Raw genomic sequence first — 288,358 nt, 5'->3', positions numbered from 1 at the left:
GACCTAAATTCCAGCATTTTCTGATTATCCAAATAAATACACTCAGAGAAATAAATACACTTCACAAAAAAACTATTGTTCTGTAATTGCCAATTAATTACTGCAAAATAGAGGCTCACATTAACACTACAGATCACACCTGTATTACATTTAATTACGCCTTTCAAATAAAACTCAATGGGCATATTTGTTTGGTTAATCTTCTTTTATTATCATCATCTCTCCAGTATGTTTCTCAATTACCTTATCTGAAAAAAAATCTATTAAAATAGCAGGGCTGTCATACACACCTCATATCATCACTGTGTGACTTCTGTCTATAAAAAGGCACTGATAAATACTTTCACTTTTAAAATAAGAACTTTAAGCCATGTTAAGTCTAAGAATAAGTGATCACTATGCGGTTCTTCAGTTCTAACTATAAACCTGAGCACTGTGTGTGATGCAGTTCAGGGACGGTAAGATTTTTGAGATGTTTTTGAAATAAGGTCTCTTGTTCTCACCAACGCTGCATTTATTATCAGAAAACTACAGATAAAACAGTAATACTGTGTAATATTAACATTTCAAATTATTGTTCTTTTATTTATTTTTCCTGTGACGGCAATGCAGCATTTTTAGTAGCCAGTCTCCAGTCGTCAGAATCACATGATCTTTCTGAAAACTTTCTAACAGAAATTATTAAAATGAGAAAACTGTAAAGCAACTCATCGTCTCAGTATCACTAAACCCCCAACAGAAGCTTATTAATAGCTTATAGTGCAGTCCAACAGGGAAAGAGAAACATACAATTCCCAAATCACAATCACAAGGAGGTTCACATCAGATGCGCTCTGTTCTCATTGCTACATCTCAAGGAGGGTTTGTTAACTGGAGTCCAAGTTGTGTCAGAGCTGTTAAACCCAGATTTCACCGGACTAAAATTTCTCTTTTTAGGAGGGGGAAAAAAAAGTGAGCACTAGCTTCACTAATACAGGCAAGACATCCTCACCCTCATAATATTTCCATTTCATTTTGCTCGATAACTAGGGCTCTATGATTTCCAGAATCCAGTAGTAATAACGAAATGTACTGTATATCACAAAAAAATAAAATAAATAAAAATTTGTTAATTTGAAGAAACCATGATACTAATTTTACCAAGTATTTCGTTACATTAAGTGATAATTCTATTAAAACTTTATTTTTTAAAGGAATATTTACTAGAAAAAAAAATTGTTCTCATGAAATCAATTACAGGGATGCTTTTGATTATAGATATTTAATGAAGCCGTTAAAATGAGCAGAAAACAGAATTGGATAACAATAAAAATAAAACAAAACATTTCATTGCGGTTTAATATGGTAAGCTTCATGATTTCAGTTAATTAGAAACACTTATTTAACTATTAAAACAGAGCGTAAAAATGGTAACAGAATGCAGAAATTGTAAAAATGGAAAAAATTGAATTTGGGAAAAAAATAAAAGAGATTTCATAGGGCCCTAATTAACACATTAGTCCCTCATATGTCAGCATTCGCACCTAAGTGAAACCATGACTAAGAGGCATCACTGGGCAGAACTGGTTTAGTTACACAAGTAGCAACTTCCTAATTCATCTATCAGCCACATCCTCCTCCTGATATAGGTCACAAGCGTGGTGACATTCTTCCCTACGGTATCAGCCAATCGGCAGCCGGCACTCATTAATTAAATCTCAACGGCTTCCACCTCGACACTCAGCAATGCGCTATCCCCCTTCTTCCTTCAGACACCAGACAAACAGATAGAGGGATAGAGACAGCAAAGCACTAGAGGAAGTAAACACAGATACCAAAGATGAAAGCATCTTGACAGTTAAATGTCAGCAGGAAAGGAATTCAGAATAGCCTCTGTAGAAAAGCATGGGATACAGGACTCAACATAAGTCCAATGTCCTTGACTATCCTATTTGTCGAAGGGCCAAAAGAGAGAATTGTCAGGCAAATGACAAGACCACTTCAGTGGCACCATTAATGGGTAAAAATTCGACTCGTGGAAACACGTACAATCCCTTAGCATAGCAAAACAACCGCAGCTTCACACACAAATAGCAGATGGGCCAGACAGCGCTGCCTTTCAGGGCCTCGGTGAATAGATTCGGCTGTCATTCAAAAGAAAAATCCAATCCTCTTTTCTTCCAAATTGAACATGGAGAGTTATTTTACCATCAGCAGGTGTTCAGCCATTGATTTCAATCCAGAACACGCCGTCTACGACTAAACAAAAACACTACAAAATCTTGACCTTAACAGAACTGGTTTCATGCCCCTAATACACCATATTCTCACCTCATATGATACATAGACCGTGTATTGCACCGCATTGCATTATATGGGAGCTCTGTGGAGTGAGCAGAGCCGGTGCTTTTTACAATCGCAATTCCATTCAGCCATTGGTCTTTGTGACCTAGATCTGCGGTAACAGCCCACGTGAATGAGGATTATTGGGTTTAAAAACATATCTTATGAATGCTGTATAAGTATATTTCCAGCGCTCTGGCTCCTAATGGCATCGCTCAACACTAGGTTACAAGCAGGAATAATAATAGAATCGCTTGCTCTCTGCCAGAGTAAACAGAGCAGGAATGAAAGAGGGCGATGAAGATGAATAGAGCTCATTCCGTGACGCTCCGTAACACATGGGTCTGCTTCCTCCGATCCTACTGATGAAATTAAGGGCCAAACACTTCAAAAGCCAATAAGAATAACAGAATATATGAATGTGATGATCATTTACATTTCTGAAGAACTGTATCAGATTACCATGGCATTACCATCTTTGCATCACGGTACAAGCAAGGCACTTTTTAATGGTTTTGATGGCAATATAAACTGTCATCTGCATGGTTGTTGTTACATTAACTGTAGCAGAGTGAAGGAAACCGGAGAAAGGCAGAGATGGCATTACCTTCATGCACTTGATGAGTACATGAACGGCTCGCATAACAACCGTGTAATTGAGTGTTTACAGGCTCTGCTTGATGCGTGACTTTCTCCCCCCCCCCCCTTTACTATTTGTCCTCCAGTACTTGGTTTGAATTACATTTGTCAGCCAAGTAAGATTATTAGACAGAATAGACAAGGTGTTTGGTAAAAAAAAAAAAAAAAAAAAAGAAGTTATCTAGATAGAGAGATAGATTCATATTATATCATAAATCATTAAAAAGCATGACTATTAAAACTGAGTTATGTAAAAAGAATTAATACACTTAATATATACACAAAAATAAGAAGTGAAGAAATAAGAAAATTAAGAAATTAAATATGTAACGTAAGCTAATTAATCAAAAAAGAGTGTAATAGTCTAAGACTTCTAGTCAGAAAAAAAATAAAATGATGGGGAATACTCAAAATAAATATAAACTACATATTATACACAATATTACCATATTAACATAAAATATGTAAATATAATTTTATTAAGTTAAAAATAAACGGAGAATTATAAAATGGAAAAGCTTTCTGCTTTTTTTTAATAACAGCTGTGCACAACATGTTAATACAATCCCTGTGGCTAAAATGATTAAAAAATATTTTGTGAAAATATAGATAAAGCCACTAATTGACTTCCGAGTTGTTGGATGAATTCAATCCAATCTCTTAGTATTTCCTAATTAGCAACAGAGACCCGATATTGAATATGTCATTGGAGTCTGCCATAACACGCCAGATTTCTAGTTAATTTCTGCAGTTTCACTGACAGCCGATTGTAATTTGCTTATAGCACAAGAGAACACATCTGCAGTTAAACGTCACTGTCTGGCAGAGTCTCACCGCCTCATTCTGCAGAGTTACATGACAAAGGGCTCCAGGGGTGAGATGACAGGGATCAGGGAAACAACTGGGTTTAATGAGATAGCCCAACTGTTTGAGATGCAGGAGAGAAGCGTGCTTCTCTTCTCACTCCATTCCCACTGAAACCAATCCGCTAGTGGCTTCTCCGCATGACTGCCGAGGCACAGTGCAAGGTGAGCGTTCCTGATAAGACTAAATTGACTCTTTGAGCGCACTTTCGGCTGGCCTTGAATTGGCGCCACAGCGAAAACTTTTGACCTCTCAGCGGCTAAAAACCGCAAAAAGTTTACAGATGCTACGACCTGTAACTAAATATGTAAACTTCGAGGAGAAAAAAAAGTTGGCTAAGACCAAACAACTATTGGAAAATAGAGCAGCTTACCAATGTCCTGTTAATACGGAGCGTTTAAACAGCGTTAAGCTTATTCAGTGTTTGCAGCAGTGCTGAGCGGGGGGAAAAGTGTGCACACCGGCCCGGCTCCAATCTGTCGTTTCACAGCAGCTGATCAGCAAAACACTTCACGAGGTACTGAAGTGCCACATACGAGCTGCAGAAAGCCAGCCAAAACATTCTGAGCTACACACCAATGAAAGGAAAGTTACACCACATCCAAAGACTTTTGGCTAACCGCGCACGTCCACTCGTGCGAAGCCGAGTGGGATATTCTAATTCATTCTCTATGGGAGCTGAGCGGCAAGCTCAGGGGATTGTGGGATTGATGGTGGAGTGGAGCAAACAGTGAGAGCATCAAACAGTTGAGAAGTGTTCGATGTCATGCAAATAAGAGGTGAAAAATGACAGAGTTTCAGTGGCTTCAGAGCTTAAATCACATTGTTACACATTTGCTAGATTTAAATTCAGACACTGTAGGGCTGCACAATTTAAGGAAAAAGAATTGTCATTTTTAAATAAAAATTAACAATAACAACAATAAATTACTGTTATTAGTATTATTGTTAAGCAATAACAACAACAAAAATACTGTAATACACTTCCACAAGTAAAATACAAAATGTTAAATACAAAATGTAAATTATATACACACACACACACGTAATTTTGTTTCAGCGTTAAACTGTCAATTTTTTATATTAGAAGTTTGTAGACATTATTTACTGCAAAGCCCAACTGTTGTGAGACACTAAAAACACTGGGTCATGATTATGACTGTGTTTATTTTTTGTCCTCAATATGTTTATTTTAATGTGGAGTGGGGGAGTAAATGAAAAAAAAATAAAAAATAAAAAATAAAATAATAATAATAATGTCTCCAGTAGTGAGAGCCAAAAACAGGGAGTAGAATGAGACAGAAAATCTTGCAATAAACTTTTCAATAAACACTTCAGCAGCAGCTGCTAGTAAAGACACTTTGGCATAAAAACATCTCATTTTCAGTCACTAAGTATTGCTGTAGAATCGATAAAACTAAACTAGCTGAAAAGTCCACTGGCATTAACCGAACAAGTTTTAATGAACGCTGGGAGTGCAATCATTCTTTTCCGTCACCCTCAAACAATGCCTTCTGGGATTCAAGAAACTTCCAAGAGGGCCAAGAAACAGAGCCATAGCAAATAATTCAACACAATGTTTTTTCTCCCAGCGTGCAATCAGCCTCTAATCAGACAGTGGGCCTGTTGGGCCTGTCTCTCTTCTGCATACCAATTCAATTACAAAGCCCATTGAGGGCCATTAAAATGCAAGCGGCTCCCCATACAGTAGCCTAGCAACAATTACAGTAAGCAGTAGAAGTCCACAGGAGGATAAGAACTGCTGATTGCTCCTCTTTCGCTCATCTAGGTTGATAAACAGCGCTCGTGGAACGGTGCCCCGCTGGCCAGTTGGCACAGTTTGCTCCAAGCTAAATTAAGTTCAGACGGTCTGCAGACACTTTGATAGACTGGCCGGTGGTTTGTTTAAATGTTGACATCTAAGTCAGTGCTGGAGAAAATTGAAATGAAGGATAATGTTTTGTTTAGCATTCAGCCAAATTGGGATGGCAGATATGAAGTCTGTTCCAGAACCAGCGAGTGGCTTACAGAGACTTTTATTTTTATTTTAATTCATTCAATAACCTTAATAAACATACACAGAATGTTTTTAATAAATACGTAATGTTTTGTTTTTTTAATGAAATACAAAGATACAGTACATCAATAAATTACATATACAAAAATATTTGTGTATTAAACGCATAAACTGTATGTTTATGTATAAAATAAATAAACGTGCTGTCAAATGATTAATTGAACATTTCAAATATTTACATGAATTTATACTCAATTTCTATTAAATAATTGTAATATACAAACATAACATTTTCCTTATAGTTGCATGTGCATGTAGTTTTAAACAAATATACAAACATAAGTGATGTAAACAGAAACTTTTATTTTTAATAAGAATAATTGTGATTAATTGTTAACAGCACTAAAATCAATCAATCAATCAATCAATCAATCAATCATTCAGTACAGCTGTGCTGCGTTGAACAGATGTTGAACACTTCCTGCTGTACCAGATTTCGGTTCAATCTACTAGGCATTAGAAGGAAGTGTGTTTGAACTGCTCTGCTCAATCCGTATCTCTCCGCTTAGATCGGAGAAGAACAAATTTACGCTTTATCAAATTAAAGTTCTGTGCTGCTGTTCTGTTTGACTCCTGAGCGGCAAACAGTCGAAAGCGAAAGACGAGAAAGACAAAGAGAGGCGAGAAAGTCAAATTTTCTCTCCCTCTTCAAAGCGCATCTTCAGTTCGGTATGAAAGAGCTCATACTGGACAGCTTATTAATCCCCCTCGACTCCCAAATGAAAAATGTTTTCGAAATTTTAAAAAGGCAGCCTTGAAATTCATTCAAAGCTCAATTCCATGTCATGGGAATATTATATCAGGCAAGTACTGACAAGGGGGAAATTTCACAAGGACAATGAAGTGAAAAACAAAACGGTCAGAATTCCCAAACACAGCGAATAACGAAGTGGGGGGATAAGCGATTCACAAACACACAGTCTGACCGTAATACTACTGGCCAAGCATGTGTTCATTTGTTCATTTACATCAATAAAATCTGACAACACTGATAACAAATTCTTTTTTTTTCCCCACTTAAAATTCACAGAAAAGAAAAGGAATATCATCAAGAATAGACAACGATGTTAATATGGTGATATAGCAATAATATATATATTTTTAAAAGGTTAGGCCTCCTACGGCCACAAAATACATTGTGGTTTTATTTTAACAAATATTAATATTTATTTCACATTATTTTATATGGTTTAATTTATTTCATCTTATTGTGGCCTGCTTCCTGTTTGTACCGTCTCTACTATAATTAATGAAGGGATAGTTGAAATCATACAAAATTACACTCAACAGTCATTAACCCTCATTTCGTATGAATTTCTTCTGTGAATGACGCTTTACAGACTCTCTTCTTTTACAGCAATACATTATGCTTATGAGCATGCAATAAAATAATCAGCAAATCTTAAACAAGACATTATTCTGCAACACAACCTCAAATCTCTGATAATTTCTGACGAGCAGAATTACTAAGAGGCTCAGAAACGCATCCTCGTACCGAGAGCTTCATTCCAGCACAATATGCATCCCCGGTGACCTACATGAAGCAGAAATGTGGGTAATGTGCGTCTCTGCTTGTATGTGTGCATGAATACACTATTGGCTGCTAATACGGGCAACTTGGTTTCCCAGGAGAGTGCAAAAAGCAGAGCGAGAGAGCGAAGAGAAAAGAGCAGCAGGGTGGATGGAAATGATTGGCCTGCAGGCCGCACTACCATCTCAGTGAGGAGTGACAGTGTCACAAGGTCACAATCAGCCCGTCTCTGCACATCTCTGAACACAAATCAGTGCAGCAAACAGCCGGGCAGCCAGACCCTGTTCTGCCACCGTGCATCAGCACAGCGCACGGACAAATGATTGGCCGGGACAATATGCAGGATTACAGTTCTAGATGAGAACTGTGCTCGTATTCCTGGACTGCGATTGTCTCTTGCGCAATCATTGATGAGGGCCGCAGACGATGACGCAGAGGGGGTCACAGACTGATGAGTAGGTCATCTCGTCCCGCCCCCATGTGCCGAGAGCTGGTCAGTGGGTTGATGAAGTCATCAACAGCTCTGACCGATGCAATCAGGTGGGAGCTTTTCCATCATGAAACAAAAGCTGATCAATGCGGTACGGAGATGACCGTTATTAAAAAAAACAGGGCTGTACCGAATTGCATCATTTACATCAACATGTTGTATTGTTTGTTCATTATATATAAACTATATTTACTTACTTATTCATTTGGTTTACTATATTAACTATATTTTTTAAGTAAACAAACAGCTTACTGCTAAGTAAATATTTAATATATGTGCCATATTTACTTACATCTACTATATTTACTTAATATAAATGTATAAATATATTGTCCATTTAATATATTTACATTCATCAATTTACTTTTACTATATTTAATTATTAATTCATAACTTTTTATGATTAAAAAAAATTCTGATTCCTTATAAATAGTGTTAACTTCTGATATTATGATCCTCACAGTGTATAGAACTGTAAGAGATGTACTGCAGTCATGAGGTAGCTGACAATACAGTACTGACTTGGCAACAAACCACACAAACACTAATCTTTGAGAAATAACTATACCGTTTGCCTCAAAGGAAGGTCAAACTAAGCTATAAACATTGTCGCTATGAAAAATTATTCCCTCAGATCTGCAAATAATCCCATTGCGAATAATGCCTTTATTCTGCTTTGCTTGTGACAGTTCAGCCTGCAACAGAAAGGAAATTAAAATAAGAGGAGTCAAAAACAAAAAAAGAGGATCGATGGAATAATTCAGTGGGCGCTGAGAGTGTTCTGCCGTTAATGGAGAGAGTCAGTCAAGCACGCAAAGTAATTACAGTCAGGCCGGGAGAGCAGGAGCATCCGCCTGGTGACACTGCACATTAGAGCTGCCGCACAGGAAGCCACTGACAAACAGCCTGTCAGTCAGCAACAGCCAATCACATCGCTCTCAGGAAACAGTGATGGCATTCAGCGTCATTCAAAAGGCCAGCCCTTGACACACATACACTCCTCGAGGGTTAAGATCAGGGAATACTCATGCATATTCAACATTTACCTCCAAGTTAAAAACGGGTCCACAACCGAACGAAGAAATGACGATGATCAAACATTATTGATAAATAACAGACCTAATTAAAAAATATATTTTTTTTAATCATTCCAATAATTAAATAAAATAAAAGCCTTTATCTGCTTGAATATATTTTAAAATGACATTTAATTTCTGTGTTAGCGGTGATCAGAAATCACGTTAATTTGGTTCTTAGGAAACATTTATTATTGTTATCAATGTTGAAAACGGTTGTGCTGCTTAATATTTTTGTGGAATTAGTGATTTTAGGATTTGTTAAAGAGTAGAAAAACAGCATTTATTTATTTATTTATTTATATGTGTGTGTGTGTGTGTGTGTGTGTGTGTGTGTGTGTGTGTGTGTGTGTGTGTGTGTGTGAGAGAGAGATAGTTCATCAGAGATGGGGTATCTCCATGTTAAGGTGGTCATTCAGAAAAGCAAAAGAGGTGCAAAGAGGCACATTCTCCTACAACCAAAATATAAGCAAAGAAATTCTGAAGGTTTAACAACTACCCTGAGGTCGGACTGCAGTGCAGAACATTTAGAAATCCAGCTCGGGTGGTGGCAGGTATTTCACAGACTGTTTCCATACCAACAAATATGCAGCCGACCAAAGCCAGGCTCCGCACTGTGCTGCCAAAAGATACAAAACATGCAGGCTGTTTTTCTCTGGCCACAAGTCACAATCCCGAGACGCTGAGATAAAAAAATAAAATAAAATAAAAAAAACTCAAGAAACCAAAAAAAAAAAAAAAAAGGCAAAACCACAGACAAAACAGGCATTTGTGAGAATGGATATATTCACATATATCTGAAAAACAATAACCAAAACAAACGAGACAACGCTCTGGATAAACAAATCAATTATGTAAAACTGCTGGACACAAATGAAATATAAATCACTTTTCCCAGCTCGACTTTCTCTGCAGAGCAGCTTTAATTAAAAAGAGAAAAGGCAATTAAAACTGCAGTGCAAACAGCTTATGGCTGCTCAGTGGGGTCACTGTCTGTCCCCTCTTCTGTCTCTCTGTTGACTCATCAGCTGTTTGGATCTTTCCTCTGCTTTTAGTCAGCATAGACTTTCGGCTCTCCACACCTTTCTCCCTCTCTTTCCCCTGAGAGTGGATCAATAGAAATGGGATTTATACATCATGCCTATGTGATGGATGCCGCAGCGTTAAGAGGATGGCCAGATCTGCCCTGCGATGCAAAACGCTAAAAGACATACATTGTTGAAAACACTGCCATTTTTAAATTTAAAATTTACCTTGAATCTTAAAGTTAATATTTTAAATAATATAATAAATAAAATAAAAAAATAAATATAATAAATAAAATAATAATAAAAATCTTTACATTAATTTTTTTTTTTTTTTAACTGTGCTTTATAATTGTACCATGCCTAGAGATATTAAAACACTCCTCTGAGTTATTATATACATGCCACAACATGTAGTAGTAGTATAGTAGTAGTAGTATAATAATAAAAGCTTTTATCAATGATCAATCCAATAAATGTTTTTTCCATAGTCTTTGGTAGTCAAACACATTAATATTGATACATTTTGCAAAGTTTTAGATTTGTTTTTTTCATTGGAAATGCATCACCTCAATTTGCTTGAGTAATCTATATGCGTATTTTTAGGTGATTTTCTGGACTTGTTTTGCGATCTGTTGTACGTCACTGGACAAACACATCAAACAATGAGTTGCCCACGCTTTTAGGTATCAATTGGTTCTTGGCAGGAATAAACAAGCCAAATGCCAGCCACTTGTTGCAGCCGGCTGCCACGGCAACAGTCATGTTTGTATTGATTTATTGCTCTGCCCATTGTCTGCCAAAGTACTACAAGGACTGGCCGGCTCTGAGAGCATGAAACATTATTCTTATCATGCATTTTGACTTAAGGATTTGCAAAACGTGAACTCAAATCCTTACGATAGCCGGTCTGAAGGCAGAAGTGTCAAACGTGTTTTGCATGCGCTATTTGTCAAGTGATGTACTCTCCGACGTCTCTTGACATTTACAATAGGATCAGCTTCTTGGGGGACTTTAGACGCTTCATTTTTCATCCGGCACAGCAGAAAAAATGAACGCTGAGCACGGCACATTTTTCACTTAGCATGCCGCTGGACATCCACAGAGACAGGCACGCTCTCAAAGACAGCATTTACAGCAGCTGGATCTGACCTGGAACAACTACTACACAAATAACCAAACCCACTTTCCATATAAGAGACCCGCAGGACCTTGAAATGGTAGATAGTGAAGCGGAGATGTCAACCTATAAGTAATCCCAGAAATGCCTCTTTCTGATTTAATCATGCTCCATTCCTCAGTCGTCATCTAGAGCCCAGGAAGGCCCCAAGTGGCTGTTGAAGGCTCATTCTCACCTATCCAGAGAGACTTCAGCACATGTTTTGGTATTTTTGCTAAGCAGAGGGAATTGTGTCAGGTCTCCCCAGACACTGGCATATTGGATATGCAGGAAACAAATTATTCAAATGTTGCAAAGTGATACAATAAGCTTTTCTGCTGCCAGTATGGACACTGCTAAAAATGCAAACAACTGTAATCTTATCGGCCATTGTTACATACACAAAAATATTTTTGCATGATAGATATTACATTAAATTATATTAAAAGCACAACAAGAAAATCATTATTTTCATGTTATGGTATATAACCTTTAACCAGACAAAAGCTAAATGGCATAAAATAAAATGATCCAATTAAATTAAATACAAAACAAAAGCTAATTTAATTCTAATTAGAACATTACATTAATAAATGTAATTAAATTAAAATAAAACGTAAAATAAAATAACCAGTAACTTAGATGGTGATTCAAGATTATGCGTTACTGTAATCTTTTAATAATATCACCTCCTACATTAAACATCTTTAATGGCTGTACTGTCTTTCTATGGCATTTTCCAATTCTACAGTGGATATAAACAATCTGGTCCCATTGGTTAGGAAACTCTCCAACATTAGGACTTATTTTATGGAGTTTATTCATTGTATATTGATTTCAATCTCTTTGCCATTTGTTATTAAAATTAGGAAGAAGTTATTGGTTTTAAATCCATAGCAGGTACAGCACAGATTTTCAGATCCATCAATAATGCTTCTTTACTGGATAATCATTCTTAAGAAATAACATTGCTTGAAGACAAGGCTTTGAATCTGTAATGACAAGAAAATTTCTCTGTTCCATAGTCTTATATAGTCCAAAGCCAAGACGATAGCATTTGCTTCTGCTGTAAAAATTGAGCTCTGCTGGGGTATTGCTGCTACTCTTTTTTTGGTGGTTAATCACAAATGCAGATGATACATGGTCTTCTATGGCATAGAGTAACATGGCGAACCTGAAACACACACTACCATATTGTGGATAGCTTCTATTTACAGCATAATTCAATCCTCTTTTCTGGTCAGAGGGCAACACAGAGCCTGGCTAATCCAGGAGAAACTCAAGGACTGCTGGGAGCCGAACGCCTTCAGTACTCTATATCAGCAGAGTCATAATCTGCTGACTTTATAGGCCTACACATTTCAGCTCCGATGTTAGAGGAAAAAAAAAAAATAAATAAGTAAAAAGGATTTAGATAAAGAATTAAATGACAGATGAAACGAGTCGAACGACAGAAGCAATTTATCTTCAGCTGCACCATGCAATAAACAAGAAACTTTGCGAGAAATCAGACTCCATGCGGGTGTTCACGTTAATAACACACAGCTTTAAAAACACAGGGAAATTCCTGAAGTGACAGATTCGGCCCCCGTCAAGGACTTCTCCATTATTCCAAACCTTACAGACACCAGACATGACCGCACTACCAAAAACGGCACGGCGGGGAGATCCTTTCTTGGCATGTAATGAATGCCGCTTGCAGAGGGAAAGCTTTTGTTGTTTCTCTGCGTGACTGTTTAGTTATGCGCTCATGTGTCTGGACCTCATGTCAGAGGCCTCTGTGGAAGACAGGCTGCAGCTGAGGTTCCTGTGCAATACCCTGCCAGGAGTCCTGTCAAACACCCGACGTGATGTCTGCAGGTGAGAGGAGAGGTGGCCTGCTCGGACAGATGAGGGAGAGAGCGAGAGAGCGAGAGGCAGGCTGAGAAAAGCAATGACATGCTCTGGCAGTCCTGGGAGGTCATCGGAATGATGGAATACATTTACATAGCAGAGACGCTCTGCCCTAGGAAAGAGAGGAAGACTGAAGGAGAGTTAGGAGGAGAGAATAGATAGGAAGAAGAGAAGCAGTGTTTCCTCTCCCGCTATTGAGGAAATTCAATTTGTGAGCTCCAAGTCTGAATTGAATGCTGTGAGATAAAAAGACTATACGAATACTGTGAAAGAATACGAAAACAAACAGAACACATCGTGCTATTAAGCCATGTTCGCTAGCAGCAAACATTGTAGTCCGATTCACAAAAAACAAAAGGCTCTGAGCTAATTTATTTAGGAAAAGCAGAGTTTATTATCGACTCGTACTCACATACCAAACTCTTAGGGGGCAGTTAAAAGAGAACGCCCCCCCTTCCCCCCAAATCTGCTATGCTATTTTCCTTTGTTTTCTTGTTAAATGTAAATGTGCGCTAAACGGATGCGTTTGATTATCGTGCTCGTGTCTATTGCAGCTTCTCACACAACACGACATTCTAAAACTGCTGCGCTCGCATATTTCTAAAGACAAAAAAAAAAAAAAAAAAAAAGCACAAAGCAATGTTGAGGCCTTGTGTTTTCCATTGTCCTACCAGCATCTCATTAAAAAAAGAAATGCTTGTCAAACTTGAAAGTGGAAATGAAGCAGTCAGTCAAGATTATATTATTTAGATAAACAACTTCCACTTTAATAATAAAACAAACAAACACAATTAATGTAACCATTTTAAAATAATAAAAAAAAGATTGTTTTGTAATATTAGCATGGGTACGGCCATCTTGCAGTACCACAGTGTGTGTAGTCACGGGGTTGGTTTGGCTCCAATAACAAGTATTTCTTTACATTTTTAAAGCACGCTTGCTTTGAAATATGAGTAACACACTTACAGCTCTTTCTCAGCAGTTCTATTACAGCTTGTAAGTACCGCATTGAAATCTGTTTCGTGCCGTTTCATGTTTGAATGGCTTAAAACACATTAATATCTAAACTGACAAGGTCTAAAACACATGAGAATGATCAGCCTAATTGAGGGAACAGCACTGATCTTTCAGATATGAAGGTTACGAAGGAAAGCTAACTGTATTCGAAGGAACATAAAATATACATTACATACAACTTAAATCAGTGTCTCAAACCCTTCAGACATATTTGCATTATGTCTGAAGGGTTTGATATAACCTTAAAATGCAACATGAATGATACTGTATGAAGTTTGTTTACATCCCATTGCGCCTGGCATTATGGTTTGGGATACCATGATCAAAACTCAGCATACAGACATTTTGAGGTTTAATATTCATCCAAATTATGGTGTGAAATCAAAATTTTAAGATATCATATCTGACATATCTAACTTACTGACTACCTTACTAAGTATGTTATTAATAGGCATGGCAGTAAGCAATTAATTAACAATGAGAATTGGTTCCTATACTATAGCGTTACCAAAATGACTTCTGTGTGAATGGCTTCTCGTGCTGACATTTTTAAATTGTCACAAATCTCAAAAAGGTCAAAATGTGAAGATGTGAAATATAAAAACTGAGATTTCTCATTTTCTCACCCTAATGTCATTGTTACACAAAAGAAAGAAGGTAATACAGGTTTGGAGCAATACATCATTTTTGAGGGAACCATCTGATAAACCTCCGCAGCGGCTCTCAACTCAAATACATTGGCAGTTATCAGTTGAAATCATTCTAGTAAATTTTCAGGATCTACTCCCTGCAACACAATTCAACACTGAACAACGAAAACACTGTGGAACAGATTGCTCTGTTACGATGTTAACGGCCAGACAAAGATGAAGATTAACAGAGACAGAGGTAAAAAGAAAGTGTCATCAGTCGATCAGGGGTCACATCTGTAGGCACGGTGGTTATCTGACGGCTTTGGAGGAGCCAGACCTAAATAGCTTTTTAAAGACGGTGAATATTGATGGAAACCGCGTAGGAGAAGATGGGGGAAGGGGGAGGAGGCATGAAGGTTATTGACATCAAGCTCTGCTAATTGAACCTCGGTTGGCGATAAGGGAGCTGGAATGGCAAGACCGTTAAAATGGCCTCGGGGGAGGCGGGACATAACTGGGTTAATGGGCATCAAATCTGATGTGGCCTTCAGTGCCAGGTGGGTTAGTGCACCACACACACCTGCCATCTCCAATCATCTACATCAAGCATGCAAAACAGATAGCGCGTTCAGATTCTATGCTTCAGTTCACAAATTACAGGGTTCCCACACCTTTGACCTAAAAATTAGCATGACATTTCTACGACCTTTCTAATCATTTGGAACTTGAGCATAACTAGATGATGTATATCTACCATTGATGAGTAATGATGAATAAATCAAGTAAAAAGAAAAATTCTAAAAAATAAAGATGTAGGGATGAATGGAGGGATGGATATAAATATACAATGAAAATACACAGAACACATATTTCTTAAAAATGTATTTTCGGGTGCGATTAATTGCTAGTAATCATCTGACAGAACTCATAGAACCAATAAACAAACAAACAACAAAATCCATTTAAATCAATCAACCGTCAAAACAGTTAAACCAATATATGAATCAAATGTATTATATTTCCAGGTTTTTTATGACAGTGAGAAAACCTAGATTTATCTAAAAGAAAGTTTAACTCTTGTCTGAATTTGAGATGAGCAAATGTCTTGCTTTAAGCGAGACAAGTTGCAGGTTTGAGTCCAGTTGACAACATGTCTTGATTTCATTCTGACAGCTCTCTTTTACGCTCCATCTATTAAAGAAAGAAAAAAAAACACCACACAGCAGCTATAGCACATGTCAAAATTCACTACACTAACAGTTTCCTTCCTCTATTCACACACACTCAGATTCTTGTGCCCGGCCATGAATGCAGTGATTCAAAAGCAATGTGTTTTCATGTGCAACAGAAAGCTCCGTTTCTCAACAGTGGCGGCAGTCACTCACACAAGTTCCTGAACACACATTGTCCGTTAAAAAGCTGGGATTTACTGTAGATCTCAGTCATGAGATGTCATTAATCACACTTTACAAAGCCCTGCATACAGCGCTACAGAAGCCAGTCTGCGTTTAACTCATTATCCAATTCAGCAGAGCCGTGACTTACAGTCGCCAGCCTGACCCGACCTTGGCCAGAAAAGAAGCGCCTACTGTCTTTCACACAGAACCGGGATCAGATTTGCGGTTTTCATTATGCTTGAGTGTAGAATCCAGAGAGAAAAATCTAATCTAATCAAGATCAGTACAAAACGATCCTTTATACTCCGACTGAAGGAATGATATTCACAACAGCATTCTGGATGTTTGACCTACAAGGACGCAGGGCTGATAATTCATAACTGTAATGAGTGTAACGAAGGCGAGAGTCGGTCCTGATGCATTTTTAATGTAAATCCATTTGACCTGGATTAGTGCTATGATGAAGAGCGCATGGTCTGATGCTTAAAATTGCAATTTATTAAAGTCACCCCAGTGTCGTGGAGAGACAGTGATGCTAGGAAGAAGGTTGTTGCTCTGCTTTGCTATGCGAGAAAGCAGCGTGAGTTTCCTCCCATCTGGCCTCGGGAAAAAAAAAAAAAAAAAAAAAAAAAGAGAAGGAAACATCGCTTTGAAGTCTTGAACCCTTCTACGCAGAACGCATACAGAAGCTCTGATGGCCGATAACGGCAAGTGTTCTTCCCTGGTCACGACTCGGCTCACGTCATAACTGATCGTGATTGATCATTAAATCAAAACAAACATTAAAAAAAAACCAAGCTTAAAAATCTAAATGTGTCTTCTTTTTTTTTTATATACACTGACGCTCATTTTTGTTTTGAAGAACCAGGGTTCATATGGTCTAAGACTTGGTTACAAATATTGGGTGAATGGATGATTTCTACACACAATATATTTGAAAAGGGTGATTTTTATATCAATATTAGGTCGAAATATTGAGTAAAAACCTTCTAACTCAACCAGTAAATTAAAGTCATGGGTCTTTGAAATAAAGCCAAAATGATTGAAAACCACTGGATTAAACAATATTGGATTAGAAATGCAAAACAGGACAAGGTCATGTGATTATACTTCTGTTACAAATGTTTTCATGGCATATGGTTGCACGTTTAAAAATATTAAGTATACAATACGAATACTAAGATATTACTGTGCATAATACAGTAATAATAATAATACTGCAATGAAAGCATCAAAGCTTACGATTCTTGAGGCGTTACATGAATCACTGAAAGCGTTCATAATATTGTTATATATAATGACATTTTGATCACTTCTGTAATGAGGGAGAATGATATCGACGTGGGTGACTTTTCCGCTGACATCCAAATTTCGGCGGGTTTTTCTGTTTAATGATCACTCAGCAGCATATGATTCGCAGTTCCTGCAAACGAGAGCCTCAGCGTCTGGTTCATGAGCATTTGACAGTAATGAAATCATCACTACTGGAAAAACCAAGTCCCACGGATACGTCTGTGTCTTTCCAGTTGAAAGCCTGTGGCTGGAAGAGGGACAGTCCAGACGCCTGTCTTCACTCTTCACTGAAGCACAGATTCCAGTCACAATCCAGCAATTTTTAATAAGAACACAGATCTCTGGTTCAGATACAGCACTGCACTGAAGAGACAGGAAGTCCCCGCGTCTTTGTGATGAATACAGGGCTTTTAAGTGCACAGTCATGGGTGCAAAGCATCTACTGTTTAGTAAATCACATGAAGTATCAAGGCTCTTCCTTTGAGCTGTTAGTCAAAAAAAAAAAAAAAAAAAATAATTTGAAATCAGCAAACTGCCTTCTGCCATATTTCACGAGTATAAGTTTTAAAAGGAAACCGCAAAGTCAGCATATAAAGCGATCCACTGCATCATAAAGACAAAACAGAGCTGATTGAGAAACTCAGACTTTCACCAGACTGTTTCTCAAGTAACAGTCAGCTGTTTCTGGTCTGGTCTGGCCTGTGGCTTTGCTTTGTAATCTAACTATCGCGTTGCATGAAATAAAGAGAAGTGGTGAATGTGTAAAAATGTACAGACAGGAAAAGGAAAGGATGAAACAAAAACTTTATTTTTAAAAATTTATTTTTACTTACATTTTAAGTAAATTGCTTTTTACTTAAAGCAAGCAAGCAAAGAATGTTTTTCTATCTGCTGAGACGTGGTTAACCTGCATGTTAACCTACTTGAGCGACTCAAAATAGTGACATTTTAAAACAAAACAAACCCACGTCATGAACGCTTATTGAAGTCACCAAAAAGGGAAATGCTTCCTCTGCTCTGACTGGTGAAGTCTGGCCTTGTCCGTATCCGTTTTCTAGCTTTTCACACACACACACACACACACACACACACAAGCTCCTAAATATTTGATTAGCCTCCTCAGCTTTGGTTTGAAAAGTAAAAGTGCCATGTCATGAACAGCAGGAATTCTGTCACACTGCATTTACAGCAGTGTTGAGAAGCTACCAAATAAAACACTTATATTTTCATTCTAAACATTCCCGAAACAAACTTGCAATTCTCAAAATAGTAACTGTAGTTTATCCTGTAAAATGCTAATTTTCCCAACCAGCAGCAATGTAAATATTTAAAAGTATTGCTATTAAAACAAAAAAAAAAAAAACTAAATTTGCACAAACTGTTTAAAATCAAACTGGAATAAAATTAAATACATTATAGATGAAAAAAAAAATTGTTGTTTTTGCAGTTACCTGAAATAAGTTTACTAACTGGAAAAAAAAACCCTTGATGGAAATAAAAGCAGCTATTAAAAGTACAAAAGTTAAAAATGAAAGTGACATACTACATAAAATAGCACAAATTATTGGTCTGTTATAGCTTCAGTGCAAATTGAACATCCAACTCATTCGAGTGAATCATTTGAATCATTCATGTAAACGGATCAATTTGAAAAACGTATTTCACAATGAGTACCTAGCGAGACCTTTTATTAAAAATATTTAGTTAATTGAAATCGAGGGTGTTGTGACAGCAGTAATGTTTATACTCTATTATATAAATATTATATAACAGTCAGCTATACTGCATATTAAGCTTTTGGCTCATATGGGTGTCCATATAGTGGTTTAAGTTTAACAATGTTATTGAATTCATTGCTCATTCAGCAATTCAAAAATTGTTCTATGCAAAAAAAAAAAAGCTCCGATTAAATGATAAAATTCCATATAGCTGAACCCACCAAAGCTTTAAAAACTTGCAAGTGGTCTCAATGTATAAAGATAAATAATATTTACGCCTATGTTTGCTCAATCCACATTTCCAAATCAGCAGCTGAAGGGGGCCCGATCATGACAAATATGGATAAAATGATTACATATTCATTTTTAATCTGCCCCTAATCTTGCGGGTGATATGCGATCTTGCTTTTTAAATAATAAAAAAGCATGCTGGGGGAGCAGGTGGTACATACTGCCATAAGGAAGATGAACACATGCATCCTTTATTCCATAAGGCCGCTGCCTAATTCCTGGACAACGATGCATTAGTTTGCCATTACCGTCGATTAAAATAGCACTCGTGAATTATAGTCACCAATAAAGAAATAAGCTATTTTTAATCGTCTTTTTTTTTTCTTCATTCAAGGCTAGGAAATATTTGTGTTCCATAACAGTCATAGAAAGGAACTCACAAGCCAACAACAAGCACTGCCTCATACCCGAGCGCTTGGAGCATTGCGGGCAAATGCCAGGATGCACGCCATCTGTCATTTAGGGACCTGTTGGTGAGGGGTAGAGGAGCCCAGGCTGTTTAAAACTACTTCTTCCGCTTCCAGTCATGCATTTCCATGAATGGGCAAATAGCGGAGCACAACAGAGATAGCGAACTGCTTTAATTACTGTAGCAGTGGGGCAATCGGCAGCTTAATCACCCCTCATCACAGGCCTGCCTCGAACACCACGGACGCCTCATTTGCCTTGGGCCCCCCAGAGAGCCGCCTCCAACAAACTCCAGTTAGATACACACGAACGCAAGCAGCAAAACCAACATTCTTCCTCCACCTCCTCTACGTTTCCTCCGTGTTTACGACATTCGCCACCGCCTTTCCGTGATATCGTGGCATGAATTTTGCAAAGAGTACGAATCGTAATTAACAAGGCATCTCCGCATGAGCTCATCATTCCCACTAGCTGCATTTTAGCAACAGGCAACACACACAAGCAAATATGTGTGTTATAGAGCAGAACCTCGGCACTGAAAAGCCCCATGAAATATTCAACGGGCTCGGAGGAAGGGCTTTAAATTATTCAGATTTAACAATCTTTTCTATCTTTGGAACTTTTAGCATTCCACATCGCTATATATAAAAGTGGTAGAATGTTTAACCGAATGAGAACAAAGTCAGAAAAAAAAAAAAAAAAAGAATATGTATTAGAACGACAGATGTTCTGCTTCTGAGAGTTGTGGAATAAAGGGAATTAACTTACAAAGAGGAGGACAGAATGAGAACGAGATTAAATGTGGGTTTTTGAAGTGCAAGACTGATGGTTGTAGGCCAGAGCTAATAAATCTAACTGCAAATTGTGTCCCCCATGATAATATAAATACAATGAGCCTGTGTGGGCTAATAGTGAAACATCTTTCTAGACAAAGAGAAAGAGGGGAAAAGGAAATCCACCTAGAAGAGCTTTCAGACAAATTTTTGAAAAATCAATAGGTCAGGCTTTTTAAATCTGTAGTCTTTCAAATTCTTTACACACACTATCAGTCAGAAACATGCATCCATTCATACTTTATTTTTTGGAATCCGATTAGGTAATCCAGATTACATGTAATCAATTTGTAATAAATCACATTTAATATACTTGTAATCGTAATACAGTTTGTTACATTTACATATTCACACAATAGCAATAAATTATTTGTAGTGCGATTCTCAATTCCTCATCTTTTAAATATTCCTTCTTAAAATAGCCTACCACTTATATTTACACATTCAGAAAATCTTTCACTTTTGGGACATTCATACAAAGAATGCAATCATTTCCTTTTTTACATGTAAGGCAGGTATTCCCAATTTATTATTTTTTTTATTTATTTACGTTTTGTCATCTGAACATCTTTCATCTAATATATTTACTTGAAGTACCCTGAGATTTATCACATTTGCATGTTCATGGTTCTCTGCAACCAAATTACATCTTTTAGTGTTTTATTTTGATTGGTATTATTGCAAAATTACTTATTATTTAATTAAACCTTAAAACTGCAAAATTACCTTTTCACGAAGCCCCTGCTATTCATTTACAAACCCCAGTCTGGGAAACCGTGGTGTTGTAATATTTAATGCACTTCATGTTATTAATTACAACTAATAGAATCTATTTTCTTTCTCTCTATATCAATATGGTATGAGAATATCCTATTAAAACCAATGTGATGAATGACTTTAAAGTAATCTAAAAATAATCAAAAAAATAGTCTGATTACGTTACCTAAGGTACAGATTATGTTACTATTAACAATTTTTGTCCTGTTATTTTGAATCATTATTAGACTACAATTTACAAGTATTCTTTCCAGCTGTCTATTTTCCACTTTCCATTAAACTAAACCAGTTTTTATAAAACTATGAAACAAGAGATTTATTTTCCATCGCTTTAGCAATCAGATTATAAAAATATAAATTATACCTATAAATGAATTTATTTTAAAAACAACCATATTCGTCCAATGTGAGAATTAAGCATTTAAGTGCATTATGTCCTTCAGTTTAAAACATAGCATTGTGAGAAACATAATTGGGTGGTTGATCTATAATGTTTTTGTAAACATTTTTTTTTTTGTTTCAAATGAAAAAAAGTACAAATCAATTGAACTCATAAAAGCTGCATGCCTAACAATTATAAAACAATGTTGTTTAAATAACTATAGACTGAGTATATCAGGTCCATGACACACGACATGTGAACCTCTTAAAGTGTATAATGTCGGCCTCTCAAAGTCAGTTAAATATTTTCTTTTTTAAAATGGTAGTGTACAAGGAAATCAAGTGAAAGAAGGAGAGTTGGTGTCATTTCTCATACCCGTGATGCATGTTTAATCACAGAAGTATGTGCAACCGTTATTAGGGCAATGCAGAACATTTCCTTTATGGGCACAGTCCTAGTCAAAAACACGACAGCAAAACACCTACTTGATTCTCCTTAATACATCTCTCGGCACAACTGGCATTCTTTGTGTGACTCAAAAGTCTCCGGTGGACCATACGGTTGGGGGTTTGGCAAGAAGACTTGTTTTGTTCCAAAAAAAAGGACAAGTATAGACGTGACAAACCACACCCCACCATGTGATCAATGTTAAAAGTTTGAAATATGATGAACAAAGGGTAGCAAATAACTGGATATGGTTTAATCTGATCTGTGAACATATAAAAAAGAACATGTCATGGATTTTTCATCTTGAAATATGAACGTTAACAGGTCTCAAAATGAAATAAGGCACCATAGGGCTTCATGACTAGATGCTAAAGTAAAGCATCATTATAACCAGCAAACAGTGGAAAATTCAAAAACATGCAAACACACACTTTGAGACAACGTATGTTTCAAAACGCACCATGTGAACGGTTGCTTCACCCATGATTCATCAATGAATCATACAAAAACAGTGCTGGTTTTAGCTATCAACTGACAGTCGAGACAACATATCACTGCAAGTCTTACAAAATCATATGACTGTTTGTGCATTATGAGAGTGAGTGTAAGACGAGAATGCTGATCTGACTGAAACCTGCACCATAGTGAAAACAAGTTTTGGCAGACTCGTATTCACTGGCTGACAGTCTGTACACGGACGTATATGCATAGCGAGATCAAGTGACCTAAGGATACCTAATGATGGCCTGTCTACAGAGTTTCAATTCACTTAAACTAGGCTGCTCGACACAAAGCAAAAAAACTAAAAAAAATGTTGCGTTAGCTGCCAATTACAGGCCTGATTCACAGTCAAACTGTGAAAGCATTCAATTAGTATTGCTTAAGACTGTCAAGGTCATGAAACTGTAATAATTGTAAATAATTATTTAATTTTTACATTCACTGTAAGCTTACAAAACACCTTACGAAGTCATTTAGTCACATTGAAATTGGATTTACACAATAATTATATTACAGAGGGTTGACTGTAAATATTTTAGTATTCAAGTCTTATTCAAAGACATGGAAAATGCTTGTTCTGTTCCATTTCTATATTTGCTTACAATTTTAACACATATTCAAATAATCTTTAGACTGAATAATTGCAACAACCCCAATAACGCATTAAAACTATTCATTAATAAAAACTAATTCTAAATATAGTTTTATACTTGTGTGTTGGATTATTATTATATTTGTATATTTTCAAGTTCTGAATGTCCACATGAATACTGCCATATATACATATATACACACTTTTTTTTTTTTTTCTTAATTGTTGACTATACCTGCTATGAATAATTCCATGAATTTTTAAAGCACCGTTTACTTTGGAAATACCCGTTTACTTGCTACATATCTCTAACTTATTAATGCTAATATTTAACTTTTTAAATAAAGATTGTTTTGGTATGCAAATTGTTATTGAAAACTGTGAAACCTCTCTAGCTAAGACCGATTATGCACATAGAATATACATTGGTTGCTGTGTTTGGATAAACAGATCCAATTATTCAACAAAAGATACGACATAATTTAGCGTGCTGTCAGCAGTGTGGAATCAAGACCAGTGTCTCCCAGTCACGTTTACAGCAGGAGTCACCCTACAGACTTGAAACCAACCGAGATATACAAGCTCTGTGAGAATCTGAGTCACTGTCAGTAACAACATCGACTCAAATGATGTCTTATTCAACTGCTTTCTGAAATTTAAATAAGCCACAACGGAGCATAACACACCAAAAGGGCAAAAGCGTCGAGTTTTGGAAATGTCGCTCCACCAAGGTTCATGCCTGCATGAGTTCTGAAATGATTTCATCCTATGAGTCAATGTGACGTGATGTGGCTTATTTAAACTTAAATTATTCGGACCCGTTTCAAAGGCTCTTACTGTATATGTCTGGAATAAGAAGCATTTTAAAATTGCATTATACAAAAAAAAATTATAGAATAGAGGGAACCGAACTGGCTTGAATTCATAAAATGCAATCGTGATTTTGCGTAAGATTTACAGATATTGCACAAAAACAACAACATACAGGCATTAGCCTGACAGAAATAAAGCCACAGAGGGATAAGTTGAGAGCTTTTCTACATGGGTCTTTAGAGAAGGTGTCTCTGCTCAGACAAGGTGTCTCTAATGCAAAAGGAGGCATTTAGACAGAGGTATTTTTATCCAGCAGCAGAACCAAAAATAGGTCAATGTCATCCAAAATAACTTGAGAGCACCAGGATTCTGCTCTCAGATGAGCCCCTGCAGTTACTGATGCACTTTCAGGAGTGCCCACATCCTGCCTCTTTTTATCCAATAGGGCTGAATGATGGAAGAAGTGCTGCTACTACTACTGCAACAAAAGAAGTGCTGTCCCAAGCATAACTGAAAATATTCTTGAAGATAAAAAAAAAAAAAGAAACTTAAATTCTCCTTTGAGGGTCCGGTGTCAAATGAAGCCCTAAGAGCAGGGGGCACGAACAAAAGAGTTTGAAAGATCCACATGTAAAAAAGATAAATAAGTAGTAAACCTATCCCATGATAAAAGCACACAATTTAGCTATATCAGTTCCTGTCTGACCAAACACATCTCTGGTCTTAGATAAAGTATCGGAAAGGGAAAAGAGAGCTAGTTTCATTAAAACTAAATGTGACAGAAGTGGAAATATGAAATGACCCACATCCAAATCCAGCCTCAGCACAAGAAAGGTGGTGACAGCCAGACCTCAGGGATCCGTCTGTAGACCTGTCTTTCCTGGAACTGGAAGAGCTGCCTCTCCATTATGAATGAGATGAGGAAAGGTGCTCACTGGTTTGAAGTGTCTCACCAGACAGATCTTACATCAACTGGCTGTCGGGACAGCTGAAATGACCATGCTTCACTTTCTCACAAAGCACACAATCTAAAAAGTTAGAAAGATTTTAGAGCCCACAGACTTCCACCGAAAATGTCAACGTCCCCGAGTCTGAACTTAAAGAATACCGCTAGTTTTTAGCAACTAAATGTGAGTGTCAGAACCCTGCTCCAGCACATTTCCGCAGACTTCAGTTCCAACCCTGCTCCAACACACCTATCTGTGATTCATCCTTGATTAACACGTACAAGTGTGTTTGCTTATGGCTGGAGCAAAAGTATGCAGGATCAGGGTTGGCTATCCACCTTTTTCCTCAATTTGGAAGTAAGCCTATGGGTGAGGCTTCCAGTTCAGGTAAATAACGAGGAAAATAACAACGTGAAGTAAACAGTAAAACTGTTCGCACTACAAACCAGTGTGTTCATAATTAAGATACATTAAAATAACATAAGACATACCAATTTATTAGTATTAAGCAGCAAATCAAACAGTTTTATACAGCTAAAAATAGCTTGACCCAGATGGGACCAGAAGCTAGACCCATAGAATTTACAAATGGCCACTCCCATTTTAACATCATGGAAAAGATGGATACCCCTGTTCTCAACATACAGTAACATGCTTTAAGATTTCTTTGTGGCAGGTGTAGGGAATCCTGCTCTTAATGGACTACCCTCCTGCAAACATCGGTTCCAAATTTACTCAAACACACCTGGTTCAGCTGAGTTTGATTAGGGTCGAAGTTACAGTAAACTCTGCAAGATGGCAGACCTCTAGAAACTGGGTAGGTTTTCCCTGCTTCACAAAGTCACATTTCCAACAAATAACTTGTAACTTTGCACAACCTCTTGTTTGTTTACTCAGTTCTTTTGTTCCGTCAGCGATGTTTGATTCTGCTCCTTTTTTTTACCATTTTACAGAGCATAGATCTAGCCATAATTAAATGCACCTGTGTTACAGTTTTTAAGATTACTAGAAACTTACAAGCAGGTGCATCAGAAATAAACTTTGCAGGATGTTGGCCATTCAAAAGCAGAATTGGACATCCCTGCTCAAGAGTGAGTCTACGCCAATGCAAATGTAATCATCGTAAATGCCACACCAGCTCAATCGGTAGTGAGTGATGGTTCCATAACAGACCAGAATGCCTCTCACGCTGGCCCCTAACCATCATGCCAACCCGCATCCCATAATAAAATAATAAAAGGATACTAATGTTATCAACCCCAAAGTTTGATTCGATCTCATTCACAAAAAATATAAATGTCATTGTGACTGTAAAACAAATGCCATATAATTTACAGTAAAAAAACTGGCAGCTGTGGTTGTATTTTTAAAATACACTGATAACCACCAAAAGCAAGTGGTGTTGAAAGTCACATGATGAACCAAAGTCCACCATAAGCAGCTTTTAAATATGAACATATATAGAAGGTGCTCAGTGTTATTTACACAAACACTAAACACCATTCACAGTGAGACTAATTAAACTGAAATATGCAATAAACATTAATTTAACAACATTAGACGTATCATACAACCCTAATAAATGTAACTGATAAATACTAAGACAAAACACTGATTAAAAAAAAATATATAAATCTAATTCAAACTAAATTTGAAATGCAATGCAAGGATTTCTGGGAGTGTCAATTTAAGTTTCCCTGTAACAATTTAACAGGTTTTTACTGTACCATTTTCACAGGTTTTTTCTGTGCACAGTCACAGTCACCATCATTTTTTACAGTGTAGGAAATGATGAGGCAGACAGGTTCAGCTGAAGTGGATGAGGTGTGCTTAAGGTACACCAACTAGAGTTTCTCCACATACACCTGTGCACTCAGACCTGCTCTGTATGCGTGAGACGTGAAGGGCAAACTGGAATGACAGAGCAGAACCCCACTAAGAGACCAGAAAGAAGCCGACCGGAAGAGATTCACCTCCCCGTCTGAGCACAGATCGTCTCGCTCCACAAATCTGAAACGTGTGTCTGTGTCTGCAGCTTCAAGGCAAAGAGAGACGCATGCACATCAGACACTCTCTTATCGCATTCCACCCACTAAAGAACTTCTTTTAGGCTCTATTTGCTAACTCCGGCACAGAGCCAGCTCTCATCTCCCTCCCTCCACTGCTTCTCGCTCTATCTCATGGCCACCCTTCTCGTCGTTCCTGTCTACTCCTCCCAAGCATATGTCCTGGTTCCGCAGCAGGGCGCAGCTTTGTGGACACATGCTGTTCTGGTGGGATGTGCAAGGACCTTATCTGACTGAACAGTTTAATACTCTAATCAGACGATACCCAGCACATTTTAGGGTTTACAGGAAGAGTTCACCCAAAAATCATCCTCAACCTGTAGAACTGACTTTTGTGGAACAAAAGTTGAATATTAATGGGGCTCGCATTTAATTTACGTAAGTGGTAAAACTCGCACTAGACCCATCTCCATGCTTGGGACAGCCCTGCTAGTCGAAAAATAGCACTATACAAGTATCATAACAGTAAGCCATAAGATTAGTGCACTATATTATACTAAATGTGTATTATTAGATGGAAAATGTTTTGTTTGAAAAATTAAAAAAAAAAAAAAACCCTTTAAAAGGCAATTATTTAAAAACAAAATATAAAAAAATTTCTTACCTTGTACACCTGACCATACGTGCCATTCCCGACAAGCTCCACAAGCTCAAATATTCCTGCAGGGTCCTGAAACCAAAAAAGAGCAAAGTTAATGGTGAGGAAAAAGTGTAAAAAAAAAACAAAACAAAAAAAACAACTATCAACGACACATACTTTGATTTTCTCTACACCTACAGTAAAAAAGAGGGAGGAGCTTAATAGTACCCACCGGGAAAATGTAAGAAGATTTAAAAAAAAAAAAAGACAAATTGTTGATTTTTAATTTTTCCCCCGAATAACGCCTACCAATGAATCCTTTGCAATAACAACAGGACCATGCATCAAAGAAAGAAACTGTGATTCCATGTTGACTTTAATAAACAGCACAGTGTTTCCAGTAGCAAGCTAATTGCTTCTCAGCTCACACAAACACAAAAACCCCTGGTGTCCTCCATCACACAACTGTTGCGGTGTAGCATCTCTCATGGCCAGCACCCAACCAAGTGTGAGATTTAAATCCAACACTCTATCTAACACCTAACCAAAGAAACTCTAAATAAAAGAGTTGGTTCAGGGAGAAAAAAACAGGCCATTTCATGTGCCATTTAATCTGGCTTCACCCAAACACCACCTAGTTGAGTTTGTGACCTTAAACACCAAAAGCCTGCTCACAATTGCCAATCTCTGTCCGACAGAAAGCTGTTGGGATAAAACGGTGAAAAGGGAGTGATATCTTTAAAGATGACATTGCTCAAAAGGACAAATCCGGTATTGTGCTTATGGATGTTTCATCTAGTTTGAGCTCCACTGAGAGCTACTGACAGACAGTGAGATTCCAAATCTAAACTCAGACAGGAATCAACCATCACATTAGTATACACGAGTGGAGGTCCACACAAATGTGACTCATTTCCATGATTGCACATGCACCGCTCTGAACAGTTAAGCTGCAGAGGGGAAATCCAGCATTCACCATTATGGCTAATCCTAAACTGTGGGTACGTTCCAATTGCCCAATAGTGTCCGGCTAAGTGGACTTCTTAGGATATTATTCAGCCAAATCATAAGGGCTGTATATCCCTGAACAAGGAAATTTGCACACCAGAGATTGCGTACCACTTTTGTACAATACCAAGTTAGGTCATACTAAACAGTTTTTGCTTTCATAACCATTCAGAGGTGATAAATTGGGGGGGAAAGTAATTTGCCAAAGTTATCATTTTTAGTATTGCAACAAATTAGGAATTCGAGTATGATGCTCTATAATAACATATTACACAGAACATTGCAGGAATCTCCAAACTAACATTTTGCCAAGTTAAGTAACTTTCTACAGACATCCCCTATTCAATGTAGGAAGCATTGCACAACGCCTAGAAGTCTAGCTTTTTTCTCTCTCAACGCATCACCTAAAGAGCTGAGGATGAATACATGGTTTGGCTCTCTAGGGATGAGTAATATCTTGTCCTTATGCTGACTGGCTTAAAAAAAAAAAAAAAAAAAAATGCAAGCTGCACAGTGTTGTTCACACAAGCTGCTGATTCTAGACAGTCCACACAACACTACTTGTGAAACTAAATGTTGAATTGATCGGAAATGTGGCTTGACTGTTAGCCAAAGCTCTAAGGCCACTGTGAATCCATTGTCAAGATGACAATCTACAGGACGAGATGTGAGAATGTGAGAAAGCAAGTGGACAGATATTGCACAAATGCACAGAGAACTCAAATCTCCAACAATCAGCAGGTTACCAGTCTGCATTTTCTGTTTTGGTAACACCTAAAGCCACATCAATAGTCATTTACTTTATAATTATTGGGAAAGCAACACAAAGCAATTCTACAGAACCACATACACACACAAACACACATTAACGTCTATAAATCATGATGGCTGATGTCTACAGGAAGGTAATCCGGTCAACCTGTTGGCCCTGTTCCTCTCTGTTGAGCTGCCAACAATTGTTCAACAAGGACTCACTTGTTCTCAGTAGATTTTTTTGTATTATTTTTTTAAAATAGTCTATACATAAAGTAACTCATCTGTCTTTTGGTGATTAATGCCATTACACTAAATTTAAAGAGAACTGTTTGTCTACACAGAATTATAGCAGTTCAAGCTTTTACCTTCAAGGTAAAAAACTAGATCTGTCGATTCTGAGTGACTTCTGGCTGCTTCCATAACACTAGAGGAAAACAATGGGGTTTATGGCCATTCTCAAACTCCATTTCACGCCAAGGTGGTCTCAACGCTGAGAGCTTAGTTGAAATTGCTTCAACAACCTTCATTGTCGATGCTGAAAGATGTCTGTCTGTCCAATGGGTTCATGAGGCCATTTGTAGCAGAAGCTTTTAAGCAGTTCTTAATCCCAAATCGAACCATATCATCAAAGACGTGGGGGAAGTCAGCTGTGATCACATGACACTGACCGATGAGGATGAGTTGAACCAAGCAGGGGTGAGCGTTAACCCACTTCAAGCTTTCAAATCCCCACATGACTTTTTTTTTTAATCTAGATGGCAACTCGCCATGACCAACAAGATTTAACCTTCCTTTTAAGGCGCATCTCAGAAACTCACTGTAAACTAAAATTAAACATTTTAAATGGTTACAATGTGGACATTTTAATGTACAGCATTAAAAATGGACATTCATTTTTCAGATTTGCTAAAGATTAAATTTAATAGAGTTATTTAAAACTTAAGTGGGCAATCTATTGTAAAAATAAATAACTTGTGATCGTGTGAATTGTGCATATATAAATTATACTACTTTAGTATAAAACGTCCATTAAAAAAAGGGGGGAAAAATTTAATCAAAAAGAAAAAAATACTGTTTTGAACTAAATTTACATATTTAATTGGCTATTTTTGTATATATATATATATATATATATATATATATAACTATAAGAAATGCTTCTGAGGATCAAATGAACAAACAAAGGATCATGTGACAGAAGACTGGTGTAATGGACACTGATTTACAAAAATATCTTACTACTTTTGGATGCAGACAAATGTTTTGCATACATTGTGAGTACATCGTCCTTGTCGTTTCATTCTACAGCTGGTATCTTGACTATTTCCCTTATTCAGCCTTTCTTCTCTTCACAGAGGCCTCATGGCTGTTTTCCCCCTCTCCTTCACCCCAGTCATCTCATGCTGGGTCTGTGCTTTGTCTGACAAGACTGGCAGGATGGCCCTTTTCTCCGGCTGCATCAGCAGACGTGTCAGTCACTGTGACTACGGAAATGTGTTTCGCTCTTTATTTCTCGCTTCTCGCAGAGCAAGGATGCACATTCTCCCAGTATACCTTCCTGTCTTGGTTCATCTGAAAACGAGGGTCAGCGTGCAAACCATCAGCGAGAGCGTGATGGACAGAGAGGAGTTAACAACCTTGCACATCACTCAGGTTTCTGTTGTTCAAGCAAACATGAGCAGAATACCGTGTTACGGTTCCCACCGTCAGGCTGACCCGCCTGACAGAAAACTAACATGGCAGCACTAGGCTGAGTGGAAGGGAAAGACAGCCTGAAAGGTGTTTATTTATAGAGGCAGAGGCACAACAGAAGCTAACATACACAGTTGATGCAACTCAAGGAAAACCAGTAGCAACTGCTACTTTTAAATATTAGCCTATGCAAATTAGCATACTTTTCCCCCTTCAATAACTGCCTCTTCTGCAACTTTTATAAGGTGAACAGCTGCCATAACACTATTAAAGGGATAGTTGCCTGAAAATTTAAGACCGTCATCCTTATGCTCACTCTCTTCTTGTTATTTATCAAAAATCTAAAAAACAAGTTTTAAAGAACTACAAAATTCTGAATCCTGACCGTTTTCCATTCTGCAAAAGAAAGTAAGCAAGGTTTGGAACAACATGAGGGCGAGTTAATTATTCATTGCTGTGTGAACTATTATTTGAAACCATCGTACATCAGTGGAGTTTGTAGAAAACGGGTGCAGCTGATTTTATACATTCAGAGCAGGTGTTTGGGGTGTCCACAGTCCCGCTCTTTTCCCTCTTCATTTTCTGGATGATCAGCTTGACTGTGGCTCTGGATTACAATAGACGCTGTTTGCTCCAAACATTTCTTAATGCCTGACTTCCTCTGCCACACACACACACAAATCTATCTGTCTACATCCATATTTGATATGCCGCAGGAAAAAGCGGAAACTCGGGCACAAAGTGAGCACAACACATTTACATTCACATGCTACATAAAACAACATAGAATAAATCCATATTGGTGGGTCACAAATTTTCTTAAAATCTGTTTTCGGATCAATATGAAAATTTGAACTGTTCCTGTTTTTAAAACCTACTTTTCTCAAAACAAAAACATCAGACCATATTATTTCATTTATAATATTGTGGCAATGGCAAACGACTTTAATAATTAATTACCATGTTATGGCAATGGATACAGTGCCACAGAAGAAATATTCCACACCTATTAATATGTAATATGATTTGCTATAATAGTACGTGCTCCAAAAACAAGTAAAAACTAACAAATACCTAATAAATGTGACTCAAAAAACAACTAATATACTTATTACTAAAAATCTATACAGTTATGTCAATTAATAATAAGAAAATAAGACTTTCTTTCATCTTCAAAACACAAACGGATATATTTTTATTGAAACCTGAAAAATTTCTGTCCCTCCATTAAAAGTTGATTGCCCCCAAAATGTATATTGCAATAAAAAAACTAAGCCTGTTTGCCATATTGTGTCTATTCATATGGACTATTTCACTTTTACATTTGTATTTGTGACTTTCTGATACATCAAAGTTTGTTCAATTGCCTTTTAACAAAGGCATAGAAATCTCTTAGGTTTAATAATAAATAATAAATGTTAATATTTGAAACAAACTATTACTATCAGTTTGGAATGACAAGTGGGTGTCATTTTCGGTAATTTTCATTTTTGGCGAATTAACCCTTTAAAAGTGTGATTGCGCAAATGCTATTATATAACATTTTGGGTCACACCATTATGTAATTACAGTCAACACTCAAAACTAGTTCTCTTTTACCTGGGTAATAAATCTCTGACTGTCAACAGTAGTTAAGTTAATGATTCTTAGGTAGAGCACCTGATGAATGCATAACCTGCCCTCAGGCCTTTCTCAACCCAATTTTACTCCAAAACATCTGACACACCGTAAAACAATGCATCTGGAGGGACAGGAGGTTCGAGCAATCTTTTAGTCTTCACAAGCCAATGAGTCAAATGAAGTAGATGGTTTCGACATCTATACACGGCACCCAGCGAAATCTGCTGAACTACAGATCAATACCACAATGAAAACATAAACCTCTGGCTCGGAAATCCCATGCCGGCCGCCAAAGCTCGTTCCCAATCAAGGGAGGCAGGCATCTATTTGTGCTAACATCCTAACCTGCCAAACCCAATGAACACAAGCAGAGGAAGTCTGGAGCGCCGCCTCAGACCCAACACACTATATCAACACTCTTAGTGAATTAAGGATTTCTTTATAGCAACCAAGAATTAAACACTTCACAAAAGTTTGCCAATTTGTTAATGATGGCACATTAAGAGACTCGAGAGACTGTCACACTCTCATTCAAAAGTGACTCATAAGAGGTTATGCTTCACATTGACTATTATGCTGTTATATTAGTCTCAGTTACTATTAATTCACATAAAATCAATGCAAGAAGATCACTTTACAGCGTATAGTGATTATATTGGGCATTTTTCAAATTTCTGTTTGGCCGATATATTAGAGGCAGGACTTTTATTATGAGAAAGGAAACACCCGAGCACACAATGCTCACATTCTCTCTAGTTCGCCACCTTCGTTCAGTTCTGTCTAATACGGATAGAAGTATATCTAATAATCAGATAAAAACGGTTTACAAAAAAATATTATAATGAATGCTTTAATATTATTAGTAATAGAAAAGCAAACATTATAACACTTTCTCATTTGCCGTCAGCATTCATCAAATATGCCTTTTTGACATTTTGAACGACTAATGAACAGGGCTTGACATTAACACCCGCCAAATTCAGGTGGATTTCAGATGTGGCGGGTAACAGTCACTCCCACTAGCCATTCAGGTGGGTTGTATTTTATATAAGTATTAGAACTCGACATTATTTTTGAAGGGGAAACTGAAAAAGAGACTTTTACATTTGCTTCATTCTTTAATGAATCAGCCATCTGAACGAAGCATTTAAAGGCTCATTAATTAAGATGACTCATTGAAGATACTGTCACTTAATGGTGATTTAGTTGCATAGTAGCCTATTTTTTCCCAGCATGTCACATTTATAAAATAAATATGAATGTATGCGATGTATATGTGAAACGCCAAGCTCACAACATTATGCTGCTGTAACTTTGCATGCAGTGGAAATGCATTCGTGCTATATTTCAGCTACACTGAACTGTCATAACTGTCAAGCATCCGATTGGTGCTCCAGTCACTTCTGTTTCTTCCGCAGTGGAAAGATCAATTTTGTAAATACTCATTTAACAGCCCTATATTATTTTATTATATTAAGTGAAATTGATAAAAATGTAAGAATTTGTTATGAAAGACTATGCATGCATTTAATACGGTAAGGGGAAAATCCCCTTCAAATAGGTCAAATGACGTGGACACATTTGTGTGTCAGTCAAGTCATAAAATGGGCAGTGAAAATTAATAGCTAGTAAATTTGAAAAACCACTATCCACAGTGGATGGTGAGCAAAAAAAGTTAATGTCAAGCCCTGCTAACGATAACACTTAAAATTCACAAAACTTGCAAACTTAGTCGAGATCTTGAAGTGTGCGTGTGTATCCTGATCGTGTGTTCTCTGCATGACGATCTGTCCGTGTGAATTAAATGCGTCGCTGGAGACGAGCGAGCAGCAAACTTTAAACATGCGATTTCAAATCATGCTGTGCTTCATATGTTTGCCCACTGTCACATTCATGTCATTTTCACTGTGCGCTGTATGAAATATGAGTGTTAGTTTGGCTTCATTTGAAAACTAGCATTTCCAGAGCACACAAACTACCCAAAATGCTGAGAGAGCAGTATTTAATTGCTTAAATTATAATTTTAGTTAATATGCATTAAAGATATATTTATTTGTTCGTGAAAAATACTTTTATACGTTTATATTAGACATTTATATTTTATTATTTGAAATGTCTTAAATATTAAATCTGCCTAATTTCGGTATTGGCCTTCTACTAGTGAAGTGCACTTAAAACTTAGTGGTATCTGCTACATATTAAAGAGAGGGGACAACATGTTCAGTGGGATATAAGTTGAGGGCAGGACCTATCTAACAGAAATTGATTGGATGGAAATCCGTTCGGCTAAAATATAATTGGATAATTTTATTTTCTGAGGAGCATGGTCTTGCTAATCTTGTGCCCGGCGAGTAAAATTGGAAATTGGAGTCATAATTATGAGCTACAGCAGAGTCTAGCTGTATCTAAAGGTAAGAAACTCAATGCTGGATGATACACGAGTGGTGACGTGTTCACCGACCTAAAAAATAAATCTATTTTAGTATTTAATATTACGCCTTTAATCTAAAGTATACAGGCAACAATGAGTGGAACGCAAGCCATGTAGTAAATAGTGAATGATTCTGCAAACTATTTTAATTTTTCAAAAACATTTGTGCATAACACAAATTTGCCAGATTTCCATCATTTTCAATTCAGATTACTGAGTGTCAACAGACTTCTAGAAACTCATTAATAATCGGTGCGTGTTGCTAATCTACAAACATTTGACAATTTGCTAATTACAGGACATTAATCCATTCAAAAGACAGTCACACGCTCCTTCAAATGGATTTCTTTCTGGTGTCTCAGCTAGCATTTGCTTAAAATATTAAACCATGTAAGGAAGTGTGTAAATGACAGATAATAGCCACTTAACAGTCGACTAGTGAAGTGTGCTTCCTTAACATTTCTGATACCAACATAAAGTGGCGCACAGATCACGTAAAGCATTTAAACTGGATCTAAAAGGAGTTAAATCATTTTTCAGACCAAAATGCCACGTGTGCTTAAATTAGAAATCAAATAATGAAGCAGACAAGTGACAAAAGTCAGTCTCCCGAGACGGATCTTAAGTCCACATCTAAACAGGCAGTTTATTAAAGACATTTTTAAAATAACTACATAAAACTATGCGAAAATTCCGCATTTGCGTTTCAGCATACAGACAGGAAATGGGTCAGCGGACGTCTGCTGGAGGGCAGAGTGACGGAGATATGGAGGAATGGGAGGAGGGAGTAGATTCAGGACAGCTAACGCTGCAGGGTACGGTCTAACTGCAAACATAAAACACAAAAAGCCACAAGCGCTTTTAACCAGCACTGGGCTAGGCATGAGGTGAGACGACTCTCTGCACCCCTCAGTTTGAGCGTCTCGATGTGGCTTTGCTGATAATGGCCAGAACTGCCAGTTCTAGCAACTACGCATTTTCTTTTCTTGGTGTGGCGTGCATATAAAAATAAAGTTATACAAGACGTCCTTGGGCAGAATGGCACTGAATGGAATGCAGCTGGAGCGCCAGGGTGTGACAGCAAGTGACTAACACATGCATAATTCCCCCACAAAACAAGAGGCGCGCAAAACAGCACACCCAGGGAGGACACCAGAGCCCACACTGTCACCCGCAGAGTCTCGACGCTGCTGCTCTTTGAGGAGCGCAGGTAAGATCTCGTCGTCTTTGCACATGCGGAGCAGAGCGTACGGAAGTCAGGTGAGAGGAAAGCAGACGGCGCACCACCTGGCCCTCACAGCGCCGGACCCAACGCTGTTCCTTTAACCCACCGAGCTGCTGAATGAAAAGGACTCAAACTGAGAGGATGTGTGAATGAAAGCAGGATCTTAAGGCCTAACTCCAAGCCATGAAAAAAAATAAAAACCTTCAACAAGCAGAGCAGCTCCTCCATTCATGCCATTTCATCATGAATGGGTCTGTGACATAAGAAAATGTTCAACACAGATGATGATGTTTATAGAAATGCATTTAGTGCAATATGTTGGTGTAACAACAAAAGTATCCAAAAGTTTGGAGATATATATTATAATTAATTAGCATTCTTCAAATTATTATTACAATTTTTATTATTTATTTTAGAATTTATATAATATCTATAAAATATACAATTTATTCCTGTTTTCAATTACCTTGATCTTTCAGAAATCATTCTAATATGCAAACATTTCTTCTTATCAATTTTGAAAACAGGTTGTGCACCCTTGCCGAATAAACCTATTATTTTAAATGAACTTATAAAAATGTACTGAAGCCAAACTTTTGAAAAGCTGTATTTTAATGCACCAATCGCAAGGCTCTGCAGGTGTCTTCCCTATACTTTAGTTTTTCATCTCACTTATCACCACAAGACTTTGGCATATTTGAAAGTGTTTTTCTGTTTAAAAAAATTCAAAATGTAAAAAAAAAAAATAAAAATCATTCTTTAAAATGCAATTGTGAAATAAATGCATCACTGTTGTACTACCCTTATATTTTTCAATTTCTTTGCTCTCGTACTTTACCAACCCCAGAACCAAGTCATTGTATCTATATGAAAGCCATTCTAAAAGGTATTTTTGAATCAAATAATAAATTACTATCACATCATTGGCTTGTATCCTGTTTTAAAAGAACTTAACCTTGAGTCTTGCTACAGCTGACTGAACAGGGCCCCTTTCAACAGCTAAACCACATAGGCTACCTGTCAAAGCCACGAGCAGAACAACCCTCGTCTGCACCGGGAAAAAACGCTACCTCATTAATATGGGTGAACGAAGGTCGTTCTGACGACCCGCATCAAAACCAAGCCTAATAACACGGCCACTGTGCGGTACACGACCCCTCGACAAACCAAGGTCCTCGCTACTAGTGTTTAGAGCTAAAAATGGCCAGACAACAAACAGAAAGGGCATGGATCTCATTTCAAGGTTTGTGGTCAGAGCACAGAAGCTCATTTTCAGATGTCGTCCCTCGGGACTAGGTGAGGCTGACCAGGTGATGCCAAACATGGCTCCCATATATGTGGGACACAGACCTCCGCTTCTGTGCCAGCGCGAGAGTTTATGAATGGCCCATCTGAGCATGTGCTGCGCTGAAATGTTTCCCCACTACTGCACATGTCAGCGCTCTGCTTCTGGGTGACCTATTTCCGTTTTCGCTCAACACAACATGCGCGAGAAAGCACACTCAACACACTACATTCAAAAGAACGGTAAGATAAAAGCAAAAAAGGATTCGTTCCCGGGTGCGCGCACATGACATTTAACAAACATTTAGTGAGGGTTGTGCACAGACGGCAAAAATAAGATCGCGTCAGCACCTAAACGTCCGTTTTGACTCGAGCGCAAACGGACACGCATATTCAGACGAATCATATGATATTTTATTCCATATACACTCTGCATTTTCCCCAACGACTGAAAGCGGCAGCCAGGAAGTGACGTGAGCGGCCTGTGAAACTCCCTTCTTCCATATCACCCTGCTTCCGTTGAAGGGCAGGGAGCATGGCTCGTATGAAACGGAGATTAACACTTAACCTAATCCCATTCAAAATATGAGCGACATCTGGGGCGCCATGTGATCTGCAGTGTTGAAGCATGTGCGCGCAAACAGATCCATGTGTGAGGAGGCAGGGAAGGTGAAGCTAATGCACCAGACACAATGGATGGCCAAATCAAAAGCACTCAAAGGGCTATCTGCAGTAATCTTTCCATCCCACGCGCTACTTAGCCTCACGAGCAGAGAAAGAAGAGCACTTCACGTGCATCCCTTTAGCCCATTAGATCCTACAGCACACAGGGTAATTGGTTTACGGCTGCTGTGAAACTGTGCCTCGCCATATGGGCATCCTTAAACTGCCCATCCTGTTATATTGTGCCTAATTTACTTATCTCACACATTCGTCGTGAGGCGTATAGATATTTTCACACTTACATGTATGCATTTATCTAATTGACGTTCCCTGGGAACCAAACCCGTGACCTATAGGCCGTGCCAGCCGCACGCGCTACCGGTTGAGCTACAGGACAACGCGCGCACACACACACACACACACTCACACTAATTAGACAGACTGACACAGTTTTTATAATCCGAGGAGCGACACATAAAACGAAGCCTTGTTAGGAAGTAACCCAGTTTATCCACTCAGAAGTCGCTGGAAAACATGCTGCGAGTAATTTGGTGGCATTAGAAGGATTTGAGCATTTATCAAGCCATGCATATGGCACACTGTTTCCCGGTTGGACACGGATAGATCCTGCAGCAGCACACAGCAAGATCAAATTTGTTTCTATTGAACGAACAGTGGAATACAAAAAACGATTCTTGAAAATAATGTTCCGTTTTTCAAGATCTATCGTCGCCTTTTATGAACACAATAAAAACGCAAGCGAAACGTGGAATCCCTCTGCTCCGATGAATGCATTTTCAATTGAATTCAAATTAAATGTGATAGTTTTAGTGAGGAAAAAACAATTGTCAAAATGTTCTAGCAGACATAACTATTTAAACAGGTTACTCAAAGATTACAAAAAAAAAAAAATCATTTAAAAGCTGTTAATGCCCCCATAATACTGTAAGCAGTGAAGACATTTTGTTTTTTAAAAATAGTATTTGAATCAGAAAAATTCAAAATACAACTTCAAAGTCATTGTGCCATGATCAACATCCGGGAAGCCATTTTGTGGCCATGTGACAAAAAATATTTCTGCATATTTACATAAAAAAGGCATGTTTTACTCAGATCAACAAAAAAATTAAAAAACATCTACAAAATCTCTCTTCATGGCATTATTTTATTTTAATGCATCGGCCTATATGTATGACAAATGTACGACAACATTACATTGAAAAATGTTTTACAACTTTTTGGAAAATTACAAATGAATTTGTGTATGTTTGTGTGTGTTGATGTAGGTATTCTAGCACTTTTTCTCAATCATTAAAATCAATCATTTTTGCCGACGTTTTTAACAAAGACCAGCATGACCACAAAGATTGCATCAAAGAATTTGTCGTTTAAAACTAGTAAAGACACGTCCTTTCCACTGATTCATAAAATTCACAAACGGTTATAAGAGAAGCAGTCAGCGTGTAGGGCTACTTTAATAAAACAGACTAGTACAACGTGTACAATACAAACTATGTCAAAGAAAAAAATACAGCAGGCGATATGAGGTTAAGCGGAATGTTATTTTATTAACCGGATCAGTTCGTTGACATTTTCTGCCATAATCTGTAATAAGTTTCAAAAAGCAGATATTTGATCCGATAAATGCAACCCTCCACAGCTTCTAATCGACTAAACAAAAACGCTATACGGTTCTTTCATAAACAAAACGTCTTGTCGCTGTTCGTTCAGCCGTTATTTTACATTTTACTCCATTTCTACTATTGTAGTGATTGTTGCACCTGCCATTACGGCGCAACCGCAACACCAAAAGACATCAATGAGCATCTCCAATAAAGGACACACAACTTACCCTTAACGCGGAGAGGTCTATTTCATCCAGGCTCCGAGCCGGAGAATCGCTCGCCATATTAAAGACGAAAGAAAACCGGAATTACGCGAAGAAACAAAGAAATGTTGTTGAATAGATCTCGGGCAGCCGTCCGCTGATCTCCTACGGCAGCAGCAGCGCGTTCAAATCTCGTCTCGCTGATCGCTCGTGCTTATTGTACAATCCGTCTTTTAACTCTGGATCCCACCGATGCTTTTGCTAGACCTCAGTTCGATTCGACCCCGGCAAACAGTAACATCGTTTAGTCTGAGGACAGCGTGTTTTTCAGCAGGAGCTACACATCTTTCGGTCTCTAACGCTGTCGCTGAAATCTCAATGCCGCTTGTCTTGAGAGTAGCATCAATCAGATGAGTGGGAGGGGCTAAACAGCGGGGGGCGGAGCCAGAGTCGTCAGCGCCGCCCATTTGTTTGCTTCCACTGTTCAGTGTTACAAGAAACACGCATTCCTTCGTTTACGGATTCATTTCTATTGTCTTTCCTCATACTTAAGTTTATGTTAAGTGTTTATATTTTATAAAGAAATACGCTAGTATCATAGCTGGTCACATGTACTGTGTTATGCTGCCCTTTTGGTTCTTAGGAACTCTTGAAGAGATTTTTAAACATTTGAAATGACAGATCTGCTTGGCCGAGCACCAAATGGCATTCCTTTCAGGTACACCCTTTACTTGTTTACCATAATGATACAGTTTCCTGGTGGTATAGGAATGAATGAGATCCAACCTTAGTGATGATAACGTCCAAAAGAATTCACCTCTGCATTAAAAAAATGTAAAACGGGTTTAGAGTTGTGGCAATAATTCATTCTATTAATTTTGAATAAAAAAGGCGTCTACAAGATGCGTTATAACACTACATTCAAAATACAGGTCGATTTCCCTCATTTTAATCTGTTGTTGTTTCTATTTAAAGGAATACATTATAAGCTGGTCCTCTTATCCTGATTTTCATCCAAACCACTGCAGTCTGGCACAGCCACCCCGTAATTCAGCTGAACATTTCTGCTTCCTTGGAAACTTGACCTATATAATTGTTTAATCCACTACTTAGGAACTCCTTTCATTTCCCTTACATGTTCTGCTGTCCTGTTTTGTTGCAGCAGGTTAGCACACCAGTCAAGAGACAAGCCATACAACCTACATTACCGGCAGAAATTAGAGGAGAAGGTCTATAACTCGGATTAATCATCTGTCAAAACATATTTCTTAAATGTTAAACAACAAAATGCGTTTACACAGCTCCACAGATGTCTCCACAGCTAAATTATTAAAAGGGAACAATTTTCTCACATCATTAGCAGTTATTAACTGTGTTGTCACCGTCTATTAAACAATATCCTCGGTGAAACTTGTATTGCTTAAGATCACACGAAATACACGGCTCTATTATTTGAAGGAAGATCCTGACCAGAGTTTCTCCAAAAAGTCTGCATTAAATTCCATGGATTCCTTTTATTATTGCCTGTTCAAAACAGCTGCTCGGCAACTACTGGACACACAAGCGTGACTTTGTTACTTTGAGTGTTTAGGTGAAAGATCACAGCTTGCTTAAAATGTCGGTAAATTGCAAGCCAGATCGTCTTGCTTCACTGTTTTGATGCAAGTAGCTCATCAGATATGACTCTTCAAATCATTTCAATGCATTTGAGTACACCTTTTGGCATTTATCTTTTTGATGCCTCCGGTTTTTAAGAGAAACAAGTGGATTTGGAGATGCTTTAATCCAATGTGACTCACAAAATAATGTAATACTACAACAAAATTCAATAGGTGTAGTTTCACCCACCCGCGTGGGGCAAATAGTCACTGAGAGCAGTTGGGGGTCGATGACCCCAGGCTGTCGCCCCCTAGTGGATACTTGCTGTAGGCAAAATAAAAATACAATCTGTATTCATTCAACGCCCTATTTGCCCTGTTAATTAAACAATGAGTCATAAAATATTTTTCCTTGTAAATGTGTGCCACCTAGAACAATTATCTGAATTTGCATCTGAAGGAAGTAGCAACAAACTTTACGATATTGTTCGCGCAGGAAGTCTGTTACATGTCTAGCAAGTATTTGTTGCGCAACTGTTGTCCCGGAGGTGCTTCTTTACTAGAAACGTAGCTTGCGTTTATACCTGAATCAGTAGACCGGTTTGTCTTTGCCAATTTCGCTGGTATCGTTCAAAGGCTGTCACGGAATATGAGGAAATCAAGAGCCTTGTATTGAAGAATCAAAAGCGAAAAAGAAAGAGCATTCGGTCAGTCCACAGAAAACAAGAAAGCCTTTCAGCTCCACGGGATGGGCTGAAAGAGCTTTTTACCACTAAATATGCATAATCCCTCAGCCTGCAGTACATAACCGACATAGAATGTGTGCACTGAAGACACAGAAGAGCGATTTGTGCCGGCCTGCGAAGAAAGAGTTTCCATGTCAGTGGGGCATGAGATATTCACACTCAACATATCGGCTCAACTCAAAGCTGCATTCAGTGCTGTGTTGCCATGTCCCCTTACTAAACAGCAAGCAACTCGGGCCTTGTTGTCGTTGTTGTTTTTTTTTTGAAGTAATAAATTGCAGCTTCTTTGAATTCATTTCTATTATGCAGTCACGCAGTCTGGCTTGTCACAAGGTCTGCCGATGTCTGACAGTCAAATATGCCCACCTTTTCAAGCAAACAAAAAGAGTTCCATTTATAAAAATCCATAAATTCATCTTTGAGTCATGAAAGGGAAAGTTCTTGATGGTTCTCTGGCAGGTAGCCTTCGTCATTCTTCAGGTGTAAAAATGTTAAAAATCAAGTGAAAGTAAAGATAAAAGTACAGCTATCTGGAAAAAACTACATATTTAATTTGTACTAAAAATGTTATTAAAAATGAATATGACGCTAAGTCATACAACCCATATTAATGAATCAGCATCTTCTTAAGTGAAACAGTAGGCATATGTAATAAGATTACAAATATTTTAATCTTGACCATCGTGTTTACTCTTTGTAGTGGTCCTGTCCCCTTGTGCAATACAGACTAAAACTCTTTTCTTGTGTTCATCTGAAGTCATAAACATCTGGGACAACATAAGAATCTTAATTTTTGGGTGAACTGTCACTTTAATCATTTGATGCAGAGGTTAGAAACACATTCCAAACAGGATGCAAGAATGGGTTGAGGAGAGTCATAGAATTAAAATATTTTGAAAGACCACTTTTTTTGTGTGTTGTCCGACTCACTGTCTAAAAGGACGATACATTTTAATTTGGGCTTTTTCTCAGCAAATATACTGTAGCTACACAATTATTTGCTGATGATTAAATGAAGAAATTTATGTAATTATTAAGAAACACACACACACACACACACACACACACACACATATATATATATATATATATATATATATATATATATATATATATATATATATATATATATATATATATATATATATATATATATATATATATATATATATATATATATCATATATATACAATTAATTGAGTCCAAATACCTTCAATATAATACAATCAAAACAACACTAAAATGAATTGCATTTAAGCAAGCGTACAATGTTCATTGAAATGCTTTTTTGGAGATCATTTTCACAAAAACATTACTTATATTTAAGCTTTTATCACTGATTTTATTTGCATTCAGTCTTGTGCATTTAGCCAATATATTACACAGCTAATGGCTCGATCAAAAAAAGAATGTTTTTTTTTTTCGCAGGGAAAACACAACTCAACACGCTTCCTCAGATTTGATGGGGAACTATAAAACCCAGACATTTATTTGATGAAAGTCATAACTGAAGTAGAAATGTGTGTGTGCTCGAAACGTGAAAACAACGGTTCACACGCTTGTTCTCACGTCAAGCACGCACTTTGAGGTTACGTTTTTTTTATTTAATGTGCATAATATAAAATAAAAATGTAATGTACTATTTAAGTTGAAATAAAATTGCAAGGAGTAAAATGTACAGTTTTTTCTTCAGAAATGCAAAATAATACTTAAGTACAGCAATCAAGTAAAATGACTATTTTACACCTCTGGCTGTTACTATGAACTGTGAAATAGCATTTCAGTTTAAAGGTACATTATCACACATAGGAAAGACACTACACAGTGAGGTGTGTACACCCCATAAAATATTATTTTTCAATTATTTTTAAGCAGTTTTCCTAAATAAGCTGCCCCAGGCTTATCTTATTAAGCAGCTCTGTTTATTTCAGACCAGGTTGCCGTATCTGCCGGCTAGCTTAGCTATATCTAGAGCTCGTATCTTTAATTTTCAAGAGTCTTTATTATTGTAATTATTATCCATTTATTTCCAGAATGTGTCCTTGTAACCAGTGTGCACAAGCTCAATCACTTTCCTTGAAAGAACCGGTTAATAAATCAACGATAGCGGAGACAGATTTGCCACCATTCACGCTCTTTTGTTGCGCACATTGTCTGGTGCTCGTGTCGAGGCGTTACAACCACGAAGTTACTCTTGTTTTCTTACCCAAATTCCTAGCTGCAATGGCACACTGCAGTCAGCCTGTGTATTCAGCAGCGTCAGTATGCAGCACTTAGCTCTTGGCAGTGGGCCCTCAGGGACACATCTATAGGTGATATCTACCGTAGGCAGCATGTGCAGACCTGGAATCTGCTACAGTCTTGATCTGCCCTTTCAGACTGTCCATTAATGACAGTGAAAAATGCAGCTGGTTTAGGCTCAACTCTAGGGATCGATTCCTGTCCATGAAGTGCCTGTTCAAATGAGATAGGTAAAAAGTTGCTATAAAAAAAACCCTTACATTAGCAGTTCTGTGGAGAGGGTGTATCGCTGCTTGTGGATAATGGCAGTGCTCACAAAGTCCGGATCATATACAGCGCTTATACGGCGTTTGTACTGGTGTCCACCAGGTGGCGCTGTGAGTGGTTAGATCAATTCAGAAAATAAACCATGGTTTTATTGTCCATTTTTTGTGCGTGTGTGCGTGATGGTCGGTAGGGGTTGATATCACTAGGTTATAGCTATATATTAAATGACCGTACCTTAGACTTGAGAGTTGTCCACCACTCAACAGAGGGTTTCCCAAAATATCATTAAGATTTTGACTTTAAGGCCTTGTTTCATAGACAGGGCTTAGCCTAAGCAAAGGGGGACGTTTAAATAATTTTTATAAAAAGCATTACTGGTGTGCATCTTAAGGCAAAACAAAGGCACTGACATGTTTCAGTCAGTGCATGTTTTCTTTCACTAGAAACAGCTCCGATTTACGTTTAGTCTAGGACTAGGCTTAAAGGAACACTTTTTTCGGAAATAGGCGATGCTACTGGTCTAATTGGATTCGGTGATCTATGCTAAGCTACGCTAACAGTGCCATCGCCAAACCCGGAGATCAGATGAATAGATTCCAAAATGGTAAAGCTCAACTTATTAACTCTGGGGGAGTTGGAGAATGAGCCTATTTCCAAAAAAAGTGTAGTGTTCCTTTAAGCCTTGTCTGTGAAATTTGAATTTGACACACATTCATGACAGCACCGCGATGCATGCTGGGCATTAATGTCTGTCCAAACAAGCCGCAGTGCATCTAGGGGCCCTATTTGGCATAAAGATGCGGTTTGGTTGATTGGATCACAAGTGGACAACGGTAAATACAAGTGTTGAAGGGGGTGTGCTACGTTTTGAGCTTGTCCACTTGCGGTCGAGCAGCCACAAAATACAATCTCCGCCTAATGACATGACATTAAATCATTGCAAGACGTACAAGGACGCACGCTGCCTTCGACTAGCCAAATCTGATGTGCTATTTTCTAACAATATGAAATGAACAACCGTACATTCTCAATAACTTTAGCTTGTGCTCGTGTTTTGCCGCAGACAGAAAGATCCACTCATTTACCCCCCTCTTCCTTCTCGGATTTCATCAAAAATATCTCAATTTACATTCTAAAGATGAACGAAGGTTTCACGAGTTTGGAATGACATTATGGGGGGGGAACCAATAATACAACTTTTATTTTTTGGTTGAACTATCCCTTCAAAACACTCTGCTGTTGACTTCTTAACCATGTAAACGGCCATAATTATAAGTTATGGGTTTGTTTTTCATCTTTCCTGAAACACCCATAATTTAGGTCCAAATGATTTAGAACAGAGTGAAACATTCCTTATTGTACAGTGCTTAATCTGAGCGTGTTTTGATCTTATCTTTAAATTCAGAAGTACTTCCTGTTTTACAGCTTTTAACATTTTTTATTAATTCAGGAGGGAGTCTACCTGCGGATTACCCGCAGCATCTTATTTCCTTGTAACAACAGGTTGTGAAAGGAAACATTCTGTCTGCTGTCAAGAACATTATTCTGCCCCCTGGCTGTTACTGTGAACTGAGATATAGCATTGCAATGTTACAGTGAATTACTGCACATCACAGAGAAGAGACACTGCGACCTGAGTTAAGTTCAATTAAGACTCCAGAGACGTGGGAAGAAGCAAATGTGACAATCCACAAAGTGATGGCAATTTTTTGATTTGCAGATTCAAGCTATAAATATCGCTCGAGTACAACTGATTGCATTTAAAGATTCTTGTCATTTGTCTCAGCCGAAGATACAAATAATGGGAGAAAACCACGGACGGATTACTTATTTAGCTGAGAGGAAGATTATTTAAAGACTAAAATAATTATTGTCATGTTAAGTTCGATTTCAAATCTTTTAAATTGTGTTGAATATGCTTTACAGAGATAAAACTGACTATAATCCACAATAATACTTAGTGTAACAGATTAAATAATAATACTATTAATAAACTCTTTTAAGCAGGGAAAAGAGTGACCCGCCAGCAGTGTCAAGCCTTGGAGATTGACATTACATTCTTAAGTTACTCATTTGGGGAAACAAATAATTCAATATGCAAAAAAGGAAAAGAAAGAAAAATTCTACAAGGCAGTTGGAGGTATGCCCTGGGGTTAAGAGGTATGTTTTTGTTTGTTTTTTTAGATGAAACTTGAATAGAGAACAGGAAAAACTGAAATATAAGCTGGCACGTCATGAATGGAATGGGGGCAGAGCGGTCCCGCCGCTCCCTATACTCAGAGCATGCAGTCTGCTTAGGGCACCGACTCACAGAAAAAATGGTATTAATGTTAATATTCATAAATAAAAACAAACGTATAAACATATAATTTTCTATTTTTGCGTCAGCAACCTCATGCTCGCACCCTCAACTAATGTATGCTAATGACGACAACTGAGAGAACTATGAAAAAGAATCAGACAAAAAAAAAAAAAAAAAGAGCAATTCGGGTATAATCCTGTTTCACCATCACCAATGCATCTGTCTCAATATTCCATGTTCCCTTGCGAAAATTAACCATAGTTTTACTACAAAGAAAATCCTCAAAAAATGTGGTTCTTATAGTCAGGGTAACCACAAATTAAAGGCATTAAAGTCCTGGTTATTGCTGCTTTTACACGTAAAGGACATCAAATCCTTGTTCAATATTGACCAAACATTTCATTCAAATATGTACTTAATCTTTGGGCGGCTGAGCAGTACAGTCCTGCTTAGGGCACCCATTGGGCCAGCAGCGGACCTTGTTATGATCATACGAACTTCAGAGGCTCCATCTGTGATATAGTTCTCATCGGTCAAAGCTCAAATACTGCAAGCAGGAGTGTCAGTACTAAATTGTCCTAATTAACCACAATAATTAAAAGTAATTCATGATTAGAGAAGTTCGCAGAATTGGATGTTCTTCGGTAGTTATTGAAGTATGAAAAGGAAATATGATTTCAGTCTATTTACTTATTTAGGTTAGATTTAATTACATTAATGACTTACTGTAACTACTTCCAACTACTTTGTAATTAATCGTGGGGACTTCTAGAAGTTTCCCCCATAGCGAAACGCAAAAGATATATATATACGCGCACACACACACACACACACACACACACACACACACTAATTGGCTGATTCTGATGTGGCTTTGTGAGCAAGTAACTGTACGATATTACGTCTAAAACACAAGCAGCATCATATTCTCAGTCATTCTGTTCTGGTTTGATCTGGTTTATCAACACACTCGCTCACGTGATTTTGCTTAATTAAAAAGCTCCCTAACTAGTCAAAGCATTGCACTGCTTCGCAGACTTCAGTAGCAATACTGTATCTATTTATATTACGAGAATAATGAGCAGTGCAAAAACGCATAATTATTAACATATGGAGTCTCAATACTTGCGAACATCAGTGCAAATTTGCCAGAGACTGCTTTTCTCATTTCAGAAGAGGACAATCTGTTTAATGAGCCATTGCACAATACCAGAGAACTACAGTACACAGTAATTGAGACAGCGATCCTGTTTTCAAATGACACATGTAGTTAGTGAGGCATGACAGCTTAGCAATTGACCGGATAGCTCTTGAAGAAACCGAACGCTCAAGGTCTGGATGGTGTCGAGTCGGTTGAAGGCTTTTGAGACCATCAACGATAAGAAGCCATTAAGGTCACAGAGATAATCTATCAACTCTTTTCACTCTTGATTTCAATACGTCCGAACATGATTCCACTCAGAGGATGTCATTAACATTGGCCGCTCTCTATCAGGTGTCTCGTCCAATGAGGCACGTTTGGGGACGAGCCAGTGGCCAGATTTGCATTTAAATTGCTTCATAATGATTGTGTTTCAAGACTTCCAGGTTTGGGCACGGATCAGAGCCGGTTCCCCTATGAAGAGACGGCATTAAAACTAATATTCACAAGGATACAACTCATATTTTTAAACCTCTGTCCCAGCCGTTGGTGCCTAAAGGGCATGTTTTGATTGCTTTTTGGTGTTAAAATGGAAAAGAAGACAATATTAGAATGTGATTTAAGATCAGCTGTTGCAGTAAAACACCCCAAGGAAGCCATTCACACAAAAGTGTTTTTGCAATTTATTTGAAACTTGTTTAGTGCAAATTTCTATTACACAGATCGAAATGGAGTCACGGCTAAAATACACCTTGTCTGTCAAATTCACAGTTAATATAACTAAAAGACAACATGCTTGTTATGAAATGTGCTAGAAAAGGTAGAGCAGGAGCTCTGTGTTATTCAGTCGGGTTCGACTCTGCTTTCACCAACTGAGGGAAGATGCGTCGAGCTTGAATCTTCAAAGCCAGTGATACACGTTAAATACATTTCCGAAGCTATGCTGGATCACTTTGTGAACGTGAACTTCTCAGTGCAGATTCTTTTTTTGTGCATCTTTTTTAAAGGAAAAAAAAAAAAAAAAACTACATTTTAGACAATTAAACTTTGGCTACATTCAGACTTATAATGCACAATTTCACCAACTAGAAATGAGTGACAGAAATGAGTTGCATTATGGCGGTAAAATTAGGTGGAAATTTTGAAACACTAACATTCAAAAGCTTGGGGTCAGTAAACGTATGATTTTTATGTCAAACAATGCCTTATATCCTGTGAAAAAGTATTAGGTTTCCTCAAAAATAATAAACAGCATGGCAGTTTTCAACATCGATAAGATGTTTCTCGTTTCTGCACCAAATGACTGCTGAAAATGTGGCATATAAGATAACATTACATGCATACGTAGCACTAATATAGCCTGTTTTTACAGTAGCCTGTCAAACTAATCGCAATGAATCACATCCAAAATCAGTTTTTGTTTACATAATAGCCAATGTATGTGTATACTAATGTATATGTAAATACAAACACATGCACACATTTAAGAAAAATGTGACATTTCTATATTAAATATATTTATATATGATATAGTTTATGTAAGCAACAAGGTACGAGAGACTGAATAAAACACAGCTGCTGACCAATCAGAATCCAGAAATGGAACGAACCATTTTAACGTTTTATTCACAATACGGCACGGCTTTGACCACTTCACCCAACGGTTCTGTGTATTACTGAGCAACACTATTAGCAACATGAAATGAATAATATAGTTAAATTTGTTATACAAGTTTTATCTTTATTTAATGAAGTATGAGTGACCCCTGCTCACGTTATGTTGCATCTTTCATCTTTAATTCAACGCCCTTCAGCCGTGATGCAGCATAGCCTCTAGCACCTTATTGCTTACGTAATATATACACATGTAAATATTTTCAAAATACATGCTATACGTGTGTATTTATATATACGTACTAAATATACACAGTACACGGACATTATGTAAACAAAAACTTTTAATTTGAATGGTATTAATCGTGATTAATCGTTCGGCAGCACTAAAATGTATTAACCCTTAGCGTTCCTAAGGTCTCTTTTTGAATGGGATTGGTACCCCAGGAAATCAGGTTATAACACAAAATTGTAACTTGTTTTACTGTAATTATTACAGCTAAATTAAGCAGTGGTGAGGATGACGGGCTTTCTGAAAGACATTAAAAACTCTTACTGATCCCAAACTCCGAATGGTAGTATATTCCCATATAGCACTTTTTATTTCAGGGGGGAAACACAGATAAAAGCGCAAAAACTAAAAACATGAAAAATCACTAAAAATACATATAGAGCGGCAAACTGCTGAAAAAGGCTGACCCGATGATATTCAAACACCAAGGGGCAATGTGAACATGGCAACGAGCGCCGATTCGTGAAAACTGACCTGTGCCACATTTGTGAAGGGGAAAACATAAAAAGTGGACGCCACACGTCGCTGCTTGGTGCTGAAAGGCAACAATTTCCTTCAGTTACTCAGCACTTTAATTCGCAGACAGATTGTCTGGTCTCCCCAGAGCACTGACACTTAGACACAGGCAGCGAGGCTGGACAGTAAAAGCCTCTGCAGACTCCGTCTAAGAGCTGGTTCACCAGACAGAAAACACATATCACTGTACTCAGCCTGTCATGGATGCGCTTCCACTGGGGACGCCGTGCTGAAGAATGGGCTGCAGTGACAAAATTACATCTGACAGGCCTTCCACTCTCCATTTTGCTCTTCACTTTGAGTGCTGCCTCTACAAATGAGCCGGCTATAGCGATAAAAATCAAATCTCTTTATGTACATTAGAAATAAAACATTTCTTTAAAAAGCCCTTCTGTTTGGCATCTCATTAAATACATTATTGTAAAAGCACAATATGTGCTGATAATTACATATATCATTATGTACATTTATAACATCGACGAGATACAAAACAATATGAAATTTCCTGACAATTGACAGACAGCTTGTCTTACTATCCTTTGCTTCTTCGTATCCACTGGAGAGGTTTCGTCCACCACAGTGCTGTCTTTGTTTTTATCCTCATGACGGAAGTGGATTGTCGTTGTTGTGCTTCTCATTTGGTGCCATCAGGTCCAGATCTCAGTGGGCACCATGGCTTCTTTGGTGCCTACTGAGGGCATGAGGTTCTCCTCACAAAGGAAGTCCAGCGGGAACTGGACCAGGAAGCCTCTAATCTTCTTCAGCAGCTCCTGAGCTTTAACAGGGTCCTCTTTATCAAGACCTGGTTTGAACTGGAAGCTCATGAGCTCCTGCTTGTTCCTCACCAGACTTGAGGGCAGACAGCGGAAAACCTGCAATGCCACCACCACATTGAATTTCTCATCTGTTCTGAATTACCAAATACATTTTATTATTATTATGACAAATTGTTGGTTACTAAAGGACCTAACATTAAAGTATATTAAAATATAATAAACTAAACTACAGAAAAAAATATATAAATGACTAAAGCACACAACACTTAGTTACAAATATAAATAAAAATGTTTAAATATAAAACTAAAACTTTACAATTAGTTATAAAAGCTAATATTTCTATGTGTTACATATGGTAATAGTATATTATATAGAATTGATCATTTTATCAATAAAAGCATGATGACATCATAAAAAAACATATTGAAAATGTAGTTATTTGTAAATTACTTTTTTTTCTATAATAATGAATTAAATGCGTGTGTGCTGGTGTGTGTGTGTGTGTGTAACATTTGGTTGTGTGGCTGAGGTGTGAGAGGTATTTATGAAATTGCCTGTATACAATGGTGGCTCAGAATAAGAATCTCTCATTCCATTAAGCCTCATTATTATTGGCCTGCCATGAGACTGCCAAACAACCAACAGAATTTGAGAGCGATACCTATCTGACAAATGAACCAGCAACACCTCTACATCATAATTCAAATGCTCCATGTAATATGAAGATGGAAAGTAGCCATCATAAATTCCATTACACGCCCAAGAGTGAATGCAGAAAGACACAAGGAATCACACGCACTTTTTCATAGATGGTGGCGTTCCGACCCGAAATGCTCATCCAGACGTCTTTGTAGAATGCGTTGCTGATGGGGTCGCTGACATCAATGGTTGGATCATCAAAGGCACCAAGAATGGTTCTGGATTATGACAAAACAAAAGAGTTTCAGCTGTGACGGAGTTGTTTTGCTAACACCAGCATGGCTGGCTTTCCACCAGATCTTACTTGAAGCACTCCAGTCTGAGCTGCAGAGCGAACTTGCCAGCCTGGTACTCTTGACCATCCATCACCGATGGCGTCGTTTCTGAATCTTCAAAAATCACAGCTACTTCGCTGTCCCTTTTTCCCAGCATGCTGCGGTCGTTGATATTGGCAGACCCTGTAAAATACATTAATTAATTAAAAAGAGACAAGAAAAAGAAAAACAATAAATGGATTTTGTCTAAGGCGATAACACTACAGTAGTTGGAATTAAATTACTTCAGTTTGAATTAAAAATAAAGAAATAAAAATGCCTAGTAGCTTTAAAAGCGTAACAGGTCTGAGCCTTTTCATAAATTGCAATAACTATTAAAAAAATACAAAAGGAAACACACACTGGTCATGACTCGCTTAATCTAAAATATAAAACAAATAATAATCACAGACAACAAAACAAGATTTTTTTTAATACTCTACAATTCAATTTTATTCATTGTTTTGTAAGCGATTGGATCTCGAGGCATTTAATTCGATAGCACACGAAGCTTCCACCTACAGAATCAGAGATAACTCAATTTCAGTGTGCAGCTAAATGTTCCCGTCTGCCTCCTTCTGATCTATAGCTTTCTTCATTTGATTTCTTGTATCTTCGGCACAAATCTAAAGCTTTATCTGAAACGACACTCGCTTATCTTTTATGAGTTTCTTCTGCTCCTCGTACAAAGTATTATTTTAACTTTTTTTTATATACAGATTGGATATATCTTTCAGAAAACGGAGGCATGAAGATTAAACTGCAGAGCAAATGTCAATACTGCACATCTGGCAGTGCAGTCATGCGTAAACTACACAGACCACAATATTTTCCTTATTAAAAATCACAAATTGGATGCAAAGTCCGTTGACGTCAATCTAAATATACCTTTTTGGGGAAATGAGCAGGCAAATGTGAAAACCAGCTATTTATTTGCCAGGTCAATGATTATATGTGGCCTCACCGTCTATCCTTCAAAATTACCATAGTCCTCCACAAGAGGGAGTATACAGCTCTAGTCACAAAGAAACAGTTTAACAATTAAAGAGAAAAGCAAGCATGGGAATGTAACTCACCAATAATGACAGTGTTGTCGTCAGCAATGAGCAGCTTGCTATGAACGTAGATGAGCTCAGTGACCAGTCTGCCCTCCAGCTCCGCATGAGTCCTCAGACCACAAATAGAGATGTAGTTCATCCATTGGTCATCCACTACCGGGGTATAAAAGATAGAATCGGGGTGAAACACTGAATGATGCCAATATCCCAAATGAAAAGCGTCTCTTGCCATTTAGACAAAAAAATAACGCTACCTGAAGGTTTGAAAACCTTTTTCCAAATCTAATCCGTTTGACATTATTTAACCTTGAGTTTTAAAATGTATTTAAAAATATGATATTTTAAGTTAATTAATATTTCAACATTTGCACACTCACTGTTAATAAATGGTCACATGATATGCACTGTAAAAATGTTCAAATCTTCAAAAACTTAAATTCAGTTGTTGCCTTCAATTTGTTTTTTAAGCATTACCAAATTGGCTGTAAAAGTCTTTCGAATGATAAAACTTATAAATGGGTTTGACATGTTAAAATTGTTGAGAAAAAATAAAGTACATTAAAGCAATGGAAGGGATTGTGTTACAATTGAAATAGTTTTTTTACAGTGTTCTTGTCATCAAATTCAGTATTTTTAAAATAAATTAGTTTTGATTTTAAATGTTCAATTATTTCATTCAATTTCATTTTTGAGATTTCATTGATTATCTTTTCAGTAAATCATAAACCCTCAGATTTGTTATCTTTATCTCTACTTCTTCATCTCAAATAATAAAAAAAGCTTTAAAACTTCCTATGTTATATACAATTCTTTCTCTCTGTATTCAGTCACTCGTTCTCGTTCTATAATTTTTGTTAAAGTTTTGCAAATAAATAAACTAAGAAAGAAAGAAAAAGAAAAACAAAGGCCAACACTGGGTGTTCCCCGTTATAAATCCTTCGTAAATCTAGTTTAGCGCAACAGCTTCATAAATTTCACCTCGACTCTATACAAAAAAAAAATTCTACTAATGTCATCCACTGCACGTAACCATTCGGCACATTTTGAAACTCACTAACATTTTGAAAATTGCGTTCACTTGTCTTATATGTTGCAATGTCGTGGTAAACCACAGAAGAGAATTCATTACCACCAGAGAGTCAGGTTCACACTAAATTATGTCTCAATCACGTCAGCTTACAGTTCCTTCTCCAACATCTGACACGTACAGAGAGAGAAAGAGAAAGAAGAGGGATGGGAACCCTCAGACTTACTTTCTTTCTTCAGTTGAGAGATTATGGAGTACTCTCCTCTGTTCATGGTCCTGCAAAAGCAGACATTCAGTCCATGATTACATGTTTTTACAAATGCAATCGTAGCATCCTGACAGCTCATTGTGTTCTCTCAATAGGTTGACATTATTCTTCTCTAGACTGTCTACCAAAGGCAAGCTTATACACTAAACCTGCCTTGTCATGCAAAATCCTACAGGGAGTTGCGAAAAAAGGACATTTACTGACAAACGAATCAACAAATAACCCTTGCAGCAGTTTTCAATGTATACTGTGACACTGAAGCGCTGCTTATTTCCATTTATTTTCCAGACGAGTGAAACAAGCATTTAACACTTGGCTGTGCCTCTTACGTGTGTAATGGAATGAATTGGTAAGCTGGCATCGGAAAACAAAAGGCGCACTGTCTAACACGGGTCATTATCCCCACATCAGCGACATTTACAATTTTCTTTGACAAATTCCTGCTTTCATCCAAATGATATGCAGAGAGCGTGATGGGAAGGTTATCGTGGAGATGATGATGATGATGATCGTGGCTGACTGCAGGATGAAAGCAGGCTCGTCTGGTAGATCGGGGCTGCTCGCGCTTCCTCTCTGATAGAGTTGAAAGAAGCTGTGAAGCTGTTTAGCGTGTTGTCAGACTCATTAAAGCTTAATCAGGGGAGGAGAGGAGAGAATGTGCCTGAGTTCACTAAAGAGGAAGCAATAACTGCGTCACTGGGAGACTGACTGCTGCTGTGAACTCGGGAATGACGCTGCAGAAACAGAAAGAGCGGTCAAGTCATGCTCAGTGTACATGACTTGCTTTTCAACTTGAAAACAACACCGACCACATTTACCTCTTTAAATGTTAATAAATGTCCCTGGAATGTAAATTATTTCTTAGCAGATGCTGTACTGAGAAAGAAAACAAGCCGAATGTAAGCATCGTCGGTCACTGAAGTTATATTTTCTGCAAAATAATTATAGCATAACATATTACATGACCCAGACAAATTATCATAAAAGTAATCAAGTTCTTCCATAGAGTACACAACTTTTTTCTTTTTGTCTTTAACTAAAAAAAAAAGCCTACCTGGTCGAATGGCATAAACATACCTGGGTGCGAGGCATGAAATATATACCAATAAGTACGGTTTTCAAAATAAATTAACACCTTTAATTTCTTTTTATGAACATTTACAGAGTTTTGGTTAACAAAGCATAATCTTTGAACAATTACTTGAATAATATTGTGTTGTGACGAACAATATTAATATGCTGGAATATTTGAATAAACTCATGCCTTTGAATGTTAGCATCACACATATCCAGAGTCATATCTATAGGTTTTTTAAAGATGGGTTTGTTCAGTAGCTCACGGAGTGCAGAGTCCTGAGTAACTACGGTTCGCTGAGGTGGCAGACATCTTTACTGTATCTAAACGCCAAGTGGAGAGGATAAGAAAAAGATTTGAAGAAACTGATAGAGTTCATGACAGGCCCAGGTCAGGCAGACCCAATAGGACAACTGTTGGAGAGGGCCGTTTGTTGGTTTGAAAGTCTAGGGCCAGCCCTTTTTCAACTGCAGCAGAGCTACATAAGAACTGGTCACCAGAAACACCTGTATCTACAGGAATTCTCTCATCCTCTCAATGGCTGAATTAGTGTTCAGAAACCAGCAATTAAAAAAAACTGTTGCATTTGCCAAGACCCACAGCTTGCAGAAAGGATGAACTGTGGAAAAGTGGCAGAAGGTTGATTTTTCCGATGAATCATCTATTGAACTGCATCCCAAATGTTGGAAATACTGCAGAAGACCTACTGGAACTCGCATGGACCCAAGATTCACACAGAAAACAGTCAAGTTTGGTGATTTTGGTTTGGGGTTTGGAGAAGACAAATTCTTCAGCAGGATGGTGCTCCTCATACTTCAGCCTCCACATCAAAGTTTTCAAATTATTGTCTGGAGTAAGATGAAGGAGGAGGCATTGAAAATGAAACTGAAGAACCTTGATGAACTCTGGGAGTCCTGCAAGAATGCTTTCTTTGCCATTTCAGATGACTTTATTAATAAGTTATTTAAGTCATTGCCGAGATGTATGGAAGCAGTCCTTCAAGCTCAAGGGAGTCATACACACAATATTAATTCTTTTTCCACTGCACCATGACTTTATGTTCTGTACTCTACATTATTAAGTGACAAGACTTTTGTCTAAGATGCTAAAAGTCTGATATTTCTGTCCTAATTAAATGATTAAAAATCAAGGCATGATAAGCGTAATCTAGAGGCCTTTGCCTTTCATATAAGCCTCTTCTGAAGTTATTATTTGTTGTTCCTAAAACTTTGATTGTCAGGGTGAATATTGTTTCTTATAGTTTTTTTTTAAGTTTCTTATGCTCACCAAGGCTGCATTTATTTGATCAACAATACGGACAAAAACAGTAATATTGTGAAATATTACTCAAATAACTTTTCAATTTGAATACATTTCAATATGCAATTAATTCCTCTGCAGTCTTCAGTGTCACACATGACCCTTTCGAAACCAATTGCTGCCCAAGTAGCATTGCTTATTATTAGCAACGTCAGATCTTTTGATAAATAGAAATTTCAAAAGTATACCATTTTTTTTAAACTGAACTTTTTATGTCATTATAGTCCTACTGTTAGTATTGATGTTCAGTGCTACAATGAAAGCACTGAAAATATTGCAAAAAACTAAACCACTTGAAAAAATAACAAACACCACACTTAAAGTCTACATTTAAAAGTGGTTTTGATATTAAATATTTACGATTCCACCTAACACCCAGACATTTGTTACTGAGATCAGACAGATCAGATGGACGGACAAGATAAGATTTCGTGTGCTTTTTTTTGCCCTTTGCAGATGTTTATTATGTTGTCTATAACATACAGTATTCAAATGTTGATACTGCCATCAAAAAAATCATCAATAACATTAAAACATCTATTGCAGAAGTATCATGCAATGCCAGCAAAAATGAATACAGGTTGTACAGCCAAAATAAAATTATATGTAATCCCCTTCAGTGAAAAAAAGAAAGAATATATGCATTGTATGAAATTAGCTATTTAATTATACATGCTTTACCCTGCCTAATAGTTTCTACTTTTAATACAGCAAAGTAATAAGAAAGAAAGATTCATGTTGGATCACAATCCCGTTCTATTTTTTGAGCGCCAGACTCTTTATGAGACTCAGGTGGACAAATTTTACTGTCTGACCTGAGCTGCCCATTTTTTTTTTTTTTTTTTTTTTTTTTTTTTTTTGCTCAAAAACATGTGCACAACAACAGAGTCATTCCTACCTGTAGTTGAAATGCATAACAGCCTGGAGTGCATTTCCTCCTCCTGTGGAAATGTCTCCCTCGAATCCAGGCAGCAGTGGAGTCACCACATACACCCGGAAAGACTTCTTCTCCCTGTGACACATTACAGCAAACAACAATCCCATAAATCCCTGTAAATACACAGATGCTTATTCCAAAAAAACCCCAAATGCTTTAACTTAATTAAATGGCAAAACATCCTTTCCAGCCCATTTCTCTTTAGCTGCATTTCCTTTTGTTTCATTCCGTGTGCTGCCTCCATGATTATAAAGCCATTACGAATGGCTCTTCTCCCGGAGAGCTCTTTAAGCACACGCCAGCATTGTTACAGCACAAACAACAGTGCAGTATTTCAGTATTGGGGGCAATGCTTGGAATGACTAAATGAAGAGTGGCGTGTCCACAGCCCATGCCTGGCTCACATCAGTGCAGTGGCAGGTGCTGGCTTCTCATTAGCTGTCAGTGTGCGTTAAAGACAGGCCTGTCTCTGCAGCTGAGCCTGCGTGTACGGCAGCAGCGGAAAGAGACTCGTGTCTCCTGTAAATCACATACTTCACAAGAAACTGCGGTTGCCAGGACTGCATTAGTATGGGAGACGTTTATCGAAGAAGTGAAGCTCTACTAATATGTGTGAGCGATATGGATACATAGACAAAGCATGGGTTTGTTTGCATGCGTTGAAATGCATGCACAGTTGTGTCTTATTATTTTTGAGGGTGTAAGACTAGAGCAAAGATTTAAAATAAAATGTTTTTAATAACCCAACATGATAACATGGTTAGACATGGGGCACAATTCCGAGCAATTACAGTGTAAAATTAAATAAAGAAAAAAAGTCAAATGTAATTGAATAAATTAAAATGAATTAAAGATCCAATTAATGGCAGTGATCAGCAATCAGTGTTAATATGTTAGGATTCTCTCACTTACTTGTGAGCTCTGATGATTCGCTCGATAATAGCGTCACCAATCTTGTTGTAAACATTTTTGTTATCAGCACAGCTGATGAAGAACTGGTTCTGAAATGAAACAATCAAAACAAGAACAATAAGTTGAAATCATCAGGCACGATACAGAAGCTACAATACATTTCCTACAATATATATTTAAGTTCTCGTATCATCTCTATTTACTATTCTCTTAAAATACATTTCCAATTGTATGGATTTTATTTGTTGTTTTCACTCGAATGTCCAAATCATGGTTCTTCAAATTTCACTGAATCATTCTTGGCATCTTCTCTGATTTGTTCTGATAACCACAGCATGTCATTTATCAATAATATGAAGCAACTGAAATGACTTATTATACATTTTGCATCTAAACCACTAAACAGCTATCAGCAAATTTGAATCGCATCACTGAATACTGACAGACAAAGTAAAAGTGGGGGGACTGTGTACCTCAATGTAGATGAAGTGCTTGCTCTTGGCAATGACCTGAATATAGGCATTATGAATGGACTCCTCGTGGTGCTTGATTCCCGCCGACCAGTCTGCAGCTGACCGCAGAACCTGAGAGACCATTTACATTTACAGCCATTTTTATGGGCATTTATGGTGAAGTTACAGGTCTATGATGTAGCTAGTATAACGCTCTAACAATTACAGCTACTGGACGTTCTCACCTGGACTTTGGTCTGGACACAGTTTGGCACTTGGTACTTTAGGTCATTGGCAGTGCTGTGAGATTTGGGGAGGAGAAACGGGTAGGAGAGTGATCTGTACTTTGGCTTCATTATCTAAAGGAGAAAAAAAACCTGTTAGAAACGCTTCCTAAAAAGGTCACAGTCCAAGAAACGCAGAGAAGAACATTCAGAAGCTTGTCAAACATAAATAAGTTTAAAGCGTTCTCACCTTGGTGAAGTTCCAACGCTGTATAAAATGCCTGGCCACATCTCTGGCTGCTTTCCCATGCACCACTGAGGAAATGTCGTGCCAAGGCATTCTGGTGGTTGTGTACCTGTCAATAAAATCTATAGTCGGGCACATTGTAAAAAAGGAGAACCGTAAACAACTGAAATGCATTGAAAAGACTGCGTTTAATAACACAATTAACCTTGGACTACCTGGATTAATGATCACTGAAATGAAGAAAACAAAAAGCGGCCAGGCAATTAAACATGTGGCTCACCATCAAAAGGCTTGTCCAGCTGAACCCAGTCTTTGTAGACAAAGTTGCAGTAGTCTTTGCCGTGCCAAAAGCGTGTGTTTCCCATCAGCTCTCCCACTCCTGTCTGAAGACTGTGCACTGAGCCACTCTCTGAACAACGCACAAGATATACACAACAGCTATATGACTTTTTTAAATAAAATGATGATACTTTCAAAGTTACTTATTCCTTTTTCATGAAGGGTGTAACCACATGCATACTATAGACAAATGTATGTAAAAGAATAAAAGGTTATATAGAATATATATGATTACATTGTTTAAAATGCGTGATGAGTGATTAAATTGTTTTTTTTCTATTTTTATATATTAGAATTATTTATGTATAATTAATGTGAATACTGGTATTATGTTGTGCTATGATATGGATTTTGCTAAACCGGATACAGTTACATATTCAGGGATTTCATTGGATGGACAGAAAAAGAATATTGAGAATTAATGAGAATTAAATGTATTTAGATTAAAAAGAAAATACTTTTCTGCTTATAAATTTAGTGTGGTCTCTTCTGAAACCTGAAGATTGTATATGCTGAAACACACGTTGCAAATGAAAACAGTTTTAGAAATAGTTTTAGAAATAATGAAATAACTGACATTTAGGCCATAATTTTCCATAATAATGATAGCCAATGCATGCTTAGTAATATTTTTCATCTATTCACAACATCACACCATAATCTAAAACTGAAAAATTAGTGGAAAACAAAGGACTGGTTATCTTAATAGTAAATTAATATGACTTGAGTGCAAAAATCAGAGACAAATGAAATCTACCCTGAGGTCAAAGTAATTTCATTAAAGCATATCTCTGCCGTCTAGTCTTTAAGCCAGTCTCAAATACACTTAATCCTCTCTCAGACAGACTGCAAACCAATCTATACGTGTGTCTTCTATGGCAGGGAGAACAAACGGAAAGCAAAAAAAAAAAAAAAAAGATACGGCAATTGCTTGCAGGGTGTCTAAAGCTGCACCTGCTATAAGCCAGAGAGGATAAGCATCACTGCACATCCAACAGAGAAGAAAAATACAGTCAAGATCCACAGACTGACTGACATTGACAAGTAACGGAATATTTGACCTTTTTGCCCCATTTACAGAAAAATCCAGATAGTGTAGAATTTTTAAGTTTCAGCATTTCTGAAAAACTGGATTAAGAAAACTGGATGCTGGCTAAAGTGAAAAAATGGGGGCAAGTATTATTTATACTTAATTATTTTTATTTCTTTTATGTAAAGGGTAACACTTTATTGTGATGGTCCCTTATAAACATTCTGTTGACAGTAAGTAACTTTGCACCTACATGTCAGCTAACTTACACTAAGACTGTTTGATTATTATCTGCTAACTCTTTATTGTTATGATCTACCAACAGACATTCTGCTGACTACAGAAAACTTTTCAAAGATGTATTACTGTAACCTTTCCAGTTTACTAATACTCTACTAACACTCTAATAAAAGTTAGTTGACAAGTTACTCATTGTCAACAGAATGTTCCATCAAAATAAAGCGTTACCCACGGTGCTTTACATAAAAGAAATAAAAATAAGTATAAAAAAATGTGACCAGTACCTGGAAAGTTAATCGACATGAGGGAGTGCAAACAATGACACAATTCATTTTTCAGTGAACTCTCCCTTTAAGAATCAAGTTTTTTTCGGTTGTTAAGGTCACAGAGGAATTAGTCATCTCAGCAAACTCAGAGAACATAACAGAAATGAACCAAACACAAACTGTATTGTGGAATCGTTTGCAGTTTGGTCACGAAAGAGTCTCTTACTATTTGTGCTGTCGATGCTACTGATGCTGTCAGCATGATGAAGGCCTCTTTGGATGTGATGGTACAGACTGAAACGTGTTTTGCGAGTGCGGCCGATGCCTTTCAGTTTGGGCAGGTCCACTGAGTCACCAGTCATTGACCGGCTGCTGTTTCCACTGGTGGACACTTTTTTCTTGGGCGTGGATGAATCCGGTCCCTGAGTCTATAATTGCAAACATCAAAGCCAAAAGGTGCATCATTCATGGGTGTGGCACAATTAATGTAGCATATTGCTATAGACACGATGGCATCTCAAACCTCCTCTATGGCCTGAGCAACGGAGCGTGTTACACTTCCCACGTCTGTCAGTCGGTGCTCACGGTCATCCCAGCGGCCGTACGCAAGGTCAATTCCACCAACGAAAGCTACTGATTGGTCAACGACTACAATCTTCTCATGGTGCGCCCATAGGTATACAGAGGAGGACACGTGATCAGGGTGCCTCATCACCTGTTAAGAGAGAGGAACAGATACAGTCGCACAAGACGTCGCATAAGATGCAAAAGCATGTCAAATCACAAATAGCTTACCTTGATATTTGGGTGAAGATGCATTAGTGTTCTTTTGCTGTATTCACTGTTGATGCCGAGTGCCAACTCCACTTCTTTATACAGCATAACAAAGATCCTCACTCCTTGTTGCTAATATAAATAAATACATACATTATTTAAATAAATGAGTAAATACAAATATATATATATATATATATATATATATATTTATTTATTTATTTATTTATTTATTTATTTTTCTTAACAATAAGTGAAACAAACGGAAATTAAATAAAATAAGTATATTAAAAAACCTTACTTTGAACCTGAATGTGTGTCTGTATATCCCATTTAATGTTCATGTTAAATTATAAGCATGGCACCAGGGACAAATGCACTTGAATAACATTCAGGGGACTTACAGCCTTGCGTTTCAAAATGCAGTCGAGCCTCCAGCGATTGCCTTCCACTACAGGCCTCTTCAGAAAGATCTCAGGGCTCAGCCTGCACATTAAAAATACAATCATATAGCACATACAGCACACCACAATCACACAGATTCAATTATTAGGAGACACCAGGTAGGTTGCGGTTTTGGAAAATGGTGGCACTGAAGACTAAAGGATTCCTGATGATTTCACACTAATTCTTCACCTTAATTATTTTGCAGTTAATGTGCCTTTTCTTTTCCACCAATTTTTTCAAACCATGCTAACCCGATGAGCATTTGTCAAATGGTCATGCCTTAACTTTGCCAATGCTAATATTGTATCCTTTTCATGGGCATTGAATAATTTTGGACTTTCAGTCTGAGTTAAATCTCTTTTTGGGCTCATTTTATCTGTAAAGGAAAAGCTGCTTAGTAATTATGCACACCTGAATAGAAGGAGTTTTTCAATTCCAGCCTTAAATGAATAAATACAAAATAAATACAAAATAATTATTAAGATTGATGTGGTTTGGAATTGGTAAATGTGCTTGGACAAAATAAACATGATCAGAATATTAACTATATGAACAAATAACGCAAGCACTACATTGCACAAATTTTTAAGTCATTTTGGATAAAATCATCTGTTAAATGAATAAAAGTAAATAAATGAATTGGTAAAAAACTATTTCATAAATAAAAGTGAAATTATATATTCTATATTACCTGCTGTTTAAGTGGGCATGAAGTGTAGGAAAGGAATGCATTTAGATCTGATTCCATTTTAACACTAAATGCCATTAAAAAGGCTTTCATGTGGGTTTACATCAAAAGAATTTCACATTCTACATGTACGGCTACATCAAAAATGCACAAATATATGCAGACATTTCTCATACAAGCACTCACTCCCTCACACATGGAGAATCAGACCATTGAGTCTATTCGAAGGCAGATATTTTTGAAATAAGGGGAGCTGAAACTCAACACCTGTGAAGTGAGAGATACTGGTCTCGCTGTATAACATACACCTCCTACTCTGAGCCCCTGATCCACTGCCACACATTCTGCATGAGCGCATATCTACAGCAACTCCAACACCAGCATATTACCAAACAACGAGAAACAAACATTAAAGAACATTTCATATCAGATTAAAGAACACATTTTTCATTTAAAGAACAACATGATTAGTCCATTTAATGTTTGACAGATATGTGTGGCTTTTGTACTACTAGTAGGTTTTGTTGTGTATCCTCATTTTGCATCAAAGGAAATTTTATACAATTTTGTACTAGTTTAAAGTGCTTAAAACTAGTTAGAAGTAGTTAAAGCGATTTTTCTTTCCTCTGGCCAGGTTTTTTCTAACTGAAATGTTGTCATGTCATCTCTGCGGTCACATCTCTTTTCACAGCTGATATACACATACAACTATACATACACTATTTATAGGTTGATTTCCTGGAAAAATGTAAACACTGTGACATTGTGGAGCTATCAAAACATTGCACTGTTTGAAGAAGCAATCTGTCCGGCCTGTGATAGCAACATTGGCTCAAGCAATAGTGTGATCTGGGCTGAGACTGTCTGTCTGCCTGAACATGTTTTCTTGTTGGAGGGTAAACAGTGAGCACATACCACCAGTCTGTGATGAAGATCTCTTCTTTGGCTTCCTCCAGAGCGTTTGCGACATCCTCCATGTAGGTTTTGCCATTCACATACCTGAACATTATTTTTTTTTTATTTAGCAGATATTACAGAGTATGCAATCTCTTCGATTAAACAAGTAGACCACCATTAATACCATTTAGAGGGTATGTTCTCCTCCTCTCTGGCGAATGATCCAAAGCGGTGTGTCCTTAAAAAGGCCTTGCCATGCTTCCGGACAAAGGTTTCAATGGCCTGACCCCACCACATTGCATGTCTGTAACTAGTGAATTTCAGCACTAGTTTCCTGCACAAGACACAAAAAAAACTATTTTCTGAAAACTGAAAGAGACCTATTGTATAACTGACAAAGTGTCTGGGTTCAGTGGACCTGCTGAAAATTTATTCAGCCTCATGCCAGAACAAATATCTTTGTTCTGCTGAATACAAAGGAAAGGGGTTTTTTTTAAGTTGGTAACCAGGCTGTTTTGGGTCACCATTGACTTCCATGATATTTTTTTCCAACTATGGAAGTCAGTGGTGACCCAAAAAAGCCTGGTTACCAACTTTTTTCAAAATCGCTTTTCATTTGTGTTTGGCAGAACAAAGAAAGTCATACAGGTTTGGCACTGCCTGAGGGTGAGTAAATGATGACAATTTTCATTTTTGGGTTAACTATTGTTTTGTTTCTTTATCAAAACAACATATTGAGAAATTTAGCATTACATCCCTTGCTCACCAGTGGATCCTCTGCAGTGAATGGGTGCCATTGGAGTGCAGGCCGAAAAGCCCATTAATTAAAATCTTGAAAAGCACAAAGCTTGTAAGAAACCACTGATTAACTTTAAACACTTGCTTCTGGCCAAAATACAAGTCTAAAATCCAGTGAAAAAGTCCATCTCTGCTCGTTTACATCAAAATTCGCCAACAGATTTGTTTAAAGCTGCATTAGACTGTTTTCACATGTACATGCTGCTTGATCTGTGCATATTTCTCTCCTGATTTAGAGAAAAATTACTTTTTCACTTTAGAAATCAACACTATGGATAGAGGATGTGCATTTAAGGACATGCCTTAATGGTGGATTATCTTTCTTACAAATTATTGTTTTACTTACAAACAGCTTTTCACTTCACAAGACAATTAATAATGTGATATTTTAGGTTTTATCAGCTGTTAAACCCACAATCTGACGACACCCATTCACTGCAGAGCATCTACTGGGATTCAAGTTTTGTAATTTCTCTAAATCTGTTCCAAAGAGGAAACAAACTCATTTACATCATGGATGACCAAAAGGTGAGTCAATTTTCCACACTTTTTTAATTTTGAATGAACACATTTCACATTTAACTGAACACACCTGGACAAGTTCTCTATCCTCACTCCATGCTTGGTCTCTGTGTATTTAGAGTCCATTTTGATAATGAACTCATTGTCCACCAGCAGAACAAATGAAATGGCACCTGTGTCTGGCTTCATGTACAAAAGAAAAGAATCCTTCACAACAAGCCACCTAAACAAAGAGCACAAGAGACTTCATTATTAGACTCCATCACAACCATGAGGTCAAAGCGTGCTTTTCCGAAGCATTATTATACAGACAGCAGTGAAAGGCAGTGATATAGTGTCAGTTTAATCAGAGAACGAAAGTAGTCCGGTATCAGTGGAGCAGAGATAAACAGCTCGCTAGACTCAAAGAGACTGTACGGTGTGCGCGCACAGCTGTCCGCTCTATCTGAACTGTGCATTTTCAGAGATAACACTGCTTTAAAGAGTCTCACTAGTGTTAAAGCTCAAAGAGAAGAGCACAGCTTCGCTGCATGAATGCATTTAACCTGTTTTTGTGGTTTACCTGAGGAACTGAGCAATAGAGTTTGCGTATTATGAAAAATTACCTCTTGGACCAGCGGTAGCAGACTTCATTGTGGCCACAGCAGTTCATGCCTGGGATACGGTGACCCCCTGACCTTTTATATACAATGCCTTCTCTGAAAGATACAGGATTGCATGAGCAAAAAAAAGTGAGTCTCATGAAGGCCATTAACAACATATCCGTGTCACGTGTGATAATGAGGTAACAGATTATACAGTATGTTGCATAAAATTAAGCACATTTTTAGGATCATGACACGTATTCAATCATAACATTTTCACAACAAACACACCCTCTCCCAAATTTCCGTGATTTTTAGGGTATTCATACATTATGGGAGTATTTGTCATACTGCCATAAAACTGAATTCAATGATATATAGTACAACATACTGCTATACATTTGATTTAAAACAAAATTGCACTGTGATGTTTTGATGTGTTATATAATACTAATTTCTATGAAAAAGTCCATATATTATTATATGGTAATAATGTGAATTCAGGCTTACATTACATTACGTTCACGTTGCAAAAAATATAAATAAATAAATAAATGTATTAATTTGTTGCTTGGCTGACATTACTGTCACAATGTAAATATTCTAAAATAAGCAAACAGAAAAAAAAGTTGTCAATATAGTTTATTAAATAATACAAATAGATTGTGTCCTTACAAGCCTTTGGGGCCCAAGTCCTGAATGAAGGACAACTGGCTCACATCAATAAACTCCATCTGTAAAAGAGAAACAATTCTGTTTAAAACCAGCGAGAAAGAGACACAGCTTCAATTAAAAGAAGTTACACTAAATCCTCAGCTATATTGACCCCTGCAGGGTATTAAAGAGGAAGAGAGAGAGCGGAAGAAGGATTGTGAGAGAGAAAGAGAGAGAATTAAGGATGTCCTTGATTAAAACTGCTTGAATAGTAGTGAGCTGAGAGAGAGAGAGAGAGAGAGATACACATTAGCACGCTCAGGACACGCTGCCTCCTTCTGTAATATTGATCCTTAGATGGCTGCTTCATTAAAGATAACTCAACGTGAGCTCTATCAGGGCCTGAACTCCATAATCGAGAGTGAGCTTACGGTTGCGTAGTATTTTCGGTACATTGCCATCCTCAGCAGCTTGTTTAGGTAGTCCTCCAGTTGTTTCTGAAAAAGGAAAATGGTTTGACTCTGTGGCACAGGTTCTCTTCCACGATAGATAACAGTAAACGACAAACAGTCAGACATCAGCATGATTTCAATGTCATTTTCTTAAAATTGTGCTAAATTGTCAGTTCAATGGGTTGACCATCTCCATACTTTTGTTGTTGTTGTTGTTGTTGTTTTCCAATACAGATATCACTGACATGCAAAATGCCATAAGTCTTGTTTTCTGAGAAATTCACCAAAATTAAGTGACTTTTTGATTAAAACAGAAAAGTCACGTCATGTTTATTTTCTTAACCTACTGATTTTTTTTTAGCTTAAAACAACAACTAAGATTTCCCTTGTGTATCAGTGTGCAATAGAAAATTAACAAGAAATATACTTCTGAATGTCAGGCCATTGTAAACGTAGAGATGTCCTCATGTTCTAATGTGACTCACGCTAATGATACGACAAGCAGTGAGCCGTTACTACATACACACTCAGAGACCACTGAATCATGTCAGTGATACTGTGAGGGAGAGACCTGCCCACAGACTCGCACGCCTGGCCTCGGGAGGATCGAGTTCACGTCATGCTCAACAGTGTATGCGATCACTTCCTGTCATGTGATCCAGGGCTAGTACTGCAGTAAGCATGTTGGAGTGACTCACTCTCCGACTAGACACTTGCTCCTCTCGTGCCAGCTCATCTCCACCTCCCCGAGGCAGTGCGGGCATCTGTCTCACCTCGCTCCTCTTTATGCTCTTTCGTCTCTCTGTGTGGCTGAAACAAAGACAAAGACACCATAATCTGAGACATGGAAGTAAGAATGAAAAAGCAAAGAGTTAAGAGAAAATTAACAGCCAATGAATTCAGAGAAAAGAACAAAAAAAGTGAGGAGAAGACGGAAGATATGGGAAAACAGAGTAAAGAAATGGATACTTGGAAGACAAAAACTATGAAAATGGATAGTAGAGGAAGGGAGAATTATAAATAGCTTCTTTAAGAATGAGAAGAGTGGTGATCTGAGAGCTGATCCTCTACACCTGGTATTTAAATCCGTCTAGGGCCATTGAATCACAAGAGGTCAGTTGAGACACAATACCGCTTACAGCAAGCGGTGACATGCGTCTCCTGTGACCACTTGGGAAGATGAGTGAATTTCAGACAGCACTTGAAAAGGCACAGTGAGAAGAGATTGCTACTCAAAGGGATTTTCCAAATGAAAGTACTGCAAGCAACTGAAACCGAAAAATAATAAATGAAGTAAATAAATAAAAAACAGTAGTAAATAGTAGTAGTGGTTTTGGGTAATTCTGTGCGAACTCACGCAAAGGTTCCGGTCTGAAATTTATAATTTTGCTAATATTTATTGTATGGTTCAGTTCCAAAACAGCAATAAAACAAACAAAAAAAGTGTATGTGTAATATGTTTAATATTTAAGAAACATGCCAATGTAAATGCTTGTTTATCTGAAAGACAATGCTACAGTCAGTTTTTCTCCTTGGAATGTGCGTCTCTGTTTTGGTCTGTATAACCCATCCATTGAACAGTTTAACAATTGTATTTTGGTACCCAGGTTGCCAGTTGGTGGAAAGCACAGTGAATTTAATTTCTGTCATGGAAGCTACCAAATAAAATGGGTCAGTTCCTGTTGGTGTCATCAATCTGGCAACGTGAGTATGCATCAAGTCTGAGGAAGTGAAAATAACGCTCTCCAATATTTTGAATTTGGACTGCAATACCTAGTTCAACCACTAGGCATACAGCACCTAAGTCAACTTTACTGCCTGTAATATGGCTCTGAATCTCAGGTTAAAATTGCCATAGCCCAGGCAACCCAGGTTTTCAAAATACTAATGGTCAAATTGGCATTGAGCAAAATCTCACAAACCAAAACAAGCATTTTTAAAGAAACAATAATGTGAACCTAACATGTGTACTAAATATCTGCAAAGACATTATTGTATCGTATGTTGAAAATTTTTGAAATTCATAACCATTGCCTATGCACAAAACAGGGCTAAGAAGATGTGTACGCCACTTCCTGCGCAAAAGGTGGGGTTTATAAAAAAACAACTTGGCGGGAAATATTTGCGCACATGGACACAAACTCAGAACCATCCATACTAACTCTTTTTCCTAGAGTAAAAACAATGATTTTAAGCTCTGTTGTCGAGATATAGTGCACATTTACGTTAATGGAGATAAGCTCTGAATTACATTATGCAAACGTTAAACCAAAATTACATGATTTTTTTTCTTTTTAAAATACTTTAATAGTTTAAAACAAATTAAATACTGTTTGGCCAGTGAAAGAATGGGATCAACTCTATTCTAATTTATGTTTTTATTTTTATCTTGGTATATTTATTCTAATAAATAACAAGGATATTGGAATATTTTTAGCAATTAAATTAAATGTATGGTACAAATGACATTTATATTCTGTATTTCCTTAATGTCTTGTAATGTCCTGTACCTCTGATGATATAAAACGGTGTCAGGCCCATCAGAAACTTCATTAGCCCTGGCACATCCCCACTAAGGATTTCCAAATGATTTTACTGATTTTGAACTCTTGGTACCACTCTCATTAACATTGAAAATGAAACATTAAAAATCATAGTGGCCAAGTAAGTGCCTAATATGTGTCTAATAAACAATTGATATTATGTCAATTCACTGTAATGAAAGTGAAAGTAAAGAAAAATGACGGCTAATGCTGCATTAATGACAAGAAACTAATCTACTTTAACATATGCTGAAAACGCTATTTAAAATATTCCCTCAATATTTCTTTTGTGGCTGATATAATGAAAGCATATTTCAACTTAAACAGGTTGTTTTTTTAAAATCAGTGCCTGAAATAGCCTAAAGCTGCTTTTTACTGATGACTGTAGTGTTAACAATATTAATTACAGGCCTATAATTCATTATATAAATTAAGTTAAAAAAAAACAAACAAAAAAAAACCACATTCAATCATAGCACCTAATGCAGTGCAATAATTTAATGTATTTTATTAATAAAAGTGATCTAATAATAACAACAATAAATATATATATGTCTAAAAATAAGATGTAATAGAGCTACATACTAAATACTCTTTATATTCTCTTTATATTTATATATACTCTTTATATATCCTGGGCTATTATCGACACATGACACCATGCAAATAAGCATGGGGAGGTGGACATAGTTTTTGAATTTAAAAAAAAACCTCTCTCTCTTTTCTATAAGGTATTCGGTCATAAATTACATTACTTTGTCATATTTGGCAGTTGTCATTAATATATTACTAATAACAGCAGTATATGAGTCTGATACCACAGAAAAAAGTAAAACCTTTTTCGAAGCTGCTATATATAAAAAAAATGTAACCGTTCATTACTTCATCTCAATTTAAATGTGTTTTTTTTGTTAGCAACCCCACTCCATTATTTTTGAAAATAGGCTAATTTTCCAACTCACCTATAGTTGAACAGTTGAGTTTTACCATTCTACCAAAACCATTCAGCTGATCTCCATGTCTGGCAGTAGCACTTTTAGCTGCTGTTTAGCGTATAACATTAAATCCGCCTACAAAATGAGCCCATTTTCAAAAATAGTGGAGTGCTCCTTTAACAAAAGAATACTTTTTGTTTTAGCAAGAGTGTGTTAAATTGATCAAATAAAAATAATTGTTATGTCAGAAAAATTTCTCATTACATATTTGTGCAATTCATTTTAATTTCATGTTTTATTAAACTAAATTTCTCAATTTAATTAAGTTAATATATTTTATATATTAATAATGAATTCTCTTCTATCTGACAAATACCAATACTAAGAACGTTCTCTGAAATTTAAACACTTCTTTCTGCTATTTATGTAGTCCTGTTTGCATGTAGTATTTACAAAAAAAAACTGTTTCCAAAGGGTTTGTGTAAACAGAATATAATATGTTTTTATTTAGTGCCATGAACGACTGCATACCAGTTGTAAAAGATCATTAGTTAAGTTTATCTGTAGGGCAGGGGTCTGACCTCCGGGTGGGCAGCGGGATCCTCATGAGGGTCTTATATCGCAGAAGCTCTCTGTGCAGCTCCATGAAGTGCTTCTCTTTTCTCTTGACTATCCAGGTGAAGTTCCCGTGTTTGAGCTCGATCTTAAACACGGCCGGCATCGCCTGTGAACACAGCGCCGATGTGAGATCCGTGACGTCTTTCCACCATTGATTTTTAACTAGCATGTGCTTCACAGACCTTGGACACGCTCCTGTGTTTGGACATGTTGAAGCGGTCCGGGGCCCTGGTGAAGCGTTCCACATCGAGGATCTTGGCAGTGACAGGGGCAGCAGCAAGAAAAACCTGCGCTTCCGTCTCTTTAAAGCCAACGGTCTTGTACACGGCAGAGAATGGGACACGGGATACCCCTGTAAGAAAAGACAGAGCGAAGCGAGGAAAGCCTGTGGGGAATGTGAGCTGAATGCTTGTTTGTGACATGCTGCATCATGTTACGCAGTTGTCCTCATATCGCTCTTTTAAACACCTGTCCCATATAGTCTGATTAGAAAGACCTGCCGTCACAATAAATCCTGTTCTTCAAGTCTAACGTGTATCCAGTCATTTTGAAATCAGAAGAGCCACCTTTATTTAAATGGTGCTTCATACGATACAGATTGCTTCAAGAAAACAACAGAATCGGTGATACAAACTTTATCATGAATGAGACAAGCACCTTTAAAAAGACAATACTACTAAAACAAACGACTGACTAGGATCTGATGTTCTTAAAATAATAAAAATCACTCACCTGAGGGGTTGAACTCACAGTCCACCTCTTCAGGTTCATCCTCAGCATCTGAGAAGCCCAGGTCCCTGGTGTCCAGGTTCTCCACTGTGTCACTCATGTCTGCTTTTATCAGATCGAGTTACTTCTTAAGGGCTCGTTGAAGCATATTTAGCACTCGTAAGCATCAAAGTCCAGCATTGCCTGTTTGAACATACAAACATACATCAAGTCAATAACCTAAAGCAACGGTTCTCAGGTAGTATACTCTATTATGAAGAAAAAAACAATAACAAATACACCCAATTTAAAATGTAATTAACTAAACGTCTGCAATTTGACATAATTAGATAAGCACTTTAAATCTGCTTAGCAAGGAAGGAGAAAAGTTTTAGCTCAGACTCATCTGTGACTCGACAGAAGCTATTAAAATTAGGTAGATTCCATCATAGACAGGTTGCGTGATATACACTTACGCTTGAAAATCACGAAAATTACATACTGGTCCAGCAGCAATGAGAACAAAGTTGGATTGCGCCAACAACAATTGCCAAGAGCATAAAATATTGAAATACAATTTTCTATGATAAACAAGTCTAGTGCTGTGTTAGGACACTACTCGATGTCCAATTTAAATTCTGAGTCCTGCAGCAAAACCAGCTCTAATCTAATTAGCTTTGATTAGCTGGTAAAGTCACCAGTATGTCTTTTTCATATTCTTTCTCATTATAAAATGATCATGTCTGTAGTGTACATGGAACATTTGTGCAGCATCATAAATCAATTCAAATACCACTTAGTCTGACATAATATATTTTTAAAGAAGCATTTACTAATATTTAATGAATTATGAATAAAATGCTTTAAAAATAGAAATCAGTTATTTTAAATAATAATAATATTTCACAATATTGTTTCCCTGTATTTTTGTAAAAAAAAAAAAAAAAAAAAAAAAAAAAAGGCTTCAATGGTTGATGCAAGTAGTGCAGTCATGGCATATACCAACAGGGACCAACTAAAACAAGCTAACAAGCCAAACCTTTAGCCCTTAGTTTGCTAATTTCTATTTAAAACATTTCCTTTTTCAATCAGGCCAAAAGTCAAAGGTCAAATGTCTTCTGCCTTGCAGCATGAAATCCCTCCAGTCAACGTTAAACTAATAATACACACAAGATCACATCAGTGTCACTCCCTCACAAAAAGAGGTATTAAAAAATAGATCACATCCTGTTTTTCTTCAATATCTCTGGGAGCAAATCCAAGAAAATTCCCTAAAGCCCAAAACGCGACAGGGAGAATTGCTTTCACAGAAATACAAAACCCAAGAAGCGGTTTGTTGTTCGTGCCTTTACGCTATTCCTCTAAAATTATTTAGTCAGTTAGTGACATGATCGAAAGGATGAATAAAAGGTAAACAACAGAACTGGTGACCCATCCGAAACTATAAATACAGGTATGCCATAAAAAGGGAGGTGAGATGATGCCACAACAAAAAAAATTATATAAGCCACTGAAGCTCTTAAACATATTCATAAAACATTGCCAAGTCAGTTAATAATAGATGTGCGGCGGATTGGAGGAGTGCTTTAATAGCTTGATAATCACAGATGTGGGTTTTAGATCTAAAGTAGAAAGTTTCACACAGTGTGTGGAGGAAATAATACAAAGCAACTGGATATAAAGCGCAATGGAGAAAGAGATTATAGAAAAATACTGAAACTGAGCAGCTGAGTCACCAACTGTTACCAAAACAACACAATCCATGCTGCCACAACTTCATTAAACAAAATATGACCACCAACTCTATCCTCAAGCCTTTCACACAACATAAAGTCGACGTTTGTGCTGCTAAAACAAAAATGTCTTTATCAGCGCAAATAAGTAAAAACAGAGAACTGCTTTTTCGATTTCTCTAATAAAGAGGTTAGTTGCTTTTCTTAAGACTGCAGCAATTTTGCTGCCAAGTGCACGTTCGCTCTATAACTACCCCACAAAACCTTCTATTAAACATAATGGAACATTTTCTCCTCTCATTGGCTGGTTGCGGTGGGCTGCAGCATGCACATACAGGCTGGTCTATTCAGTCTGATTGCTTAATGACCATTTAAAATGTGCGAACGAGGAATAATGTGTGCTAGAGAGAAGCTAAAGCGTTTGGACTTCCCATCTTACGTAAGCCAAGTCTAACGGTGAGGTGTGGCTCTTTGGCAACTCTATAATCTGAACTCCTTATGACATCACCTTTTCCAGTGCAGCAACCTTTGGAGGCTCAGAGAAACAAACTTAGTCCTTCAATCCTCAGTCGTAGGAGACTCAAAGTCATTAAATCTGTTTACAAAGAGGCTGGTATGTCTCAAAACATCTCACAAAAGAAAAAAAAATGTCCAGATTGATATCACTGGCGAACAAAGTTAACACGAAATTGAAATTCTGTTTTTCTTGCTTAATGTTTGCGGTCTTCTGATCACTGCATTCTGGTTCAGAAATATAATGACTTCTGTTTTCCACTGACATCACTCGGCCACTCGGATTAGAGTCAAAAAAGACAGAAAGGGTTTTTTCTTCATAAAAACAAGAAAATTGTATTTAGTTTGAAAGAGTTTAATTTTATTTTCTGAGCAAAACAATTCATTTTAAGACAAGTTGACACCCACCAAAATGTAATTTAGCGTAACAACAGTTCATATACCAAGCTAATTAAAGAAAGAATAATAAAAGACTGCATTTAAAAACCACCAAAAACGTATTAACTAATTTTTACCAATCTACTACCAGTTTTTTATTATTCAAAGCATGCTTTATCCATATAAAATCTTGATGTGGACACCAAAAGGGCACGTGTTGCCTTTGACCCATAAGCATTATTGTAAAATACTCTACAAGGCTACAAGTCTATTTTTCGAACTAACTAATCTCTCTACATTCTGGCACTGAACTCTATTCTCTAAATCTCATCTGCTGCCCTCTACAATAAAATACATCAGAGAACGGTATAAATAAAACAGGTTGGCTTTCCTTCATTGTCTCTGGTGGCCGTGTTTACTATAAATATACAGGAAAGTCTAGCGAGATGCTAGTTTAAACAACAAAAGTGCTGGTAGAGAGGATCCTGATGGAGAGAGTCATTCGTTCTCTCTTTGTAGGTGAACGCTTATGACTGTGGTATCTCATGCATGTCTCCCACCTGTGCACTGACCTTTAGAGACAGCTTTAAAGAGGCGCACAGGTCAAAGAGAGGCAGTGAATCAGACATGTCAACTATCACACCGCTAGAGCATTATTGCATTTTTATGGTTCTTCATATGATATCATCTTGCCCAACCACCACAATCTCAGAATGGACCATTCCTGAGTAAGGGTGTGTTTTACTGTTTACTGATATATGGATCATGTGATTTTACAGCCAAAGCTCTGTTCTGTGTGCTGTACGGCACGCAAAGACTAAGTTAATTCCTCATTTACTGGAAGTGAATCTATTTAGGAACCAAACTCAAACACACACCATTTCATATATAATCACACTAAGCTCTCAATTATAATTAGGAAATACCATTCACTTCTCCACAGTGGAAAGTTTGCCTTCTGGCTTTGTTAGTTGGGGGTCTTGAAAGATTTAAAATTTTAGTAATTTTGGATATGACCACATTGACTGGATGAGAATTAAGCTTGAACTGAATTTAACAAGATGACGGCTCTGCTATCTCCTTTAGAGCTGCTTTACGGCAGAGCTGTAACTTGTGACATCGGCGCTGGCGTTGAACTTAATTGAATCAACATTGAACTGAATAACGACACTGCTGCCTTTTGTAGAACTGCTTATAGCTGACCGATTATCTGCTATTGATCTGATTTAAACCAACATTGAATGGATATTAGCTAAATAATGATGCTGCTGTCTTATAGAGCTGCTTTACAGAAGAATCTGAAACGCCTCCATAGCTTTAGTTTCCATAATATCTGCTGCATCTCTGTGAAGATACCTGTATTTTATATAAAGCACCGTATAAAGGCAACTTGACTTTAGTTTGTCCATCAAGACGCAATATGCTTGTCCAGCAGCTCAAAGGTGTGTTTGAACTAAAGCAAATTAAAACAAGAGCAAATTCAAAACAAAACAAGAAAAGCGTGAACTTTTAGGCTAATCGGTTACCTGTGCCTCGTAATAAACAAATCTTGATGTAAATGATCCAATGCAGGACAGGCTGTACAGTGAACTGTAGAAAATAACTGCAGAACAGCAAGTAACCTTTAAGAGCTCTGACTGTTGGAAACACCAAGATAATATAAACAAATGCACCTTCCTTCTTGTCGTTTTCATAATTTGTCTTAAATGCCAGGATTTTTTTTTTTAAACAAATAAAAACATTTTTTGTTGAGAAGTATTATTGTGCACAGACAAAACAATGATTAAAACGTTGCTTTTTGCAGTGCACTAATTTCCTTCCTTCTGAACAAACCCTTTCAACATTACTTCTTCTTACTAAACTACAGCAATACACTGATAATGAGGGGGAATGAAAAGTTAGAGGACGGGATATCAGCTGTTGCTTCCTGCCAACAAGTTCCTGCCCATTGTAATTCGTCATGGAGACAAGGCCCAGTGCCTTTGGAAGGAGAAAAAAAATATTATGCAACCATGCACGTTAGAGATTTGTGAGAAACTATGCTATATGTACCCCCTCTGGGTCCGCACAGACCTTTAGAGACAGCTTTAAAGAGGCGCACAGGTCAAAGAGAGGCAGTGAATCAGACATGTCAACTATCACACCGCTAGAGCATTATTGCATTTTTATGGTTCTTCATATGATATCATCTTGCCCAACCACCACAATCTCAGAATGGACCATTCCTGAGTAAGGGTGTGTTTTACTCGATTCCCTCGTGTGTGCTGGGACATGAGTGAAACTAAGGAACTGTGGGAAATATTGTTGTTGTAAGAGATGAAGCTGTGTGGATGAAACTACTGCAGACTGGCTTTAAATACCATCGTAGGTTCAGAGGGCTTATTAAAGCGGCCACCAACAAAAGTAATCCATTCATCTTTACTATTAAAATGGATTTTGTAAGTGTCTGGGAAAGACAGTCTCCGTGTAAGTCTTTGCCAATACGTTGTTGACTTTTCCTCCAGTTGAAAAAGCCTGATTTGTATTAAGATTTTCAGAGCAAATGCACTTTGCACCTGAATCCAATTTATGGCATGAGTTTGTTCCTCAAGCAAAACGGCACTACACTTGTTTTGTCATGTGCCTTTTCACACGTCTGTCTGTCTGTCTGTGAGGCGTGTTAGTGATAGCGTGAAGTTCCCAGCAGCTCAGGGTCAGAAGTCTCATTGCACTCTGATTAATGAATGACACGATTAAAATGTAAGAGATAAGTAAACAACACCGAGGCGTTTAAGTTAGTGAAAACACGATTAGCCAAAGCTGAGAAAGTGTCAGAATAAAGGGTGTGTGCTGCATTACTGTTTATTGCAAACTGAGTTGTCATTTATTCCGTTCTTGTGAACTCCAGCCTTTGTGTACAGCTGAAAAAACAAGAGAGGGATTTTGGAGCCGGAGTAAAACCAAGTTGACTTTCCTCTCTTGTGCACTGGTCACACATTCCACCACCATGGATACAAAAGCCTCTCACACTGGGGTGAGACAGGAGCCAAGACATATCGGCACCAGAAAGACTTTCACATTTCACAATTACACACAGACACACACATCCATAACTGTGTGTTAGAAATGTTCAAGTGTTCCCTCTCTTTAACTCTGCTAGCTGAGACACGTTTGGAACACAGCTGAAGACAGCAAACGGCACAACAAACAGCACAAAGTTTTACTGACCTGGCTTGGTAGACGTGATTCCCACATGATAAACCAGCTGTTTGACTCCCACAACAATGAAAGGCTAACTCATAGTTTTGCAGTGTTAAAAGAGTCCCTCTCCCTTTCTATGACTCCAAACAGACTAAACAAGAGGGCAGTGGAGAGATCAGTCATAGGCCAATGTGTTTGAAGGGGCCGGGGCCTTCTCTGGGTTCTGAAGTGTCAGTTACAGTCGCTCAGCCAATCAAGTGCAGCAAGTCACAACACTCTCCTCCTCTCCTCAGCTGTTATATGCATTTAGGTTGACTGGAATCTCCCCCATGGGATAGCAGCAGCACAAGTTAGAGCTCTATAATGGGTCAGTTGTTTCTCCCAGATATCAATGAGATTAAGCAAAGACCAAATGGAGACTTTTGTTTAAATATCTTGCTTTTTCTAGAGATCCAGAAGAGAGCTCAACAATATCTGCACTGTGCTCAGGCTTGCCAAAACACAAAATCACAATTCAAGCAGTCTGGAAGATGGATGGGTGCATTCATAACTAATCTATATACAGGCGCACACTTCCACTCAACAGTTTGGGGACTGTATGTGTTAAAATGTTTTTTTTCCAAATTCAAAATAGCTGTTAGTAGCTGTATTTTAATATATTGCATAAATGTAATTTACATCTGTGAAAGCAAATGTGAATTTTCAGCAGCTATCATTCCAGTATTCAGTGTCACGTGATCCTTCAGAAATCATTCTGTAATGCTGATTTGATTCTCAATAAATATTTATTATTATTATTATCATCATCAAATAATGTTCAAAACAGTTGTGCTGCTTAATAGTGTGCTGCTTTGGTAACATTGTTAATTTGTACTGTCATGTGATCAATTTAAAATGACTATTTTTTTATTTAAAATATGGATAATTATATTTCATATAATGTAGAAACATATTTAAATACATAATATATTAATTTATATTATTATCCAATAATGGCAAAATGGCAATGTTAGAAAGTCAGTATTTTTACAGTAACAGCTGTGTAAAGTGTTGTTTATAAGGTCTCGTGCTAGAGCTCTGAAACTGCTGCAGCTGCAGAATGCTAAAATGACAAGCAGCATCTCCAAGATTCAGAGGTGGAAATGTCAAACCAACTTATCTCCAGGCTGCTCAGCAGTCAGGGCCACAGTTTACCCTTGGAGCAGTTTGTTCTGCTCTTCAAACAAACTGCAAGCACTTTCCTGAAGCCTTTCCTCTCCAACAATCCATCTATTTTCCATGGTGAGGAGAGTTCCACTTCACTGTGTCTAAATGGATTAATCTCTGAAGAACAAGAGCAAGACGCCGCACTAAAGGACGTCCCAGCGTATCTGACGCTTTGTGGCCAACAACAAAGACAGAGCAGAAGATAGACTTCTGAGCACCATAAATCATTTATATTTTCAATTTTCCGCCTTGTCTGATGCGGGACCTCTGGTCTATGGAGTCTGTAATAATTACCACGGCAGGGTGTGCCAGAGCGGCCATACCTTTGCTCAAATGGCAGCCATTGCCATTTATCACAGCCGCAAGCAAACATCTCTGTCTCTCTCACGCAACACAAAACAATATCAGCTCGACCGCAGAGCCTCAAGCGCATGAGGAAAAGTGAAGTAAGAAATAAATAGAGAGAAAGAGTGCAATGTGAGAAGAACAGAGATTAACAGAAAAGTGAGCTTTATATTAGTGGCATTTAATTAGCTACATAGACCCATCTGCTGGAAACAACACTGCACTACTTCTAAACTTCTTCCACAACGAATCGATAACTCAAATATTGTTAACCTAAAATGAAAGTTCTGTCATCATTTACTCACAGGAGTTTCTTCGAGCACAAAAGAAGATGAAGAACGTTAAAAACAGTTCAGTGTTCAAAGCCATTCACTCTCACACTAGAAAAACACATTATGGAAGCCAACAGTTTGATTAGTAACAGTGTTCAGAATATTCTTTGAGAATATCAACTTTTGTGTTTCACTGAATAAATCACGACAGATTTATATTTTTGGGGGTGATCCAGCCCCAAGGGTTTTTCATCGCAAGGTTAAATTTGTGATCATGTTTTGAAATGTAAAATTGCTTAAAATAGATAAAGTTCTACACTTTTTTTAAAAAGATGCAACCTCTGGTTTTGATACTATAAAAGATAAAACTTTTTACAGAATCTTGAAGAGAACATTATTACGTATAACGCTCTTGCCCTCTAGTGGACAGAATCATAAAAACTATTTATCTGCCCCTTTGAAGCTTCATATTATGCGGCCCACGTTGAGTGCAGACATATAAGCATCTAAAAGAGAGGATGTTTGCTATCTCTGTCATTTGTGCACCTCGAATCCCTCTAAAGGGCAACCGATAAAATTATCAAATATAGCTACAGTTCGAATCTACGCTTCCTCTCAAGCCTCTTGGTTCCCTGTGCTATAAAGATAAGATAATTGTATGTTGATTGTGATCGCTTGATGACTGGGTGCAATATGGCTGCAAATGGCACGGTCGTTGATATGTAGCTACAGACACTGGGGAAGAAGACAAATATAATGGAGACTTTGACCAGAGGCCACTGACACACCACACCTCAAAGAAACAACTACAAGAACAATACTGGTTTGAATCATGCGTTACACATTACATACACAACCGCACAAACTGTTTAATAAAAAGAAGAGAGGGGCAATGCGGAGTTACTCTACAGGAAACACTATACACTGTAGGAAAGAAAGAAAGAAAGAAAGAAATGACCTCTCTGTTATCCAGCCAATAGTTAAATGTGTTTCTGCAGACTCGGGTTAGGTCTACACACTGACTCTGGCAGTTTACTGAAGGCTCAATATCAGCTCAGACCTTTCCAGTCGTAAAACCAGTTAATGATCTCTGCCTTAATTCTCTTCCCCACAATATTTAGTCAACATCAAAATCTCGTTTGCAGGAGATGCATTTCTGCTTTTACCCACACTGTAAATTTGTCGGTTTACTAGCATGAGTGACAAAAATGAAATATTTAAAAGATATGAAGTCATCCAAGTATACCTAAAGATATTAAAGATATGAAGCCATACAAATCATGTTAAAAACGAGCAAAATAAATGCGTTTACAATTTGTTGTAAAAGTCGCTTCTTTTAAAATTAAATCTATGAGGGAGCTTTATTGGTCTGAATAGGGAAAGTCAGAATAGAAAGATAAAAATATATATATATTTAATTCATCATTAATCTATCGTTTATGGCCCACACGCTACAGATGAGAAACGTGACATACTTCTGACGTAAAACGTCACGCCAGCTGTCTCTCTCTTTCTCCAGTTTAAAACGCACTTCGCGAATTTTATAGATCCAGAAAAGGCCCTTAATGAGAACCCCTTATTCAGTAGATACTGATTTTAGTCCTATTGATAATCTTGTTTCGGTCTGCCGTCTATTAGGCTGTTTTGTGTTTTCCTTCTGAACTGTTTAATACTGCTTTGCGCTGCACTCTTTAGTATCGCCTCACGGTGGCAGTATTCAACAAGAATCCATCCTCATTAAATCCGCTACCTTTGTCGCTTAAATAACGTGAACGTATACTTTCCAAACTATTACGATGCTCTCTATCGATATTCCGCATCCACTTACTCAGTGATGAATCAATGTCACCATTAATGAAAGAGCCCGCATCACGCGCGCCTCTCATCCTCCTCGAGGAGATTTCATCTCTCCGACTCTCACCTTGTACACTTATCTTTCTTCCTACACCAAAAATGCCTTAAATAGCTTCAAGACTAACGATTTTCTGTCCAATGTGGACAGATAGCTTGGCAGCAAAAGCTGGATTGCCATCCTTAAATCCTCTTGAGTTTTCCTATCAGTCGGAGCCGGCGTGGAACGGATGGTAAGGAATTGCCATCAGGACGTTTAGTTGACAGCTACAAATAAAGTACAACAGAGCGCGAAATACTGAACGACCTTCAGAGGAGTCGGCTTTTTAAAGGAATCTCTGTCAGGGCGCGTTCTGCTCGAACGCAACTAGAATTACGCGTCCGAAAGTTAGACGTCAAGTATCGAAAAGACTTCAAAAACAATTTGGAATAGAACCCTTAATATCAATTAATGATAGTTTCGTCGCTTTCACGAGCGATTCTGAACTGAGAGAGCGGCGTACTGTTGCTATGGTTACTTTTGCGGGCGGGATGCCGTTTCAGTCAGCGAACTTTTATTTCGCGCGCTAATGTGTCTTGCGGTTCGAGAAACGTTTGAGACGCGTAGCGGGTATGTAAAAGAACACGCTTTGAACACATGCTGTTTACAAGACTTTTAGGAGACTTCAGCGCGTAATTAGGGAGGTCGGAGTCAGACCCTCCAAAACTACAAAGTCGGACCCTCCAAAACTACAGAGTCGGACCCTTCGAAAATTCGCATCCTGCGGTACAGGGGTTGTGTAAGTTCAATTGTAAATGTCGGGCAGCCCTGAGTGCGGCACGATGGGGAGTCGGCGGGGAGACTGTCCTCCCCGAGCTCTCTCTCACAGGAGAATCTAGACGCTCCATGATCTCTCAGCATGCCTACCTGGACGAACCGGTCCAACTGTTCCTTCAACTGCAGTTGGGACGAGAACGCGACATATTGGGGATTTGAGCACCCGGTTAACATTTTCCCGGTTCCGGTGCTAACCGGGGTCACCGTCACCTGCGCGCTCTTCTTCTTTGTAGGTGTGACGGGGAATCTCATGACCATTTTGGTGGTGACCAAATACAAGGACATGCGGACCACCACCAACCTGTACCTGTCCAGCATGGCCTTTTCGGATTTACTCATTTTTCTCTGCATGCCTCTGGACTTGTACAGAATCTGGAGGTACCGACCTTGGAATTTCGGCAACGTGCTTTGTAAACTCTTTCAGTTTGTGAGCGAGTGTTGCACGTACTCGACCATTCTGAACATCACCGCTCTCAGCGTGGAGAGATACTTTGCCATTTGTTTTCCTCTTAGGGCGAAGGTAGTCGTGACCAAGGGTCGCGTGCGCGGGGTCATTTTGGTCCTCTGGATAGTATCCTTCTTTAGCGCGGGACCTGTGTTTGTGCTCGTCGGGGTTGAGCATGAAAACGGGACGAACTCGTGGGATACAAACGAATGCAAAGCGACGGAATATGCCATTAGGTCTGGGCTCTTAACCATTATGGTTTGGGTCTCCAGCGTCTTTTTCTTCTTGCCTGTGTTCTGCTTAACTGTGTTGTATAGTCTCATCGGGCGAAAGCTCTGGAAGAGAAAGAGGGAGACGATTGGGGAAAACGCTTCGAGTCGTGATAAAAACAATAGACAGACAGTGAAAATGCTGGGTAAGTGCCCGGTTTAACCACAGTATCAGGTAACAGCGATCAAGTTGTTTGTCGTCTGCGCACTTTACGCACAAGCGCACCCATTACGCACGGGATGCTCTTGGCACAAAACAACAGCAGAGTACAGCATACACTCAGTTGTTTTGCTGGGGAGCTTAAAAATGTGGTAACAGCTAAATTAAATGGTTTATTAAAGTAAAAACGGCTCACTATGCTCCTTTCCATGGTACTTGGTGATTAAAAAAAAACATAATTTTTTTAAATATTTGAAATTTGCTGTGCTATATATATATATATATATATATATATATATATATATATATATATATATATATATATATATATATATATATATATATATAAAGCCTGATAACTAAAACAGTTTATATCAGAAAGAAAATAATGCTATTTCTGGGGGAACATTATCTAGTTTTCATTAAGTAGTTTTTATATTTTATGCAAAATCAAGGTAACAGGGTTGAAAAACTAAATTCGTCCTTTAAGAACAAACTAACCCCAAGATTAAAAAGAGGAGGTACTTTAGTGTTCAGTACTGATACTTATTTATGAAAATGTACATAATTTTTTAATAAGCTGTAACAGGATTGATACGTGTTGTAAATGTGGCTACTAGAGTCTACACGAATATATATTTTATTATTTAAAAATAACTTTTTTGTATGATATGCTTATAATGTTGATGAGGCCCTTTTGTGTAAAATATCTGCATTTTTTTGTACTAATAATATTTGCTTTTTGCAACAAGGGATCTGCTGTTTCCCCGTTCGATAACTTCCATTCCCTCTCTCTAACAGCTGTGGTGGTGTTTGCCTTCGTGCTCTGCTGGCTTCCCTTTCACGTTGGACGTTACCTGATCTCTAAATCCACAGAGATGGGCTCTCCTGTCATGTCGGTCATCAGCCATTACTGTAATCTCATCTCCTTTGTACTCTTTTACCTGAGTGCCGCAATCAACCCTATCCTGTACAACATCATGTCCAAGAAGTACAGGTTGGCAGCTTGCAAGCTTTTCGGACTCCATCATACCCCCCGAAGAAGCACATCGGTGGTCAAAGGAGAGAGTTCCCCGTGCTGGACGGAATCCACTGCCAGCCTGTGACTCTTTACCATTAACAGCCATTTCAGACCTCATCTACTGCCGCCGCCATTTTGTATGATAATAGTTCCTCAAAAACCCACATGATCTCTCATACATTTTCAATCGGATCAGGGAGCAGTTCAGAAAGAATCGATTCATAAACAGCCATTCCAAGCTCAACGTTTAATTAGATGCCTTGACGTTTTATAAAAAAATATGCTTGTAAATAGAGACAAAAAAGGAGAAGAAAAAGAACTTCAGTTGCCTTAAATCTGAATCTGGAAGACAAAATTAGCACTGTAGATACAGCAAACCTATGCACCCGACGACAGGGACTGCAGAGGTGATGCCGTTCATTTGTATTGTGCCCGAATGCACGTTACGCTGCTTTAGAAAGTGCCGTCACATTCTTTATGTGTGTATTCATAAGGCTCGGCTCCAGACCCGAAGCAATACGCACGATTCAGAAGCTTCTGAGAAACCAGTTAAAAACAAAGAAACGTTCGCGTTGGTGCGCTCAAGCACTCAAACATCATAAAAGCTTGCATTTTTTTTCCTCAGTGTTTCATGTGCTAAACTATCGGTACGAATTACCCAGCTATAAAGAAGAGTTTTATTTAAAACCACTGCAGTACATGTTGTGACGGTATATTTGTATGTTACATCCAGTAGTATCTGTCGTGGAAACTGCATGTGTCTTGTGTTCTAAATGATGTACAGTACAGAAACATATTTGTATATTGTAAAATATGTAAATATACCAATGTTCCGTTGGATATCTGTTGTGTGGGAGCTTTTCTTTACATGTTTTTTTTTTGACAATACACTAAAACCTGTACATTCTCCTTCATAAAATAGTTTGGAAATGTCACAATAACAAAGACGCGTCAAGTAACAGTGAATTAAAAATGACATTTTAAAGTATTATATATCTACTATAGATTTATAGATATCTATCTATAGATTTTCTTTATAATACTTTATAATCTCTTATTTACAACCTTGAAAATCAATATTTAGTTTAAAAACAATGACAGTGACAAATTACTACTCTATTTATGTATATATGTAGACACACACAATTTAGGACAAATCTGTCCATATTATTTCTGTAGATACAGAGATAGAAATAGAGAAAAACAGATAGAAAGACAAAACAGCTGCAATAATAAATCCAAAACTATGTGGTCATTTACAGAAACTATAAAGGGCTCTTTAATAAATAATAAGGAAACAGTGATGCAATGTTCATTTGAGATGCTCTTATTCTTCATCAGGATCAGTGGATTTTCAATTTCATGACATCTTGTTACAAATTCTCCTTTCTTCTGTCCTGTGTCCATGTGCAAAGTCTGACTGCTGGTGTTTTATTGATGTCAAATGAAGGTCAGAGCCTCCAGACTGGAGAGAAAGAGAATTAAAGAGGAGAGCACTTTCATAAATCAGTCAGATCTCCTTACGAGGCAGAAGGTGATGCTGCAAAATGAGATAGTCCAGTCACACATGCCACTCCTGCCTTCCCTGACCATAAAACAGAAAAAAAAAGAAGAAAAATACCACAGCCCTGATGGAGAAGGGGAGTGTAAACACTCTTCAAGTGTCAATTACAGGTCAATTTCAAATAAACCAGCACCGGCCCAGGACAATCCGCTTTTAATGATAAACCTCAATTAAAAACGCTTTTGCATTAAAAGCGCAGGCTAATAAAAGTCATATTTTAATAAGCGATTGCAGTCAGTCGCCACAAACGTAACACTAAATGTTTTCATTTGCAACAGTTGCGAGCTTTAAGTGCTTTGGCAACACAAATGTAGCGATAAAAGAAAGAAAATAAAGAAAGCGCGAAAAGCAAAAAAGGAAAATGGACACGGAGAGAGAAAAGTGACATTTTGTTTCTTTGAAGTGTCAGCTCTAACCGCAACAAGTACTTGACAAAACATCGCAAGAAAGTAGGCATCTGTAATTAATGGAAACGGCTACAAATAAATGCTCTGCTTTTCAGGCAATCCGATACCGTTCAAGATTTTATGATTTATTATTCATTATGAAGCTATATATCATTTCACTCTACACCATGAATTTTTACAACGGCTTGTTAATTTTTCTGTATGAATACGTGTCTGCTTCAACAGGTTCACGTGAAGCACTTTTGGCGGTGGATGAAATTGGACTAGCAGCTTCGATGAACAACATCTTTCTACGTCAAACACCTCAGTACTATTGTTGAGCGTTTTTTAAATATTTCCTGCTTGGTGGGTTTTTGAGAGTAAGAACGTAATCTGAATTTTAGCAATGTCAGATATTGGGTTACGATCAGTATTTGTACTCATTGCGAGGGTTTTAATAATCGTGACATGCAACAGACAATAACCAATGAGTGACGTGTCCAGTACAAAGTACAATTTGTCAGAAAAAATTAAAACATTTATTGGGTATAAATATATTACATACACGCTACAGATACAGTTAAGTCTTACATACATAGGGTAGTATTTGCAAAAAATCTATACATTAACATTGATATGGCAGTTTCTTTTATATATATGCATATGAAAATGTCTAACATTTACAATACAAGAAAGATTTATGACTTTAAAAATTGTAGATCATGACAAGCCTGGAATGTTTTGTATATCTTTCCTTTTTTTCTTTTTCTTTTTTTTTTTCTTTAAACTGTGAGGTAAAAATACATAATTTTTTTTTTTTTTTTTTGGAAAATAGTTGAATACACTTACGGTTCTATACATTTTTCTCTGGGATGACTGAGAGCTGATCGATATCCAAACATAATGCTCAAATTCATTTTCCATATTTAAAACAGAGCACAAATAAAACAGAAATAAAATACAATATAAAAATACAAAACTGTACTTGGGCCACAAAAAAAGTTGTGTGTGTGTGTGTTTTTTTTTTATTTGACAAGGACCAATAGGAAAACAAACAAACCAACCAAAATAAAAGAAAAAAGAAAATGAATAAAAATAGAGATCACCAGTTAGGTCTAAACACTTATATATAAAGTGGGCAAAAAAAAAAACAAAAAAAAAACCTAACATTAAAAGGACGCCAATGGACTTTCAGACCTTTCACTAAATGTGTTCAAGCCTGTGTGGGCATGTTTTACAGACATTTCTGACTGAATGGTACTCTTGATTCGAAAGCAATAGCAACAATGACTAGGAAATACAGTTTTATCAAGATAAATCTAATAAAGATTAATGTTTCGCTTTAAAAAGTGCTTCATTTCTGTTAGTTGTCATACTATATATCTATATATCTCTATATATAATTCCTTAGCAAAAATACTGGAATAAATTCACTATTGCGCTATGACATGTCCGGAAAACAAAAAAGGAAACGAGAAATGTCGCTTGCCTCAAAACAGTTTGATTGTTTTGCTTTCCTTTTCGGTGTGAAACGGCATGTAAGATTTCACCTCGGAAGGATTATTCCAATAAATGGCACAATGTTCACCACTAAAAAAAAAATTAAATAAAAAAAAAAGTGTAGTCACAGATGAAGTTTAACTTAATAGTATGTTTTTCCTTTTCAAGAAACGATGTTCTAGTGTCACAAAGGATTTCTCAAGTAACCCTTTAAATAACAATAAAAAGCAACATAAAAGTGGACAAGCCTCCGCTTTGGCAAACAGTTAAGATAACATAAGCGTCATAACACTCATTTTAGCAATGTTAACAATGCTACGTACTGTATGTCCCATTACACGCTCACAAAAAAAAAAAAAAAAAAAAAAAAAAAAACATTAAACATTTGCTACAGTCCTCTATGAAAAGACAACTAGCTGGAGTTCGGCACTTTCTGATAGGAGATGAACAGGCATTTGGTTATACATAAATGTTTCAGCATGGTACATGCTACATGTTCCCAATTAATCAAAGACATAAACATAACCAGAATTATGAATGAAAGGAATGCTGGCCTTAATCGTTAATCTACAATACATTTAACTGGAAAAAAAAAAGAAAAGAAAAACATGCTACGAGAGAGAGACAGAGTGAGAGAGAGAGAGACAGACAGACAGGAAAAAAAAATAGTACATAACTACATCTCTTAATTTCTTGAAAAATAAATAAATGAAGATTGCACTTTAATTGCCATTTAAAGTACTGTATGCAATAGATAGTATAAATAACCCTAAAGAATGATACCTTACTTTCCCATTAACTTTGGCAAAGGTATTCTGAGCTAGTAAACGATTTGCTTACGAACAACTGGAGCAAGGCACAGCTTAGGTGAGAAAACAGGTCAAATAAATGCGTTTAAAACTGCAGATACAACAGAATGACGCTACAGATGACAGCAATACCAGAATCATTCGGCAACGTTTAGTGTTTTCGCAGCACCCTCTCAGAAACATAGTATTTTCTTCTTCACCTCTAAAAAGTCCATGTCCCTGAGGTACAATACAGGCTGTCAGTCAAGGAGAAGAAGCCCTTCCCCATGTAGTTCTCCTTTTTTTTTTTGTTTTTGTTTTTTTTTTAGAAACCTCCTATCTGTTCTGCAAGTGTAGCGTGGGAGAAACTCTTTGGATCGACGGGAACTGCTGGTTTGTACCTTTTACTTGGCTAAAGATGCACCGCGAGCACATCGGGCTGTTTTGGCGTGACGCAGCGGGTGGAGGAACTCACTGCTGCTTTTGACAATAACCTCGATGTGAAGCACCTTAAAAAAAAAATGTCCAACGGGATGAAACATTCAACGACGGGGGTGGTGGTGGGGGCCGACGGGAACGCGACTCCCGAGGACCAACGCCATTCACAGAGCGACGAAACGGGCCATTTCGGTTTCACAGCTACGCACTTGGCTATTGTGACTCCCTGGATCTACGGACACCACGCAGAGCCCAAAGTCAGTCTGAGAGGGCGACGTTAGCCTAGCCAAAGTCATCCGGGTGGGGGGTGGCGGGGTGGCGAGGAAATAGCCCTGTGTCACTGCACCTTAGGACTAGATGGCCAGAGAAAGAGGGTGTGCGTGGCGGCAAAGGGGCGTACTCTTCTGCCACCACTACTGACCACAGATAAAGCACCATAGATTGTGAACAGAGAGATCTACTTCAAACTCATCGTTACTTATATTACAATAGCTCTTATAGATTTATATTTATATCTCTATATATTAGATAACTGATTCCGTTCGTAGGAAAAATAAACACACAATAGCAGCATCACTTAAACCACACTTGGATTGCAACATTGCTTTGGCAGCTTAAATGCAGGGGGCTTTGCAAACAGCCTTACTACGGTAACAGTATTTCGTGTTTCTGAAAAGGATCGCGGTGATGCGTGCTGTGACGAAATGTGAACATCACGTGATTAAGTATCAAAAAAACGGCACTGGGTGAACTGTGGGTGTTACGTCATGATAAAGCTATGTATATATGGCTGTGAAACAAACGCACACTCGGATTAAACAAGGTAAGGCCATGAATGCGGAGAGAATACCCATACATTTTCCTCCCGACATATACGTACACTTAAAGGGATACAAAAAACGAAGCATGCAAAAACAGGCTGTCGAGCAACTCTTCGAAAGGCTTGATGGATGTGGTTTTGCATTCGCCGAAGAGTTCGGTGTGAAATCCACGCGCTGTAAAAGAGTGAGTGACACAGCGATGCACAGGCAGGCTGGAAGGCATCAGAGAGAGAGAGAAAAGAGAACGAAAGACAAGAAGAGAGCCTGTATAACATACTCAGCCTACAGTACGTCGCGTCGGATGTATACTTTAAGTGTTTGTGTGTTTCTCGAAACATTTTTTTTTTCTTGGCTGGCTGCTGGTTCTGCGTTCGTCTCAGTATTTTCACTTCATGAAGAAGTATTCCACCACGAAAGCGATGAGGAAAGACAGGGCCGCGAAAGCCCCGACTAAGACGGCCGCGGAGCGTTCGTCCGTGGCGAACATGCCGCCGGGCTTCAGGGTGTCAGGGGGGTTGAGCTCTCCGGGAAGGGGGAGCTCCGTACGCCGCAGGGTGAAGAGCGAGGACGGGCTGAGCGGGCCGCACAGCTCCTGTGTGCTGTCCTGACACCGCCGGCACACGTACACGCGGAAGCGATAGTCTGTGTTGTTCTGCAGGCCAGATATCTGGAAGCTTGTGTCCTCTCCCTTATATAACTGAAAGAGACGGAGATAACGTTTGTGAAAAACACTGCTTTATATTCTCAAACTGAGTGAAGCATTTTCAAATGATGCAAACCACAAAAGTCGTCGCGTTTCTGTGGTTTAAAATGAGAAGCTTGTTATTAGGGTATATTTAATTCAAATTAAATACTAAAATAAAAAAAAGAGTGTTACTTGCATAAAAGTTAACTGAAATAAAATAGAAAAAAGATGGTTCAGCCTCATCAAAAGATTGCGTTAATTTAGTAAAACAACGAAATCCAAAATCAAATATAATAAAAACAACATAAACAAAATGAATAAACATGCAGTAAATTACTAAACAGTTAACTAAAATTCTGTATGTTTTTTTTTTATAATGTATATAAAAATACTACTTATAATTATTATTATTATTAATACATAAACAGTATTGTGATTCAATCTATCAGAATGTTTCAATAGTTTCAAGAAGCATACTGAAGAGATCTAAACATTTATTAAAGTAAGGCTTTGGATGGATTATTTGTCTTGCTATGAGAATATCACAGATAGTGTTTAGTACGGTGCATTCTTAATATAAGTCAGAGCTCTCATATCCTGTAGTGTTGACAGATGCCACAGACCTCTAAAGGTATGAAAACGATAGAAATCGGAACAGAAAATATGCTTTTCACAAGAAAAACAATGCATGAAGCATTGTTATTGACACAAAACATTCAGCAAACATCATGGGAGATTAATTAAAGTACAAAATAGGTCATATGTGCGAAGAAAAGTCCCTATAACACAGAGCACTTCCTATGGATGAGGGTTTTCACATTTGGCCGCCAAACAACAGCTGTTGAAGTTGAATAAAAAGCCACCCACAATTTGTAACCTTCCTTATTCACAGTTAAGTTGACGGACACGTTTTCTTTTGTTGACACAAATGAAACAGAGAAAAATCACTCTAAGCCAAAACGTGCCTGAGCTTCATATCACCATGCAACTCTAGCAGCACCGCCAAGCCAGGAGTTAAACATTAAGACCTTCATTGTTTATTCCAGATGCATGGATGAAGTGCCACGGCACGATCGGTTTAGGAAAAGTAGCTTGAAGCAATTTAAAAACACCTATCGTTTGTACAAAAAGTCCAGAGAGAACTAAATACTTGATTTCAATGAGGAAAAAAATGTACTTCAGCATCCAGTGCACACTAGACTCGGGCAACTTTTGATCTGACCAAAGAAAAACTGCTTGAAATAAATACATTTGGAAACTGTCCCTCTCAGCAGTATAATGCATTAAAAAAGATAAACTTAATATAAGTTGTTTGTAGCTAGCCCTTTTGACAGCTACTATTTCATTTTTCCATTTCCATTTAGAGAGAGGAATGAAACGGATGCCATTTGAGTTCAAAAGAGCATGTAAAACTGAGATGGCAATGGTTTCCATTAATGAAAGTTGGCAAAAACAATCCAATTACTTAGGAGCAGACAAAACGGAATCTAATATAGAACAAAATATAAAATACAACAAAACATAACAGTTTATTCAGGTCCGTGAATGATGCCATTTTATATAACGGCATAAAAAGGCTTTACCATATCTCAGTTTTCATTACTTTCTATACCTCAGGCACATTTTATTTGTACATTTATTTTACTATTGCCGTTTTTATTTGTTAATATAAAATACATTATAATGCATTATAATAATAAGTACATTGTAATGCAGTGATGAACAATTTCACTTGCAGCATTTAAAACAGTTAACTTAAGTGTTTTGTGTTTATTCTTTTATTTAGAGGAAAAATGCTGAAAAACAACAAAAAAAAGCATGGTTAACGCGCATTATCTCAGTGAAAATGATATGATGCACACAGCATTTGTACTTGGGTCCCTGTTTTTTCGGCAACTTTTCTATGTTTTATAAATAAGATGGAGATGTACTATAGTCACGAGTTCACAAAGACACCCTACAACCGAAGCAAACAGAAGATGGCATCTGCTGCCATTAAACCCTCGCTTCTCTTTACACGCAAACAACACACTCCTCAACCCTCACATCCATTTTAACAGCTCACAGGACAAGGAGCACATTAACGCAGTAATAGGAACCACGCCAGCCACATTAAACATTAGAGAAGCAGCATTTGTGCCCCTAACAGAAAAATATCCCAGTGTAGAAAGGGATCCGATTGGCTTGCTCTGCCCAACTCCCCAGAGAGACCTTGTGGCCTTCACAACCAGTCAGTGGATTTATGATTCACAGGCTGATCTACTAATGTGGCCATTAAATGCAAAATGACGGCACATTTATAAAAGAACTGACAAAAATGTGGGCAATAATGTCCCTTGTGCAGGGAATGATAATAATCCTCTCTCTGAAATAAACCAGGGACTCGCACACAACTTAAAAAGACTAGTTTCATTCAGCTTGTATCTTGTTTTCCTGTATTACCAGGATTTCTCAGGAATGAAAAAAAAAATCACCTGAAATAGATTAAAAGACTTTTTTTTTTTTAAATGCACGCTGTTGTTTCTTTCAGTTGTATGAAGTATTATAGATGTTGGGTGTTGGTCTCTATCGTGGCATCAGCATCAATGGCAGAATACTAAGCGTCTCAAGCAGAGGACAAAGACCTATCATTCAGCTTCTATCTCAGACTTAGCATGTGGGGGTGACATCTTGATCTTTTTCCCTTTTCTTGAATAGCAATGCACTGCAAAGGCTAGCAGGAAATTTCATGCATTTTCTGTTTCGGCTAGGTGCGGATATGTTAATAAAAATTGAAGTTAAATGGAACGAAATAAAATGAGATCACTAAAGAGCACCGTTGCATACGATATCTCAGTCATGCTTCATAATATATACATTTTATTATGAACACGATGTAGTGCTTAGTGTTCTATTATAAAAGTTGTGAGATGAATCAAGTACAGACAACTCGGGTGTGAAAAACTGGATCTCACCTGTTTGTAATCAGACTCCCGGCCCACCAGCACCTGTAAGATGTAATTGATGGGGTCTCCTCTCATTGGTGGAACGCTTTCCCAGCTCACCTCACACAAGTTCCCTTCCATCTGTACCACTTTGGGAGCTAAAAGACAATATACAAGTTTAGCTATATAAGCATCTAATAAATTCCCATCCGGTACATGAACGCATGTGGGGTGAAGCAATGCGAAACTATTCTTGTACAAATATACTTTACCCTTGAGAGCTGGAGGAACAGACTTAGTCGTATGGAAGGTGTGTACTTCAGAGAAAAGGCCCTCTCCTGCCTCACTCACAGCTTGAATCCTGAGACAGTAGCTGCTCGACTCATTTAGTCTCTGTACCTTATACGTGTGGCTTGGGCCTCTGTAGATTGTGACAAACCTAAAACAGAAACTTATTTACTCATTACTTAAACTTGGCACTTGGCTGGTAAGCTGGTGTTTTTGAAATATTCTCTTGCTCCCAAGGCTGCATTTATTCGACCAAAGCACAATAATATTAATACAACATAAAAAACAATTTTTCTTTTAATATATTATAATATATATTTTATTACTGTGATGGGAAAGCTGAATTTTTAGCAGCTGTTACTTCATAATACGATCCTCCAGATATCATTGTAATATGCTGATTCGACAGTTGTGCTGCTCAATATTTGTGTGTAAACTGTTGTTGTTTATTTTAGGTTTCTTTTATGAACGGGAAGTTTATAAGAACAGCATTTATATTATATTTATATTTTAAGTCTGTTGTTTTTGATTTATCCAATACACTCTTGCTGCAAAGTTTTGAATGGTAGCGTATATAAACAATTGATACCAGTTTTAATATTGAGCTACATTTGTCTAAATACCAAAAAGTTTAAAACAACAGCAAAAACAACCATAAAATATTTTATGCTCTTTCATGCCCTGTGCGTTTCTAAAACAAACAGAGGATATAATGACATTGTAGACCAGCTACAGACTTTTAAAATTTAAATTGAACCTTTTTTTGTCTCTGGGTATCTTCACACTATATCCTGTCCTCGCGCAACACAAATAACAAAAAAAAAAGCAAGAAAGAAAACAAAGCAGCAGCTGCTATTTAGTGACTGCTTCCAGAGACATTTTGCCAATCTCAAGAAATTCCTGCCAGCTTGATGTCTGACTAATGAGATGAAGGTAACGGACCATTGACCAGCAGTTCATACTTAATATTCTCAATTTAGTCTGTCCAACTCTCTTCAGGTTCTTTTCATCCAAGTCTGTGTTGGAATGCTGGCTTGGATTGATAGATTTTTATGTGCATATAAAGGAAAAGTATTAAACACAGTCTTTTGTGCAAGTCCAGCTCCAATACGCAGTAACAGATCACCTACTGAATTATAAAATAATTAAGAGCTTTTTCAAAGAGTAAGAAAACAAGAACAAGAGGAGAAGTGCTCAGATACAATAGCTGCTATTGTTTGATGGATGGTACATCTATGGTTACTATGGCAATCTGACCAGAAATAAAAAGTGCATTTCAGAGCCATGCTGAATCTAGTCAGTCCAGACTGTGCAGTTGGCGTCAAATTTTGATTAAGCAGCTGAATCAATCACTGTAAACATAGCAAAAAAACTAATGCACACTGATGATGGCAATTGGATCTCAGGCATTTAGCGAGTATGCTTATTCCTGTAATCTGATCAGGACTAACACACAAAGTCAAGAGGACATTATGCTATCAATTGTTAGCCTTCTGTTTATGACTTCCAGTCTTTACACATAATAAGATGCAATAAACAAATAAATCCAATCTTAATAATAACTTAATAATAACCACCAGGGGCAATAGTAACAATCTGAAGAATGAAATTAAAAAAAAGTTTAAAAGTTTGGGGTCAAATCTTAGTTTTTTTTTTTGTTGTTTTTTTTTAAATACTTTAATTCAGAAATTTCAGGATGCATAAAAATGATTTAAAAAACAATTAAAACGTAAAAACGTTAAGAAAGTTTTTCTCGAGCAGAAAATGAGCATACAATTGATTTCTGAAGGATCATGTGACACTGAAGACTGAAGTAACTGCCAACACGAGGAAGAATCATACTAACTCTAAACTTTGGAAAGTTACAGTATTTATAAACACCTTTGGTACATGTTAGTTAAAGATGAATGATTTAAACACATCTCCCTTGTAGAAAAACTGTTACTGGCTAAAGAGAATCATTAGAATAATTAAGAAATTAAGCAGTCTAACACTAAAAGGATTTCCGACAGTGTCAGTTGGGGAATTCATTATATTTTCTATTAAATGCCCATCTGTCAGGCCTGTTGCGGCTCACAAATACAGCCAAAACGCCACTCTGCCAAAGAAAACAATCAACAGTTACAATTAAATTAGGATGCGGGCCAACCTGAAACTCGGGGAGGTTAAAAATGCAGTGGCCTGGCTAATCTACAGGTATGTCTATAATAGTAAAACCTAAAGACTCATGACGTTAATTATACCTCAAAGCACTGATTTCTATGGGATTGAAAAGCTTTCAGTTGTTGAGCTATAAACAACAACAACATAAAAGAAAAAAAATATATATAACTGCAATGCCAAAATATTGCTGCCATCTAATGACAGTTCACCTTGACTAAATTACATTTTTGCCCACAGCGTGCTTTCGAAATAAATTCAATTTCCCTCTTAGCGGTGCATCTATTGCCGTTTATGAGGTGCAATCGAGACGAACTGACCTTCTGTTCTTGTCCTCCATCTGCAAGTTGTAGACCATTTCTTCTCCAAGCAGGCTCTTGGCATTGCTGCTGTCTCCCCACTTGAGTTTGAGGCTCTGGGGTCCAGCGGCAGTGCACTCCAGTCGGGGTGGGACAGGGGGCAGCGGCCTGGTGCGGGCCAGCAGGGGAGGGCAGAAGGGACTGGCACCGATCTCGTTCACTGCCTGAATCTGCAAACTGACACAGCACAGAGTCTCATTTAAAACATGCACATCAGGTGATCTTCAGGGCTGGGCCATTTAACCTGTATATGGTGCAGAGCTAGAAATTTTCAAACTGCTACAGATATAGCGTTTCTTTGTGTGCTTGTATCGGTGAGCGGGACTGCCTTATGGTAAGTAAAAGTATTTTATCTAGTGGATTATGAAAACAAACATTAGCGACTGTTTATTTCTGCTGGATTTCCTCTAAGACTACCACGATGTGCCACAATTACTGTTTATAGTCATTTTATATCACAGTGATGGTAAATTTGGTCACTCCTACTAATCCTACATGATATATAGAAAGGAAAAGTCTGAGACTGAAAATCTCTGACTGCCATCAGATATATAGAGCAGTGTGATGGATGGGCTAAATAGGAAATTCTTCCTTGCTCCTTGAAAGTAGTATTTCAGCTTGGTTACTGCATGCGTCACAAAAAAACATAACAACAGTTATGGCATTAGAAGAGCCAGCAGCAAGGTGATATTAAGCTTCAAGGATCAGCATGATAGACTTTACCTGACCTTTACCACAAGATGTCCCGATTGAGACAAAGCAGCTTTGAGGCGTAAATCAATAACTCATTAAGAATGTAATTCTTGATAAACCTGCTCTTTCATCAAAACCTTTCAACAACATATCATATGCCGCACACTGTATTGGAAGTGTTCAGAGAAAATAATAATTACACATTTTCCTAGAAGTCCTCACTCAGTAGCAATTGGAAAGTCTGACTCATTTTTTCAGACTCTGATTCAAACAAACAAACAAAAAAAAACTAACAAATCACAACAAATTGAAACACCTCAATGTTCCAAGAAGCAATTTGAAACATTAAGCATTTTGTCTTTTTTTGTAGAACAAGCCAATATTTTGTTTAATCAAATATTAATGTTTTTAGGCTTAGTTTTAGTGTATTATGGCATGGTACGGTTCACTTTAGGGGTTGGGGGTTCCACTAGGTACCTGGAACCTGGTACTTTTTTAGTTACACCTTGGTTAAGGTTCCAAACGTACCATACTTTTACCAAAACACGACGTATAAACTCTGCTGCTCGCTGATTGGTCGGACAAAATTGTAACTGTCGCGTCATTGAACTTGCGACGCAACATAGAACAGACCCGCTAGCCAGCGACGGATCGACCTGAAATTCTGTTCAACACACCCGTTTTAATGTCTTTTGAAAAACTCTTTCGTCTTGCAGTTAAAAACATCCACGTGCCGAGAATAAAGAACACAATTCCTTAGATATGCTCCGTTGTCGTGTTTGTTTTCGGCGCGTTTACGCTGATGTCACGGCGGTTGAGTTAGCAGCGGCTCAACCAAAACTCCACGTGAATAATCCCGCCCACTATAAAGCGATACTAAACTACAGTGGAAACGCAAACCGAGCCGGGACATGCAGTGGAAAACCGCCATTAGTGTGCTTTCAAATAAATAAATAAATATTTTGTATTTTTCACTAACTACAACTAAGAGTTATACACAACTAACAAATGTTTTGTTTACATGAATATGTTTAGCACTTTAGCTAAGTGTATTAGCGTGAATGCTTAGCTAATTTTCAAATGTTCAGATTCAATACTGTCAGCCTAACTGAAACCCTCTTTATTTTAGTACCCCATAAAATGTGATCAAATAAATCATAGAATCATACAATAATAGCAATGATTAAAAATGTTTAGTATTTTCAATGCATTTTTAACTTGTAGTGCAGCTAGCTACATGTTTCGTTCCCTTAAATTAAGTAAGCTTACTTTTTTCAGGAATATAGCAGTTATTGTTTTTAAGACACGACTGCTACGAAATCAAGCAGGGCAGCACAGCTAAACAATCGGGTACTTGCGTTGTTTTCAAAAGCAAGAAAGCTAATTAACTTGTTTACTTCATGTCACGGCTGAAATGTATATTGTAAAGCAAACGCACTGCAACATCACAGCATGTGGATTTGCATTTGCTTTCAAAACACAACGAATGTCAACAGACACATGGCATCATCAATAACAGAGCTAATGTGACTCACTACACTAGGCTCATTCATGTTCATGTGTTAAAAACACAACAGATGACACTCATATCAGCAACTTCATCTGAATATGAATGTATCGATGGAGTGCAAAGGGGTTTCACATACATGTTTATCAACAGGCCAACAGATGTACCCTTGCTTTGCTGTGTTAACCATGTGAAACACTTCATGGAATTTCCACGGCACAACACAAATATATTTAAACATGTACATAAACATTATTTTAAATATATGATATTACTTGCTTTTATTACAACAATAAATAAATGCAGCTAAAATGGTCTTTTCTCTTCGAAAATACAGCTTGTTTTACCCAGCTTCACCTGACTCCTGAGTGAAATGAGATCTCTTCACTCACTGCCACTGTAAGAAGTAATAAACCTTGTCACGCAGAGTTTCGCTCACTTGAGGATGCAAATAACTTCTTTAACTTTCACCTGGGAAAGCTCAATCAAATTTATATTTGTTGCCTGAAAGTGCTTTTTGTAGAAGCCCATCATTCAAGGATAATGCTTTGTCATATTATTCAATCAAATAGACCCAAAATCAATTTTTGGGTTTTAAAAAAAATGGAGGGTTGTGGAGTCTGGACTGGGATTAACAGCAATTGTTCCACAACAACAGACTGTTTGGTTGACATTTAACTGAAAACAAAACATACTTTAACCTTTCAAGAAATTTCATTAGTCTGTACGCCTCTAATGACAAAAGACATAATCGATCTAGGAGAGATCAAATGACCATACAGTCTGCTTTAAGACGGGCCCGGCTCAAAAAAAGACCCGCTCTTGATTCATGCACTCTGCAAGTGAACTCCTGCCTTTGGGTTTGCTTTGAAAAATTCGATAGCAATCAACGATTAAAGAAATAAAAACCTTTAAAATTTTTAAAAAATAAAAAAATGTAGCTCATATATTATTACTGTTCCATGAAAATAAAACAGTGTGGTATGATGCATGGCTGAGAATGCTAATAAAGAGGAAGTCCAACAGCAGACAAATGCAACAGATGGACAACATGGAAATGGAAAGGTCAACTATAACTAGAAAATAGACACTGATCTTCCCTGTATATGAATACTGAACATGGCTGGAATACTAAATAAATTATAAAACAAACAAACACACACACACACACAATATGGAGACATTTAAAAATGTAATGCATAGAAGTCCAATCTCTTTCTGAAAAACTATTTACAACCTAGATTTTTAGTTTAATTCTATAGTTTAATATTTCACATTATAGTTCAAATTAGCATTTACAATTTTAGATTAGAGCAAAAAAGGCCTAATCTGGCATTTAATGTCAATGTAAGAATGAGTGATTTGTGTTACATGGTGTTTAAAGAGCATAAATGAGAATATTGGGAATTTGTGGAAAAAATAGGGGGAAATGATGACATGTGTAAGTGACATGGCCTACACTGGTCTTAAAATTTGTTTGGGTCAGTAAGATTTTAATTGTTTTAATATTTTCTAAAGTCTCTTATGCTCATGAAAGCCGCCTTTTCCAAATTTACAGTAAAAACTGCAATATTGTGAAATATTATTACAATAATCTTCTATGTTAATATATTAAAATACACTTTTCTGCTGGTAAAGTATAATTACTCCAGGCTTCAGGGTCACATGATCCTTCAGAAGTCATTCAAGCATCCTTGCTAAAGAAAAGTATTAAATTCTTCTAAAACAAAAATAAATAAATTAAATGGCAGTGTAAACTGAGTGGGAGTAGACAGAAAGAAAATTGTTAAGTAAGGAGCAGGTGTACGACGAGTAAAAATCTACAGAAGCTGGACGAAAGTGGGATGAAACTAGAAAAATCAGTCCCAGACAGACAGATCTCTAATAAAAAGGCCACAATCAAAGCTCTCAGACGAAAACATGGGTTGCATAAGCTGGCTGATGAAGACACTTGTATGTGCGCTGTGGAGGCCCCATGCAGGGATAGATGTCCTGTTATGGTCTCCACTTCGTAGACACACACACAAACTCTGCCCTCTGGCCTTCTCTTTTCATTAGCTGTCGATTAGCATCATTAACACGCTGCTGTTTACCCACTGTTCTCCCGGGCAGGGGGAGGAAACAGGCAGCGGGGGTGACGCGGTTGTGGCGTCACGCTTCGCTGAAATGGACAACTTTGCAGAATGCAAATGAGACCCGAGATGGAGTGTAACTACTCCCCGCAGGACACAGTTTTGGCTCAGAGGGAATCGGAAAGCTAAGCAGTTATTAGTTAACAATGTTTTCCCATATCGCAGAAGTGCTTATGTAAATCACCAGATGAATGTGGTCTAGCGCGTGTGTGTGTGTGTGTGTGTGTGTGTGTGTGTGTGTGTGTGTGTGTGTGTGTGTGTGCGTGTGCGTGTGTGTGTACCTGTATTCACTGTCAGGCTGCAGGTTCTGTAGCACGTAGCAGGTGCTGGTGCCCAGGTTGATGAGCTGCTCTCCCAGTTTAAGAGCGTAAGATGTGATCTCCGCTCCATTGTTGCAGGGCTCGTCCCATTTCAAAGCCAGGCAAGTGGAAGGTATGTAGACGCCACTTTCTGTGGGGTCGTGTTCGAGTGCACACAACACTGAGATGGGGTCGGGCACGGTGGCGAGGGTCTGACAGCTCATGTGATCACTGTACGGTCCTGCACCTGCCTGATTCGCCGCCTTGAAACAGGGGACGAAGTTCAACAAACAGAATAGATATAGTCAATGCTACTTCCAAAGTTTTTGACAGTTATTTAATTCATAGATATGACTGAATATATGCACAATGCAGATTGTAGAGCAAAATCAAATGATCCTCCACATTTTCTCTATGCATACAAAGCTAAACATATTGATTCTCTTCTGCAGTATTAAGTGTGTAGATATGAAGACACATGAAAACAATAATATAACACAAGTATACATACAGACATGTTACAAGCGCTTATATTTCAACATACAGAATATTTATTCACATCTAAAAAAAAAAAAAAAAAAAAGATCAGTAAATGACAAATAACGACACAGTATTTTGGCATTCACACAAATTGCCAGAGTAATTACACACATGCCTGTTATTTGACATATTTTCTCTAAAAAGGTACTAAATGCGCTAGTGCATTAACTATGAAAAATTTATGTATTAATCACAATTAAATATTTTACTCCACTGACAAGCCTAATGTGTAGTGCAATAATGATAAATGCCACCTAAAAAGAATTGTTTATTAATAGAAACTTTATCCGTTTTAGTTCCTCAACAAACTTTTTTCACATACACACACACACACACACACACACACACACACACACGTATCCAATCCAATACTATAAAACATTTTAAGCTGCATGACTACATTTCCTAAGAAGTAAAAAAGATTATAGTAATAATTACGCTGTTAATCCTCACCATATAATAATATCTCGACATGACTATCACCAGCTCATTTATTTAAAGCATAATGACTCAAACTTTCGACAGCCTCAATGCACAAGATGATACAGTTAATGAAGTGGCAACTTTCATTGTTCTTTTGAAATTTTCCTGTCACACTTTTACTACTCTACTTAATTAAATACGCTAAAATAGACAAGAGCAAATGATAAATTACGTTAAATGTGTCACAAATATCTATCCAAAGTTTGTTCTAAGTTTGGATTCTGGCTGCAGTAGAATGGTGCACTATAAATGTAAAAATATAATAGATTAGCAACATGCAGTGATGAGTTAATTACACTGCACTACTCCCGGGGCACTGAACCTGATAAACAAAAGTAGGCATTATGAAAATAAAAGAAATGAGAAATTTGTAAAACTGCCTCTTCACATTAGCAATGAAATGTTCCAAACTTGTTAAAAGAATAAAAAGAACTGTTAAGTGAAAGTTATACCTGTAGTCTGCAGTAGTAATGAGTGGCAGGTGTCAGGTCTGAGATCTCACACTGCGTGTCGGGGCCGAAGTAGATCAGCTCCATGGGCTCTTCCTCTCGGCCCCACTCCAGACGGTACTCAGAGATGTCGGCCCCTGAGCTCTCTGGACTCTGAATGAAGCATAAATCAATTATTGGCTGACCGCTTGAACCAAAAGTGTCCAGAACATCAATACTGACAGTTTTGTTGAGTGTGTTTACATAAACCCCATGTACTTTTAATCATGTGCCTGATTTAAATATGATAAATTACCTCCCAGCTGACCAGCACACAGGTATTGGACATTAGGGTGAGGGATGGCGCCGCACACTGGCTAGGAGGACCAGCTGCGGTTGTTATTTCTGTTGGTTCAGAGTACAGCCCGTACTGTAAGCATAAGAAGAGAACTCCACATTAACATTCGCTACATGACATAAAATGTTTGAAACGTAAAACCCCCGCTAAGTTTATTTCTATCCAAATAAAATGTGAAAAACTAAACAAGACCGAAACGAATCAAATCGAAGCATGTTTGAGAGACACGTCGATTCTTCGCTTGTGGGAGCTTGTCTCAAGCAAACAATGAAAAGTAAACAGAGAAGAGGATTAAATTTGCTCCTCAGGCTCTAGCGCTTACTCTGAATGCTGTATTACACTTCTGGAAAGAGACAGGGAAAGGTACTTAATTTGAACAAAGAAAAAGTTAGACAGCTAGAGCTGATCTCTGCCTCCCTTAACACGGATGGATTCAACACTGTCATACTGACAGAAAGAGAAATCCTTGGAGAAGCTGGAGAGATACGTATCAAAGCCCATTTCTGTTATATAGGGCAAAAATGCTTAGTAATTCAGAATTATTATATAAACAGACATAATTAGGAGATCTAACATCAAAATGATGACATGCAAAATTGAAACTGAAAAGACTGAAAAAATGATGACATAAAAAGTCCCAAAAAGTAAGAGTTGACATTTTGTCATTATAAGTCATTTATGACTGTAATAATTTGACAGTTGAAACTATTTGTCTTAATTTTGACTTTCACGTCATATTTATCTCCTAATTATGTCTTTGTGTCTCAGAATCATCTAATTCCAGATGGATTCAAATAATTATTGTCTGGTTTAGACAAGTAATGCTATCAACCAACTAGTCAATTAGTGAGGTCGATGAATTTGCATGAATGAATTTGACTGTGTTTTTAAAAAGCTAAAAGCAAGGGGGGGGGGCTTATCCGGTTGCTATGGATGATGTCAGCATACCTACTAACTATGCGCAACGTGATTGGCTGATAGTCTCTGTCAGAAGTTTATTCATAAAAATATTCCAATGTTGAGTGCAATGTTATGTTGCCATATTCAAATAAATGTTTAAATAATAATAATAATGAAAAAAACGGTTACATTTAAAATATAAAAAGCCTTTTAATTAACAGGGTAGAATTATCATGGTTGATAGTAAGACATGCAAATCTAAATGAAAAGCAAACTGGACGCAAGAACAGCTTTTACTTCTTGCCAACCTGGTTAATGAAAAGGATAAAGGATATAAAATGTTTCTAATCCAAGGCAGATATCCGGCAACAGCCATTTCATGATAGTTGTGAGTTGGTCTTAGGAGTCCTCTTCACTTTGTGAAATAATCTTAGAGCAAACATTTTCTAGTCCCATTATTTTTAAGATTTTCTCTTTTAAATCAGCAAGTAAGGAGCTACTTTTAGCCTTAGGATGAATACGGGCCCAGACCTCTTGGTATTGGATTCCTAATTGGTCACTCACCCCTGCCTCGTTGGCAGCACGCAGGCGGAAGCTGTAGGTGGCGCCGGGGAGCAGACTGCCCACAGTGCACTCTACATCAGAGCCGTGATAGACCTCTGCCGGCTCAGATTCTCCCTCTCTCATCTCCAAACTGTACTCACTCACCTCGCATGCCCCCTCAGACGAGGGACAGTCTGAAAAAACAGCACAGAGACAAAACCCTTCAGCACAACAAAAAGTTTAAAAGGGCAGGGATTACAGGTTAATTTCATCTTTTTTAATAAAAGTAAGGGGAGCAAATTACAGCTTCACAACTTCATATCAAAGATTCTTGAATCCAGGTAAAAGTCTGGAATCAGCAGCTCAACAATGGAGCTCCCATTACACCCAGAATTCACTCCCCACTGAAAGTGTTTGGCTATTAACTCCAGCCTGACAGCTCTGGCACAGGGAGTCAGTGAGTCAAGTGCACTACAAGAGCATCATTCTAGTCTAGTACCGGGAAATATAATGTTGCATTGAGGAAATGTAGCAAAAATGGTAGAAATATCGATTTTAAGCTATTTCTGGATATGACAAAGAGGTTTTGTGGCATTGGGTGAATGCCACAGAAAGGCTTGGTGAAATGTAATTTCACATCATCAGAAATAAATCAGAAAGTGGAGAGATCTTAGGAGAATGGAAATTACCAACTAAATGCATTTTTTGACACTGTAACTTGGGAAGTATGGTGTTAGCAAGATTGTGGTTTTGATACACAAGGAAATCGCCTGAACTTATTGCACATCACCTCGTATAAAAGATTATAGTAAAATGCATAAAAGAAAAAAAAAAAAAAAAAAAAGAGGAATAAAATAGGGTAAGAAATGGAAAACTCTTGAAAGTGTGATGTACTGTATAAGGAGGACAGAGAGAGACAGAAAAAGAGAGAACTAAACAATGTTGTGGTTTTAAATACTGTATGCAGAAAATCTTACCCCACTGTAAGTGCACTTCTTTGTGTTTCGCTTTACCCACAACTCTGGGAGGCTGGCAACGTCCTGGAGCAACAGATAGTGTACGTACAGGCAGACTCTCGGAGCACTGCAGGGACACAAGCATAGCAATTATGTACTGCAGAAATAAGAATGTGATTTACATTAGCACTCAAAACTTTGAGTAACAACATTCAAAGCTAAACGCACAACACTAAGCAGCACAACTACTTCAAACACCGATAACAACAAAAAGCAGCAAAAAAGCATATTAGAACGATTTCATAAGGATCATGCAACACTGAAGTCAGGAGACTTGAATGGCTGCTAAAAATTCAGCTTCACCATCACAAGAATAAAAATCACATTATACAATATAGAATTATATATTATAGAATATATTAAAATAGTTGTTTTATATTATTTAGTTTTAGTTATGTTTTATTGTTATAATTTTTTTTAAGAAAATATATTTCACAATACTACTGTTTTACTATATTTCACATCAAATAAATGCAGCCTTGTTGATTATAAGTGATATAAGTTCTTTCAAATGCTTCTTGGACTGGATGTCTTATAAAAAAAAAAAATATCACACAAGCATTGCTATGTTTGGATAGCTTTTGTTAAAAATATAGCAAAACAATTCATGCAGAACTGATCCACAATAACATTTAGAAAAGGTTAATGGAGGTTACCGCTGCCAAGTGAACTTTATCCAGTTATTAATCTATACGTTTCCCACACAGCACTTTATATATGGTGTTCAATAAACACTGTAAAATGAATCATTTTCTGTGCATTAAGGAGACTGTATGTTTTTTTTTATTGTTGTGAATTGCAATTCACATACTTATTCCTGCAACTACAGAGACATTTTTCTGTATGCAAACAGTTCTCTATTCTATCTCAGTGCCTGTATTTTGGCAGATGTGCTGTGAGCGGTTACCTGGCTGTGGCCGCCCGTGCTGATGCTGCAGGTGCGCAGTCTGTACAATGTGCCAGGTTTCAAGTCCTCACACTCACACTCTGTGGCAGGCCCACTGTAGGCAATGTCCCACTGATTGGCTACCGAAAACAAGACATCACAGGGTTAAATAATCGCAGGGCAAACAGCTGACCACACTGGACATCAGTCCGTTATACATGCAACTGTTCCCGAAAGCTTAATCAACTCATTGCCAGATAAAACACAAAGGTAACGAGAGCAGTATTTTGTAGGAGTATTTTTGTCTATATATAATTCCCTTTAGAGAAATAAAAGCTCTGACAACACTAATGGAGCATAAGTGTAAGAAAAGAGGACAGATGTAACAGTGTGAGGACAAAGAACTGCAATGTTCTTACAAAAGGGCTTGTGTGGAAAAAAAAAAAAGACAAGATGGATGTCTACATACTTTTGAAATAAAATTAGGATGTAATTAACCAAGGGCAAAAATATACTTAAACATGCAGACAGATGGCAACCAACACAAAGCATGTCAAAGTGATATATCGGTGTTGCATATATTAATACATACCGTCAGAATTTCCTTCTGAAATCTCTAAGAGGTATTTCAAGATTTCTGAACCTCCGTTGTCTTGTGGAGGATCTGTAGCATAACAATATAGTCAGGATATTAGAAATACACATGGTATACATACTTTACTTAAAAGTGTCTGAACAACTACTAAAATACTAGCTGTTATATAAGGGTACAAAAGTAAATCAAACGGTACAAAAATGGAGAGTCTTTTACGGTTTATTATGTCTTTATTTACTATTGTAAGCACTGAAACCTACAGCATGTTTTTTTATTGTATGAATGTTACTGAACACATTTCAAAAGATTAAGGAAAATTAATTTCCCACGATATGAACCTTTATGTATTTAGACCTGACAACGTTTGTATCCCTTTGCATCGACTGTGCAAAAACTCTGTGTCTAAACTAATTTTAGACGTTTGCCCTTGAAAGTTATTGCAGCTGTCAGAAATCAACTGTTTGGTTCATTACTATGGGGAAATAAAGATGGAATTATCACACTGAGAATACAATACGACCGCAGACCTCATCCTAACTTGCTTTTGCAAACAAGGAACTGAATTGGAAAGTGGCAGAAGCCAAGCAGCGCATCACAAAAGAAGACCTCAAGATGAGGTGTACTGTGACGCACACGAGTCAGATAAGAGACAGAGCAATACCAGAACTACAGGGCACTACATTTTATGTAAGTTTGTAAATACGAGTTTTACAACTTTATTTTCAATATTAATATCACATTCACAGATAGTTCTTCTCAACTTCCATGTTTCGAAAGGTCAAGCTCAAACGCAAAACAGATTGCATCTGCACCCAAACATAAATGAGATTTCCAATTTCCCCTCACAGCCAGAAACCAATTCAGTATTTCAGCTGCACAAAAAGCCATACCCCATTTGACACTGAAGCTGTAGGGTCTGATAGGGCCCTTGATGCAGGGTCTGGAGGGGGGTCCAGGTTTGTCTGGACTGGTTTTACACACCAGCACTTCACTGGGACTGCTCCTGCCCTCCAGGTTCGAGGCTATGAGCTGCAAGACACAAAAACAACTTTGTTTTAACCCAAAACAGGCTGGATTCTGTACATCGATCTTTTATTTTTTTTGCCCAAGAGGTGAACTTTGTATGAAAAACCACAACTAGGGCAACTCTTGTTGAATTGCATGTTTTGAGATAAGATTAATTCATACATTGACCATATATTCTCTTGATCCCAAAATCTTTTTTTTTAGGAAATGTTTTGGAATTTTAATCAAAATAAAATTCTAAAACACAATAAAATAACTGTAACTAGTTATCATTTTCAAGTACTTGGCTATTTCTGTCCATCCCTAAGTTTTATACTGAAACAAAAACACTTAGCTATATGAATAAGGTAGCTAAGCAAATAACGATTTGAAAAAAAAAAGATATACGATTCACAAATGTCAAAAATGTATGATTGCAACAAAAATAGAAACCATTACGCGCAACCTAATAAAGAGCATAACGCATTTACACACTCCTGTTATTTGCACCTGCAACTGTAATGGACGACGCCACTTAAATACGCAAAAAAACCCAAGAGGTGTGCGCACCATTCGGAGGAATTACTGTTAATTATGAAAGCACTTAAGCCAGACCCACTCACTGCATTACAGCAGCACTTGACGTGGGCTGCGGTTCATTCATAATTGGATAGGAGAGTTCACTATATGAACGTGACCAAAGAAAATATCTGTGATCATAATAAAAAACAACTGTAGTATGAGTCACTGGAGCACAGAAAGAGGTTAAAGCAGTTTGTTGCCACCGTAATTAACAATGCATGACTCTAGGCTTAATTTGTCAGATGTCCCTGTAACCCAAACACGCTTCCTGCACATACAGTTACTCGCCCACACATGTAAACAAAACACTGTGTGCCTTTGAAGAGCAGGTGTTAAATGCTGCGCACTTCTGGCTAATAATTAGCACACGACGCTTGACCGAAACATTAGGTCACTAAGGCTTGGCAATTAATATTTGACCAGCACTTTATAGCAAGCATTATTCTCTTCAAAACAGACAAATGCACCTCTTTGGTATTTTTGAGTATGTCAATAAGAATGCACTTGCATACGTGTCAAATGTGAGTTTTAAAGGGATAGCTCATCTAAAAATCAGCATTCTGTGATTAATTACTCTTTCCCATGTTGTTCCAAACCCAAGAGACTATAGATCATCTTCGGTACACAAATGAAGATATTTTTTCAAGAAATCAGAGCTTGCTGACTAGCATAGACAGCCACGCAACTACTATATTCAAGGCCTAGAAAGGTAATAAGTACATCACTAAAACAGCCCATGTGACATCTGTTGTTCAACTGTAAGTTTGTATGAGATACAATGACATTTTCAGACTGCCTACGACTCTGGGAACATTTCAGTCTCTTTACTGTCTATGAAGGATCTGAGATTTTATCCAAAACATCTCAATGTGAACAAATGCCTTACAGGTCGTATTTTTTATTTTATTTTCTATATTCAGTTTTTAAACCAGGTGCGTATGTCTTTCAATTCTCCAAATTTGATGTTTGATGTACGACCACATTTTGAAACAATGTCATCTCACTGTAGGCCTGTTTGTAACTTCTTGTTCTTGGCTAGTTGTGAAGTAGCTGACATTTCCCAACATGCTCTGCACATGTGTGTTATTGTCCAAAGTTCCATATGAACTAGTCATCTAAATTCGCCCATTCAGGGCAACTAAGAGACTCTTTAAATGATATGCATGATGATTAGAGTTATGAGTGTGTGAACTGACAAGCTCTGTAAATCACACAATAATGAGATTTCACACACAGTATGATGAAAAAAATTGATTCACTCACCCTGAATTTATACTGCGTGCTTCTTTTCAGGCCCTCTACAGTACATGTCAAGTTTTCTCCAGTGTACTTTGGGTGAAACTCTGTTCCCTGCAGAAAATGATCATAAAACTGTTTCTTAGTGACCTTACATTGCCATTAATGTCACAGAAAGTTGAACTGGGAATCGTAAGGAATCCATCATTCTGATGAAGGTTCCACGTCATGATTTTTTTTTCAATTCTTTTCGAGAAAGCAACACATTAATAAACGGTTCTACGGTAAGTATATAAGTGATATTAGTATTAGTTTTTTTTATTACACTGGTGTACAGTAAGCACTGAATATACACCAAGTAATGTGAAGGAAAGACATTAGTCAAGTGTTATGAAAATTATTTGATTTAAGTATTTCTTTAAAAAAGTTTTTTAAAATTACAAAGCCTTTGGGGTCAAGAATGCCGAATTGTAGTGTGTTTTTATTTCCGATGACACTGTCATAAAATTGACATACAATGTTCTCCTCCTGGATCTCCAGCGTGTATGTGACGGGTTCCTCCGCGGTGCAGCCATCTGGTCGGCTCCATTCCAGCGTGATCCATGTGATGCCGGCACGCACCAGCCGAGGAGCATGGGGCAGGTGGGGCAGACTTCCAGTTGTGTAGAAGACCACCTCAGGACTAAAGCCACTGACAAACAAAAAAAAAAGAAAGAGAGAAAACATACATTAATATATGCACACAAGAAGCTATAAAACGGGCAGGAATAGTGTAATTTAGTTTTTTGGTTGTCTGGAAGTATAAATGCATTTTGCATAAACTTAACTGTGTTCATTTGCATCCCTCTCAGGTCAGACACTTTAATTGAGTTTATTTTTAAACACCGCTCCGATATAAATAACCTCCGGGCTGATTTAAGGAATTTGAATAGTTTTCCTCTCCTTTCGATAGCGGCTTTAAATCTAGTTTTCTTCCAATTAACTGGTTGTGACAAGTTTACTAGAGCCCTCAGTATTTACTGTGTGTAGGAGAGGGTCTATAACTGCCACTGGGGAACAGGAGATATTAAATGAGCTTCTCTCAGTTAAAGAAAGTAATAAAAAATGTCCTCTTCAGACTGGGCAAAAGGTGGTTTGCTGGAGGTGGAGTCTCATATTTCAGCGTATTGCTTCACTTTCTGAATGGTTCTCTGGTATTAATGTCAGGAGATGGAAGAGACGAGGGATAGCGCTGCATTCAGAGTGATGACAATCTTCCCCCAACAACCTCATTTCTGCCCACTATACCAAACCGGTTATCCTGTAGATTGGTGTGATGCTCGTTTTTAATAAAATGATATAATATTAAATTATATCAATATAAATTATTTACCTTTTTTTTTTATTTTTGCATAAACATTTTTTTTTCAATGTAGAAAATATATAGATGGTGCGATGGAGAAGTAGAAAAGGGCATGAGCGAAGGAGAAAGACGGCACTGTTCTCCTGAATCAAGGTGACTTTATGGCTTTCCTCCTCCATTAAGACTTGAAGGATGGGGTTTCGATGAGATTACAGAGGGATAACGGTATTGTTCTGTCACACACTGGATTTAATAATATGAATCCTGTACAGCAACCCATAGAAAGAGCCTCATTATCCTCATATTACCTCCGAACATACAGTAGTTGGTCAAACAATGTTTAAATATCTGCCTTTATCCCAATTTGCACATAATCCGCACTCAAATGTGAGAAACATTACTGTGTTTCGGTGTATTTAACTACTTTGTGTAAGCCTAGAAAATGTTCATTCGTTCAATTCTGCATTGATACCTCATTCCTATGTCGTTGCGCGCCGCCACTCGAAACGTGTAGGCCATGGCTGGACACAGATGAGTGAGTTTGTAATGCCTTTGGCTTCCGAAGTAACATTCTCTGAAAATGTTGTTCTTTTTACCCTAATAGATAAAAGTAGAAGATTAGCACATACATTTCAGTTCCTACACTGCATACAATCACCGAAGCCATTCAGCTTCTGTAATGATGGCTGGAGTGAGAAAATATATGAGTGGCAGCAGTGTGTTGTGGTCTGGGAAAGATCAATCAGATGTGAATTTTTAAACGGAGAGAATGTGAAGATGACTGATGTCAAAAAGACATCATTAGTGTTGAAAATGTTGAAATGCAGTTCATCCGGAAGGCCCTTTTACTAAATATGTGAAAAGAAACTGAATAATAATTTAGAAAATCTTTCTTGTGAACCAACAACAAAAAAAAAGCAATACCTCATCCCACTCTAAAAGGTAACTGGTGATTTTTGATCCATTATCGACTGGTGCCTGAAAGGATAGACATAAAAAAACAAAAACAAATTAGAACTGCACAAAAGAAGGAAAACTGGAAGAAGAACTTGTGTCCTGATAAAATGAGTTAAGCAACAGGAAGCACTGTCTGTGTACTGGACAATGAAATTCTCAAACTACTGATAAGAGGAAGATTTTGTTGCCATGCCTAACATTGCTTACTTTTTCCAGTCCTTAATAGTGCATGAAAGTTGAATGCGCTATATCAGCAAGGACTGAATGAAGATGCTAACAGGCTAGGCTAATCATTTCAAGGTAGTTTCCCAATTTTTGCCATTTCCCAATTTAGGCGGTCATGCCAAAAATACTGTTTTAATTAAAAAAATATAAAAGAATGTATTTAGTAATAAAAACGGCAAATTCCATTGACGGTGGATTTCAGAGTTAAATCTGAAAAAACTGAAATCAAACACTTCAATCTTAATAAAAATCCTTACCTAAAAGTACAGTTCAGTCAATCATACTCATATTTACATTATTCCTAATCCCTTATGAGTTGCTTTAAACTACTAAACACATTAAGAGAAAGCAGAATGTTTGTGTTACGTGTATGTTTATATTTGTTGTACAATGAACGTAATTGGTGAATTAGTGGCTTGTCAAACTACTAAAAAAATAATATAACACATCGGCATGTCCATACAAGTAATGATGTTAAAAGCACTGTTTAGCACTGCCAACACAACAATACATTTTAACATGTTAAAATACAAACCAGCTGAAATAGTATTATGCAGTACTGTATTTTTAATCAAATAAGTGCAGCATTGTTTAGCTTCTAACTATTTAACTGTTAATAGCTAACTATTTTAAGGTGCTCTTTGCATTTTTTTGTGGCATGTTTACGTTCACAATTAACAGTCACTATATAGAAAAGAGCAGCACAATCTTATTCTTCTCCCCATTTTATATTCCACAGAAGAAAAGAAGTTACATGGGGTTGAGGAAATATGTGAAGGTCAGTAAATGTTGACAGTTTTAATTTCTGGGTGAACTCTTTCTTGATCTCTTTAATACTTTATTAAGAAGAGTGACACATCTCCTTCAAATCCACCAAGTTTTTAGACTTAAAAAGTTCTCACCTGCAATTAAAACTTCAAGCTAAAATGTACTTTGAGTGAAGAACTGGTATCTGATATCTGATGCATGGGAAACTGGCTATGGCTTTGACTCACCTTCCACTGTAGGGTGAGCGTGCTCTTTGTGCGGTGGGATAGTTTAGGGGGCAGCGGGCAGTCTGGGGTACTGCTGTGGGTGGTGAAAGCCCCCACCTCAGAGCACGAACCCTTCACAGAATTGCACACAGCGTTCACTCTGAGAAAGACAAACACACATAAATTTAGTGGCTTAGCTCATTCAAAGTCACCTATACTGCCTTTATAGCAGGAAAACATACTTTAATAAACTACGGTGCATTCAAGGTGCTTTTTATCCCTAATCGAACTCATGACCTTGGCACTTCTAGCGGCTTTAAAGTTACAGGCAGCTGGGCCTCGTTCAATACTTTAATACGCTACAATCAGAAGTTCAATGCATTTTCTGATCGAGTACACATTGCTTTTACAATGCAGGGAAATTGCTTTTATAAAAAAGATGAGCTAACAGATTTTGTTTTGTGTGCAGCGCTACACTCATTGCTTATTCTGGTGCTGGAAAAGGTGGGACAAAAATCATCTACACACACATGACATTTCCCAACAGGTCGCTGAGATTTATAAAGAGCAAAAAAATAATAGCTCTTAGGTACAAACAGGGTCACATCTAACTGTAGAAACCAAGAGTCTCCCAACATCCCTTAATCAAAACACATATTCAGTTCCAAGTTCAACTGCTGCCGGGGTTCAAAGGTCGATGGAAAACCTGGCTGACAATTTCAGCGAGTTTTAATGAGGATCCAGGCAAGCCGACCTCCAGCACCGGATCCTCCACTAACAAGAGCTCCCGATGACAGAATAGACTAACAGCGCCTATTCACAGCAACACAGATTACATCAGTGTGGGCTTGAAAGGTTCTTTGAGGAACAGTACATGCATCATATTTAATCTTGACCTTTCCAGCGCTGTGATGCACGGCACTTTCAGCTCAATTAATCACAGGTAACAGGCAGACCATTAGAGAGACATTTAGGTAGAGCCGAGATCATTAAAGAAAAATGGAAGTAAAAAAATGATGACTAATATTCCATTAATGTTAACTTTGATTATATATAAAGAAGAAGACTGCAGATAATTGGATCACCGTAATGACAACACCGATCACCCGAAATAACACGAATTTCTGTGACAACGGGTTCTAATCACAGTAACAGTTTGAGCTACTCGAAATTCATTGCAGATTACACCAAATAAAGTTGAAAGCTACACTTACCTTACGTGGTAGTCTGTTGCTGGTCTGAGATCTTTTAAATTGCATTCCAACTCCTCTCCACTGCAAGGATACACATACATGACGGTTACCGAGTCATAGTGTTCAAAGAACAAAACTGACTTTCATAAGAGATGTTGTTGCGTTACTGAGCACAACTGCTCGAGGGAAAAACTGTGATTGCTTTTGCCTTGATAGATTTTAGGGTTCCCAGCGACTATTTCTCCTTGCAGAGTGACTATATTTTATTGGAGGTCGCTTTGGTGCAACCCCGAAATTGGCCCATTCTTTTAGATTATGAGCTGTCATTTTCTTTTTGAGTGTGGGAAACAATAAAAGGAAAACGCTCAAGAGTGGGCTGGAAAGGCGCTACCCGACCGTGAGGCCAAATTGAAAGGCGAAGCACAAACCAATTTTAAAACGCAGCACGAGTAGTGCGTCCCATTTAAATTGGAAACATTTCTGTTACATAAGCCTCTATGGAAACAGCAAATGATTTTAATATGCAAGTTAAAACCACGTTAAACATCCACAATGGTGCAGTGAAGAAAAACTGATTTATGCACAAAAACAAATTAGAAATTGTATTAATAATAAGGATATCGGAGCACCAATGTTAAATATGTACATAACATACTATGATAAGACAGGGCGTGATTTTTGTCTTCTCTAAAGAGACTCTTTGGAAAGACTGTGCTTTTATAAAAAATGCATACTTATCAACTCAAGATTTCTCCAGCATCGCTGCTCTCACGTTCTAAGCTTTGAGTTTGAGTCACGCTTTGAGGCTCATGCTTCAAAACGACAATGACAGGGTGTTAGGGGTCTGATTATCTTCCCTGTCTGCTCTCTGGATATTGAATCATACAGATCCTGATGGGAGAACAGGCCGCATCCAATGATTCTTTCTGCTCGATGAATGATATATTCATGTCTAACTTGCTCCCTTGTGGTGAACACTGCTAATTTATGAGAACATAAAGACTTCAAGGATCCTGAGTGAACTACACAGCTCTTCTGTGATTGGACTCCGATCTATCTTACCTATAGATGATGCGGTACTGGCCATTACGACCCTTGTCTGAAAGAGTGACCTCGTAGCTGCAAGTTAAGGGGTGTCCGTTACTGTGCCTGTCTCTGTTCTGAAGGCCTGCTGGAGGAGCCCAGGTCATACGTGCTGTCCGGGCCTGGATATTAAACACCTGTTGATAAACACAGAACAAACGGCATCAAAAATCTGAAACAATATTACCAAGCAACTTTTTTTTAGATCATATTTTGAAGTACACATATTCAATTTTGTTTCTCAATTAATACGATTATAATGCAAAACACATTACTATACAAAACTACCACCACCACATAAATTGTGCAAGACAAACAAATCGCTATTATGAACCAAGATTATGAATTCAACAAAAGTGAATGACATTTTAAAAACAATCCAACAATCACAGTGATTTTCTCAAAAAAGGAGCTGCAGAGAGCTCCAGTAACCAGCCAAATCCAATTTAAGACAAAAATTGGAAGGAGCAAGTCATTTTGAAGAGAGTTTGTGGGATTGTCATTTCATTATGAGGTTAGCATACAGCTAAAACCATTCATTTGCTAAACCTACCAGGATTACAGACCAGCAAATAAAGAGAGCTAGCCTCCAAAGAAATATCAATAAACAAGAGAAAAAGGTAAGAAATGTCTCAGAACTTTATATTTTTTCTACAAATTTTAATTTGTGTGTCTGCACAGCTTTATCCCTCTGCAAGGCTAACTATTCATGTGTCAAACACGCAACTGAAAGTATAAATGAAAAGAGACAGAGCGGCTATAACTCCTCTGTTAACAGGTAATTCAACGTAACACTGTGTACGAGGGTTTAGCTCTGACATGAATGAGCTGCAGACGTCTCACGCTAGCCTCAGTCAGGCAAAAGCAATCTAACGCCACAATCTATCCTGCAGGTTAAAGTATGTCTGTGGATAAGCTATGGTTGTGTCCTTTCGGATGTGCACAGCTAGCATAGCCACTGGCAATTCTGAAGCCACAGCAATACGTTCTCAATGAACCTGCTGCCATCAGACCTGGCTTTCTCGGAGAGTCACTTTAACACCATCATCGAATTTTAAATCTCAGAGACCTATACTTTTTTATTTTTTCTTGTAAATCATTCATAAAGTTCATGGTTAGGACACTCAGCAGGAAGTTATGCTGTGTCTTGCCTTGGACACAGTAAAATGAAATTCAGAATATGACCATAGAAGCCCTCGGGGTGAACATGTTTGGTGACAGTGCCACCTACTGTCCTGTACGAAGTTAAGAAATTGTGTCGTAAATATCATCTTGCTTTATTTCTTTGGATCATGACTCAATCCTAAACTGCATCAGCTAAAGTGCATGAAGTGGTAGAGGACTTGTGATGTTGGGAAGAACGCCTGCCACTAAACATCAGACATACCGGCCAGAGTCTGTAGTCTCCAGAGACTTTCTGTTTTGTGTTGTGCTGGGAAAGCTACACCAGCTGAATTTAAGTTCATAAAGAAACTGAATCAGAAAGGCAGCTCCATTACAGGCTTCTGCAGAGACGGGGATGAGGGCAAATTGAAATCCATTACTTCCAGTCCCACACAGCCCTCCGGAATGCCTCATCTTGAGACACATTAAGCCACAGACGTTTTTTCAGCCTCCCTGCATCCATCATGGAGTATTCCTTCTGTGCTCTTGCATTTTGCATCACATTTCCTTCCATTAATGGAACTCCTGTTATTTTTATTGTATTTTATTTATGTATTTGCATGTATATAGTGCACCAACATTCATTAAGAGTCAGTGTGATTTTTAAATGAAAAATGAAACGTCTCATGCTCACAAAAGCAGCATTTATTTGATGAAAAATACAACAAAACAGTCGTATTATTTGAATTTAAAAGTAACATTGATTTTGATTGTTTCCATTGAGCTCATTAGTAAGTCGCTTTGGATAAAAGCGTCTGCTCAATGACTGAATGTAAACGTAAATATATTTTCAAATGTAATTTATTCCTGTGATAAAGTAGAATTTTTCATTACTCCAGTCACATGATCCTATAAAAATTACACTAATATGCCAATTTGCAAAACAAAATACTTAGTATTATCAATGTTGAAAACAGTTATGCTGTTTAATATTTCTGTGGAAACTGGGATGCATTTTTTTAAAGATTCTTTAATAAATAGAAAGTAAAAACTAAACAAAACATTGTTCAATTTTAAAGTTTACTTGCTAAATACAAGTTTGTTTTTTCAAAAGCATTGCAGAATGTATTGCTACTACTCAATGTCAAATATCAAGTTTTGCAAATGACACAAACAGACAGAAAGGGCAACAGATGCCTGAATTAAATGTTTGTCATTAATAAACAAAAATATAATCTCTGTTGGTCTAGACGATTTATTTGCAGTATTAACATGCTGATCTTCTTCTAAACTGCCTTAATGTCACTAATATTATTCTAATGTGGGATTAATACAAATGAGACAGCTGTTCAAACATCACAAACAAATGCATGCAAACTAAAACACAAAATAGAAAAGATGATTGATGAATATGGGCTAGTTACACTTATGGATTATCACTTAAAGTGACAGGGCGTCCTCAGATACTCCTGAACTAAACAACAGAAAGAGGAGCCGGCTGATTGAACAGATGGGGAAAGAACTGAGCAAAACATATCGGTCAGAAAACATTGTTTTGATGGAAATGTTCACCCAGTCAACCACAGCTTGACAGTGGATTAGAAATATGAAGCAAAATGCTGCCACTATGTGGTTGAAAAGGGAACAGTTTGAAATTGTAGATGAATCTGAAAAGATCACTGTGACTTTTACCAAATGTCATCCTTATGACATATTAAAAGAATGAATCATGTGTTGTTTTTATATTTGCAGCCTGTGCTTTCCTTTGGCCAATAAAGCACATCATGTTTATCTGATAACATTAAACCATTAGTCTTTTTCCCTCGTGGGGTATTTGAACTCGTACTCCAGACCCACCTGTGGTTTTTCCATTCCCGAGAGAACATCCTGAACTCTCTTTGCTTCTGAATCATGATCTGTAGGCAAGAGAAAGTGGAGAAAAACAAACAAAAAAAAAGGTGTTATTCCATCATGAAGCAGCAGGGGTCAGTTTTAAGTTAGAAACTGAACAAGAGATTTAAACAAAGTCTTAAAGCAACAATTCACCCCAAAAAATACAGAATATTATGTCATCATGTTGTTCCAATCCCAAGTGACAACTTACTTTCTCATTTTAAGGTGAACTGTTCCCATAACCACTAGTATATTTTCCAGGCACTGGAATTCTCAGAAGAAGGACCAGACACATTTGATGAGAAAACAGCAATGTGCTTAAACAGAATATGGATTTGAGGTTAAAAGCATCGGAAAACTTTCCAGAAGAGCAGAGGAGCCTGCAGACCCCACTGAAAGAGTGCAGGCACAGCAGACACGTGAGCAGCCGAGAGCTTGTGCTTCTACATCTCAATACTGAATCATGTCTATATAATATGCAACTATTATATAGTTTGATGCCAAACTAAAATCCGCACATGGAAAAAATGCTCAATTACCTCATGTTCCCAAGGCCGGATTAGCTCACTTAAGCTACCAGATCATCAGCGACAGACAGTCTGACAGAATACCTTTAAATCTTTACTGCCTTGTGTGGTTTTACACACACACACACACACAACTGCCCACTAACTCCTGATTTATCATTTCCACAGTGGACTCAAACACACAGGATCCACATGAGCCATAAGAATAGACTCTTAAACTAAACTCTTGCTTGATTTCTCTCTCTGGATGTTACTGCTGTAAATCAGTGTATACGGAGGAGTTCATGTGTGTGGCCTCCCCTTGGTATCTATAAAATTCTCTTCTTTTGATAAAAGGTTTACTGAAGTGAGAGTGGATTATATAGCACTTAGAGCTGATGTAATTCACCTGCTGAGAAACTACTGACATTTGCCTCCCTTTTCTGAGTTTCCCTTTCCAGAGTGTCAGTCTGAGTAGTTAAATCATAAAGAAAAGTATGTGTATAAATGGGCAGTTGACACCCTGCAAAGTGTATTTTATCTAAAAATCTATTTTTTAGGAATTCTTTTGTAATTTAGGGTTCCCAGACTCTTTTGAATCAGGGTTTTTCCATAAGCTTTGCAGTTGTTTGTGATTACTGGATAAGGATTAAAAAAAACAAAAAACAAACAAACAAAAAAAAACAACAACAATGCTAAAGAGACTCATTTATTTCAATACATATTGCATTTCTCCAATACTACATTCCCTCTAATGTGTGTGTGTGTGAGATATATATATATGTATATCATTATTTTAGCATTTTATTTAAGATCGAGATGGACACAATGTTTTATGCTATTCTGTAAAATGTGTAAATAAAAATGAATCAAAAGCCAAATGGCATCAGTCTATATATTTTTTAACAGCTCTTTCAAAAGGAAAAAAACTGAAAAATAAAAAAAGTTAAAATAACGGTGATAATTTGCATCAGCAAACAAGAAAAAAACAGTCTGAAAAACTGATGCTGAGGAAAAAAAAAAGAGGGTCAAAGACACGTTATTTGTCATCCACCCAAATACACTACACGAGCATGATTGATGTGTGTATTTATTTCTAGAGTAGAGAGCACACTGAGAGTTCACAGAGCCTCTGGGCCTCCATGAGTCACAGCAACAGTGATGTCATACACAATCACCTTAACATGACCCCTGGAGGTAGGCACAGGGAGCGCTGGCTTCCCCAAGAGACGGAAACCATACTAATGCTGAGTGTATGTGTGTGTGTGTGTGTGTGTGTGTGTGTGTGTGTGTGTGTGTGCGCATGTGTGTGGGTGACAAACTGAGTTATTACTGAGAAGTGATGAGTAATTGTGCAGATGTGGAAGAATATGAGGTCGCCTTCCTCTTGCCATTAACAGAGCGCTCATTTAAATCCAGCCTAACACGAAAGATTGAGTCATCTTTGCAGAGTCACAGTCTATATGCGAGAAAGGTGTTTTGTTGCTTTTAGTCCATACGTGTTACCTTTGAGATCATCTATGTGTCAACACAGCAAAGGTGTCCTTCAATACACCTGCAACTAACTAGCAAGTAGCAAAATATGGTGCCAATAGCCGTAACATAACTAAATTTCTTATATTTCAAAAAAGATGATGTTGATATGTCCTACTAAAAATACGTCGCAGGAAAGAATGGGCTCATTATGCAGTTTTCACAGGGTCTGTAAATCATCTCCGCTGGGGAATCGCTACCTGTTCATCACCTCCACATTCAAACTAGTCATTAGGTTCACTTCCTGTGTGTCCATCCTCTCCTCTCCTTCCGCTCCAGGCCTCAGAGGGAACCTCTTTCGGTTATGTTCCTGCCAAGCTCAGCACTCAACTTTCCAAAGCTTCACGTCTGTTTCTCACGCACGCATGTCTCCACGGGGAGCCGCAGAGTCGAGGAGAGCGGCTCACTCGCTGTCTCGCCCTCCTGCCACACTCTGAATAACTGCTGCTTCACAATATACAAATAAAAATAAACAGAGGAAGAGAAGATGATAGAAGAGCAAGAAACAAACAAACATTTCTTATTTTAAAAGTAGAGATGTCTAATACTATTCTGCATTGTGCTGAACAATTGCATATCTTTCTTTCTAGCGACTGTGGGGTGGACAGGAGTCTCTGCCTTCAATTAAAGGCTAAGGTCAAAGAAGGGAGAGTGGAAAAAGGAGGGGTTGTGAGAATAAGGAAAGTCAAAAAGGGACTAAGAGTAAGTGAATAGAAATGACAGAAAGGGAAAAAAGTGAAATGTAAAAGGGAAAAGAAAATATCTGACCAAAGCCAACTGAGGAGAGGTGTGTTGCTGCTTTTCTAAACGACTGCCTTTTTTTATTGCCAGATGACCAACAAAACACTGCAACACCCTCAGAAACAAAACACTGATCTCAACAAACTGAAACAAAAAAAAAACACCATCAGAGACCAACTACTGCTCTCAACACTCAAAAAGAGAAACATGTAAGCCGAAACAAAATGATGCAAAACCAAAAAACAAACAAACAAAAAAATGCCAGAAAAACAAAACACATCGGAAATAATATTAATTTTAATAACATGAATAACAATTCTTCTTATCCCTACACACCGAACCTGATGGTGCAGTAACGGGATCTACCAGCAGGGGCTAACTAGACTGCGCTAACCAGCCAAACCAGCTTAAACCATTGCTAGCAAACAACGGTAATGCTCTAGCAACAACATAGCAACGTGCTAAAAACACTCTGAACACCCTTAGCAACACCCTTGGACTGCTCGTATTATTAATAACCTGAAGGTCAAAGGTTATAAAGGTTTTGACCTAAATGAGTCATGTGAGAGTTCACACTTGACCCCTAAAACGCTCTTTAAAACAACATGGAAACCTCTATTTGGATGTCAGGAAACATTCTGACAGTGGTCTAGAGCTGCAGTGTGAGCGGAGTGTTTGGGTGTTTAGCTCTACGTGAATGAGAGCGTGCGTGTGTATATAAGGAGGTGCTAGGTAAACATCCAAAACTGAATTTGCAGACTATCGGGAAAAAAAAGCCTCCAAGAACACCCACAGAGCTGCAGACGCCAAATGGTCAGGCCAGTAACTACACCCACATGTCTGCGCGTGCGTTTGGAAGTGTGTGTGCGAGCGCTAGAGCACCGTACAACTCTTACAAATGCCTAAAAACAGCTCACATCCTCTAGTTAGCATGCCGAATGCAGGTTGCAAATCGAGAAACTAGTCTGCTGCTATCAAGAGAGCCGATCAGTCAGACATAAACACGTTTCACAGTTCCCAATTCTGTTACAGAGACCGATTTGTTTGTTTGCTTTTAGATTAAAGCATCCTGTTTTGTTTTTCATGAACTTCACCCTGAAAATAAAGAGTTCTTTTGTGGACTCATTCATCTTTGCGCAGAGGCACGCGCTCGCTTCTGCTCCCTGGTGGAGCGAGAGGAAACGACACATTCCTGGTCGGTGACTATTGTTACACACGCAGCCTGCAGGACCAGAGCTGTGCTGCGAATCCATGCAAAAATGTGAAAAATGACAAGCGACGGCTTACTCGACCAGACGATCATTAGGAAAAACAAAATGTGGCTATAACCGAACAGGGTCGGGGGGCGACTGCGCTGCCTGGAAATCAAACTGTGTTCTGGCACCTGTGTTCTGATTTTACACGAGCACTTTGCAATACACAGTGCGCTATGTTAAAACAGATACTGACTTTTAAGGCACCGCAAGAAAGAGCTAATTGCCAGGTGAACTAAATTAATAAATAACTAACACATTTCTTGCAGAAAATAACTAATAACGGGTTGGTGAGAAAGGGAGGGAGTGTGGGAGGAAGAGCGAGAAAGAGTTGCAGGATCCCAATCGTTCTCATCTCCGCATTGCACACATTCCATCTGCTCAACAGCTGGCTGTTTAATCCTGCTCTCACACAAAACCTGTGCCTCCCTGAGAACCACTGCCACAGCACACTCACACACCAGCATACAACTTACACGCGCACGAAACAGTATAAATACATGTATGTTCTCTTTAAACTTGTCTGTCTAAATTCAAATGGGCTTTATTGGCATGACTTGCACAGTACATCTATCTGCATTCTTTTCTATCTACCTATAGACGGTCTGTCTGTCCGTCTATGTTGTCTGTCTCCTCTTGTATCTGCATAAATAGATGTGCTGCCTTCATGTGTTATCAGAAACTTATTAAAGCCAAAAAAAAAAAAAAAGTGAAGGATATTTCTTCAGTATCCAAGAGGTTTCGATGAAATGTCCCACACGCTGGTTCACATAAACATTTACTGCGCTACCTAGATATCCAGCTGGCTGATGATTCCTTAATTTCAATCAAATGGCCGTGTTGGAAACATACAAAAAGCATTGAATTGTTATATACAGTATGTACATAAATATAAATTATACATATGCATAAACTATATACATAAATGTAGATGTTTGTGCGAATAAAACTTTGAAGTACTACAGCTGTTTCTCTCTTCCTCCATGTTTATGGCCCGCCCAACTCTGGTATCAAAATTATCTTAGTTTCCCAGTTGTAAATATGACCCAGGAGGCCGTTCGTGTCCAATTTCTATATTTATGATAATTCTGATAGCACGTGAAGGCATTAGTAGTCTGTCTGCCTATCTACTTATAGAGAGCATGTTTATTTATGTGTATTGGTCCGTCAGTCTGCCTATCAGCATTCTTGTCTGTCTGTCCCTTGTCTATCTATCTGTATTTGATTTTAGAAAAAGAAAGGTAATCTATCTGTCTATCTACCTAGAGTATGTCTGTCTGTCTGTTTAGGCAGTCTGCCTATCTAGAAAGATAGTCGGTCAGTTAAACTTAGCGAAAGACAGCCTGTCTATATTATCTGTCTTTTTGTGTACCAATCTGTCTAAAAAGAGGAGCGAATGTCTGTCTGTCTAGATAGTCTGTCAGTCTGTTTACCTAGCTGCATTTCAAAACCATACTGTACGAGTAAATTGATTTTGTTGATCACATATTTTAAACTTCAGCAGTGCATGCCTTGTCTACTCTGCATCTTTTAGCACCAGACTAAACTGCTTAGCCTACTTTGGGGAGGTTGAAATGAGGACATGAAGACATTCAGTCAAAAACATCAGAGAAACATCTCCAGAGTAATAGCAATGCTCAATTGCTCTTTGCTTTTCTACAAAAGTACATAGGATTGATGGTGTAAGGGTGTGTGCGTGTGTGTGTGTGCGTGTGTGTGTGTGTGCGCGTGTGTGTGTGTGTGTGAGAATGGATAAATAATAGTTTGCTTTCGTTTCAGTATCAGAGAGCAGCAGCCCCCTCGGCAGAATGGATTCTTGTTTTTCCACAACTGCCAAGCATCAGTCTCTCGCCTATAGTGTGCTAGCTCAATGTCTCTAGCTATCTCCAGAGGGACTCTCAGTGGCATTCGCTCACAGCAGAGATGCATGGCCTCACTACTGCCAAGGGACACAGGGATACGCCAGCTCTTCCTGGAAGGGAACTGGAAAGAATGGAGAAAGTTGGCAGAGCCTAGAAAGGGGGGATAGAGGGAATAGGAGAGAGGCGGAGGCCGGAGAGAATGAGACTACTGAGAGCTACAGAAAGAGAGACTGAACCGGGGAGACCTGCTCTGGATGCCTAGCGGTACATTCTCCACAGGTGCCAATCTATGTGTGTTTACTTTCCTTATTTACCTCCTTATTTAATCATTATTCCTACTTATATTAAGTTTTTTTACATTCAGTAGTTTGCACACATTTTATATGACAACTTAATGTCTTAAATACATTTGCTCTTTTTTAAATGTGCATCATGCATAAGTAAAATGACCAGCTGACCTTGAAACATGTGAGAAAGTTTTGAATCAGATAAATTAACCTTATTTTAGATTTCTTAGAGTTGTATGTATGCATGTATGTATGTATGTATGTATGTATGTATGTAAGGAAAATGGTAAAGAAACATGGAATTAATGAAATTACAAATATTTCTAGCACATAGCAAATATCTGAGAACTGAAAATGAGCCAACTTTGCTATTCACATCTTTACTTTACTATTTGTATTTACTAGAGCTGGACAACGATTAATGGGGATGATATATATATATATATATATATATATATATATATATATATATATATATAATATTTGCTTATATTTGCTTATGTTAAATATACAGTTTCTGTATATTTAAATAAACATTTTATATATATATATATATATATATATATATATATATATATATATATATTTTTTTTTTTTTCTAAATATATACTGTGTGTGTGTTTATTTAAATATACATAATAAATGTACACAGTACACACACATATTTTACGTATATAGAAATATATAAAATCTCACCATAGTACAGGGAGTTAAAAGTTTCAATTTGACTGATACAATAGAACTGCAGTCATCTAAAGGCTTGTCTTCACATGCACATTTAGCAGAAACCACCACTAATAACCCTGGCACAGAAAAACACTTCCACTGAAACAGACGTAGTTTGTGCATTGTCTTACTGTAAGAGCTGCAAGACGGATTTCTCAGAAACACATAAACACACACACACACACACACACACACACACACACACAAAAACACTCTCCAAGTTCTCAGCACTTTGTATAGCACCTTCTTAAAAACAACCTATCCAGACTCATAAGATAGGTGCGAGTTCTGCCGTGCCAACTGTAAAAGATCAAATAAGCACCAGCAGATAATTGAAAGGTCACATTTAACTAGGTGGAGAGCTAGAATCCGGTTACCAGGTCTTATCTTCCTTTGACCTTCTCATATGATTAAGTTTCCCAAAGTTGCGTCACCCATTATTGCTCCATCGCATGCTGTTATCGAAGTGACCTCGGGGCATAACCTTTCTCAGTGATTCATATGTTGTGAGAGAGTGAATGTGGGAAACTATTACCATTGTGGCAGAAAAACAAAGTCGAGATTAAGGAACATCTGTTGCTTCTGGACTGTAATGACGGAGTGAAAGCACGTGGCTGGAGGAAATGCACAGTGCCAAAGAGCAGCAGAAGTGAACATCTGTTTCTGCTTGAGTCCATGCAAACACACAAGGAAAGCTGGAGATAGAAAGGAGTTATGGTTGAAGTGCTGCAAGCCTGAGACCATGAGAAGGTTAATCTAGTGGCCAGTCTTGCTCTGCACACAGGCTTAGCCTCAGCCTAATCTAGTTAATGAGGGTGGAGCGGTAGAAAGCACAAATATCCTTGCAGCTTAAGAAAGGAGCTGATGGGCCCCGGGATGTGGTTTCCTGTCTTATGTAATCGAGCTTCATGAGCTGAGGTGAGTGCGTTTGTGCCTATGGGGTGATCTGAGAGAATTCTGTCCAGCTGAAGTACTGTTGTTGAGCTGAGTTGTTTTCACAGCTCTGGTCGTGTCTGGTAGCCAGGCCGCCTGGATCTTCAAGCTGCTATGCCAACAACACAGCATTTTCACCAGTTGGAATGTCTGTTGTTCCCTTTCTCATTCCCCATATTTTTCTTATTGTATTTTTTTTTTTCCTTTAGTCTTGAGAGTTTGATGACACTATTGCGGCTTCCTTTCAGAAAGGAAAAAATCTTAACCTGATCTCCGGCGTGACCCGGGGAGCCAAGTAGTCTGCATATGTGTCTATGTGGTTGTGATGATTTATGCCTAGAAGCAAGGCTTGAAGTGAGGCCCAGATGGCTGTAGCCCTCAGTAAGTGACGTGAGCAAGAAGCCTCAAGTTTGTTTTCTATCCTTCATCAAGCATTCAGTCAATTCCACAGAGGAGAGCCACACGCTGCGGTCTATTAGACTTGACCCCAGTGCCCTGCTTCTAGTGACCTCCACAACACTCATCCGCTTGGCCTACACTGACTGCAAGGTTTTACGCCCTATTATGTTCAATAACCAAACAACATGAAAGATCATTTGTCAGCTACATAGGGATAGTTTACCAGGATATGAATATAGTCCTTTACTGACACCGATGTAATTTCAAGCATGGCTTTCGTTTTCTGTGGAATATAAAAGAAGAATTAGCCTGAAGAAAGTTAAACCTTTTTGTCCACAGAATAAGGCAATGAACTCCAAAATAAAACTCTCACTGACTTGTATTGTATGGACCAAAAGCAAAGTAAAGTAAAGCAACGAACACAAAAAAAAAACCAAAAACTAATATTTGTCAAGAAATAAAAAGATATTTACTTTTGAGTTCCACAGAAGTAATTGTTTGTAACAAAACAAGGTTGACAAAGGCAAACTATAATTGTAGTAAAAAGCTCAAGCAGATATGATCAGTACACAAACCTCTGCTCATTGTTCCAATTTCTTTACCAGCTAATTCAATATGTACTTTTGCATACACTTTGACATCAAAACTCAAAAACAACAACAACAAAAAATCTGAAGATTTTAAAATATATAAAGTTTTTTTTTTTTTCATTACTCAATATGCAACACAAAACGAACATAAACAAATAAGCATCTGACTAGCACGTATAAAGTGTACAGCAGCCAAAGTTACTGAGTAATAGATTCACAGGCAGTCTTATCTCCTGGGAACTCTGCCACAGCCGGAGTTCGCCTTTGATCCTGAAGATACTCCAAGTGTGTGCGTAACATCGAAACACCATATGGATGTACTGTATGAGCAATACATGTTTTGCTTGTTAGTCTGGGAAGGCCTGTCGTTAGCTGATCAAAGAACAGGCGGCTTGTGCTTGCAGCAGACAAATCGCGTTTCCATGATGTCAGCGCACACCGAGTCAAGTCTTACAACACCTGCATATAATACTACATGTTCTGTCTTTAACATAAAACACAGACTAACACACTGAATATGGATGCTTTTTTTGAGGGCCAAAACTGCCCTTTTGGCAGATCAAATAAACGAAGGGGTCATTCCATTTGCTGCACTTGTCAGCACTTGCAAATGTGCACGCATCGACGAAACACCTGGGATCAGTGGCACTTACATAATTTAAAGCAAAAACTTCAAGGACACCAAAGGCTGAGAGAACAAAAAAAAAAAAAAAAAGAAAAGAATCTGGCAGAAGTGCAGAAAAACGGCATTGACCTTCTGGAGTGCATTTAAATAATTTCGAACAGTTATGGATGTATACTCATAAAATGTTTATGTTGAGAAAATGTCCCTGAGAGCGGGAAACAGCATGTGAACAGCGTCTTAAATTGAGCTCTTCCCCAGCCGCCACTGCAGGGGGCCTGATAAGGCACATGTGGAATTGGTGAGGATTGGTGGCCAAGCTCAAAGGACCCCTTCATTGGGAGAACGTGACTCCACAGGTATGTGGGCTGCCTTTCAACAGAGGCCCAAACTGAGACACAAGGGCTACATTGTGGGTGCTGGAAAAACGATAGCACCTTGGCGATTCCCAGCTATGCAGTTTCCGCGGCATGACGACCCCCTTTACCTCTATTGATGCACTTATCTTTTTTTAAGAGGAGAGAGGAAAAACATTGTGGGTACACGGGGAAACATGCATTACAGATGTCTAATGGAAGCTGTGAAACATCAGAGGCTAAATATTCTAGCCATGTACAAGATGATTTAATGTAACCACAATAACATCTATAATGTCTTGTGTAAACGTTGCAGAGAATTTTTGGCACCAAGCAGAACGTAGCTATCTCACTCTGCTCTGACTCATGAAATTCTTTGTGACTTTGCTTTTACATTATGAAAAAACAGGGCTTTACATTGATGTATTTTTAGTCAATTAATAATATTAAAAATACATTTTAAAAGTATATTAAAAATAAAAATATATTATTTTATGAGACAAAAGTGTAATATTTATCATACTTATTATTTGCCTAATTTGCACATCCACCTGAAATAACTTGTGGATGCCAACTTCGCTCCCATGATTTTTATCCTCCTTGTGACAGCTCAGGTTGTTTATTAAAACCCACCAAATTCTGAATGATAAACTAAACCTACATATCTGCAAAAGCTCTTACCTTGTAAGTCTGGCTCACTGGACCTGGGGCTACTCCGAGCTCCACGGGTGTTTTTTTTAGCTCCAGGACTGCTTCCTCCTCCTCCGCCAACACCAAGATTTCCGTGGACCTTGCCATAGCCATTGTACATGTTGTTGCAGCCCATGTTGCTCTTATAGATGGAGGGAGGGCTGTTGAGCCGATTCTGACGCTCCAGTCTGTCCTTCATCTTCTTTGGTGGTGGTTTGTACTGCTCATCTCGCCCAATGTAGTTCATCCCATACACAGGAATTATCTCTGTGGCAACAAAAATTAAGTGTTAAAATAAAAACTGTGGGAAAAACAATTAATAAATAAAAAGTTGGAAATAGCAAAAATCTTATTTTTAAAAAGCAGGAATGGAGAAAACACGCAGAGCACCTAAGAAAAATATGAGAACACACATTGAAACAATGAAACAAGAAATGCAAAAGTTTTCAGATCTCTTACAAATGTATTGTTTCCTCAAAAAACTGCATTCACTTACAAAGCATTTGTGTTCATTTGGAAAGCGCTTTCCCCAAAAAATGTTGTTCTCTCAAATAAATTATTGCATTCTCTCACAAAATACTGTTCCCCAAAGAACCATCTCTTTTAAAAAGCTTGTAATCTCTTCTAAAATGTCCCTCACAAAAGTATGGTTACCTAAAAAAACTTGCACACAGCAACTATTGAGAAATTTTGCGTTCACTTGCAAAAGATTATTGTTCATTTGGAAATCTATTGCATTTACCTACTTTGCGTTCACTAGCTAAAAAAAAAAAATCTCTGGAAAAAAAACCTTTGCAGTCACTTGCAAACCATTTGCATTCTTTTGTAAAACAATTGCATTTCTCTAAGGAACGTGTTTGATAAAGAACATCTCTCTCAAAACCACAGTGTTTATCTGAGAAAGTTTGTTCTCTTGCGAAACATTTGTATTCTCTTGCAAAATTATTGTGTTTACCTCAGAAACTTTGCGTACCGTTGCGAAAAATTTGCATTCTCTCACAAAACTATTGTGTTTACCTCAGAAATTGTGCGTTCACTCGCAAAACATTTGCCTTTGCGATCACTTGCTAACCAATTTGCATTCACAAGTCAAAATATAGCAAATATTGCAAATATACCATTGAAATGGTAAGAGGAGAGTAGAGAGAAGAATAAGTCGGTGATCGTATGCTCTTACCTTCATTGTACATGGGTGGGATATGATGCTGGTAGTACTGGTGGGGGGGGATGTCTCCGGGGCTGACCGGTGGGTAGAAGGCCGTGTGTGAGTTAGGAATAAAGGGTGGTGGGGCCATGTATGGTGGTAAGTGATGAGTGGGAGAGATGGCTGGGGAATAACTGGGAGGATAACATTCTGGAGACTGAGGGGTGACCACCACTCTCCTGACCCCCGTGTTGTCCTCCAGCACCTGAAGTGAGAATGTAAGATTTTATTCATTTTCCATCTTAAACGCATATAAATGTGAAATCCTATTCAGTAGCTGAACACTACTTCACCTGTCTGACCCACTGACCCTGAGAGTGTGTTTTTGAGTGTGTGTGTGTGTACGTACACATGACAGAGTGTTTGACAAGCCTATCAATAAGCAGACAGCAGTGTGAGATTAAAAGGTCAAGAGTGATCAGCCAAGATTAGATCAAGTTCAGGCCTGCTCTGCATTCAGATGTTGAGCATGTGGTGAGAAACATTGTTTATTTATGCATGTCTATGAGACACATCAGACTGACTTAGGATAATATGAACCAAGAAAGGGTTGCTGGGTCAGTGTTTTACAAATATTTGAATTCCATTTTATTTTCTTCTATTTATATATTCTATTTCAGAGGGTTTTTGTCTTTAAAAAAAAAGGCAATATAGTTTTTATTTAATTAAATGTAAATTAGAAATGTTGCAATGACGTAACTGAAATAAAATGTTCGATTTTTATATTTTATTTTAGGTAACATTTATTTGACTTCAAATAACAAAAATGTTTATTATTTTAGTTTTAGTTTATTATAATTTTTCCATGCTCTGGGTCTCCAAACATGATCTCTTATTTATACAAAAGCCCAATTACCATATTAATTCTACCAAAAATCAAATCCTGTTCAGCCCCACTGAAATACTACAAAATGCAATTATGGAGGAGAACGCAATGACACTGCCAGACCCTACAAGGTCAAGTAGAGCAACAACATGACTGCTAAATATCAAAGGTTGTTGTGATTTCATAATACTCAGCTGAGGTGATCTCAGTTTGGAAAGCTGTACTGTACAATAAGGATGAATTAGTCTGAAAAGAAAAAGCTGCTACTAAATGTGTCTGGATACTGATCTCCTGTTGTTGGATGCCCACAGTTCTGACTGTGCTTCCCGCTCCTAGCTGGCACTGACCTAAATTACACAGATACAATGACCTTTGGACAATTAGCAGATTCCTTCAACTGCCAAAGGAGGGGCGAAAAGTCATGCCCATTTAAACTAAGAGAGTATGATTTTAAGTCAAGTGGATTTTACATGCAACTTCTAAAACAATGAAATAAAGCAATATTTTTCATAATTTGCATTTAACATCTACTTTTTCCTTTAAAATGTGCCCTCATAGTATAAATATTGCATCTTGCAGTAGTAATATAATGCAATGTACCCTTAAGCATTATGTCAATTATTCAAGATTTCTGCTAAGTTTTATCTCACCTAGCCCACCAAATGAGCCAGAACTGCCTCTGTTCCACAGTCTAAAAGAAAATGGGTGCATGACGCCTTTTTGTTTTCCTATTGAGAGTGCAGAGTACCAAAAAAACTAAATTAGGAAACCAACTATGAGTAAACCGAGGTCCAATCCATTTGTGTTCTAATCTTCCTTTCTGGGGAAAAAAACCCATCACCATATAACAACCTTTACTCAACACTTGTTACAGGGTCATATGGTTCCCCAACTTTTTCTCTCTGCTGTATTAATTGGTCTTCCATCACTTCTAGCAGGTATTTGCCTCTTTTACAGGGTGAGGAAGAAAGTCCCAGCAAAAAGTCCATGGAGAAAAAAAAGTGCATGAAAGTCATGTAAATAGAACTGCAACCGACTTTTGGGTCTCGAACTACCAATTAAGAACCACAGGTCTTAATAAATACCCTAGTGAATAAGAAAATCAACTTTTCATAAATCTCAAACTATAGTCAATATATAGTCCTTTTCAGCATAGAGTCAGAAATGGCGTTTGTCAGCTTGTGGGTAGAAGCTGAGGTGAGGTCTGTTGAACGCTAAATGAAGACGTAATGTAACCACTAGGCTCCAGGCCCAGAACTGTTGCCGTGCTGATTGTATCTCTCCAACAGCTACTGGTCAGGGGTCTGCTTTCATGTCTGGCCGATCATGAGCAAGATAAAGATTACGGTTTGGAGAGCTCTGCACTTGCTACATATTGATTACTTCTTTCATCTGGCAGATAGGAATCACTACATGGTTTGAAACGACGACAGATTCTTGTATAATGCCTAATGGATCATAGAGATGCATATATACACTCCCACACACACACACACACACACACACACACACACATATATATATACATATATATACATATATATATATATATTTATATATATATATATATTTTTTTTTATGTTGTCCCTGTGAGCCTATTTTTATTTTCACTAAAAAGTAAAATGTAATTAATAAAATATAATTGTTCTTTATCAAGTCGAATTCAACTGGAATTTATAGATAATAATTATGAATGATACTATACTGAAATTATGACATTGACATTTTGCACTCACCTGTGATATGTAACCAGGAGGCACATGGATGGGTGGGATGGATCCATTGGGTGACATCATCGGAACCTCCGCAGGCCCTGTGCATAAAAGACAAGAAACAAATGGTCAAATATTTCCATTCACATCAGTATGTTATAATTTATGATAAGCATACATGCATTAGAATCAATTAAGAACAAACTGGCAAAACAAGAGACCAAACTCAACCTCTTACTGATGAGCTTGTCTGTCTTTGTCTGCTACACCGATTCTAATTCATCCAAAGGATACATATTCATCAGCAGGCCCAGGTTTCATACAAAATTGCATACATTTCCACAGAACTGCAATGTATTCATCAGTGTTGCCAATCTTCGCAATATTTAACAAACACATTTAAATTTGCATATATAAAATATATATCTAATTTTTGCTGACATTTGATGTTTTGACACTGTGCAATGACATCAAAACACAATTTTGCAACTCTTAGCCACAAACTGACTTCCTTTAAGTAACTTTCGCTGAAAATTAGTTGGCCACACTGGTATTCATTAGTTCTGCCTCTTGTGTGTCCACAAGTCTGACTCGATCTATGCCTTAACAGTGCAGCATTCTTAATTCCATTTATTGCATTCCTCTATGTGTAAATGCAAATATCTGCAGATTCTGTCCGGGCCTGCAGATAAGCACCCAACTATGCATTGGTAAAAAATGATTATAAATAGATAGCATTCCATCCCAATTGGCAAGCGGCCTAACTGCTGGATGCTAACCAGAAATGGATAAAATATACAAACAAACAAAGCAAACTGGCCAATAAAGGCCGCCCCACTTGGCACGACACAGAAGAAAGGGTAATGGAACTGGAGCAGTCCAGACAGAGCGTTATGCAGGACTGGAAAGGACTCAAGCAGCATGGAAAGTCTCCCGTCGCTCTGAGTGCCTCTCTTCAGGCCTGATTTACTGCACGTCCATTCTCCAGATCTGTCGCTCGCTTTGGCTCTATGACTAATGGGATCACTGCACATGACATGTCACGCACTTGTCTGAAAACTTGTGTCCCACTGTGAGACTTTACTCTGAATAAACATTCACATAATTTTCCTTGGTTCAACTGTTAGTTAGAAATCATTTTCATACTACAGAAACATTCACCAGGTCGTTTTGGTTACATGCTGAAGCTGTTAAACTTGATAGAGAAGAAAGTTGTATATGAAAGAGGAAGTGTAACTTTTGAAATCGTGTAACTAATGGAATCGTTTCTAAATATACTGTACAGAGTCAGCAGCTTGCACTTAAACCATCTCAGATAAAATCATCCACTAGTTAACCTAAAGTAAACCAGATCCAAATCCCTCATCAGTCATTTTCGGATTCGCTGGAACAAATGCATTCAAATCCAAGACTAATCCAAATTGTGCTGTTGACTTTTCCATTGCGGTCTCTCTCTGCTCACAGTAGCGGAGGTCTGACTAAACCTGGTAAAGACATCGTCCCCTCCTGAGACGGCAGCAGTCAGCTCCGCAATGCTTCGGCCAGCATAAATCACAAGATGGGCTGTAATGAATTCTACAGTTCATTCTTCATTAGCTGCCAAAGCCTGTTCACAACAACATCGCTAGTCACTACTATGTCATATCCTGAAGGAACACTCCAGAACTGCTGGACTGGAACGTTTCATATAAGAGGTGCTAGATTAAGAGCGAAAACAGGAATGAATCTTTCTTAGTCAATGATACATGGATCGATTTGTTTGAATGTTCTAGTTCTAGTTACACGGTTCAGATTTGTATTTATTTATTTTATTTTAAATCATCTTCAGACAGGTATATAGACTTTAATATGGCTAGCTATGCACTGATGATTTTTAAGAATAACTAAACTACTTAAACATTTGTAAATATATATGCATATTTCGCTAATTATAGTTTATGCAGAATGAACATGTATGTGTTTCTTCAATCTCTCTCTCTCTTCATATGTTTGTAGTTCTTTCCTTTATTAAACCTGTTATAAGTACTATTATAAGTACTATACTACTATAAAACAGTGTCTTTTTGTCCAGTTTTTTGACCAATGCATTTTTGCTTCAATTAAATTTTTGTAATGTTATTCACCTTGTAGCTAGTTGGTTTGGTTCTTAGCTTAAAATGTCAGAACCTCTGCAACTGGAATTATTACTAACATGTACGAGACATTTTTATTTTTTTTTAATCACTACCCTGAAAGAAACTAGCAACTGTATCTAGCTATTTAATGCTAACAGCTTAGCACAAAAAATAGCCTTACTGTAGCTACCCTGATAGCATATGTACATCTCAGAGACGTCTGCATTTACATCTATAGGACGTCTCCTTTTAGATAACAAAATAGACAAAGATGTTTATGATTTAGAATGTATGTAAAACTGACATCTAAAAGACTTCTGTCAGACATTTGTAGACAGCAGATGCTTTCCAGACCAAGAGATTTTTAACAGACATCTTGAAGAAGATGTACGTGTGCTATCTGGGTTAGCGCTAAAGACTTGCAGCCATATACATTTTTAAATGAGTATTTTGACGTTTAGAAAGCTATCGTTTCAAAATAACGTGACGTGATTTTAAGAATACAAAAGTTGTAAGGTAAAAATTTGAGAATATAATTAACACAATCATTCACAGGGCAACATCGTATCAAGAGGGTGAAAAGGTTTTTTCAGAAGCTGTTTTTCCAGTAACAGCTAGACTCCAGCTGACTTCAAAGGGCCCTTTTTGGTTAACTGGTGAGAACAGAGGAGGAGTCCTTACTGGAAGTGTGTGTGTACGTGTAAGAGTACTGCACAACAGGGGCCCTGTGTGCGTGGCCCTAGACTGTGACCTTGCTAGCAGAACAAATCCTTGTAGAACAAATTAGTCTCTGATGATAAACACAAACGGCCTGTCAATCAGAGCAAAGTCGAATGAGTGGGTGTTTGCCGGTTCTCGGTATGTGTGCAAGTATACGAAAGTGTGGGTGGATTTGCAGTAAGTTGTGTGTTTAACCATCTTTACTTAACTAGTACAATAAATCAAGGTCTGGTCTGTGTACATCCACCCACATATGAGTATTTGCACAAACACAGCTGACACAAATGTACTAGGATCATCATAATATGTGAAATAATTAACTTAGAGAATCAGTAGACAGACAGGAAGACCTGTGGCTTCTTCGGATTATTCCTGCTGACGTAAAGGAGACTGATTTTGTGCTCAATCCAACCGTGTGTGGGGATCTTGAACATCTTGAACCAATAAATAAATGATGTCTGTGAAAGTAGTAATAAATTATACAATTTTCTCTATTTGTAAGCCATGGCAAAGGAAAATTAGGCAACTAGTGGTGGAAAAAAAAATGCTGAGGAGGTTTTATTTCTCTAGGCTTGGCAATAAACCTTACCCAAAGCGGTAGTGCCAAAATTGTCAAAAGATGAGAGACAGTGGCCATTTGACATGAGAACAGCTCTGTATGTGCTGCTGTACCACCACAGAAAATGCATGACCACATAGCATATATATATATATATATATATAAAAAATAATAAATTACCATGCTATTAAAGTAAATGAATATTCTAATAAAGTACTATGCTATTACAACTGATAAAGTGCAATAAAAATGTAAATAAAATAAAACTAGAAATAATATTCCAGTATCACATAAAGGACGTTTATGTATGCACTTCAGAACAGTGCATGCATTATTATGTAACACTCATGACTCCACTGCACCATGGTACTCCAGGAACTTTTTCTTGGAAACAGGAATACAAGGTACGTATGCTCTGTAGAGTCCAGGAGTGTCCTGCACATGGCTATGCAAAAGGAAAAGAAGGCCTCTGCCCTTTAATGTGAAATACATTATTCATCCCTTCTTTCTTCCACAGTGGAGCACAGGGAACACATGTGGGCCGAGGGGAGTCAGCATGCTTTAATGAAGCGTTCAGTTTGAGGCCGAGAGCTGCCTGGAGCCACGGTCAGGCCTGGTGGAGTGTGAGCTTGTGTGCATGCCGAGCACACAGAGGACGCCTTTTCAGCCCTGCTCTCCCTGGTGGCGTACTGTACATACACAGAGAGCACTCATGTGAAGTCTATGCTGAGCTCACACTGACGGCTTTCTTTAAGTCACTCCACAGCAATGCCGCCAAACTCATCTCCTCTCCAACCTGAGTGTCCTGAAGCATGCCAAAGAACTGAACCACATTCTCCATTTATATATTCTCATATATAAAGCATTCGCAGCCTTTGAAGTATGTTCCATGTTGAAGTAGACCCCGGTGTTGCTCAAGCACTGCTCGTTTGAGCAGATGGATGAATGATGGATGTCACATTAGGTTTTCATTTGGGATCTTTAAGAGGGCACAAGGGCCTGTCAAACAGGCCTAGAAAAGTTTAGAGCTTTCTTTGCTAAATGTAGGCCTTACAGGAATGTAGCGAAGCTGTCTTATTTGACAATTAATAAAGTCCAATTTAATTCTAAAAAAGTCTTAGTGTTTAGACCAAATCGTTATTTAGACCAAATGATCATTTTATATAACTCACTACAACTTAATATAATAATAATAGTACATTTTATTAAGGACGCCTTCTAAATCACTCAAGGATATTTTACATCAGTTGAACAATCAATAAAACAACAACAACAAACAAATAGCAATAAATAGCAATATCAATAAACATAAGAGAGAATGAAGAGGGAAAAGGCCAGGATATGTGTTTTAAGTTTAGCTTTGATTTGTGAACATAATCAGATAAAACAAACTATAGATATAACTAATGAATGAACAAGTGATAGAATAAACGATCAATACAAGGAAACAAATGATAGAGAGAATTATATAACGAACAGTTATATAGAATGAATTCCAGAACGAATTACAGAACAGTGAATGGTAGAATTTTAGAATGATAGAATGACAGATAGAATGATAGAAAAATAATTGTAGACAGACAGAATGATAGACTGATGAATAAAACAAATGGAACGATAGATAAAACGATGAAACTACTGATAAAACAGTCATTAAGACACACAGACAGACAGACAGACTGTAAAAAATAACATGCATTACTTTGAGAGTTTAGAAAAGAACATCAGGGTTAGAGTCAGAATGAGGCAGTGATATAGTTACATGAAAAGCAAGCAATTTAAAATCTGATTAGAAATTCAAGGATGTCAGGTAGGTTAATCTGGAAAGGAATGTCTTTAAACGTAAGCCAATAAATCACACCGTTCCACTTTATCATGCCTGCTAGAAATAGGAACAGCAGCATATCCTCGTTCTAAAACCGATAACCATAACCCTACATGCACTCTGAGAAATCTACATGAATATGAGCTGCACTTGGAGACTGCAGCACTGATAACAGGTTTCTAGGTTTTCAAACAAGGTAACAGTGTCTTCTTGTAGCACTTGCAGAAAACTGGAGAGGGCAGTGGCACTAAGCACTGTTGTCTTTCCGATCTCAGTGGCCAGTTCTCCTCTCTCTCCGCACAAGAGGCTCCATTCAGGGGCCAGCCACTGAGGCTCCCAGCACAGAGACAGTAATATGCTCCCAGTTGGCAAACAGACGTGTGTTTGGACAGTCTCTGTAGTTCTCTTCACTTAGCAAACACCAGCATTCCTGCAGCTCTGCAGCCAACGGACACACGCACAAACCATCGAGGCACAACCAAGTCCCTCAGCCTGACCTCCATGGAAGAACCTGGTCCCGCTACAAGCTGCATGCTCAAACGACAGGCCTTTATCAATAAACAGCCTAGGTCACGCTCCAGATGGCATACAACTATCTAATATCACCTATGAGATTTTGACTCAAGGGAACACAAAATAGTGGTCCAATTCTCGATTTAAAGGGATAGTTTGAACATTTGTATTACATACTCAACTTTATGCTATTTCCTCTCCGAAACAATAGACATTTATAAAGAATCAGCACATAGCCTTTGCAATACAACAAGTTTATGCCGGGTATCTGTCAAGCCTTAACATTGATAAACATGATAAACACAGTATTCATTTCTGTAGAATAAGACAAGAAAACCTGCATTGTACTTTAACATGTAGAGCACAATGTTTGCGTTTTTCCTACATTAAACCCTGAAACGCATCATATGTAATAAGCATCCATTAAGACGTTCCACTTTCCCGTCATTCAACTGAAATCGAGCCTTTGATTATAAATATTAAAACATACGTATGCTTGTTTTATAGCAACATGGAACATATCGACCTTGTCTCTAAGATTTGCAATATTTTAAATGAATTCAGTCAAACCAGACTATAATTAGAGTAAGGGAACCCTGTCAACTTTCTTCCTTATATCTGGAAAGTGAATATTTTCCATCCTAAACCTTCACCCGGCCAATAAAATCCTTTAACATTTGTTATTTATTGAGCAAATGCATCAATTTTCCAACAATAAAGAGATCTGGTGGATATTGTTTACTTTCACAGCAGCCCTGAGGACATCGATGTAATTTTTATGACATTTCAATGAGCCCCTGTTGGAGGTAGAATCTATAAAACCATATTTGATTTGGCAAACAAAACACTGAAATTCCTGCCACAGACATCCAGCCTAGACAAGAGGCTGTAGCAATCCACGCAGGAGAACAGCCTATCCTTAACCATTCATCCCACTAAGAGGAATTTGGGGTCTGAATTATGCTAAGATGTCACTCAGCAGGCACAAATTAGTCAGAAAATCTTCCCCTCAGGCAGCAATATTTCAATCAATCAGTCAATGGGTCACTGCTAAATTCAGCAAGTCATTCAGTATTATATCGAGTTAGTCAGTCAGTTAATCGGTCAGCGGCATATTCAGTCTTTCAGTGAGTCATCAGCGCTATATTTATAGGCAGTTAGTCAGACCAATAGGTCTATTATGCACAAGATTCAAAGGGCTTTATGATGATGAGACGGCTAAAACCTTAAGAACATTACCCAAAAACCTTGATATTTTAATCTTGGCATCTGACTTTCCAAAAAGCCAAATGACCTAATCTTAATGTGGAAGATCAGTTTGATCCATGCCAATAACCACAAATGAAGTTTGCGCAGTCTAAAGGTGTTTGTTGTGATTGGATAAGAGTTTAACATGCCTGACCAACTACAATTGGCCGACAGTCACCGACAGGTTTTTATACAGCAGAGACCAATTAATACAGTTTGTGTTCCAGTCTGGATATAAAATTTACACATATAATGAGGGTTCAAGTGAAAAACAGCCTGATGTAATAATCACTGTTTGCTCAATAAAAACATGAAGGTGAGACGTCTGTGAACGGAACCAACAATAACAAACATTTTCAGCGAATTCACATCCATTTTGAATATATATATTGATCTAAATCTGACAGTACGGTCGATGAAAAACACCATCTTTCAGACCAGTTTGCGACATGCGTGTGCTAACAGAGCAAGGTACATTTTATCATTCCGCTTTGGTCCAAGGTTTTGCTGAGGCATGTTTAGTCTGACAGACAGATGAATGTAAGAGTTTAATGCCGTGTTCGCATCATGTCAGGATTATCGCAATTACCAGATGTCAACTCTCAGATTGTACCTGACCTGCTCACACCCTTAAACTCAGAAATGATTCGTCCATTCATAACACTAAATGAATCCGTGTGAGGCTTTGCTGTTGATGGCAGAAAAATACAGTACTAAATCATATTAATGCACCTTTCTTGGTTCAAAAAGAGGTAACAACCTAACAACCTTTAAATGCTAAAAATTACACCATTTTGTTCTGAGCTACAACTTAAATACAGCTCCCCAGTTGAAAAAAAAGGACTGTTTTGAAGCTGGGATGCTGGTTTAAGGTGGTTTAATCTGGTCCTTTGCTGGTTTAAACGGGTACTAGTTGGTCATGTGTTGGTCTTAAGTTGGACCAGTTTAGGATCAACACATGACCAGATTAAACCTGCTAAGGACCATCTTAAACCAGATCAAACCAGCATCCCATCTTACCAGCATATGCTGTTTTTTCGTAACATGGTCAGAGTTTGTATTTTCATCAAACTCAACTTACTTTCTGACTTTTTCAAGTAAAAGCGGATTTTCTGAGTTAGCTTGTTTTCTCAAACAGTTGCGAGCAAAGCAGGTACAGCAGATTTAGCTTGCTAAATGTATGTGATGACATGTAGGGACTTAACTACTAATATACAATATCTCAACACTGTTATTAGAGGCATTATAAGCGTTTTAAACAGTTTGCTTTTGAGTTATTACATTTGGTCCACTATTCCTAAGCAAGGATGTGTTAGCATGATGTTGCTTTAATCAACAGCTTGATGACATTCATTTGCTGTTGCACAATGCAGATGGAGAGTGTCAGACACACTCAAAGCGTCGTGTTTACTGCTGTGGTCGACTGTAAAGAGAGTTGAAGACACGCTTCAGCACAGCTGCAGTCTGTAGGGAATATCCTCACACACAAACACACACACACATTAACACACACTTTTACTTACACCATCATTAGAAAACTCCATTCGCATGCCACATGATGCTTTAAAAGCTGCTCATCTGTCACATTAGAGGAGTACAACTCTAGTCAGACTCTTTAAGGAGAGAAATGGGCCCATAAAGAGAGTATGATTTAGAAATCCAGTAAAGAGCTGAGCTCATCATCTCTTCCTGGCAGGATCTCGCACTCGATTCATCACCAGCTCCATTAGAATCTCATCAAGTGTATTATTAGACCAATTGATGAGTATCTGGTCCTAACTAAACTAAACTAAGCATGATTTGGGATTAGGTGGTGTCACTCAAACATTTTCCTAAGAGATTTCTGGAACCAATCAGTGTTCAGTATCACAATATCCCAGTTTCTTCCACAGATTCAGCTGGATTTAGGGCCTTATCTACCAAGCTACTTCGTGAAAACCTAGGGGAAAGTGCAAGAACAAAAAAAAACAACAAAAAAAAACCATGATTTATAATGATGCGTTTTTGTGGTCCGGGGGCTTTATTATAAATAATGAAGTAGCTGAGAGGTTGAAACAGGGGTGAAAGCTGCTCAGCCATCATACATCCATTTAATCAATGGCAGACATGCACACTGCCATAGGCAGGGCAGGGTTGAGACACAGACCGCATGGTATCCGTCACATATGACGGCACACGCCTAAGCTTGCTTGAGACACTTCTTTACTTGCAAACGCTTAACACATCAAACATTCCCAAATATAGAACAGTTGTATCAATCCACCAAAGACAAAAGGGTTTGACCTTTGACCCAGAGGTCATAGTTTGATATCACTCAACCACCCCAGGGCTTTTTTTGCTACTTGTTAAAGTTAGGACATCCGGTATTTCACAATCTACATGTGAGAATTAGTAGGGCTGTGGGTGCATCGAATTCTGACACTTTTTTTTTTTTTTTGAGCGCAAAGAGTATTCTTGCAGCTTCGTAAAATTAAGGCTGAAATACTGATGTAAAATGAACTATTTTAACAAATGTCCTAACTACCTTTGAACGAGTCTCGAACGTGGTACTCACACTGCTGTCTATGAGAAAGCTCTCAGACTTTATCAAAAAATATCTTAATTTGTGTTGTGAAGACATGTGAGTGAACTATCCCTTTAACTGACAGAACGTTACTAAAGCAAAACAGATAGTCCAATAGGATCCCAGCGAAACCCATGTTAACATAAACGTGTCTACACACCAGTACATTTAAGGGGCCATACTGAGATGACGTCCCCTCTGCCCCCCTTCCTGTGAGTTCCATCATTTGCCAAATTTTCTTTTTCTCTCAGTCCATCTCAAACACACACATGCCCTGCAGGAGCAAACACTGAGCAGCTGCATGCTCTCGCTAGCTACAGAAACTATGTTTCCTGCAAACTCTGTTAAACACGGCTCCCAGCCATGCAGACTGTATGCAGCGTGGGCCGTGTGCTGGGTGTGCTCCTACACGTCTGTCCTTTTAAACTCTGGCAGCTCCAGCTGAATGCTGCACGTCTCCACCCATCACGGTAGCCAAGTTTCTAATACCCTAATGAGGACACTCATTATTCTCTCTTACATGTCTGCTTTTACTTTTTTCCCCCTTGTTCATAAATCCTGTACTGTAACTAAAAAGCAAGCGTCAATATTATTGGTCATACTCCAGGTTAGGTGTTTCAACAACATTTGTGCTACAGAAATAAATGATGCTTCAAACCATGTGGCTGGAAAACCCGGAAACACTACAAAATGCAGAACATTATAAGCATTTTTAATTCAAACTTTTATACTGAAATATATTTAAAATACAAGTTACTCCTGTGAAGACAAAGCTGAATTTTCAAAAGCCACTACTATTCTTTTAGGAATCATTCTAATATGCTGATTTGGAGCTCAAAACACATTTCTTCTTATTAACAAATGTTAAAAAACAGTTATTGCTTTTTTGAAAATGCTTAATTTTTTTTCAAGAATTCTCTGATGAAGAAATCATTGGTAACATTATAAACATCTTTACTGTAACTTAATTTTAACAAAATAATTATACACACACACATATACATTTATATTAACAATTAGTTGTTGTTGTTATTATTATTTCAGCTGAATCCAAGTATTTATCACAATACAATTATGCATGGTTTGCATGTAAATTTAGTATCAATTTTACCAATGCGAAAGCGCACTTTAAAAGAGAAGGATATCTACTCAAAACAAACAGCTGGCAGGAGGTCATCTCAACACATCGAATCTTCTTAGGCTATTGTTACCAGCCAGTGTCCTCTACAGTGACCTCACCAACACAGAGCACTGCCCTCACTGAAAAGGAGATGACCCATACTTGCCTCCACGCCATTAAAGGAGCACACTGAAGTATGCTCACAGGCAGGTCAAACAGCTGTAGAAGTACTGGGCCTCGTAAAGCTGAAACCTTGGGAGCATGTAAACCTTTGAGAGCAGAGTGCCCCGAGGAGGACTTGTTCTCTGAGCAAGGCCCAGCCCCGGCTCTTCCCTGCCAGCTCAGTTTTCTATTACCCTTCCCCTGGGACCGCTCCCCTGTATAGTAGGCCTTTGTGGGAAAGGAAAGCCCCTGAACCGAGACTGATCTCCCCCTGAGAACACACACCCCTCCTGACTTACTCAAAGTTTCTCTATATTTACACAGAAAGCTCATGCTTTATCCCAAAAAATGCTCCATGGAAAAAAAGTGTAAAGCATATGCACGTGGGCAAAACAGCGATTTAAGAGGCATTTAAAATAGGTCATGTGCTTCTTGTTTTTACCAATACGTGGCCGAGTGTAAATGGAATGTAAACACCCAAAATGGATAGATTGGAAATTCATGGATAGGAAACTGGATCAATCGAAATGCATGAAGTGACTTGGCCTGTATTACAGAAACATCTGTTTATAACAAGCATATGTTTATAGGGCTTGAAAAACAGAGTAGTAGGCAAATCACAGCTAAGCATTTCTGCCTGATGTTTACCTGCTGTCCACCATTCGGTCAAGGGTCAGTCAGCTAAACGTATTTCATGAACTGATTTGAAGTTAAACCATGAAATGATGGCTGCTTCAAACAACTCTCCCAGAGATTTGTTTCTGAACCGTTGTAGACTACATTAATAGAAATGTTCTGGTTCTGCACAGTAATTTAAGTCAATTATACACATCTGGCCTTTTTTAAAGCTTTTTTTTTTTTTTTTTAATTAGCAAAGCTATTAGTTACATAAATATTTGCAACTGTAATAAATACAAAATTCTGAGATCAGTAATTTATTTATTTATTACTTATTTACTTATACATTTTTCCTAAATAAATTATATACTTCTTTTAAGTTGCATATTTGCATGCATATTACTAGCATATTGGCTATTTATAGGTACTTGCATAACTTAAGTTACCTTTCTAACTATTAATAAGCCGTAAATTAGGAGTTTATTGAGGGAGAATTATGTGTAAAGTGTTCCCTAATCAAAAAGTGTTACCTAATAAATAGAAGGAAAATATAAGTAATTCGATCAATCAATAAATTTTTTATTTATTTTCTATTTTTGTTCATCAGAAATGTGCACACTAAACCATTTACATCAGCCACTGAAAAAAAACATATCTATCAAGCAATAGCGAACCGGACACGTTGTTTGTCTCAGAGAGATTTCCTGAAGGCTAATGTATATATACACACACATGCAGGTGCCTTGACAATACAGCTCTGTAAACCCACTAATCATAAATCGTACACACACATGTGTACACACTCATGGGTCTGTGCTGTTTAGATGTTGTATGTGTGTGTTTGAAGGGTTCTGAGCTGACAGACCCAGGATCTCTCGGGGATGCCTGTGTCAGTGAGTGTGTGTTTGAGCAGAATCTGTGTATATTCCTGTGTATATGTGCGGATGAGCAGGGAGGACCGAAAGAGAGAGGCCAGCGCATGGGTGGTCCTTCACCCTTCCAGTCCAACTCCTCCAGCACAACGTAAACCGACGGGACCTCCGGGGCCATGCTCGTCCTCCATCCATCAGCCTGGTACATGCAATACACCAAAAGCGAAAGATCTCCTAGAGAGCGTTCAGGGTTGATATATGGACCTCAGCAGGGCCACGGAGACACACACTTCATGTCCTATAAACACTGCAGAGGCAGCAGGCGGCCCAGCTGAGGCAGACAACCAAATCAAGAGCAATTTACAGATTTATATCGGCCGCTGGGAAAAACAGGCACTCAGAGGGGAGAAGCATTAATCTCTAGCAGTCTTAATATCTCTCAGTCTCTATCTGTCTCTTAAACGACGCTCAGTGGCAACTCCCTGCTGCAAAGACCAGCGTACACCAGCGTGAATTTCCATGCTGCTTCAGACTTAAACCGGTGAGTGCTGGACAAACGTGCTGAAGAATAATCATGGTGTTCACAAAAATAAATAATATAATAATAATAATAAATACCTACATTTTGCTAAATTATAGAAGTAGTAAATATACAAACAAACAAAAAAATATATTATTTCAGTTTTATCTTGAACCAAATAAACTGGTAGACTAACTGAAATAAATCTGGGTTATTTGGTAAACTTGTTTAATGCAGGCCCCAGGGCATGCTGGCACTGTAAATATTATTTCTCCCTATTAATAATAATTATCATTAATATAATCATTGCCATCTTTATCATTATTAATTTCTATCATTTTCTAATGACAGAAAACGTAACATTTGTACATCTGGAAATAATTGGAAAGACTGAAGGCCTAATGACTAAGTGGATGATTGTGTATAGTATGTGACACTCTGAGGAAAAAAAAAACCCTAAATAGTTGCTGACATAACCGGTCTATCACTGCTGGTGAGCAGCTAATGATCTTTTCAGCAGGGCCGATACATATTTCTCTCACAACATCATGCCAAGTGCACCTTCTTCTTCCGGAAGACGTCCATGTGACTATCTCTCAGTGGGGCAACATGTACAGATCAGATGTCTAATCCGTCTCTAGAGTTACAGTTCCATCTCTTCTCCATGCCTGCAGTCCTTTTTCTCACAATAACCGCATCTCAGAGCCTCTCCCCGCCGGCACGCACATCACAGCACAGATTATGACATGCTGAGCTGTGTCATGTTCTCTGCTGAAACCTGAGCGGCGCTCTGGAAACCCACCTCTTTTTGTTGTCATTCTTTTAGGGTGGAGATAAAGACGCGTCTGAAAGAACAGACAAACCTAGTTACAATAAGAAAACAACAGCCATGTGGATTTAGCGCTTGCTTTGTGCCCCCCCTCGCTCCCTCTTTTTCGCTTCTCAAGAAAAACCGCACATGTGGTGACCACATTTAGAGGAAACGGCAAAGCTCCGGTGCGGCAGAGCTATATCACATCACTGGCGCTTTGTTTTGGGAGCTGACCTACATACAGGGGTGTACTGGAGAGAGGAAAACACCCTAGTCGCCATTAGGAGAAAGGGAAAGGGTTGATGTTGGGTCGAAACTTGTGCTTAATCTATCAGACACCCCATTTCAGCCAAAACGGTGCTTGTTATTGCATCGGAACGGGAGCTTATTTCCAGTCTACAACATAAGAAGTGTTGTAACAAGACAGCAAATAAACACAACACATGGTGGTTTTTGTTCACGAGTGTTATGAGTTTTGAGACTGTATTTTCAAGTAATTTGGTTTAGTACGTTTATGCCATTACAAGTCGCTTTCAAAATGAATACTATTACTACAATTACTAGGTAACCAATTATATAACCAAATATGGTTATATTAAAGGTAACCAAATAACGGGAACCAATTATGATAATTAATTAGTTGCTTATTACTAGAATCTCGGCTGTTTATTCGAATTTATAAAGCACACACTATTACCAAAATCTAAAACCCTTAGCCTTAGACGATGACTAAACGGAACTAATACACTGTAAAAAATGGAACTGCAGATTTTCCAGTTAATAAAACCTTGAATGCTATTTTATTCAAACTACGTAAAAACCCATCAGACCAACAACATTACCCCAAATGTTGTCCCAACTAGTCAAACACATTTGTTTGAACAAAGAATTTCATGTTGTTGAAATGTTAAGGCTTTGTGAGTTCCCAGCATGCATTGCAGCATGAATAAATTATGCAGTCACTGTTATAGGAGCATTGCTTTTGGTGCTTTATCATTATCATTGTTTCTTTTTGTGCTGTGATGTAAAGAGCTGATTTTTTTTTTTACATTTGTTGGTTGTCACTGTCCTTTTTTTTTTTTTTTTTTTTTAACAAACTAACTTTTCTGTGATGTAAACATCGACAATGGCCCTGGCACAAGCACCAGTACCCTCTCTGTGGTTTGAGGGGCTTTAGTGGGTGGCAGTGAGAGAGAAGGAAGGAAGAGGACATCAAAAGTGTGGTGAACAAGATGCAGATGTGTGCTTTATAGATCTGTTATTGTTGTTAGTCTGTTGTTGCTGCTATTGCTTGCCATTATTCCACTTAAAAACACTGAAAACGAGAGAGGGAGAGAGCAGGAACTAACCGAGACAGGACACACCGCTGAAATAGCAGCAGGGCAGACAGAGTAAAGCCTGGCCCAGATTTACTGCTCCATACAACAGCACACAGACATACTCTGCACAAAATGCACAATATCAACTGCCAGCCCCATTTGGGTTTCTTGACTGTTTCCTGGCAAAGCAGACTCGAGCGATCTATAAATGTTTCCTCGAAGAAAGAGTGGAGAAAATAAGAATCAGCAGACAACTGGAGCAGGATTGAGCTTTGTTCACAGTATAACTTAAATGTAATAAAAAAATTTAAAAAATGCTATTTTTTCTACTGTATATTATTGTGATGCCTAAATTCACTTGTACAATTTTAAATGACAGATTTTAATTTTAGTGTGCAGATTAATTGGATAAAACAACATAAGACAAGAGCTCAGAAGAGGTTTTAAGAGAAACACCTGAGAAACATTTGAGATGAAAAAAATTGTGCGTTTCTGAACGGAGTTTTGCATCACTGTGTTTTTTCTTCTTATGATAAAGCCGTCACATAAGGGCTCGGTCAAAAACCATACAGGTTTTAGTGCGGTTTATGATTTCAGGTCAGTCACAATTCAGAAGATATATTCAGATGCTATACAGTGGCTCTGTGGTTCTGAAGGCCAAACACTGCATCTGTCCCGCTTCCAGACACTCCTGAATCTCACCCTCACCTTTCCTTTCCACTGATCTAACTCCCAGTCATCCTGTTCTGGTCCTGCGCTCAGAGCTCTGGGACATTTGCTCACCGCCTTTCTGTTATGCCTGGCCCTGCTGTTCATATTTGCATTTGCCTGTATCCAAATTATTCACATTGATCCATCTGGTGCCAGAAAACCAAAACAAAACAAAAAACAAAACAGGGAAGTGAGAGAAGCTTTTAAGAGACTGATTAAGTGTGTCAGGAGTCATCACTGCTAAACGTTGTCCTTTTTATTGTTACCACAGTTGCCTGGCAACAGTTCCTGTTCTTATCTTGTTCCGTCTGAGTCTGATAAGCTACTGTGTGTCTGAGGTGGATGGAGGTGTTTCATAATAGAGAGTGAGTGATTCAAGCGACAGAATGGAGATGCATCTAAAAAAAAAAAAAAAAAAAAAAAAAAGCAGTCTGGAAAGGTCCTCTAAAAAGGAGGTTAACAGAGATTAAATGAAAATTAGAACACAGTTGCACACCCATTATTAAGATTTCATTTTAATTTCTCAATTGCTTGCAGAAATTAAGGTAAATTAATGGAAAATAAAGACTTCCATGGAAATTAAAATAAAATTAATAAATTTGATCTTTAATATAGAAAATGTTTCTCTAGGCATTAATGATGGTAAGCATAGCAAATAGAGACATGACATTTTTAATGTTTCTGCTTCTTTCAGGCAGCAATGATGGTAAATATAGCACAAACATTAGCTAATATATATAGTAAAATAAATAAGATGTACAAATATATAAACACAAAGTATTTATACACAATGACAATAAATTTGGGGGTGGGGGGTTTGGGGGTTGTCCAACTTCAGTTGTTTCTTCTACACAACAATGTAATGAAATTAAACTAAAATGGAAACTTTTGCTTCATTTGCATCTAAGATGTTTCTCCTGCAGATTCTTTGATGAAATCTTAATGTCTTCCACTGTGTACATATCTGCCAGTGTGCTTTGGTATTTCTCATCATATATTTCCATGTTATCTAAACTATGCCACCGATGTTCATATAATTATACTTTCACAGAAGGTCAACAATCTTATTTGATTACATTTTTAGGTAACACTCTAAAATGGGGAACACTATTCACTATTAACTAGTGCATCAACACCTACCACAACTTTGTACACTTTAGTGAAAGTGAGATCTCCATGAAGTCATCTGAACAACGATCATTTCCTCCGGGAATAATGAAAGGGTTGGAGGAGAAAACAATGCTGAGTCAAGATTTTCCTTCTGACCTCATTATTTTCTCACTTGATGGGGGTGGGGTGCAGGATAAACAAACCGACTATATGAATACGTTTCTCTATGGTTATCAGAAGGAAATGGTCTTATCGGCCACAGTAAACAATACATAAACTTCCGATTGGAAAGTTGCGGGCCTCTTACAGACGCTTTCAAAGAATCAAGTCACAATGCTCAGCAAGCGCTCTAGATGGACCTCCATAGTCAACACCTCAATTTCCATACAGCACTGTGTACACTGAGGACGTTTTAGGGCCACTGGGCACTGAGGAACAAAAACGTTGAGGAGCAGTGAGAGTTAGCAGCAGACCCTCCCTTGTTAGGGACTATTTTTACTAACCTGACCTATTTCTGAGTCTGGAGGAGCTCCAGACAGCCAGGGCTAACGTCATGTCTCCTGGGCCGGCAGGCCTGCCTTTGTTTCCCGCTCCATGTTGAAGGGTGGAGAGTGGAAAGAGGCAGACAAACAAACATGCAGCCGCTACAAGTAAATCAGCAAGATGAGAGTGTGAGGTGTGTGTAATCAGCGTCTGGGCTATGAAGGAACCCAACACATCTGCTGGAGACTAAATGGAGGTCTCGGTTTCATTTAAGTGTCGTTGTTCAGAGAGAAAAGAATAGAGATGCAACCCTGCTGGAAAATACAGATTTCGACTGGCATCTGCGTTTTGAAATATAGCAGCTGGTCTCTAGCATATTCAAGCTGGTTATTATTAGGCAGACTAGCCACTATGGTCTAAAAACTAGCTTATTGCTGTTTATGAGAAACATCTGAGACCTCATTTTTCTTTCCTACAGGTTTTAAAATTAGCACAGATCTCAAAAATACAAAAAAAGAATTTGAGCAGTGATAAAGATTAAATTCTGTCAGTGGTTTTTGGTCAAAAACTTAAAGTGAAATGCAGATCCAAACCCAGTTAGGGTTACCTTTTGCTCCCCTGCAATTACTGAATTTGATCAAAAATACAGTAGAATAGTAAAAAACTATAACAATACACTAATTTACTAAATTCACTCTAATTCCTTACAGCGGTCATTGCATTACAGTCTTTATTGTTATGTGATCCTTCAGAAATCATTATAATATCCTGTTTTTGTTCTCAAGAAAGATTTATTAATATCATGTTGAAAACTGCTTAATATTTTGTGCACACCAAGATCCTTTGATCCTAAACACTCAAAAAGAATTCCATTTGGTTGAAATAGAAATATTGTATAACATTACTAATGTCTTTACTGTCACAATTTAAAGCATCTCTACCGGATAAACATGGTAATTTCCTAAAAAAAAAAAAATATAAGTCTAAGTGGGCCCATCCAGAATATGACATTCACAAACACACACCTTTGGAAAGATAGACAGGGAGAGTTTAAGCATAGCATGATTGGTTTTAATTATGGCGAGGCATTTTGTTGCGGTCTATTAACCCTGATCCTGGTGACTCATTGTTCCCAGCAGCCCCACACACACACACACACACACACAGACACACGCACAGACACACACACTCACTCACTCTCGCTCTCTCTTTCTCATAGAGAGGTGTCACAGCTGGGAGTGTGTAAACAGGCCCATGGAAATGAAAAATAAGGCTGAGAGCAGACAACTTCCTGTTTCAAAGTGAAAGTGAGGCCAGTCTACGGTCTGGGGTTTATTGCTGAGGCTGAACCCCAAATACACACACACACACACACACACTTTTCGTCTGATCTTTACACAAAACGCCTGAATTAACTCACGTCTTGTCAAAAACAGCACATGAAAAAGGCTTAGGATCTCAGAAGAGAAGAAAAATAGCCAATGCTTAATACAGGTTAAACAGGGTATGACATGCAGGGACCGACTGACATAGTGAGTGAAGAAATGTGTCAAAAGATGAGATGCATATTAATACCATTTGAGACATATTAAAACCAGACATAACATGTCTTGAATGAACACTTGTTATCCGATTTATTAGCAGAGAAGGGTCTTAATTCCAGGCGTAAACAGACTTAATATTCTTTTCTCTTCTTCTATTATGACTCCTTATAAATCTCTATCATCAAGTGACAAAAAAAAAAGTTTCTCTTACAATTCTCTTCATCTATATAATCATGACTCCCTTTCATCATTCAGAGTTTACATACTTAACCATTTTTTTCTTGCTTTGTTTAAAATTCATTGTTTTCATTGGCTACAGTCTCACCAACAGAGGTTTTCTGAAAGAGAGAGTTGGCCTAGAACTAGATGTAATTGTGTGAGCGTACACGTGTACACAGCAGGGATGTGGATCTTTATTTATTTATTTATTTTAAAATGAACCCTGCATCTAGTTAGGCTGATATAAGAAGTTCTTTTTCCAATTAGAACAATGTAGGTTTTTTTTTTTTTGCTTAATTGGTATTGTTACGAAGTGCTAAAGAGTACTGAAGCATGATTTCACTTTCCTACATTTTTTACAAAGGATAATAAACAAACAAAACAACGGGGGTTGGCATTTTCCAACTCAAAATGCTATTATTGCCATTCTCCTTTCTTTCCTGACACTTAGAGTTCCATGTCCCCACTGTGATTTTAAATGCTTTGTCAACATGTTGTGATATTCTATTTATGGTATTTTATTTCCTTTATGCACAACACCTGGACTTTCTAAGCACCTGGAAGCTTTTTGTTAATATAGTCATCCTTTACAGTCAAGCCAATAATGCTTTGGTGATTCAGATACTCTGAGAGAAAGAGCACGTGTGAAGAGAGACCTGTGTAAAAGAGACCAAATGCAGGTGTTACTGGGTGAGGGCAGTAATTCATCCGTCACGGGGAAATCTATATTTGAACTCCACAACCTCAGAAATCAACCACTGCTCTCAAATCCACTAGTTTATTCATTTTATGTACATAAAACAAACTAACTAAAAGATAAACAAAAAAAGCAAAAGACAACACCAAACCACTCAAAAAAAAAAAAAAAAAAAAAAAAAAAAAAAAAACTACAACTAAACCAAAATCAAAAAAAAAAAAAAAAAAAAAAAAAAAAAAAGTTTCAATAAAAACAAAGACAAAGCAAAAGTAACAATATAATACTAAGCAATATAATAATAAGCTTCCAATAATGCTTTAATTTATTTCCTGTAGTTATTATATTACTGATTTTTGTTTGCATTTTGGTGCTTTTGGCAAAAGTTTTTAAATAACAATATTATAAAGTTCACTGAAAAAGTGCAATTTCAAAAATAATGAAACTGCCAAAGAAAGAGAAGGAGAGCGAGAACGCACACATAGATCTGAACTCTTTGACTCCTGGGATTAAGGAAGAGGGACAGACGACGCGTGTAAACACAGCCTCTGACGATGAGAGACTCGCACCTCATTGCAATACACAAGACCCTGCTTTAACCTTTATCTGTGAGCTGACTTCCTGTAAACTATTGGCAGTGCCTTCAAACCCTCGTTCAACGCGGCAAATATTTAACATACCAGAAAACAAGATCAGGACAGGGTGAGCAGATAACAGTTAATACATTGAGCCAGCGATACCACAAAGTTTTAAATGCAACTCTTCAAGAGTCAAAGAAAACAAAGCAAAGATCTTCACACCAAATCTCTCAAGCAGACGACAAATTCCTGAACTCAGGCCCCACAGTTGAATGGACCTAAATGTTTGAGACTTTAATCTAGGCCAAACTGTGGAAGGTTTCCAGCATAGATTTTTTTTTAACCAACACACGGATGTCACATCGTGCCATCAGTGGAGCAAGATATCTCAACTCTTCATTGTGTTTTAAACCAGTAGATTGTTCTTTAACTTTCCCTTCCTCTTTCCTTCCCTCCTTCCTTTCTTCATGCAGCATTTCATCAAAGAATGAAAGAAGAATGAAAACTATCTGTTTAGTCATTGGGAAGTCCTGCAGTGCTGCAAATCTGGAAAATCTAGAAATCTAGAAAATCTAGTATGAAGACCATTTACTGTCTCATATATATATATATATATATATATATATATATATATATATATATAAATATAATGCGCATCTCATCAGTAAAACCGGTTCTTTGATTAGCCGTAAATCTCCATCACCTGTTTTCAAACGGGACACCAGTTAACACATAGAGCCATAGATCACTGACAAGCTGAATGAATTTTGAACACTGTTGTTTTAACACCGAGTAATATGTTGGCAGGGCAAAAAACAAAAACAAAAAATAACATGTCATGGTGACTCGCCACCTGCACTAGTTCATCATCTGATCAGATCACCACAGCTACGCTGTAAAAGGCAAACTGTGTTTTAACAAGTCAAGTTCAGAGGAGAACACGTCAAAGTTGAAAAGGGAGCACTTGTTTAAAATGTCTTTCAAAGCCTCCTTTGGGGGTCACTTTAGCAAGTGTAATGTTTTTATAAGCTCATAACTCTGAGGAGGAGGATGAGGTCTGGGGTGATGAGAGGGAGGGGTGTACAGCACGCATAAGAGTGTGTGTTTGCCGTCTTTGATGTGCTTCAAAGAGAAGCGACTCACGAGAACATGACTTCACCTTCATCTGCACATCTGTAAACATTACCTGCCCCACAGGTGTGAGTGTGTGTGCACGCGTGAGTCAGATGGTCTACAGATGACTCGAGCATGCAGCCATCTTCACTGGCCAGCATTGTAATTCTCCACTGGCAGTCTGCAAGACGTTCTGCTCTCCATTAACAACACACACTACAGCTCTCAGTACCGGAAATGGCTCAAGATTTAACAGAATACTAAACAAACTCAATGACCTTCTTTTCTATTGCTTGGAAATATTGTTTTTTTGCACAGTCAAGCTGTTTGCAGAATTATCAGGGAATTTAGATCCCAGAAAGCTGTAAAGTTCTTGAGCACCTTTGTGTACTTTTACACTCTTTTCAAGTAGTGTTCAATGGCATGGACAGACACACTAACCAAAAGCATTTGCATGAAAATATCAATTCCATGAACGCAAACACCATTCACTTGATGCTACTTTATAATAAAAAAAAAAAAATAAAAAATGTCTTGTTGGTGGAAATGCATATTAACGCGAAGTCGTAAGCAGATAAAATTATTTGTTAATAATTAATAATTTATTACATGTTCTTATGTCAAATGTGTGTAAAGTTGTAAAGTATCACAAACAAAAGTCAGTTGTTTTTAAAGTTACATATGAATGCATCTCAACTTCATATATACATTTAAGTCAAGCATGCAAAATTACTATCTGCACTAAAAGAGAAAGTGTAATGCTTGTAAAATTGGCATCGGGTGCTAAAGGATGTGTTGTGATCACGTACATTTGATATATTGCTTCTTGCAGATGAAGCCCAGGTGGGATTGAGCATGACTTCAAGATGTAACCGTGATTAACGACACCACTTATGTTTTAAAAACCACCGCTAAAGGTCTATAAATGCAAACTGAATTACTTTCCAATTATTATCCATTCTCTCCCAAATAATCAATAAAAGAAACATCTAAGAAATCGCCAAGGAACTGGAATCATCAAGTTAAAAGAGTAATGACTCCTAATCTAAGTACGTTAGGATAACTCGAGATGGCGAGAACTGGACTCCGAGAAGGGCAGTTAGCGCTGTGTGTTTCACCAGCTGTGTTTACTGTAGCCATCTCACTCTTTACACAGTCATCGCCCCAGTTACACACCTGGAGCCAGCGATGACGTGTAAATATCACACGCACACAAGCTGCATCCTCTCTCGGTGTCTCAGTAATGCTGGGTGTTTAGAGGAGGGGGACGCGGCCTGAAATCATGTGACAGGAATGCAGGGGTTGAGACTACACCATGTCCTGCTCTGCCCTTCAGATAAGCTCTCTGAAAATAGTCCGCTCTCACACTTCTCCTCATTAGTTCCCCTGGATACTGTTCCTCCCCCAATATCCTGTAAACAAAACACAACTACGGTGTCCAGGAAGGTTCTTGTCAATTTTGGCCCTGAGAACTGGCTTTAAAAATGTACATAATGTGTGCGTGTACTTTGTATTTTTATTATGTATATATAAATACATACACATGATTGTATACATTTAAGAAAAATAAACTTTTTATGAAATTTATATACAAGATAAATAATTATTGTAAATAATGTATTATATACATAATAAATACACTACTACACATACATATATTATATAAACAAAAACTCTGTGTGTGTGTGTTTGTGTGTGTCTGTGTGTGTGTGTGTGTGTGTGAACTATTTCTTTATTCATCCCATTTAAAAGCACTAACAAACCAACATCCATTGGTGCCCACAGCAGGACGTCCTATACAAGCTCTACACTAGCATGGCTCTCCACAGACCCCTTCACAGAAATACCACTACACCATCACACTCGTAACTGTAACACTGTTCTGGAAAGAGATTTTCATCTCAGCTGAGCGATTGTAACATTTATGAAAACCGAATTCCCATCAGCCCAGAGTTGCTGGTCAGTCCGGTCCTGCGCATCAGAATGCAGCATTTCTGCTGGAGTAAATGAGCACCATGTGCTCTGTGGCTATCGCTTCCTTCATCATCTCTCCTTCATCCTCTTCTCACCGTGTGCAAAGCGGTTCAGCCCCAGGGATGCACGTCTGGCGTAGGGCTGTTGTGGAAACTCGCACAAGCTTCTTATCGTTCAGATCTCAGAGAGTCATGCATCCAGCTCGGTTTCCCCACAGCACCTTCATCTCATTCAGTCTCAGACGCCAGCCAAGCCCCTCCACCCTAGCTCTATGAACCCAGACATTGTGAGCATGATTCAGGCCAGGAGCTCCATCCAGCCACTCTTTAGCACCTAAAAAATGTATTCAAACTTCTAGAGAAAACAGAAGAAAAGGGTGGAGTATATATAAGAGAGTGTGTGTGTCTATGTGTGTTTGAGAGAGAGAGAGAGAGAGAGAGAGACGGAGAAAAAGAAAAGGAGAGAGTGATAAAATGAAAGAGCAGATTCTTGCACTGCTCTGGATGTGGTGCAAATCAAACAGATGTCTCTCCTCAAGGAGATTCAGTAAACACAATTACGCTTTCCTCTTTCATCTTGATGCTGTATGAAAGATGCCTGATTGACAAACTTGTGATGGTGTATGCTAAATTAGTATCAAATTAGGGAAGTCAGAACAAAAGATTAGTAATTTACTGTTATGGACTGGACAAAAACAAAAAAAAAAAAAAAAAAAAAAATCAATAAATGAAACCAAACAAAACTAACAAAAAAAACCTTAAACCAAACCGAACAAAAAATGTATACAAAAAAAAAAACATTTATTATTGATATCAATAACAATACTTTTCCCCTGGGAAATAATAAAAATCTAAAAATGTTATGACTGACTAACACACACACACACACACACACACACAAATTACACACATTAAGTAAACAAAAACTTTTATTTTGAATGCCATTAATCATTTAACAGCACTAACATTAACCCATGCCAACAATCATCAAGCAAACATCTGACAGATCATTATGCTGGTAAACTGCAGTTCACACCGCTAATGGCTTGCGACCAAACGTGTGTGCAGCACATCTATCCTAAGTCTGGCCTCATTAGACTCAAAGTCTAGCTGAACTTTCTCTGAAAGCACAAGCGAAAGAATGCCTGAATGCCTTCCAGGCTTAAGAGCGAGGATAAGCCCATGCTTCCCATAGCTGAAATTCACGGTCCCTCACGGTGCTATCAGACCCAGGCCTCACATTCTTCTCCCTAATCTGCTATCTTCAGCCAGAAGAACCAGATAAAAGAAACAAACCCTGTGTTTAGCAAAGCACAGCTTGCTGGAACATTGCATAGAGGAGAGTAGTGACCATACTGCATTATTATAATAAAACCTAAAAGTACCATAAACGGTTCTATCTTGGTAAAAATGTACTATTTGTTATGTGTATGCGACAAGTTTGTTAGTTCTCAGCTTATTAGAATACTACATTTTAGAAACATGCTAACAAGTCAATAATGAGTGCGCACATGTAGAATGTTCAATGCAATGCTGCAATGCATTCTGAGATGAATTTTGCATGGCATGCTAGAAAAGGTTTAAACCCTAATTGAGGTTTAAATCCATTTTACACAGTAAAAAAAAAAAAAAAAAAAAAGTATCTCATGTTACTGCTAATCTCAGTACTCAGTATACTTTATATATTTTTGGGAGACAAAAAAATCCACCATTCTTTTAACATGGGGCATGTATGCACACACACACACACACACACACACACTGGTTATGAGGATGTTACTGACTCCAGCAACCAAGTTAATGGTTTCCATTAACATGAGAGGAACTGTTAAGTTGGAGCCTGTGGCTCCTAGGGACCGATTAGAAGAGAACTCTCAGGGGGGAGGTTGTATATAAGCGCAGTGTGTGCAATGCCTCCGGCATCCTCTTCTCTTTTATGGCTTTTGGACTCATTAAATGCAATAGCATTTTGACACTAGCATAAGGTACGTGTTGAAATAACACACATAAAATACATTTTACTCTTCCACAGACAATAGAGAGGTTCAGAGTAAGTGCCAAGCTGAAGATCATCATATTTAAATGGACAGTGTCTGTGTAAACATCTTTCCGCTGGTCTGTTGTTTTACTCTTCTGAATTGCCCCCACACTAAGGAGGATACAAGGAGATAACAATGACCCTACTTTCTGAACCACAGATTACCTTTAGCTGAAGACGTACAAGAGGAAGTCCTACAAGACCTAGAGGAAAAGCTCCCGCTGAGCTCTCGTCCTCTTTTACCATTTCCACAAGGTGGGAGGTGGGAACCAAAGATGATGTTTGTTTAAAGGGATAGTTCACTGGAAAATTCTCTGAAAATAATATGATGTGGCCTTTGTATTGAGACAACATATTGTGAATTTAGTAAGAAAACCAAAATTTGTCATTAAAGCACCACTAATCACCACATATAAGCAATTGCTCTTTTTTTTTTGTTTGTTTCCAAGCACTTCTCTTGTAAGCCAGAGAGTGCCATCTCTGAATGGCAACGTGTCATCATTTTAATTGCGTGTTTATGGATAATACAGGCAATACACAATTTTGTAAATACATACTTTTTTCACGTTGAGGCCATGGTTGATACATGGCTAATATTAATATTAATGGCTAAACTTAAACTATTACAAAACTAAAATAAACATATTTAGATGTAAGGATAACATTTTAATTAAGGCTTTACTATGATCATTTTATGGTCAATAATGTTAATTTTACGTTAAGGTTGATAAATAATAAATATTAAAAGTAAAATATTAAACGTACATATTAAATATTAAAAAAGTTAAAGTAAAACTAAGATCAATTTATACTATAAGCAAATTAGGCATTACAACAATGTAATTTTGGGATTTGGTAAAGATTACATTCAACAGCAGGGGCCAGTTGTTTAAATATAATCTAACTGGATCAAATCTTTAAAATGGGTAGTTTAAAAGAAAGTGTTCTAAAATCACCCACCAGGCACCTGATGTCTCTATATAACGTCAGATTGATGTCGGACAGGCGTTGCATGTCAGTTGAAAATGAAAATGGGGTTGACGTCAGTATTTGACTTAATGTTGGGATTTGATTACACAGGCTAAAAACCCCATCTTCTGATGTCTGTATTGGACATTTAACATCGACATTAGATGTTGAATTTACATTGGACTTTGGTCATCCAATGTCACAACCAAAACATAACCAAGTATCAACGTCAAATGCTGCTGGGCAAATTAGATCACTAAATCCAATCTTGGTTTTGATTTGGATGAAATTGTCAGTTTATGTTGTTCAAAACATTTTAGGATGATTGGGACATTAAAAAAGTAACACAACTTTAAAGTTGGCCCAAAAATACAGCATTTGTAACACATGTGATACATGTACCTAGACATTAGGTTACCTCTTAAGCCTCTAAGTAGCCTGCAGTAAAGTAAAAAATAAAAATAAAAAATTGGTGCCATAAAACAAACAAAAATATCAAGTGATTTTGTAAAGCATATTGGCACCATCATAGGAGGTAAACCAGTCAAAAAGTAGATTTTTGTCAGTGAATGTAAAGTTTACTGTGTGAATATAATGTAAAATGCAAAAGCATTCACATATATATTTTTTTCCATTTCATATTTTTTCCAACACTGTGTCCCTTTAGGGGTTCCATAGAGCATTAGTAAAAAAAAAAGGTAAAATAATGAAATCTAATACTAAGCAATACTGATTAAAAAGAAAAAAAAAACTCTGAGGGAACAAAAAAGCAACATGCGACTAAATGACTAGAAAAGACAACTAGGCGGCAGGAAGACTATAGATAATGGTAGAATTATCATTTTAGGTTTTTTCTTGTCCTATTAAACGGCTTCATTCTGCCTCCACACAGAAGGGTTTGCATCAGCGGAATGTTTCGGAGAGCTGTGTCCATCACTGGCTCCGGCACAGACCACAGACTCCTCAGCTGGAGCGCAGCGGGGCAGACATGGCACAGCACCACACCAGCCATACTCAACCACCACGAAGAGAAAGCAAACCGACTGATCAGTATTAAAGGCCTGTGGGACTTTTTTGTGAGAGTGAAGTACAGACTGCCAGCTACTGAAGCAGGAAGTAAAGGAGATGGAGGGAGGTAGAGAGAGAGGGAGAGGGATTTCAGCAGCCCTGATATAGCAGAGCCACGTCAGCAGGAAACAAAACTGCTGCCAGGTCGCACTCAAGCTGTCTGGAGCAGACTGCCTACGGAGAAAAGAGAGAGAGAGAGAGAGAGAGAGAGAGAGAGAGAGAGAGAGATGAGTGAGCGAAGGAACATTACTGTAGAAGGAGGACTAGACTCCCAGTGAGACGGTGAGAATGCAGAAAGGCGCGAGGAGAGATTAAAAACAGAAGACGGGACGCGAGCGTCTGGCCGAGGGGAGGAAAGAGAGCCGAGGAAAAGGTGGGGCTGAATTACTGACAGACTCCAGGAGTTCAGGTCAGTCTGAGATTTGAAAACAGCCAACCCAGTTACACTAAAGCCCCCTTTATTTCAAAGGAACATTAGCAATCATTCTTGGAAGAGCTGCATCTGGCCTCCTAAAGCTTTCAGACAGATGTGAAGATCTTGAAAAGACGAGAAAAGATGCCTCTCCTCAGAAATTTGAGGTCCAGAATCATGTTTAAAGTCTGACTAATCCTGACTAAGCCTTCCTTGGAAACATGGACGACACTTTAGTATGTAAGAGAGCACTACCTTAACTTTGAATTCAATCAGGATGGTGAGTCATATAAAAAATACAAAAGGTTTGCGCAAGTGATGCTCTATCACGCAACAAGAAAATTACTCTGACACAAGCATACATTGACAAATGAGAAATACAGAGCAAAACAAAAAACATACTGTTGTTGAGAAAAAAAACAGCAAAATAATAACCAGGTAATCCAATCTACACACTACTATAAATATTTAATTAATTAGATATTAACTTACACAAGTGAACTTTGGTTACTTACTGAACTTAAGATACTTATTGTAAAATTTGAGGCAATATTGACATGAACATTTTTTACACTTGTGTCAAATAAAATCATTTTCAATCTCCCATTTATTTGATCAAAAATGCTGTAAAAACTGTAATTGGGGTGAAATATTATTGAAATTTAAAATAAATGTTTATTTTTAAAATAAGTAATTACATTTCTTCCTGTGGGTGAAGCTGAATTTTCAGCATCATTACTACATTAGATTTCAGGGTCACATGATCCTTCAGAAATGATTCTAATATGCTAATTTGGTGCTCAACAAACATTTATCATCATTATACCAATGTTGAAAACAGTGCTGCTTAATAGTTTGTGATACCATGATGTCTTTTTCAGGGTTCCTTGACAAATCTCAGTAACTCAAACTTTTAAACAATAGTGTATTTTATTTTTATTGTAACACTGCCAAAAATGATCTAAATACTTCTATAACTTCTATAACGGTCTCAAGAGTGATCTCTTGTAATCCTTGAACTTCCTAAAGTATTTTCCTGAAGAAAAGTTCAGGTCACAAGCACAGGAAGGCACTTCCAGTTTCTTCCTTGCGTTCTGGTCCACAACACACCAAACTACCCTGGTGCCACACCAAGTTGCACAGCTAAAATGTCACTGGAGCTCACATTCTTTCCCGATGAAATCCAGTTTCCATGTAAGGTTTGGTTTTGGACCTCTCTGCTCTGTATCATTTGGTTATGATACTGGAATGATCTGCAAGGAAGATTTTTAAGTTACATTGTGCTGAAACTGCAAAGATCTAAAGAGGCTCTGGTATGCAGACCTGATGTGCTCACACACTTTCAGCTCTGAGAGGGTGTGGCTGAGGAATGGGCAGCCGAGCTTTAATCTTCTGCCAAAGCCCGTAAGGCACATCTGGAATAAGCCGGGCAAATCGTCTCGGGCCGTGCCTCTCTGGCCACGGTCACCGGGCCTTGTCCAAATGAACCCTCTCACCCCACACTGCTCTTCTCGCTTGACTTTGGGCCAGCAGACAGGAGGAATTCTCTCAATTTGCCTACCCTTTGTCTTTCTCAGTGAATCTGCTCTTCTCCATGAGCCACCACACATCCCACAGACAATTTTTTTCGTTGGAACATGATGTTATCGAATACAAGTGTCAAGTTTTTCAGTGTTTATCTGAGATCTGAGTCAGATTTAAAAACCACATTCTTAAGATAACAAACCCGACCTTGTGCACCTTCTAGGTCAGGAGACATCACTCTCGTTTAATTTCTAGAATTATATATCTATCAGTTTTGCCGGTGATGTGATATACATACACACACACACACACACACACTTTTAATTCACACTTAAAATTAACATTTTTACTTGCATTTCACAATGCTACACAAATGTTCACAAATGTATTGACTTGTGAATGCATTCCAGGTCTCTGGTGGAGCTCTAGTGGCCGCATCCAGCAAAGAAAACTTGCACATTCTGACAAAAACATGCATTCATCTTCACTGTCTATAAAACACTTTTAAGAGTAATTTCGCACCACAAGAGCTTTCTGTGTCTTTAAATGCACTTTTTAAACCATTGAAAACATCTATGACTGCACTGATTGTCCTCTCTTTCAGTTAGTGTAATTTAAAGGTTAAAGCGCAGGACTAGTAACTAAATGCTTGCAGGTTCGATCTCCCACAAGCAGTGATCATCATTGTGCCCTTGAGTTAAGCACTTAACTTCATAAGGATTTGCCCTTTAGTAACCCAAACGTACTATGAGATGACTTGGATAAAAGTGCTTGCTAAATAACTGTTCATTGATGTGTTTCCATCTATTTAAGAGGACTGATTATTCACAAGTTCAATTTGTTGCTTGTTTTTTGTTTTGTTTTTTTTACACTTACAATGAAAGTTAACACTCGGTAGTTAAAAAGAAAAACATTAATATTATTATGTGAATATTAATACATTTTATATTTAAAATATCCATATATTTTGTCAATCAAAATACATTACAAATACATTTATTAAATATAAATTATTTAATAAAATCACAACCAATCCAGAACTCTTTGAAAGAACCCAGAAGAAAAGTCCTTCATCAACACATACTATTACACATCACCTGAGTGTCTTCTCCAGCTGACCTATTATCTAACACTAGACCTGTCTCTCAGGCGACGAGCCTCTCAAACATAAATAGAAGACCAGCTGCTTCGTGCACATAGATAAATAAACCCTAAAGGAGGGACTGTAACACACTTTCACCTCTGTGAAACCCCTGCAGGAGACAGGAAAGCTGCCTTCAGGGTTACAGTTCAAATTCTGTATTTTATCTGCCCGTCACTCTCCGATTTGTTTCAGGACAGCGCAATTATAAGCACATGGACTGCTGACGTGGAAGATGATTTATCAGTTATGAAATGACTGCAGTTGGTGGAGTAAGCGGGAGTAGAGATTGGTCAGTTGGGATGCGAGTCTTTGCTGAGACCGAAATGTAGCAGTGATGTGTATTTTGCAAATTTCTTCTCCTCAAGTACTTGACAGACTCTGTAAATCAAGCAAGCACATTACCTCAATGCTTGAGTCCATTCCTACTCGGTAGAGCCTGTGGCTTGAAATGTCTGCCTCTCTGTCTCTGTGCTTTGTAGGAGTACGGTAAGCTGAGAAAGTCACTCACTTCATGCCACAATAGCCATTCATGAGGCTTTTCTAAAGATAGCTAATGACCTTCAGTCAATGTAGATACAGTCCGATGGCAAGGACAAGAACACTTTTGTCCTCTTTCGGTCGGAGAACGCAACACGTCTTCCTTGTTCATTTCTGTTTTTCTTTTTCTGGCCAATATTGACTCCCATGGGTTCCTGACAAATTCATTCAGCATGTTTAATTTCGATATGCTTTCCGAGGCATAAATGGAATCTTTTTGGTGTGTGTTGTGCAGAAAATCAGATTCAGTGCTTGCTGACTTCAATGCTTTTGCTGTGCATCATTGCTAAATTACGGCGTGCAGATGAGAATAATGTGCTCTCAGCAAAAGCTGTAATTACACCAGAGAAGCCTTTCTCCATGGCTCCTCAGAGCAGAAACAATAAAACACACTTAATTACACAAACATACTCACAGTACAGACACAGACACTGGGTAATTTGTGTAATTTCATCAGGTTGGAGTGAAGAGGACTTGTAGGCTTACTCAACTGTGAAAACTTAATTCAATTGCGTATCAAAGTTTCAAGGAAACACTGGAAAAAAAAAAAAAAAAAAAAAAATACTAGCAATTTTATGTTCATATTTATTTAGATGCATTACATCCAGAATTTATTTTGACTGTCATTATAAAAGGTCTACAGCTGTCCCATGTTGACAAACACAACATTTATTTCAGGAGGCATTTAATTCTATTTAATTAATTGGTGAATGAATCTTCGCATAAAAATAATATTTGTCTTTGTGAAACATCAAAACAATTCTTACACCTACGAAACAACTTTCCATTTTTGACGATGTCACCTAGGCCACACAGGCTACTGGATAACGTTAACCAATAGAAAAATTGCTAATTATGCACTGTTTTAGTAACTCATTTTCATCCTAGGACCAGTCAATCTGGTCCAATTTGACAAAAACAAGAACCAGCCTACATTTTCTTTTTCACTGAATATCCTGTTTAACTAGGAAATGTTACATTAATGAATTAAAAACTGTCTGCAAAAGCTATTTTCATGACTTGAAGGGGAAAATAAATGCTCACAAACACAGAAACAGTTGTGCCTTATCAGCAGATACTGAAGAGAGAGGAAAAACAAAAGAAAATGGTTAATGTCTGTCCAAAAGCATTAGAGATGAAAGTAGCTGTCTGATCAGGCCAGGACCTTGGGTAAATGACAAACAGGAAGTGCTCACAGATGGCTGGATTGCCCAATGAAATGGAACCAGTGTCCCTAGTTAACCTCAAAACTTGCTTTACCTGCCATTCATAAACACCACATTTCTACACTAGGCTAGTCAAAAACAAAATATGTGCATTCTCGACCAGGAAATGCTGAAGATAACGCCTTGCAATACCTTGACCTTGCAACAAAACAAAAAAAGCGGTACGCACACAGAAACACAAAACAGGCAATGAGCAACACGGAGCAGGCTGAACTCAAACAGCAGGACCGCCCTCCGTTTGCAAAAGTGTGGGAAAGCAGCATGAAGCAGCCTTACTGCAGAGAACGGACTGCGGCGGAGGGTTGTTAAGCGGTCCCCTGGAAAAAGAAAAAGGTCACCCTGTTTAAACAAGACAAAGATTACAGTTCAACCTCTTCCACTCTAATTAGCAGCGATAGGAGCGGGCTGGAACTCCAGTAAACATAGGCCTCAGAGCACTGTAATGACCTGCCACTCAGCCAAAAAGCTTAAAGACACTAGCGTTTGCAATGCCGACAATGAATCCTGGCAGCTGAAGGGTTAAGATTTGAGTTGGGTCAAAAAGTTGAGGCTTAAGATGCTAAAAATAAAGCACAATATTCATCTAAGTGTGTCAAAAATAGAGGTGAGTGGGATCTTCATGTGGGAAGACAGTGGGAAAAGTGCTGTTTTTGCAATGGAAGATCATGATAAGGGAGGATGGAAAGCGACCAATAAGAGCAGAGGATCCTTAATTATAAAATTCTTAACCAACAGCCTCCTCTTTTTATTTACTTTTCCACTTACCTACTTCAATGATTCCAGAGACGTACAGTCAAAAATTTACTTTCACATTTAATAAAAATGATTCACGTTAATATAATTCTGTGTAACCCGAAAGTGTTTTTTGCAGGGGCCAATATTGTTATTTTCTTGAACCAAAACAGTGTTCTTCTCGCACTGCAGAAGAATCCATACAGCTTTGAAGGAACACGAGGTGATCAAATGATCATTTTTGGGTAAACGGTCCCTTTAAATTAAACCTTTTGACTCCAAATGCGATCTTGGCCCAAGCATTTTCAAAAAGTTTTCTCTGTGCGTTCTGTGTTGCCAGCGGTCCACGGGCTAAACAGCGGTTACTTTATATAAAATCCTAAATCTAGGCTTCTGCTCTGAGGTTTGCATAATGACAAAGAAGCCTCTCTGTAAAAAGCAGCTACTTCAGAGCCTATGCTTCAGTCGACACTTCTAATTAAACCCAGTGACCTTTTCTGTAAACACGTGCGTTTGAAATGCCCCTCTCCTCCGTGCACCACACCTTGTTCTCGTTGTTTCGCCGAGTTGCTTTTGCATGCTTTTTTTTCCTCAACACAGCGATGCCATAAGCGGAGCCTTTTCACTAAGCGTCGGATGTGTTTGTGTGCTTCTGTCCGACACAATGGCACGACCTGAAAGGCTTGACCTAAGTACTTCCTTGTTGTTTTTAACCTTACACAGGGAGAGGTTAAAGTCAAGTACAGTCATTAATTACGGCATTGATGCTTTTCTTATAGGAGGAACAAAGGTTTGACAAAAATGCAGCAACAAGGACACTTGGCATGACTCAATCTGACTTGAGATTACAATGGATGAAAGTTAATGCACTGATGCTACAAGAAAGAGCTATTGGGAATCACAGGTGAGGACCTAGAGCTGACGAGCACACAAAGGCACATTGTGGCAGCGAGTAGGGCCAATGCTATGGCCTGTGGTCTGTTGTTCTATTCTTGTGTCAACACATGTTGCTGCCAAGCCCTACAGAGCCTTGTTTCTGACCCTTATCACAACAGTGTACCCTTCACAGTCCATCCAGCCTGCTCTCCACCCATCTACGCCTCTACAACACGAAGATCACTTTTGAGAACGGATATCCGTGTTATGCCATCTTAAGTACAAGTGTTTTCTTACACGACTGTGATTTTGCCCGTTTAAAAGTCTAAACATCCGTCTTGCCAGTGTCTAAACTTAATCATTAGTGATGAACTTGATTGTATAGGACGGCTTTATAAAACCAATGATCACACTGGCCACACTGTGTCAGCATGTCTGAATCTAAAACTCTAGATAAAGAAAGTGATAGTTGATGAGACATGAGTCAAGAAAAATGAATGTTAATGAGTGTTAATGCAGGAAAAAAAAGTAACCAAAAAAAAAGTAACATTGTGAAAGTATATACATACAGTGCAGATATGTGTTTTTACATTATTTTAAAAAACAACATGTAATTACATCTGTAATTAATTTCTATAATCATATCTAGAACTGACCCATCCCTTACACCTAAATGCACCCTTAAACCTACCCATACCATTAAAACCTATCCCTAACCTCCCTTTATTCCACCTCAATAGCAGCAAAATGCAATATGGTGCAATATAAATGCAACATGAACACAATAAGTACACTGCACTTATTGTTTGATGTAAGTATATAATGGTTAAGGCCACCTATAATTTTAAGTGGAACCAAATTCTCATTATTATTGATGTCAAACAGTTGTTGCTTAATATTTGTAGATGTTAAAGATGTAAAGTCTAAGAATTTTAATGCATTTTTAATCATTGTTAGACAAAATTATTCTTTAAAACCTCAAACTTTTCAACAGTAGGATATATTATAACAAGACAAAAGACACTGTGACCAGCTACAATACCACTCTCGTCTCCTGTATTACGAAGAAATTTTCTTCTTGGATTTTAGAACACATAAGAACATTGTGCAACTTCTCAAACTAATGTTCTCCTCCCGAGAGCTGTCCTTATCTGCGCAGCTGTTCAGAGAACCCAACCGCAGCCTGTGCAAACAATCCATCTTGTCCATCGTTAATTAGCTACAAAGACACTGAATCCTAAAGCAGAGGGGTAATGAGACAAAGAGGCTTTGTAATCTGGCATTGTACGCTCTTTTATATCCTCAGAAGCATGCCAGTCATGGCCCTGCGCCCGGCCTCTCATCAGTTTACACCAGTTCCAAATCCAATAACACACCGATCATGGTTTCGATTAGCTAGAAAAACACCACACAAACAGAAACAGGGGGAGCAACAGCACCATCCCGCACTTCGCAAGTCAAACACGCAAACTCTAGAAACAAGATCCTGAGAAGACAGTATTGAAGAACCTGTTGCAAGTGACACTGCATGAGACAGGAAGCCCAACATACCTTGAATGCATTGCAGGGATCCATCCTCTGCTCTGATGGTAAAGGTCTCTCCAGGGTTGACTTGCACGAGGATCACCTGCAAAAACACTGGGAGTCAGACCGATGCACAGCCAATGTTTTGTCCGCAAACACAATCCGAGGTCAGGGGAGAAAAAAAAAAAAAAAAAGTTTCAAATCCTTAAAATGCACTAATCCATAACTTTAAAATGAGCCGTGCAACATTAGCGAACTACAGTGACCACAACTGCCAAGAAAGCAAATATGATGCAAGCAGATGTTGTGAAACCAGATGTGAAACCCCCTCGAAGCGGTCTGCTCGCCGTGCCCTCTTCTGCTCCAGGCTGCTTACCATCATGTTCTCAGCACACAGGTTGTTGAGAGTGCAAACGTGTCTGTAGATGTGAAAAAGTTGGCCCGCCATGTCTCACAAACCCTAGGTTTCCTTACAGCCCTGATGGTCGTGTTTCAGGCAGACCTCCCATCTCCCCGTTCCAGCCCTGGAGATCTGGGCACCTACTTCCTGCTTCCACACACATATACACACACACACACACTGTCTGCTGCTGCTGCTGCAGTTGCTATGGGAACGGCGGCATGCATTGAAGAGTCAAGCCGGCTTTCCAGAGGAAAACCTTGTGTTCTCCCCTCCCTCCTCTTCCAGGCACACACCTAATGCAGATAAAGGACTCACCCAACACATAGACACGTAACACTGGCAGAATGCAAATGAACACTTCCACATCCTTACGCAAGCATTGCACCTTTGCATACCAGGCTGACATAGAATGTAACAATTAATCAACAATGCTGGTCACTGACAACTTCATCAGGTTGTGCGGTCTGTTTTTCTTTTCAGTGATGCAGAGAAACGTGGACCAGGCTGAATCCAAAGCACTTAACCTTCACTATCTGCCCTTCTCCTTATGTCTCAAGGGTCTGATTCTTTTTTCCGCGCTGGCCGGAGGAAACACGGCCGGGGCGCTGTATCTGCAGCACCTGGAGAAGAGATCAGAACAGACTGATCCGCTCTGATAGAGCAGATCTACAGAGAGATGTGCGAGAGAAATGTGAAGCACGCCTGAGGGCTTGCAGCGTTCCTTGAATGTCTAATGTAAGATGACTACAATGTTCCTCATTGACCAAAATACCGACCGGGATGTTTCTGGCTTTGTTTTCCTTCAGGAATTAGTGAGAAAGAGCCTATGTCAGTTGAATTTATAGTAACGGCTGACCTGTAGCCACAAAGCTAGTCAACCTTTCACTCTCTCAACTTATCAACTTGTGAACTCTTCCTTCAGCACAGCATGAACCCATGGAAATGTGGTCTTGAACTTCAAATGAACTTTTATTTTTGTACCCCTTTTTGAACATTTGAACAAGTTTAGAACATTTGAAAAAGTGTACCAAATAGAACAGGAAGTATAAGACTGTATTTTAATAGGAACAACTGCACTGGTCATATAGTCCCAGCCCAAACTCATGGCATTGGTTGAGTCAGCACTGTTACATTAAATCACTTACATCATGTAAAAATACAAAAAAAAAAATCATGCTCATTCAGACTTCTTATTTCATATATTCTAATATGTACTGAGGAAGCATGTACAAATCTGAATAGGTAAATGGATCTTAGTGAGAAATAGGTAAAACCTAGGATAGTGGCAAATTAAAAAAAGGAAAAAAAAAGAAAAACTAATCAGTAATTAATACGTCATAAACAGATTTTTGTTGTAAATATGCACACTGAATGACATTTTAGTGGGTAAATTCAGTAAATCAAAGAAAATGTGATATTTTTGTCTCAGAAAACCAAAAACAATATACTTATGCCATGATTTAAAGTGGATCATCTTTTTAGATGTGCTTGGCCACACTTTAAAAATCCCTGTTTTAAGAATATGTAGCTTACCTTACATTTATATGCATGCATCTGGGAGATGCGTTTATACGAAAAGCAAATTTCACTGCATTTAAGGTATACATTATCAATTCATGCACCACCTGGAGTAACACTCACCTGTTGTGATCCATCCCCATTAACATTAATGTGCGGCATGTGCGGCATCATGGCCACCTCCCCGTTCAATAGTGGTGGCGGCAGGTCCAGCGGAATCTGGTCTGTCATCATCATTGTGACGTACATTCATGGAGAACTTTCCTGGACTGCCTTTCTGTGAGAAGACAGAAAGAAAAAGAAACGGATGGTGATCAAACAAAAAAAAAAAAAAAAGAATGCCGCAAAATAATATGATCTTAAACTTGCAAATGCAACCTCTTTGAAGGGTTTGGTTCAGTGAGTAAAGTAGACGTGTACATCTATCAGAGATGATTTCACAATCTTTGGTGACTGAGCTAAAGCATAAATGGATAGAAGATGCAGAGTTGCATCACTGTGACTCAGCAGCCAACTGAAGCCAACCGTAGAGGACAGCAGTGTCATTGTGAGCTGGACAACCCGAGGGAAGATCTTTCAAATGAAAAGAGCGTGTAACTAATGCAAAAGTGGACTCTCACCCCCCAGAGTTTGAGCTTTGAAACATGTAGGGAGCTATTAAGTGACTTCATCACAAGCAATGAACTCCGTGGTAATGATCTGCGAGTTTAGTGCTGTGTGACTGTGGTGTAATGGAGGAGAGAAGAAAGAGTTTGGGGAATAAAAAGGTGACTAAGTCATCAATGAAGGGCAAAGTGGAGGAACATACACGCAATTTCTTCATTTTGGATACAAGGCCACCCATGTGTGACATAAACACACACATAAACACTACCACAACTCTCAGAGAGGCACAAGACGTGGCAATGCCCACAGGACTAGAATGCACAGTGAGAGAGGGAAAAGCTGGGGAGAGGATAAAAAAAAAAAAAAAGAGAACATTTCTGACTTCATCAGACCCTTGCACATGATTCACCAGAAGGCATACCACCAAAAGCAAATACTATGCATCACAAGGAGTGCAAATGGAAAAGGAAAGTTGTGGATAGGTCAGGCAAAAACTGAAGACAGAATTTTGTCATGTTCTCAGCTTTTAAGACTCTCATCTCTCGAACATAGATTATTATAGAAGTTATTTTATTTTTTTTGTCGACACAATGACAGGACTACACTGTATGCTCATAAAAAATAAAAAGAAAGAGACAGAAAAATGCTTAAAACATTTTTCAAAACAACATCATCTGTGTCATACAGAAAGTCAGATCTTATTCAGCAATAAGGCATAGAAAGTTCAGATTTTTGTCAAATTTCAAAACACTTATATTCGAATTAAATGCTGTTATTTTAAGCTTTCTATTCATCAAAGAATCCAGATCACGGTTTACAAAAAATAATTAAAGGGGGCCTTTATGCCCTTTTACAAAGTCTTAGTTTTGGTGTGTATTAGAATACAAAGCACAGGTTTTCATACTTGATTGTTCTGAAAACACATAATATTTCACATGATTGCAGCACCTCTCTTCCCAGTCTGTGACACACACACACACACACACACACACCGTTTAGTTCCTGTTTTGACGAAACCTTCTCTCTGAAATACGAAATGTGTTCTAAATGGTTAGCTGGCCTGGTGCACTGTAATTGGCGAACTGCTTGGAGTTTGTTTCATGTCATGCACTTTAACATAATTGCGACAAAACACTACTACTTCACCTTCTCTAGCAAAGCGATTATTTAAACAAGCAACACTGTGACATCACCATATCCAGAAGAAGCAGCAAGAAGCATCACGTGACACTGAAACCTGTAGTAATGGCTGCTGAAATTTGAGCTTTTGCCATGTTAGGAATAAATGTAATTTTTAAGTATATTAAAATAAAATAAGCTATTTCAAACTGCAATAGTGTTTTACAACATTACGCATGTTACTGTATTTTTGATAGAACAAATGTAGCTTTGGTGAGAAAACTGCATGAAAATACAACTTTTGAATAATAGTGTCTATATATATTTCAAATTAAAGCATGAGAAAATGACTCAGAAGCCCTAGCAATCCCTAGCCTCAGCAAAAACCAATAAAATTTCCTTTGGAATACAGAGAGCACATCATGTCCCATTTTACCCCACATTCTGTTCTTTCCATGCAAGCTAAATGGTAAGTTTTTTGTGATTTACATAAGCAGAGACATAAATCTGCAAGCTATTTGGCAGCAGTTGTTTCACTTCAAAAGAGAGGTGCAAACCCAGCTGAAGACACTCTAAATGTTTGTGGACATGAGGACAGCAAAAATCTGATTCCTTCTCTGTGCAGTAATGTGGGCCATCCACCCTCCTATTGTATCATTATTCTTCTCTCCATTCTGTTTGACTTTCCATCCATCCTTCATTTTGCCCACTCCTCATGCTCGATGTTTATGCAGTGCATCAGGTGAGATTGACATGGCAAAACAAGAGTAAACAGATTAACCAGATGGTGACCTCCTTTAGGCCCAGTCACGATCAGAGCTTTCCCTGATGATGCCGTGTCAGACAAACGTGTCTAACAGCAGTGATGAGAACAGAATGTGGCTCTGGACTGGAAAAATGCAGAAAGATCAGCCTGGAATAAACCATCTTTCATTTGGTATTCTAGCATGGTGAGGACTACCAGTACTGACCAGAGACCCAGTTGGACCCTGTCGAATTTTGTAATGTACTGTACTACGCTTAGAAGATGCCGAATGACCGATGACACTACAAGAGCATGTATATATATATATAACAGATAAAGAAAAATACTTCAACTGCATACACACTACTGTTCAAATGTCGGGATCGGTACATTTATTTTATGGTTACACCTATTAGTTGCATATTAGCATGCATATTACTAGAATATTAGCTATTAGTGATAATTAAGTACATATTAATGCCTTATTCTACATGACCTTATTGTACATCCCTAATCCTACCTAATACCTAAACTTACTAACTATTAATAAACAGCAAATTAAGAATTTATTAAAGAAACTCGTAGTTAACTAATCTAAAGTGTTACTCAAATGTAGGGATGCACAAATAACGATCAGCCGAAATGTTTGCAAATTTTATCAGTAAAGCCGTTTCTGTAATCAGAGTTAATCAGCACCTGATGGCATTAACCGCTGACTGCAGAACCGGCTTTAATGACAAATTTGTGCAAACATTTGGCCGATCATTTTTGTGCATCCGATAATGTGTTACAGTTTTCACTAAATTATTAAGCAAGAAATCATTTTCAAACAATAAGAAATGTTTCTTGGGCCCTAAATATGTTTATTATATTATTGCAGAATACAAATTATGTAACAATGTATCCGCAGTCACCTGATCTGTCAGTTGAGGTCATAAAAAACGTGTGACAATAAGAAAAATATGAAAAAGCGGTAAGATTGGAGACAGCATGTTAGAATAGATGGATAGGAAAGTTGGCTTCTGAATGTGTAAGAATTATAAACAGACAAAATCATTGTGAAATACTCCATCGTACATGAAATAGAGGAAGAAAGAGAGAGACAGACAGACAGACAGTCCAACAGACGGCCACACACAGAGACAAAACCCTTCAGCTAACCAGAAATAATTAATGACCTTTTAAGAGCCGCCAAGCCACAGTCCCAGAGAGCTGAGGAGAAGACTCAGAGAGAGAGAGAGAGAGAGAGAGAGAGAGGGAGAGAGAGAGAGATGGATGGAAAACAAAGGAAAGAGATAGCAAAAAGAGAGAGAAATGTTTTTAAATGATAAAATAAAGGCCATCAGAGTTCATTCTGTCAGCTGACGGCTAAGAAGAGTGGTCCTGATGCAGTGGTTCCAGGCGACAGGTTAAAGTGACGGGCGGTTAGGCTGAGATTTGTTCAGTTGAGCGGCCCATGCTGAGCTGCTTTGATGCCTGGATCCCTCCTGCTTTAGCAGCTAATGGGGCCTATGCTAAGCCTCGGCCTCTCACCCACCAAAAGCTATAATTAGGATTTCCATTGAAACTGAAGCCTGCATTTATTTTAGGATTTGTACAACTTACAGTGGAAACTTACAATGAGATGGATATGAGTTGTGATAGCTTAATAGCTGTGTTTACAGAAATGCCGGCCTAATATGTCACACACTCTGTAGCCTTTTTATCTCTTTGTTTGAAATATCTTGTTTTGTTCTCCAGCTGGTGTGTTTGCAGTTATGTCCATGGATTTTTTTATTGTGAAGGCTGTTCTGCCAGTAAAATCCTTGAGGTTTCCTCCTCTTCGAAAGAATTTCTGATTAATAAGGTGTCGATTCCAAAAGACGATAAAATGTTAAATTGAAAAATTCCTTCAAGGATAGGCCGCAACAATCGGCCGCTTGTTCACAGAGGCTGAGGGAAGTGGTGGGATGAGAGACAGCCTTGTGTGAAGGGGCCAGGCTTGCTGCTGGAAGCGAAAACTGAGGACTGCCTCTCGAATCTAACACAGGACGTAAAAGACGATAATTCACTGAGGTGTCACCTCATCTAAGCTATAAACCCAGAACCCTGAGTCTGTGAAACTTTTTCAGCTCAGCAGCTGACATCTGACCTTTACCTTCGAACTGTTCTTCACATACCTAGGGGCCAACTGTTGTACATCATAAAATTTTATTAAATTTTATTTAAAAATTTCAAAATGTTATTAAAAATTTCAAAATGTTATTTTTAAATTTAATTAAATAAATTAAGGTTAAAATGAAAATAAATTTTAATCAAAATAAAAAACTAGAATCAGAGTAATAAATAAAATAAAATAAATGGCTAGAACTACAATGATAAAATTAAAACAACCATGAAAAGAAGTGACCTTTCTAACACTACTACTGTATGTATGCTAGTTTAGAGCAGAGCAAAGAGACTGAATGTATTAGAATTAGACTTGGCCTTCTGACTACTCTCTGTTAATTACCGCATTTTCACAGTAATTTCCCTCCACAATTTAAGAAACAAAAAAGCAGCTCTGTTTGCAGCAGTTTCTTGCAGGCTTGCATGCAACGACACACACATGCAAACTCCCACAGCTCATGCATTGGGCTGACGGCACAGCACCGCAAGGAAAGCAAACTGTTATTTTAGGGGACTGGTGGGCCCCATTATCCTTTCACTTGTCCTTTTCTCCTTCTACTGCTCCTACTCCACCACCTTCTCTTTCTCTGAAGTATTTTTCAAATAAAGAAATAAAATAAAACACCCTTAAATAAATGTACTCTGGTCAAAACCTGAGTACCAATAAATCTAATAAACCTAAGAAACAAGGGTTGATTGAATCCATAAGCATGTAGGTCTGTTTAATCTGCTTCCTCGGCAGCTTTCACAACACGCAGTTCTCTAATTGGCATTTCGATTACAGGTAGACGAAACCAGGCCGAGTATGTATTTGGAGATCATAGCATGAGATTAGAGCGTACCTTTCATGCTTCTAATGTTGGGTAATTCGAGATATTAACCCCCTTGAATCTTGCAAGGATCAACATTAACAGAGATAATGTGGGGACAATGACAACATAACAATAAAAGTCCCACTTTTTCAGTTAAAAGAGCTGAGTCTGATAGAAGGATCTCTTATTTTATTTAACCTAGAAGACGTTAGCTGAAAAATACATACTTTATGTTGATCAAGATCTGTATCAGCACCATATTGGTTATATTAGATGTGACAAATAATTTAGTTTGAGAATCTTTTAAATAAGTAGTGTAGATAACGTAAGTTAACATGAAAACCACTTAGCAATTTCAATAATCATTCAATTTGTGACATGCCATCTATTGTGGATTTAAAATAAGTAATAGGAATATAATATTGAACGTTTTTGAAATGTTAATCTCGCTCAATATTAGCTGTACTTGCCTAATTTCTAGATAGTTTTGACAACACGACTCCTAGTTGAACTGCCTTTGTAGTATCGTTGAAATGAAAGTGTAAATCTTTTCTTATTGTGATATACATCTGAGTGTAACAGATTATCCAAGCAGAAAAATGTAGAGCAGGGATTTTGAATTTTTACGCAAGAGTTGTTGATTGAATATTGAGACGTAAAAATAGCCAAGGGCTGAGCTCACTTGAGGACTAAATGATTGGAAAAGACCTGCATACACGACCAGAAAGTTTAATTTACCTTCACAATGTTCAGAAATGAAGCATTTCTTATTTTGAACAATTTACTGAATTACATATGCATTTAAAAAAAACAAGTCGTATGTGGTTTCATTTCATGCAAACTTGAAAAAAGGGAGTGCGTGTGTATTTGTGGCTGCGAGAAGGTTTGTGCTTTGAGGGAGGAGAGGATTCTTCTAGCTGAGGGCAACTTGAAATGTTGGTGGTCCACAACTCAGTTCCCACCAGCATCAAAAGCCACAAGCGGGATATAAACGTTTTATTTTTTCCTTGTTTGGAATCCTACACTGTTTGAATTTTTGAGAAGGAAAAAATGTGCTCAGTAAGAGTCCTCAGTAAGGTGTGCGTAACAGCTTAGTGCTGTTGCTAAGGCCTTCAACTGGACTGTTATGTTGTGTTTTGCTGTGTCTACCTATGGCTTTCCTTCCCTGTGGTGCAAAGACTAGTTCTCCAGATTGTGTGTTGAACCGCACAGGTCTTGGGAAATACAAAAGAAGAAGCATTTTTGAATGAAGGTGCAGGGGATTTTTGAATGACGGGACATGCTTTGACTAACCGGAGATGAATATCACCGTCTCCCATTGAGAACAAATCCCACTGAGCCACTTCCTGTTGTACAGCCTGCTCACTGCAATATTTAACACTGTGCAGTACAAAAAGGGAAGTACGGTACAGGCATACATATATATGCACTCACACACTCCCCTCAGCCAATTTACATGGTGGGTGATTTGCCATAATGCCTCAGTCCAGATCTTGCACGGCATAAAAAAAAAAAAATTGGTCATGCACACCCTTACTTTCCTGTTTCCTGTCAGCCTGGCGGAAAGGGCCAGCTGTGGGTCATGATTGCACAACCACAGTAACACAACTCATCTGGAGCCTAATAAAATAGTTAGATGCTTTCATGAACAACTCGCAAACTTAATTCATGTACCATGCGTTTTGCCAAGACGACGCATCCGAATGTTATCCCAGGACAATAACAACTCACTAACACCCTCATCACATGACACGAGATGTGGGCTAGCCACATCCACAGCATTCCTCTCGCACAGCAAGACACAGGCACAGACATCAGGACAAAATTGTGAAAGTTCCAGATGGCACCAATGGAACGCAAAATTCTGATGCTGTGGTTTGGCACTTTAGGAACACGCCACAGGTGACAAAGACGTCCTCTGCAGCTTTCGAGGGTCAAGGTTTTATGCAACACAGCTGTCTGTGGCCTTAGGAAGGCTGTAACAAGGCAAAAGATTTGTGGGCTGCAAGACTGAGCAAATATGGCAGCTCCCACTTTTATTTATGCATAAATATCACACAGACTAATTAAATCCTGGGCAGTCTGGGCAGCGAGGCGTGCAGTACAGCCAGTCTCTGTCTGCCTGTCTCTCTCACTCTTGTCCAGTACCTCCTGTCACATGCCAGCCTGTTTCCGCAGTCTAGATGGACACAAAAAAGGAACAAAAGAAAGAACAAATAGAAAAGGGTCAGACAGACGGCGTGCAACAAACTGTTCCCGCCTTGTACAGCACACTGACACGGACCCTGTGAATTCCTGTATTTTCAAGGTCTGTAAGGGTGAATTTAAGGAGGAATTTGCTTCTCAGTAGCTGAGGAAAAGAATTCAGTAGGTATGCAGGTGCGATTGATACATTCTTGTGACCCCTGTGTTCCGCATCTTCTTTTTGGATCATTTATGGCTTTGCATTTAAACGGTTGTTCAAGCATCCTTTTTGGGAAAAAAAAATAAACTCCCATCATCCCACTTTTCTCAGAAAAGCAGACTCTCTGTTGTGAACCACAGGACTTCTCCATTGCCAGGAGTTGGCTGACAGACTCCCTCAAAATTATAGCTATTGACAGAGAGGAAAGAGAACTCTTTGAAGTGCGATGATGCTTTTGAAAGTCCTTCCCATCCATCGGTGGGAGTCCTTCAACCTTGCAATGGTCTTGTACAAATACACAGAGCAGTAGAACAGGGGCTCCACAGAAATAGGATCTCTTTCCCCCGTAATGCTCCATTCTTCAGCCTTGAGGTATAGGTACTCATCTGTGCAACAAGTTACGCCACCTCCAGAAGTTCTCAGATGACTCAGTTGTGGTGACTGTTGGGTAAGGATGGGTTGAAGGTAGAGTAAAGGGGATTGATTTGGAGAAAATCACAAGCAAATCTGCATATAAAAGATCAAGGAAGTGGCGAAAGAACAAGATCCTGTCTGGACACAACACAAATTAAGTAATCTAAGTTGAACCAACAAATTAGGTCACCTAATTCCTTCCGATGTTTAATTTTAGATAAAACTGAAAAAAAACAAAAAAACAGGTCAATAGCCATGTTTTAACTCAAGATGCCAAGTTGCATAAATTACAACATGCTGACAAAATTAAGAAAATCTCATTCTAAAAAGTGTTTTAAATAAACCAAAGTGAATATTCTGAAGAAACTCTCAGTGAAAGAGGTGTGTTGCACTGGGATTTTAAGTGAATTATCACTTTAAGAGTTTTCTTAACTATACGAGTTTTTTGCAACCAACTGCTGGGAGTCAGAGATGCTAACAGGCTGAAAATGCTCATCAAAAAGCATGTTCTGTCATTGGGTCTGACCGAGATTCTCTCAAGGGTGTGGGTGAGATGAGGAAATAATGAACAATGTCTGTCATCCCCTCATGCTCTGCATGCTTGTTGAAAAGCACATTCAGCAACAGGATGATTCAACCATGCTGTAATAGGCAGAGCTACAGATGGTCATTCAGTTCACAGGCAGGAGTCTCCTCTGCCTAGAACTACCTTTGTACATTTCACTAAAAACTAATTTTTTTACAGCAAAGGATATAATTATTCATTCAGTTGATTTATCAAACCAAACATGAGCAAAACAAAACTATTAGATCGATAACCCTAGTATAACGATAAAAAAAATACTCATATATAACTTCCACAATCCAACTTTTACAGTTCATGGAGAAGACAGAACAATCTTAATTATGGAAACTTATATGACACTTAAGAGTGTTAAAAAGGTCTTGTGAAGTGCTGCAGCCAGCACAGACTCAGATTAGGGCAAATCTTAACATGCACAGCAGAAACGTGAGAGGGCCGTAGGCACGGAAACTTGGGTTGTTTTGTTAGTTTCAGCGCTATGGTAAACAGAGCCAAAATGGCCTCTTATTTCCACTATCGTGTCTCTATTCTTCTGTTAAACTGCCTGCAAGATAAGACCCAAACCCATCTTACAAGAAAACCAGAGCATCTCAACAAAACACCACAAAGAAGTCTGACTAGATGGAGAACCTGACACTGTACACCATCAGCCAATAACCCAACAGTGTGCATCCAGAGGAGGAGGAGAGGAAAATGAGGACAGATAGAAACAAGAAGGGAGGAAAAAAAATAAAATGAGCCATGGGGAGACATGAGCTCTACCTGTAGGTATGCGCCCAGCTGGCTGCAGATAGGAGCGTTTGCCAGGGCTGTCTGATATCTGCTTATTAGCTCTGTTTAATCACAGACTGCACAAAGCCACGTCGGACCCACAGCCTCAGAGAACGCCAATTACACTTTCAGACACACACACAGGCAATTAATAAGATCCTCAGTAGCTGTCTGGCTCCTGCAGGCAGAAGCAACCACAGGGAGAGAAGACAGAAGGCAGAACTAAGAGGAAAGCTGATGCTGCAAAGTGACAGGAAAGATGGAAGTCATTGAAAAAGCTTCACATTTACCACAAAAGCACCATAGTAATCCTGTATACTCAGAAATAAGAGCAAAAGCTAGGTTCAAAAGCTAGGTACCTATTTTGGTACCTTTTAGGTACCAAAATAGGTACAAACATGTATCCAGTGACAGCTTTTAATAATTTTATTTTATTTTTTCCTATTAAAACATTTATCAAGTGCCTGGGGTGTGAATTCTCCTACTGTACCATAGTACTTCCATAGTTAATTTGACTAAGTATGATCTTTCATGCTTGTACCTTTTCAACATTTGATTACAGTTTCTTCTCATTAAAAACGAAGTGTTTCAAAGAGAAAATCAGAAAGCCAGACAGTGATGTCTTGTAAATGAAGAGGTTTAAATGCAAACGAGAGTTCTTTTATAAACATAAAAAGACGAAAAGCAACCATGTAGTTGATTCATATCATCTCTTCAACCACGAAACTCCTCATAAATAAAAGCAGGAGAGAGTGTAGCGTTCCCTCTAATGGTCTACTTGGGTTGAAATCTGCATAATGGGAGAAAAAAAGGCCTATAATTTGACCTGGAATGAGTAGAAGATGTACTGAGAGGTTCAGCGTCCAGCTGCGCTGTGTTTGGGTGTTCTGGATCTCGGGAATTATGCCTTTGGCCTGTTGCGGTTCAAAGTAACATTTCCAAAGGTTCCATCCTTTCTGAAACATACATTTTTAAAATCCAAATGAGAACAGACTGTAAAAGAGAACGAGATTACATTGATATTGGACCAAGGTTATACTGAAAGATGAACTGAGATCTAATCTGAAGAAAAATATTGAGTTTGCCCATTTTGGAGCCCCAAGTCACACTCCGTCATGGCTGAACGACAACAACTCACTCAATCATAATACCAACACAGGCAGTGAGACGCTTGCCAACAAATATAAAATGTCAGTTTTTCACTAGATCTATGTAGAGACCACTACACACACAGAAATACATACACACCTTACCATGCAGACCTAAAAAATAAACTGCCAAGTTTGAAAATTAATAAGACAAATAGTAACCTAGTTGTTGCTGTCCAGCCATAAAGCATAGGTTGTTCTTTATAGGTAAGATGCTTCCATAGGCGCCTGTCTATTTTTATGCATGTTTATGCTAAAAGGAATTTCCCGGCAATACCATCCACAGCATGCACACCTCAGTCAATTGGGTTCACAACTGATGTTTTCACAGAACCGAGCAGCGAAGCCATGGAAACAGCCATCTCTCATGGCAACAGCATCGACTTACCTTTTTCCAGGTCAGGATGAACTTTAATGCTCAGCTTGAGGGAAAGAATGAACGCTGTCATTGGCTGGCATGTCAAGATATATTTAACAGTTGCTTTGTTTGATATGCATTTAGTGAAGATTCAAAATCTTGGTGAGAAGTATATTACCAAAATCATAAAAGGAAAGTGGAGTTGGTCCTCTATAAGGCTCAAGTCCCAGTTCTAAAGGAAGACAGCATAGCACAAACAGGAAGTTCAGCTGCTGATCACAAACATGTTTAGGTGTGCACGTGCACAATGACTATAAGCACATCATACTGCACTAGTGGTTGACCAATTATCGGCCTGGCTATGGCTGGGCAATATATTGCACAATATATTCATGCATGCCTTGTCAGTAAAGCCTGTTCCGTGATTAGTGTTAAATCTCCATCACCTGTTTTTAAGAGGAGTGACAGTTAATACACAGAGTAGCAGATAACTCACAAGCTACGCAATATTGCATTCAGTTTCACGAGTGAATGGCTTGCAATAGTGAACCAGATATTGCATAGTTTGTCAGTTAGCTACGGCTCTGTTTATTAACTGCCACTCCATTTAAAAAACACATCAGTCGAACCCTACACTGCACCCACCGACACACACACACACACACACACACACACTGTTGTAAATGGTTTCTTTCCCTACAGAAGTTCACCACGTCCATGGAGGAATACAGGAATGCTCTCAGGTGTCACCATACAATGAAAGCTAGACCCTGGAGAATATTCTATAGGAGGCATTCAAATCAGAATTAAGGTTGAATAACCACACTCCCACAAAAGTGGGTTGCCAAACAGAGGAGTAAATTCTTTGTAAAGCATGCATGGTATATACGTATACGTCTCTTTCTGAGTTCATGTGCAAAAATGGTTTAAAATGTTTAAACTGTAATTTTTTAAATGGTCTCATTTGGCCAGTTTTCCCTAAAGTATTCATACAATTAAAAAAAAACTTGTTTAAAAAAAATTTAATTTAATTGTAGCATTTAATGCCAAAACATAAATACAAAACACGCATTTGGATTCCAAATGTAAACTGGGCAACACTTTATTTTAAAGTTCCAATTCTCCCTCACTAGTTGCTTATTAGTAAGCATATATTATTAACATATTGACTATTTATTAGTACTTATAAAGCCCATATTAATGCGCTACTCTCCATGCCCACATTCAAAATCCTTAACCCAACCCCATACCTAAACTTAACAACTACTTTACTAACTATTAGAAAGCAGCAAATTAGGAGTTTATAGAGTAAAAAAGCTTAACACTGAATATGTGTTGCCTATTCTGAAGCATTACAGAAAATCGTTTGCATTTCTATACCTCAACTGTAGCCTACAAAATCACAAAAGCATCTGCAAAAAGAACTAAATGTAAACTAGTCAATCAACCTTCACGATGTCCTAAAATGGCCAATACCTCATTGACAGAGGCACCTGAGCAAACCTTCCCCCGGTTCAACCTCCGTCTGGCCACATCTTTTCTGGCAGTCAGGAGGGTACTCGAATATGGTGGGAAACCGGCTCTCGCACGTCTCCCATTAAGCTCCCTGCACCCAACAATAGGTATTGAAAAGAGGGGAGCAGAAAGCCTGGCCCCAGAGTGGAGCACCTTTGTGCCGGCAGCTCTGGGTGAGGTGGGGCGAGGGCGGGTGTAGGGGGTTGGGAGGAATGCAGGAGACTTCTGTTAGCTTACACAGAGTTACACAGAGGCTCAGTTGAGCACCGATGAAGATGTGTAATAAGGTCTCAGGAGCTAAATGAGTGCGCCCATTCAGACCGAGCCAGAGGGTTCAACAGGTTCAGACGCTGAGGGCGGACACGTGCATACCTGCATAATGTACCGAGAGGTGCACGTTCAGCGTGCCTACCTGCCCACCAAATCTGCTCAGCATGAGCGCGGTCTACGTGCCACACACAGAACAGTTTACTTCATAGGAGAGAGTGACAAAGAGACTATCTGAGGGTTTATTTTGGGGCGGCCCACACCGAGCGGAGTGGAGCGGAGTCTATCCGCTCCCTGTAATTGAAGTAATGACATGCCGTTTATGCAGAGGAGCCCTGGCAGTGCAGGAATTCCTCTCTGCTAAAGCTTCTCTCCACTACAGAAAAAAAAGAAAGACCACCCCCGCTGCTAAGTCATGTCTCGACCGGTCTCCCTCCTGGAAAAGCTGCAGCCTCAGGGCAAGGTTTTGCTAGAAATGGGATGCGTGGGGGAGGAGAGTTGAGGCGGGGAGGATGTAGAGGATTTTTATATCCACACTTGAGAGGGGGGGGTACAAGGACACTCGCTGTTCGCATTCATCCTCACTGTTTTTATTGCCAGGGCGGGACAAAAAGAAGCTTCGCACCTGATGGTGAAAGAATGGGAGGCTTCCTGGTGCACTCCTGGTGACTTCTCTCAGCCACCTGCAACAGGATCAAGGGCCCTCATTTTCACCAATTTGTCTCTTAAACGCATTTAAAAATACATTCTTATAAATGAAAAAAATACACACATTTACATTTCTTCTATTAAAAAACAGATCACTTTGACTGGCAGTAGTAGTTTTGGTCCTACTTTATATTAGGTGACCTTATCTACTATGTACTTTCATTTAAATTAATCATCTGGTACAAGCAGTTATTGTGTACATGTTTTTACATTGTGCTTGTAATAATAAAATACCTACATGTAGCTACATCTGCAATTCATTTCTGTAATTACATTTATAATTACACATACCTTACACCTAAACCCAACCTTCAACCTACCCAGACCACCAAACTGGTCCCTAACCAAAAGTGTTTTGCAATACAATATGAGCACAATAAATACATGATTTTTTAAAGCAAGTGCATAGTAGTTAAGGCCACCTAATTAAACATGACCAAAGTTGTTGTTTTTTTCAATTTTGATAAGTTTAGAAATTTTTATATTTGAATATTTATTTATTAGAAGTAAATTAAATATGTAAAATATAAAATTAAAGATAAAAATATATAAAAACTTTAAAATGTATTATTACTATTACTATTATTATTATTATTATTTAAATATGGTGTTTAGAAAAAAAAAATGGAAACACTGCTTCAGAAAATCTTTAAAAGGTCAAATAATTTTACGTACTGAAATCATGCCATAAAAATCTAGTATATAAATATTTTATTTATGCATTTAATTGCATTTTTATGCCTCTGACCCAACCGCTTTGCATTCATGGCTGAGTGAAGAGACCTTCACTGTTGTCACTGTTTCTGTGAGAGTTCATACAGCCTCAAGCATTATCTGACTCGTTCTCTACGATTTAGCAAACATTTTGATGTCCTCTCTCTAAGGCTAATCAAACAGCGATTGAAGTTCTGTTCTGTCAATAATTACAAGAGCGCTGTCAATAATTACTCGAGACCTCATCTCACTACGTTTTGACAATGCTAGCGGCACGTACGCCACTTCAGATAAACAAGGCTGAGTGACACTTGACTCGTAAACCTGAGGAGAGGAGGCCTGTCTGTCTGACAGACTTAGCTTGTTGCACTGGGGAGTTGTCAGGAACAAAGGCTTCCCTGTGCATGGAGCCAGCCCGGGACACAAGCGTTTTTATAAGGCTGATTGAACACAAGAGCACCTCAAGAGCCCTTAATAAGAGAAGAGAGTGCAGAAGCAGCATACAAACCAAATGGCACATGAGGCCATCACGAATACGACTGACGTTTCAATGAAAGACCTTCTCACTCCACAGTAACACCTCAAAGCGGACATCCCTCATCTGGCTTCCAGCAAATACCAGTCATTTGCAGAAAAATACCCCAAGTTCTTGAGTTCTGACGTGTCCAGACCTGGCCCTGATAAATGGCAGTCTCAGCATTTTTTTTTTTTTGTCTAAAATATACAAGTTTCATTCCACCACCACCACCACGAAATGGATGCACAAGAGTCATCATTGTTTCTCTTCCGTGCTGTTATACCGGGAAAACAAAACCTAAAATCTCAAACCCTGTCAGTCTCTTAGCCCTAATCAAAAACTGATGTTCACATTCCAAATCAACCACACTGAAGCAGTAGAAAAATTCCTCCAGCCTCATAAAGGCAACCAAGCCAATGTTCCCAAAAGTTTTCAAAGGCATATTTTTGGAGAGAACGTGCTTTCCTCCGAACTGGTGGAACATCAGCTGGCAGCAGCTTCCGCCCCAACAACTGGTCCATGAAAACAACGCCAAAGGAGACGTGGCTTGTTATGAGTAGGTGGATCTACATTTCTGGAGGTCCATGGACTTAAATCTATTAAAGAGGCCAAAATGATGGCAGCTGAGGTTTGCTTATGGGAAAAAATGTTGTGAGAGGACCCAAGTACAAGCATGAGAAGCCAATATCCCTAGTAGCACAAAACATTCAGTTTTTCCAACACTGCTTCCAGGACCAGTGCAAATAAGTGAGAGAGACATTGAGAAATTTGAGAAAAACAAAAAGGAAACTCTTTGGGTCAGCATGAAATAAATTAATTGTATTAATTTTACAAATGCATGACATCATCAATGCATATTATCATCAATAAATATATACCAGTATCTTATCGATAATGATTCATCCATGCATATTTAATTTTTTTTTAATATTCTCAACATGACTTCCATAGTATTTTGCAATGGACCAGCAACTGTTGGTTACCAATATTCTTCAAAATTCTGGAGAAACCGAAGAAACTTAGTGGTCATCAACATTAGACAAATGTTTTTGAATCAGATTAGCTTCTATTGAACACGGGATATTCCATTAAGTAAGGTGAGCGAGAGAGGAGTTTGCGGCGTGTTGAGAGAGTAAAGGTGAGGTTGGCACGGTACAGTGAATGAGAGCATTCGACAGCTGCTTTGAAAGCCATTACAGGAATGAGACAGTGCCAGGGCATTATTTACACCCTGTCAGCAGAGCGCACAACACTTCCATGCATAATCACCCAGTCGCAACGTCCAATGGGGCAACGGGCATTTGAGATCATGCCGCTGAACCTCAGCTTTGTGGGAAAGCGATCAACTTGGCTTGATCTGCACCGTGCATCATTTCCCATGTGATAGAGGAGTCAGTGCGTCTGGACCAGGCCGCATCGTTGCAAAGGTCTCCTCAGAGCGTGGCTAGCTCCCATGGCAGTGGTCAGTAAAGTGAGCTTGCAACAAGTCTGGGCATCGATTCAGCCTTAAATTAGAGAAACCAGGCAAACTGCACATGAGCCTTTTGGGTTTTCTGTGTGCTACTTCTGCAATTCCACATACACACACACACACACACAAATGCAGAGATTTACTGCAGTTTTTGTTGGGAGGGCCACTATGGCCAGCTGTTTTGGAACATCAGCAGAGAAGGTTCCACTCCACATTTCTTCCGGTAAACAAGAGGAGCAGATGCTGCGTGCAAAATCCCAAAGCACGAACATCAGCCCTGCTCTCAAACTCCATCTGACAGAACCTCCCCGTCCCGGCACCTTATTCTCATTACGCCTGACTTCAGTGACAGACACGGTTACGTGCTGGATCGGAACCAGATTGGGTCTGCTTTTACAGTAACACGAAGCCAGAATGGCTTTCCGCTTTTGGCATTAGTTTCCATCCTCGTGACCCCCTTACACATCTGGAGTCTGCAGATGTTAAAGGAATGTGTGAACTGCCATTACACCTCATGCACGCACACCTTCAAAAAACGTAAGGATTTAGCTTGAGCTTGCCATTTATTTTGTCAGCTGGAAAGCAACACGATCATGTAACCCAACAAAGCACTTGCTCTAGCATTGGGTCAGAACCCACCTGGTAGAGTGATGCAATAACCTTCTATTTAATAGATTAGCCAAGAAACATACAGGTCACTCCATCTTACAAGGCTGCAATGGGACGTGTACACACCATCACCAGGGACAGTTGTGTGCAAACACTACGACAGGTTGCTCCAGGGCTTACTGACACATTCAGGACCACCAGGTTAAACATACATTTCAAAATGATTGAAGAGCTGTATGTGACACAGTACACTGTCAGGGGCAAGTGGCACTGTCCTGGATCACTGCTTTAAGCCTCCCTTAAGTATCTGTTCATTACATTTGTTCTTTTGTGAATATTAATGCAAGCAATGAGTGGACTGTATTAAAAACTTCAGTGTTCCAACAATATAAAAGCTTGACATATCATTATTTTGCTTAAATATTGTAAAGTTCAATATATATTAGCACAACATATTTCTCATTTTGTAACATTAGGTTAAGTAGCCTACTTCAGGAATAGGTTCTCCCAAAAATGTAAATTCTGTCATGATTTGCTCACACTCAAGTGGTTCCAAACGTGTATGAATTTTCTTGTTCTGCTGAACTCAAAGGAAGATATTTTGAAGGAAGTTTGTGATCAAGCTGTTTTGTTTCACTATTGACTTCCATAATATATTTGTCCTATTATGGAAGTCAATGGTGACTCAAAACAGATTGATTATAAACGTTTCTTAAAATATCTTCCTTTTTTCAGAAGAACAAAGAAATTCATATAGATTTGGAAGGACTCAAGGGTGAGTAAATGACAGAATTTAAATGAATTAAATAATTCAAGCGAACTGAAAGACATAATGGAAACAGAGATTTTAGTCAGCCATAAAGCTTAGATAGAATGTTTGTGTGTGTGTGTGTGTGTGTGTGTGTAACAATCATTAAAAAAAAAAAAATAATACTTGAGACTGGTTTCTATCTTGTGTCAGACAGATGCATTGCATTAAGCATCAGGTATTTGTTGGAAAAGACCAGCTGCCAACTGTCCAGTCAAATGTTTCCTCTGCAGGTGCAGTTCAAGATCAGCTAGTCAAATGAACCTGGTTTGTGTTTGGAATCTGTGAGATAGAAATCTAATTGGAGACTCCAGGGGAAGAAACAATGCCGTTACCTCAGACTCATTCCCAATCAGTTATCAAAATAATCAACATGTATAGAAACACACAGTGGGCATTATGGGTGGTGCAGACAGCAGCAACACTGCTCTCTCTGTTTCAGACAGTTGAGGAGAGGACTCGCTCCACAGCACGTCATTCAGGAGTTTCCCCAACCCCCGACATCTCCCTTCTGCCTCCAAACACTCCTTTGTTCAGGGAATTTCTTCAGAGGAGAAAACTTTGCCTGGTTCTGGCACAGCAATGATTTCAAATTTCCAGCTTGTAATAATTTGACTTACCTTGTCACTATCAAACACTGCAGGATTTTTTTTCCCAGCATCATTTGCAGTTTCGATGCCAGCAATACAAACTAAATCTATGATAAAAGACCCTTTTAACATTTACAATTCTTCACATGTTGGAATTTGCCCTGTTTATACATTCCTCTGAGGTCATAAAAACCCCAGGCTTTTGTGTAGGCCTGAGACTGGCGTTCAGTGTCACCAGGCTGATCGTGTTTTCTGCCAATTCCAGAAATGATCCCGGTTATTGTACAAATTAGCCAACTGGATTTGTTTTGGGGGTCTCAAGGGTCTCACAACAATGCAAATCCATTTCACAGCTCTCTGAAGTCTTGTTAAGTAGCCTACGTTAGACATTAAGGTTAATAGGTTTGTGATCTGATCAAGGAGTCTCACATTTGATGGTAATGAAAGCCAAACCTGAAGTCACAGAGTCCAGCATCCACACAGTGAAGCTCAGCCAAACGAACCCACATCATGGTTTAAAGTCCATGTGCCAGGCAATTGCCTTTATGGGAAAGGAAAAATCTCCTCTGGAAAACTCTGGCCTATAGCCATTATATGAAAATGAGGCCCTGAACGCCTGAACAATGCCATTCTTTCAGAGGGAAATCAGACAAGCCTTGGGAACTTCAGCCTAACTATGCTTTGAGGCAACTTTGGCAGAAAGACAGGCATGGACCAATTGTACACGTTCCTTCTCATTCTTTCTGCCAGGCATAAAGCATCATTATCACCAATGGTTACCTCAGACTATTTCAGACTAAACTAAACTGGCTTCCTAAAACCACAAGGGTGAAAAGTAGCTCCAGTCTCTAATGAGGGAACAGACGTAGATGGCAAAATTTCTCCTTGAGGTGTATTTATTGCTCGAGCAGAAAAAAATATTGCTCAGTGTGCCAATACTTCCTTTAACTAAATAGAAAACTACTTCACCTTGAGTTTTCAGCAGACTAGCAGTGAGGTCTGTTCACACGAAGAAGGATAACTAGGCTATAAAAATAATTATAACAACTATATTCATCTCCACACCAATGGACAATTATATGCACACACTGCAATAATGTTGTCGCTGCTCAAGCTCTTTATTAAGATCAGGTTTTTAATAGCTCATCAGCTTAAAAAAAAAAATGGTTCTGAAAATGATTCCAATGTAAAGTAACCACTCGTCAGTGTTATTCATTCATGCAGAACATACACAATTTAAACAGCATTTTTGCAGCTTAATATTCACAGATGCTAATCCATAACACATTTTAAAGTGTAATCACCCACATTTTGTATTGTACAGTAGTCATTTCTGTTTTTATGACTGGATTCCGTGATTCCATCCACTTTTTCCGCATTGTGGAAATCCTAGGGCCTTAGATGTGTTGTGACCTTTCCTATTCTTGTAGAAATAGAACAATTATGTTTTCAGAATGATTATGAAACTTCATAGCTATTACTGTGAATAGAACTTTAGCATTGAAAAGAGCCACATGAAGTGATTCTCTGCATAACAACAGTTAAAACACTTATTTGTCCACTTTACCATATTTATTTGATTAAATATGAAAGTTCTCGGCCTGTCACATATATTGGGAGGGGGTTGATTTATTAATATTTTTTATGCCTCAAGTGCCCTGTTACTCAACAAAAAACAAGATGCCAAGTTCAAAGCCATTAAAGAACAGATAATACCAAAAAAACACAATGAGGAACTAGTACTCAAAAAGTCCCATATGAGTGAAAGGTCGCCGGTCAGATTGTTATAAACGAAGATTTCCGAGTCAGGAAGGACAGGAACTCTATAGAGATACTTTAATAAAGAAAAAAAAAAGCTGAAAAGATGAAACACTCAAGTCTATCTTTCAGCAGCAATGAGAGCAAAGCAGCTTGACACTGCCAAAGAGAGCAGGAGAGAGCGAAAACTTATCCAACCATCTGGATGTGGACTAGGCAGAAATCCAGGAGGCAGTAAAATTCATTCCAAGTCCCTGACCGACGTGCGACTGCCACGTAGCTGTTAATGCAGGAGGACAGAGAGGAGGCAAGAGGCTGTCTTATTTCTGCAAAAACACTTTCCCACAGTGCAACACAAGCACATCAGCCCGTCTGCCTACACTGCTCACTGTTACTGAACTGTGATATCAGTTTTGATTTACTTTAACAATGTGATAATGCTCACTTGGAAAGGTTCATAATAATAGAATATATTTATGGGCGGCAGACATTCTTACAAGTCTTTAAGGTGGTCTCCAAGCATCAACTCCTTGGGTAATAATTTTTTTTATTCACTTCTAAGTTAGTCAAAGAGCAATTCATTTCATTATTTACAAATCAAATCAAGTCTATTACTTACAGTGTTACTGTCAACAAAACTAAAACTATAAAAATCTAGCTGAAATAGAACAAAATTAATTAAATAACATTAAAACTTAATCTAATATTTAATATTTAGGTTGTTCTTGTTACACATTCCATGTACTTACTATTATAATAACAATAAAATAAATCACATTCAACTAATCCTAACCCTACCCATACATGTAGTACAGTTATAAATAATATTGCTCAGAATTTAAATGTGTTAATTACACTGTAACAAGGACACCTTATACATATATACACACCAAAAAAAACTGCATAGACCAAAAATCTTTAAAATAATATTTTTGTGTTACACAGACAAAAAGTTACTTCATAGGAGTGAGACAGACATGAGGCTAGAAATGTCATTTTTACGTGAACTATTACTAGATGTGTAACGTTTCAAACTCAAATGTCAATTTCTAAAGTAAATAAGCTCTTATGACAAGATTTAAAGTGAAGAATGCTGTTTGGTGTGTGACATTAAAGAATGAATTTCTCCAGTGGCTCTTGTAGTGGGACGGTCTAGACCTGTTGGTGACTCAGTCTGTCCACAAACAGGAAAAAACAGTAACGTCTAAAATACCTCCAATATACACCTCACTACTAAGAGTGTAAACAGCCAGGTCACCACACAGCTCACAGATCTCATCTCTCCTGAGCTCTTTTTTTTGGCACACTGAACTTGTGTTTAGACCAAGCTGAGAGGAAGCAGCCTAACTCCCACAAACACATGAAAATGAGTCACTCCGTACCCATGGCTGTGCTTCAAGATTTTTCCTTCTCTTTTATTTTTTTTTAAGCTCAGGAAAAGAGTTCAGTCTGAGGGAGATCAGTGCATGCATCCACAGCAGTTAGTACACTCACATGTGCAGTTATAACAGAGCAACTGTGGGTTTTACAAAGTCAGGCAAATATCCAAAATGCATTACTACTACATTAAATATGCTGCAAACGTCTCTCTCTTACATCGAAGGTGGACAACGTTGAGGCCAATTGTGCAGAAACATCCCAGACAAAACTGAGCTACATGTGAATTATCTAGGCCTGTTATTGCAAACTAGAACACTATTTATATAAAATTCTAAAGGCAAGAAATGGCTTTCTACTGTGCGGTCCTCGGGAGCTGCACGCAAAACTGCAATGCGATCAGTTGAGTTTGTTCCACATACAAACAACTCTTATAAACCGGTGCTTTTAAGGGAAAAAACACCGGCAGGATGACTGTAACGGATTCCCAAAATGAATGACTCATAATATAACCCTTTAAAAGAATAACTCAAAGACGAGTTACTGTTTTAAATCAGTCTGATTCAAATATGATTTATAATCTTGTCTGAGAGATCATTTCTTTCATACGTTAGCAAAATGGACACTATAAGTGAAATCTACCCAAATGAAGTACTGATCAAAATTGTAGTAAAAACCAAAAAAAAAGTTCATTAGAATCTGAACAAATCAGGAATTCCCAGCCAAGGTTGGGATCGCACTCAGGTGCCATTTTTAGGCAATTAGATCTTTTCTCAAGAAAACACATTCATCTTTCTCTTCCCATTACAAGCCACACACATTAAACAAAATTGAATTTGAGAATCAGATATTTTTAAAAATCGAATACAAGTTTAGTAAGTATTTTCAAGATAGCAACTCAACACACAAAGGTCCCCACACTATCTTCTAAGCAAGCCAATGCAGAAGTGGCCACTTTCGCCCACATTTGGACGGACATTTTATGGTCCAGGAATGCTGAATGAGTCAACACTTTGGATCGGTCGAATCTTATGCCCAGGCTGACATTCAGGGCTCCCCCAATCCCCAGCTGAGCGGGGTGTGATGAATTCAGTCGGAGGAAGACACAGGGGAATGGAGTTGTGGTGGGGGGGGGTGTTGAAATTGGGGGACAGATTTTACTCATTTGTCCCACATGGCTAAACACGCTCAAAGAGGGCAGCTCAGTTTAAACAAACATAACCACTTCCTCCTCACTGCACACAAAGCCTTTAAACAGAAACCCGTCCGTCGCTCCTCACCGGGTCATTTGGGGAAAAGAACAGCTAGCCGCCAAAACACAGCCGGCCCTGTGTGGCTCAGCATCTACAGACACCCTAAAAAAAACTCAAATATGGCCCTGCTCCTCAACTTCACCTCGCAAACCCAAAATACAGCAGACTTTGCTTCCATACAAGGAATATATCTGGTCATTTGCTTGCAGACAAGATCTTGGACAAGTGTCAGTCACTGAGAGATAGGTACAGGCATCATTTGAGCTCTCTAGTTTATCATATTAAATTAGGGATGCATATATTGGTAGCACATCAGTTATCGCCTGATATTGAAGTTTTTGGTAACACTTTAGATCAGGTACCACATATTCACTATTAACTAAAACTTCTCTATCAATAAACTCATACTTTGCTTTTTATTGATAATAAATAATAAGCAGTTGTTGTAATAGCTATGGTTAGGGTTAAGAGATTTAGAATATGGTCATGCAGAATAAGGCATTATGAGCAGTTTATAAGTACTAATATGCAAACTTTAAAAAAATATATATTCCTTGGTGGATGTTAAATTCACTTACTACATTTTAAAAATAAAATAAATGAATAATTCATGTAAAAATATTAGATTTTTTTATTTTAAAAATACCATGTAATAACATAATATATATTATATAAAACAATTATATTATATAAAAACAAAAAAGTCACCTATGGTTTTATAATCAATGTTCATTATAATATTATCAGTAATGTATACGTGTTATACATTTATGTGAAATACATTTTACATATTTTTAGATTCACCATTCTTAACCATTTCATTTTTATATTACTTATTTTGTGCAGTCGTCTAAATTATTAAAACGTAAATGTCCACCAATAAATGCGATGTTTATGTAAAAACAGCATTAAAGTGCATTATACTTAATTTTGACACGACATCATTTTAACATCAGCCGTTTATTGGTGATCATCTGTCCGAGCGAGCAACAGGAACAGAAAAGTAAATTACTGGTAAATAATTCTTCGTAATCAAAAGACTGGCAGTCCCCAACAGGAATGTTAAGGAGCAGCCTTTTCACCCCATGTTGACTCTGGAATGCCGTAGAAAGCGAAAATTCAACATTGACACATTCCTTCGGTGCCACCTGGGATGCCACAGGCCTCGCAGCAATGGCTGCCATTCCCACGACCTCACTGTTTACTTTATTTTGGTAACTTCACACATCCAAAACATGGCTATCGAACAAAGAGAGATCAGCGGTACTAATCCAAAAGAATAATATGAATTAGCTGGAAAAATTCACCGGGCTGAAACAGATCTGGGCAGTAAGAATGGATAGCCCCCGTCCACCCCTCCTCGCTCTCAGAGGTCAAAGGGTGAAATTCCTCATCTTCCATCAGGCCTCCAGATTTCACACACTATAAGGGGGAGTGCTTGAGGAGGGGGATGGGTTAACAAGACCTGGTGAGATGGAGGAACTGTGGGAGGTGTTGGTCTAAGGTCCTGCTGGTAGGGGGGGTGGCATAAGAAAACAGGAAGTCTGGGACTACAAATATATGCACAGTGGCACCGCTGACATGTGTTTGCGCAGAGCAGCTTGAGATGGGATCAGCCACAGCGTACGTACTGCAGACCCTTAAAAGGCACTGTGCGAATTACAACAGATCAGATGAAGTTAGCAAGGCTGTAAAGTGGCAATAAATATAACACAACAAATGCATCTTCTGCCAGGCTCTCATTGCACATGCATGCTGGCTAAAAGCGTCATTAATGAGCTGCCGCAGCATCTGAAGTTTCCATCGTCCGGCTAACAGCGGCCGTCTCTGCACTCTGAATGCTAATGCAAGCACGAATGTACACCAGAGGCCACCTGACCAAACACTGAGTGTTTTTCCGCTGTGCTTTTAGCTAAATGTGCGAGCCTGGCCATTTGAATAATGCATTGGCATGACGAAGTGGATGCATGTCAGGAATCAGTGTCATGGAGCGAGCTGCAGCATCTGACCCTGTCCAATAACTGAAAAACAAGAGACAAACCAAGCCGCGTTCTTGCACTGTGAAACATTTACAAGTAGAGCAATGGAATACAACACTTTCCGTACGTTTTTACAATTTTAAAATGCTATATCATCCAATTGCCTGAAAACAGGTCAGTGTATTTTAGCTTATTCTCACAAAATCTTTTTTATTGGTAATCGAATAATTGGCTTCGTTTTCTCAAACTCATGCTATTTCAAATCTGCACAGCTTTCATTTGTGGAACAGGAAGAGGGATGTTTTAAAGAGTGTAGGAACGATTTTTGCTCAAACAATAACGGTCACAAAAGATGCAGTCGCATTAGTGGTTTATCAGTAAAATTATCGGCAAAATATACTTGATTGTTTGTTGTTAATAGCTTAGCAATGTAAAAAAAAAACTCACACACACACACACACACACACACACACACACACGTAACTATTAAGCAAAGCATTTTTCTGTTGGTCAGTGCATAGAGTTCACATGAGCAACCTGAAAATGAGTGAAAGTAAAGCACAATATCCTGTCAACATGTTAAACTAAACATATCTAAAACCTACATCAACTAGTCAGTTCTTTCCACCTCTAATTAGTTGTTGCAAGAGATGCGAACCAAAGCAATAAAAGTGTGTTAAGGCATCCAGCAACAGCATCCTGCAGCTTGTCACTTATAATGCCGGTTAAAGTGACGGGTGTACCGTTGGGTGGAGAGGCAACTCTCTAGAGAAAACGGTGGGACATGGAGTTGAAAGGCCTCTTTTATCTTCATCCAAATCAACTGTCAACAATAGGGTAAATCACCAAGAAGTCGGAGAAGTCTGGCATGCAAACATAGCAGTACTGTGCCAAACAAACATGCAACAAGAAAATGCTAGGAGCGCAAAAGAGACATGCATAAAAAACAATGGCACAATGATCACTGTTATGCAGAACGCTGCTTTTAGCTCCACTGAATGACGCTATATGTGGCCGTGGCTGGCTGATTCAAGATGAACAGCAGGATCATGATTCATGGACCAGCTGAAGGCCACATCATCACCGCATGCATATTTCCCAAGCGCTAATGGTTAAAGCACGGATACAAACTTGTTCTGTCTTGCTTAACAGTTTGAGAGACGCTGGCTTTCTCTTCCTGATGAGGTCAAGGGAAAATAGCGCACTTGAGAGTCTAATGATAAGCTCATGTGACTTCGCCGACCAAAACCATGGCTGCTTTTCTACTCATCTTTTTTCCAAAATATAGAGCGGATGAAGGATACCGAGTTTACTGGAGGTTGAGAAGACAAAGTATAAAGGAGAAGAACCCTCTGAACCTGCACAAGACTGAACAAATCAAATTTTACAACGTCTACTGACCAATAAGTGTGACTAAGATACGTGAAGTTCTTTCAAAGTGCAACAGTCAGAAAAAATCAGGAAACGTCTTCAAGAAGGTGGACTCTCCGCTGCAATTAGGAACAATCACAACAGATTTTATCACGCTGCACTGCATAACATCAGCACACATCAAAGCACAGAGCTGCTCCCAGGATGACGGGGAACTGTAGGGGGGAGGGTACGAGAGCATGTGTAGTATTTGAGGTGCCCCTGGGGAAACAGACCTCCAGCTCACCAGGTACAGCCCCATGACCTCAAAGGAAGAGCACATTCCTGCAGCTATGCCCAATCAGGAAGTTTAACTCCACATGCCAGCTCTCTCTGCGCAGCACCTAGACTGATGAAACAATGGCTGTCGAAGCCGATCCATCAGATACTGGCTAACAAAAAAATAATACAGATATTTTGTTTTGAATGCGTCTCAGATATACGCTGGTTGGGGGTCCATGGAAAACTACAGCTGTACTGCTCTTTAATTGCACATTTGCATGCTTTTAAAAAATGATTTTTTTTATTTCAAAGACCCCAATGCACATGTAACATTCATCAACCAATATTCCGTCACTTTCGAAAATTTTGTAGACAGTCACTATTGTAAAATAAACCCAAACGGCTTTTGCAAAAATGGCTATTTACAAAATAGATTAACATTAAAAATGTATTCAACTTTAAATGCTTACAGAGACTGAGACAACGCTACCACAGCTATGAATGTAATATAGGTTTCCACAGTGGTTGTAGATTGTTGCCATACGGAACAGGTAGTATTCAGAAATACGCGCATGTTGAATGCTGCAACTGACCAATCAGAAACAAGCATCCCACAGCATTGCATAATTCAAAAACAAAATGCAAACTTTTTTGAAACAAATGCATAAAAAACTTTTATGCATAAATTTCATGTATGCCTTTTTTGACAATACTGAAACTAATTTCAGCTTTGTGTGCAACTGAAAGTTTCATGAAAGTATGAAAAAAAAATGTATGCAGGAGTGCAGCAACAAGACCTAAAGCAAGCACGTCAAAACAAATCGTATTTGAAAAGTGGGTATATCGCTCCATTGGAATTCTAAGGAAAAAATCTGACAAATGATATGCATACAGAATACTGTACCAGTATTTCATTGTTTCATATAGCTTGTTTTAAAGCATCCTGTGGCCTCCTTGGAAGTTCACCTATTGGCTTCAGCACCCTGATTGAGAAAGTCTGCAGACCTAAAGAGCTGAGGAATGCAACATTTTTCTGCAGATTTTTTTTTTATTATTTGAAACATTGATTATTTTTTTCTGCTCCAGTGCAATAATTTACATTTTTAGAAAAAGTTATGAAATCCCTCACTCAGCTGGAGAACTTAAACCTGACGTCATTTTCTGCAGATCACATTTCTCCTCTCACAGATAATGCGTTTCTTTCTCTCCAATAAGCCCCCTGGATCCAGGCGAGAGCGCAACTCATATGGTCCAAACTATCTTAAAGCGTTATTTCGGTGACCAACAGCATCATCCGAGAGATTAAAAGTGACCTTTAAAAGTCTTTTTCCAGAGCTGCTAATTAGCGCGCTTTTAATTCCCAGCACGAATGAGCAATCAGTGCTTTCTGTCGTTTGGGGGAAAAGATGCGCGGCGTTGCATTAAACCAAAACAACAAAAAAGAAGGAAACGCAAAAAAATATCAAGTCGAGATACTTTCCGCACAATATAATGACAGAACAACGACAACAGCACATAATGTTTTCCTCCATAAACAGATACAGCTGTTGCAGAATAGGCTGTCTGGAATACCAGGGCATGATGGAGTTGACCACCTTCACTTCATCCTTCACATCATCAATCATCATTCCCGAAATCTTTGCCAAATATTATTCGACATCATTCAAGCAACTGCCTCTTTTGAAACGTTATACTCGCTACAGAAAGACACCTGGAAGAGACTCGGCATCCCAAATAAATTTCACCTAAACTGTCGTGACACCAAGACTCGCGGATATAACGAAAGACTTTCTAACGAAGCTAAAGTGTCGCGTTTTCTGAAAAGTGTAACGTTTACGTAACAGAACGCGCGGATGCGTGGAACATCACAAACTCCCCAAAATTCCAAAGTTGGAATTCAACGACGCAGCCGTCAAGCTGTGCGCTCCGTCGTGAACTCCGGCGGTCGTTAGAAAGTTGCGCGACGGGTTTTGAGCATCTTTGGTCAAATAACGGTTTCTATAAAGAATCCGTGCAAAACTGTCAGTTTTCCTGCGGAGCAGTGAAGTTTTCCGTCTCTTCTCCTGGTTGGCCAACTAACCCAGACTCCCGGCGTCACCGCCATCCAGACGCAAAAAAATGCACGCAACTTTCCGTTAGGAGCGTATTTTCATCGTCTAATTGGGGAAAAGGCGCACAAACGCGAACCGTGGCAAAAGATAGCGCTCATAAGCTAACAGAAAAACTCACCTCGCTGCAATAAAATGATGTCGAAAGAAACTCCAGAGCTCCACTTTCACCCCAGACACAACTTTGGCAATCCCTGCTCCAGTCTGCCCCACCAGAGCTCAGTCAGGGGGAGATTCCGCGGCCATGACAATTATGCCCCACAGCACATGTGAGCTTGATCCTGCCCCTTTTACCGTAAGCGACCATATAAACGAACTTCACACAAGAGCTGAAGAGAACAATTCAAAAGACTGTTCGACCTAAACACACGCACAAACACAGCTTTTACTAACCAACACGACGCGTTTCCGACGATTTGTTGTTTCAGTGGTTCTAATCAAATTAAAAGCTGTTTTATGGATTTGTACAAGATTGCCTATTGATTATCGGGTAGGGCAATGACAAAAGGTTATTTTCCCCGTTTTTGATACAACTAATGATTTTTTTTTTTTTTTTTTTTTTTTTTTTTAGAATTACTTGTAAGTATCTTCCTCTTTTTGGATATTTTTTTAATGTGATAATATACGATTATGTGGTTATAAAATAATGTTATTATTTATATGTCTATGTATTAATTCAGGGCTATTTATTGTAATTTGCAAACAAAAATAATCTGCCCCACATTGAGTGTCTCCTAACACTTTACACCAAGGTTATTAAATGGTTATTAGTAAACTATTTATATGATTTATATAACTTGTTAGCATGAAGAATAAAAATATTTCATTTCTTAATTGTAGTTAATGTTCATTTACTAAAACTTTATTAAAATAAAAAAAAATCACAATGGATATGAAGTAATAATGTTGTATTTTTATTAACACATTTTAACGGATAGAAACCTAATAAAACGGTGTAAATTTTTTTCCGTTAGTTTATGCATTAACTAAAGTGTTACTAATGTTTTTACATTATGTCATCCTATTGTTTATTGTGTTCTATTGTGTTAGTTAGCTGTATTTTTTTTTATCTTTATTTTACCAAATCAAAATACCTCAACTGGAATTCACAATGAAAAAAACTTTTTTTTTTTTTTTTAAACCGAGTTATCCGAACTCTTCATATATTCAGATACAGCAGATGATCAAAATGTTTGCCAAAGATTTAGTCTTTACGTTTTCCCTAAATTATTTCAACCTTGCAGTTCTCCTGCATTATATCCCGGGACATTGTTCACTGTGCGTTGGGATAGTTTTGCGGGTTTGCAGGCTTGTCTGCATGCTTGCAAGTCTGTCATCACGAGACAAATTTAGAAAATTAGACGGATCATTAAAATGTCATTCAAGTATGCAAACTATTATAAGTCCACTGGATGTCCGTGACTCATGGCATAATCATGTAGGCAGGTATGTAGGTTTTAAAAACTCAAAATCAGAGGAGCACAGCTGAACAAACTCAATGCCCCTTGTCCTACATTTCACTTCTCTGACAGCTGCAGACTGGTCACACGGTGGGAAAGAGTCTGCTGCCATCAGCAGGACAGTTAAAGGAAGAACAAGAACGAGCTGATGAACACAGCTACTGTTAATCAAGCATGTTTAGTGCTGCTCTGATAACTGATCCACAATGGCATTGGGTTAATACTCATTTTTTAGATTTTACATCTGTAATAAGAAGTGTTTCTTGTCTACCAGGGGATTTATGAAGGATCTGTTCATGCAGTATGGATAAAATAAATATATATAATATATTGAACATTTTTACTCACTCCGAGCTTTAAAATATTATTGTATTAAACCGTGTTAGAGGGTTAAAGGTGGACAAAGGACACAGCTTACTTGAGTGAAAGTATAGATATGGTTGGTCAGTTTTTACTAGTTTTTGTCATCATTTACTCGCCCTCTTTGTTCCCAAGTTTCTGTCTCTGAAGTTTCTGAAAGTCAATGGTGACCATTAACTGTCTGATTACCAGCATTCGTCAAAGTATCTTCTTTTATGTCCAACTTAAGTAAGAAACTCATAGAGTTTGTGAACAACTTGAGGGTGAGTAAATGACAAGACTCTTTGTGTTAACTATCCCTTTATAACATTAAAACAGTCACAATAACACCACTCAGTTTTTTGGTTTTTTCCGATTTATTTGTAAGTGAAATGATCTCGCTATAAACTCCTTTGCATCAAGCCGAGGGCTTATAAATGTTTGATGTGGAAAACGTCTGGAGAGAGTGATTTCATACAAGGCATTTTTAACTAGTGACACTCGCCAGCAGCTCTATGCGAGGTAGTTTTCTCGAATTGCTTTCCGTGTCTTATACACTCACATATGTTTAACACTCATTTAAAGGATAGCTCGCTTAAAAAAAAAAAAAAAACCTGTGTTGAACTTAAAGGATCATTAAGCTTCAGAAAGGGCACAAAAACAGAGTGATTCTTCGAGAGCACTTTAGTTTACCTGAAGTGTATCTACATGGTAACAAATAAGAAACACAGCTGCGCTTAAAAGTTGTACATGAATGGCAATTAGTTTGTACATACAGACAAGTTTGGATAAGAATGGTCACTTTATCGGTGCCAGTACATGGTAACTAATAAGATACTTTAATGTACTTACTGTACAGTGTTGTGAAAGTGTTCTCAATTTTTGTGTCACACTTCAATGTGGAAGGGGGCCAACACTTTTTCACACCACTGTATATACATGTTAAATATGCGATACTTACGCACAAGTGGGTATTCATATATGGTAACTAATAAGGCACATTACCGTACATACTAATAATATGTGCATGGTAAATGTGTAGCACCTAATGCAAAATGTGGTGCTATGTGGTAACAAATAAGTAAATATGTAAATATATATATTTTTTTTAAAGCAGAGGTCAAGCACACTTCAAAAAGCGGCATTTGCAAAGCAAAAGACATACAGTGTGGTGTAAATATGGATCAGAGCCCAGGTGTTGTTCTGTGACAGCGTGAAGTACTGTAGAGGCTGAACGGTCAGGGGATTTCCTGGAGATGGAGATCTGAAGTAAATAAGGCAGTAATCATCTTCCAGCGGATATGCGCTCCTCTTAATCACAGACAGCTTCTGGCTGATTCAGGATAGGGTGTTCCCTCATGTTGAAGTTCCCTAGTGTCAGAGGTGTCCGTCTGGAACAGGAAGAGCTATGTGTGCACTGATTCTCACATCAAAGCACTTCCAAGGGTGTGGAGCACGTCCTTCTCGTTCTCTGCCTTCTTCAGCTCACGTCTGATAAAGAAGAGTCTGTATCGATGAAAAGTTCAGCTGCATATACCTGGCTGCTACCCCAGTAAATAATGATGATCGTGCGCTCTTTAATAAATAAATAAATACATTGTAATGTTTCACCGAAATGATGTTAATACACCAAATTACTAAAATCCATTTTTTTCCACATATAATAACAGCCACCTTAAAAACAGAGCTGGCGAAGTAAAGGCTACCCGATTAATAAAAGTTCATAACAATTCAAGTTTATCTTTTCATAAGCTGATCCATAAGCACACTAAAATAATGCAATAAACAATAATGTAACACAATAAAATGTAACATCTAATGTACGTCACTGATAAGACACACAGGGAATTCAATAAAAACTATTTCCATTTTGAATTATACCATGTTCTATTTCCATTTCCAGAAAGTGCATGTGCATCTGCTACAGATCTACTGATTCAGTGAGGTTAAAAAAGACAAAAATAAAAAAATGCATAAAATCACAAACATTTAACTGCGTAGATGCTATCATTAACGTATGGGAGAGGTTCCTATGACTTCAAGACATGTTGTTTTATAGCTGACAGCATTTGCCATTTACTGGCTGTACAGATTCACAAAATCCCCTCCTCGTGAAAGACTTGTTTTCTAATGAGAGGGGGGTTGGACGACGCGGAAAGCTGAACTAAAAACATTCCCATCAGCTGCTAGAACATGTGTTTCTACTCTGCATTTACACCAGGGTAACGCAATCTCTTCATGTCTGCCTATAAAAGAGGTGGATGGAAAGCGCTTATCATTCATGACGTGCACAAAAAGAAAAAGACAGACACGAGTGTTTGGCTTTATTGATCAGATAATCTATTTCTCACCGTAGTGTGTCATTGACAGCACGGGACAAGCTTGATGTTTTTCCTACACCTGGAAGAGGTTTTGCAGATGGGATTTTGAGTGCCTGCCCAGAATTCAGAAATCATTCTGAAATGCTACCTAACTCCACTACATAGTATTACACGCACTTGCTGGAAGGCCACATTATTAGATTTCTATATCTATATCTATATTCTATTTTAGTTCTATTTTGTGATTTGAACTGTCTGGACAATTTCATCAAAACATTAAGAAATTTGAGAGATGTAATGCAAGAGCTTAACTTGGTCTTATTTTTCCATATAGATATAGGATCCCATTTCCTGATGGGCTCCAGGAAAATATCGCTAAAACACAAAGCAGTCACTACACACAGATATCACACGCAATAACCTTTATACACTGTAGCCACTGTGTTTGTTAACAGAATGGAAAAGAGGTTGCGTTATGGTTACGTTCACCCAAAAATGAAAGCGTACCCACCCTCAGGACATCAGAGATGTTGATGAGTTTGTTTCTTGCTTGGAACGGATTTGAATCTGTTCCAAATGAAGGGATCTCTGTAGTGACTAGGTGCCAACAGAATGAGAGTTCAGCTGATTCTTGCAATCCAGTCCATCAGTTAACATCTTGTGTAAAGACGAAAAGCTGCATGTTTGTAAGAAACAAATTCATCATAAAGACATTTTTATCTTTTTATACTAGTCCTCTATCCATAATAACGCTGTCTCCAGTGAAAAGCTGTCACGTCTGAATCAGTTCTAAAAAATATGCAGGTGGGTTTTTGATCTGATGATCTCTGGACTTGTATTTTGGTTTAAGGTCGAAAACATCTTGATGGATTTGTGTATTATAATCATGTAAATTAATGGACCAGAGTCATGTGAATAATTTTTTGGATTATTGTGATGTTTTTATCAGTTCTTTGGGCTCTCATTCTGACGGCACCCATTCACTGCAGAGGATCCATTGGTGAGAAAGTAATGTAATGCTGAAGTCAATTTTCAGCTAATTTAATCTATTTATTTAAATAACAATAACCTGCATTAACATATGATGAAGAAGGATATCAGAGTGCAGTATGAGCAATATTTAATTTATCAATAATAGTTTTTAATTAATTATAATACTCTTATATCTGATTAAATAAATTTAAAATAATATTTTATCAATTGTTTAATCACAAATATTTCAGTGGAGATGTAATGGAGCAGCCATGTAATAATAATAATAATCTGTATATACTCAAGTAAGTAAGTATTAGAGGAACTTCGTACCATCTCTGTGATGGGCCTCTTGCGCACCTTATTTTTTCACACATACATCTTTAACCCTGTTAATATTACTGTTCCCTATCATTTACTAATAAAAGACCCCATAGACATTGAATGAGTTGACATTTTTATTTGTTTTCATAATTTTCCAAAAGAAAAAAAAAGGGAAAATTCATGCGAACACCAGAGCCATCTCATCAGAGCACTTAAGAGATCACGCCACTTAAGTTCCATCTTTCACCGTCTGCAAACAAGACATATCAAGTCCAAAAAAAAAAAAAAAAAAAAAAAACACGTGGAAAGATATAAAACACAAAAAAAAGATAAAAAGAAAAGAAAAAGTCGCACACTAACAAGTTTTGTTGTTTACAGCTTCTGTAGCTGCCAATAGCTGTCCAGAAGATCAGATTTGCATAGCGTCAATGTGCTAGTGAAAAAAAAAAAAAACGAACCAGGATTGTAGCATTAGTCAAGTTTAGTTTCAGCTTTGTGTTTTTATCTGAATATCTAATAGTCCTGATAAAAGTGTAACACACTACAGCAGTTGTATTGCTCTGTTTTTTTTTAGGTTTTTTGTTTTTTTCTAAGAAGTGCTACTTGCATGTCATTAATTGCAGAAACATGTCCAGTTGATTGTCACCTGTCAATGAATTCATATTGAATTCCTTCATAAAGCCCCTGCCCACTCAGCTTAATGCACAATATATAACACTGGCAGTTAGAGATATATCATAATTTAAACATCCCCTACCACTCAGTGGCAGAGTCAGTCACATGGGAAAAATAAAATACAAAGACATTTACAGTGGCTATATAAAATAAATGTCCTAGGTCAAAAAAAGAGCTAAACTACAGTACAAGAAAAAGCTACCGGTAAACCATGAAAATGGCTGGCCAAACAAAAACAAACAAAACCACTTCACATATATAAATATATTACACTAATTACATAAACCAAAGAGTGTGACGGAGTGGAGGGAGGTTTGGCCTTCAAGCACACAGAGAGACATTTGTAAAACACTGAAACAGTCACTTGTTAAAGCTGAATTGTGTCATTTTGGATAGCTAATAAACACTTTCTCCGATTCCAAGTTTAATGGCAGAGAAGTATAAGCAAGCGTAAGTTGGTTTCCCTGTAAACAATGTAGCTCTGTGGTGTTTGGGGCGGGACTAGCTGACTGACCAATGAATGAACAGATTTGAGATGGTTATTTTTGCAACTCCAATTCGTCGTACATTGCACGAGTTAACGGTAGAAGAGAATACACGAGCACTGAATTTTGATTGAGTGGTCAACCAGGGGTCAGAAGGACTGTGGTCTTCTGTATAATATGAAACAGCAAAATAACAATGCCCAAGCCAAATAAATAGTGCTTTACAGTTGTCTTTACATGATTACAGGTGAATTAAATACATACATAATGGTATAGGACAAATGTCTCTGTACACAGAAGATGAAAAGCATGATGATTATATATATATATATATATATATATATATATATATATATATATATATATATATATATATATATATATATATTTTTCATGTTTACATTTTTTGAAAAAGATATGACCATTTGAACACATTATTCTATATCTGAGAAAGGACATTTCCAAAAAGCACTTTCAAGTCTTAGATTGTCCTGGTCAGTTCGTCTGGAAATATGTAAATGGAGGTTTGCTGTCTTAAGTTCAAACACTGTAAAAGTCACAACTTTGTCTTTTCTTTAAGCAATAACATGCAATACCATCAGTGACCACTGGGAGCAACACCGTCCCTTAAACATGTGCAACACAGCATAGCATCGGACATGTGCTGATCTCATGATTTAGTCCGAGAGAACTAGTTTCGGTGAGTTACGTGCCACACAAGTATAAAGTCTCTCTAGTTTTCCCTCCCCGCCCTTTAAAAATATATGGCAGCATTACATATGGTTTCACTCACATTAAAGCACATTCTAAACTCTTCCTAAAGTTACTAAAAAGTCCTTTTGTTTCACATCAAAGTCTTTGTGAAGGGTGGATGGAACCAGCCGGCAGTTTAGTTTGAGGGGAGTGGATGTGACTATCGGTAAGAGAGTGAAAAACAATGAGTTTTACATTTACATGTTAAGACATATTGCACATAAAGCCTTTTTTGTGGGTGTCTGAAGCCTTTTGGTTTTAGAATTAGTTCTATTGCACACATGCACACACACACAAATGTCCTTAATGAAATGTAGAAAAAAATGTTTGTTTTTTTCCCTTTTTAATGAATGAGGGAAAATATGGCATGGTGGTTATCCGTTCGACGTCATGGTGTGTAGACAAAAACGGCGGCTTATGCCGATAAATCAGATATGACCAGCTTATCCATTTTATTTCCAATGTCTGAGGAGACCGTGAGCTCATCGGACTCGTAATCGTCGTCGAAAGATCTGCAAAAGCAAGCGTGCAACAGTTACGCTTTATAATCCATATATAGATGGTATCTCATCTCTATGCAATGTAATGAACTCCGTAGCGAATTCATTCCATTACAGAGGGCATTGACTCACCCCTCTCGTAGCTGTTCATTGGCCGTCTCCTCTGCCACAAGAATCTCATACTCTTCGGCAGCATACTTGTCCCAGTCGGAGGGTTCTGGACCGTCACTATCCAAATCCTGACACACACGCATGTACAGTTACACTGTTAACGTACTAACTAACGTAGTAACAGAGATAATATTCAGCTCAGGGGATTTGAACACAGATGTACGCCATCAAACTCTGACCTTCTGCACTGCAAAGGGATCTCTCTGCTCATGGTCCAGGTACTTCTCCAGATTGAAGAATGTGTCATAGAATATATGTGCCATCCTGCAGCGCTTCAGATCTCGAAGAGTAATTTTACCTGCAAAGAGATGTCATTTGTTTGCATTACACATACGTTTATTCACTGAAAAGGCATTTTTAATCAAAGCAAATTTATGGAAATTCCAGTTAATATATCGGCCTTATTTTACATAGACATTTTCACACTAGGTTTTTATGAAAGCTACTTTTAGCTAGTTCATGGTAGAGATTTTTATTGTTGTTTATGAGCTTTAAACTGAGACATTAAATTCAGGGGGAAAAAGAGAAGGGAATCCTGTTTGATTCAAGTTCCCATGGGTGATATGATAGTATCAGAATGGGTTCTTTACCTGGGCATTCTGGTTTAACTAAGTCCAGCATCTGGCACAGGAGATCCTGGAAAGGCAGTGGTTCAATGCCCATCCCCTCCATACGTTCACACTGCTCCTCATAGAAAAACTCCAGTTCAAACATGGACAGAACACCATCTCCATCCATATCCATACAGCGGAACCAGTACTCTATGCTAAACAGAGAGAACGGTAATGTTATATATAGCAAATAAATGAATGAACAAATGATAAATGGATAAATGTTATATAACTAAAAACACGATTGATTAGTATTTATTTCAGTTAGTTGACAAGGTAATATTTGAAGAGCTCATTTGAAAAATCATAATTGTATTCCAATTAATCTCAATCAAACTGCAGTTGGGTTATTTTGATTCTGTAAAAAATAAAGAGTACAGCTAATACAATAAACATGAAATATGATACCTAAAAAACATGATTTTTGAAATTAAAAAGTTATTGGATTAAACTGGATTTAAAAAAAGGTTATCGTTTTTTTCAAATAAACTCTTCATTTGTAATGTTTTATTTTGAAGTGTAATCTAATATTTACTGTTTATTTTCAGATTTATTTTAATTAGCATTAACTGTCTCTTTAACATATTTGATTCAAGTACCTTGTGGGATTCTTTTTGTCCTCCTCTGAAATGAGGAACCAGACAAACTCAGCATAGCTCATTCTCCCTTCTCTCTGCACCGAATTTCCCCTGGAAGAAAGAAACATATATCATAAGTCACATGTATATCACCCAAAATCTCAGATACGGTCTTAGTCCTCCTCAGCAGCTCCTACCTTGTGACAGCTCCTGAGAACAGCCTCTCAATTATTCTGCTTGATGAGGCTTTTCAAAGAAGAACACAAAACAGATACACATTAAATGCCAACAATTCTCAGCACCATAAGTCTGATGGAAACCTGAATGAGACTCTAAAATCTAAAATACTGTAGCAACATGAGTTCATGTAATATACTGTTTAGCCACAAATGAGTAAATGCTGACAGACCATTTGGGTGACCTATACTTTAAAAAGCTATTAATATGGGGGAAAAAAAGTTTCACTTCGTACTTACCATGATCATTGTACCTAGCCAGATCCTTGGGGTCGATGAAGAGGTCATGGTCAGTGTCCAGCTCCCAAAATTTACAGTAAATGACATAGAAGTGCTCATAAGAGAAATAATCTGTGATTTGATTGATGTCATCCTCCTCTTCCAGCAAAGCGAGAGTCTGGTGAAATAGAAAGAGTGGCTTTTGATGAAATAGTTCTTTCAAGTTGTGGAAACTAAATTAAATAGTATCATTTAACAGTGTTCACCTGAAGGAAGTTGCTTCTCCTGAGCTCTGTCATGTTGATTTTGCCTGTCCAAGAGCGATTAACTGTGTAAAATATTCTTTGAATCACCTGGAGGTAGGAAAAGGAGATCATGGAGTCAAGGATGTTAAAACTTTAATTTTTAATTATTTATTTTTTCCACAAAGAAAGTGCTTGTTTAATCTCCAAAACACTGACATGCAAAGTAATTTAATTCTGTTTGAAAACACTCCATCTCTGAACAATAGATAATAAAAATTGTTGAGTACTTTGGACATGATCCAAAGTCAAAAGCCTTTGAAGCCGTTACACGTTCTCTTCACGTTCTCTTCATTATACTAACCATGGCATCCAAAAACATAAAGCCTAACTGATTAAACAAGTTCCAAAAGCAATAATCTCTCTACATAATGGCATGTAGTCAAACCCTAACAGCCAGTGAGAACTGATCATTTAAGATCGGATTTTAATGAAGCCACATTTGAGAATCAGAGGCATTCTGGAGAGTGAATGCAAATCAGGAGTGTCACAGTTTACGGATTGCGGATAACCATGCTAAAAATAAATAAACAATAAAAATCATGTAAATTTCACATATAAGATAACCCAGAGCCGATATAGTAGACGGCGGTTACGCAGCTAAATGCTTGTTGCTACCCATCTTAAAACGGAAAGACAATGACGTTAATGACATGGTTTGTTATACTGAAGGAGATATTCTCCTCCTGTAGCTCTCTCTTTTTCTTCCATCACAGCTCAGTGATCCCAAATCTCCAGCCATACGGGTTTGTAATGACATGAGGGTGAGTAAATGATGACAAAATGTTACATTTCTATATTAAACTGCTCCTTTAAGGGATCATCATTATATCCATAAGTTCCATCTGCCTTTAGGTACAGGCGCCTAGTGATTGTTTGTACTGAGGCATACTGAGTTATATCTAGCACTGTGGTGACAAAGGCCCCATGCTTCAGACTCCAACAGAAAAAGTGACATCAGTGTGGATTAACATGCATTTCCTGGTAGATCAGTCCTCCTAGGAGAGATTGGTACCGGGGTGTGTCAACCAGTGCACCAGAGCAAGGAAGTGTCTAAATATGGGGTTGTGCAAGACCAGGGTCAGTGGCCTGTTGGTGGCATCCTTGTTTCCGTGATGTCAGGCCCCTTTGACGCCATTACCCTTCCCACCCCCTCCGTAGCACGTGTTGCAGCTGTCCCACAGACAGACAGACAGACAGACAGACAGACGCACCGGGCTCCACGTCTCACTGTTCTGACGTTCCAGCAGCTCAGCTCAGATAGCTGGATCTGATTTACCATAAACACTTTAGTAAGCTAACAAGCTTTCAATCTTAAAACCGAATATTGAAGCAACGCTACAAATAGAGATTCCAGGTGCCAGGCTGATGATTAACACAGGACAAAGCAAAGTCATGTTCCTGTTGACAGTAGCTGACACCAAAATAGTTGTGGAATGATGTTTAAAAACAATCAAAGAATTTTGCAGCGTGTTCCAATGACAACAAAACCATCATCCCCGTAATCTTATCTCCATTAAATAGCTCCTGCCCGTGTCACCAAGCGTCCAATAAAGTTACTTACTGTTGTGATGTACCGGGAATGGAATTCAGGAGCATCTTTTAAAAATGTCAGCCCTGGATGAGTGTCCACGATGTCCTAATCAAAAAATAAGAGTGAGATGACTCCTGACCTACATATTAAATCTACAAAGCTCCTTCTGATATATTTGATAACACTATATTTCCAAAAGCATTGGGTCACCTCCTTCCAGTGAACAGGTTTGACTACTTTAACATTAAGATTTGCACCATTAAGATATTACTAAAGCTTATAATGATATTCTAGGGAATTGTGTGGCACTAATTTTATAGCTTTGGACAGTACCCTTTTCTATTCAAACATGACAATGCCTCTGTGTATAAGACAAGGGTAAAAAAGAAATGATTCAGTCAGTGTGGAAGAACTTGACTAGTCTGCATAAAGCCAACTCCTAATCCCAGCTGAACACCGCTGGTATGACTTTAAATGCAGTCCTCTGTATAGAACAGAAAAAGACACTTCCAGTGTGACAAAGATGGAAACATTTCAAGTATTTAAAAATTAATTTCCATCTCTGTTGCAACAGTTTTGGAACTGCACCCATATGTACAAGTCATTGTATATAGAAACGGGTCCTGTCCAAACTGTTGCTATAAAATTAGAAGCACACAATTCCCTAGAATATCATTATATGCTTTAACAATAGGATTTGTACTCATGGATATTACTGTAGTCAAACCTGTTCAGTAGAAGGAGGGTTTATTATATATATATTATACATACACACATAGACAATTAGCGCTCATAAATGTACATGCCCTTTGCAGAACATGCAAAATGTTAATTATTGTTAATGTTAATCCATATATTTTGTGATGGTTGTTCATGAGTCCATTGTTGGTATAGAGCAGTTCATCTGCTGTTCTTCAGAAAAATCCTCCAGTTCCTTCAGCTCCTTGGTTTTCAAACATCTTCTGCATATTTGAACCCTTTCCTACAGTAACTGAATGATTTTGAGATCTATCTTTTCAGATGGTGGAAAATTGGAAGACTCATACATAACTGTTATATAAGGTAAAACATTTACTGATTAATTATGATGAGAGGTGTTTACTTTTTATATTGAATGATCATGGCAAATTTTATATGCATGGATGGAATATGGCAAAGATGCTCAAAAACCAAAGTATGTACAATGTACAGCAGCTGAAAAACTGCTCAGGACCAACAAGAGACTCATAAACAACTATTACAACACAGAAAAACAGTTGTGCATCAACAAAAATGATTAAGAGTCAAGGGTATGTAACATTTTGAACAGGGTAATTTTTTTATTAATTCAGTTATTATTTTCTGTGGGTACATATTCTTATTAGCACGTATGAATGTATATAAATATATATATAATAGACAGTTGTAACTTGCACATCCCTAATCACTGTGTGTGCTCATGGCTTTATATCTACTTCAAGTAATCAGAAATACAGGTAGTACTTAAAGTTTTACTTTTCGGTTCAATGCAATATTACAATGTTCTAACCTGTAGCAGAGGGATGAAATCTTCTTGTTCCAGGTAACTGCAGCCTGGTTTGGCCAGCAAGTAAATAAACCTGGATGCATCATCATAGCAGCTGTGTAATAACCTGTGAAGAAATATTAGGGCAAAAACTTTCAATTGGATGCTATACTAGGCTATAAAGTGCTTTATTTAATGGAAAGTGAGATATGTGCGGACACTTACTTTCTCCATGTTGCAATGAATGAGTGAACAGAAACAAAACCTGTCCTCTCTCCACCAGCGCAAATAAACATTGGTGATTTCCAATAGAGGGGACACCCACAAGCCTGTGAAAAGAAACACATGAATATGCTGCTTTTATTGTATTTTAAAATGCGCTATCCATTATGCTTAGTCACAAAAAATAAATCTAAGCAGTATATAACACATTTTTATTACTTCTGTAAAAATAGCTTTATTTAAAGATAAATCATTTAGATAAATCATTCTAAATGATAAGATGCTCTGTGAGAGTCCAAATATCTGATTCTTAAAGCATAAATGTCAGGATGGGTTATTCTGACGATATTTCTTCATTTTATGATACGGTTTATATAATATTCAAACAGTGAGAAGATAAAATAGGATGTTGTTATGAGATGGCATCCATCATGATGCTGTGGCAATACAATTTGGCAAGCACATCTGCGGATGAGGACTTTGTAAAGCAAGTGTCAGTTTATATATTCAGAACTGTCAATCCAACAGTTCAGAGATTATGAATCTCATAAAAACAAGTCGCAATTCATATGCACCTTTGCTATCTTCCCCATTTCATAAATGTCAGCTTTCTCCTCCTCAAACTCTGTGAAGGCCGCCTCGATTTTGGCAATGGCCTCGTCATAGTTGGCTGCACAGTTTGGAAGGCCTTTGGGGAAGTAGAAGCGTGGAATGTTTATGGAGGAGGGTGGGGGAGTGACCACTACTTTGGCTGGCGGAGGGCTGGGCGGCCGTGGGGTTGGCGAAGAGGGTGCAGGTGCTAGAGTTGGAGGAGGTGTTCCAGGTTTCTTCTCAGGCTGGATCTATTGAGAGACATAGAAAGAGACAATTAGAGAAATTACCTCTATGGGTTTCACAATTTTTAGGCCAAGTTGTATATTGATTATCATCAAAGACATTCAGGCGAAGACGATGAAATGACTGACATTCTGAAAAAAGACAAGCTAACAACAAAATTCAGCTGAAGATGTGCTTGAAGGAACAGTGAATACGGGAAATGCTGCTCGGAGATGCACATACAAATGATTAATGACTACCCAGATGTCGCATGATGTGTTATTACCATGCAAACAAAGCTAACCGCATCCTAGAATTTTTTAAGTCGTTCATATTTGCATGAGAAGATGTATAAGTAAGAACCATTTCAAAAATGACTTCAACCGGTACTGAGAATATTGAGAAAATATCAAAGCAGCAGCACATATTGTTTTATATTAAGTCTGCATACTTTCAAAAGTGTTTACTTCAGCATCATCTTCAAGGTCTGCAGATTATTTTAAGTATATGTAGCAATATGTAATGTCAAATGAAAGCAAATATCATCTTCAAAGTTTTCCATGACTGCCTAATCTTTAGCTATGTTTTGGAGAACTTTGTGTGAAATTTTCTCCCGGTACTTGCTGTGCAAGGATGCTGTGTGATCAATGTCATGATAACGTATTCACAGTGATGAAGTGAGGTGGATTATCAGTAAAACCATAGCCGGCCCCATCAACTTTCCTGCTGATGTAATGACAAGAACTCTTCAGCAAAAATAAGACAGATATGTTCCATCTAACCTCACCGCTCTCACCAAAACAAGCCAAATACTTCATTTCAGGGGATCTGTTTCCACCTATATTTATTTCTTGATGATCTAATGGTGAAGTGGAATGATTTGTGCTCAGCTCTCTGTGGACTGGATAAATGATTGGGACATTTTGCATGGTGCTCCAAAACGCTGTATGCACACGGTCTAATTCACAGGCCCGACACTGACAGCTGATGGCCATTTACTTCATTCTTTTCAGACGGGACCTTGCAGCACCAAGGTTAAACTTCTAATAACAAGCTGTGGAAATGTCTAACACATTCTATACATAGTCTTGGCATACTGTTCTTATTCTGGTCTCTGGGCAAAACCCTAGAGTCACAGTGCACACCTAAGGCAGCTTATTTCTGAACAGCACAGTCTTACTGTCAATCAAACAGAAAGCGAGCTGTTGAAGTGTGACTGAATTTTGGAGAACTCCACAGCAAGCGGGGCAGGCCTGCACGGACGTATTGAAGAGAGCAGCTGTGGCCCAAGCCCATTCCGTCCAATCCACTTCCTCCCCCCTCTTCGAAGCTCCTGTACGCAACACTTGGACACTGTATTCCTGCCCTGCCTCACCCCCTTCCACTGTGCTATTAATAAACACTTTGGTATCTGCCTGTGAATAGTTTGTCTTGTCTGGCATGTGAGAGTTAGACACGGCATTCTTTGCTCAACTACAGAGGTTGGCTACTGACCTGGGCTTGCTGGAAAGACTTGAGCCTTTTCTTGAACCGTGATGGAAGAACAAAGTCACAGCCTCGAGCCAAAAAGGCCAGTTCTCCCCGCAAGTCGGGATCCTCCCTTAACGAGGCCTCCTTGATCATCATATTGGCAATGTCAAAGGATTCAAAAAATAAGAACGGAGAAAAAAAAACCCCAAAAAGAAAAAGGACAAGCTATTCCTACAATACGTCCTAAGGAGGATCAGCTTCCGTTTAAGAGCTCGCAGACAACTCCGTTCTGGCCGAAACACGCTTTCTCCCAGAGGTCCGCTCACTTCAAACTCTCAACTCCAGGCTTTGTCCAGGGATGCAAGGTGGATGTGTTTTGGGGTACAGAGCAACTCCTAGAATCGTGCCTGCTGCTGTGACGGCTGGAATCCAGGAGCATTGTACCAAAGAGGCCAGGCCGCCAGCCTCCTGATTGCTTTTCGAAACTACAAAACAAAATCTTAACTCAAGTCCATAGCCAACGGGTTCCCAGTCCTGCGAAACATGAGCCGCTCTGGGGTCTGCCTCCCGGTCCAGTCCTCTCTCTCTCTCTCTCTCTCAGTGCCCGTCCTGTCCTGATGAGCAGGGGGCTGAACGCACCAATACGGAGAGAAGGGGGATCAGCTGTGTCAAATGTCCGTATGGGTGAGCAAGTTGTATTATGGGAATGGAAGCCCCCTCCCATCCCCAAACAGAAAGGCTAAAGTTAGCCAGTGCACAGATGAAGTGCAAATTGCTCGATCAAGACTTTGTTTACGTGCAGAGGAAGGCAGAGAGAGAGGGAAGATAGCTTAGAGGGCCAGGCCCCTGCGATATTCGGCTCCTGAGGGTTCATGGGGTGCACTTGGGGAGTGGAGTAATAGGACGAGTCAGAAATGTTCTAGAGCACTGCACCCACAGCATAATAACATTAATGTCTGGAGTGCACAGAGCTTCCTCTCTGCTCTAGAAAGTTTCAAACTAACCGACAAATGAACTTCATACTCGAGTCAGGCGATCCACGACTGGTGCTCTACGAGAATAATAGCCCTGATGAGTCATGTCACTGCATCAACAACTCAACAAGCAAAGTGTGTACTAAATCATCTTGATCTACTGACATCAGTAAACTGATCACGGATAAACTTAAAAATGCCGTATTGCTCTACACTTTGACTAAATGACTTTGGCAAAATCACTCTAAATCAGTTATCAATTCGTTCTTTAATTGTAAATTAGCAGGAGCTGTATATTCAACAGACACAATAATTGTTCCTATAAATCAGTTTGTTCTTGACCTTTGTGAATCCAACTATAATCGAAGGCTCCATGATTTTACCAGATGTTTGTGTATTATTTGCAAATAAACAAATCTATATTTATCATATTGTCATTTGACATGATTTTTTAGGCCTAGAAATCACACTTTTAAAATCAGACTGCCTCGTATATCCTTAAAAGACAGTGGCAAAAAAGCAGTTGTTAGAAATTAGTAAATAAATTTGTAAAAAATATTGCATTTGAAATCATATCGTGTTTAAAATAGGGATGCACTGAAATTTTCCAAGTGAAAAGACTATCGTATATAGTAGAAATTGTACCGATCAATGATGTGACGTGATCAAATAGCAACCAGTATATGGAGGTGTGCACTCTATTATGCAACATACTGGCAGCGTAAAAGCATTTAAAACTGTCCCAGAAAAATCATTACAAGCACCAGCAGCAAGAGACTGTTTAGTATTGCATTGCATGTCTTCGATGAAAAGAGGAAGGGGTGGTTATTGCTGGTTACTGTATGATGATTAAAACTGCAAAATGGCCTTAAACAGTTAAATAAACTGCATTTATAACATTCACAAAGTGTTGAAATTGGGATCTGTAATATTTTCTATTATTTTAAAAGCTTCTGTTTATAAAGGTTGCAAGGGGTCTCAAAAATTTTATTAACATTCATTTTAAGTTAAATTGTGCTCTGTTGGTATAGTGTCTGCTAGAATGTTAAAACTTGTTCAAGTTTATATATTTTTAAATGTTGTTTTGTAATTGACTGGGTTTTTTTTTATACAAGCAAGACAAAATTTGACCATGATCCACACTCACATAAAATGATCTTTCATTTTCATTTTTTTTCATTTTATTTTACATACAAATCACTAGTAGGACAAAGATACAGACATTTTTGGCTCAAATGCCTTTTTCAGCCCCTTCTTCTTGAGTGTGAATCATGGTCTTGTATAAAAAGTGATCCAATATCATTGCAAGAACAAGCAAAAAAAGAGCATGGTACAAATTTTTTTTTTTTTGGTGAATCCCCAACTTTAGGCCCCCCTTGGATGTTTGCTGAGGCCCTCCAGTGGGCCCCGGCCCTCTTATTGAGAGCAAATGCCATAGATGCATTGATTTCTACAGTATCTTGCGTTGACAATTTGACCTAATCCTGGACTCTTTACTTTTTTCAATCTTAACTCAGAGTTGTTATCATAGGAACAGGTCCATTAGCTCAGCCCTGTTCAGCAGCAGATTTAATAAAAACCTACACTGTGGCTATAGAAGTTGATACTGGACATCTGTCCTGTATGTTGATACTTTGTAATTAGAGCACCTTTTTGACGTAGGAAAAATAATTTCATATTTAAATACATGAATACAAACTGTATGTCTACTTCAAGGGCAAAAAGCATGAGGAAAAAAAAACTCACACTCCTCATTCTCATTCTGTGCTTCTCTGGGATCAAGCCCATGTTTGCATAAACAGTCCTTAACTGCTTATCTATCACACATTATACCTGTGCGAACTAGAAAACAGAGAACTAAAAAGGTATAGTGACACCTAGTGTCTATGGTTATAAATTATCCAATGGCTATCTTTCCAGAAATTCACACTTCGTGGTGTGTGGGTTATATTGACAGACAGCTGTGTTAATCAGCGCCATGTTTACATTTTATCTGCACAAATAAACCAATGAACTTTTCAAGAAGAAGGAAAAAAAAAAAGCTGTGGTAATGGAGCTGATCTCTTTGCGTAACTAAGCTCTAACGCCCAGCAGATCTTCTCCCCTTTCCTTTAAGCCTTATAAATAACACCCGCTGTACAGGAGGCCTCCTGACATTTCAGCTGTACATAGCAATCCCAGCATTCCCTGTTCTGTCTCCGGCAGCTGTTAGGAGAATATCAAACGCATCAAGATTCCTATGTGGGCAGGGCAGAGGGGCATAAAGAGGCCTGCCTGCTGCTAACACCATTAGCCTCATCTAGTGCATAGACAGGCCTTTGGAGGTGCAAAGGTATGCATGCACAGTTCCAAGTGCATGTAATGAAATACTTATTCTTGTGTAGGCCAATTCTTAGGCCGAAAAACAAACCTGCTGTAAATAGAACATTAATGAACTTATCTTCCATGAAACAAGTAACCTCAGAACCAGATTATAGTTAGCATGCTTCTGACTCATACTGTATTCTAGCAAACTAGAGATTTAGTATGGAAAATGACGCAGGCCGAACTCGAACCTGCATTCCCACGGGAGAACAACTCCCATTATGGCTCTTGCACGAATGCACGATACGGCTGCACCACGGCAAGGCCTGTAGCTACAAATTCTAGTCCTCCATCTTTTTTAAGTAAAGTTCAGACAGGGACAAGTCTTGGTGGATGGTTCACTTGTGCCAACATGCTGCACGATGATGCTCGTGTGGACAATACAACTTTAGATCACGTTTAAGTCATTATTACAAAACTGAATATCCTCTGGATTAAAGCCTTTTCATCTCTATTAGCTCTTTATTTTGTTTGATTTTTGTATTGCGATTACCTTCTGTTCTGTATCGCTCTCTTTTATTGGTTCTTACATATTTTATTAATCTCTTGTGATCGGTCGTCTGCAGTGAATCAAAATGTTAAGTTTACTAATGTCCACTATAAAAAAATTTCCCTTCGGTGAAAACGCAAAGCTAGTTTTTAAGTGATGGCATTCATAAGCACCGTCTTGTACCATGCAGTTTTTTGCTGTTTCTTGGCACGTGTGTTACGTGACGTTTACTTTTCTGTTTCTTTACACAAAACTGGTTTTATATGATTTTGGATTTTAGACTGTATTTTTTTTTATGGCTATAAAATGGGTTTCACATTGGCTTTTATAGGCAATAATGCAGTGTTCATTCTTAGAGTAATACCTTTTTTGCAATAAATATTTGTGGTGATTGTCATGAATGAGCAGCAATAATCACAATGCTTCCCAGCAGATGGGCCTTGTGTTCCACTTAACAGGCCAAACGAATCATGTGAGCTACTACAAGAGGATCAAGCATGCACTGTATAAAGTAGTATGAAGAATCCTGGGGCTTGTATATTTTTAGTTGATTACATTTCTTGCGAAGTCATGATGCCTGACAAATCACGGCAGAATGCCAAGAAACACTAGGGCAGGCCAAGGCTTTAATGTCCCCTGCTGAAGAACAATATAAATACAGGAGTGTCACCTTGCCTGATGGGGGCCTGTGGAACCAGCAGCACTTGTTCTGAATCCAGGGTTACATTCTGAAGACCTTCACTAAGTTCCCCCTCCATTGTTTGCATAACTATTTTTTATATTGCGGTATCCTTGACGCCAAGCCTTGTACAGTGCTGTCTGAGAAATGCATAATGTCTAAATGTGATCAGAACAGCTGGAATATTCCAGAGCACAGGTAATAATAAATACATGCACTACCAAACAAAACGTTCGGGACTGGTAAGATATTTAAACTTATTCTCCCGAGGGTGCATTTAATAAATATTTTATATAAATATATATAGTGCCACTATTATGAATTTTTGAAAATGACAATGTATAACACAGTTCTAAGTGAATGAAAACATCTGAATGTGCACCATGAAGTTATTTTCTCTCAAAAGAGTCGACTCTGAATTATCGAAACAAATCGTTTCTAAATGAGTCCCAAGCCATTTCATAGTGACGCACGTTTCACTTTGTTTTAGCCAGTACGCTCAGTGGCCCTGCTCTGTCATTTTTGGTCAAACAGATAAGAGTAAGCTAATACACCTTTAGAATCTGTAAAGACTATCTGTAAAGATTTTTATTTGTATGTATTTACAATTACAACAAAACATTGCGCTTTTGTAAAATAATGAAAGCAAACAGGATGCACTTTCTGCTACCTCAGTCTCTGTGAACCTTAACGCAAAACTCCATGTGTATGTCTTTGCTTCAAAGATGCAATTAAACAATTAAACAATTCAAATGGAAAATAAATATGTAATCTTGATTATGTAATCCATAACATGCATACAGGTGCATCGCTATTCAGTGTCACTGACTAGACAAAAGCACTAGTTTATCAATGAATTGTTAAAATATTACTGCAGTCTCCTTACTGTTTTTCCACTGACACAATCATAATCATTAGATCTGCCGGTGTGATATGGCAAACTTTATGCGTGTGAAGCAATGAAGGCAATTAACGGCTCTTTAGTTGGGGACAGCTTTATTGAGTTTTAGCAACTATCGGCCTTATTTCAGAAATCATTCTAATGATCTGCTGATTTGGTGCTCAGCTGTTAAGCTGCTAAATATATCTATGGAAACTGTGACTCTTTTTCTTAAATATTTGAAAAATTAACAACACAAGTCTGTTACTTTTGAATCATTTAATAAATACACGTAAACATAAAACCAATAAATACGTTTATAAACACTTATATTATTAATATATTATGTGTGTACTTTAAATAATAAAAAATAAATCATAATATAAAAATAGAAATGCATCATGACATATTACAGGTAAATATTTACTGTAGATAAATAGTCATGGCCTATCTTTGGATGTATTTAGTGGGGCATCATTATGAAACAGTTTCTGGGTGCTAAAGGAGAGACGGGCTTGTCGATGCTAGCAAACGACTGGATTCGCTGAGACCAGCAGAGCTGTGCAACACTGGGAAATCCTATGAGCAAGAAGAGTTCATGCACGGCCCTCCCCTTCAGCTTCAGAATCACACCTGTCTGCCTGCTTATGCCAGCCAGCTTGTTCTAGGACGTGCTGTAACAGTGCCCGGGCCTCTCGATGGCTCTACAGGTGCTGAGTATGTTCTTGCACTGACAGGAGCCAGGCTCATCACACCTGTCTCCTTCCCATCATCCCGGACACTCCAGCACCACGCTGAGTCTTCAATTAACAGCCATTCCGCTCCACGGGATTCCAGAGCTATCACAGTGCTGTACGGGTGTCATCCGTCCACTGCCATGACCCATCAAAATGATCTCCTTAACCTTTACAAGATAGTTTTCCACTACAAGAGCACTGGCTTTCTAGGATTTGGAAATACTTATGGTTTATCGCTCCTAATGACACTCAAATAGTCAAATAATCGGAGAATCTGTTGCGTTTGTGGGAATAATAATGTTTTCATTCCATCAATTTTCAGCAGGTCTCAGTTGCGCAGTGTTTGGATGCCATTGCCAGCCGAAGCCCAGTCCACCCCTCTTCCCCTGCACACCGCTTGCGTTATGCCATCACAATGTGCGATTGGCACCAGCGATGTGACGGTACTAAGTACTTTGGAGCAATCAAAGGGTCCTCTTCACTTCAAATACTAAGAAAAAGTGCATAGCTGCCTGAAAGCAGTTATTCAGAGTTTAATTTCAGCTTTCAAAGCTATGCTTAGTGTTTTGATTTATGGCACAGCAAGTGCAGCACATGCCTGTGAGACTGGGGGAGGATGGGGCACATAGGAGGTGCACAGTTATATTAGATCCTTACTGAAAGTGAGGAGACGTGAGAAGACTGTGCCTGCATTTCAGAGCTAGACGCAAAGAGCGATAGGGATAAAGAGGGAAATAGACAGAGTGACACAGAGTGACATATTAAGAAATGTGAAAGACTAAAGAGTCATAACTGACAATAAGTGACAGAGCAATAGAAAGAGATACAGAGAGAAAAATACAGAGTAGGCAGACAGAGTTAGAGAGAGACAGGACTTCACAGGAGGGGGAAAAGAGAAAGTAATCTAAGGCTAAGTTTACAGTGGCGCTTTTACATTTTTAAAATGCATAACTTTTACTACGGTTACGTCTGTCGTTTACACTACTCCTACTCCTTACACTACTGCAGACCTCGTAGTCTGAAAACACTGGGGTTGCATTTTAATGTAAATTGAGTTAAACGTAGACTTTTGAAAAAAGATGGAATGGCTGTCCACATTTGCTCTGCGACGTCCGTGTAAACAATAACATCATGCTTGTTGTTGTACCCAAAGATATGTATAAGCAGATTCCCCAATGAGTTTTCGGTTGTGGAGCAATTTTAACACAGTTTTAAAATGAAAACACACTAGTGTAAACAGTGGCTAAGAGATACTAGCCCATTTCACCTATACACACTTTACTGGCAAATTACCTTTTAAAAATACCAGAAAACAAAAAGGATTTTGAAATTCAAAATTCAACAGTTCTGGGCCAATCATATCATTTTGACGCAGATGACAAATTACTCTGTGATGTAGTTGAGTTTAAAGCCGTCATACGATGTCTCTGGGCCAAAAGCAGCTGCATGAATGTGAACGTTTGACACAAAAATGAAAACATCAACACAAACACTGATTATTAACACGAGTATTACCCTCCATGTTTGCAAACACAATACTGAGAGGCACAGCCATTCAGACATCAATTTCTGGTTAATGATGCCATAGATTTTACCGATAATTTAAAACCGATTTGTGTAATGCTTTGTTGTTAAAATGATGGAACATCTGTTTTTTTAATTAACCAGTAAAGTTGTTACAGCAATTTTTTGCCACTTTATTGGTGTTACTGTGTGAAAGAGGCTGCTGAGTGAAGCAACTTTCACTTTTTGATTATTCATCTGTTTTACTTTTTGTCCTGTAATGCGCAAAATTTATAAAATCTCATGCTAATAAAATCGGAATTTGGGAGAGAGCAACAGAGATGGAAAGAGAGTGACAAATGGGCAGACAGAAAAAGAGAGCCAGTGACAGGTTGACCAAAAAAAAGAGAATGACAGAAAAAGAGAGAGAGAGAGAGAGAGAGAGAGAGAGAGAGATATAAAAAAAAGTGACAGATGGACAAAGAAAGCAGGAGACAGACAATCAAAGTGCAAAAGACAGAAAGTAAAAGATAAATATATAGAGAGTAAAAATAGCAAGAGACAGATATAAACAGACAGAAAGAGCGACAGACAAAGAGAGTCAGTGACAGATAGAGAGACAGTGACAGACAGACAATCATGTCTTTAATTCACTAAAAATATCCACACATTGCCTTTAAACACAGGAAGTTCTGAATCCAATAAAAGTGTCAAGGGAATGTTAGGGTCACGGCACCATATACTTTCAAACCCTTCAGGTAATAACTAGTCAGAGACCAAGCTGTAATGCAACCATCACAGGCATTGCATTACATCATCATTAATGCACTTCAGGTATTATATAACGCGATTTGCAATTTCTTTAATCAGATTTATTAAAAGTACTGTACTATAAAGTATCCTGGTCTATTCTGAGTTATATAATAACACAACCATCCTGTTAATATCAACACTATCCTTTTAGCCTTTCACACAGTATTAAAGCAAACTGGTGTTCATAGCACATAAGCCAGTCTCTACACATATAACTCTGTTATATCATGTTGAACCCAAACAGTTGGAGTGACTGGGGGCAGATGGCAGAGGCCGTCTATCTCACTTCAATGCAGTACAGAAAGAGAGCACCAGGACCGGGCGGCCCATCTCGTCCTCACCCCCACCTCGCCTCGCTCGCTTTGACGCAGGAGCAACTGCCATGTGTGTAAAATGATCTCCAAAGATAAAGCTTCTAATTTGCAGTTTATTTCTGCAGCAGGCACTGGGCAGACTTTAGAAACACATACAAATACCCTACCCCCACCGCATACACTCCAAAACACACACACACACACACATCACTGTTTGAATCTGAGCACTTGAAAATAGAAGTGCCAAATGCCATCACCATAGCGATAACCCTTTACCTGGACTTCTGAGAGCCTGTGGAATGTGGGGGCATGAAAGGGGCCTTATTTCCTCACACACACTCGGCAGAGAGCTGAATTGAGGAAGTGGATTTTATGAGGGCCTATTCTATTCTGAGCTGGATTTCCTCTATGAAAAGCCACACAGTGGAGCCACTGAAAAAAAAAGTGCCATTAAATAACAGCCCACAAAGGCTGGAGCGCACGGAGGATGGGGCAGATCTTTAAACAGCATCATATTCAAAATGATCTTCAGTTAAAACATATGACTTTATTTACAATCAAAACCAGACAGGACGTTAAATCAACCACTTAGGTTGCGGAAGTCAAATGTAAAAAACTAATTTGTAAACATTCATAAATTAAGTAACATTTTTAACATGTCAAATACATATTTAGTTTATAGATATACTTTATACATACACAACTACATTTATAATCTTCTGTATCAATATGCAGTGTTTTTGTTTAAAAAAGTAAATTACAATTTTGGATAAAAAAACAATCCTCAACACATAAATTATCTTAATAATAAATTAGTGCTGTCAGCTGCAAACAAAATAAAGTTTTTGTTTACACAATATGTATGTGTACCATGTATATATTTATTATGTCTATATAAATGCATAACATACCTGTATATATTTAAGAAAATATGTACTAAATTTATTTATCTTTAATATAGATTATAATAAATATACATGCATTTGTAAATACATGTAAAGATTTTTAAATATGTACTGTGTGTGTATTTATATATAAATATACACAGTACACACACACATTATTAAAATATTTTTTATTTTATTGGATGTGATTAATCATTTAAAAACACTAATAATAATGATGATGATTATTATATTTGTCTTGTTTTTGTTGTAATAATGATTATTACTATTAATAAATATTCATTGATCTATAAAATAAATATTAACATTAATAATTAAGTGAAATGCATTTCATATTGTACATTAAATATTTTTCACAATGCATAGATTACTCGTAAAAAAAAAACACATTTCAGTTTGCAATAAACTATGTATTAAATATTTACAAAAGGATTTTCAGTAGAGGCCTTTCTGTGAGACCTTTCTACTAAATAAATTATTATATCAATTAATAATAATAACAAAAGTTTAGTGTTTTTAAATAAAGTATATATTTTGATACTTTAATTAAAGACTGCTGGTTGGAACGTAGCGAAACATCGCAGATGTTATTAGCGATGTGAATTATCTGGCAGTACAGTACACTTCCAAGATTAGCCGAACACTTGGTAATTGTGTGAAGTGACATGAACATGCAAATGATTGTTGCAAATGATTTGTGGTGGCCTTGTGTTTGTGGCTCTTGCTCAATGCAGTCTCCACATACTGTTGTTTACCACTTGGCTGCCATCTATTTCAGGGCAGTTCAGAGCAGCCTTAAGGTGCTGGCCAAAGGCTCTGCTCACGTTTTTTACAACCAAATAAGCTAAGGGCCTGAAAACTAAAGGCAGACGAGCAGTGAAACCGTAAAGGTCTTTATATTCCCGAGTTAAAGGGATAATTTGCTCTAAAACTACAATTCTGTAACTAATTACTCCCGCTGTTGTTACAAACCCATTTATCAATTTTGAGCAATTAATTACAACATTTTCATTTTTGGTGAACTATGCCTTTAAGGAAGTCTGTATCGAGTAGCTTAACTACTGTATATACGCCATCAAATTATACACTTTTCAATTATTATATTCATATACATAAACTATCAGAGTTCCTGTAGTTTTATAGCATGTACTTTACAACAAATTTCTTTACCCTTTTAGTATTATGTTCTGTACAGCTATGCAGTTTTATATTAAAAATACATTCCCTGACATGCTACATCTCCCATTTAGCACTGCCCTTTGACTTCTAGATTTATGACAACAAACAGGAAAGATACACAATTTAAAATTGGTTTATATGTTACCTTTAAGCCATGTGCACTGACTGTCCTAACCAGCAGATGGTGGTATGAGCTCACAACATGTGCTTAAGTTAAAATGGCAGTTCACCCCTTAGATTTCCGATATGATTATCTTCTAAACATATTTTAAAGAATGTTGGAATTCATTTATGTTTCACATATACATTTGGAACAACATTTCTGCACCACTAGGGGCTTCATATCAATAGAAACATTTTTGAAAATGTAACAATTTGAACTTTAACTAGTGCATTTGAAAGTTTCACAGGCACATTCATACAGGTTAAAGACTTTAAAGAACAAACAATGTGACAACAGTTCAACCGAAATATTCCAACTATCAATCAACCCATGTCAATAACACCCGAACTGAACACAGAGGCTTTGAAATATGATGCTTCTTTCTCACCTCACATAGTCAGTGCCACATTTGAAGAGGTTGTCAGACTTGTTAAAACCCTTTTAAGCTATGCCGTTTACCACCCAGGAGACACAAGGTCGCGATCCCGGGGATTCCAAAATGTCTCATCTGCTCACACACTCTGTCCATTAATCATTTCACTGTTTGCCAACTCAAATAAAATAGTTAAGGAACTTTATGCATTTCATTTTACGTGGATAAAGGATCAGAGAGAGCTGCATTGCGTCATCTCTCATTTTCTGTCCCCGTGAGCTTTAGACAGCAGATATATGTTATAGTTAGGGTAATACAGACCGAGGGTTCTGGGGAGATGGAATCTGTGATGACGATTAAGCTCTTATTGGCCCACACCTCCCAAATGCCCTTGACTGCACTGGATCACAGGCGGAAAATACACTCAGGAGTGACTAACGGCAACAAATGTGGCTTATTGGAAAAAAGACCTTGTGATGCCAGGCAAACATTTGTCTTTTTCCATACATATGCTGTGTTCACGCTATGTTTATGTTGTGAGGTCTCCATTAAACACTAGATGGCAGACTGTAGTTGTTGAATGAAACTGTATAAACACTAGAATGGAAGAACACTCAAAGACTTTTGGGTATCCATATGCTTTTGGACTTTTTTTTGAAGTGGACTTAATGCTAGGAATCCATGCAGTCAACGAGTCAGATTTACAGTAAAATAATGTGGTTAATGGAGGTCATCGGCGCTCAATACTTTCAAACTTGAGTCAGAGTAAATTATCCATGCTTGAATGAATATTTCACTCACTCTCTTCAGGTCTGGCTAGTCATTATCAGAGGATTAAAAGGATGGGAACATATGGCTCCTCGTGTCAGTAGTGGCCGTCTCACTGCAAACACCCTTGGATCAGATTATCTAGTTTGGTGCTCGGAGAGACCTTACTTTCCATTTCCCTTTTGTCTTGTGCTCTTTTCTCCCCCTCTACTCACTCCCACTAGCAGCACCAGCTGTAAAAACACCCACCAAAGTCAGAACTTAGAGACATGGATCTCCCCAAAACACTGTGACAAAACACTAATCACAGAGACAAAACGCTGACAAAATCGAAGGGCTTCCTTTTTGGATCGCCACCGACTTCCTGGTGCCGTGATTTTGAGATCTCTATAGTAATAGGGTCTGTACTATACGAAAGCAAATTTCAGTCATTCATCACTAATTTTATGTATTGCGACAAAAAGTGACCGTGACTATGACGAGGTTCTTTATTATGAGATGAGAGTCCATTAAAACACTGCTGCCTCCAGAGCTCAATGAGCTGATAAAATCTGCCATTAACACTGTTCTGCAGTTTCTGGATTCAGCTGGCCTGTATTCATTGTCTCTTAATAAGCACTTGTGCTGAGCTTCAGGCATTAAAAGCGACATTACTCTGATTACTCGAATGCAGGGCACATGGGAAGTCTGGAAGGTTTCATAACTCCATTAGAAATGTGATTTTTGTGATTTACACAGTTCACAGGATAAATGAATAATCTCTTGGATGACTTCCAGACAGCATATTAAAGTGAAAAGCTCTGCCTGACTACTGGACACCCTGTGACATTCTATCAGTCCTATAAGGGCCTATATGTAACTAAATACAGTGTTTTTTTAATTAATCATTTGAAATGTAGGTCTCTTATTCTCACCAGGGTACATTAATTGGATCAAAAATACAGTAAACAGTAGGAAAAAACTGAATTGAAAATACATTAAAACGTTATTCCTATGAGTTTTCAGAAGTTACTATAGTCTTCAGTGTCACATTTTAGAAAGATTTTGTTGCTTTTTCTAAGAAAAGCACTTTTTATTTTAATGAGCTCAATACATAATACACCAAACACAAACGGAACGGAACCACTTGTGCCTCAATGTTTTTAAATGCTGACATAACACATATCCTACTAAAACAGAACTTTCTTAAACGATATTTCAAAACAGTCCTTCTGACAAATAACAGGAAAAATAACAATATTTGATCCTCTCCCAATAAACCAGGCTCAAAAACTCCTTCATCCATCCCATCAGACTGTTCACGCAACCAGTAGAAGACAAACCGTTCAAGACTATGAATGAGCAACAGTTTCATTGTTCAAATAGGAAGCCACTGTTCAATGCTGATGGTCATGCTACAGGAAGTAACACAGAGCTCCCGTTTGTCTTCTCAAATCTCCATGCCAGCTTGAGGACTTAAGCAGCCCCCAATACAAATGGAGGCTTAAGTACTGTGTTAGCACATCCCCTCAGACATCCCAAATCCTGAGAAAAAAAAAATCCCGAGGGCTGGGAAAAGCTTGGATGTCAATCAGTGTTTTCTATCAGTGCTTAAACTGATACACGCTGTTGATTCAGGAGGCTGTTGTCTTGTTGCCATGAACTTTTATGTTACTTTGTAACAGAGCTATAACCTCCTCCGTTACTTTTTTGTATTGGAAACCCTTCTCAAATAGCAACAGGCAGTGATTCACAGGAGGATGTTGTACATAAGGGGGTTTCTTGGCTCAGACCTCTGGTGTGATTTCATTTCCTCTCAGTACAAGACAGCCATGCTGGTGATGTAATTCCCTACTGACCCTATGCAAACAATTCTAGCAAATAAAAAAATGGACACAACAGGCACACAGGCAACTTCACTCACTGTTTTCATTTTTTTGCCCTTGAGGGAGTGAACAAAGAAACACTGCTGTCACTTGTGATCAAATTTTGAGTGATTCTGACTGTGAAAGACCAAAATGTACTTTCACAGACTGCCAGGTGTTACAGACTGAGTGTTCAGGTGTACAAACTGAACTGTGTGAGAATTTAATGAAATTCTAATCCCCCATCATTATCATTCACATACCACTTTGTTTTTTGCTCCTTGTTTTTCCAGGTCTCCTGTTGCTCTTGGTTTCGCGCAGGTGTGTTAATTGCAGTGATTTGCTTATTCTCTTGATTAACACATTTTGCAGAAGGAAAAATCACTGCGATCAATTATGCATCACCAAAACGTTGTTCTTTGCTCATTTTAACCTCCTTTAGAAGAATTGATAAAATCTCAGATATCTGAGAACTCATACTACAATAGTAAAGGAATAATACCAAAAACAACATTGCCTTATAGCAATGTTTTTATTTAGACAGGGTTGCTCTCCCCAAAGTCCTCAAACAATGCGTTTTTAAAACTATCTTATAACATTTCTTGACTTGGTTTTCATCAAAAACAGTCAGGTAGCTAGGTACCTTTTTTCAACCTGGGGTGTTAGTTTTGAGTTTTTTATTGCAGAGTAACCTGTGTATACGTATCATTTTGATTCTCCATTTCATAATCCATTTAAATGCTAAACGAGGGCACTCTGGAGTTTCTCTTCACTGCATATAACAGATGTGACATGTTGACCCACTCTCAATGAATGCAGCCTGGCCAGTGGTGACCCACAGTGGTGTGTCTGTGGCTCTGAGCATGACTAGTTGGCTTGAGCTCTTGGAAGAGATACTTCTGATTTATATTGACTGTAACACTCTTATTGCCAAGCAGGGTGTTCCCTGTCACCATGGAGATTAACAGCACTTCCTGACAGGTGCAGTGAAGGACATATTGCCTTGTCTGCACCATGCGGCCACACCAATAGGACAAGGTCTTTAGTCCAACATGGTCAGAGCTGTCTCTAGGCTAAGAGGAAGAAGGTTTAACATGCAGGCCTCAAATCAGCCAACTTGCAGATAATTAGGTCAAACCAGCTGCTAATTGTGCTGAATTATCACTGCACCATCAATATTTCAGTTATTCTCACAAAACCATCCCTATGTTTATGACAGACATTAAAACGAAAAATTTTTTTTTTAATTATTTTATCTAAAAGGTTTAAAATAAAAACATTAAAACTAAAACCAAATGTATTTAATTATACAAGTGGACTCATTGCGTTACAGTGCTAATATTTAAAATGGATAAATCAATCAAAAAATTAAAAAGAAATGAAAATGTCATCACAAGGAAAACAAATAATGATTTATTTAATGAAATCCGAGAGCTTTCTGACGCTGCATAGAAAACAATGCAAATGAACCATTCCCAGACACAGAAACGTAATAATAATAATAAAATAGTCCATGTGACATCAGTAGCTCAACTGTACTTTTACAAAGCTACAAGAATTTTTTTTTGTACACAAAGAAAACAAAAAAATAAAATAATGTGTTTATTTAACAGTTATTCTTTTCTTTCTATGTTTCTGGGTCTAGGAACATTTCGGTTACATTACTGTCTATGGAGGGATCTTGCAGGTTTGGAATCTTCATTTTTGGGTGAACCATCTCTTTAAGTGTCAAAACAAAATGTAATTTTAAAATCAGTATAAGTTACATTTCTAATTTAAAAATAAACAAATTATGTTTTAAATGATGCCAAAGGTGCACAGTTACATATCCAATTATCAACAAAAAGAAGAATTTTGATTTTGTGGGAATATTATAGTGAACTGATTTTCCTGATTTCTAAAGTCTTATGGGCAAAAGTGTGTGCAAATTAAGCTAGTGTTCACAACTCACTTAACAACCCAGCAAAGACTAATTTCATTTACTTTCACCTTCATCTTCACCTTCCAGGCCTATATAAAGTCCTTAGTTCAGAAGTTTCACCATGACGCACATGTGAAACCAAGAACCAGAGAGAAGCAGTAAATAAGCAATCTCAAGAGAGATGCACTAGCCCCAGCATCCGGAGCAACAGATTACCCTGTCAGCACAGAGACAGAGGCAAGGAGTCCTAAACCCGACTAAGCGTCCACTTTTAACTTCACCTGCTGTTTGGTCTAGCAATGAGCCATGAGACGGAAAGACACACACAAACAAAAGACCACACTCAGGTCTTACAGCAATACACAACAGCAACTGTTAGCTCTGGAGCTGGTTCCCTAGATGCTGACACATGACAGATGGGCCACATCTTGATCCATTCATTGCTTTTGTGTTTGTGATGACACATGCAAGAACTAAATGAGATGAAACGAGGAAAGCACTGCAGGTGCACCCTGTTAAAAACAAGCTTCCCATCGTAAACAGCAAACAGGTATGACACAACTGCTTGCACGGGTCTAACATTTCCGCAACCTTGTTTATCTTCGTGATTGGCAGCTTTGTGTTTAAATGGGGCAGTGGGCAGGGCTCCTGGCGTAGCGCTCTTATTTTTATTGCTCCCTCGGGTGCCAGAGAGGGGATCAGGTTAGCAGAAAGCTATTCCCAAACTTAGCCGTGACCCCCACGGCAACATTGGGTCCGTTTTCCCTCTGGCGACAGCCAGTCTCTTAGCGGAATGAAATAGTAGGCGGGGAGTAAGCTGATTTAGTCTTCCTGACACCTTTGTCTGCGGATGACAAGGAGGAGGAGAAGTGCCCTGGGCAAATCAACACCATTAACAGTGTCTGTGCCAAAATCCCCACTGCCTGCTCTTGCTGTGACCTACCAGTGCTCTCGAAAAAGGACTGTGTGTCCTCCGCACCAACTGCATGGCTACAGCATCACAACCCAGTCCCAAAATAACATGTGGACCAATGAGAGACGGTTACTGGGGGACGTGCGTTTTATGAAAACACGCATGTTTTCTAACTAAACATCTTTGCAACGAAGCTAACGTGCAAAGGGCAACATGCATTCTTTAAGTGTGAACTAATTTAGCCTTGTTTGAGATAAAACTTCTAGTATCTTAAATCTTGGGGAGTCTTGGAGACTTCATTACTCACTTCTACAAAACCTAAATCATCAGCCGTTAAGGCATTTTCTATGTGCACTTAGGGGTGTGTACGTGCATGTTCGTGCACAAGTATGCAACTCATCCAACCTTAAGGGTTCTTAGTTATGCGCTGAGGAGGTACAGAAATAGGACTGGAGGAGGAGCCCCATTATTAAGGGGGTTCCACTCTTGACAGATGTCATGGCAACGTCATAAATAGCAGGCCTGAGATAGATCCTGAGCTGGTATTGGTTTACAAAGCCAGGAAAATAAACAAGTGAGGATTTACCAGGCAGGAAAAAAGATAAAGGGTGGGAGAGAGGTAGAACAGAGGACACATAAAGAGCAAGGGTTAAATGTGCTGGGAGGACTGACGTGGGATATAAACAGCTTGAACACTTTAGAGAGCTGAGAGTTACTAATAAATGGGTTATGGAAGGCTAAAACGTTCTTGAGACTTGCACTAAATAATGATTTATGCGGGTTTTAAGGCATTGAGAGTTGCCCTTTTACGCACTTACCTTTTTCACATTTTTCAAAGAAATGGGTATAAGTAGTTCACACTTAAAAAAGGCCATTCATATATAAACAATTATGTGCAGTATGTGCCAGAGTCTCACCCAAGATCCCTAAACCTGAGTATGACTGTTCTTTTATTCAATCCCACCATGATGGATGTGCAGAAAAACAGACTAAAGGTGACAGCCACCTCCAGAAGACACATGATACTGACCCCACAGTTAAATGCAACAAGCTTCTCTGCAACCTGCTACCTTTCCCAGGGGTAACGGGTTAAGGATATTACTTACTATTAAGTCTTATAGTTAGATGTCAAATATAGACTTGTAAAAGACAAAATACATCACTTATCACTATTATATTAATGATAAATTCCACTTCCCCTAAAAAGCCATGTTTTAGTACATGCACATACCACAGTATTCCAAGGAGGAAATTTGATGTAATGGATTCTATGAAGGCTATAATTCTGTGCTTTAGCTAATGGTAAATGGATTTTCCACTTTCCATTACGACTACGTTAGACATAGTTTTGGACATATGTTATATAATATCCGTTGGAAAATCAGGAAAATACATCTACATAACATTTACACACACACACACACACACATATGTATATATTATTGGTTGACTAGAATCATGACTTTTGCGTGAAACAATGGGATCCCCTTCACTCGTTACGCTCCGCTGTCCATGAGTTAATTTACATTGGCTTAATGTACGTCAGAGTGCGCAAACGCAAAAAAACATAACAGTGTATTTTATAGTCTTATATTTTCACACAGAAGATAGTTGTTTCTCAACATTTTCTTTTTGTTCTTTGGACTGTCGAAATGTCATTGCCCAAAAACCTGCTAATTTTACTGTTATTGTGTTAGGGAGTGTAATCATAAAAGTTTTCAGCTGAGAATTGTTTAAAACTCAAATCTGCTGTTTATTTATAAAGATAGCCCCTATTTGAAAATTTACTATGCCGCTTTCAGAGCTCCTCCAGGCGATCGCTGGGCACTCAGTGCTTATATATCAGCCGAGAGCGTCCTCAAACTCGGCTAGTTTTTCCCGACATTTGCCGCTGGCTCTGACGTCTCAGTAGTGATGAGATACAATTCATTTTGAATAATGTTATATTTATCAGGCCTTTGTGGTCTCATGCATCTTTTATTTTGTCCCTGGTCATTTAGTTCTGGCTAAGCACAAAGTTATATTTAACTTTTTACATTGCTTTACATTACATAGTACAGCGCTGACTTTGTTTGCTTTTTTTATTTCCTCTGTAGCATCTTATACTTTATAATGGCTATTACTGTACATTAAAACAAAAAAGGCAGAGTTGTGCTTATTCTCACCCTTTATCATTGATCGCTACATTCCCTTATACATTATGCCTAAATGTAAAGGTACTAATGGCAATGAAAGCGCAAGCTGGATTATGTGTTCTGTAACAAATCATACCGTACTGTACTGTACTGACCAGTACCATTCAGTGGAAACGAGCTTAGCTTTTTTTTTAAAGTTATTTCTAACCCAGTCAAAATAACCAAACTGCAGGTTGATTGAGATTAATTGTAATGCACAATGAAAAAAAGCAAGATTTTTGCAAATCAACTCTACATATAGACACATAGACATGAAAAACAATTGAATTTACCCAAATCATCCTTAGCTTTTAACATTTTGTTTTGCCTCCGTGAGTATCAATGACTGTCTGTAGTCTTTTGTTACACTTGTGTATGTGTCTCTGGTTTACCCTAAAGCTGCTCAATGTTCTTAAAGAAATCCCTCCATGTATTGTAAGTTCTTTAGTTTCCTTGCATACTTTGTATTTGACTTCATCCCCAGAATAGCTTTAAAGATTTTAAAATCCAGTTTTGCCACTGAGGACATTTGAGAGACTCATGCAACATTCACCAACAGCTGCTAACAGCCAATAATGTTCAAGCAGGCAACACCAACGGTACATACATTTTTAGACTCTTTAGAAATGTGTAATAAGTTATCTTGTTTTTTCTTGCCTAATGTTTATCATTTTACCAATGATACACATGAAAACCTTACATAGACAAAGTTAAGCTGAACTCACCCTGATGACTTCAGGTATCTGTTGAATGAGAAGTGTTGAACCTGTGTCTCTTCCAGTTGAAGCCGGGGTCTGCACTGCAGCAGGTGCACTTGAGAGTGTTGGGGCAGGTGTGCATTTAGGTGTTTGTGCTGGTGTAGATGTGGTCTCAGACGGAGGTACAGGCAGTGGAGCCACTTCCGCTTTGGTGCTGGCCAGCGTGTCCTGCAGAAGACGCATGACCTCTCGCTCCTTAGACTGAGTTCCTCTCCCAGCCCCACTCTCCACCAGCTCCTGAGCGAAGCTCTCAATACTCTCAAGAATCCTGAGAAGCAGAGCTCCATCATCTTCTTCGGTGGTCTCAACCCCTGTCTCTGAGGTCTTAGAAACCGAGGGTCCAGACAGACTTGCCACTGGGAGATCTTTAGCCACAGAGTTACTAATCAAATGGTGGGGGGGACTTGTCTGCTGGCCACAGTTTTTAAGTTTAGGGGGCAGGGGAGGCTCTTTTTGCATGTTCTGGGAAAGACACTCTAGGTCCATCAGCAATTTATCAATGTCGTCGGATCCCCCTTTATTAACATGTGAGGTTGATCTAGGGAACAGTCTGGAGTCTGTGCTTTTTGGCAAGTACATCTGGTTGACCATTGAGTCGTTTTTAGGCTTGAACACAGTTCCATTTCTGCTAAGTTCATGAAGTTTATCTGAAATGCCACCACTAGGCTCAGAATAGCCAGTGGGTCTTTTAGAGAATGGTCTGGACTCCGAAATACTACAGGTGTGCTTCCCATCCCCTTTAACTGCCCTGTCCGGCATCCTTCCCAAATCAGAATCCTCTTCCTCGATATACAGAGCCTCCATGGCATCCTTACAGAGGCTTTCACTACTGCTAGACAAGAGAGAGTTTGTGGAAGAAAATGTGTCTGGTCGGCTTGTTGAGACTGTGTGGTGGCAGATATAAGGCGCTGAACCGCTACTGGAGGCCGAAGGCAAGCTGCCATGCGGGAAGCCATTAGTTGATGGAGGTGTACGTGCTGACAAACCAGAGGGGCTCTGAATGGGTTTCACATTGCTTGCAAGATCCCTAGAGCTTTCTGGAGTTTCTGGCTGGGAGGGTTTCATCCGAGGCTTTGTGGGTGGAGGAGACTGAACAACATCCTCATAGCGTGGAGGTTGCTCATTGCCAAAGATGGGGGAGAAAGGGATTTGCTGCAGCCCGTGTATGCTGTTGACTAGTTCAGCAAGCTCGCTGTGCTCCTGCCTTACACTTTGCCCCTGTTCCAGCTCAAGAGGAAGCCTCTTCAGGTAGTTGGAGAGACGAGCCATCACATTTTTATAAATGACTTCAGGGTTCCCAGAGTCGTCACTGCTTCCACCCATTGACTTCCTTTTGATGCACTGTTTGATAATGTCCGTGCACTTCTTCAGATCTTCCGAGCACTTGAGGAGAATGTCTAAACAGGCTTTAATGTCTTCTCCTGAAGCACTGCTGTCTGCCTTGGTCTTCTCTAGTATACGGGTAATTAGGTTCTCCTCAGTGAGGCTGTTAAGGTAGAGAGTAGCCACATTGTTCAGGTTCTGCTCTAGGGATGCGCTGCGGCTTAGCTTATGCTCCTCGAGTACAGATTTCTGAAACAGGCCAAAAGGAGGACAGTTCTCATCATTGCCTGTGAACTGGCCATAGATGATGTCTAGATCAGTGGACCTCCTGCTGAAGGAGTCTGGCCGAACCTTTCGTCCCTTTCTGAAAGTCACATGGCTGGAAGAGTATTTGATTTTCTCAAATGAAAACTCCTTGATTTTTCCACTGGCTAGGTTGATGGCTTCCCCTGTAATATCCTTGAGGCTTGCGGAGCTTTGGATGGCAGATCCTTTCTTAACTCTGGGAATGACCTGGTGGTAGTCGTCGCAGAAAGCACCAGCTCCGGTGCTGCCATTCTCCATCGTTTTGGACTCATGAAGGCTGATGGGCCGATCAGAGCAGGTTCTAGATATGGGGTTATCAAGAAGTTCAGCACAAGTGCTGCGGTGAGCCACTGTGCAGTTCAGTCCATGTTTTAGTGCACCACAGGGCCCATTACAGTAGTGTACAGTGTGCTGGACACGACGGTCAATCACAACACTGTTATAACAGTTAATACTGCTGACCACAATGCGATAGGTAGCCGCCATGGTCTTTGTTTGTTCAAAAGTCTGCTTTGTAATATAACGCTAGCCACCTAAAAACAATAAATGCTATGTAGACACATTTATATAAAACATCAAATTATATAAATCCTAAAAAACAAATAAAAGTTGCTTTGCATCAACTGCTGCTTTAGCTGATTCCAAGGAAAAAAAGGATTTTCATACCAATCCGTTGACCCATAGTTAAAGGGAAGTTACATTTAGCAGCAAAACTATCCATTCCTTAGCATGGGCCCCGACGGCCTAATGATAGGCCTATGTGCAGCACTCCAGATCATCCCCCCTTTGGACAGCCGGGGCCTGTGGGCATAAAGAAGTCCTCTGGCTCCGTCTCCAAAGCCACAGCATACAGCCCACCTGGTGACAGCCTTCCACTGATGTGTTCAGCAGATGTTCAACCCTCTCTCTGTGTCTTTATCTTGCTTTCCCGGCCAGAATCAGATGTTTAAGAAACCAATGTAAAAGCCACCTGTGAGTGCAAAGACAAAAGTGGGTTAAGGCGAGAGGGATAGCACTTTTTCAGATTAATTGATATACAGAACAAATACTTGACTGAGACCCTAGGATTCACTAATGCCTTCTTTGAGAACAACACTTAATTTACAGCCTCTATCCAAGTAGTCTACAACCACGTGTGTTGCTCTTCTTCAGGTAACACAAAGAAAACAATTAAAGAAAGATTCTGCCTCTGAGAAAAATATTACATATCAATTAATTTGGTAGATGATGTTATTCACTGCAACATACACAGCATTTAATGTACAGTTTTTGCTAAACAAGTGAGGAATATTTTTAATGCTATTTATTTTAAAACTAAACACTGCAGAATTTAGACTGTCTTTGATTTTAAGCAACTTACACTTTCAACATTTCTTTGGTACAGCTAAACCACAAAATATTTATGTTGAAACGCTCAAAGCACCTACAACAAGTCGGTACTGAACCGCAAACTATGTTTTTCAAACAAATACAAACCAAAAAAATAAAATGACATGCTGTTATGTCTAATGCTGGCATGTGGCTATAAAAAAAACCTAAGCCTCAGGTATCTTAGGTTATGAAATACAGTCCTTAAGCCTTCTTCAAAGAGGCCCACATCAATGGAAGTTGTTAAAGAGGTTGTGATGAAAGTACACAGGCACACTATTAGCATTCTTTGACAACACATCGAGCTCTGCCACTCTTCCCTATAAAGTGAATGTACTCAAGAGTGAGCAGTACAAATACACAAATGCCATTGAACAGTTTTACTTGTACTTTAGGTTTAACACGGAATTAGAACTTTCTTTCCTGTAGCACTCTGATGACACATTTTTGTACTGCATTACTGTAGACCAGCACTAACCAACAACTTGCACAAGAGCAGTCTTCCTGCTTCCATGTGCTACTAAAAATATAGTGAACTTTACTGCACTAAAGCAGTTTACACAAACATTTAAACTTTTAGTCAAACGTTTCATTTTGTGTAAATTGTAAATAGAGCCTTTAACGGAATTGTCATATTGCATTAAATCAGTCATTTCCACAATACCACCAAAATGTAGTTCAGATATATATATATATTTTTAATTTACTTCGACAAAAAGTTGGGTTTTTTTATATTTGTATTTTTTGTCCATACATTGAATGTCAGTGGGGTTCAGTGTTGTTTCAGACCCCAATACCCTTTATTTTTTTGGAGAAAAAAATATTTCTTATTGTTTCACAGAAGTAAGGAAGGCTTCTAGTTTTGGAACGACATGACATTGAGCAAGTTATTACACTTTTCATTTTAAAGTAAAGTAAACCATCTCCTTAACAGATTAAAGTTCTCAAAAAAACTTCATCTGTGCATAGAAAAATGTCATCAGCGACATGAATAAATAATAATTTCATGTCTCTACTGCTCACTCTCCCTCTCTCTAATAATAATTATGTCAACAGATGAGTCACTGTGAGATGGAGACATATTTATTTCAATACATATAAGGGAATGAGATCATTATTAGTACATCTCAAATGAAAATGTTCTCCACGGCCAAAGCACACGCTCCTTTATTCTCCAATTCATTTTCTTTTTCCCTCTTGCTTTTATTTCTCACTCCTTCTGGCCCTATTGTTTTTCTTCCAGTTTTTTCTTTCTCTCACAGCAGGTCTCATTAAAGCCTTGTCTTCTCTGTGTCTCAGCAGAGTAACAGCAGAGAACAAGTCTCCAGGATTTCAACCACAACCTTACCTCATATAAACTCTGACTATAGCCATGCATGAAAGCATTCTTAGCAATATAATCTGTATTCATAATATAGACTCATAAATGCATTTCCTCACAGTAAAGGAACAATGGTCTATGTATAATGTTTTTCAGCATGGATTCATTATAGATGGGCACTAAAGAGGTGGCACCTGGAAAAACATTCAGAGAATGGGATTTACAGGGACAACCAACACCCTAAATATTCTGTGGGGAGACACTGTTCACAATGGACTGGTACTACTCGCCCAGCCAGCTACACTAAAAGCTGGTGGCACCTGTGAGAACCATACAATGACAGCAACTGCCTTTTAAACAAGACAAAGGGACAGAGTATTAACAGTCAGCCAGCTTCAAGATGCCCACATTTACTTCTGGGGTTCATGAAACTTGTACAGTTTTCCTCATTTCAGTAATATGTATGTCTTTAAGAGGAAGTTACATTTCCTCAATGCCCCTTTCCTGCCATAAATTGAGAGAAATTCCCATGGTATGAAATACAAGAGACAATCGACATCTCTACTACTATATATATATATATATATATATATATATATATATATATATATATATATAGTCTATTGTTCACGCAGGTCTATTTTCATTATAAATAATTACTTTACTTGAATATTTGTCAGAATAATTGACTGATTACTCAATTACTCAAAAATAATCATTAGTGACTTAAGGGCTTACTTCAGTAAAGCAAAACAATTATTATGTGACAAAAGTTTTCTATTTCAAATAAAAGCTGGTCTTTTAAATAAAGGTTCATCATTTATGCATATAAAACCATCTGCTAAAAGCATACATTTTGAAATGAGGCATCTTACATTGGCAGACAATGACAATTATTGCTGAAATCCTCATGCCTCCCTGTAGCAAGACTATAGCATGTTCACACAGCTGATCAGGAAACCTGAGTGCCTTTCTCTTGGTGCTAGAGCCAGTAGAAAGGTCTCTTTAAAAGTTATTGGAACTGTGACACATACCGACTATTTACAGTCACAGTTTAATATAACCGATTTAAACAGTTTCCAGCTCTGTGTCATTGTTCTGAACAATGGTTAAATGAATAGCGAGCGCTTCTTTGTTAAATATCAAAAGGTTCAAAGTAAATATAATGCCATTGTGTTTGTGCATGCTTCTGTATACCACGGACAGCTTTGAGTTTCCAGGGCCAAGGCTCAGTACAGACACACTGAAGAACTTGTTTATCATAGAGGATAACACTCTTCAGCTCCAGTGTCCTCAAACAGAGCCGCTCAATAACATAGTGTGCTTTCAAAGTGGGCTTTGACGTAGCTGGTTGTCAAGTTGGGCTGAACTCAATATGACAGGAAGAGTGTGGACCATAGCAAAGCGACGGCTCTTTAATGACTATTTAATGGGCTGATCAACACATGATCCTGCACTCTCTCCTTTGCCTGTCGTGTCTATTTCCAGGCCGGTGGGGGGCTAAAGCAGAAGCCTTCACACCTTCACATCACTCAGTGAGTGCGGACGCCCATACAAACATCTTATATGTCTGATGGGAATCTTCTTACTGCACAGGACCTCCCCGGTTAGCTGGCTTAGCTGCTTTGGGATGGCTGGCGCTGTATGAAAATTGAGATGAATGTTCCTAGAAGATTAAGTTTTAATTGTCAGGCAACAGTCTTTATCTCTGCTTAATGTTGTAATTAGCATGATTGTTATGGAGAAAGCAGTGCATAAAACGCAAACACACTGTTTGGAAAGCAAGACAACATCCACCCACAGTTTTGAGATTCAGTCTACTGGAAGGAGCATGAGGAACGAAGATGCAGCGGCCTCATTATCTTTCTAATCCCGTCGCTTTCACACCGTACATTCGTTCCATGTTTAATTACACCGTAGCAGTCACATGCTGAGAAGTCGCACCCGTGTCCTGTCACATCTGCCAACGCTTTTCAGTTTTGAGATTCTAGGCAGTACGATGTTGGCAGCTTTGGAGCATCTTCCTCGAAATAACACCCTCAAGATGCTATACTCAACAAGAAAATAGATCTTGTTATTTCTGCCAGGTAGAGCAATAAATCACGACACGCTGGTCTGCTTATATTTGGCCCAATTAAGACCTGAACCGATATACTATACAGTAGCACTCATTAAGGAATCACTGCGATGAGAAAGGTTTCCCTTTGGACGGGAAATTGGGATTTTGTGCGAGTCCTTCCTTGTTAGCGGTCAGGCCTGGTCTTGTTACTGTGCACAAGCTGTCGAAGGGGGGCCTGCCGTGAGCTTTGTTTGTCTCCACTTGAGTAATGACTTTCAAAAGCTGTTGCTGCAAGAGAGAACCTGACCCCTGTGACAACAATACATTAATAAAAGAAGGATTACACACGCCCTGGCTACTAACTCCTCGCACGGTGACCAGGGTGCACACTTAACCCTTCACAGCTGCTGGGAGGAAAGTGAGAAGGACGTCACAGAACGAAGGGATACGTGGATTTTAATATGGTTTAACAAAACGGAGGATATAGCAATTTAGTGAAATGTTGCAAAATGTGGCATGAAGTGCTTAATTATTATTCAGAGTGAGAGATTGGGAATGAAATAGAGTGCAGAATGCAATTATCAAAGAGAAGCACAGTCTGAATCAATTTCATTAGCACAATGACTGCTATAATAATTGCCCGTTTTCTTTTGAAACAACTTCACACATAAATGTACAATAAAAGTGAATGATAAAAATACAATTAAAAGCAACAAAGCAAATATGCTTTGATCTACGATTAACCAAGTAAGCTGCTAAGACACTGCTGATTTTGCATCCTTATTGGTCCTTCAACAACATACTTGTCAACAATAACATTTTACAGTTAAGTTCTTATCGGGCATTCTTATCAACCTACCATATGTCTGGAATTTTAAATATTGTTTATACTTAAGGTGGACAATTGTGCTCCCTGACCAAAAAAAGATCTTTTAATAGAGCCGTTTGTTATTTATAATTGAAAGGAGAATGCATTTTAATAAAATACAATTAAATTCCTACATTCAACTGAAGCAGCAAATTAATTGCTGCAAAGCAGCTTTCTAGAAAATAAAAAATTTATTACATTCAATTTAGAAATAGTTTAGTCAGTGGGTACTATGTAAATGAAATACTCAAAATTCTTTTTTAAAAAATTAAACAAAATAACACAAAAAATATTTGTAGACTGACAGAACAACAGACCACATCCTACTTGGCAGTTTAAAACAGTTCAAACCAGTTAAAACAAAATTGTTCTTTTTCATTTGATTTCATAGCCTAAAAGAAACAACCACTGACCTAATTCTACGATGTAGTTTATCTTTCAAAATGTTTTCCAAGGCTTTAAACACTCTTTGGGAGCATAAATTACACCCCAAAAGAGGGGCAGAGATATAGTAGATTGTACTCAATTTTTTGCTGCAGCAGGAGGAAACCAGCAGTTAGCAATTAAATCTTAATTAGTGTCTATTGTTTTGAAACAGCAGTCAGACGGAACAATAAAGCGATGATCGTAACTATTCACACTCGTATGAAGACGTCAGAACAGAATGAATACCTTACAGACAGAAACAAGCTAATCAGCAAAGCCCTTCTGCTACAGCAAAGCAACCTCGGGGAAAAAAAGGTGCTCTGCACTGATAATTATACTTTAGTGCAACAGCAGCAATAACAGTAATGACTGCCTTCATTGTGCATTGCTTTCTTATCAACCTGATTGCAGGTCACAAAAGTTAAAAGAAAAGTCAAAAGGAGAGGAGGTATACTACATGTTGTGCATTTTGTGCAAACAGACAATCTCCATGATGCATTTAAATTCCAAGTAAGATGCCCAGATGACCCTGGTCTCACTCTACACAGCAGATGCATTACATCGCTTGGTCATCTTTTTATTGTACTCCGTTCCTCTTACTCTTTTCCTTCACTTAACCTCCCTGGGGCCTCAAACAGGATTTAGATATGGAGGGCATAAGCTCTTGACAGGGCACACAGACAGCATGGGAACTGAGCCACTGACACACTGCAGACATTTACATCATGCATTTATAATACACTTTTATCCAAAGTGACTTTTAGTGATTTTAAAGCAAATGTTTTATCAGTTCCTATTTCCTAGAATTGGACAGTTAGTAGTTTTCAGCAGAGAAAAAGATGCAATGCTTCAAACAGAGAGGAGACACATGGAAGAGAGGTACCTACCAAAAAAGTCAATAGCAGAAGAGTAAAAAAAGATGCAATTCTTCAGGACTTGATAAGAAATGCCAAGAATTTTTTTTTGGCTGCTTGGTTCCTATTTAATGTTGTTTTTCTAGGTAAAAATCCCATTGGTCCACATGCGCTAGAGCTTGAATGTTTGGGGTGAGTTTTTTTAAAGAAACTAAAATTTTTATTCAGCATATACACTTTAAATTGATCTAAAGCGAAACTGGAGACTTTTGTACGTTGTTACAAAAGATTTTAAATAAATGCTGTTCCTTGGACATTTTTAAGCATTTTGAAAATATGCATTATGTTTCTACATAAACATTAAAGCAGCACAACAGTTTTTGATGAAAAATTGTTATTTGAGCAGAAAATCATCATATTAGAATGATTTCTGAAAAAAATCAGAAAACACTGTAATGACTGCTAAAAAATAGCAGCTTTGCCAGCACAGAAATAAATTACACCTTAAAAAATTAAAACAGAAAACATTATTTGATGCTGAATATTTCACCATATTATTATTTTACGGAGTAAGAAAATGCAGCCTTGTTGAGCATAATAGACTTGGGAAACTTAAAGGGTTAGTTCCCCTCAAAATAAAATTCTGTCACTACTTACACACCCTCATGTTGTTCCAAACCTGTAAGAACATGCTTCATTTTCAGAAAACAAATTAAGATATTATTGATGAAATCAGCTAATATCAGCTATCTGACCTTCCATAGACAGCAACACAACTGAAATATTCCCAGACCATAGTAAATACATCAGTAAAACAGTCCATGTGACATCAATAGCTCAACTTCAGTTTTGTGATGATATCACAAGGCATATGAACGCGTTCTCTCAGTAAACAACTGCAGATTACATTTTCTTTGTGCGTATCTATCTATCTATCTATCTATCTATCTATCTAAAGTATTGCGAAACTGGCGTTGAGCCACTGGTCACTTGTTTCAATCCGAGTTTCTGTCTTCTGTTGAACACAAAAGATGATATTTTAAAAAATGTTGGTATCCTAACGGTTTTCAAGCACCATTGATTTCATTGTATGTTTTCCTACCATTGACGTCAGTGGTGCTCATCGGCTGTTCAGATACCAACATTTTTCACAACATCTTCTGTGTTCAACAGAAGGAAGAATCTGGAAAGATTTGGAACAAGTGGAGGATGAGTAAATGATGACAGAATTTTCATTCTGGTAGTGCACTAATCCTTTAATCATGTCTGGTTAGGAAACAAATACCCAAAAGACAGGCCTGAGTTAGATTGGTATAGTTTCTCTAGTAGAGTCCAGCACAGAATAATTCAAGTGTGAGGATCAAACATTCTTCACCTCTGAGCCACGGTGAGCACATTATAAATGTAAAAAGCCTTCAGAGCTTATGAAGTCAAAACCAGTGCTGATCTATCTCCACATTTACTACGTGAGTAGACTGTAAATTAAGTAAATCTCTATAGTTAGCTCTTACAAAGCTCCATCAGATGCCATCTATCAATAAGCTGCATTAGGTGCATGAATGATTTTGAGGCTATTTTATGTCTAGACGGTTTTAACACATGACCAGCTCATTCCAGCATTCTCATTTGGAGCTCTGCAGTACGTGTACACAGTGGCCCCAAAAAGTATCTGAACACTTAAGCCAGTTTGTTAGATTTTAAAAATCACAAAAGACATTATAATAAATTACTGATTAAAAGTTTGGTCTTCAACTTGCAATTATTTGTTCAAAAACAGTCAAATTGTAAATACATGTTGTTTAATTAGTGACAGCCTGGATTTAAAAAATTCTATTTGAATGTAGCAATAAATATTTTTATTTTAGACCTTTATATGAATATGGCAACATAATATTGCTCTCTATTGCTTATAAATGAACCTCTTACAGCCTATCAGCCAATCACGGTGTGCATAGTAGGTGTGCTAACATCATCCATAGCAACAGGATAGCACCATAGCCCCGCCCATACTCTTATCTTAAGACTTCTCTCTATTCCTTAATAAAAGTGATTAAGTCTCAGCAGCTTTGTGGATAGGATTTAAGCGAAAACTCTTAGCTACTGTTTACTGCTATTTAGGAGAACTCTTAGTGGTAAGATAAAATGTTTTGTGAATACGAACCCTGGCTTCTATTTTAATAATGTAGTTCCTATTTAATAAAACATTTTGATTTAAATATTTAAAAAAATGTTTTAGAAATCATGATACACTAAGCTCTATCTATCTATTTATCTATCTACATGGCCACAGGTGTATAAAATGTTTTTCAAACATTTGTAAAGAATGGTTCGCTCTCAAGAGCTCAGTGAATTCCAGCGGGGAGCTTTGATAGGATGCCACCTGTGCAACAAATATAATCATGAAATTTCCTTACTCCTAAATATTCCACAGTCCACTGTCAGCTTTGGGAACAACAGCAACTCAGCCATGAAATGGTAAGCCACGTAAACTGACGGAACGGGGTAAGAGGTAACTAACTTTCTGCAGAGTCAATCGCTACAGACTTCCAAACTTCATGTGGCCTCAGATTAGCTTAAGAACAGTGCTCAGAGAGCCTCGTGGAATGGGTTTCCATGGACGAGCAGCTGCATCCAAGCCATACATCACCAAGTGCAATGCAAAGCGTCGGATGAAGTGGTGTAAAGCATGCCGCCACTGGACTCTAGAGCAGTGAAGACACGATCTCTGGAGTGACGAATCACACTTTGCCATCTTGCAATCTGATGGACAAGTCTGGGTTTGACAGTTGCCAGGAGAACGGAACTTGTCTGACTCCACTGTGCCAAGTATAAAGTTTGGTGGAGGGGGGATTATGGTGTGGGGTTGTTTTTCAGGAGCTGGGCTTGGCCCGTTAGTTCCAGTGAAAGAAACTCTGAATGCTTCAGTATACCAAGACATTTTGGACAATTCCATGCTCCCAATTTTGTGGGAACAGTTTGGAGCCGGCCCCTTCCTCTTCCAACATGACTGTGCACCAGTGCGCAAAGCAAGGTCCATAAAGACATGGATACATATATATACAGAAACACACATAATTTTAAAATAGACCTTACTATGTGTTTGGACACAAAATATTATTTAATATCACTGTTAAATATTAAATATTAAATATAGTTACATTTTCAATTTTTTATTTTATTTTTCATACTGTACAATGTACTGTTCTGACTCATCTTTTTATACACATACATGACAAAACATACTTGACTTGACTTTATTATAACTTCCTCAACACAGACCATCCACAGACATTGCTTGGAAGACAGTTGGTTAAATGCCACTGCAAAGTGGCTCAGAAAAGTAAAGTTAGTTTATGTGAAAAGCTCAACGGTTCCACTTTATTTGATAATTTTGGTATCTACTGCAATGACATTCTTTATTCTAGGCTTGAGTGTTCAAATGTATTCTGGGGACACTGTGTATTTACATATTTAATAAACAAACGAATGGGATTCTAATGGAGACTGGCGCCCAGAAGGAAGTAACTCGAGCCTGGCTCCTTGTGCCGCAGCGCCTCGCCACATTGGTGACAGTGTAGTATGGCCATCCAACAGAGATGATAGACAGCCACAGGAGAGCAGCATACTGATGACACAGTCCACCAGGATAGACACATCAGTGTCCGGTCCGGGAACGCAGAGCAATGCTGACTCACACTCAGCCTCATACCACTTAGGGTCCTTCTGCCGGTCACCACATCCACACCCCTTTACCAAACAGGCGATGAGGGTCTGAAGGAAGAGCACTGCTGGGTTTCCCACAGGCTGGAGGGTGAGAAGCGGAGATCGCGGGCAGGTGTTAGTCCTCCAGCTGTCCAGCTACTTTCACAATTATTCATGGTGACTCAAGCCCTGATGGAAAAAGGGCCACTTCATAGCAAGGACAGCGCATGTCATTTTCTACATCCTGCTCATTTCCAGACATTGGTTATTAAATTTTGATTCTCAGTTTTCACCTTTAAGACGTAAAAAAAATGCAGAATGTAACTTCTAGGATGACTTTTTTTATTCCACATTCCACAGTTATAACCCACTTTTAGTAACTTTTAGAGCGATTAAAAAAGAAAAGCATCTCAAAGATGAGATGAACACTGAAAAGAGACCCAGTTTAACATGACAGCTCCAAAAAACACCACCAGGTAAACCTTTCCCGGCTAGGAGAAAAACAAGGAACTGAATAAAAAAATAATGACAAAAATAGTGAAGCTGCCTGAAACTTTTAGTTTTGGAAAATGTTCTTCCACGTGTGTCATGTGGTTTCATATGGTTAACAAAAGAAACAGAATAAGTATAGTGCCTCATAAATATCTGTTCCACAAAACCACTTTCCTTATTACACAAAAGACAGAGTGCTCATTGATCACAGTTATGTACTCCGACCAAACCAGAGATAATACACTGTCAATGAGAATTCATGATTTATGTTTAATTTATGCAGGAAGGCCAAACAAAATGCATAATGGCACAGTGCTTTCACAGTACCTTTTTCATTTTTCTTCATTATGGGGAATGTATTTCAAACGTCCCTAAAAATGTCATCATGGAATTTCAAGAAAGGTAAAACATAAAGACTTACATTATCTGTAAAATTAGCAGTAGCCAACAGTCATGAAACAAAAAATCTTTTATAGCTTAGGGGTGTAAACTGTCCACCCATGTCTTCCAATCAAACAGGCAGTCCTGCTCCTAAACCCAGTTGACATTTTTCATTAAGAGTATCGGTGCGGGAACATAAAAACATATGGTCCACTAATTTTGGGGAAATAAATCCACTGTCAATAGCGCCAATAGCACTTTCAATAACAGCTCACAGATGAATCCCTTTCAACTTTTTTATGGAAATCACTTGTCTTCATTTAAAATTCCTGATTGCGTGTTTTCCTATAAAAATGCCTGGTTTTTACCTTTCACAATTTGCAGTACAATGGTAAACGTAACCACACTATTAGACTAAATACTTCTATTCCTTCATAAACTCACCAACAGATCACCAAACCGATCGCTGTTTACTCAAGTATGACCAAAAGACGCGTATTTGAACATTAAGTCTGAGAAAGGCACTAATAATGGCAGCTGTCAGGTTTCAAACGAAAAAAAAAATTGTCTGTGGTAAAAAAGAATCCTAAGAGCTCATTAAAAACCATTGCTGTCCAAACCAGGCCCTCCATCTCAAACTACATTTCACTTACACAAACATGAAGAAACTCACATGTTTATTTGTGTTGGTAGTACTTCTTATCCCAGAAGATGAAGAGCGTGTTGGTTAAATCACATGTGAACCTAAATCTCTCCTTGATAGATACATTTTGGATACTAAGATAAGCTCAGTGAAGCACTATGTCCATTTTATGATCTACAGTCCAAAACAACAGAAGCTTTCACATAGAGTGACCTTTAAAGAAACCTCTCAACGTTTACAGCATGACTAAATTTCAGCCAGAGGTCATAGCTAAAAGTTACACTTTAGAAAGTCTATGACGTCTAAAGGATCAATTGCTGAAACACTGTTGGATCAGTTCTATTCTCCAAAAGCTACAGAATCTCAAAATCTAATGAATAAATGATGATGAGATGAAATGCCTGACAACGAGACTGGGAATGAATATGGTAATAGAGAATAAAAAGATCATAACCTCAAAGGTAAATCACATCTTACAAACATTTACGTTTAACCTAAATCTATCTTTTTTTGCAAAACTGAAAGTGCAGCACAGCCAGTGTTTGGTGAATTAATTAGATTACTGTACAAATTACTCTCTCCAAAAAGGATTTAATTACTTATTACTAATTACTTCATATCAAAAGGATTAAAGAGTTCTTTTAATTCTTTCAAGTAACTACATAAATTATTCTGGTCATACTTTAGATTAGAGTCCAACGCCCTATTAACTATGACTCAAAATACTCCTTATGCTGCTTATAAATACTTAGAAAAGTAGTTGCTAAGTTTAATCATTTAAATTTAGGATTAAGGAATTAGAATTAGACATTAATATGTGCTAATAAGAAATTAATATGTAATAAGTAATAAACAGCAAATCTCCCAGTAATGTTCATGGTAATGAGTATAAATTCTACTGTATAACCACATTATTAAGCTCAATTATATATATATATATATATATATATATATATATATATATATATATATATATATATATTGAGCTTAAATACTGACTGTACTAACTGTAGTTAATTTACAGAAAAAAATAAAATATATTACTTTACTTTTTCAAGGAAAAGTAACCGTAACCATCTTCAGTGTCAAATCAAACTTATATGCTAATGTCTTTTTATTATTATTGCTGAAAATACTGCTTATAAATGCTGCTTAATATTTTTGTGGAAGCAGTAAAATATTTTCTATAATTCTTTGATTAAAAAAAAAAAAAAAAAAAGTTCAAAAGAACAGCATTTATTTGAAAGTTTTTGTAACAATGCATGCATTTAGATCAATTTAAAGCACCTTTCTGACTACAAAATAAAATATCCTGTCTAATCCTAGATTTTTGAACATTATATGAAAGTAAACTTTGAATTCTGATCCTGGTCACAGTCGCGTTTGACTCTCATCCGATGGCTCTATATCTCAGGTGACAGTAATGTCAGCTCAGTAGCAGTCAAGCCAATGCTGCTCGACCCTGTGGTGTTTGCTCTTGAAAAGGAATTAGCAGAAAGAGGCGAGAGATATCGACTGAGAAAGAGAGAGCAAGAGGATAAAGGAAAGAGAGGGGAGAGAAAAAAATGAAGACGGAAGCAAAGGAGCAAAAGACACGGTGCTGTCAGTATTTCACATCCAATGAAAAGTGGCCTTTAGGTTTTTGATCATCTAACTTTCATATTAAAGCGGTCAACCGATCTTTATTTAACTGTTCAGGAGTTTCCAGGTCCATCTATGCGGTCTGACAGACCATTTAACATCGTGGCACAGAGGTGCATAATATGAGGCATGGTTGGAAAGATTTTCCAGACCAACATTTAGTCTCTCGTTGGCAATCAAGCTCTTTTTTGCCCTCAGTCTGAGTCAGACTCCATTTCTTTAATCTAGCTACAAAAGGCACAGAAATAGGTTTGTGGAAAGTTTTGTGAAAGGACTGAAGGAATAGGATGACAGAAGTTAAAAGCTACTTGACCAAGTCTGACTACTGCAAATGGGCCATTAACAATTCTTTGAATTTTTAATGAAATTTCCATGTCTTCAGGAAAAAAAAAAATCAGGAACAAGTGACTTTGTCTGAAGGTTGCACATATTTTATAGACGCTCAGCTTGAGCACAAGGTGTTTTTTTTAGAAGGATGTCATTGGATTCAGTTGTAAGGCCTCCTAAAGAAAACATCCACAGGCTATAATTTGATACTGATTCACTCACTTATTTTCACTTGTTACATGGAGGAGAGGCAACTGAAAAGCAGATTTAAAAAAAAAAAAAAAACAACGAACAAATAATACACTGCAATGCAAATTTAAACGTTTCAAAAGAAGTGTTCATTTGTAACTATACTCTTATGATTAACTGACAGCGCTACTGAATAAGCGAAAGGTCAGGGGACAATGAAAACACAGATTCAGTGTGAACCTGCTCATTAGCCACATAAAAGAAACAGACAACAGGCTAAGGAAGTATTAAATACTCCATCCTCCAGAAACAATATAAAAAACAAGGGTAGATTTTCTTTGGCCGGTTCCAAACGAGAAACAATGAGTCATGCCTTTTCTTATCCAGCACTTCCTGACATTTTCACAAGAGCTGGACCTTATAAGGCTGAGAAGACTTCTTTTCCTTTCTTCACCAAGCACAACCTTAATAAATAATCGCTTTCTTTGGGGTTGTGTCAACACAGGCCTTACTTCGGTTTCAGTGTCAGTGCCGAAAGACTGTATGACACTTCAAAGCCGCTTTGTTAGGCAATCCAAATGTCTCTGCTAAAATAACAAAGACGCCAAATATCAGCTAGGTCAAGTTACAAACCGCAGTTACAATAAACACTGTCCGGAACAGTTCAACTGCACCATCAACTGCCAACTACAGTAGACGTAGTTTTCAATGATTCACTATGTGACAAGGTGAGAATTACATTCAACTGGAAATCTACAGTAAATAGAAAATCAAAAAATGATCACAGTACTCAACATTTGAAGTGATTCAAAACCGCTCATGAATATTGTCCTAAGACAAGAAGTTTGTCAAAAGTTTTGATCAGACAGACAAATAGATTCCTCTCATTTCTGTAACACTCGGGTACACTTCAAGTAGGGCTTAGTTTTTATGTAAAACACCATAATTGGATTTGTTCATGAGAGGGCACATAAATCAGTTCTCAAATAACCCAGTGGAGAATTGTTCAGCTACATCAAACTAATGAGAATCAGTCCCTTTTTATTCAAGTCATTCTGTCGGTTAAGAGAACTGTACATGAGCTAAATCTGTCCATTCACATGAACAATATGACCCATTCTTTCAGGTCACTGGTCCCGTAAATGAAATGGAGCTACTTTAGTCTTCAATAAGAGAATGTTTTCACATCAGCAGATGTTACAAGTGCTTGCTTGCACCTAAAGACTTTCCCCTCGCAGACTTCTCCTGATTTTATGAGACAGAGAGGAACAACAAAAGAGATGATAGAAATACCACACTACATTAATACACAGACAGACATATACAGATGTAAAAACAATAGAGGACAACAGCAAACACTGATTTTTTAAATCACCTTGGTTTCAGAAGTTTTTTCCCCAATTTATTTAATCCTAAAAATTGCTATCTATTTACCACCCCTTGAATAAAGAAAATAAATAAAAATGATGAAACTACTGTAACTATATATAAACTGTTTGTGTGTGTGTGTGTGTATATATATATATATATATATATATATATATATATATATATATATATATATATATATATATATATATATATAAAGTTTTATACATATTAACTACTGTTAATATATATAAAACTGTTGAAATTGTCATTTTTAAGTAAAAAACTTTTACAGTTGATGAGTAACTTGCAAAAGTGAACTGACTCACTTATATCATTTGCAGAAGATGGCCATTTGTGAGCAGTTCTGCTGCAGTTCTAGTTTCCACGGTAACATTGATGGATCTCTCTTTAGCTTTACTGGTAGTGTAATTATATTCTGGCAATTCAACAATTAAACTTTTTTTAAGTGAACATTGCATAGACTTGCAAAATGTAAAAACTTGTACAGTTGTGGAAAAAATCCTTGCAGAAAATCTTTTTTTTTTTTTTTTTTTTTTTACTTCTGAAACGCAATGGCTATGTTCTATAACAAAGTCACTGGGGAGGGAACTGTTGGCCAGACACTTGGTAGGGTGAGCAAAGGGTGGTGTGACAGTGAGTAAAAGAGAGAGAGAAAAGAGAGAGAGCTATGCAAGTGCGTGTAAGCAGAGAGCAGAAATTCTCTGCATCCTGGATCTCTTCTCCACTCTAAATAGTAATCATGTCCGGCAGCTGACCTGAATTTGTCTGGATTGCTCCATGGTTGCAGCAAATTTGTAACCCTTAACCTCTTCATTACCTACACACTTTAGCCATTATAAGACTTACCCACTTTCCATAAAATATGCCTTTTCAGACACGACACTTTGCCTACACACACGACTCATTGAATGTTTATACTAGAAACCTGGTCTATTTCCAGGCTTACTCCACACATCTCTTGCGTACTAGTACGAGCTGGGTAGACCACATACAAGCTGTAATCCTTTACTGATTCCAAATTACATAGCAAAAACTGTAGTAGGTAACAGAATCAATTACATTACACACTTAGGTAATATAATAAGAATACTTTTAGATTAATGTGACATAACATTAACCATAGGGGAATCCTGTACCATACTGATAAAATACATACTGAAATATATTCTATTGTTATCACCAACATGAAGTGCATTAAACATTACATTATATCTCCAAACTGGGTTTTGTGAAGAAACTGCTGGGTATTTGTGAATTCAATACAGGGAGAATCAATACATTATGAATATTTTTTTTTCTGCAATGCATGTAATTACATGACTTGCATGTAATCAGTAAAAACGTAACTGTAGTCTGATTATAAGTATTTGAAAATGTAATATAATCTAATTACAATTTTTGAAATCTAATAAAGTAATCAAGATTACATGTTATTAGTTCACTGGTACTAGTTCGGGTGGCTTATGCTAGTCCTCATATGACGCAAACGTTTCTGCACTCATCTGTTTCCCAACTCAAAAGAGTGCATTTATAAAGGAAAAGTTTTAAAAATCACATTTTTTTAATGGCACGAGACGTCCTTCTACTATGAACTGAAAATCCACTCTGCAGTTGTTTCTCTAGAGGATCAGACTGATAAAGTGCTGTGAGGTGTAGGTAAGCTATGAAAGACAAGATTAAAGGCAGGTGGCTGAGACTGTGTAAGCTGATCATCTGTTCTTCATTCTCCTCTGTACAGTCTGTAGATGCTGGATCAGTGTCAGGAGAGCCTTGCGTTCTCTCTGACCTGTGTCTGACCTGAGATTCCCCTCAGACTGCCTGAAACTTCCAACACTAACAAGAGACTGGCCTCACTTTGAGTCTGAAAGTTGCTGCATGAAACTTCTTCCGAATTTAAGAAACACTGACTGCAATTTGTCTATCAGTCAGTGACATGCTCCAATGTATTAAATATTTTCGAAATGGGCTAATTTTCAGCATTTCTAGTCATCTACTGTGTCTACAATGCCATTAAAGTGTTAAAAACAAGGATGTCTGTATTACCTGGAGAGTTATCCAAGTATATGCAATGTATATCGTCTGCAATAATATTAGTATATTAGTAATAATAATAGTAATTGTAGTTTTAACAAGATAATATTAAATCCTATGAAGTATTTTGCAAAAAAACAATATTCAAAACACCCCTACACGGTGCAAGCAAGTGAAAAAGTCTAGACTAGTTAGTGTAGCGTTCTCTCACAGTATGATTCAGTCAGTCAAAATACACTTTTATAATTATAATAATAACTTATATAATTTATAATAATAACAAAATACACAATATATATATATTAATCTTTGTTAATCAAAATCAACAAAGAGCAACGTTTATTTTTCCAAATGTGATTATACAATTTAAGAAATTACATTTTTTTTTTTTTACAACATGCCAAAAAAAGTTAATTTATATACTTACATTTTAGACACCATATTACCTGTTTTTGTTCTATTTCAACAACAAAAATAACTATTCTGATCGCAATAACTCTTAAATTAACAGTGACATTTCACATTAAAATTGTTATTATTTAAATAATTTCAAATAACAGTATTCGACAGATTATGTTTAGTATCAAAACAATATTTAAATACATAACTATAACAGGATAAATGTTCTGTATTACATACAATACATCATGCCACTTCAGATGCAGCAGTTCTTCACAGTTCTAGGAAAAAAAAAAAATCAAGATTTTTTGTCTATATCGCGCACCCCTATATCTTCGCATTTTCATTCATCTCAGAAGCAACTGCATTCCATATTTGAGGCCAACCCAAACGTTTGCAACACTTTGGCTCTCTTGACAAAAAGCAAACAGTATTTTCCATTGGCTTTTGGATTCTTAAAAGAAAAAATGCTCCGTAACAAAACAAAAAGTTCATGATTCTTACTCATTTTTCTTACTTATTTATACCAGTCGCGTGACATTGCAATTAAGGTTCCATCAAGTCTTCTAATCTTTCTTGAAGAGTTTAAGAAACAATAGTTTGCAAGAGTGCAATTAAACACAATAAGGCTATAAAAGCTGACAATTTTCCTATAAAAGACTTTCAGTAGATGACATATAATGCCTCTGTAGTCCCATTAAGCCTCTTGTTAGCAATAACTTTCAACAAGATTTGTAAAACCTTAAAAATCATTAGTGGGTTATTACTGATTTATTTTATTGCTCATAATAAAACATGAAAACATCCAGAGCTTGTGTTAACCACAGACATTATATAATTTGCCTGAAAACCCATGCAAACAGTCTTCAGACTTCATAACGATAGTACTGGGGTTTAGGACTAATTCCCGCAGAACTGTATTGTTTTTGAGCTAAACACTTAAGCTGTAAATATAATGTCACTAACTACTCTAGAGCAACAGAATAAAATGACTTTGTGACAACATTGATTGCACCGCATGTACACAAATGGTCCCAAACCCTTCACACATGATTATCCTGAGCTGTGAAAAAGGCAGCAAAGGGGTGGTGGATCATTTTAAGAGTCCTCAAAAACAAATGTAAAAAAACACTTAGTGAATGAAACTGATGTATGATTTTACACTGCACATACTGTAATGTAGTTGGCTGCTACTTATATAGCTACTTCTGAACGGCTATCAACACAAAATATGCTAACGTGTTCCAGTTAGTCCCTGTTGGTTCATCTCTCACTGAATGAAAAAAATAAATTAAAAAAACCCACAATGTGCTCACTATGTTGGCCAGCAAAAATGTCATTTTGAGCAAGTGTCCATATAACAAATAACGCGGCTGTCCCCATCTATCACTAGGGGTCTGATACTTGCTCCACTGGGTCACATGAGAAGCGTCTGCATGCTCGACTCTTGTCTCCTCATCTGGATAGATGGGCATTCAGGATGGCCCCATTCGCTTTTAGATTTAGCTTTCCACACGTGAAGAGAGCTTTTCATACTGCAGGTTTCAAGGAAAGCAACACGAGAATCACACAGCCGCCTTTTTCAACGACTTATTGGAGTATTGATTCTCTAAAACCTTCCTAAGCATACAGAGTGTAAAAATCAACAAGTGATTACTGAACATAAAAGGCATGGTGAAAATATCTTACACTTTCACTTAAGTAAGATCTGTCCTTAAAAGGCCATTAGTGATGTTTTTTTAACCTCCTAATTAGCCACCTCTGATGGTGATGCAGATAAAATCCAAGATTCTTCACACAAGCTCTTGGGGATAAAAGCGGTCAATTTACAGAAAGATCAGAGACAATGCTCTAAAAATTTCTCATGGAGAGTGTTTTATTTATGGCCACATCAGTGTGTGACTGTGAGAGCTATTAGAGATCAATTATCGCTGCTGCTACTAGAATTCTGGGCAGAGCTGGACGGCCATTATTCCACACTGGATTGCTCTGGGAGCTGAGACCATTTCCTGGCAGATCTTAACAGCTTGAGATAGAAACAGGAAAACTGTAAAAATACACATGAAACATCTACAGCACGCCGCCATCTTGCTCTGATAAGCCTTATCACTGCCCAATTGCTCTCAACAGGCACGCACTGGCATGTCAACAGGAACTATATATATAAGAATCAAACTTTAGTCAACACTTTACAGTGCTTTCCCAGGGCTGTTATCTGTTTTCATTTAATGAGGTCATCCCGCAATCACAAAACAAACAGTTTCAACAAGGTGAGACTCCACCCTGGTTTTAATCCATCTGAAAACAACATGATAGCAGTGGAATGATAAAGAGTAAACAATGCATTACGACTGACTACAGGTCACTTTCAGAGTCGCAAGGTTTTATGCATTAAATAAAAAAGAATGAATGAAATTTATACATTTACAAATATATGTTTATTTGTGTGTGTTGTGTGTATATATATACACACACACACACACAAACACACGCATGCTAGTATTAAGGCATTATATGAAATATTGTAATTCTGTTGTAATTCAAATCTGTGTTGTTAGTCTAAAAATTGTTTATATTAAAAGCCTGTCTGCCAAAACAACAGCTTTTGGAATGCTCTACTCTATGATGTAATAGTGTGGATAAGCACCGCCTCCACAGAAGATGATCAACGCCTCCTTCTACATCATTTAGCCCTGCTCACTGATTCCCACATACAGTGTACACAAAAAATGGCGAATGCACAGGTCTATGCAGAAAAGAGCTTATTACTTCGAAATTATATTTTTGGATGTAAAAATCTTGTGGATCTCAAAGAACAGTACAAAAAAAGGCAATTCATGACCCTTTTAAAGATATTAATTTAGTTAATATACTTTTTAAATAAACTAAGTACAAACAATACATGAAACAAATATTTTAGGGACCTGATCAATTTACAATATTTGAATATAGCTAATATATAAATGTAAATTTGTAACATATGATAATTTAAAAAAAGTAACAACACAGGCGACTAATCCCAAGTACAATAAAAATAATGATGCTGGCCCTAGAAAGTTTCCATAACAGACAAAACACAAGAAGCTTGCCCATGTCCTGCTCCAGAAGGAAGGAGGGTCTGGTAGAAGCCAGGAAACACCTGCTGTAAAACACACTAACGGGTCACCCTTGACATCTCATACATCTGCTTTATTTTCTCTCCCTAGTCTTGGAGGATCTCTGCAAAAGAGTGAATTAGCACTTTTCCACAGATGTCATGTCTCACAGACATTCATCTTCTGTAGACCGGGCAGTCATTACCTTACTTCTGCCGTCTGATGAATATGCCAGGAGCGTACTCCATAATCCAAATATTATTGTGCCAACCAGGAACGCTTAGTCCAGATGCTTCAAATATGAGTAATGAGTTTAAAGGGACAAGATTCTCTCACACGTCTCACGTCTGATCCACAGCTGAGGTTTAGTTAAAGGCGGCGTCTGTTTTGCTAACCTCAGCTATACGATTAGCCCTGCTCATGCTTCATAAAGTTTCATAAATAAAACACAGGTGCTGCTGTGACTCAAAACATCATGAGACTTCGAGCAGACTTTGAGATGGACGGCGTTTTAATGGAGATCACCTTAATTTAATCTGCCTGTAACGCAATGACTGAGAAGCTGGTAGATGTAATTAACAGATAATCATCTCTTGCGGTGGAGATGAGCGGACTGTTTGCACGGGATAGTGTGAGACGGGGCTGGGTATACGTGACAGCTGCATTTGATCCTGAGGGTCCCTACACCGCTACAGCTGGGGTGAAATAACACGGAACCAACCATAAATTGGCCCACCGTTTGAGTCAAAGTATCAAAAGACGCGTACTTATGAACAACAAACACAGTCATCCGGTTGTGGGAAAGTCCAGTCTTTAGTCCAGTCCGTATCTGGGAAGGGTCAGACATACGGTGTAAACAAAGATGCTGGAAAGGATGTCACATACTAAGATGCTCCATTAAGAGCCACCCTATAAATGAATAAACCATCTGAGCGCGAGTGATCCAGCAGCCCCAGCTGTATTTGCAGAGAGCTGCTTTGGACGGGATGCAATCTAGTATTCTGGGTAGCGTAGTGAGGTTGGCTATTTAATGAGATAATGGCAGACAGTTGTGGGGGGAGGGGGTGACCGTGTGCTGCACATATGATTACTACTGAAAGCACTTCTTTCATTAGTACTTCTAATTATCGCTGCAAACCAAACCAGGAACAGTGATAGAAGAAGGGATGTGCTGATAATGGGTGTGCTAAAATAGCAAGCAGGATGACGCTGACAAAACCATGGGTACAAAAAATTTGAGACCATTAGTGAAAAAACGTGTATTCTTTCCCACCCACAGCAAGTTATGTTATCAGTAAAACAAGCTGACATGCAGCTCCACAGATAATGCAGGATGGACTCTCAGAAACTTTTTTTTCTATTATTTATATGCAATTATAGTACTTCTTAGTAGTATGAATTAACTTTTATATTTTCAATTACAATAACTTTTCATTTTATTGTTTTTTTTTTGTTACATTTTTGTTTTTGATTCGTTTTTTTAAACATCTTTTTAGCTTACATTTATTTGTATTTTTATGTATTGCCTCTTACATATTACTTCAACATTTTTAAGTGAAGTTGGCTTTTTTTGTCATTTTTGATCTAATATATTTTATTTCAGATATATTTTAATTAATAAGAAAAAGATAGTTTTTTGTAATAACAATAACAAATAGAAAAAAACGTATGAAAAAGTAACTGTATAACTTGGCATTTCAAATTTGCATCATTTCACAAAAACATGATAAATAAAATATTAAAATAATATGTAAGCAAGCATCCACAGTTCCAATTCAGGAATCATTAAATTTTTCCAACCTTTGGTTTGTAAATTGACTGGTTAGTTCATAAAGACAGGTACCTGAGAACGTATCTGTTCAAATATGTTACACAGACTCAGACACAGAGACAGAAAGATAGACCTTGTGACATGTCACCCCTGCAACACAACACACAGGGCAAACCAAAATGTTCTGAAGTGTGGTTACATTTCTAGTGTCATAGGCTTTCCGCAAAAACTCAGGCAGGATGGTGGAGACAATTCATAAAAACAGAATTTACTATATAGCGCTGAATGGCACAGAATTCTTTTTTTTTTTTTTTGGATGAATACAGATGGTTTGCTAGTTCATTCCAATCATGACATGAACTAGTGTATGTGAATATTTAAAACGCAAAAGACATGTTCTGATCATCTCAATGCATGAATGGTGGAAACCCGGTTTTGTTTACTACACAAATACTGAAGCACATGTGACCTCGCTGTGATTTTCGGCCTCTGCATCTAACTACATGACGGCATGAACTTCATCTCCAGAAATGCTGTGAGTCACTTCATGAAACGTTTTTCCGTTTCATTTGAAATAACTAACATAATACCATGCTGTATATGCACAGAAACCTGTCAAAATAAAAGTATGTTTTAACATATAATTATATTTCTTGTGTATTGCTTTTGTACAGTATAATGCATGTCTCTACATATTTCACTTACTGTCAAATTTAAATAGAACAATTACACAAAAAAATAATTAAATATGGAAAAAATAAATTAATAATAATAAAATAAATATTACAACCCCATTAACCACTAATTGTTTAAAAATACAATTATGATTAAATATTTTGAAAGAAATATTTACACAGTTTTTCTATTGTGTATTCATTTTAACAGTAAATATCTGTTTGTTTGCTAAAAAAAATTAAAGGGATCCACTTTCATTTGATTAAAAATCAATCAATATTTTATGTCTTCACTTAATTATCAGAAATAATAAAACACATAAGAATTTCTGGAAAAACAATGAAAAAGAAAAGAAAAAAATTGTAAGGTACTCTTGTTCAAAATGTTGAAATTAAGAGGGGGTTTTTTCACTGAAATAAATGTTTTTGTAATTACACAGGTAATATACCAGAAAAAAATTTCAGGTACCGATAAGTGATTAAAATTTGAAAAGGTAACAAACCCTAATGATAGAATACCATAAGAATACTTAAAATAAATTAAACTGGGCTGATGAAGTTACTAAGATGTGAACAGATTTAGGCCTAGATTATGTGATATGTCTTGTGAGTGCAGTTATACCCATCAATTTATTTGTATTTTAATTCAGTCATAATTGTGTGACAGTCTCTCAAACTCACAGTAAAAGAATAAAAGCCAAATGCATGTTGAAGGCAGCTGGCTGATTATCATTTTCCTGTGGGGTTCTCCAAAGAGATCTCGGGTGCCTGAATATTATTACAGATATTTTAATTCAGATGGAGACATATACCTTTCTATTCCTGGAAAACACTTCCCTAATTTTATGAGAGACGTTCGTCTTCATGACAAGATTCATTCCTGTCAAGTCTCTGTGTAAAGCTCCTTTCACCTAATGAGCATATATCATCATCTAAAACATTTAGCCATTATCAAATACACAGTAAATAATACTTAAGCAGGCTGTCTAACAGAAGTGCCTTTTGAAACAAAATTGAATCCTTATTTTCAGACCAAAAAGAAGCTGTGATGGAACAAATATCTGTTCATGTAAGGTCATGCCGTGTGACAATTTTTAAATACATACTTGTGTGGGTTTCCCTTGTTTGCTGTGTGCTGAGGGTCCTAATGAAGTGAGAAAAATATCATATAAATGGCAGCACATGTGGACCACAGTGCTCTCTCACACAGGGGCTGCGATGTGGAGCCGGTGTTATGTTTTATTATGAGACCCGACACTGCTGGAATGTCTGCCCAACCTCTCTCTAACGCTGACGATATTGGGCGGAGCTTCTTTTTACAAGCTTGTTTGCATGAGGAATGACCGCTTTTTAACTATAAAGCCAAACCGGAGAGAATTGGTGCAGTATATAATGATTCTCTGTGTTAATGACTTACATTGGATGTTAAAAAGCAAACTTTCCTAACATTTAGCTAGCTGTTTGTAGATCACCGAGCAATGCAGCCCATCACAAACATGTTTGTCTAAATGCAATGGTCAATCCGAGGCTTTTAAGTCAATTTCTGCTCAATATGCCAGTGGTTGTTTAGCTCGAGCTCTGCACGCTTACAAGACGTTTTACAGTAACCAACAAAGTTTAAACACAACGTTAAGAAGCGATACATTCAAACACGACTGACAGTGTAATAACAATGAATTTATCGCAATAGATGTGAGAATTAAGTTCTGTTACCTATATTTCTTTGTTTTTAATTCTATTAATTTTTAATGCAGTGTTTACTTATTTAAATAATATTTAAAGCTACATGTTGTTTTGATGAATACTTAACAACATAATTAACTATATAGTATTTTTAGTTTTCACTTTAGAAAACATGCTAAAATAAAACCAAACGCGGATCTGACAGTGATGAAATTGTACTTTTATTGGTACTAAGCACTGACTACTGAAATTTCGGTACTGCGACATCACTGTCTTGGCCAATAGTATCTAACATGAAATACTAAGCACTGCCAGACCATTTTAGTCAACTCCATCCTTAATGAAACTACTTAATCAACGGAGAAATGTTGGTAACCTATTCTTAGTTTTGTCTTGGTGCATGTGATCCTCAGATCAGGTCTGGAGAGCCGAGGTCATGCCATACAGGAGAGAGTGCACAGGCTTCACACATCCATCCTCAGCTGTCTGACAGAGACAGGATGGCTCCACTTCCCTAACGTCACAAGCCACTCTTGGAGAAGACAGCTCGGTTTTAAAGTGCACTTTGTAACAGAGAAGTGTGGTTTGCCTTCAGTAAATCCAAGCATTGGCGCTTCTCAAACCTCAAAGTCAAACGGAGAACTGGCAATCCCTCAGTTAGTGTCATTACAGTTCTGCATGGCTGAAGTAGCTTCACATGACTAGTGTTGGTGCTTTAAATAATGAGTATCTTGAGCTTTTAATCCTACAATTTGCATGCAACAGTTGAAAAAAAAGTAAGCTAAACTTTAGAAAAAGAAGTTAGCTACACTACAAACTACTAAAAACAATTTTAAAAGGGCTTTTGTTTTCTGTCTGTCTGTTTATCTGTTGATATAAACAAAGTGAACATTTAATGGTATATTACACATGCACACACACATATATATTATATATATATATATATATTATATATATTTATATATATATATATGTGTGTGTGTGTGTGTGTGTGTGTGTGTGTATATACTATATATTATATATATATATATATATATATATATATATATATATATATATATATATATATATATATATATAGGGAAAAAACATGATATATATATATATAATCACGTCAAAAACATAACCAGAAACATTCAACTAAATATGCGGTCACCAAAATAAATAAATAAACCAAGTAAAAGCAATGAATAGCAGCATTTAACTAAATATGCAGCCAAATCAATAAACATACAATTCTACGCAAAAAAATTAATAAATCAAATCAATTTACATGATGATTCACTACATTGCTTCTTGATGAAGACAAAGTTTATTACTGGAAAAGCTATTTTGTTTTGAAAGCTATTTTGTCATGCAACTAAAAATACAGACAAGTTAGTAATGTCTCTACTTTTAGTTTGTAATTTCCCAACACTGAGTAAGGCTCAAAAATAGTGAGTGTTGGTCAAAGCTGGAGAAGCGGGTCAGTCTACACATTCTGGCTGAGAGCTTGTGGAGCTGCAGTCGCTCAGAGGACTATATATATTTGTTCTGGTGTTTGGAGTGATTTAAAGAGACGGGAAATGAGGCAGAGCATGACGTGCACGCTCTGTGCAGACTGTGATTTATTAGTCTGACAGCCCCATCACCCCAAACACCTCAGTTATGTGCATTCTCACGATCAATTAAAAATAGCAGTGATGAATGCAATAATGGTGGAAAAGTCAAAATAACTATAAAAATTAATGTGGGCCTGTGTCATGTGATGATACTAATTGGCCTTAGCAATTGTTACGTAAAAGCATTAAATGCAAAAACAATGTAGCCCGCCAACTATGTTTCACGGAGAAATATTACCACTGCTGTCCCACAAAAACCCATGGGGCCGCATGGAGACGTGCCTCAGGCACATCACTGCGGGCTGCTAATACTCGACTCAATCAGAGATGACAGACATAGAGTCTCCAACCACATGCTTGTGTTTTCACTCAAGCTTCACAAACTCAATCCTTACATTGGGTTTACTCCCATCATGCATGATTGTGCAATATATTACACAGCCACACAGAGCAGAGACCTCAGGACTTGCATTTGTTAAAAAAACATGGATTGAGGTCTAGACGGTCCTGAGTGAAAACACCTGGATTTTTTTTTTCTAAGAAATGGCTGCAAGTCAGAGACATCTATAAAATAACAGCGCAGGCCCTCATTAAAAGAAACGTCTTTCAGCTGGCACTGTTTTCACATCATCCATTTCAACAAGTGTCTATACCCAACAAATAAAGCAAGCACTACTGCAAACCTGCAATTTGGACAATCAGAGGAAAGCTCAAAGTGTTGTGACAGACAAAACGTCGCATGTGGTAAAGGCTGTCAGCCCTGATTCATGAATGCATGGATTGTATGCATACTGTAAAAAAAATCATGCCTTAAATTGGAAAAGTAATTTCTTAAAGGGACACGTTGCCTATCAAACATATTGATGAGGATTATGGACGTTCACAATGGAGTTCAAAATTGTGGGATACAATTTAAAGCAAAATTAAAAAAGGTTTTTTGTAATTACAGGATAACAGATAAATGTGTGATAAATTCTTGAACAAGCGTTCACATACAAGAGCAGATGATTTATATGCTACATAAATCATTAAAACTAATTATTTATAAGTCAGTTAAAGCAGAATATGTCTGGTTTCGCAAGATAAGAAAGCCAGTAAGAGAATTCCTTTGCTTAATAAATACCCGTTTTCCATAAAATGAAGCTTCCACACATGCCAACTGACTCATGAAAAAAATGCTGAGGAAAGACACTTCCACTTTGAATCATGCGTTTGAAATATATAAATAATCAAACATGTCAGCGAGCCTGAGGTCCTTCCTGTTCATCACAAAAAACGACAACTCATCTATCCATCTATACCTACATCCATATCTGTTTGGCTGTCTGCATCTATCAATCAATATATCCATCACCATCTATCTGTCTAGATCTCCACCTCTCTCTCTCTCATCTGTATATCTATAGATATCTATCTATTTCTATCTTTAAATGTTTATAGATATCCATTTCTGTCTCCATCCAGATATTTATTGCTATCTATCTCTATCTATATCCATCTATCAATCTGTTCAGGGACCGTATGCAGACACATTAGTCTAAATTTGATCCAGTGCTTTGTCTGGCTCTTTTCTTTTAAAGGGAACAACACTAAGAGGGAGTGGTGACAGTATTTTCCCATAAAGAGAAATAATCGAAAGAATAAAATGCTGGGAGGTTTCCTGGGTCGGTCTTACCTCACTCCTTAAGAATGTCCCATGAGACTGAGGCCAGATTGTGAGGTTGTTTTACCACCGCAATAAGTGTGACTCATGTGCGTTTCTGAGCAATGGTCTACACTGAAGTGGACTACGCAGAGGTTTCTACAAAGACGCCTTGATTTACAGGTTATGGCTGTGATTCAACGTCTTTGGAGAGTTTCTTTTTTCATCTGACGCTTCATGGAGCGAGAGCTATAGTCTGGGTGATTACGGCTACGTTTAAGTTCACTCATCGGCATGTAAAAGGCCCCTTGTCAGAAATGGTACACTCACCAACTTTTAAAACAGAGGAAAAGAAAACATGATCACTCTGTCCGAGCAGACACACAGGTGGTTGGTATGGTGCCTTTGGGACTCAGTGGTGCAGAAGTAATAGCTACGCTTTTTCCAGGCATTACGTTTTGTAGAACTACTGCATACTTCTGAGTTACATTGGGCAGAGAAACAAACAAGGACCATCTGTCAACAATCACACGGGTTTAGTTTTAGCTACCTGCTCCTTCCATTCATTACCTGTTTATTTTGAGTCCAGCTCTACCACAACACAGCTCTTGCAGTCCAGAGAGAATTTGTAGTCCTGCCTGTGGAATAAAGAGAAAGAAAAACGGATTCAGTTCAACAGGTACTGTTAATATTCAACTGAACGTTGACATTTTCAAAAAAGAAAAAAGGCTTTTTGTTTAAATGAATGACAGAATGACAGTAATGTGCACCACATTTCCCTCCACTGTCTGTCTGCACCTTTTTACGAAAACTAATCAAATTGTACACTTACGTCTGTGTGAACATCGCTTTTCCCTTGAAAATGACTAATTCAACCCACAATGCAGTATAAAATTACACCATTAAATAGCACTAACCACTAGATTGCGTTAAGTGAATCACTGGAACCAGTTTGCAATGAACTCACTAGACTACTAGCCTACTTTAAACCAAAATGTTTCTAACGCGATGGAAAAATGGTTTAGACCCATTCCTGTGTTAACGTTCTCTTTAAATCCGATCTTTCAATTCACCGGCCTTTCTTACTCAGCAAATAACACGTCCTCGATCAGGCACGTAATTAAAAAGCAATTTCAGACACTATCGGCCGAGAAGTCGTAAACGTCAAGCAATTTTGCATTAGTTTAACTCGAGTTCTGCCATGACCGTTTCCGTCATTACTGAGCTTCACTATAGCGTTGAAGGACAAATCACTTCACAAAATGATTCATCACATCATTAAGACACACGTCAAATGAAATCATAATTGCTGATTCATTCTTTCTGTGCAACCAGACTGGGTGAATATGCTTACAAAAATAGGCTAAAAGGAAGCAATCAATGGCATTTGGAAGAACTCCATACCCAGAACTCTAGAGAGTGACATATAAGTGCTTGCTTATGCCTCGTTGATATATTTAGCCATTTGCGTATACCGACTTCTCCAACTTAGCATGTTTCAGCGCGAGTAAGTTTCATCGCACAAACGTATGCAAAATCACAAAGAGCACAGCTCGCGCCCTGACTCAGTGCTACAGAGAGGGTGAAAAAAAAAAAAAAGATTGAGTAGGTGCAAACCCATGATATATTTTCTTCTTGTCAGGGGCATAAATCCCAGAAGTTTGAAGGATTATTTTTCTTTTGGTTTGTTTATTTCTTTGAAGACCAGACTTACATGTATCCCTACACTTTTAGCAAAATAATATCAGCTAAATAAAAGGTATTTTTGCACTGTAGAATTAAGTTCACTCTAAACATCTCACCACATTACTAATTCCCATTACTGACAGTTTCTGAGTGAAAAAAACAAACAAACCTATTTTCACCTAACTAAATACACCTAACTAAAAAAAACTAAGCAATATATTAATTTCTTAGATTTGTGGGTGAAATATAACCCATACACCTTCTTAACAGTTTTTAGATTATTAACATGTTTACTAAAAGTTTGTGATAAACAATCTATCTGAGCAGCCACTGAACTTGTAGCCTCAGAGAGGTTGGGACTATTTCAGGTCTGTATTTTTGGAAACCTTCAGATGAGCTCAGTGTTGACCTGACCTCAAGGTAAGGATGCAAATATAACCCTTTCCATTTTAAACTCTGTGTGATAGGACCTAGTTTGGCAGACGCATGTGTAAACAGCAAACAAATCAAAACATCAAAAATAAAAGTAAAAGCGTTTTTTTTTTGTTCGTTAATTATGAGGTCCAATCCCTTTCACACCCTTCGTCACATGCTCTTACAAGAAAAGCTCCTTCAACGTTCTGAAAATATGGTTACAAAACAAATACAATTTACAGCCATTAGTGACCCACCCAGGGAGGAACCACATGAGGACTGACTGTATCATTCAGTTTAAAGACTGGGTGTGAATTCATAACAAACCCTGCATATTTAAATGTCTGAAGTGAAATAAGCCCATTAGGTATTGCAGCATCAGACGCATAACAGAATGAGTCATAATGGCCATTTTAATATTCCAAAATTATCCTTTTTAGAGTTTCGCTTTTTTGTGAATATCAGTGATGCTTCAATCATTTTTTTTTTTTCAAATAAACATATTTAATAATGTAGTCTGCAAACATGACTTTACGGTTTTACTTTAGGTTCTTTCCTGTCATGGCGAAAATAATATATAAAAATAGCGGGATCCTTGACGGTCACATAAGGCCTTCATTATGTGAAATAACACAGAAATCCAGAGCTCAGAGATTCTTTGAACAATTTCTATTAAAATATCTCCTTTTGTATGTTACGTAAGAAATAATGGGCTTGGAACAATATAAAAGGTAAATTACAACAAAACTTTCATTTTAAAATGTCTTCTAAAATGATACAGTAGGTCAATCGTTCACACATAAACCTTTCTTCTCGTTTCAACCGACAGTGAATTCAAACTCTCGTTGTTACTTTGTTCTTCTCTCTTCACATCCAAATCTCATCCTCAAGTCTTTATTAACTGCAGCCAGAAGAAAATCTCTGTAGTTTCATGACAATTCTTTGGTGTAAGATGAAAAGTAAAGCGAAGGCATACCTTACCTTGTCAAACGAACCTGACAGGCTCTTGATGTATTTACCAAAGGCTTTTCAACCACAACTTCACCTGGGAATCTCCAATCTCACATCTTCTCAGTAACCCAACATCTCTACCTGGCTCTCAATCGCTCTCTATGCTCTAGATGCGTTTCTATCTGTTTATCTCTTCAATTCAGCTCCTCCAGAGCGCTCTAGTTAGGCCACACCTGTGCTGGGGTGCAACATCTGTGCAACCAAACTTCCTCTATTCTTAAATACAGCATAAAACTCCCAAAAATCCCTCCCTACAGTGCCATATCAAGACCTTTAGGGAGAAAGCAGAGAAAGAGTAAAGGAGGGGTTTTTGGGAGTACATTAACGTCCATGCTCTCTGCTCATTTTGCCCATCCAGCTGCAAGAGCGTTTGTAGCCATGGAAACTACTTAAACGCAGCCTGAAGGAAGTGTGTCATTGTGTTTTAGCAATGCACCAGAATAAATAGGGTAAAAATAAGAACACAAGCAGCTAAATACTAATCAGGTTTGGCCACATAGCCCCAAGGTCTTTTAAATAATGCACACAGTCATTTGCACAAAAGCCCTATAGGCTTTGATAGCACAAGGTATCATAAACATGACCTTATATATGAAATCTGGCATGTTTATCATTGCACTTTCCCCTCATTAGCAGCCAAGCATTGATATTACAGTCATGTCGACATGTTGCAACCTTTACTATGTAACAGTGTGTTTCTTATTTGGGACCCCACCCACTATCAGGGCGTTTTCCAAGGAACAATCATTAAGATCTTTCCAAAAAATGAGTCTGAGCTCAAAGTTTACTGCCTGCAGACAAACAAACGTCAGCTCCCTGCCTACTAGTCTCACACTAATGAGGTTGTATTTTACATTTACATTTCAAGAAAACATAGCATTAACTTTCATAGGAAAAGCATCAGCATTCGACAGCAGTCCTCTGGGTATAGCTGATCCCAGATGACTTTTATAAATAGCTGTTTTGGGCAAAAATGTAAACTCCTCTTCCATATAAAGCTAGATATTCATCTGAAAAAGTAGCCTTCAGCATAAAGTCTTTCATCCTAATTTATAAACCATACACATCCAAATAAACAAAACACAAAATGTATTTAAATCATGTAAATTATATTTTTTTACGTTGTCACCTGTCAAAATGACAGAGTCTGTTTACAATTACTCATTATTTTAGCCTTTCTAGAAGTGGAAATCTCCTTCACTAACACTCACTAGTCACTGTCCAACTACTGATATTAGCAAATCAGTTTCAGAGGACGCAGACAACATGATTAATACTCATAAGCCGAATAAGAACTATTCGTATTATTTTATTAGTATTATTGTTAGTCTGTTTTACATAAACAATAACCAATAATGTCTAAAGCGTTAACTTTCACAGTAAAACACATTAACATTCCACAGCAGTGCTAAGCTGATCCCCAATGATTTTTATAAATAGCTGTTTTGAGAAAAAAATGAGAACTTGTCTCCATATAAAGCTAGATATTCTTCTGATAAAGTATCCGTGACGCCTTCCGCATAAAGTCTTTCATCCTAAATTTTAAAAAAGCAAAAATACACAAATCTAGAAATCAGCAGCCAAGTGAACATTTGCAATTCCAACAGCAACGACATTTGTAATGTTTAACCTGATTATTACTTTTCCATAAAATCCCAGCTTCTGAGACTGAAATGTCAGAGTTAGGCTACAAAGGCTTATTATTTTCCCAATTTCACCCGTCTGTCTATGTGGCTCTTCTATAGTCCACAGGGGTGTCATTACTGGTTGTACATGCACTGGAATTGTGCGTACCAGCCTGAAAGGCAGAACAGATAACAGCCACCCTGAGCTCCATCTCGACGCCCACGGACCACCTCAGCACGGCCTCAGTCTGAGAGCTAACATCCACTCTTATCCAGCAATCAATAAACCACAACTGACTAAAAGCCGTCCCGGTATCAAGCCCATCTGTATCTGAGGGAGGTAGCATTCATAAACAACATCAGCAGCCGCCATGACCCGCATTTATGGAACGTGATGAAAGTTTTCATGCTTGTTTTCTGTCCTCTCACTTTCCCCTAGGGACAGGTCTGATTTATGATTTCTGTTCCCCCACAGAGCAGCGGAGCCATTAGGGTGAAGAAAGAGCAAACGAATGCATGAAGAGCACTTTCCCATTGACATGATAAGGAGGGGCGACTATTACGACCCCTGTCCTTTCTGCAGCTGCTGGAAGGCTCTAAACAACAACACTTTCACATGTTTTCACTGTTTTTCTGGCAAACCAAAGTGGCTGTATGGGGATGAGCAGACAAAATAACAAATGATTTAGGAATGCTATCAGGTTTTGTTTTCATTCAGCCCTAGCATGATCTAAAGTACTGTGGCCAACAAGATGACAGAAGAAGGTCATACTCTACAGAAGCAGCAAACAAACCCCTGGTGTTATTTTGTTATAGCCCTTGCGACCAAAGATGGCTTAAGATCATTTTCTGACAGTGTCAGAAATTCAGCATGATCATCGCACAGTGTGCTTACAGACCAGACATTAAAAATGTGGCATGAAATAAACAAGACATGGCGCTAAACCATAAAACGTTAAGCTCTTTTTCAGCACATATAAAAACTCCATCTGCCAAAGTATGAATTATCATGCTCTTTTTGCATACCACTAGCTCATGCTAATGATATTTTATTCTTCTATAGTACTGTGCATCGTAGCATACAAGTCAATAGGTGTATCATCGTACAGTCTGCATCCAAGTTCAAAAAATATCAGTGTGATATGCAATCGTCTTATTTTGCCTAGTTACTAAATGACAACAAGAAATGTTATCTTGGAACCTTAAATTTTTTTGATATTTTATATTAAGTTTGTCAATATTATTTCAAATTGTAATTTGTAATGGTTTTAGTTACAGTTAACTATAAAAACCCTGCAACATCTTGCATGTGCTAAATAGCTTAGTATAAACCGGTCATTGTGCTCTTCACTGGTGGTGACGCTCAGGAAGAAAATAAACAAGGAAATGGGGCGGCAACCCTCTGATATTACTATTCCACATGCTTGCTGTTCACATGGACTCACCCTAGTGCAGCTTTTTCCATAACATAAAAAGAAAGAAACATTTACTGGCATTCTATCAGTTCTCATACTAAATGTAAAGTTCGAAAATCCCAATTTAGCATCCTACCCACAACAGGATTGTGCCAGAGGAGAATGATTCCCACTGTTAGAGGCAACGCCTTCCATAAAACATTTAACACAGCCTTATAAATAAAAAACTACAAGGTTCTCTGCCATTCAAGTAGAGCAATAAGAGAGGCATGTAACTAAAGCCACACAATAGCTTTGTTCTCGTTCTCTCTCAATTTTGCCCTCCTTCCTTTCTAATGTTCCTGTGGAACTCTTGGCAGCGCTCCTGGCACTGGAAGAATGTCTTTGCCTCCGTGCCCGAGCACAACACACAAAAGAGCACAGTGTTAGAGCAGCGGACAGTGATTGGCCGTTCAGCACACGGACATTTACTCATCCTGCTGCATTCCACATGCTACAGGCCTGTGCAATGACACCAGAGCTGCCCCGAGGAAACACGTCCCGCTGCGAGCGTGAAGGAGCTCAGGCAATGGGCTCTGCTCCAGAAATGTGCATAATGTAGCCTTTATGAGAAAGACCTGTCACTGGGAACCCTGTAAACACGCCACAAGCCCTAGTTTGGTATTGTTTTAGAACGAAACCAGGCTGGGGATTAGATTACTGGAGAAGTCAATGAACGAAATACACATTTCTGAGTTTCAAAGGACAGTTTTGTCATTTGCATCAAATGAGTTAGTGGCATGGCCTTGTGGAAACGGCCACCCACCTCACAATGCATGTTGATCACAGCATGAGGGATAATTCAGCTCTGAAACCACACTAACAACACAATGATCTCCACTGTCTGATTGACGATTGAGTAAACCTGTACCACTACAAAAAGACAAGATAAGACAATAACGATTCCACTATGTCATCCATTATATTTATACTGTTTGAAATTTCTGTATAAACATGTTCCTAAGTTAATTACCAACCTGTCAGTCACAAAGAATGTTCCTTTCTGGAATCTGTGTGATGTCATAAGCATAAAAACTTACAGAACAAACAAATGTTTTTTTTTTAAATAAAGAACAAAAAAAGCCTGAGCGCATTTAAACACTAAGTGTGGCAGAAGGCCTGTGGATGCTATATTTTGCTGAGATGCAGAAACTCATTCATTCAGCATGTAATCATTCTTTTGAGACTTGCTGCTTAGTGTATAGCAGTCATATACTTGTTACTGGGATGCATTGTGGGATTGAAGTATACTTAATGACCACTATGGTTTCAGACACCACCACAAACGGCTGGTCCATCATTTTATAGTCTTTGAGAAGTCCCCTTTAAGATAACCTACTTCACAACCATTAAAAAGTATGTTCTATATTATGATTGTGCTTTGCATTAAATTTAATTTTGATGTACTACATTTGTCGTAATTCATGCGACCTGCCAGCATCAGGTAGGTTGCTTTACTCTTTTAAGAATATCGAGAAATTGGACATGCTATTCTTTTTACAAACTCCATAGCAGAGAACTAATCAATTTCAGATGCAGCCTTAGATTTATTGCGTACTCCACGTCTTCATAATGAAGGATGCATACAATGCTGCCTCAAAATCTGGTCCCAAGTTATTTTAGGAGGCCTACTTTTGGCACAGGCTTCATGTCAGGTGTGCGTCCATGATGGCTTGGTTTTGCAGCAGAGCTAAAATAATTAGACATGTCAGCAACTTCCTAAACCAGCCAAAATGTTCCCAAGAGACATGAGCTTAGCCTTGTACTGATTTGTACATAACAGTAATCAAGCTAACTAGTAATCTAGACAGACTGTCATTAGTCATAAAATTCTGCAGCACCAAATAGATGTCCATCATTCACCAGCTCAGATTATATCTATTACAGGTCATGAAAGCCTCCTTTGAGTATGAGAGACTCACCTCCTCATTAGCTGCACGTAAACCTGCGGCACGCTCTTTCGCATTTCAGGTTCCTCACGGCTCTTGAGCATCCTGCATTACCTCAAAAGGATCATGTGAATCACAGGAAAACCGCTCTCCACTTATAGACGTTCGCTGGGTTAGAACAGATAAGCAGTTACTATGGCAATGCCTGAGTTTTAAATAAGTTGCAGGGAGCAGTTTTCAGATTTTTCCCTCACCTGCCATGCAATCTGAACGCTCGCAGTGAAACTCTGCACTCACACTTTCCAAACCACATCAGATTGTAGAGATAAGGCCCAATGCGAGTTATGAGCGGGAGTTTCCACATCCCGCAAAAGCAGCTAAGGAATGTGCGTGTGCCAAAAAAACTTAAGTGAGTACATCCCAAATAAAAGGGCCATAAATAATTAATAGATCATATTGCTGTAACACAGCTTGAGACTTGGCTAATAATCAAGAGCGCAGGCCGCCAAAAATGTACTTGTGCAAAATGTTTTGTTTACTGCTGTATTGTGTGGTTACTATCACGCAAAATGTGTGGAACATGATTAAGTGACGATCACACTGAAGTGTGCATTTTCTCAAGCAGGCTTTTCAGCCTTCCTTGCAGAAGCCGGAATGATGGAAAAACTCCAATCTAAACACTCTGCCCTCTGACCAACCAGTACACAAACTTAACCAGCATTTTTCTCTCTTCTGCATGGCGCCACATGCATCTGTGAAAAGACACAAGTCTATAAAGAACTGTGGGAAAAGGACCTTGACCCTGAGAAACACTCCCTTTACACCAGGGAATACATTCCCAAATCCCTGTCTGCCACGCTCTACCTAGATTCCACACTACAAACGGCTAGATCTCTACAGAATATTTGAGCCTTGCTAAGATCAGTTGTTATGGTTTCCGAAAGATTTTGATCATAACCCCACAATTCCACCGGGCATAACCAAAAAGCTGTCACATCTTATTCTGCAAGCTTCAGATCTCCAATAGCAGCGAGTCAGTGCTGCACACACACTCGAGTCGCGAGCCTCTAGTTTTATTCAGGGCACAGACAGCAGTGTTTTGTCTGTGCTGTATGGAAATAACAGCACAAGGAGCAGGGCCTCACACAGCTAGAGCTTTTTTGCATCTAAATTGAACTATATTCAGAATCGGGAGCTTTCTTGGGAAGCCGTCCCCTGGAGGAACACTCGTTTTCTGAATACAGTCTCTAATGGCTGTGGCACGGAAATACTAACGCTCTGAATGGAAGTAAACAGGTGAAGAGAGCAAATGAAGCATCTTGATGGAGACTTGACTAGTTGCCGGAGGGCTTTCTTAATGCTGCACTTGAGATTGCGGCCATTATCGACATAAACCTTCCAGAGGTGATCCATTTTAATTAGCATACAATGCACATACAGTGAGGGGTTTATGCTGAGAGAAGCTCACAGAAGAGACCGACCTGACGTGGCGTCTTTCATTGACACAAACATGCTGTGCTTACCAAGCCATTTCGGTTTATAAACACTAGCTTTGTTGTAATCCTAACATGTCATTACAGATGTCATACTCATAAAAGAGTGGGCATGCAGTGGTTTATGAGAGCAGTTGGAAAAAATAATGAATGAGCAATGTCACCTGTTAACAATGGAAAAATAACTCAAACAATGCATCTAAATATTATCTCATCTAAATATTGCTATTGCAAAAAAAAAATAAAAAAATCAATAACACAAATGTAATTTTCACCGGATCATTTCGCCACTCTGGAATATATAGTACTCTACTTGTGTGGTAAGAAAGAGCAAACAAGTTTGAGGGGTTTGTGGGATGGTCAGTGCTGTCTGTTCATCCTGAGGATCTTGTCCAGGTGTGGCCTCCATGAAAGTCACTTAGGTCCAGCTGTCACTTCCTGTCTTACATGATGGGACAACCATTTATACCCACAGCATGCAAGCATATAGCAGAGCTCTCCTTCTGTGACAGTTTACATCCGAGGCACTCCGTGACTGAAGCTGTTTACATCCAAAACGGCCTTCAGAGATCCAAAAGTCCTGACCTCCCTCTACATGAAACCTTGCCTAATTTGAGCTCTTAAACAAAGTGCAAGTAGTAAACCCAGAAATACACCGTACGACCCAGTGAATGTTTCTAAAAATTACGAGGCTTGCTTTGCTTTACTAAAAACAAAAACGAGAGGAAGCAGATTGACTATGCAAGCAAGATAATTGCATGCCTTGAAAATTGCTACGTGCAAGCCTTTTGCGAGCAAGTGCAACTCTGCATGCTTGCCCAGCATGCACTGCAAAAGATCACTGACCGAGACCATTTCAAACCCTTCGAAGCATGTTTTAAACATCATTTGCCACGACACATGGTCAGCTTCTTAAAGACTACAGACAGTATTTTCCTGTAGTATACTGTACAAAAACAGTTTGAAAATAAATGAAGAAATTATAAAAGGCTAATGGCTACTGAAAATGTAGTCGTCTCAGGAAAAAAAATAACATTTTAAAATATATTAAATAGGTTAAAACATCGAATAAATTCATCTTTGGTGAGCATCTTTTCAAAACATAGAAAAAAATATATATTTACAACCAAATCCCATGTGATCAATTATGACGCGTCACTTCAAATTCTATTTGTCTATATACAAGCAGCCTTGTGGGAATGAGGACAGACTTATGTGCAGGACCACACACATATACTGTAGGAGGTGCCCAAAAAAAGCGTCATTGTAGGGGTCAGTGGTTCAGCTCTGGCCTTCATGTGGAGTTTAATGAGCTTTGGTCAATAGCAAGCAGTGGGGATGGGATACAATAGAAAGAGCAGAAAACCACTGCTGACCAAAACCTCACCAATGCACTCCGCTGTGGCTTGCTGGCAGTCAACCAGACCCGTGCAGTCCCGCAGAAGCTGGATGTGTGGAGAGAAATCAAATCAGATGCCAAACGACTTCACTCTCAGGACGCCATTTAGGAAGCGTATTTTCTGCATATTGTGTCACTGAATAACTCTAAGCCTTGCGAAGGAGGAAAAAAATATTGTGTTAGGACAACAGGCTGCAATTGACCCAGAACGATCAATTCCGGCACTTAGGAAGTGATTAATGCAAGGGAGCGCATAGCTGTGATCCAGAGCTATTTTGGGCTAATTAGAGAGGAAACGATCCTAAGACTGCCCAGCCGTCTCAGTATCTGTCAAGTTATCAGGCTAGTGACAAAGAACAGAGCACAGCTCAAGGTTGCACTCGAGCAGGACAGGCATGCATTTAGTGCAGGCGGGATGCCCAATTACACCCACAGCAGAGAGACCCCACCAGGATATTTATAAAGACAGCATGACAGAGATCTGATCTTTCCAAGATGCACAGGACATAAGTGCCGTGCCAGTTCCTACTGCTCAAGAATGAGTTAACAGCACCTCAGCCAAACTAAGCATTTAGGTGAAAAGTCTGAAAGCAAAATCAAACGCTTATCCCTTACAGCCAAAAGCAAACTATGAAACTGTTCATAACTTGTATTCAATTTGTGTAGCCTCAGGGGGGGCAAAGAACGAACGCCGCACATTCATCTTCCACTTCCAGATCCCGTAACTCTGAGAAATGAAACAAGCAAGCTAAAAATTCTGTCATTCTGGTAAATTATTAACGCGTTAGTTAAGTAAAAGTGACAGACATCGCACAGTACAAATCTGAACCTGCAAACAGTCGTAATTCGATGTGTGTTGAGTACAAACAAAAGCAGGCGTGTACAGCGCTCGGTCAGTTTACCGCGAGCGTGACTTTAATACACAGGCGATGCGGTAAAATCACTCCACAATCACAACACATGTATGAAACTCAAAACGCTGTGTGATACCGTGTCAAAAACAACCGACCGTGACTTTCCTCAACGCCCAACTTCGATTATAAAGTCTATTCGAACTTCAGACCTTCCCTTTAAGTCACGAAGACATTTTATTTGACAACCACGCGTAACTTCTACTTAAATGTACAGGGCAAGCATTCGCGAGCGGTGAAACGCTCGATAGATGAACAAACACATACCGTTTCGCTCCCGGTCAACGCTCGTCATCTGGGCTTTTAGGACAGTCCGATATCCAGAGCGATAGTTTCGTGTCTAGCGTGTCAACACACGGTTTTGTGGAGTAACAGCGTTACGCCTCGCCGTTCAGACTCTGCGTGCTGACAGCAGCCAGTGCAGAATGAACAGAGCCAGAGCGCGCGCGGACAGGGCAGATCCTCGCAAACGCGCTGGGCGGGAATATATAAACGGCGACGCTATACACGCTCACCAGAAACAGGTTACCTAAGAGCCAGATAGAAAGATAGAATGACAGAATGTAAAAATGATAGGGAGAACGAAAGCACAGATAGATGTAGGCATGTATGAATTTTATTGGAGTTTTATATGTTAATATATTCGTCTCGCCTCTTAGAAGCTAAAACTCAAAATAAATAAAACAGACACACATAGATAGATAGATAGATAGATAGATAGATAGATAGATAGATAGATAGATAGATAGATAGATAGATAGATAGATAGATAGATAGATAGATAGATAGATATTACATTAGATTATGTAGATTTTTGGGACATGACTTTACTTGTCATGATAGTATTTTCAATAAAGAACTGACATTTAGACTACCAGATATTTACATAAAAAACAAATCAAATCAGGTAATTAAAAGTCATCCTATTGAAGGTCCTCTTTCCATATCCTGACAAGGTAACAAAATTATAGTGAATGCTAAGTGTGTGTGCGTGTGTGTGATTTGAAATAGGCCAAACTCAGCTCCTGGAGGGCCACAGCCCTGCACAGTTTAGATATAACTCTAATTAAACACATCTGATCCAGCTAATCCAATCATTTAGGCTTATTTGAAAACTACATGGTATGTGTGCAGCAGGGTTGGAACTGTGCGAGGCTGTTGCCCTCCAGGAACTGAGTTTGACACCCCTGAAATAGGCCAATTTATAATTTCTAAACTAATTATTAATAGAAACACCAGAAAAAAACAGTTTTCTGACTGTGCTGAGCACCGCCGGGTGTTATGGGTGTTCACATTGTACAGGTCAAGGCTTCAGATTAGATTTGCCATTCATTAATTTATTGACATAAGTGCTGGGTTTACCATTACTTCTAATAAATGTTTGACATATTATTTATACATTTTCAGAATGTTCAGATATGAAATTCAGTAAGTTAAATTGTAAAGTTGTAATTGTAAAGGATCTAAACACATAATGCAAGATTATTAATGTATTATTTCTTATTGTAATGTATTAATACATTGTAGAATCCATGGAAGATGTTTAGCTAGATTAATATCTGAATAGATTTTCTCCATGCATCCAAATTCTGTGAAGCATTCTGAAAATTATTCAAACAGATGGCTGAAGAGCAAGCCAGGTAATATGTAAATCTCTTGCAAAGCTTATGCAATGTTTAATTGTGGCGATATATCTCAAATGTATTCATTATAACATTAAGGTACAGTTGAAATTACCTTGTTTAGGAACTATTATGCAGCACGAATAAGTTTTTAATTTCATATCGCTCTCTTCATCTTAGATCTATATCATTTCATATCCAACCAATAAATTCCAGAACCTACCGACGAATCCTATTGAAAACATTGAGATAAATATAGAGTTACATATAGAAAGCTATATCAGTGCAGAGGTGAGATATAATTGCTAAATCTGTCACTGCCATGACTCACCAATCATTCTGCATGTAGGTAGAAACCGTATTATACGGTTCTCCTATAATTCATCACAAACTCTTTGACCGCTTGCCACAGATTCTTTGACGTTTTTCCATAAAGTATGAATTCAATCCATTGAACAGGATCTAAGCTCAGCTTAGCTGCTTAGCTGTGAAGTTTTAATGAAGCACAGAAGATTAAACCACACAACTAATGAGCAAGACACACTTACGCAACCACATACTCATGGTTATCTCTGTGCCCCCTGGCTGTCTCTTCTCGTCTCTCCCGACAGATAATAAAGAGCATTCTGTATACAGGCACCTGACAAGGTGTGCAGGTCTATTTAAAGCTAATGGGCCTGTTAGGTTGAGCTGAGCCCGCTTCAGGCGTCAGTTACCGGAGAAGACATTTTTCATGAGAGAAGAGCGTGGAGGGGCTTGGTCCCAGTCATGCCTGAAATTCTATGGTCCGTATTCTTGATGAAAGTAGAGATCTTTCATCTCTTAGCACCTCTGCCCTCCTCAGTCTCCAACTGTCACATAGTCACCACCAGCCGGTTTTCTCACTCCAGGCCCACACTAACCTCCAAGTAAAAGCTTCTCCATTATAGTTTCGCTGCATGTCATAGACTAAGTAAATGTGGCAATGTCATGACCCAAAGAGACAGCTAGACAGGGACTCATTTATCTTAAGGCACGATTGGGGCAGGAATCCAGTGTCTATTTCGGAAACACTCGGATGAACAATGATGCACCCCAAAAGCAGGTCACAGCAAAGAGATTGGCTTTTACAGTCCAAAGCTTTTAATACAAATGCTGTCAGATTCAGACACAACTTAGAAGTCAGTTAAAGGAAAAGAAAACTCATTCTGGAGTGTAATTTGGGAAAATGTCCCAGTGAAATGGTTTAAAAGCATATGAACTGTGCATTCGTCTTTCTTTTCTTTGTGAACCATTTTTGGTTTGTTAGAGGCCTAGCACAATTTTTAGCCCGTAAAGTGCATATATAATTGTTGTTGCATGCCAGATATTTCACAGCTTGTTAAACTGCGCTGTCTGCCTCCCAAATGGACTATGTTGCACAGTCTGTTCCCGAGGAGAGCCATTTCTAAACCTTCTCCCTCTTTATAAACATTTCTGTAATGTAATATATTGATCTATTTCTTGGGGGGGCTCTTTTTTATATATAACTATGTAAACAAAATCCTGGAGGGTATTCTAACTTTCTTGAACCCCATCCAAAAATACATTAGGCTTCCTGCTATATGTCAAAACACAGAAACAATGTTTATAGCCATTTAAGAATCCAGTGCACACTTCTGGATTTGCTTGCATACATTGCGCCAATCTGTCAGAGTCTACGTTTTATCAAGATTTGTTATATTGCATTATATATTCAGAAAATATTATATTCAGTAATATAATAACATCCATACAAATCACACTCGGCATTCCTCTGAACTGAATCAGCTACTTTTAGAATGTTTGTAATATATATCGCACTACAAAAACAGGTCACAGATTGCCCTTGGAATCATATGGCAAGCAAATGAAATAACAGAATGTTTAAAGAAAAGCTGAGCTCATTGGAAAAGGCTTTCTCTCAGTATGAAAGCAGTAAGTCGAGCCACAAGGTCAGCCCCTCACCCAAAATCAACATTTGCAGCAGGGGACATGAGATTCCTGGAGCCTTTTGGTTCTGAGACCCTTCATCCGAATGACACTAATAGGACATTTTGCATTAAATTTGTTCGTTTAGCAGGTGCTTTTATCCAAATGAGAATAACACGAGAAAAAGCAATTTATTCAAATTGCAAAAGGCTAGCTCGTTAGTGAATGAAGTTCATTTTTGTGAAGATTCGAATGGATTTCTTGAGGTTAAGGTTAGGAGTTCATCCCTCTACTGATTTTAATTATGAAATAGCATGAGTGGATGCAACAAAAGTGATGTTAAGTGACAAAGACAGATGTCTGACAGGCAGATTTTTGTCTTTCATTTATGGAATATTTTGCTTTCCGTGGTGAAACCCACACCACAGTTCCACATATACTTCAACCACTGCAGCAATTTCTGTTGAAAAGGTAATCTCTTCGGTTTACTTGAAATGCTGAGGGAAAATGTATATAGTGCAACCACTATAGAGAAAAATCAATTTTTCCTGCTATGCATGCGCAGAGTAGCATGTGGTGGTATTTATTTGTCCTCCATACAATGTATGCCAGCACTTCCATTGACTTGGTTTGTTTTCTGAGACTATACTGCTGTCCCAGATCTGCTCACTGAATTACTCTGACCCCTCCCCTTTAGTCACAGCTGTCTGTGCTCTGCGTCTGCAGTCAGCCTACAGCTTGGACGGAACATCAACAAGGGGAGGGGAATATATATCAAAATTGGCCAGGCCACAGAGAGGAGCAAAGCCACCATCAGGATTCAATTAAATCCCAGAGGGGCCGGTGGGAAAGAGAGTGGAGAAAGACAGAGGAGTCAGCTGCTGAGACGGAAAGGAAGTAAAGAGCTCTTTCACTCAGGAAGAAGACTGAATGTCAAGAATCTGGTGCGCTGCCCGTTCTTCATTGTTCACCATGAGAGATGGTCAAAGTCAGGCCACTGGGCTGCTGTTGCCCACTGGCAAACAAACACAGTAGCCATTGTGCTTCCATGTCAGGGGTCAGCGCTGAAGCATGAAGGCCTCCACATCAGAGAGCTGGATCCCAGCCATGAAAGATGACCCCTCTGTTCTGCCTCAAAGCCGTATGAGTAAAATCCACACAGACTGACTCTAATGAACATGATCTTTCTTCTCATGGCCTTTTAATGAGCACAGATTTGTGGCTACACTCTAAAACACTCCTAGTTCTATAATGGTGTAAAACAGAACTTCTCAGGTCACTAGATGTCAGGTGAGGGAGGACTTCAAATCCATGCCCCAGAGAAGGACAATTAAAGTAGTTGTTATGGTTGTTCCACTCTATCAAGTGTGAATAATGAATGAAAAACAACCAAAGAAGATAAGCAGAACTCGTGCAGTGGAATGGCAGGGCACAGAGGAGCCAAGAGAAACTGCTGCTTGTTTAAACTAGGTTTATAGTTGTCAGAAAGCATGTTATAATTAGTGTTTACTGCATGTGTTACCAAACTCTCCGGAGCCGGTGCAAACTTCACACTCAGAACGACAGCTTTACCTCATGCTCATACCCACAGAGGAGTAAACTGAAAATGCACACATTTTATTAGACCCAATCAACATCTTGTAGAGGTGTCTCTTCTTCTATGAAGGGATGTGATGCAAGGTATGTATGAATTTTATGAATTTTATTGGAGTTTGTTAATATATTCGTCTCACCTCTTAGATGCTAAAACTCAAAATAAATAAAATGAGACACAAATTGTAGATGTGATAGATAGATAGATAGATAGATAGATAGATAGATAGATAGATAGATAGATAGATAGATAGATAGATAGATAGATAAGTTAAAAGTAAGAAGAAGAATAAGTAAAGAAGAATCTTCCACTTATATAAGACTTATATAAAGATGTGAATATTCTGAATGATCAATGCACATCAAACTCTTTTACTTTTTTCATGTACTTACTTCGGATACATAATTTCTCACTCCATTTGTTTCTGAAATCTTTTCCTTTTTTAAAACTAAAAGAAAATAGTGATTAAAGACGATGGAAGTTCATAGAAGGTCTACGGTACACCTCATTCTGTCTGAGCCAAGAATAACAGTGACTTAAGGCTGCTGGATACAGAATAACTTATTAAGTGTCTGCTTTAGTAGTCTGCAGGATGACAGAGGCCTGTATTTCCAGCTGCTGAGTCCAGAAAGTACAATCCTAATCAAAGGCTCTTGATCCAATGCCTTGGTGGCCTTGAAAGCCACAGCCGCATCTAGCCCTGGTAGACAAACCAGAAACTGACACACACACACAGTTTTTTCCATATGAAAATTTATGTTGAGTGAAGTACCAGTGTTTAAATTTCAGCATTGCTCTCTCTTGCATTACCACAGTCTGGCTTTGAATATCATTAATAAAACATTGATATTAATTCAAACATTTTTCTCAACCTCTGGCATGACAGAACCTGCATTATGAGGTACACTGGAAAGTCTGGGCAGTCACGTAGGTGGACAGTATCCTATACTTACACAACATGCTTCAGAACTGTCTGCAAATCCCAAGTATAAAAAGCTGATGATCCGACGTGTTAACATGAGGCTGAAATAGAATGCGCTACTGTCGAGACTAATGGCACCAACACAGCTGGACATGAAATGGCACAGGGCGATGTGTTCATTCTATCATGCTGATGCAGTGCCAGTTTTGGTGTGAAAGGCCCTTTAGCTGAGCACAGACATTCTTTCTGTGGTTACAGTTTTTATTATTTGACCTTTTCAAATGGCATTTATATAATACGTAATTGCTATGACACTATATACGGAATCGCAAGCCGAAAATAACAATTATCTCTCAAAATGTAAGGGTCCTATAATAACATGTTTGAAAATAGCATCAACAACTAAAGCACATACTGTATCAACACTAGCTGTCTACACTCTCTGTCAGCTTCACACCTTTCCTTGTTTGACTGATGGCTTTTCTGAGTAAGCTTACGCAGTGTTTTTTTTTTTTTTTTTCAACAAACGAACTGAAAAGCAACCTTGTTTTAGGAAGTGGGTTATGTGACATATCAGCATGACTCCTTTTTGGTTTACCTAAAATGGCTCCGGGCTGCCATTTAATGACCACAGATAGACCTGCAAACCTCTTCTCTGTGAGTCTTTAAAACACCTCTTTGAAATAAAGTGCATTGCAGCCGAACTATGGACTAGAATACAAACACATAAATCTTTCGGTTTTGGGCTGCTGCTTTAAAGAGGAGGACTGGCAACTCAGACGATACTTCAGCCAACAAACCTCAAAGGGATCATTTACAACTGATGAATCACATCTCCTTGTATTTCTGTGAGCCATTAAATAAGCTGCTAGCTAAATAAATCCCAAGACAGTCAATACAGTGTGGAACGGCTAATACTAAAAAAGTTTTCTCAAGAGGAAATGGCAACGGCAAGAACTTCAGAAAACAGCTAATTTTTTGTAACCGTTGAGTATCCTAAAGATGTTTTGTGATATTAGTGACAATCAGTGGGATCAGAAGAGGCAAAAATGTAAATTGACAGAGTAAACAAAACGATTAAAAAATGTATTCAATTAGAATTCACACAAATTAAGAGCTCTAGCATTTAACAGATGACATAACACTCTGTTACTGTTATAATCGACATTCTTGGTGCAAAAGGGCTGCTTTTTTTTAACTAAAATTTAGGTTACATTTCAGGTCCAAGGTCCAATTCTCATTATTAACAAACCATTAATTTGACACATATTAACTCAAGGTAAGGTAGGTTTTGAATTCAGGAATTGGGTAGATTTAGGGATGCAAAATATGTTCTTGCAAAAAATCGCTAATGAACCAATATGTTACTAATAGCTAAGCAGCCGATATCAACTAGTGTTTTGTTGAAGTTAACTAAGGTTGTCAAAACCTCTGCTGAAACATGCATTTGTGCAAGAAACCAAATAATACACCTGTGACCCTGGACTCCAAAAGCAGTCATATGTGTTAAAATTATTTAATTAAATAGAAAATATTTGGCCAAGATACAACTATTTGGAAGCATGCATATTACTAATCAGACATGAAGTTTTGATATATTCGTGGTATGAAATGTACAAAATATCACATATCTTTAGTTATTGTCCTAATGATTTTAGAAAAAATGCTTAGCAAAACACTTTTGCTGCTATTGAGGTGGGATACGGGTAAGGTTAGGGACAAGTTTGGTGGTCTGGTATAGGTTTTATGGTGGGTTAAGGTGTAATGAATGGGTCAACAGTGTAATTACAAATTTACAGTTTACAAAAGTACAGAAGTTACATATAGGTATTTTTAATATATAAGTACAATGTAACAACATTTATGTACACAACAAGTGCATTGTACCAAATGATTAATTTAAATGTAAGTGTAGAGCCACCAAATACAAAAAGTGTGACCTAAAAATCAATTATTTTGACCCATTTTTGGCTATAGCTGCAAATATACCCAAATATATACTTAGGACTGCAGGGTCCAGGGTCCATTTGCATACCTGCCTTTGATCAAATTCAAGTAACTTCTCAACTTCCGGTGAAGCGATATATAGCTATTTCTTTTGAAGCACCCGTTGGACTGGGTATATTTGAACATGCCATTAAAAAAACATGCAGGAAAACCTAAAGAAATTGAGGTTGAAAGCAAACAGAGAGTTGAATGGAGATTGACCATGGGCTGAAAAGCAGAAGCAAATAAAAGAGAATAACGGAATAAAAGGCAAAGCGAGATGCAGAGATCTAGCATTGCTGAAGGTTGTCAGCTGAAGGATGGGTGCGACGTTCTCTCGGCTGTTGATAAATGTCTGCAGTGATGTGTGCTAGGCTCTGAGCCAGACTGCTTTTTGCTCCAGCACCCATAAATACCGTGCAGGCTGCCTGTTCATCACCACCAGCGCCACCGTTCTGCCTAGAAAATGCAACACTCTTCCCTCTTCTTGCATCACTCCTCTCCCCTCCAGAAGAGCGAGGCCCTGGTACAATGGAATTATTGTCACGTATGTCTCACAGAAGGTTCAAAGTGAAGGCTAGGTCTACTACTATGATCCCAGAGGCAAACTGGAAAAGAGAATGTCTTAAGGGATCACAGTACCTGATTTTTGAAGCACCAACAGTGGGGATCAAACCATAACGCTCCCGGCTGGTGGCCCATTTCTCTCACAATTCCTGTCTGATTTTTATCAGCCCACACTATCATTACCATCAACTTCCACTATCACTGTCCTCTCCCTTTAATATCACTCTTTTCTCTCGCCTCTATCGCTCTGATCCCGCTTTGGAGATAACAACAATAGCAGAGAAAGAACTGCTAGAATCCTGTCAGAGCCGGCGACAGCCGTTCATTTATGAACAACACGGCTGTCAAGATGTTTTTAATGGCATTAACGGGCGCATAATTCTAATGCTAATCAGTTATCTCGTGCCGATGGTGAACTGTCTAACCCTATACAGTTTGTATTTGGATGGAGCATCAATATGTCATGTTTAACAAGAAGACATCAAAAACAGCTTTGAAGTGAAAGATCTCTGTTGCACACTGTATCTTCTTCCATCAGCCCTTTGATTACATGGAGATCTGGAGCAGAATAAGGGCAGCTTGCCGAGGGGAGTGTCAGTGTGGAATTTGCAGGAATCTGATCTGGATGACTGTACAAGCGTACCTTCACTTCCATGAAACAATCCTTTGTGTGCAACTCCTTCAACTGTGGCACCGCTTGGCACAGGACCAAGAACGAGGAAGAGCATTGTGTACTCTACACACACTCCTCATGTCCTGTCACTTAACCCTCTCTGACTCGCAAAACAGACTGACTGAAATGACACGTTTTTAACAACCTACCGTGCATAAAGTCCTGTTAAATTCAAAGAAATAAATAGACGCCGTAAATGCTGTAAGCATTCGACTAGTATGCATGGGTAAGACATTTTTGACGACAGCTGCAAGTTGTAACTCTTCACGTGTTGATTTCGGAGACAGGAATGTCAGACTGCACACCTCTTTATTTGCCAGAGATGAAAAACAAAAGCAAGACGCATGTATGTGTGTGTGTGTGTGTGTGTGTGTTCTCTGCCTACAAGGGATGTAGCAGGGACAGTGGAGCACCTTCTCTAGTAAAGTGGAAGCAGATGTGCACAGGAAAGCTTCTATTTTGTGTACAGTTTGAAGGTATAACGTAAGAAAGAAACTTTTCTGCTAGACGTCTTTCTGATTGAATTGTGAAAGCATTGGATGAAAACAAAAACATAGCCCACGATGACATTTAGGAAAGCTGCTTGAGTTCTGTAATGCAAAGAACACTGGATCAAAGTTTCCAAGACAAAAAGGTGTATATGTACATACTATCCGTGAAACATATTAAAGAAATATATGAATGCACTCAATGTTGTTATCCATATTTAGGGCTTTTTATTTGAACTGTAAATGGGATACATCAACTCTGCCTGTTTGTACAAGTTCATCATGTCATCTGAATGAGAAGACAGGTGGAGGTTAGCGTGGCTTCGCTGGGATGCCTGAGGGTTATATCTACATGTTTTTAGATTTTGCAGGACGCTTTCTTGCATGGATTACAGATCCTCTGCGCTCTGTTCCTTCCTTTATATGTTTATATTTTTAGAGATTTGTAATTGAAGCTGCTAAATGAAGGTTGCAGGTAGGCTACATTGATTTTGCACATCCTTAATTAGCTAAGTATCCATAACCATGACAGAACATGGTATTTTAAGATTTGCAATTCATTTTCAGAATTCATTTACAGCTCTAATCCATTTTCAGTCGAATACTCCATGATCCCTTTCATTTCTGCACATTATTACCAGAATCCAGTGTACTCTGCTGCTATGGAAACTAGCTTCTGCGTGTAGTGACCAAACAACTGCCCATCTGGATATCAACACGGTACTGTCTTCAATTAAATGCAGTCATGCTTCTAAAACAAATTCCACTTTACGTGTTTATCTAAAATTATTGTCATCATTTACTCATCCTAAAATGTTCGTTTGTTCATCACACAGGGCTATGTGACTTGGAATGCAGCAAAATAATTGCATGGAAGACTTTTATGCTACAATTATGTTTTATTACAAAATAAATGCAATTGTGATCAGTTACAGTTATTGGAAGAAAAATTGTAATTTACAATTGCTTAAATTACAATTACAGTTATTTGTAATGTTAATGATTACAAAGGGGGGTTACATCTTAATATCTTCACAGACTTTGCCAAAATTGACTTTTCTACTATATGAGACACCAATATTTCAGGAGTTTAGGACAAAGTAGACAAATTAGGACAAACAGGCAACCTGGTACAAAAATTTGTACATTGGTGCACTTTTTGTGCAACACCATTTTTATGTACCTTACTGCATGTTTACCTGCGGTCTCAAAGAGAAATGATTGGCACTAAAACACCTTTGCACGTTTTTGTTACGTTGCTCCAGTTACATATTGTGACGGTTCAGAATTAAAATATTTAGAGACTGTCACTAAAAGTTAACGCTCTGTCATACTGGAAATATGCCCTACACCAAATTCAACCTTAATCCTACTTAATAGTGTTAACAAATGCAAAACTAATATCAAAAGGCAGCCATGCCAATTCATGCCAAAAACATGCCAATTCAACTTCCTTTTATGCAGGTTAGACCAGTTTTGTCGAACAGTAGTTATACAGGATTCGAACCGAGCTTTCCATTGTCTAAGTGCAACACCCTATCATGTGAACTACGAAGTAAACCTACAGTACTGTCTGAAAATCCCTAGATATGAAGCTGCTTATGTGTGCTAACGTTCAAAAACACCAGTTTTCAAATTTCCCAGTATATTAATATCATGTCATGACATACATAACATGACGTACTTTTAGAAATTGTGCGGAAATTATGCTTTATTAATCAAAACCCTGTGAATTTACGTGAAAAGGAATAAAAGATGCCTGAGTTTTACTGCCTCTAGTGTTCATTTCTTTGGGAACTGCAGTGAGTGACATGTACTTACTGCTCCATATTTTGTGTCTCTAAAAGGTGAGACCAGGTAGCAAATAGCACACATACTTATTCAATAACTACTTTATTTTTCATTTGGGTTCATACATATGCTTTTATTTATTTAAGATTAATAGTTATTTTTTTCTAAGGCATTCTTAGATGCCGGTGTTTCCTATGCAACCATTTAATTTCAAAAACAGTATCATAGCTATTGAACTATATCTTATTATTTTAAATCTGTATTTATCCTCAAAACGATTTTTAAATCTGTATTTAACCTCAAAACGGGTAACTTGTAATATGCAACCTCTTAAATTTCCAAATGATCCTTTCTAACGCTGCTTATGTTCATCTTCTTGGAGTATCCCAGACAGCTGGTCTCCGATCGAGTTAATAAGAGAGCAGCTCAAACATCCTGCTAAACATCTTTTTTTTGCATTTTCACCAAAGAAAGAAAGCCATACAGGTTTGCGATGACACGGAGCAGTTAAACGATGACAGAATTTTAATTTAGGGAGTCATTTGTTCCTTTAAACAGCACTGGGGCCTAAAGGAGTAATC

The 288,358-nt window shown here is 38.1% G+C and overlaps 5 protein-coding genes across 9 annotated transcripts in view; 1 reads left to right on the top strand and 4 right to left on the bottom strand.

Moving 5' to 3' along the window:
• tnika (TRAF2 and NCK interacting kinase a) overlaps positions 1 to 40,673 on the bottom strand; it is a 78,737-nt gene extending 38,064 nt beyond the window's left edge. The window contains exons 1-2 of the mRNA XM_043262740.1: positions 40,302 to 40,673; positions 27,795 to 27,860 (exon numbers count right to left, since the gene is read on the bottom strand). Of these exons, the coding sequence (XP_043118675.1) occupies positions 27,795 to 27,860; positions 40,302 to 40,358 (123 nt within the window). The 5' untranslated portion in view covers positions 40,359 to 40,673. The remainder of the gene's footprint in view (positions 1 to 27,794; positions 27,861 to 40,301) is intronic.
• An 8,571-nt stretch (positions 40,674 to 49,244) lies between these two features.
• On the bottom strand, positions 49,245 to 78,762 carry pld1a (phospholipase D1a). 2 transcript variants are annotated; one of them, XR_006252734.1, is made up of 27 exons: positions 78,632 to 78,762; positions 72,825 to 73,004; positions 72,275 to 72,444; positions 72,056 to 72,198; positions 68,695 to 68,806; positions 67,976 to 68,041; positions 67,566 to 67,624; positions 66,912 to 67,004; positions 66,377 to 66,529; positions 65,171 to 65,320; positions 65,005 to 65,088; positions 63,359 to 63,440; positions 62,976 to 63,086; positions 62,704 to 62,895; positions 62,407 to 62,608; positions 60,586 to 60,714; positions 60,309 to 60,427; positions 60,080 to 60,193; positions 59,856 to 59,966; positions 59,383 to 59,471; positions 58,432 to 58,545; positions 55,097 to 55,146; positions 53,862 to 53,996; positions 52,776 to 52,929; positions 52,572 to 52,689; positions 50,954 to 51,867; positions 49,245 to 49,569 (listed from the first exon to the last, which is right to left on the bottom strand). XR_006252734.1 is itself a non-coding variant. In XM_043260123.1 (26 exons), exons 2-26 carry the CDS (start codon positions 72,919 to 72,921, stop codon positions 51,643 to 51,645), a joined length of 3,072 nt encoding a protein of 1,023 aa, XP_043116058.1. In that variant the 5' UTR covers positions 72,922 to 73,004; positions 78,632 to 78,762; the 3' UTR covers positions 49,245 to 51,642. The 2 variants fall into 2 exon arrangements, 1 of the variants encoding a protein (XP_043116058.1); XM_043260123.1 differs by having other exon boundaries at positions 49,245 to 51,867.
• Positions 78,763 to 82,876: 4,114 nt separating this feature from the next.
• On the top strand, positions 82,877 to 85,755 carry ghsra (growth hormone secretagogue receptor a). Its single transcript, XM_043219166.1, has 2 exons — positions 82,877 to 83,955; positions 84,771 to 85,755. Exons 1-2 carry the CDS (start codon positions 83,178 to 83,180, stop codon positions 85,073 to 85,075), a joined length of 1,083 nt encoding a protein of 360 aa, XP_043075101.1. The 5' UTR covers positions 82,877 to 83,177; the 3' UTR covers positions 85,076 to 85,755.
• A 1,701-nt stretch (positions 85,756 to 87,456) lies between these two features.
• Positions 87,457 to 199,143, bottom strand: fndc3ba (fibronectin type III domain containing 3Ba). Of its 3 annotated transcripts, none has more exons than XM_043263607.1 (26): positions 199,013 to 199,143; positions 170,601 to 170,754; positions 168,584 to 168,659; positions 133,142 to 133,218; positions 130,553 to 130,784; positions 129,367 to 129,642; positions 118,842 to 118,900; positions 115,860 to 116,017; positions 114,819 to 114,878; positions 113,626 to 113,764; positions 112,373 to 112,426; positions 111,921 to 112,045; positions 110,623 to 110,797; positions 110,134 to 110,220; positions 108,174 to 108,312; positions 107,281 to 107,352; positions 106,710 to 106,828; positions 105,764 to 105,869; positions 104,808 to 104,980; positions 103,302 to 103,415; positions 103,010 to 103,159; positions 101,517 to 101,797; positions 96,865 to 97,080; positions 94,369 to 94,535; positions 94,127 to 94,254; positions 87,457 to 91,184 (listed from the first exon to the last, which is right to left on the bottom strand). In XM_043263607.1, the coding sequence occupies exons 2-26, from the start codon at positions 170,724 to 170,726 to the stop codon at positions 90,873 to 90,875; spliced, it is 3,621 nt and encodes a 1,206-aa protein (XP_043119542.1). In that variant the 5' UTR covers positions 170,727 to 170,754; positions 199,013 to 199,143; the 3' UTR covers positions 87,457 to 90,872. The 3 variants fall into 3 exon arrangements, with proteins under 3 accessions (XP_043119542.1, XP_043119535.1, XP_043119550.1); XM_043263600.1 differs by having other exon boundaries at positions 170,601 to 170,750; positions 199,013 to 199,102; XM_043263615.1 differs by lacking the exon at positions 199,013 to 199,143 and adding an exon at positions 168,933 to 169,579 and having other exon boundaries at positions 170,601 to 170,718.
• A 5,284-nt stretch (positions 199,144 to 204,427) lies between these two features.
• Positions 204,428 to 276,651, bottom strand: ppp2r3a (protein phosphatase 2, regulatory subunit B'', alpha). Of its 2 annotated transcripts, XM_043261691.1 has the most exons (15): positions 276,473 to 276,651; positions 264,894 to 264,961; positions 234,103 to 236,734; positions 212,673 to 212,939; positions 212,101 to 212,204; positions 211,900 to 212,002; positions 210,402 to 210,476; positions 208,802 to 208,888; positions 208,557 to 208,713; positions 208,278 to 208,326; positions 208,102 to 208,191; positions 207,482 to 207,657; positions 207,071 to 207,189; positions 206,853 to 206,959; positions 204,428 to 206,732 (listed from the first exon to the last, which is right to left on the bottom strand). In XM_043261691.1, exons 3-15 carry the CDS (start codon positions 236,248 to 236,250, stop codon positions 206,636 to 206,638), a joined length of 3,579 nt encoding a protein of 1,192 aa, XP_043117626.1. In that variant the 5' UTR covers positions 236,251 to 236,734; positions 264,894 to 264,961; positions 276,473 to 276,651; the 3' UTR covers positions 204,428 to 206,635. The 2 variants fall into 2 exon arrangements, with proteins under 2 accessions (XP_043117626.1, XP_043117630.1); XM_043261695.1 differs by lacking the exons at positions 234,103 to 236,734; positions 264,894 to 264,961; positions 276,473 to 276,651 and adding an exon at positions 214,408 to 215,047.
• Between the last annotated feature and the right edge of the window lie 11,707 nt (positions 276,652 to 288,358).

Source organism: Puntigrus tetrazona, chromosome 2 (genome assembly GCF_018831695.1).
Source record: "Puntigrus tetrazona isolate hp1 chromosome 2, ASM1883169v1, whole genome shotgun sequence".
In the NCBI taxonomy this organism is placed as follows: Eukaryota; Metazoa; Chordata; class Actinopteri; order Cypriniformes; family Cyprinidae; genus Puntigrus; species Puntigrus tetrazona.
The sequence above is the reverse complement of the archived record's forward strand: the minus strand, read 5'-3'. Positions and strand labels throughout refer to the sequence as shown.

What these genes read in the sequence shown, in the direction of transcription:
- ppp2r3a (XM_043261691.1), bottom strand. Translation starts at nt 236,250, where the DNA reads ATGGCGGCTACCTATCGCATTGTGGTCAGCAGTATTAACTGTTATAAC. An exon ending in TTCTCAGGAGCTGTCACAAG is followed by an intron (nt 208,192 to 208,277) that starts GTAGGAGCTGCT and finishes TCTTTCTTCCAG; the next exon opens with GGGAAATTCGGTGCAGAGAG. An exon ending in ATCCCTTTGCAGTGCAGAAG is followed by an intron (nt 206,960 to 207,070) that starts GTCAGAGTTTGA and finishes CGTGTGTGTCAG; the next exon opens with GATTTGGATAGTGACGGTCC.
- pld1a (XM_043260123.1), bottom strand. Translation starts at nt 72,921, where the DNA reads ATGAGTGACACAGTGGAGAACCTGGACACCAGGGACCTGGGCTTCTCA. An exon ending in CTGTGAGTTCAACCCCTCAG is followed by an intron (nt 72,445 to 72,824) that starts GTGAGTGATTTT and finishes CTTTTCTTACAG; the next exon opens with GGGTATCCCGTGTCCCATTC. An exon ending in TGCTACCGCTGGTCCAAGAG is followed by an intron (nt 66,530 to 66,911) that starts GTAATTTTTCAT and finishes CTCTTTGTTTAG; the next exon opens with GTGGCTTGTTGTGAAGGATT.
- fndc3ba (XM_043263607.1), bottom strand. Translation starts at nt 170,726, where the DNA reads ATGTACGTCACAATGATGATGACAGACCAGATTCCGCTGGACCTGCCG. An exon ending in GCAACAGACTACCACGTAAG is followed by an intron (nt 113,765 to 114,818) that starts GTAAGTGTAGCT and finishes TGTCTTTCTCAG; the next exon opens with AGTGAACGCTGTGTGCAATT. An exon ending in CAGCTTCAGTGTCAAATGGG is followed by an intron (nt 107,353 to 108,173) that starts GTATGGCTTTTT and finishes GTTATGCTACAG; the next exon opens with ATCCTCCACAAGACAACGGA.
- ghsra (XM_043219166.1), top strand. Translation starts at nt 83,178, where the DNA reads ATGCCTACCTGGACGAACCGGTCCAACTGTTCCTTCAACTGCAGTTGG. An exon ending in ACAGACAGTGAAAATGCTGG is followed by an intron (nt 83,956 to 84,770) that starts GTAAGTGCCCGG and finishes TCTCTCTAACAG; the next exon opens with CTGTGGTGGTGTTTGCCTTC.